The sequence below is a fragment of the Rhinichthys klamathensis genome, unplaced genomic scaffold (assembly GCF_029890125.1).
Source record: "Rhinichthys klamathensis goyatoka isolate OS25496 unplaced genomic scaffold, OSU_Roscu_1.1 h1tg000281l_1, whole genome shotgun sequence".
In the NCBI taxonomy this organism is placed as follows: Eukaryota; Metazoa; Chordata; class Actinopteri; order Cypriniformes; family Leuciscidae; genus Rhinichthys; species Rhinichthys klamathensis.
This window is the reverse complement of record NW_026606800.1, coordinates 4,227,458-4,515,815: the sequence shown is the minus strand read 5'-3', so window position 1 is coordinate 4,515,815 and position 288,358 is coordinate 4,227,458. Positions and strand designations below refer to the sequence as shown.

Here is a 288,358-nt window from a genome sequence, read left to right as displayed (position 1 = left end):
AAGTTAATCTAAACCAGTGTACTGAAGTCACAAATTCCTTTTGACCCAAGAGCTCCTCAACAAAACTCCCACATTTAATAACATTTTACACATACAGTATCCAAAGTGGCACATTCCGATCAGTCACAAGACTTTATAAGCCTACAAAAACTTGCGTTTCTCACATAAAGCTATCTTATGACTTCAGAAGACTATAGTACACAAGTCTGGATTAGTTCTATAGTGACGTTATGTTGTTTAATTGTCATTTTTGGAGCTTGATCATCCCTATTCATGTCGTAAGGAAAAGCGCAGTGTGAACTGTGCGAAAAAAAAACTCTTACAGAAAGTCATACAGGTTTGGAATGACATGATGGTGAATAAATTATGAAAGAATGTTTATTTTTGGGTGAACTAGTCATGCTACAAGGTACATTTCGCAGCTTAATTATGTGAGGTGAATCGCTTTGTGGAATTACATGCCTTGAATAATAGCACATCTAGACTGACCCAAGGACAATCTACAGTAGGAGCTGGAAATCTAGACACTCAGACTAATACAGAAATGATCCAGATCGGTCAGAAGACGCCATCTGATCAGTTTGTCCCTCTCAGCCCATGACAACTGCGACATGAGAAGGGCTTTTCATTTGAGATGCTAGTTACCATGACACTGTAGTAACTTAATAACCAGATGAACATGGGAATATAAACAAAGTCAGACATTTATTATCATATAAACATACCCTTTAATGTAATTCTAATGATTATAATGTTAAACAGTAATACAAAAAAGAAAGTTTAAGTGTCAAATAAGTAAAGTGTCAATAGCGAATGTTAATTCTGGAGACAGAATGTTAGTTTATAGAATTGTTCTATAAGCAAACTTTCTAGCACAGATTTGATTTCCAAAAAATAAACATTTCAACAAGTCAATCCACCAGATCTAACGAGAATGGGCAACATGTTGGGCTGAATGTCTGCTAAATGAATTAATGTACAATAAATAGCTGTTTTTCTGATAGCATAAATTCACATAATCTTTGCTTATGAATGGTTTCTATTCATCATGCTTGTAACCTGAGTATTAATCTGTTTAAAAACAGAATAGCTGTTATACCCTAGGCTAGTGATCGTTAACAGTAATGCACAACATTGTTATGATACTTCATGAGTCATAATGAGAAGTGATTTCATTTAAGAAAGCCTCTACACTATTTCCCTTTCATTGACAATAATAGGCCATTTGTTCATGTCTATGTTCAGTGTGTAAGTATAAAGCGAAAGAGGGATGTGCAGCAAGCCTTGTCGCAATGACGTAATTACCGTGCAAATGGGCTGTGTGTCTCAGACAGGCGCTGTTTGTATAAGTGAATGTGAATTGAAGTAGATATGGATCACATCATGATTGCAATAACCTAAATATACATTGACAGAGGGAAAACACAGCAGTTTCAACATGCTCTCTCAGATTGCAATTCATTCTCAAGAAGGAAGCATGTTAGTAAAAAACAGGGGTAACACTTTATTTTAAGCTACACGTTACTACATGTACTTAGTATAGTAATAACAGTAAATGATGCATAACTACAAGTAAACCAAAACCCTAACCGTAATATAGTAAATACATGTAGTTAAGTAATATTACTAAGTACATATTTGAGTAAGTACAATGTAACTATGTCACCTTAAAATTAAGGGTTACACTTTATTGTAAGGTGTCATTGTTACAGTGTAATTATATACCGGTATTTAAGTACTGAGTAATATTAAGCAACTACTACATGTACTTACTATAGGGATGATTAGGATTTGGTTGAGGGTTAGTTGCATGTAATTATCCATAATTTACTGTTATTACTATGGTAAGTACATGTAACATATGTAACAAGGACACTGTAAAATAAAGTGTTACCAAATTAAGTGTAACTTTACTGACGGCACTAACTACTGACAAGTCAAACAGTTCAAAATTGGTTCTCTCTTTTAGGAGACAATAACTCCATTTATCATGCACTTTGATCTTTGAAACTTTGCAGACCTTTTACTTTCACAAAAAGCTATATTACATGAAAGGTAATATCTAAAGAACTACTAGGTTGTTAAAAAGTGTTTTTTTTCCTCCATCATTTTGGTCATGTGTCATAACCACCACTATTTTCCTCTTAAAAAGGTGCATGACTCTGTAGTCACAATAAGCCACAACGAACGATGACATTAATCACAGGGTTAAGCAAACACTACTGTACTTACGCAGTGCTGGTCTGCATGTCGTACCAGCTCTTGCTGAAGTTCTGTCGTAGTTCACTCAAGGGTGTGATCCCTAGTATCTGTTTCAACTCCAAGTGACGTTTTTCTTTGGAGGCCAGGACTTGTTTCAAAGTAGTGATTTCTTCTTCTAACTGACAGAGGGAAAATAGGTCAAGGTTGGGGGCTGAGAAGCTCTTCAAATTTACATATAACAGCTAGAAAATGTACAACTGAACAACAAATAAAGCAGTTTTAATATGAATTGTCCACTCTTTTTGTCCTTTCTGTCTCACACACAAACTGTGACACAGTTAACGTCAGCCTTACATGGCTTAATGGACTGTGAAGATCTGGGGGGATCAAATAGCCCAGAGAAAAAAAATGGAAAAGCTTAGGTCACATGATTTCCAATCAAGGGTGTATGTTCTGGATGAGATAATGCAGACCGTTTGTGCGGCAACAGCACAGTAAATTTCAGTGACTATCACATGTCAATACTAACCTAACCCAAGCTAACTACATTTTTCCACAAATAAAAGTCATTTTTAAGGGTCAGAACACAACAGGTATACATACTGTACCTCCTTTGCACTTTTTACATTGAGTCACAACATGCAAAGAAGGAAAATGACAGATCTGCAGGATTTGCATAACATGCGAGACAATTTCTGCTTGAGCTTTGTGGCCTTTCAGTTCACAGACTAACACTGTTTCTAAGGATAAAACAGCTCTTAATGTGCCTGCACTGCACCTCATTTTTCTAGTTTACAGCACTCAAACATTGGGGAAAGTACCTTAGTCAGTTCATTCTCCATTTCCTCTCGCTCCTCTTCTGTGACAGTGTTGTTGAGGTCCACCTCTGACACCATGTCCTCATCCACTTCCTTTAGAGGCTCTTTGTCCAATAAACCTGGAAATAAATGTACAAAAATAGAAGAACAAATGTTATTGTTAACATGTCTCAGTCATATGTACAAATCTATGAGAACACATTCTTTCACAGATTTGATTTCACAGAAATATCTTGTGTTAACTCGATCCACCATTGCTAAAAGGATGACAAAAATCTTACACCATTTAGCCAAAAAGTCTCAAACTCATCATTAAAGGATAAGGGTATAATGAATCAGATTAGTTATGTATTCCTTTATATATTTATTTATGCCACTCCAAACTGAAAATTTACATATGAATTTTCAGCATCATTACTTCAGTCTTCAGCGTCACATGATCATTCAGGAATCATTCTAATATGCTGATTTGCTGCTCAAGAAACATTTCTTATTATTATCAATGTTGATAACAGTTATGCTTTTGGAGATACATTTTTTTTTACCCAGAATTCCTTAAAGACTAGAAAGTTCAAAATAATGGCATTTATTCCAAATAAAAATCTTTTGTTAAATTATAAATGTATTTACTTTTAACTTTGATCAATTTAATGCATTCTTGCTGAATAAAAAGTATTAATTGCTTCTTTTTTTTTTTTAATCTTACTGATCCCAAATTTTAAATGGTAGTTCATATGACTTATTTATAAGTTTTCTGAAACCATACAATAACATGAAAACATTTTCTTTAGCTCACACATGTATTCATATTGTGAGATTGCATTAAAAATGCTAGATGTAAACACCAAGATGTGAATAAAATTGCCATAATTTGCATAAAATTAACTTTTTGGAATGGAATCACTACTTTACTTGCAGTTATTTTTTGCGATATGATTTTTCACAAAAAAATTAATTCAGAACTTGGATGGAAACAGCTAGTTTTAGGTAAACTAAAACACAAGTTCACCCATTATGTTAAATGGCATTTGCCAGTACACAGAAACTACTGTACCCTTCAGTCAGTGTGACAACAGCAGTGAAGCCTTTAAACACATTTAACCATCACCTTTTGTAATTATCCTGCCTCGCCCCTGAATGAAGGTGTATTTTTGCAGTTCTAATGAAAGGTTGTACACAAAAAGACGAAAAGACTGAAAACACCTTGCAAACATGCCATCACTCATCTAAAGGCAACAGTTATAATAGAGCTTTACATGTTTCGTTTAAATAGTTCACCAAAAAAAGATTTACTCAGTCCTCATTTCGTCAAACCCGTAAGACTTTCGTTCAGCTTCGAAACACAAATGAAGATCTTTTTGATGAAATCTGAGAGCTTTCTGTCCCTCCGTTGACAGCTAACGCAACTATAACTTTGTTCATCATATAAAGCGATAGTGTCTCTTCAGAAAATTTGGGATTATTAAACCACTCAATTCTTGGATTAGTTTTATGATCTCTTTATGAACTTTTTGAAGCATCAAAGTGGAAGTTGCGTATCAATGGAGGGACAGAAATCTCAGATTTCATCAAAAAAAAATTAATTTGTGTTCCGAAGATGAACAAAAGATTAGAACGACATGAGAGTGAGTAATTAATGACAGACATTATTGGGTGCACTAACCCTTTAAGATCAGTAGATCACATTATGAATCCTAAGAATTGGTCAACTGATTTACATAGATGGCATTTTTATAAGCATTATGCAAGTATGATTTGAGGCAACAAAAGGCTGATTTCATAATAGCTGACATGCTGACACAGAGACTATACTGACCAAAACTAGTATTCTCTCATGCATTTGAGGACTAAAACCTAACTTACTAAAGTAAAGTAAAGAGAAGAGGACATGAAACTAGGAATATGGTTTGATTACCACAACTATCACTGAAAGCTCAACCCAGTTCCCCAAAATCCTTTAACTCAGAACACCATTATGTGTATCAGTTTCATTTCAGCATTGCAAGACATGCCTGACATGGCTTAATAAATATCTTACATTAAGTGTGTTTATTGGAGAGTGACATTACACATTACATTGTAATTATGTCTTATTTGTAAACTCAAACTCAAAAATTAGACTGTGAATACTTTTACAATTCATTTAAAACAATGGTCTTCAAAAGCATTATGTTGGAAAATCAAAAACTAAACATCACAATAGCTAGAAAATGAAAGCTCAAATGATGAAGCACTAATGCATTTGATATGCCTCCAGTAATGTGAATAAACCTTAAGGTTGTTTTTGCCCAGAAGGAAACAAGAGTCACATCTCGGAGGTCTGGTCAGTCATTACTTGGGAAACTGATTAGAGTGCTGTGGTATGAAACGCGTGATACACTTTCAGAGGCTAATGCAATCAGCAGGTAAGAGCAGAGCACAAGGGTTTTAGCAAAGAAAAGTGCACCACACACAATGCCTGTACAGAAGATCATATCTACATGTTTAAAACTAAAGCAAGATGGTTCAGTGCTTGATATAAGACATTAACTTCAGACTAAGTTAAGTATGTTATGCCTTTCCACTGATCTTCATCTGTCCTTCAAACTATTTTGCTTTCAACACACAGTATAACCTATTTAGATTTTCAGGTCTCATTAAACACCTTTTACATCATGCCTTATAATTGTTTCAGTTTGACGTAAGTTTGAGTAATGAAATAGCATGAATAAATAAACCTTGTACATTTCACACAATTTGTTACAAAAAAAAAACATACATCAATTATTTTTTTAAAAGCCTAATTTATGTCATAATATGAACAATTAAGGTAACATTTTATTTAGATAGTTCACTTTAAACATTCTACTAACAAGTAACTTTGCAACTACATGTCAACTAGCAGTCATTAGTGTATTAATAGACTGTCTGCTTAATATCTGCTAACACGCTCCCCCAAGAGACATTCTACTTACTATAAGCAACTTAACAACATTTACAATGTAACTACATGTAAACTTGTTCTACTAACCCTAACACCTAACCATAACCTAACAGTCTATGTCACAAACTGCTCCAAGACTTTGGTTGAGGAACGAAACACAGCTTTCTTAGGGCAATCCAAAATCATAATCCATGTAACAGGTGATGGGTCAAACACACAGGCAAACAGTCCAAACATAAAACAAGGTCCAAGAGACAGGGAAATACGGGAAACCAGGGATAAAGACAAAACCCGGGTAACTCAGAAACGCAGCTGTCACACTAAACAAGACTTTGCAATGAATGCCAGAAAACACAGAGTTTATCAAAATAAAGTGTAACCACAAAAATAGATTTTCTCAGCACATATTAACATGTGATTATTTGTGATTCAATTTCAGTGGCCGTTTACATGACCCCGTTATCATGATTAAATTAAGGGGCCATTTACACGCCCCAATTTTCAACTAAAAACGTAAAACTTTTTATGCGTTTTTGTTCATTTACAATGACAACAGAGCCATTTGAAAATGCAAACTTTTGAATTTGGGTTTCAAAGTGCAAGTTTTTGAAAATGATACTGCTATCATCTCAGTGTAAACTACAGAAACACAATTTTGTGTAAACGGTGATGTCATGCGCATGAGTATTACGTGTTCAGTCTATATGAGTGTAGTGTTTCTTTACAAAGTGAGGTCGCCAACTACTGGCCTGGCATGCATAATCCCGTAGTTTTTGCGGATCTGAGTGAATGGAGATCATTTTGACAATAGTGTCATCTGTAAGCAAAAAAATTAAAGGAAAAACTTTTCCGTTTTTAGTATATCATTGTCCTGTAAACGTACCCTCAATTAATTAATCAGCATATTATATCATTTAACTAAATGTTTTAATTTGGTAACAGACTTACTAAAAACACCATGGACAAATTAGCTTTGACTGTTTAAATTTTTGTCTGGATATTTAAATGTCATATTATGATGGAAAACAGTCTCCAACATAGTGCATGTGGCTGACATTTAAAATATGAAAATAATCAGTATGACAATTCAGAGACACATGTCCTCAAAATGACTTTTTCAGAGGAAAATCACTGATATTAAGATGTTAAGAAATAAACACTAGCATGACAGTACAAGCAAACACTATTTGAGACACTGCATACACCTCTAGGTCTTCAGTCTTTAAGATGCTTTATTTGCTTTTAGATATAATCGATTTTTTTATATATAGATTAAAACTGAGGGCAAGATCTTTGAGCATAACTCAGAAGAAATGCAATTATTTCACAGTTCCACCGCCTCATTGTTCAGGTTGCCTAGTAACTTTCCTGATGCCTTGCGTCAACCTCCCAATTATCCCATGAATCAGATTCCCTAAATCTATTTAAGGGTCTGTGTCTCGAATAAGAGGAAGTACAGAGGATCATTTTCACGGTAAATATGTAAAATAAGACCCTTTTTATTCCATTGCCTTAATACTGTGTCTACAGACACTGAGTGTAATCTTTGTTGAAGGTTTATTAACTGGAAAATGGGGAACTGCGTGATATTGAATTGCTTTATTCAACACCACCAAGATGAAATGCGGAGATATCGGATTTAAGCCGAGATCGTTTGAAAAAAATTCTATTTTAACACCAATTAAAATAATAACATGGTTCCTGCTAAAGACCCCCAGCTAAATCCTGATTCTGTTGGCAGCTGGTTATACATGGTTTCTAGATCAACCTTGAATCTAGACTATCTGACCCTGAAGCTGGGAACCTGGCTGAGCTAGATAACCAAAGACAACTTCAAGTGGTTGGTCATCTTGATCATACATAAATCTGTATCTTTTCATTAGGAATCATTCTTTCGAGTTGGTTCGTTTTTAATGAATTGGTTAAATCGGTTCGTTGAAATGGACTACTTGAAAGAACCGATTCGCTGAAATGAGTTTGACTTGTCATGACTCATGACTAAAATAACAGTAAAATGCGAGAGAGAAGAGATAATCACAGAGAAACTCCTCCATATTGAACTTTATTGACAAGCCTTCGTGTATTTTCTTTTTGTTCTATTTTTGTCGTTAATGGGCCAATCAGAGTTCCTCTTTCTCAGGTTCTTATGTCTGGGTGAGCAAGTCAGAGTCGTGTCATGGTGTTCGGTGTGTCATCTGAGTAACTAAGTGTCCCTTTAGGGCAGTGTGCTCGACGGTTCAGCTTCTTCAAGCTCACTGGACTATGCGCTACTATTCTGTCCAACCCTCTCAGTGTCCTCGTTTTCCTTCTTCACTCACAAAGAATCACTTCACTGTCCTCAGAGAGAGATTGCAATGTGTGGAGGAGGAGGCCATTCCTCATCAGATGAAAAAAACATACTATCATCACCCACTAAAAGGAATGAAAGACAACGGCTTTCAAACACAAACCAGAGATGAGTGGGGGGAAAACAAACAATCTTGGGTAAATCTATGTATAACACTGCTGACAATTGATTAAACCAATAAATCAATCATAATACTCGAGTCATAATACCCCCCTATTATGTATTAATGCGTTCAGTTGCCCAATGGAAAGAAAACTATAAATAATAGCCAATAATAACAATTGTTCAGCAAGTTGTGTGAATGACTTTTATATTCATCTTGATTCATCTCAATGACACAAAAACTATCAATGGAAATCCAAATTCTGAACTTAATGCAAATCAACAAAAAAAATAAAAAAATAAAACAACAGCTAAATTAAGCATTAAATGAATTGCACAGTGTTATAGGCCTATTAGTATTATTTATATACTATTATTGTAACGATCACCAGCTGGAGTGCCCTCGAGAGCCACCAGAGGGCGCTCCACAATAGACTATGATCTCTTCCTCACAAACTACATTTCCCATACTCACTGCCTGGACTCATCACTGATCACATTCACCTGTACCTCATTGTCACTGATTATTCACCTGTGTCTTGTCATCCTGCTAGTCTCAGTCTATTTATACCATGTTCATTCATTCACTCACCGCGGAGTCTTGTTGTACTGTGTGTCTGCATTTCTGAGCGGTTTCCCGTGTTTGTTTTGCTGTTTTCACTTTGGATTGTTCGTGGACTCTGATTATTGCTGCCTGCCCTGACCTCTGCCTGTTTCTTGGATTCTCCCTGTGCATTCTCCATTGTCCTGTCTGCTGACTCTTGACCCTGCCTGTACGACTATTGTATATTAAAGCTGCATTTGGATCTTCACCTCCAAGTCTCGGAGCAGTTCGTAACAATTATAGTTTTTTTTTTTTTTTTTTTTTTTTTATATATGTAATAACATTTTTATAATAATAATATCTATATAGGCTATTAGTTTAATATTATATTTTATTAATATTAAATAAGCTTAATAGTTTTATTGTTTTGAATAAATTTTTAGTTTAATATTCAGCAATTTTAAGTGCTTTTGTCATTTTATTTTTTTTATTTTGCTTTAATTTATTTTAATTTCAGTCTTAGTAATTTTAGTACTTCAACTTACAAACTTATTTTATTATAGTTAAGACAACATTTCTAATTCTCATAAGTTTTTCATCTAATATTTATTTTATTTTAGCCTTATCAATGAATGGAAATGACTTTTAATAGTTTTAGTTAACATGCTACCTTTTAATTGGAACTAAACAACAAGTCCTATAAAAGTGTGACCACTGGAACAAATCCTGCTTTTTTCACAAAATAACTCCACTTCAATAATGCAACACAATCTATTCGGAGCTTGAAATAAAGCAGTATAATTTAAGAGCATGGTTTCAGTGAAGAATTGCGTCATTTCTGGCCTTTCCGAAGTAATCTGAGGGATTTCTCCTTAGTGATTATCTGACTGGATTTAATTCCGTCTGACTGCTGCACAGAGACACGGCAGAATATTTAGTGACTGGCAGGAAATTCCAGATGGTGAGGATGCAAAGTGTAATGGGTTGTTTTTATACAGTAACTCAGCTAAGCTACATCCAGATGAAATGAGGTGTTTCTGTGACCTACCTGCATGGAAAGTTTCTCTGTCTTCTGTGGTTCAGCAAATTGAAAATAAGAACAATGCATGAAATGATTCATGAGCTGATGATACACCAAATCCAAACAGATTACAAATGGCACTCGAATTTCAAAGAACATGCAAACAGGCTGCATTCAAAAATATCATTCAAAAACAAAATGTACACAGACATGCAATGCTGACTCATTCAAGGAACCTCAACATGCACTTGAAGAACAACAAAGGGTCTGTGTCTGTCAAATAATATCACAATTTTAGGGTTTAGCAGTGTCTACAAGTTTTATATGTGCTAAAGTCTTAGACTATTTCCATCTAAAAGCACCTAGGCCTATGTGAAAAAGCTGTAGACAACCCATCAGGTGGAAATGAGTGATCCATTCCACACACACACAGACTACAGAGGTTGGGTCTGTCACATTCACTTTCATTACATTGCACAGCAAGCTCTTACCCCAGTCTAAAGCTTCAGAAGTCAGTACGCTAGAGTACAGCTCTGTGAAGTACGGTTGGCAAAACAAACAGATATTAAAGGATGAATGCACAAATGAACAATGCAGATGCATTGACTTTACTGATCATGTTGATTTAAATACATTAATTAAAAAAAATTAAACTACAACTACATACTACGAATACACTGTTTTCAGGTTTGTACTTTGCCATACTATACTATACTATACTATACTATACTATACTATACTATACTATACTATACTATACTGGGTTCAAAAATACATTTGCTGAATTCAGAACTGCATACTACTACTTGTACAATTACCATATCTTTCTATGACAGAAATAGTAACAGTAGTATGCTAGTATGTTTGCAAATTCAGCAACTGGCAACATTTCCAGTTCACAAACTGAACTAATAGGTTATACTTATAATTTACTTGCATTTTGTCTAGTCAAATTATAAAAACTTGTATAAAATACATTATTCCATAAATTACCATTTAATTTAACTTTACTGTACTGTACTACTGTACAACACTGCCAAGCTACGTCAAATTCACATTTATTGTTGTAAATGACTCAGCTTTAGCTTAGTTATTGACATGATTTCATTTACTATACTATACTACTTTTGTTACTGTTAGTTTCTGAATGTTTACTGTAATATACTAAATAGGTTTGCTCATGGAGCACATATCAATGGTCTTGTTGTTACAGGTGATGGTCCTTGACCTCAAACATAGACCGGCATTTCTCGCTTCAGAGCAAAAAAAGGACCACAGTATACCAACGTGTAAGAAGTCTAATTACACTGAGATAGATTGATGGTATTTATATGACTTTTCATTGCCCAACCCTGCAATTAGAGTTTGTTGCACTACATTAGTGGAGCAACACGGTACCAGGTGCCAACAGGATGTCTATAAAACTACTGTAGCCTACTTATACAGTTTTGTTTAGTTAGTTAAAGGCCAGCCAATTCACTGGTACTACCACTGGAACATATCTGGTCACACGATTTCAATTATTTAGCTCAGGACAATCACGTGGAAATGAAATGGAAAGGTCACATGGTTGTCCAGATCAGTGCACCTAAAGAAACATGAGAGGGAGGAGCTCCATCTAATTCTCTCATTTGTTTACGTGTTTTGGCAACAGATCCCTGGAAAACTTGATCACGTGTCTGACTTAAGCTCATGCACCTCATTAGAATGAAGCCTAAATGACTAGATACATGACTTTTAAGTAGCTGATATTTATATAAAAGAGTACTATTGGGCTAGTTATGTTTTAATCCATTATATGTATGTTTCTGGTATGCAAACTTAAAACCAACAAAACGTGCCTCTTTAATTTGGAGCAACTCAAGTTATTTAAAGATACACAAAGTGAAACGATTTTTACAGAAGTATTCAAACACATTTCCAGTATTTTCACAGAACATAAGACATGAAAGTGATCGGAAAGTAAGCTCACCCTGTTGTCTGGGCTCCATATCAGCGGTACTGTGCAAATGCAGGTCCAGTACAGTACACACAGAACCTCTCAGTTCAGACAGAAATATCGCGTCCTACACAACCGTTTCACACACGCGTCTGCTGTCAAAACCACACCCATTACCAGGCAGCTTCAGCCACAGACCAATAGGAGCGGCTCTAATTAGCATATTATGATTTAGTAGTAGGGCATATTTCATGGTAAATATCATTGAATGTAAAAAAAGACATTTTAAATATCAACAAGCGAAAGTTGCTACATAAAGACTACAACTGTTGTCCGATTCCTAAAGCATGTAATCTTGTATCCCTGTGGAAGTTGTAGTCCTTATCTAACAAATTGTTAGCACCATGGACTTTTTGTTTTGTTGTAAAAGACAACAGCTTCAAAATCTAGGATTGATTGTGTGCAATTGATGTTGTAAATTGTAGAACAAAAACGGCTAAATACATTTTATTAACGTCAACCACATACTTTTTACTTTTACTACAATCCAAAATAGCTACTCTTCAAGCCCAAATGCAAATCCAGAGGGAACCCATGGCTCAAAAATGATCTTCCGGGGTTTTAGAGCAACAACCAGCACTATGTAATTTATAATCAATAATTGGTAAGTTATAAAACAAAACAATGCTATTAATAAAACCAAGCTAAATTCGCACAGTCTAATAGGATGGATTTTTATTATTATTATTATTATTTTATTACAAAGGAATGCCAGTTTGGCATACCAAAATGATGATGTCATGAGTGACACGTGTACTTGAGAGCAGCAAGGAGTTTACTGTCGGTTAAATTGACCTTGCGGTCAACAGCGGCATCTCCTGGTTAGACACGAGAAAAACAGGATGGCCTGAGAATGCAATGGAGATATTATATATAAAAAATTATAATTATAATTTAGTACAAGAATAGAATAGAATAGAATACATATAGAATAGAACATGCTCAGTTTTCAATTGAAGAACTGCGTCAAGTTATGCAAAGCGCTTAATGATGTGTAACAGGAGCTAATATTTATTGATGTGAATATGGGAGCTTTAAGACAATTGGGATATTACACTTCCTTATTGTAATAAGGAAGGTTTAAACTGTAATGAGTCAACAGCACTTCAAGCATGGATATACAAACACAGAGCAGATGATCCCACAAAATAATAGCACAGTTTTGTTAAATGAGTAGTTATCATACGGAAAGCCCAAGAAGCTGTTTACAGTTTACAGATGTATGCCTACTTGTGCTGAGTTCCTTGAATACAAGTATTTAGTTAATATTTACAATGATGCTATTGCTGTTTGCTAAGCTGTGTTGGCAACATACAAAATGTCACTCGAGTATTTGTTTCTGTTATTTTGACCACTAGGTGTCAGACTTGATCAAAACGACCACTTATAAAGAACCACAGCAATCAGCCCCAAATTCACATGAAGATATTGATGATTGTTTTACTATGCACGGGCACTTTGCTGGTGTTTGTTATTATTATTGATAATAAAAAGTGCTGGGAGAAAACAATGAGCTATGACTGATATGACGGAAGGAGATTTTTTTGGGGGGCATTTTCTAATTAAATATAACTATTGTTTTCCATGTCCTCCCATGGCGTTTATATACAAATAAATATGTCTATTTGAAAGAGTTAATAAAAAAATAATTGTTGCATGTATGTTAATATTATATTTTTGACCAACATTGTATAAACCTCCATGGTCATCATCACCACCGTATTTGACTAAAATCCCTGAGCAAAAAAAATTAATCAAACTAAATCGCATTTGGTCACCAAAGAATAATACATACATTTAGTACATGAAGAACATTGTTGTCATTACATTTAGTTCCATTACATTAGAACCCCCATCATTACCACAACTTAGGTTAAATTCTGATATCTGATAAAGCATTCTCATTTGAGTTTGCTCATGAGATTAATAGATATATAATATACATTTGTTGAGGAGTTGTGCCCTTGTATACAGATCCTTGCCTAGATCACAAACTTTGACTTTTTATAAATTGTAACTATAACCACATTCACATTTAGTCATTTAGCATACACTTCATCCAACAAATGAGAAAGCATCATTAATATTCGCAGCACCAAGTTTCAAGAGTAAGAACTACAATATACCAACGTGAGTCACCGTTTTATTGTATTAACCTGACAGAGATTGATATTAGTTGTCACACTGCCATTAGAGTCTGGTTGAGCAGCTGGTACTGGTGTCAACAGGATGTCAGTCAGTCAGCTGACCTCAGGAAGCAAACCCCTAACAAAGTGCTTAGACAGGCAGGAAATTGATTTGACTGGAATGTGCATTATCAGAGACTACCAGCAGGGAGGGACAAAGAACGAATCCCGAGGAAACTGTGACTCAAGTGACATGTTGTAATCTCGGTTTGCTAATGTTGTACTCTGTGTCCAAAAAATGATATTCTAATGGAATACTTTAGATGCTCAAACCTGAATGTCAATATCACTGTGCAGATAAGGGTGTAGGTTCAAACTTTACAAGAGGCAATCCTTGACTTGCTGTACTAAAAATCATTTATTTGGTGTTCCCGGGCAAAAATGACTGCCTTTTAAATAGCTTATAAATCTTTCATTATGATGTATTATCACCAAATATTGGATTTAATATGTTTGTCAACTTGCTTTCTTTCATTAAAATGGACTAAGTGACCGTAGGTCTCATTGAGCTGAGCTCATGCACCTCAGTTTTTGAGTGAAAAAGTTCACTCAAGCTTATTCCTAAAAAAACACCAACAAAAAAAACAGGCGCTTAAACTCAGATCAATCAGGCCTACGATCAATCTGTTCTAAAAGTGATACAAAACCTGTCCTGATTGTCCTGACCTAACCTCATGCGAAAACATGAGCACATCACCCCCATCCTCCATTCACTGCACTGGTTACCCATTCAGTCCCGCATAGAATATAAGGTCCTTCTTCAGACCCATCACTGTCTGCACGGTGCGACCCCCACTTATCTCACTGAGTTGCTCACACCAAATTCATCAACCAGAACCCGGTCAGGCCAACAGCACCGTCTGGTCATGCCCAGGACACGGCTCAAAACAATGGGCGACAGGGCCTTTCAAGTCGCTGCTCCCTGCCTGTGGAACGCTCTCCCAGACCACCTCAGGGCCCCGCAAACAGTAGACACATTCAAAAAAGGACTAAAATCAATCTTTTTACCCATCTTTTTACACGCAGGCTTATTTTAATAGCTAACGCTTGTTTTTAGTCCTGCCTTTTAACATGATGTGTTTTTATTGTATACGGTATTGTTTATTTTTTTAATTAATTTACATTTGGTGTCAAATGTAAAATGCTTTGCAAATAAAAAATTATTATTATTATTAATTAAAAGAAAACAAGTGGATAAAAAGATTGGATATCAATATATCATATTACAAATATTTTTTAAAAGTACACAAATTATCAAATATTTTTGGAAAGTTGTTACACCCAGTGAGCAATGTCAGTTAGTTTTAGTGCAATGTGATAACATTAACTAGCATTTTTTTTGGAAAAAGAATATCCTCTCCGGGTCAAAATTACCAGATTTTGCCGAGTTAGATGCGTTCCTGGGTCAACATATTTTGTTGATCCTTGAACAACATTCCTGTCCGAAAATTTAACCACAACCATATCCCTACCCCTAAACCTAACCCTACCCAAAAGTAATCCCTAAAATCAGAGGGAAATGGGAACACTGCTGTAGAAGCACCTAACTCTGGTTGTGAGCCTAACTTGACATAAACTGAAAACTTGTCCCTCAAATTGGTTGATTGGAATGTTGTTCATTGTTGCACTTGTTGAAATCGGTTATTTCTGCAGAACCCCAATAAGGGTTAAATGGATAGTTCACCCAAAAATGAAAATTCTGTCATCATTTACTTACTATCATGTCGATCCAAACCTATATAACTTTCTCTTTTGTGTGAATTTGGAACAAACATTATTTGACCCCACTGACATTCATCATATGGACAAAAAAGACATTTTTCCAAATATCTTGTTTTGTGTTCCACAGAAGAAAGTCATACAAGTTTGGAACGACGAGGAAGCGAGTATGATTGCATTCCGTAATATCAAAATATGCTTTCAGCCTATGTCATTGTAAAAGCTAGCCTGCCACACAGGTGACGTGTCTAAACTTAGCTAGCAACAGCTGCTACTGTAGTTCAGCTGACAGCTGCACCCAGACCGCATAATGACAGGGACAACAGCTAGATGAGAAAAAGAAGACAGTATTTTACTCCAACGTGTGGTCAGACTTGCATATTTGATCTCGCTGCACATGCAAATCACAGCAGAAAGCTTTCATTCAGCAGAGACCACTGTCACCACACTGCCTTGAGGTAGATAGTCATCTGTAGTAGTGAGATTCTGTTGGGTGATAAACTTGTCAGCTTGTTTTTCTGGCCTTACAAGATGATCTAAAATAAACTTTAGAATAGCAGAGCAAAAGATTCACTTTTAAAAGTTTGGGGTTGGTGAGATGTTGACTAGTCAATATTATGAAATATTATTACAATTTAATATAGCTGTTTTCTATTTTAATATATTTTATCAATGTAATTTATTCCTGTGATGGCAAAGCTGAATTTTCAGCATCATTACTCCAGTCTTCAGTGTCACATGATCCTTCAGAAATCATTCTAATACGCTGATTTGCAGCTCAAGAAATATTTCTGATTATTATCAATGTTGAAAACAGTTGTGCTGCTTAATATTTTTGTTGCAACTCTAATAAATATTTTTCATGGATGAATAGAAAGTTCAAAATAACAGCATTTTTTTTAAAATAGAAATATTTTCTAACATTATAAATGTCTTTAGTGTCACTTTTTATCGATTTAATGCATTCTTGCTGAAGTCTTTTGGAGAAAAAAAAAAAAAGACTGGACTCTAAACTTTATCTGTGTAGCACAAACTGTGCATTATGGGATACATGCAGAATACTTCTTGCTAACCTTAAATATGAGCAATCATAATAGTGATACTTTTCTTGGCAAACACCACCAATTAAACGCAAGCGAGAACAAATGTTGGCAGCTCCATTTAATTCTCAATTAAATATGATAAAGACATATTTGCTGTCTGCAGGCCTGAATTGACTTTCTATATCTGAAAATAAAGTGCAGCAGCAAATGTAACAATGAAAAAAAAAAGTACAATGTGCATTTAAAAACAAAACAAAACATGAATGTAACACAGGTGTTGTGCTATAGATTCAGACACATAAGTCAGTATATTTAGGGAATCAAATATTACAGGTGTTAGGAAATCAATCACAGCAGATGTGCTCTCAAAATATACAAAATGAACTCATTCATAAAGTTCATTCGAGTAAATTTCAATCCCATTGGTAAAAGGCACCATCCGTGGAGACAAAAATAAAAAACAACACCACCAGATTGGCAGTCAAAGCTTTCAGTTGATAATGTTAGCAAGTTGAAAACAGCAGATGTTTAACAAGCTAACATTCTGATTTTGACTGATTTCTGTTATGTCTTCCTCATTATGTACAGATAATTCAGTTATCTGCACTGGAGGGATAATATAGCAGATGTGACGAAATTCTCCCTGAGAATATCAGTGGCATTCACTACCAGCCTGAGTGCAACTTCATAATTGATTGTCTCCGAAACCCAATTGATATCTGCTTTGAAATGATACCTGGCAAACACGTATAACCAGTTGAATTAGATGGCATTGCACAGGTTTTGTACAGGGCATTTCCCAAAAGAGTACTAAACCAGCAGGTCTACAAGTATCTCCATGCCTTAACACTCATATTCCTGATACTCCAGCCTGACCGTGTTGCTATGGTTACAACCTTTCCTGCAATGCATTTCCCTGCACTTTCTGGCTATCCTCCAGATACTTTGTTTGAGTATTAAATGGCTAGCTCAATTCAAATCAACATGGGAACAGACGTTGGAGTTGAAGCTTTTTTTTCCGGGTTGCCTTTTGTTTAAATTTCATTGCATGTTGTGGAGTGAATGTAGCATGTCTAATGGTCACGATTATACATTTGTTGGCATGCTACAGTATTTGGTTTTTGTAACAGCATGGGATTGAAACAAACCCAACACATGGCAATGGATTACAGTGGATATGAATCTATAACACTGTGCAATATACAGCAGGGTTGCCTATTGGGCTGATAGTCTCGAGCATTGTGTCGCTCAGTGTCTACGTCTCAGTGTGCAAAGCTAAAATATGCTACAAATGAACGTCAAAAGTGTCCATATTATGGACATTAAATTTGAATGAACATTTCTAAGAATTATACACACTCAATTAGAAAACATTATGCATCTAACAGTTTGTTCAAGGCATGCACTATGCTTCCATGTAGGGTTTGAAAGTCTGAGACCACACTTAAAATCTGGCATTTAAAAACCAACATTATATCAGCATTTCTAGGTGACTAGAACATCTCTAATTCAATTTCTCATATTAATTATGTGAAGCCGGTCAGATTTTTTTTTAAGCCATTGCAGCAAAAGATGCTCTTTGGATCATTCTCCAATCATGCTGGGTAACATGAGCATCAGAATTCACTCAAAAACGATTTTTTACCCCCTTTGGAATAACACGGACAGATAGATCGATGACATTAAGACATTGAATGTGCATTAAAAAAGTAAAGGTGAATTCTGACTTAATGTTGATTTGATAATAAAACAGGACTACTAAAATACTACTACTAAAATATTCTTAAATTCATGCACATTTTGCAGTTCAGCTTTTCACTGTAATTGTTACGGTGATAATTTTTTTTAATATATACATTGTAATATATACATTTAAAAAAATATTCATTAATTGGTTTTCTAAGTTTCTAATGTTTTTAAATACATTTTTAGAATTGTTTACATATATATATATATACACATACATTATAATATATATACATTTTTAAAGATTTATTAAAATATATTAGTAAATGATGTGTAATTATATACATATATAAACATTTAAAAAATATATTAAAAATGAGTTCGGAAACAAATGTTAATATTATTTATATACTGTATATATATATATATATATATGTGTGTGTGTGTATGTGTATGTGTAAATATAAATATATATAATGTACTATATATATATATATATATATATATACATACACACACATATTTAAAAATTAAGTTAGAAAACAAATGTTTTTAATATTACAAATGATATTATCAGCATAACAATTAGAGTGAACTAATTTAAATGTAAATGCTAAATTAGACAAAAGCAAAATAGGCATCAGACTTTTGGACCCCAGTGTATATTGTGTTTGGTTTACAGCTTTAGATTTGTGAAAACACAGAGCTTGAACACTTTTACATGACACAGTACTGATTTGCATGACCTGGATGACCTACATGTCTTGGCGTGGAGCTCTGGGTTCCGTGTAATTCGGCACCTTTTGTTTTCCACAGTGTAGTAGACAGAAACGTGTTTTGTTGATCATGCAAATTCCAGGGGATGTTGGCACAGCATGAAGGGGAGGGAGGGATCGAGAGGGGATAAAGTGGGACAGACATTAATTCAGCAACTCACCATCATCAAGCACTAAACGCTTACAGATTATAACATCTGATGCACGTCATAAATAGATTAAAGAACAATATAATTCACACTGTGAGGCTCCACTGCATTACACATCCAGCAGGAAATTATTACGAGTCTAGTTCCATTCCTTAAAATGAACTGAATTCAAATCAGTTTGGGGGCTTATAAATAAAACATTCTAAAACAAAATCTCCTCAATAAGTCTTTGATCACGATGCCAAAGACGTCGTGTGGAGGAGAGGGTCAATGTGCAATTGAAGATATTCACGAGGCGCAACGAACAGGAAAACTGCACGTTGTGATTGTTGTATCTAAGTGGCCAGTGTTTGGTCACTTGGCACCCAGGGCTATTTTGGGGTGTCTGTTTGTGTGTCCAGGTCCTGAGCAGGATGACCGAAGCTGAATCAGCACAGCCAGCGACCCGATCCCTGTGAGCGCTTCCTCCTCCGCTTACAGATGTAGTAGATAGGCAGAGCAAACAAGCCTGAAGAGAGATCAGTCACAACACGGGACAGCTCGGTCACACTGCAATCATCAACTAATCTAGTCAAACAATCACGGTCTGAAGTAATGTGTACCAACAAGTTCTTTACAGGAAAATAGAAATAAGTTTGTTTTTAAAAGAAGTCTCTTATGCTCGCCAAGGCTGTAATAGTGTGAAATTTTATTACAATTTAAAATAACTGTTTTCTATTTGTATTCTATCCGTGATGCAATCAGCATCATTACTCCAGTCTTCAATGTCACATGATCCTTCAGCATTTATCTGAATAAGAAATCTTTTGTAACATTATAAATGTCTTTACTGACTTTTTATCAATTTAATGCATCCTTGCTGAATAATTAATTTCTTAAAAAAAAGAAAGAAAAAAAGATTCTTACTGACCCCAAACTTTTGAACGGTAGTGTATAGTGTTACAAAAGCTTTCTGTTTGAGATAAACGCTGTTCTTTTGAACTTTCTATTCATTAAAGAATCCTGAAAATTTTACAAAAACTGTTTTCAACATTGATAATAATCAGAAATGTTTCTTGAGCAGCAAATCAGAATATTAGAATGATTTCATGCGACACTGAAGACTGGAGTAGTGATGCTGAAAATTCAGCTTTGAATCACAGGAATACATTACATTATTTATTTATTTATTTTTTGCATATTTTTATTTGCAGATCTTATAACTGTTATAAAGTAAAACAATCCTTAAATTAATATCTGCATAAATTAAAGGCAATATTTTAACAATTATCATCAAGATGTATTTAAATAATTCATTCCATAATATAAAAATATCGATTTCTTGGGCCATACAGTCTTGAATGATACCCAATATGGCTAAGTCAGTCCTTATTGCCTGTCCAGCATTTTGAATTTTGAAGGATTTTGAAATGCTGTATTTTACCAACACTTTGTAATATCAAGATTCATATGGATAAATGTCACAACCATTTGTATATTTTCATTATAGAACTGATTTTGTTATTGACAATTTGGGTGGGAGGGGTGCTTAATTGTCATAAAAATATTGATAAAAAAAGCTAATATAATTATACAATCTTATTTGTTGGGATGCAATATAACCCAGAGATGTTCCTGACAGGCTACACAATCCTTACCTACGACCAAAGCCAGAGCTCCGAAGACCATCACGAGGACAATGACCACTGGAGCCACCAGCACTTTACTCACTGTGGAATGAGCGACAGAAAAGCATTCAGGCTCACAAAAACAAACACATTTAGAATTCTTATCTACTTCTGGACTAAAGAGAAATGGATGGAGTGCATTTGTCTTTCTGAGCAAGTCACTTGGTTTAAGTGAACCCTGTGAAACAAACACTTGTGTCTGTGATGTATGGATGGTTGGGTATCATATGGTTCACTGGACTAGCCTGAGGACACCACACAAACACTGGCTCATGTAAAGTACACACACAGAGATATGCAAACTAAAAAAAGACCATAGAGCCGGTCATATCTCTGCGCCATTACTAACTGGCGTTATCAGGAGGTTTTAAACTAGCATGGTCTGGATTTGTGTAAACTGTTCTTTCAGGTTCTCTAGTTGTGTCAGGACATTTTATTTTTGTGACAAGAACTTAAATTAGTTTGCATCCAACTTACTACAAACAGAGCCTCGGACCAGCCGGCGCAGGTGGGGTTTCTCAGGCAGGTAGCGGTACTTGCATCCAAACACACTTAGGTTGGAGGTGTGGTCCCCAAAGAAGCGCAGATGCCTGTACTTCTCCCCACATCGATAACAAAAGTTTGTGTTGCACTGTGTGCAGCTCATGTGATCACAGCCCTCCGTTCTCTGAATGTGAATCTGTTGGTATAGAGAAGAAATAATCCTGGCAATGAGTAATCTATTCACAAAGATGCACCATCCAGCCTATATTTTTTTTCTTCTTCTTCTTCCACATATTGGTTACATTTCTAGCCAGATCTAAGAGCTAGTGGGGCAGATTTCCCTGAATCTGGGCCAGTGACTGACATGTTCAATTAGTGAAAGCCTAAGCTCACAAAATGATAATTTAGAATGATTACACTGATTATTCCAACAAACAATGCACTTCTCCAAATTATATGGCTCTCAAAGTTAAGATCTCAGCTAAGCCCTCAGGTATCTGGCTCAGGTATGAAGGTATGCCAAACGCCCATGTTATGATGTGTCCTCCAAAGCACCATGAATGCAAAGCACTAATGTCTGGATGGAAAACAGCAACGCCTTGTAGAGCTTGTTGATCTCTTGAAATTGTGTCAGTGGAAAGAAAATGGTCTCAAGTGAACTTTAATTTAGGATCACTTTGCCCACACCCCAGTCTTGTGACTTCCTGCAATGCCATGTTTACTAAGACCGTAAGTAGAATTAGACAAGAGGAAAGGAAAAGAAATACAATCCCTTTTCACTATCTCAAATGGGAACATTCCGTTTTTACACTGACTGTCTCTGTTTATTCGCACTACGTACCTCCTATTCTTTTTAAATTAGCCATATTTTATTTCTGTAGCAAGTCTACTTGCTTTGTAAGTCAAGTTTCTGGCACTTTAAAGTGTGATAGATGGGTTTTAAATTGACATTTTCCAACCAGACAGTTGATGTACCACATTGACTTCCATATTAGGAAAATAAATACTATGGAAGTCAATAGGGTGCATCAACTGTTTGGTTACCGACATTCTTTAAAATATCTTCTTTTGTGTTCAACAGAAGAAAGAAACTCATACAGGTTTGAAACAACTTGAGTAAATGATGACAGAATGTTCATTTTTACGTGAACTATTCCTTTAAGGCAATAGCTAACATAAATGATATACAATTCTTTTACAGCATTTATTAATGTTTATGCTAATATCTACATATTCATTTTTTTTTACATTTCAAGTTGTATGAATTAGCATTAATGTATCAAATGAACATGAATGAATAAACAACAGTATATTTATTAATTAACATTAATCTAGATTAATAATTGCTGTAAAAAATGGCAGTTGTACATTGTTAGTCTATGATACCCAATAGGCAGTGTAGGTCATTTGCATATAGTTTTGATAATACTTTACAATAAGGTTAAATTTGTTAACATTAATGTATTAGGTATCATAGATTAACAATGGACAACAGCCAATTTTACACCAAAAGTTTGGGGTTTCAAAAATCATGATCATGTGACACTGAAGACTGGAGTAATGGCTGCTGAAAATTCAGCCATCACAGGAATAAATAACATATGAAAATCTATATATTAAAAAACAGTTTTGTAGAGTTCGTTCATTACCTTGCAGCGTGGGCACTTCTGAGCGTTCCTCTGGCCATGTTCGATGACGCTGGCCCAGTGACGCAACAGTTTGTCTCCTTTCTTGTAGTCTCGACACTTCAGGCCTTCATGCCAGGGCGCATGGCATTTAAAACACCAGACAAACTGGCACATTGTGCACTGAATCTGAGGGGGAATATTTAAAGTCACAACCAACACAGACAGTTTGCTTACTCAAGAATGTCTTTTACCACAGAAAGTCACTCTAAATCAGAGTTTAGGCACATAACTCCAAACAATGTAAGCTTATTAACTGCAGAAAGGACAAAAACCTGACCTTATACTTGTGTTCAATCTTGGTGGACGTCTGTTGGCTACGACCCTTCAGGGAAGTAAACAAGCTGCACTGGGGACACGGTTTTGTGCTGGAGTCCAGTCTGCTCAGCTCCAAGAAGTACTTGTATTTTGCAAGCTCCTCACTGGTCAGGTGGGGAATCACCAAGCTCTCCTCCAAGTAACCACTGCACTCCGTGATGGGACACACTAAGTGTGCCCGACCCACGTGAACCTTAAAAGAAACCCAAATTTACACATGACTAAAATGCAAACAACCGACTGCAGCGTTAAGGAATATGTCAGGTCAGAGGTCACCCTTCCGCTGGAACTCGACTCTCGAGTTTTAAATGTGGATATATTTCTTACAAAAACCCGTCGCTTCACTTCAGAAGGTATTTATTAACCAACTGGAGTCGTATGAATTCACTTTATGATGGATGGAAGAGCTTTTTGGAGCTCTATTCAATGCCATTACAAGGCTTGGAAGAGCCAGGATATCATTAAATATAACTCCGATTGTGTTTGGCTGAAAGTAAGTCAGTCATGTATACCTAGAATGGCTTGAGGGTGACTAAATCATGGGATAATTTACATTTGTGGGTGAACCATTTCTATAATGCAACGTTAAGCCTTTAGATGACTCCATGTGCAGTTAAATATGTAATCCACCCTGTTTGAAAACGGTTAACTGCACAGTGACGTGTGGACAGTGATTTAGCGTTCTTGGAAATCGCGGGTTTTAATCAGTGATTACAAGCTAGTGCACAAGCAGCAGGAAGTCCAACCAATCTGTGTACACAAGCAACTCAAATAGCCACTGTACAATCAACACGACACCCGAGGTACTTCCAAGTCAATGATCAACGTCACTTTCTCAAACAATCACTGGGCTATGGTAAATTGTGACTGAAGATGGCTCAGGTAGGAAGGTACCCTAGGGGCTCGTTCCTACTTGTTTGCACAGGTTGAATGCGGTATGACTTGTTGATAAATGGATATGTGTTGAATGACCTTTCCCAGTCTCCTGGAGGGTTAAGAGATCTCATGGATCAGTGAGATTCATTTCAATCTCATTGTTCATATTACTGCAGGGCTTTGGTGAAGCCCTACAGCTGCAGGACTGTGACTATCAGCACCTCCCCTGCGAGAGGATCAAGTCCCACCCATCTTCTTTCAGCTCCCCTTTGGGACGACAGGATTACCGAGCACTTCCATCGCAAAGAAATAATCTACTCTCAGCTCTCCTATTTTTATGCTGGGATGTCAAGCACACATTTAGTGGACATTATCTGAGCTGACAATAAAAAGAGATGACAAGAGATGTCTGTAAATTCGAGCAAGTTTTGGGTAGTTACAAATCAGCTGGAATAAAATCTGCCATGATATGTGTAAGCAATGCACTCTGGACCAAACTAGACAAGATTGGATTCCGTCTGTCCCTACATGATGTGAACACCAGGAAAGTTACCACTTTCGGTTTACTACTATACTACCACATTGTACATCCCTAAAATATGGCTATGCTAGATAATCACCCTTGTTCTATGGAAACAAAGGTTACTTTTAGCGACGGAGTCACGGAATTATACAGCAAGTGACGAGTCATTTAGTAGCCTAGGCTAGATTTAATTTTTTTTTTTTTTTTTTTTAGGGGTGGTAAAGTTTAGTCGCTAGAATCGTACACATTCAGCCCTTTGTTTTTTTGAGCGTTTTGCCACAAGTGTTGTGTTATTAAGATCGTTTCTGCTGCTCTTCGTCAAGCTGCTTTTGAGTACATAAATGCATCTTTAAAAATCTTAAGAAAAACAACCAATTAGGGCAAATTGAACCTGAAATCAACCTAATTATACAGGATACATTTACACAAGAAGAAACACTTTGAGATTTTTTTCAAAAGTACGTCAAAATCACCTCCATGAGAACAAGGTGTGTCCCAATTTGCACCATTTTGTAGTATAAATAGTGTGAGTAGTGTGTTCACATTAAAAATTCCAACCAGAAAAAGCGCACTTTCAATACCCGAATGATGCACTTATTTATCTGGAAACAAATAAATACATGTAGATTGTTGGACACTTCATGCACTCAACTGTCGCAGATTATTATGTAGCCAAAGGGGAGGGTCTATCAGACTCCGATGTTGGACGACAAAATACCCATTTAAGCCTCACATACTAGATGGATTAATACATATTGCGTTGTATAAGTGCATAGTGTATACATAGTACGTCATATGGGACACAACTTTAGATTAACTAAGCTCTGCTGGAACAGGCTTGTACTAGTTTGGGGATACTGCTTGATCATTTATAAATGACGCACTTGACTAATGCAAAAGATGGTCTTAGTAAACAGCACTAACAATGCTCATGTTGAGACAAGGGCTCTTGTGGCTGATTGTCTGGGGTCTTGTTCTCGCAGCAGGTGAGATTCTGCAAGCAGGGTGTGTGTGGAGTTTACTTTGGGATCCTAATGAGATCTGGCACTCCCATGAGAGCCCTTACCTGAGTACATGGCACCAACTGGTGACAGCAGTGCTAGCACTCCCCCAGGGCCACCCACCGGTCCTTTTTACACCTGTCAGCCTGCTGCTAATGGGCCGACCATACAGCTAGCACAATAACGGCACTCAGCAGTCACCGCATACATGAACAATCCTCTCAGTATGGACAGAGTCTGATTTTCAGCCTGCCATGTCACACGCTGGCATCCTGTATCAACTTTGGCATGTTTTCTGATTGACCAGCACCGCCTCTTGAGGTGGGCTATTTTCTCGGGGAGATATTTGATGGAAGTGAAATCGAGTGCAGAATTTAAGCATAAATCAGTTTTCTTTATGGTAAATACCCAGTCAACAGTATCAAAGAAACCAAATTGCTGTAGGAAAAACTGAATTTATCTTTCACATCTAGTTTATATTAGTTAATAATATATTCTAATATTAACACTAACCAAGTATGGCTTAACTTAATCTAGAAGAGCATTCCTATCCTTAGATGACTTTTGAGAAAACTATGCTGCATTCGCAACACACAGCATGAGAAACCGTGAGAGGGTGAACACCTCAGACCTAAATTGTGTGTCCAAACCAAACACTTTCAGTATAGCATTCATAAAAAAAGTAATCAAACATTTTTTTTCCATTTCCTCAGCAGATTTCTTGCATCACCTAATTTCAGCACTGGATCACATTTTTTTAATCTAAGGCCCCATGAAAATCAATTACAGTAGGTTGTAGGTAACATTCAGTCTTGCAGAAAGTCTATACATTCATACATTTTAAACGGATCAGTTATTCTGCAAGCCTTTCAAAAAGCCATCTATATAGTACTTCTAAAAAACATAAGATTTGATTGCATATAAAAGATCAAATCTAATGAGGCATATAAAAGACAGTACAGTATCAACGCTGAACTGACTTCAGCTGAACAACAGCCGAAATGCATCATTTTCCTGATATTACTGTAAAGCTGCTTTAAAACAACCTGTTTTGTATAAAGCGCTATATAAATAAAGTCGACTTGACAGCAAGGCAAAAAGTGAAAAGCAGACAGACAGACATTTTCAAAATGTTGAAGCACTGTGGCTTTTAAATGCTACTTTCACAGTGCAAGAGTAGAGATAAATCAAAGGCTTTATTAAAATAAAAAATAACGCTCCAACACTATACAACTGGTGAAAGACAGCTTATGAAATCCGACTGTTGGGCCATTTTCTGTCATTTAGAGTTTTTGAAAAGAACCTTGGTAAAGCTGAGCTCCTGTGCATCAGGGTTGGGCTGTTGTATACCTTTATCAATTCTCTATAATTTATGAGTTAAGAGGAATTCACCGACCAGTCACACCAGAGAATTTTAACTTCTAAACTCCAGAAGGATCATTACAACATCCCTAAATTATACAAATATTTAATTTGGACTAAATCAGCCTCATTTAAATTCAGTTTTGTTTTTTAGATAGCTACAGTTTTTGCCTTAAAAAGTAAAAGTGTTTATTGTATTACAAACCATGAATACACACACACACACACACACCCATGCATACATATAAAATATGTATACAGTATACATACGTACAGTATATACACACACACACACATATACACATATACATGGAGGGATCTTGAGACACATTTAAAAAAACAAACAGCTGAACTATTTTTAACTTGATACATTCATGAAGCTAAAAATAAGCGATGCTTTTGTACATAGAGCAACAAAAAAAAATAGTGCAGACTAAATCTAAGAAGTCACAGTTTATGCATAATAATGAACAAATCACGTAGCAGTCGATCACAGAAGTTCTAATTTATTGTTGAAGTCTATGTAATTGTTATAAAAGCAGTGTTTTGATGGCTGTGGCAGTGCTGCTTCACAGGGAATGAATTTAAAAAGACACAAACTCTCAGAAATAGTCCATGCCAAATGCCGTCAGCACACTAGACAGGTCTAAGAAGTTGTCTCTTTATTCATCCCCTTTGAAACAATGCTGCTAAAAATATTAACTACAAAAATCTGAATAAATTAGTAGACTCAGACCCACAAATGACATGTTGGATGAAATATGGTTATGGTTGGCTATGGTTACATTTTTATAGGCAATTTATTCTTACCCATAAACATGTTATCATACGCACAACATGGGTGTTTATTTTTTTGTTACATAAATTCGTATTCCAAATTACAGTTCTGGATCCTGTTTTTGAGCTTAATTCAAATTCAATTCACCTTAGGAATTCAGGAATCTTTGTGAAAGTTGTGTTGGCATTATAGAGATATACCATATATTATGACTATCCATGTCTCTTTAAACATAAGTAAGCCGCTAACGGACTCAACAGTACAAGCCAGCATTCTGAAATATTACTCCAAAGAATGAACCAAACGCCCTTGCCATAGGCACCTGACATTTAGACTGGTCGCCCCATTTGCCAAGCCCACAAAGGGCTGAAATGAGAAACAGTGGCTCTGTGAAGTTAAATATTAGCTATTTAAATGAGTCTTTTGTAGTGCAGACCTCTCGCCATTTCTTTTCAGTAAAAGTGCACATTAACCATTCACCCATTCCTTTCATCTGGTTACAAACAATATTCATAGCATTCATTTGAGCTCATATATTCATATTATCTAAATTGCTTTTGAAATCATGTACACCACAGGCCTTAAAATGATTGCAATAAAAGCAGGATTGTGAAAAGATACAATGTCATCTTCAAAAGTAGAAAAAGTGGCCAAATGATAACAAATCATACAACAAAAGCAGAAACTTAACTCAAACTCAGATGTTAAAGGGATAGTTCACCCAAAAAAGAAAGAAGATAGGCTATTTCACAGAGTTTCTGCAGGTTTTATAAAAGTATTTAAGACTTTTTAAGACCAAAATGTAAGGAATAAAGTCAAGGGAACACAACATGATTGTTAATATGTTCTCAAAATGTAAATGTCGAGGGAGAACACAAAGAGTTGTATTAGCAACACTTCAAAGTTTAAAAATAAAACTTTTTACCGATCTCCATTACTTTTTAATTCATTAAAAAAAATTAAACAGTTTTGTTTAAGGTTTGAATACCTGCTCACAACCACTAGAATATGGACATACTGCAAAAAAAGCAAAACCTAGGCCCAGTTTCACAGACAGGGTTTAGATTAAGCCAGGCTTAGGCCTTAGTTCAATTAGGGCATTTAAGTGGCTTTTATAAACATGCCTTAGAAAAAAAAACACATTACTGCTGTGCATCTTGAGACCAAACAATGGCAGTAACATATTTTAAGATATGCCAGTGCAAGTTGTTTTCAGTTAAAACAGCTCAAACACGCATCTTCGTCTGGAACTAGGCTTAAGCCGTGTCTGTGAAACCAGGAGTTAATGTCTTAATTTTGTTTCTCAAGTAATGTATCTTGATTTAAGGATGTTAAGATATTTGTACTGGAAAACAAGACAAAAATACTGAGGAAGATATTTATTTTTTATGCAGTGCATGCAACATTTAATGCCATGACTTTATGAATTTAAGGCTTGTTGCTCTGATATAAGACCTTTTTAAGGCCTTAATTTGTGGAAGGGCAAATTAAGTTTTTTTTTTTTTTTAGATGCAGAAACGCTGATTTCAAAGAACGTTGCAACTTTTTGTCCATAAAATTAAATTCAGTGTGGTTAAAAACAAGACAATCTTTCAAAATAACTTCCTTAGTGTTCTGCAGAAGAAAGTAAGTCATTCAGGGTTGAAATGGCATACGGGTGAGAAAATGATGGCAGAATTTTCATTTTTGGGTGAACTATCCCTTTAAAGCAACACCAAGGAACTTTTCCTCTGCGGTCGCCCTACAGGTTGGAAGCGGAATTGTCCATTACCGCTGTCATAAATAATTTAGCCTTCCGCAGCCTACTGTCGCATGCGCACGCTCGCTGTTTATCCAGCACCGGCTTTGGAATCAACAATGGCAGACATCCCAACCTGCAAGAAGTCATTTCAGGGAGGTATATCTTGGTGACTGGATTGTTAACTAGCGGGTTGACTAGCTTTCGTGAGGCACACTCGCAAGGTCTCTCGCTCTCTCCCTCTCTGCCGTGCTCGCGCTATGTATGTTATGCGCGCAGTATGTTTTGTCTCGCATGCGCGCTCTAGATTCTGGCAGATTTTAACTAATTTGCGGGCATCAGGGATAGACTGCAATAGACTTGGGATGTCTGCAATGGCCATAGACAATTTGAGGAAGTGGTAGGGGAAGTGACGTATGCCGTAAAGCAGTCGAGTTTTGTAGTTCTTTTTGTGCTCGGGTTACTACCCGAAAGCCGAAGTTACATAGTGCGAGTAAAAGCGATACAGACCACGTCAGGCTATGGCAGACGTGTCATTTAACCTATTGTAAGTCGATGTACCATCACAAGGGTCTTGGAAATATATTATGAAGGTTGAAAAGTTCCATAGTGTTGCTTTAAATAAAATAATTTCCATCCATCTAGACATAGACTGCATATGATTGCACGTCACTTAACTTTTCAGGCCTAAAGCTATGTAGGCAAAGAGGAAGTTTCCAGTCAAAAAGTAGCTGGAACCAGAAACTCCCTATGACGCTGTACACAGCTGTAAAGCTGTCATTGGATACGATTCAAACAGACAGGTTTTACAGGTAATCAGTCTTTTACAGCAAGTCCCAGAAAAGCGTAACACACATGCTGCAACAATGGGAGGAGTGGCGATATATCTGCAAGCGGATATATAAACAAAATTCTTTTTGGCAGCATCATCTCACAATTGTGCACTCCAGAACACAATTGAGAAAAACGTTCTAGGCGTGCAGCTAAACAGGCCAAGTGAGATCACCAAACGCAAGTTACCTCTTGGGCATGAATAAGACAAAACTACACCGTCAGCCACAAAAGACGGCTATCATTATCACATCAACCTCTGTCTGACCCCCGAGATCATTCACAGGGGCAATAAATCTGATTTGAGAGAAGAGAAGCAACAGGCAAGCCAGCGTTACTCGATTATGTCCACAAGATCCCTCCAGAAGGGCAAATTGTTTCTATGTTGCAAGCAAACCGCACACAGACCTTCCAGCCAACAGTCATGTAATGTAATTAGGGCACAGAGAGGCTGAGCTCAGTGATTAAGCAATCAATTACAGCACAAGTTCTTCCTCCCCTTCGCCATGAGTCATGACTCACTGCACACGCGGTAGAACAAACCTTCTCTAGACCCTCTTCCTCTTTCTAAGAACCTGATATTACAGAACCGTGTCCAAACTAGGGATGTGATCAACTCCATGTTTTTGGTTAAGGGTGACATGAAGGTCTTAAAGGGGTAGTTCACACAAAAATGAATATTCTTTAATCATTTACTCACCCTTATTGTCATGTCAAAACCTGCATGACTTTCTTTCTTCTACAGAACATCAAAAGAAAAATGCTTTCATCCATACAATGAAAGTCAACGCTGTAAAAAGTATTTTTCATTGCAAGTCGTAATTAAAACAAAGATCATTGGGGTGTGTTTTACATGAAAATACTATTTCAGATTTTCTACTTTAAAAACCTCATGTTTATTTGAATGTGTAACTAACCGTTTCTTTGCAACTGTATGTGATATTTACTAGCAATTTCTAAGTGAAAACTTTTATAGTAAATCATACCAACAGTCCTATGTTGTTTGGACCACAAACTTAAAAATTCTGTCATCGTTTACTCACCCTTATGTTATTCCAAACCCTGTATGAATTGCTTTCTTCTGTGGAACACAAAAGAAGATATTTTGAAGAATAAATATCTTCTTTTGTGTTCCACAGATGAAAGCAATTCATACAGGGTTTGGAACAACATAAGGGTGAGTAAACGATGACAGAATTTTTGCTTTTGGGTGAACTATCCCTTTTACAACTTGGGTTGTTTTGGGGTTCACCTGATGTGATCAGATGCATTTCTTAAGCTGCCTTTTCACTATCTGCAATTTTTTAGATACAATTGTCGCCATTCTAGTCACAAAACACAAGTTGCGATATCTATCATCTCTCTTAAGCAGTCAAAAGTCGGCTTAAGGCCCAGGTATAGCCTACTCATGGCGAAGTTCTTTTTTGTTCTTTGATTAGGAGTAAAAAGAAGTTTGAAATATGTAACTAGCGGTTTACTGTTAGCAAACATCCAACGCTGACCACACTGCACACTGTAATGTGCTGCGCACTTTCCTCTCAATAACAAAATAAACAGACTTCTAAAAGTCAGTAGTGAGAAAGCAGCTGCAGTTAAAGCTGCAGTCCGCAGTTTTTCCTCTTTGTCGCCATCTCTGTTTGAAATCTGCAATTGCAGTTATTCGCGGAATTATCAACTTTACGTGAGTTGTGCCTCGACACGGCACAGCGCGGATGAACACAATGTTTGAGGAGAATGTGCAGCAGCTGTCAGTCACCGTGCCGGTGTGGATACTGTCATTCAGAATCACAGATTATTATTTTTGGAAGTATGACCAGCATAATAATTTTCAACGGAAAATGTAATCTGAACAAGTAACATTCACTTTTGTTCTGGTTCAGACATTGCAGTAAATCGCGTTGATTAAAGCAACACCATGTGATTTTTCCTCAGCGGTCGCCCTACAGGTTGGAAGCAGAATTGTCCATTACTGCAGTCGTAAATAATTTAGCCTTCCGCAGCCGACTGTCGCACGCGCACACTCGCTGTTTATCCAGCACCGGCTTTGGAATCAACAATGGCAGACATCCCAACCTGCAAGAAGTCATTTCAGGGAGGTATATCTTGGTGACTCTGGATTGTTGACGGGGGGGGGGGGGTCGGCTGGTGGCGGGTTGACTAGCTTTCGTGTGGCACACTCGCAAGGTCTCTCGCTATCTCTCTCTCTGCCGTGCTCGCGCTATGTATGTTATGCGCGCAGTATGTTCTGTCTCGCATGCGCGCTCTAGATTCCGGCAGATATGAACTAATTTGCGGGCATCAGGGAGACTCAGGAGACTCCCGGGAGACTTGGGATGCCTGCAATGGCCACAGACAATTTGAGGAAGTGGTGGGGGAAGTGACGTATGCCGTAAAGCAGTCGAATTTTGTAGTTCTTTTTGTGCACGGGTTCCTACCCGAAAGCCGAAGTTACATAGTGCCAGTAAAAGCGATACAGACCACGTCAGGCTATGGCAGACGTGTCATTTAACTTATTTTAAGTCGATGTACCATCACAAGGGTCTTGGAAATATATTATGAAGGTTGAAAAACTACATAGTGTTACTTTAAATCTAACAATCGCTTATCATATCACGTAAACCGTGCAAATTATACTTTGTTCTCAATTTGTTAATGTGAACAACGTCAGCATTGCGTGACTACATGTAATGTCCTTCCGATATGTATCCTTGTTTTCGCATGGGTCCGGTTGCAGTCTCTTTTTTTATCTGTAGCCACTCCGAAGTCCGAACGAAGTCTTTTGCATTTTACAACGGGTGAATCTCCAGTTGTCACTGGTGATTGTCTTTTGAACCTTTCTGGATCCACCATCAAATTGATAAGTTTAATAATATGAAGTGCTGTGAGAAAAGGCTATAAATCTCCACCTCCAGCACCCTCACCAGCAATATAGCCTACTAGCCGAAACTCCTTCTTTATGTGTACAGATGTGACGTAATGACGCAAAGACATGCTCGAATTTCCACCAGTACCACTGAAATTAAAAACATTATTACAAGCTTACCGCTTTGAATCGAGCTAAGGCAAGCAGAGAGTTTTGAACACTGGCTGGTTATGTATTTTTTCAAAAATGTATTTTGGATCATTTTTAACCCAAAAAAGCTACGGACTGCAGCTTTAAGAACGCATCTGATCATAGTGACGTGATTATGATTGCACCAGCTCTGCAATTTGGTACTCCAGTCACATTTATTTATACAGTACTTTATACAATAGATTGTTTTAAATTAAGCAGTGACCGTACTAAACATCAAAAACAGCGTCTCTTTCGATTAGAATTACAACTTCAGTTTTTACAATAAAGCGGCTCAGTCTCCACCAAACAAACTTAGCCTTGGTCTGATTTTTTTCCGAAATTACGTCATACCAGTTTGTTCTTCGATTTCGCTCGAAGTATATATAGTCTTTTAAGGGGTCGTTTACATTTTACATTCAACTTGACATGCTGTCTAAAAACCACAGAGGATTGGCAGTGATGCTTTAAATTGGATTAATTTTAAAGATGCAACTTTTCCAAGAGGTTTTTACAATGCAAAACCTAAAGTAGGCCTACACAGCCTGGTCTCATTGTTAATACGTAGGTATTATACGTTATTTTCAAAGATAGAAAACGTACGTTTTTGTACGTTTGGATGGATGCTGAAACGTATAATATGGACGTATTTGCAAAATTTAAACGTAACATTATTACGTTTTTACAGCTACAAAACGTTAACTATTTACGTATATTTCATATCACAAAGATATCTGTATACTTTCACTTTTAAAGATAAATGTAATTAAGATCCCTTAATCCTACTCCCAAAACCTATCCATTTTATACAGAATATAAAATGTAATGGACAGAGGTAAATGGCAGTTTTATTAACAATATAGCATTAAAATATATTTTGAGCCACTAATCCTAACGTTAAGTTACTCATACCCCTAAACCTACCCATAACCATTCCTTAAAACAACGTAGGCTAACACAATTATGAAGAGAGAAAAAAAAACATAACAGACAGACGAATATATACATTTCACAATCATTTATTTATTGCGAAAATGTCAAAACCGGTAAGTTACCAAAAGTCGTTCACATGATGATGCGTTGCAGTCGCAGTCCTCTCTGGCAGTAGGCTATTTATAGTAGTTGTGTATGAGGTACAGATCAGAATTTAAGTTATTAACGTTAATCCATGAAAATGTTAATCCGATTTCGGTTCGCTCTGTGACGGCGCGCGCGCTTCTCCATTTCAAATGTACTACACCGATTGAAACACGGCATGTCGCAATCTGTGACGAAGCAGGCGAGAGCCAATGGGCGTTTGATATCACGGCCGTAAAACATGTCGTAACGCTTCTTGAAGGTGCATTTTTTGAATTTGAATTCATCACCAGCGCGGGATTTGACGTTTGCGGTCGCTGCTGAAAAATGGAGATGAAGAATACTGGATAAAGGGCTGAATAGCTTGTTTTCATATGACGTCACGCCACTGCGTTGCCATGGCGCGAAATGCAAATGGAGGGCAGGAAGTGATTTGCTGTATTTAGAAAGCACTATAACAAACTCAAAATGCCTATGTTTTGCGTCGTTTATGGTTACTTAAATCGATCAAACCACGAGGAGTTTTTATCGTGTACCAAAAGTTGTTGTTCATAAAGGGGGAAAATTAAAGAAATTGACCGAAAAACTCCGGAAAAACGGCTTGCAAACCTACGTCTGCGGTCGGGAGGAGCCGAATGGGAAAATGCTCGTTTGTGCAGTGATCACTTCGTCAATGGTGAGTTAATACAACTTAAGTGGCTATGTTTGTGTAACGTGTAACATTTACGAACTTTGTAAAGTCAAAGTATGTCTGTAAGACGAGGTAGTTGCTGATATCTACCGCCTCGATGGCAGGAAAATCTTTCAATTCAGTTGAAAATCGCACCTCTTCATAACGTAAGGATCACGTCCAACATATGTTTGATTTTTTGTTTACATCTTTCTCTTGTAATAGCGTGTAAAGTAGTACAGTACGGACTTTCCTCCATCTCGTCCATTGCGCTCTTCACTCCCCTGCCCTCCATCTGAATTCCGCGCGTCATCATAATCACGTGACTGAAACCCAGCTATAAGCTAATAAAATGTATGTCTTTTGTGAATGTATCAGTATGTTGTGTTTTATTGGCGAAAACACTTTTTGTGTAACTTAAATAAACAAAAAAATGGTTAAACGATTAAACAAGGTATTATTAATAAAAGTGTAACGCTATTCTTGTTTAACACCACGCAGGCTAATTCCCCGAAACTAGTTTGCTGCAGAAGGCACGAACAGAGCGAAATGTTATGTATGAGTAACGAAATTTCTACGTCGGTAGATTTGTTCATACGTAAATACATTACGTTTTTGTGCCGTCAATACGTAAATATTTTACGTTTTAGTCCTGTAAATACGTCAGTATTATACGTTTCTGCGTGTATAAAACGTACAGGAATGTACGTGTGATAGAACTACACTTTACGTAAAAATACACACGTATTCTCATGAGATCACGTTGGCCTACACCATGCAAATTAAAGCACCACCATTAACAATTTCAAATTAAAATGGTCTGGATGACTAATTGACCACTGCGACTCCATATTAGTTTAAATATACAGTACAAAAAAGTTTCATATTTTCAAGTTTCACCAAAGCCCTCACAAGACTCATTTAAGCACATGCTGGTTTGTCAAGCATCTTTGAGGAACTCGCAAATATGGTCATTCTTTTTTTCATATCACACAGACATGACTGTAGTGTACAGTCACAGTGTTACACACAATAGGGGCCTCTACTCTGAAGCAAAGGGAGTACTAATGACAAAGCCTGGGATGATCACATAGGCCAGTCTTAGCAGAACACAGTAAATTCATCACTTCTCTAAAGCAGGACAGGATAGGCTGAGAACGTTTTCACAAGCACAATAGAGAACCTCTCCATTAACAAACAAAAACATGCTATAATTAGAAGACAAACAATAAGAAAGAGCAAATATCAGGATGACTGACAGCCAGGTGATCATCCACCAAAAAGAACCAAAACATTCTTGTTGAAGCACCTTGGTGTACATTAAAGACCATAATATGGTAATCATTCAGTACCATATAGCTATCACTGCACCAGGGTATAAAGACAGGAAAGCACATGATCACCACAGATTCACAGCTTCAGGAGGATGTGATTCTCATTGCTGGCATGTAGAGGCATATATTAGGTTTGCATCACAGACACAAACAAAGGGACATCCCCGAAAACAAGACTTTTTATTCAATGCTGAAAAGAAAGGATAAATTTGCAATGAAATGGGGTGGATGTGGATACCTGCGAGATGATGTATCTTTTCAGACATTCTTCACAAACGGCCTTTTTGCAACAGTGTAGCGGCATGATTTGTTTGTCATCAAGACAAATGCGACATGTTAACACAACAGATAAACTGCTGTCAGCATTATTATAAGAGTGGTTTATTCCAGACTCCATCAGGTCAGAGACTGTATAGGGCTCTGGATAGAGATCATGATCCAATTCTGAATTTGGCAAGTCAGGAGGTAAAACCAGCACATCTGATGATGATGATGATGTAGTCTCATGATCAGATGTTGTTGTTTTCTCAACAGGTATCCTATAATTATCATTGGCAATACAGTATACAGTGCAGTAAACATGCTCTTTTGATTGGCTGGTATCTTCATCACTCTTGAAATCAATATTATAATCAATATGATGATTCCCATCTGGACTTCCCAATCTCTCCGTGTCTTGTTGGAGACTTTTTGTGCTACATTGCATCCTTTCATCATACGTTTCATGATCCAAATCGTTCAGTTTGATGACAAATCCTACTTTCTCCAGGTCTTTGGGATCTTCTGCATCTCTGATAGAACCAAAATTCCTTCTTAAAATATCCACGGCTCTTATGGTTTCCCTCTCGTTATTTTCTGTATTTTTAACTCCCGGCTCATGTTTGCGTTTATGAAATTCCAAAACATCCTTCGAGGATAATAATGATGATGATGACACCTTCGCCTCGCTGCTGCGGACATCCTGGCCGAAATCAGTGCTCCGTATCCCGCTGGATACATGGACAGATTCCCCATCGCGTCCGGTATAACCGGGCATATTTTGCGCGGTGACATTCACACGCAAGGAAGAGTCATCTTCCATTCCCGAGCGGTCAACTTTCCATTTGTGCCAAACACACACGGTCCGGTTTCAAACTCACAAACTAAAAACAGAGCGAGTAACTATTATACCACTTCCGGGTCTGAAATCTCAAATCCTACTACGGCAAAGCGTCGGCTTATGAATATTAATTGAGCCACGGTGACGTTACTTGGTAACGTCCCAATAGCACACATCTGTCTTATGAATATAAATTAGGCGGCTTTGACGTTGTGTCGTTGTCTTCCAATGGCAACGACCTAGTTTATAAATATTAATAAATCCTTCAGCATAGTAGGATTAATAAATTCACAGCTGGGAGTTATGCTACTTTTGTTTAGGCTCAACTAGGTGAAAACTATTGTATAACCTATTAAATGCGTCACATCAAAACGGCATGAAACTTTTGAACCTTCTTAGGCTAATCTCATCGAATTATTCTTGATCTTAATAATTACAACTGTGAATGTTTTACTATGTGTTAATACAATTTTGTACTTTTTATATTTTGATCAGTGGATATAATTTTCTATATCTGACTGTATGACAATCCGTTTTGACTTTTTTTCATTCCCAGGATATGAATTCTTGATATCAACAATTACATTTTCCCTGGTTAAAATGCTAGATTTACTAATATGGAAATTTGTAACAATGGATATCAGGAATTACATTTCCACTTGCCTAGTAAAAATGTTAATTCTTGATATCAACATTGACGTCATCACTCGCAGAAATATGAATACATGGTATCAAGAATTAAATTTCAACTGGTATAACTATCATTCTTGATAGGCCTATAATTCTAGTTAAATCTCACCATATGCTGCCATTCAAATTCAATTGTTGATTTCAAGAATTGAATACTTACTAGTTGAAATTGAAGAACAGATCAGCTATGCATTTCTTACTTGTAGAAATTTAATTTTTGATATCAATAATAACTTTGTTACTAGTAAAAATATAAATTCCTGATATCAAGAACTCATTTTTTTACTAGCTGAAATATTAATTCTTGACATCTGTTAATGCATTTCAACATGTTACATTTGTTATTTCTGATATCTGAAAATGTATTTGTGATATCAATAATTAGGAGAGTAATTTCAGATATCTAAAATGGCTTTCTTAGGAACAATCACATTCATGATATTAGAAATTAATATTGTCACTATTATTGAAATCAACAATTGAATTTGAATGCCAGCCTATGGTGACATTTAACTAGTGAAAATACAATTACAGATTTCAAGAATTACAGTTTTTAGTTGAAATGTAATTCCTGGTATCAAAAATTGCCATTGCTACTAGAAATCTAATTCCATCCTGATATCAAGAATTAGCATTGTAACTAGTGAAAAAATTAAATTTTGACATCAGGAATTCATATCCTGGGAAATGTGGGAATGTATAAAAGTCACAGTGGCTTGCCATAATATCTGTAGTAATCCTACCCTTTCTGTCAATCATATCTTGATTAATTGAATGTGTCTAGACACTAGAGGGAGGTAGAGCGTAAGGTATAGGCTAAACAAATCTCAATTTGCAAGCTATGAAAAAGAACCACATAAGAAAATGCCAGAAAAAGAATCACATAAGAAAATGCTGAGTGTGATTTTTCTTTGGAAAAGTAAAAGGTAAATTAACCCAGTAATAGGTCACAGTGGGCTTGTTGTACAATACATGCTGAATCATCATTCTGCCCCACCTTGTTGATCTCCTTTAGGATAAAGAGGCCCAAGGGTCCCTGATGATATTTGCACATTCACAGCACCTTTAAGCCTTGCAAGGTCAGAATTGAAAGCTTTACACTTCATAAGCAAAAAAGGATATCAAGTTGCCATTGCTAATGATGTTTATAATACACATTTTAATTTCATTTTATTCATTGATATGCATTAGTAAGCAATGCTTATATATATATTTTTTACATTATGCAAACACATCAAAACACAAGATGGCCATTCTTTCAAAAAGTGCAGCTGTTTCCCAAGGTGGCTTTTTAAACGGAGCATGTTAGTCAAATCCTAGTCACCGTCATGTGGCAATTTATAAAAGCGTGACACAAACCTGTCATTAATTAATAAATCAAAATCACGGGTATTAGTCATGCTTAAACGTCCATCTGTTAGGAGGCTTATTTAAAAAATTCTAAGGAGTGACCATCTGTTATTATCTGTGATGAATCGAAGAGGGGTCACAATGTCAGTCACAGAACGCATTCAAGCACGCATCACACACTCAAAGCAACCGAATCCTGCTCCACACGGAGGCTCGTTTCAGTTGTTGAAGCAGAGAGCCCCTCCCTGCCTCTTCCTTGAGTCATCTATATTCATATGTACTGCCACTTTAGTGCCTATGTGGATATAAAAGGTTGGATACAAAGATTGCCTGTGAAATTCATGCCATCACAATGCAAGGTGCTTCTGGGAGGTTGCCAGGGTGTTGCTATGCAGTTGCTAAGGTGATTTGACTATTGAAAAACAATAGGACCTCTTTTCAACAAGCTGCACAATTTTAGGTTTAATTCAGGTCTGTAGATCCTTTAGAAGTGTCGGCAGTAATAGGCCTGATAGTGATTATTGCATTATTATTAGCAAGTACCACTAATTGTTAGGGTACTATAATAATTAAAACTACGCAGGATAACGGATTTTAAAAAGAAAAGAAAAAAACCAAAACAAAACAAATGTTATTAATGAGAAAGTGCCCCAAAAAACACTTTTATGAATCTACAATTTATATTTTGGAGCTGTGGGGACGGATTTCGCGGGAATATTACATTATTTGCATACGTACCTACCTTATTCTCCTGTGCTTGTCACGTGGTGCGTAGTAGCATGAAGCTAAAAGTGACAATGGATGGATCATTCCAGTTGTGAAACAAAGAAACCACAGCCCCAAAAGCAATTTCTCTGTGCGGCCTTATGGTGTGTTCACACAGAACGCGAATAGAGCATCAAATACGCGTCTATCGCGTCTAGTTAGACGCTTGAACATTCGCTCGAGTTCAAATTTTTCAACTTGCGCGGAAGACATTCGCGGCAAATGCGTCGCCCAATTCGCGTCATTCGCAACGCCCGGCGCGAATGATGCGTCTATTCGCGTCTTTGCATTGACTTTGTATGTAATCTACTCGCGCAAATAATTAAATTCGCGTTCGGTGTGAACACACACCATATAGGCTAATCTTGTTAAGAATATTTAATCTTAACACGACTATAATTTTATTATGTTCGTTTTATATAAAATTATATAATAAAAAATGAATAATACAATTGAATTTATTATTAAACTATTTACTATTATCTTAAATATATTTCATCATGTAGCATAGCCTACGTGAAAGAGTAAGAAAAGCTGCTTCAGCCGTGAGGTTTCTCTGAATAATGCAGATATTAGCTGGCTAATGAGAGGTCAGTAAGCTGGGTCTGTATAAAAGGTGTTTATTGTGTTTGAACTGGTTTTGAGAATGACACACATGGCTTATGGCTTTGTTCGAGTGAGCGGCATATGTTTGCAGAGAATGACGAAAGCCATTAAAGAAAAGAATATGCGGAAAGCCCTAATATGGAGATGGTTTGGGCATGTTTTATGCAAAAGACTAACTTCGTGTACTGCTTATACTCCAAATTTACTAACATTAGAACAAGATTAAAGGTGCAGTAAGAAACTTTTTGACAATGCTACATCCAGTTATTTTACTTGTGCGTTCCATGTCGGAATGTTTTTTTTGTTTCGGTCTGTGTGATCCCGCCCACTGCCAATTTAGCCAATAGTATTTCGACACCCCGGGTTGCCAGTTATCGGAAAACACAGCGTATTTGCAGCCATGGAAGCCATCAACTAACTAGGTCAGAGATCGCAGATTCTACCCGACCTAAAAAAGCCTCGGCATCCATCTAAAAATCTCTATGAACGGGAGCATATTAAAACACGGATAAATCAACTCATCAACTTACAAGTGTATATCTCCAGAGAATGTCTAATTGAAGAGAATTGGCACTGTCTGGTTACTTCCGGTTTCTGGACTGGCTGCAGTAACACGTCTCTGTCCATGTGGGGGCGCTCGCAGGCGAGTGCAGAATGAATGGGAGTCTATGGGGTTTCACCCCCAGAAATCCACTTTTCTCAGGATGTAATTTTTTGTCAAGCAATTTGAAAGTTGCATTCAAAAGGGAGGGCTAAGATAATACACTCAGCTGAAAATTGCATTTTTAAGTTCACTTATCTGTTCTAAAAATCCGTCCAAAAATGTGATGACGTCACATAATAGCAGAATGCTAGCGTGTTCTGGCCAACAACGGCCTAACCTGTAAGAAATCGAAAGGACATAAGTACTCGTTCATTCGACTTTTGGCCTATAATCTATATTGAACTTGCGTAATCAACAATAAAATCTATGTTTATTCAACGACAAGCAGGAGAAAGAGATACATTTAGCCGTTTAGCTCCATAGACTCATTCATTCTGCACTCGCCCGCGATCACCTCCAGTGGAATTCTAATGGAACTGCAACCAAGATGATACACAATGGGGCTAATAGGAAGTACCAAGGCTCTCCGTTAGACAGGCTCTGGTATCTCCTCGCCTTCCATTGTCAATTGTGCTCGCTCCTGTTGCTTGTCCTCAATTTGGAAACCCGCGCGAGCGTTGAGTCTGAGGAGCTGGGGGCAGGGGAAACAACTCTCAAATATTTTGAATTTGAACTGCAGTCCCTATTTCAAACCGCTTGCTGTCAATCTTACATACTGCACCTTTAAGAACAAATTCATGTGCGTAGCGGATATTTTTTGTGAGAATTTCCCCTGTGCGCAAAATTACAAAATAATCGACGTAATCATTAGTAAATGAGACCCAATGTTATTCCGCAAAACACATGCAGTTTAATTTTCAAAACTTACATATTGTAGCTTTGATGATCAAATCATAAGGGAAACCTTCAGAAACGTTGCACTGAGAAGCCAAAGCAATTAGATGATTCAGTCCTATAATAAGTCATAGCTTCCATCCATGATGTAAAATATTATGCATCATAATAATGATTCAACAACTTATGGGGTCTGTGGCACAAAGCCCAGACTCTGTGTTTGATGGACAGGAATAAAATGGTAAGGTAATGGGAGGGAAAGCTTATGCCATCAAAAAGTGCAGGGAACAGCTTCAGTGTCAGCAGCATTCTTTAGCAAAATCAGGTCTTTCATCCCTATATATCACCTCCTTCCACAGCTCTCTTCTCTTTAAAACACCAACAGTCTCTGTAAAGAATGGAACGTGGAGATAGGGTGCTAGTTTTATCCCTCTAAAATATTGAAGCAGAATTGATTCCCGTTTTGCGCGGTGGGTTTTCCGCACATCATCAATAGCTGTAAACGTTGCGCTTTGCAGATTACGACGTGACCTCCACGTGCAGCTCAAACTAAAGCGAAGTACACATACAGTATCTCAGTCATTTCTTAACTCCCTTATTCCTTTAGATGTCTTCACTGGGTATCTGCTGAAATGGGAACAAAGTGTTCCACAAGGCCATATATTTTTATTCCAAGAAAGGTTTCACTGTCTTAACTACATTCATTTATTCCAACATCAGCGTGCAGACTCTCAATTACATTCAAAAGCCCCCTTGTAAAGATTTACCGTAGCTCAGGTAACGGCATCACTGATTAGGTGTGTGTGTGTGTACGTGCAATCTTTAATCACTTGCTTCCCACTGGGCAATTACACAGCACATGACTGTAAAACAAACAAACGCAGCCTGTTAGCCGTAAGCATTTACACAAGAACAAAAGGCTGTGTGCAGAAGGAACATGCACATCACTGCTGCAATTCAGGGCTTGTGGTGTATGATTGACAGCGGTTCCTTTTTAAGTGGAAGACAGTCATCATTGACAATGTCAAAGCTACAGTCTGTTGCTAGGCACAGTCACTATGTGCTGTATGACATGTTACTATACTTAGACATTACATAATAAAGCAAAGAAGTGAAGTAAAAGAGAAGAGAAGCAAAATAAAGAGTCATTAACACAGTCTGGTTTTATTTACAGTCATTTTTTAAAAGAAACAGAAATAGAAAAGGCCTATCTAATCAAAACTCAGCACTGAATCCAATGAAAACAACCTGGAAAACGGCTTAAAGCTTCTAGTGTCATTTGTTTTAGAATATCATAATGGACCATTTAATTAACGAGAATGGTTGAGCTACTCTTACACAGTATATCGTCAAATAAAAGCTATATTTTTGAATTCGTTCGAACCACTTCACAAAGAATTTAAACTAGTTTCTAAATCCATATTTTTTATTTACAGTTTTGGTTAGAGCATTGTCGTTGTGACATCACATACACTTCTGGGTAGAAGCATCATGCAAGATTTTTTTGGAGGATATTCATTTTCAATCAGGTTTCTTTCAGCTCAGTAATTATGATAGTCAAATTGAATATTTAGTATCGTCAAGTCTTGTTTTACATGTATTAATGCAGGGTAAATCTCACATAAGTTTAGACTGTGCCTTGCAAGTATATATTTTTTATTTGCTTTAACTTTGCCCTGTTTATTCATTATAATATAGTCTAATCAAGCACCATGTTGAATCAGGATGTATTTACAGATGTCTTAAAAATCACTCGTACAGCAGCCAGACTGATGCAAGATGCTAATCTTTGAGTAGTTTAGGCAACCACAATCCTCCAAACAACAAAAGTTATAAGGGCGAATCTCTTGAAAACATGTCCAGGTCACATTTCACCCCAAAATCCCCAAAAATAAAATAAAAAATGTTCCTAAAAACACTTAATTATATTTAGAAGTATGTGTATACATCATTACTCCAGTTTTCATTGTCACACGATCCCTCAGAAATATTTCTAATTATGCTGCCTGATTTATTATCAATGTTGGAAACAGTCTTGCTGCTTAATTTTTTTTTATAACCTGTGATACTTTTTTTTCAGGATTCTTTGATGAATACAAATAAATTAATACTTTTATTCGGCAAGGATATGTCAAATTGATAAAAAAGTGATAGAAAATATTTATATTTTGAATAAATGCTGTTCTTTTGAATTTTTTATTCATCAATGAATCCTGAAACAAGTATCACAGGTTCCAAAAAAAAATTAAGCAGCACAACTGTTTCCAACATTGATGATAACTGTATCAAATCAGCTTATTAGAATGATTTTTGAAGGATCATGTGACACTGAAGACTGGAGTAATGGCCGATGAAAATTCAGCTTTGCATCACAGAAATAATTATATTTTAGAGTATATTAAAATAGAAAACCATTATTTTAAACTGTAATAATATTTCACAATATTGTCTTGATGAGCATAAGAGACTTCTTTCAAAAACATAAAACATAGTAATGTTTCCAAACTTTTGACGGGTACTGTAATAATCTTTGTGCATTAGTAATATAATAAATAATAATATCATTTATGATAAATTAATTCCACATATTAATACAAATAAAATAAAATCTTGTTTTTTATACAGCAAAATATATTCTCTCTATATTTTGATTTTGGGGATGAAATTTAACCTAAATGTATCTGAAAGGTTTTGTGAGATATACCCATACAGGTTTCCTTTCCTAATGTCATCATTCTTATTGAATCGCATTACCCATTCAAACGTCACTCCATATTGAGTCGGATGCACAAAGACTACAGGGAATTATTTGCCAGTGAGTGGTGCGGCTAAAATATCTTTATTAATTATCAAAGCCACTTAGCTTTGCCAGTGCAGTCCACAAGGGGTTTGATTAAACACAGTTCAGTCAGACCCTCTGTTTATGTCCAGCCGTTCTGGGTGAGAGCAGATTGCCATTTATTGGAATGTTCACAGGATGTCATTTCAGGCACTTTCTCTACACCAAACCACATATATATATATATATCAACCCCACACAGTTACTAGAATCAGTTCAAGGGAAAAGATAATATACAGTGGAGAAATGCGTATTTCATCATCCATTATCTGTTAAGGGAGGGGAAAATGCGTTATTCAGCTGTGTTTGGCATGGTAGTTTGACCGAAATGAAGACATTTCACGCTTTCACGCATCATACAAGAGCTACAATATGTGCAGTATTTTAGGCGACTGAAAGTGCAGCACAAAAAGAAACTCGTTCCTTGATATTCATTCAGGAAGCAGGTTACAAAACAAGCCATACAGCGCAGCTAAATCCAGGGGAAACCTCTCACTTAAGAGTTGGGGAACAATTGTCTTAAGAAATTATTTAGAGACTCGATATTCTTGGGTTCCTGCTACTACACAAAACAAAAACCTTTTAACCCAAGTAGACTCCTTCCACACACCTCCTCGTACATCACATCACTAGAAATACTGCATCTCTATCCCTACCCCCCCTCAATATGTACAAGTATATCGAAAAAGAAAGGCCCACTTACACGGCATAACAAATTATTAGTCTACTAGAAAAGAGTGAACACTGGCACACATGTTAAAAAAAGGCTTAAAATAGAAAGAAGTTACAATTGGTTTTCTATCCGTTATCTTGTTAACAAGACTCAACACCGTCTTAAAAAACAACAATATTCACAAGTAACCTTTCGGAGTAAGGACAGTCGCTCTAGGCCAACTGTTACCCCTTCCGAGGTCGGCCTAATATGTCTAGCTGAAAGATATTAAATACGCAACAGATTTTAACACCTCATGCAAACAAATACGGCTGAATCCCATGGTGACGTCGAACCGATAAATTCATAGGTCTTTTTTTAGCTCCAAAAAAATATGAATCTCTTAGCAGCTACTGATTTGTTTTGTTTTTTTTGTCTTCGTTTTTTTCTTAACTGTTCTTGGCACTTTCAAGACGAGTACATCCAGGAGAGAGAAGAAAAACTACTTGGGTTGCAATTAAACACCGAAGGTAATCCCAATGCTTGGAATAACCCGTTGTAAACAACCGGAATAACGACTCTCCACTCCATTTACTATTTGAAAGACTGTAGGACTAGATAACTAATATACTGACTGGTTAATGAACATTCTTTAAGGGTGGATGGATGGATGGATGGATGGATGGATTCCGTGAAAGTCAGTCGGACACACTGACACTATATCCGTTCGGTCCATTGCACGATTCCAAGTCTTTCTTATTGCAGATCTGTCCGCAGACATCGATGCAATCTGTTCCTCTGTTTTGCACTGCTAATGGCCGAGAGACGAGAGTCTGCTGAGGGGGTTCGGCCACACGAGGGCTCTCTCGAGCTCTGGAGGAGGAAGGGCTGGGCGTAGACAAAGAAAATCCACTCGGTTGCTCGAGTCTTTGAGGTTAAAGCGTCGGTTCCGTGTTCCTCCGACAGTCCGTAAGACACTATCATGTTAAGACATTTACGTAGAAAGACAAGTTCAAACATCAGTTCATCATTTTGACTGGCTGATAAGGCAGTTATCCTTTTACTTTGACCTGTGAGAGAAGAAAACAAGACTGTTAAAGACTGTTCTAAACAGCATAAGAAATAATGAAATACAGCGCATGTATATTAAATTGACTGCTTGATTAAGGTCAGCTGGGTGAAACAAAGCATTTTTGTGTATACAAACTATTTGGGCACTTAAACAACATTAAAAATGTATGAATGACACTTCATTTGCTATTAACATAACACAGCACATGATTTTGAGTGGCAATTTCATTGTGCAGTTTGTGTTTAGCATGCAAACGGACCCGGGTTCAAAATCAAATCCCATCGTAATATGATTTTTTTGAGAATTGGACAGAACTGAATTTGACAGAAAATGATCATTATGCATTCATTTAGGAAACAGACCATCTTTGATATTTTTGATATTTTGAGTGGTGTTGCAAGTCTTGACTAGACTGACCAGATTTCGACATGAATGGGTGATTTCTGCCACGGCGTATTAGACAAACACTTCTTTATACACAAAATGTGTGCAACTTCATTTATTAATCAAAGCTACATTTGAAATAGGCCTACAATATTTTTTGGAAAAGTGCTCCCTCAGAATGGGAATGATGCCTCTGAACACAATCACATCAATTCAAAACACTGGATACAGTATTAAATAAAGACAAAAAATGGACACTTTCAGGTTGTCAAAATTAGTGGAAGATGTGATGTGTATGTGGTTTTACCTCAAGCATAATTTGTTTGCAGATGACACTTAATTTTATACTTTGAATCTAAGGCAGTGAAGTTCATACATTAAAGTGCCCCTTTTATGCTTTTTGGATATTACCTTTCATGTTGTGTGTAATATCAAAGATCAAAGTGCACGATAAACTGAGTTATTGTCTCCTAAAAGAAAGAACCAATTCTGAATTGAATGAAATGAGTTGTCAGTAATTCCTGTCTTACTTCCTGCAAAAACCTATGTAGGTTTAGTTTGTAACAAATTTGCATAATGCCAGCCTATGTTCTTCATTGGCTGCCTTCGAACAACGTCTACTATGACCCTCAAACACTGTAGTTGTAGCTGAGGCCTGGAAGAGTTTGGTTTGTGTAGTCGACATGACGAAAAGTTTTCTGTTTTCTGTGCTGTGAAAGCAAATTCATTTCACGTGAACTTCTAAAGGATGAGGACTCGGGCTCAAATTCATACAGTAAAACCAACACCATTGTTACTGTTCGTATCACTTTGTTTACAAGCGCTGAGGAAGGCTCAGGAGCTATAATTCAGATATGGTAATGGGTGTTTTGTTTCCGACACACGCTGCAAGCAGTAGACCAATCACAACAGACTAGGCCATCTGCCCAATCAGGGCAGAGTATGCTCTCGGGAAGGAGGAGAGAGACGAATCCTTTATCAAACCGTTTCAGACACTGTGAGAAAACAGGTGAACCTGCAAATATATTATGAGAAAATTAAAGTGTTTTTTTTTTTACCATGGATGCATCTAAACCTATTGTAGGAGACCTTGAAAACAAAATCAGGAACCTTTACAATAGCATAATAGGTTAGATCTGTGTGTTTAAGTCTCCAAGTACGTTTTAGAGCCACTGTAGGCCTTTTTGTGTTTTTTTTTTTTTGCATTGTGTTAAAGGAATTCCTTTTTCTCATCATGTCGTCTTGCCCTTCTAACTAATTATTAGCTGTGACCTTTTCCACTTTTCATTATTCTATTCTTCTCCACACTGAATCTCAAAATGCACTAAACAACACACACGCACATGCTTTCACAGGAGCACACGTAGAAAAACCTCCTCCCTGAAATTTTAAAATATGGCATCTGCTTATGGATGGACCTGCCATTCAAAGCACTCCAATGCATTATGGAAAAGTGAGAGTCTGACATTTACAAAGGAAAGAGACTCATGACGTGACATAATGATTAAGTCAGCCGGCCATGTAATAAATACAAAACATTGGCTGAAAGTGAATATTCAGTGCATTTTCAACAAGACACTTTCACCAAATAAGACTAGGGGAGCACCCGTGGGTACAGAGGGGGTGCGGCTTTTTAAGAGAATAATTATTTTTCTCTGTAGTCTTTCTCTGGATTCTGTGTAATCCTCATTAATCCCAATTTTACAGCATCTGTTCCCAGAAGACAAGGACGGAGTTGCATAAAGCATTGTTACTCGTCACTGATCTCAAAGCCCATGTAATTGCACCTTTCTGCTGTATACAGTGGTGGCAGAAAATGAAAATGCATGGAATAATGAAGCAGCACCCAAAAATATTTAATAATAAAAATTAATTTCAATAATAATAATAACAAATGTATTCCGCTTATCAATTACTTTAGTAACACTTAACAATAAAGTTTTATTCGTTAACATTATTTAATGCATTAACATGAACAGTTATTTTAAATTGCAATAATATTTCACAATATTACAGTTTTTACTGTATTTTTGATCAAATAAATGAGGCCTTGGTGATTTCTTTCAAAAAATCTTTTGAACAATATGTGGATATAACGTGTTATCGTAACATGATTTTTCTGAATTATTTCTTCACAAGCTTCCACAAGGGAAACCTTAATGTAAATTCTCTAGGGACAAACTAGAAGTCTGTATTATTGGTAAATCAACTCAGTCTCTTGCGTTTCTGATCGCATATCACTGGCAGGATTCCATTCAGCTTTTTTCCCTGTGTCTAGACTGTGGCGCTGGGCAGCTCAGCTGAGCCCTGCCTTCCCTAGAGGATGGCGGGGAATGTTCCGGCTGGTATTTTGCCGTCAGTGTCACTTGTGTGCCAAAACTAGTGACAGGCACATTTGGATCCCCGCCATATGTTTTCACATCAGTTGGGCTGATGTCACCCACAGGCCAAAGACAACTTTAGATGATGCCATAGGGTGAACTAAAGTTGAAGTTTACATATATATTATTTCAGTTAACGTTTATTTTATTTCAAGTTACATATATGGTATTAAGGGCTGTTTACACGCCACCATTTTCAATTTTTTTTTAAAAAAAAATCATGCATTTTTCTGCACATTTAAGCGGCCTGAAAATCGGGTTTTAGAAAACGATACCGTTATCGCCTCCATGTAAACTACAAAAATGCTAAATTTGTGAAAACTAATGTGATAAAAACTAAAACGGAAAAAAAAGAGCATTCGTATTACGTGTTCAGTCTATAGGCGCGTAGTTTCTTTACAAAGTGACATCGCCATCTACTGGCCTGGCAGCAGAATACAGCCATTTTAGTCGTTTTCGTGGATCCTTGTGAATGGGGATTGTTTTGACAACGTTATCGCCTGTATGAGAAAAAAGCAAAGGGAAAACGTTTCCATTTTTCGTACATTGTTGTCGTGTAAACATACCCTTAAGTTTTAGTTAACTATAGTATAACCTTGGCTAAAGATGAAGGGTCTCATCTCAAATCCCAAATACACCCCCATCTTCCATTAATTGGACAAACTGATAGTCACGCCACAAACTCACGTCATTGGTTGTTCCTGTGTTGCTATGCTGGCTTGTTTAATGTTTTGATAGTGCCTATATTTACATGTGTGAGGAAATAAACCTATTAATGGCTTACTTATAGCTTTCTATCCACATTAAAGACATTTACTGTCTTTAAGAGTATTTTTTTTTTTTTTTTTGCGAATGGGTGGCAGACTAGAATATAAATCAGATCTGTTGCATAGTTTTGATCCATTTCCCTAATTTTCAGTGACTCCTCCAAACCCTCCTTTAGATCGGGTTGGTCTTCCATCAAAGAGCCGTCTCTATATAGATAACAAGCCTAAGCTTTGATCGCATTGCTGTCTCACCTCCTGGCATAATGGAGTGCATTGTGGACATAAAGGCTGACTCTATAGAACACAATCACCAATAGATCAGTGTCAATAAGCCAAATCCTCTTAAATCTCCCAACGATCACCCAGTCCCACCTCTGAGCATTCAACTACTTCCTCATAAACATTTAAGCTGCCAACAGAGACTAAGCAAACAGATCACCTCCCCTAATATTGACCTAAGCTATTGTCCCAGCCAGACTGACAATGATATTATTTCTTAGAGATGTTATGCTAGAGATACTCCTAAGGGTTTTGTTTTGCTCCATGCTCTGTCACGAACCACCTCTCATAAAACCACTTGGTGGAATGCCCAGCATGTCCAACAGAGAGTGTTGTGAACCCAGACTCAAACACATGAGAGCACAAGAGTCTACAGACACTGGCTGTCATACAAAACGGTTGGGTCCTTATACATAACTTACATTTTGCTGTGGTATTCTAATCTGTAAAAGTTATTCAAAAAAAAAAAAAAAAGTCTTGTCCAGTAACATAAGAAATAAAATTAGGATTTATTTATTCGACAAAATCATGTTTTTTTTCAATAACATGATATACACTTTTGATTGTTTTATTTGACGCAGACAGACAGACAGATAGATAGATAGATAGATAGATAGATAGATAGATAGATAGATAGATAGATAGATAGATAGATAGATAGATAGATAGATAGATAGATAGATAGATAGTTAGTTGCGATAGGGAAACAGGAATTGCCTTGCCAAGTTTCTGTATTTATGAGCAGTTGCAGAGAGCTGATGAAAAAAACCCAGCATAAATCAACACGATCACACTAAATGCGTCTCTATAGCACGCAGTGTGTTTATCGTGCAATTTATACGCGAAAATTAGTTTTTACGTGCATAGGATACGCATGGGTTGGTTAGGGTAGGTTTAGTAGTGGTGTGGGGTGCGTGTGTTATACGTTTGGGTAGAATTAGTGGTGTGGGGTGCGTGTGTATTACACGCAAATGAACTGCGTATCAAATGCACGCGAAAACTGCGTATCATATGCACGTAAAAACTCATTTTTGCGTATAATTTGCACGATAAAACACAATGCGTGCTATAGAGACGCATTTACGTGAGAACAGGCTGGATAAAACACTGCCAAGACTGTACAAGACAATGTCGTGTGCAAAAAATGAGGTTCGCTTTGATTTAAAACCATTTGTGGTAGTGATACTTACATGTACATTGGTTGTAGTTGCAAATGCGATGTCTTCTGTGGCCCTTGGTAACCGTATGAATCAAACCCTCCTATAAAGTCAACTAAAGAAAAGAGAGAGAGAAAGTAAGAGGAAAATGGGGAAAAAAACAAGAGGATTATTGAATGCTTTTTAGGGTTGTCATTCATTACAATAAGCACCTTTTGGTTTTGTATCCCGTGTGTGTCAGTGTGATAATCATGTGTAGTGGATGAACAGCGAGCGGACCCTCTATGAGACTGATATCTTTGGAGGCCGGATTGTGGCACGCTGCCGGTCAGATATGATAGGCTAACATAAGGCAAGCTGACAGGATTAGCCCGCCGGCCCCTCTGTGAGGGCCCACCAGCTGTTTCAGGCCCTGGCAGACCCGAGTATCTGGGCTTTCCACAAAGATGCAAAGGTAATAAAGTGTGTGATAAAGATCCAGGCTTTGGAAATCCAAGGCTGTTTCCTAGACTAACGAGCACAGGAGATAAGCTGTGGAATTAGCAGAGAGCTTCTCTCGTGCATCCCAAACAGAAGGAGAGGGGAAGACTGAAATGATTATCATTCTGATGATAGATTTTAGGGGGCATATACCTACAAATCCCCTAATCCACGTAGGTCTCATTGTTGAATTAGACCTTTGTCCCGATCAGTGTTATCTGGGGACCCGCAGAGGTCAGTCTGAAAGCCTGAGCCTGTGGTGTTACAGGGCTTGAATTTTGGCGTGGGATTGCCCGTTTTGTGCATCATTTTACACATTCCTGCAGATTTTGTGCTCACACCCAATGTGCGCGCACATAAAGCCGCCTCTCAGAACTAAATTTAGTTATTTTCACTGCTTATTGCGCTTAAACAATCAAATACACACAAAATAATGTCAAAATGCCGGTGCTGGCGAGTATTCGCATAAACACAGTGTGAATGTAGGAAAAGATAACGCATGTGTAACAGTGTAATGGGTCCATGCGTCAGGTCTTAAAGTGACAGCAGCCTAATATACCTTATGAGATAATATTAAACATAGGCCTATATAGCAGTTTTCCCCATGGTTTCGATGCCAAATGTGTGACGTCACAAATCCCACAATATCCAAAGGAGACGTTTTTGTGACTTGATTAAATAAATGCTTTGATTATGATGAGGAGTCTGTTTTAAGCCATGAAACTTGCAAGATGTTTTAATGGTACAAAGACCTCTTTATATGTCAAACGATCAAGGCACATTCGATTTTATCATGTCATGACCCCTTTAAAATGTAAATTACAGCTGTGATGGCAAAGTTGCCATTACTCCAGTCTTCAGTGTGACTTTTGATCAATCTAATGCATTGTTGCTGGATAAATATATTAATTTCTGTAACATCTTACTGACCCCAAACTTTGAAATGCTAGGGCGTATAAAAAAAAAAAAACACAAAGTAACATTTAAAATGGAAAACACTGATCATATCAAAAAGAAAATTAAGCTACGCTGCACTTCAGAACATTCTCATCTAAATGTCCTTTATAAATATATCTGCAGGGGGTAAATGTTAAAATAGATTGCCTTGAGGCAGATATGTGCTCTTAAACAGCTTTTTAAAACATTTCCCCTTCCCAATGGAACAAATATCTCAAGTTGTTTTACTGCTGAAATTCCTCCTAGCTAGTCCCGCCAAGATAATGGGAAATGCTGGGATCACTGATCCAGTAATGAAGTAAAAAAAACAAAAACAACATACAAGTACTGTCAACTGTGGGCAAGCGGACAGATCGAGGGTCTATGGGCCGCCTTGAGCTACAGCATTAGCATTCAAAGACATACAACAACCATCTCTCGACCCCAACAAAATAACTCAAATAGCTATTTATTCTGCTTTAAGCGACACATCCCAGAAAGGAGCCATTTCAGTGGCACCGGCGCTGCAGGGAATTAGGCTGAGATGGACGTTTTCTCCTCACAGACTCCATATAGCAAAGCTTTACGAGTTTTATTGTTTTGGCTTCGCCCTTCCAAAAGCTTTTCCTCCGACAAAGGCATTTGTAAACTGCACGCGGCGCACAAAGACTATCAGCATGAGTTCCCACCTCCCTGCAACCACAAAGCCTGATTGCATATCCCCAAAAGGAAAGCCCTAACCTAATTTCCTTGTTATAGATGCAAAAAGTGTTTCTCCACAACTTGTGCGCACTGACACTTCCTAATTCTCTCGCTCTTGTTTTTTCGTTCTCTCAGAGGCAGACTCATTTAAATACTGTCCTTTCTTTAAATGGGCCCTGGGACGCTACCCTTGATAGTAGCTGTAATTACGTGCGGACCGTGTTGATTGGTTTGAGCTGTTCATTACCTTTGCGGAGGTGCTTCATGTACTATATTAATTAAAGCCGTAATGGCCAATATGGCTTCCTGATTAGTGTTTCTACATGCCTCAGGGACCAAGCCATCAATATCATTCACCTGCTTGGAGGATTCAGAGCTTCAACAATTATATTCCTCTGTAGAATCTTCCTATGAACATCAACAAAGCTGATAAACTCTCAGTGGACACTAAAATTGCCATGCAGCCGCATGTCTTTCATCACAAGCGCTCCGCCAGTCACTCAAACTGCTACCCATGGACTGATTGGGAGACTTTCAAGAAGGATTTCCAATTACACAGATGTTCTAGAATCTCTCCTGATCACTGATTGAGGCAATCAGGAACCTCATTGGACACCGGGAGCGCTGCTGAATTAAGTTTGAGGAAGTTAACCGAACAGAGTAGCGGCAGAAGTTTTTGCGATGCAAAGCTTATAGCTCATTTGACTAATCTAATGCCAATAAACCGGTTTATGTGAGAGGATGAAATTATTTAGTTTTTGCACACATTGCTTAATTGGAGAGTTTTATTCATAAGGTATTCTGAATAAGGCTGTTGCACATAATCTGCACATTTCTAGGGATTCAGATTTAAGATGCTTTTCTTCACCATAGGAAGTAGATTAAATGTTTAGCCAAAATATTAAGTAGTTCACCCAAAAAAAGAAAATTCTGTCAAAGTCATTTGTGTGAGGAACAAACCAAAAGTCATTATTTGTTATTCATGCCCCATGCCAACATAGGCTAATGGCGTTTGGAATTGTTAATTTGGAACAAAATGAGGGTGAGTAACAAGTAGTGAAATCCTATATATATACAATTCCAAAATAATATATAAAGGGGTTGCACAGACTAGTTCACTTTAAAACTCTGCCAGGACGCTTTAAGCTTGACATCGACTAGTCATCATTGTCCCGCATTCTCATTGGCTTGCTGGCATATGGGGGATTTCATGCACAAGGAAAGCTGCAAAGGGAATCCCTTTTAATCCTTTATTTCCTTTATTATTATTATTATTATTTATTAAATAATAAATCATATATATATTCTTTAATGTTGTAATCAAATAAATCAAATGAATTCAGCCTTAGTGAGCATAAGAGTCTTCTTTCAAAAGCATACATTTTTAAATGCATTCAAAAGCATTAAAAAATAATATATATAATGGATCACGCTCTGGCTTGGACCAACATCCCAATGAACTCATGCATAAAACTCAAATACACACAAATATCCTGGTCTGGACTAATAGACCATCATGCTACACTGGATGTATTCTGCCACAGGGCTCCCTCTTCGTGATCTTAACGTGTAGTGAAGGCACTCCGTTTAATGAGAGGCTGGCCCTCCAAATACGGCCATGCTTAATTACATACAGAGTGAAGTTTAATGATTCTGATTACTCTGATTATGAAATGATAAAATGCATTGAAAATACAGAACAAAGAAGGAGGATGCCTAACAAATAAACAGCCACACACACACTTTTACATGCATCTCTTTCTGTTTTAGTTGCTTGGTGATGAGAGAATGATGAGGGAAAATAAAGATTGCCTCTGCAAGAGAACAACAGTATTGATCTTGTATGCCAGTGTTAGGATGCATATGCTTTGTTATTGTAGCTATATTCCTCAAAAGGCTCTCCCAAGAAAAAGTTGCAAGCATCTGAAGGCAAAACACAGTAAATGAATAGAGTTTCTTTATTCTGTGGAACACAAATGGGGAAATGTTGAACAACGTGGAGCCCACTGTTTTCAATATAATGAAAGTGAAACAACAAAAAAAGCACCATAAAAGTATCATAATCAAAAGTGGTGCATATTCCAAGTCTAATGAAGGTATATGATTTTCATTCTCTTTTTTTGTGTTCCAAAGTAAGAAAGTCATAGGTTTAGATACATGCGAGTAAGTAAATGACCAGAATTTTTGGGTGAACTATTCCTTATACATATATTAGGGGTATAAGGGGTATTATCAATCAGTCCATTGTGATTATTATGCTTTAAAATCTTTTATCAGGACAGTAAGGCGATTAAAGAGAATGATCCATGTGTCTCACTCAGAGTGGTAGTGGCTGCAGTGGTGCTAAGTGTGGTCGTCTGAACATTACAACGGGAACAATTTTATCCTTGCTTTAAAACACTAGGCCACAGGCCGGTCGTTTAGGATCAATAAAAGCAATCTTTTAGATTCTGGAACATCTAAATTCAACTGTTTACTGGGGCATTCAAACTAGGCTAAAGATCTGTCACCAAGAGCAGGAAACGAATATCCCCCCACAATGCTAAAGCATAAAGTGCATGCTCCATATCTGTGAATATAAAAATCTGATAGTGTGATCCTGTTTGGTTTATATATATATATATATATATGTGTGACCATGGACCACAAAACCAGTCACATGGATTTTTTTTTTTTAATTGAGATGTATACATCAGCCGAATGAATAAGCTTTCCATTGATGTATGGTTTGTTAGGATAGGACAATATTTGGCCAAGATACACCTATTTGAAAATCTGGAATTTGAGGATGCAAAAAAAAATCGATATATTGAGAAAATCACCTTTAAAGTTGTTCATTTATGTTTGCGATTGTGTTGCATTCACTCACAAAAATAAATGTTTTATATTTACGGTGGACATTTATAAAATATCTTCATGGAACATGGAACTAAACAACCTAATGATTTTTGTCATAAAAGAAAAATCGACTTGTGACCGGTTTTGTGATCCAGGGTCACACATATATAATATTTATAATATTTAAATAATTCTAAGGAGGCTGTACTGTACCAACTAGGGGACTAAATGGCTATGTGTAAAACAAACTGTCATTTGCACCACTGTCTGTTCAAAATAAATGAAAAGAAACCTAGCATTGGGTATTGGTTGCTTTTTCCTGTTGTACTGAACTCGTATCGAACTGTGACCCCAAAACCGAGGTACGTACCGAACCAAGACTTCTGTGTACCGTTACACCCCTAGTATATATATACATATATATATATATATATATACATACACATACAAACAATGTTATTTTAGATCTCATATTAGAAGCATGCATTATCTATTTGAGTGTAAAACCCTCATTAAAAGATTAACAAAAACACACTCATGACTCAGTTATGAAGATATACTCACAGCTGTCCTCCTCTTCTGAAATGAGCTTCACAACATAACAGGCATAGATGAACCCAGCAAGCTGTGAAGAGAACAGAAAACAACTCTGATTAGAATAATCAGCCGCACTAATCAATTTGCCTATATTAAGGTTAAGAGTAGGGCACCAAATGGAACTGGAATAATAATCTTTCCCAAACAGGTTTCCCAAACGTTCCCAGCACTACTCTTGTAAGTTGACGTTGGATCAAAAAATAAAACAAAACAATTGAAGAAAACTAGAGGATCTTTTCAAGTGTAAGTACAACAAGAAAGTATTTCCCTATTCTAAAAACAAAGTTTTATCTACAAACATTTAAAATGTAAAATTTTCTCTATCAAGAAACCGACCAAAATGATCGAGGAATCCAATAGAACACTCTTTAGAATGACAATGTCCCTCCCCCAAATCATGATTTTACTTTGACAAAAAACCCAACTTCCTCTTTCAACATAAAATACATCAACAAAGGAAATAAAACTGTTTGGCAAACCATTTCATGAGGTAATTATACCAGAATAAGAAAACAAACCATCATGGAAGACCATTAGTTCATTCGGTTAATTAGAGCTATAAAGAAAAAATAAATTAACAGTAGATAAAACATGTTCATGTTTTGGTCAAATGAGAGAGAGTCTGTAATAAAACCAGGAGAGAATGAAGAGATGAAAGATAAAGGGAGGTAGGCATATTTTCATTGATGAAACAGGTGTTGTACCGGCGAGAGGTTCACATCAAACTGAGACACCGCCACAGGAAATGGGTCTTTAGAGCTATGAGGACAGAGAGAAGCAGAAATGCTGGAGCCTCATCGTCTCTGTCGCTCCAAAACACAGCACTTCTGAATCCTACAAGCACACGGATGCACAAAGCTCCCATTTTCCTGGCTCTGAATCACTCATCAGCATCCGTGTTTAATGAAAAAGACGGTCGGTGGCACACTTGGGACTTGAACAGTGCAAGAGGTATAAATGTGAAATGATGATGAAAAGATCGTACGAGAATATCGAGTACTGTAAACACATTTACTGGACAAACAAAAGGCTTGGATTAGAGCAGACTCTTTAAAAAGCTCAGGGAGCACAGCTGTGCTTTTTATAAACCCTCTTCATCAGAGAGCCCTGTTGTTGTGTGTTAAACCCGTGATTTTATAGAACTGGACTGATTTGATGTCTCTGATCGAATCAAGAGAAATGATAGAGTGGGACAGCTTGAAGTCCATTCGTCTGCACCGCAAAATCAAGGTCTACAAGATCAGCACAAACACAAAGTTTACTTCATTTGACTTACTTGAGTTTATTCCAAGTAATGATGTGACCAGTCGGCTGTTAAATTTGACCTACACTTGATGTTACTTTTCAAATTATTTAATAACAAAAACCTTTCAGTTCCGTATGTGAGATGAAAAAGGTACAAATAAAGGCGTATAAACGTTGGATGAGTTATTTTAGTATGTGCTGAGCCTGTTGGGTATAGTGTAGTTCTAGAAAGTGCATCATGAGTCAGTCATATACAGAGCACCATATAGTCCTTGGCCTCAGAATTTTAAAAGCACTTAAATACTGAAAAGAACACTAACAAATAAATAAATCTTAGTGCTTCAGTAAAATCCAGTTGAATTCATTATTTATAGTGAATAATGATTTAAAACATATTATACTAATGAATATTGATATTCATATCAGCAAATTCAGAATTTTCAGCGAATCATTATTCCAGTCTTCAGTGTCACATGATTCTTCAGAAATCTTCTGCTCAAGAAACATCTTTATATTATTATCAATGTTGAAAAAACGACTAGCAAAAAAAAAAAAAAAAAAAACAACCTTTTTAAAACCAATCAAAGCACTTTCACTATGGACAAGAGAGACACGTAAATGGTAAGAAAAAGTAACACAAAATAACCTTTTATGAGTAACCCAACATGTTATATTTAAAAGTAATATTCCTCAACACTGCCCACAGTTGTGCTTAGAGTAAATGTACTTTGACATACTCCTAAAAAGGCCACCCAGACTTGAGTTTATAATTAAGAGGCTGAGCGCCATTTGCTTTTCTACGAGATACAAACTCGTGTCCCCTCAGGGGATGCTCTAGAATGCAGCCGTGTTTACAAGAGTGTTTAAGTAACGTCATTTCTTATCATTTGAGCAGTTCATTTAACTAAACTCACAGAACAAACTGTCCAGGACTGCATTCCCGGTCCAATCCCTCCAGATAATCACAGTGCGGCAGCAAATGGGAGGATTTAGGATTCCGAGAATACCTCAAGGTCTTGCTCTCATTTACACGGAATAATGTACCACTCCCTCCTCCTTCCCAGCGGCAGTGGAGAGCATGAGGCCGCACTCACACACATGCAATCCGTACCCAGACAGGGTCATTTACATAATACCGCACAGCTATGTGAAGGACAAGGGCCTAATGTGGTGTCACCGCGGCTCAGCACGTATTGGGCCAGACAGTATTCTGGTTCCCAGTTCCTTGGATACAGCAGGAAGCATGGATGAGGAGACAATGGAGGCAGCTAGCAGCCAGGATCGGTGTGTTTGTGTGGGGAAAGGGTTCAACATACACAATACAGGCTGCTCTTTTGATTACCTGATGCTATCATCTGCCCATTGTGTTTGCAAAAGATGTAAACCAAATTAGTGGGCTGTACTAGCTGTGTGATAAAGAGCAGAGAAAAAGACTTGGAATGGAATGGTGGCAAACTGTTTACTCCAATATGGCAAAAAAAAAAATAACATGCCAAATAACAGCATGGCTAAAGGAAATATACAAATAAAATGTAATGTAGAACAAATAATGTAGAACCTCAAATATCAAAACATACTTCAAAATGTACTTTTAGACCAGAAAAACATTTCCCATATTAAATTACATTTTGGAAAAAAATATATTTTGTACAAATAAATATATATACACTCACCTAAAGGATTATTAGGAACACAATATTAATACTGTGTTTGACCCCCCTTTCGCCGTCAGAACTGCCTTAATTCTACGTGGCATTGATTCAACAAGGTGCTGAAAGCATTCTTTAGAAATGTTGGCCCATATTTATAGGATAGCATCTTGCAGTTGATGGAGATTTGTGGGATGCACATCCAGGGCACGAAGCTCCCGTTCCACCACATCCCAAAGATGCTCTATTGGGTTCAGATCTGGTGACTGTGGGGGCCATTTTAGTACAGTGAACTCATTGTCATGTTCAAGAAACCAATTTGAAATGATTCAAGCTTTGTGACATGGTGCATTATCCTGCTGGAAGTAGCCATCAGAGGATGGGTACATGGTGGCCATAAAGGGATGGACATGGTCAGAAACAATGCTCAGGTAGGCCGTGGCATTTAAACGATGCCCAATTGGCACTAAGGGGCCTAAAGTGTGCCAAGAAAACATCCCCCACACCATTACACCACCACCACCAGCCTGCACAGTGGTATCAAGGTGATGGATCCATGTTCTCATTCTGTTTACGCCAAATTATGACTCTACCATCTGAATGTCTCAACAGAAATCGAGACTCATCAGACCAGGCAACATTTTTCCAGTCTTCAACTGTCCAATTTTGGTGAGCTCTTGCAAATTGTAGCCTCTTTTTCCCATTTGTAGTGGAGATGAGTGGTACCCGGTGGGGTCTTCTGCTGTTGTAGCCCATCCGCCTCAAGGTTGTGCGTGTTGTGGCTTCACAAATGCTTTGCTGCATACCTCGGTTGTAACGAGTGGTTATTTCAGTCAAAGTTGCTCTTCTATCAGCTTGAATCAGTCGGCCCATTCTCCTCTGACCTCTAGCATCAACAAGGCATTTTCGCCCACAGGACTGCCGCATACTGGATGTTTTTCCCTTTTCACACCATTCTTTGTAAACCCTAGAAATGGTTGTGCGTTAGTCCCAGTAATCCCAGTAACTGAGCAGATTGTGAAATACTCAGACCGGCCCGTCTGGCACCAACAACCATGCCACGCTCAAAATTGCTTAAATCACCTTTCTTTCCCATTCTGACATTCAGTTTGGAGTTCAGGAGATTGTCTTGACCAGGACCACACCCCTAAATGCATTGAAGCAACTGCCATGTGATTGGTTGATTAGATAATTGCATTAATGAGAAATTGAACAGGTGTTCCTAATAATCCTTTAGGTGAGTGTACATATATAACAAAAACATATCGAAAATATGTTTATGTAAATATATTACTACTCAATGCATGCATTACTATACAAAAAATACTAGACGAAAATACTTACAATGTAAATGGGAGGTCAAGTAAAGCACACTGCATTGTGGGATACATATTCCACACACTGTAAAAAGTGATCAGTTGACTTAAAAAATTTGAGGAAACCCGCTGCCTTAAAATTGTCAAGAAAACTACATGTGTAATTGAAAAAATAAAGTTATGTTAACTTGACATGCATAACTTATTTTTTTTCAATTACGCATGCCGTTTATTTACTTATTAATTTTATGGCGACGGGTTTCCTCACTTTTTTTTAAGTTAAGTGAACTGATCACTTTTTACAGTGCACTCCACTGTCATCTGGATATTCCATGCATGTAGAAAACTTAGAGACTGCAAAAATGAGTAAAAATAAGAAATGAGAGTAAGAGTTAAATTGTAGTGTGCTACTCTAAACAGCTCTCTCTCTCTCTCTCTCTCTCTCTCTCTCTCTCTCTCTCTCTCTCTCTCTCTCTCTCTCTCTCTCTCTCTCTCTCTCTCTCTCTCTCTCTCTCTCTCTCTCTCACGCGCGGGTTGTTGTATTGTGTACCCTCTTCCTCTGCCATGTCATTCCCAATAGACAAGACTAAATTTAGGTTCTATACATGTGAATAATACATGCAGGGTTTCTAAAGAGGTGCTAAATAATTGAGGAAGCGTCTGGGAGCAAAGGATTGATCTCGATGCAAGTGTCTTAAAGTTGAACCTCACATATAAGCTTGCTCATTCTTCCTCGCCTGCAGTTTCGATTAACGAGTTTTAATGTTTAATATGTTTATCTTCAAAGCATGGAGCAACTCGATTCACTTCTCATTGAAAAAAGGCATTAGCACGTTAGGAACGCAAATGTTATTGAAGCTACATCCGCTACAAAGGCTTACACAGAAACAGGCTACATGTCTTACATGACAGAATAGCAAACTTGTGTGTGCTTGTTAACACTGATTTACATCCTATTACAGTCAGAATAAAGAATTTAACTCCCATATAAGTGCCTCTGAATAAATTAATTTATCAAAACAATAGATAAAAAAACAACAACAAAAATGTACAGCATTATTTGAAATGAAGTGAATTCGGACTTGACAGGAAATAGCTAGATTGTCCCTCCAGCACAAATCAACAAATCAGTTCACTATTATTCATTTTCTGCAATTTAATGAAGAAGTGACAAGTCTTTTTCATTCCTCTCTCGGACACTGAGAATATAAAGGTCTGTTTTTATTTTTTTGCTGCTGTGCCTTTAAGAAAAATAAATGTAAACTATCCAAAATATTACACACTACAGTTCAAAAGTTTGGAGTCAGTAAGAATAAATTTTTTTTTTAATCCTTTTATTCAGCAAAGATCCATTCAATTAATCAAAAGTGACAGTAAGGACTTTTGCATTGTTACAAAAATCTATTTCAAATAGAAATGCTGTTCTTTTGAACTTTCTGTTCATCAAAACAACCAAATCAGCATATTAATGATTTCTGAAGGCTCATGTGACACTGAAGACTGGAGTAATGATGCTGAAAATTTAGCTTTGCTCTAACATAAATTACATTTTAAAAATATGTTCAAATAGAAAACAGTCATTTTTAATTGTAATAAAAGTTTACAATATTACTGTTTTCACTGTATTGATCAAATAAATGCAGCCTTGGTGAGCATGAGAGACTTCTTTTAAAACGTACAAAATCTTGCAGACCCAACGAAAAAAATCTTCGGATGACTGCTGTTCTTTCTTCCCTTTCATTAAGATCTGTTCTTACAGTTTCCTACTGTACATAACCTACATTCTCTTTCACTTTTCTTCTGAGCAGTATAGCTTGGCTTAATCAATTTAGTATGTTGACACAGCATCAGTCAACCCATTTCTGTGGCAATGTGGATGCCTGCTTCAAACTGCGCTCTCGCACTTGGCGGCTTGGACTAATTCACATGTCCTTGACTTCCTCCTCGGGCGCTGGGCCTCTCTCCAGGTGGGCTGCTCACTCCTGGCTTTTATAGACTGCGCTAGTGAGCTACTTAACATGCCAACAACCACCCGTGTTCTGACGCACCAAACGTCTTCTGCAATCTTCCAAGTGCAAACACTTATTCAGGGGCGGTCGGCGTTGTGTTGTTGTTGTTTTTTTAACACAGCATTCTCAGCACAAATCAAGGGTGAATGCTTTATGCACTTTATGAAATGATTTAAATAGACAACCGGTAAGAACGGCCGTGTTCTTGTAAAAAGTGGACAGCTGACACAAAGAAATGCTGATTATATTGCCGTTGGGGTCTTTTATAGGGCGAGAGGAGAAGTGATGTGTTTTTTATTACTCATAGTGGTAAAGTCAAACTGTTTTTTTAGTAAAACGGTCCTTTTTTTAAATGGACTGATTGTTGCTTGGCACAAAGCAGACAGAACATCACAAATACGGCTAATGCCTTTGATTTGTTGCTAGCTCAAGGACACAGATGCGAAAAATCAGACTTTTCAGGAGCTAGTCTGCCTAAACTGACTAAATAAAAAAGACTGTTAGAATGAAATACAATGAGGAAACAACTAGTTCAACAACGCCAACAAATCAACAAACACACAATAATGATAACTTTACAGTAAGGTTTCATTTGGTAACATTAACCCAACTAAGCCAGTACGTTTGTTACTGTATGTGTTAATCTTTGATAACATTAGTTCATCAAAATATCATTAATTAATTTCATGTTACTTCACAGTGCATTAACTAATGTTAACAAATACAACTTTTGATTTTAATAATGTATTAGTAAATGTTGAAATTAACATTAAGAGAGATTAATAAATGCTGTTCATTATTAGTCCATGTTAACTAATACTAATGTTAACAAATGAAACCTTATTGTAAAGTGTTGCCATAATAATAATAACTGCTACTCGAAATGAAGGTTAAGGGTTTGTTCACATCGCTAAGTATTAAACTTCCCTGCATAAATTATCTAATTGAGATAAAATAGAGACTCGATCTGTTGACTTGGGCAAGCAACCACCCGAAACATCATCGCAACACTATTTTATTACAGTTTAATGGTACAGTATTTCAATGGTAAGTATGTTTAATTGGGTCTTTTGCTAGGCTACAGAAATACCAGACATGCCATCTTTGACCTTCAAAAAATGCCAAAGGAATAAAAGAATGAAACATTCAAAGCCTCATTTACAGTTCAGATCATCTAAAATACATTTCAGAGCATTTTCAATATGAGGCACAAACACTAACACTAATACTTTGTAAAAAAAAAAAAAAAATTTACAAATGATTTAGTCCTTCTGGTTTCAGAAAGTCACTTTTTAACCTACCGCCTAAGCCTTTTAGTCCTCGGAAGAAAACAATTTCAGTGTTGACCTCCTTAGGCATTGTCCACCTGGCTGTTAATCTGAATTAGATGCAGTACATTAGTGCGGCTAATGCCACGCTATAGCTCAGAGCTAGCAAAGGGAAGTCTTGTTAGCAATGCTAAATGAACCTTTTTAGCTTTTTAATCACGGCTAAGAACTCCCTTCATTCACCGCCTTGAGTTCTCAACTCCTAAAGAGTCATTTTTATAAGAAAAACCATGCAAAGAGGGAACAGAGGTTTTTAAGAAAATGTTATGGAGGCACGTGAGATCACTGGGATAATTTTTATTTGAGAAAATGTGTACTTTGACATATACTACGATACTGAATGAGTATCGTATTCATGTACCATGGTATTTATATGGTACTCCAAGGTGCATTAAACACCACAGTCTACCACAGTCAGATCGCCACTTTAAATAAAAGCTAAACTTACTGTATGGACAAAGCAGACATTTTTTTTTGCCATAGTGCACATTTTTCCATAGTGTACTTGCATCCAATAAATCATTTCAATTTGCACAGAAATTATTGAAATGATCAATATGATAAATAAACATTTTTTAATATAATATTATTATAAGTAAAAATATTATTATTATTATAATAATATTAAAATAATTCAATATTATTTAATAAAATAAATGAAAATATTTGCTAAATAAATCAGCTAGAGTGTCACAAACAGAGGTTTCTCAGGCAGGCAAGCTAAATTAACGAACAAGTGTGGCATTTTTTTTTCAATTCCAGTGTTGGCTGTGAAATGATCACCTGACACTGCTTACGCAGCAATACCAAAATCCAAAAATGCAGTCGACCCTCTTCCAAATGTTTTTAGTAATCTCTACTTCAAAAATCACAGATAATAGACTTTAACTCTGTATCTATAGCTGCCAATGTTTTTATAAAGGGCAACAGTCCGTGAGTCAGTTACACACCAAGAGTTTTCGCTTTGTTGACAATTGGCAGAACTCGCCAGTGTTAGTGGGGAAGGAACACAAAAAAGTGAGTAAAGCCAACACTTTCATCTCAACTGCTTTGATTCCCAAACAACACATCACACCCAATTTTCCACTTTCACAATTGAGCAGGCACTTAGCCAGAGGGGATAAGCTTCTCTATGACACAGTATAGCACCCAATGCTCATAGAGGAAGCTCTGCTGCTGCGCTTCTTGAGAAACACACAACACAGACCTTCATACTACAGTACTCCATACGCATATTGGTGATCTGCCACACCGAACCTGACATGGCTAGAGGAGCGAATGAAGAAATCACACCTCTGTGTCGCCTAAGAACGGAGACCCGAAAAAAGCAGTTTTAAATAATCCACCCACAGTAAAGGCCTCTTTCTTCAGATGGATATTATACTGTAAGAAGTCTGACAGCAGGATACAGATCAGCTTTCTCCATTTTACTCTTTGCTATTTAGAATTGTTCTTATTAATAACAACAAGTATGATTCACAATAGCCATGTGTTTCTTTTACAAAGAATCTCACGAAAGCATGTCTAGATAATAATTTATCCCAAAAATTTCAAAAACAAATGACCAATTTCTTCATTAAAAACAACTTATTTGTTATTAATGAATTAATCAAAGATTCATTTATTAAATATACAATACTTTCAGTGAAACCAACAGGACCAAAACAAATGATATAATAATTAATAAATATAAAGTGTCAATAAACTTGTTTCTATATAACTGTCCATTCACATTAAACTGGGAAAAGAAACCTGACATGCCACTCAATGCATAAACTGTAGGCCTTATTTAACAATTCATTTAAATAATTTAAAAAAAATTACACACCTTAGCTTTAGCTTTGTTTACAAACAAACAGTATACCATGCTGAATACATATATCAGGATTATTTACATTACAATAATGAGAATTGGAGAAGGGGTTGTAATAACAAATATAATTGTATTTAAAATATTATATTATAATAATACAATTAATATAATATAAAATACAATAATATAATATAATATATCTAAGCTTTATAAGTAGGTAACATGCTTCATTCATACTATGATGGATTTATGCATTTCAGCTCTGGTTTCTTTAATTTTTACTGGCTTCTGCAGAGCTGCTTTTCCTTCACTTGATGGTAATTCATATCGCCCTGAGCTCCCAGCTCCATTGTGCCTGGATTGATTGTCTGCTGTAAAAGCCGACTCTCCAAGTAAAGAGCATAATTGCTCTTTGTTTACAGTAATGAATTCAGACATCTCATTGATCTTGACAAAATAATGTTTGAATACCTGCTCTGCATACCGGTTGCCAAGAGTGCCAAAAGCCTGGAGCGCGATGGTGCACGCTTGCTTCGCATTTCCGGTTTTACACTCTGGAAAGTGACAAAAGCGCCGCCAGGAGTGATGCTATTGAGTTGTGACTCAATACAGAATGGCATAAAACACACAAATCATAAAGGCAGCCTCATGAGCTTGTTCAGACAGCAGGAGGAAGACTTTGCAAACCGAATAAGACACACGACATAACGCTTGGCAGACCTCGCGGCCTCCTGATGCGTTAGCGCTCATATTTTAGAAGGAAAAGATGGGTGGTGGGCAGGTGTCCAGCTGAGATCGAGAGGTCAGGCTTCACTTGGAGCAAAGCCGCAACGACTCACGGATAATTGCTTCAGTGACCTCCCGAAGCCCTCCATCAGTAATGGCAATTTTATAACACACCAGAGATATTTCCTTTCCTGGTGGAGTATAACTGGGTAAGTGAAAGGTTCTATCCTGACAAACAGAGGAACAGACAAAGGGATTTAACAGACAAAGCTGAAGCCTGCAGGTGGTGGGCTGGTTTATATTGGATGGTGCGGCTACTGGAAGGTACAGAGATGTGATTGCTTGGAAAAAAGGGAAAAAATCCTTGCAGACGATTATAGTAAATAAATTGCATGTTTGTTTTGTCAGGGCTTTGGAATAATCTCTCTATGTCATAACAGACGTAACATAGAAAAACATCTCTGCCTACTATAACAATGACAGATTTTACAGTTATTTGGTTTCAGTCTGGCTTGGTTTGAGTCCAGCCGCTAATACCATACGTTATACGTGTTGAACATTGATCTCGTCCAGACTCTGACAGATTAATGACTTGTATGATGAAGAACCATAAGATCCCTGCCTGTCACTCACACCTCAGAGTATTCAGATGAGATTAGCTTCCAAGTAATTTACCAATTCTCTTTCTTACTGGCTTTCTCTCTCAGTGCTCAAAAGATCAGCTTCAAACACATTATACGTGTGCGTATGTATGTGTATACAGTCTCTGGTCAGAATTATTGGCACCCAAAGTAATCTGTGAAAATAAATATGCATTGTTAATCCTTTTGACTTTTTTTTTTTTTTTTAAATCACAAAAACCTTTCATTGAAGTAAAACAAATGAAAACGGGGGAAAATCTCATTATGAATTAAATGTTTTTTCTCTAATACACATCGGCCACAATTAACGGCACCTCGTTATTAATAATTTTTTGAAACCTTCTTTTGCCAGATGAGTTTGGAGAACACCTGACAAGAGATCTGAGACCATTCCTCCACACAGTATCACTCCAGATCCTTCAGATTCCCAAGTCCAAGTTGATACACTCTTTGGTTTTCTATAGGGTTCAGGTCTGGGGACTAGGATGGTCATGGCAGAACCTTTACTTTGTGCTCAGTGACCAAGGTTTGTGTTGATTTTGATGTTTGTTTTGGATCATTGTCCTGATGGAAGATCCAAACAAGGTCCTAAGATTTCTAACAAAAGAAAACAGAAGTTTGTATTTGATAGAATCCATGATGCCATGTATCTGAACAAGATGTTCAGTACCTCCGGCAGAAAAATAGACCCACAACATTAAAGATCCAGCAGTCTATTTAATTGTAGACATGGAGTGTTTTTTTTTATATATTATCCCTGTGTGCACCAAACCCTTGAGTGTTTTCTGCCAAAAGCTCTTTATTTAGTTTCATCAGACCATAGAACCAATTCCATTTGAAGTTCCAGTAGTGTCTGACAACTGAATATACTGCAATTCTCCAGCTGTGATCCTTGGAGAGTCTTTAGCCACTCGAACTATCCTCCTCGCCTTGTATTAAGACAAGATAACATGTCCTCTTCCATGCATTTCCTGTTTATTGGAACTTATTAATTATTGCCCTGATGGTGGAAATGGGAATTTTCAATGCTTTAGCTATTTTCTTACAGCCACTTTTTCTGTGAAGCTCAACAATCTTTTGCAGCACATCAGAACGATATTCTTTTGTTTTACCTATTGTGATGGATGATTAAGGGAATTGGCCTGTTTCCTCAAATGTACACTCCCGTGAAACAGAAAGTCATGGTTGGATAATTTCATTTTCCTAGTCACCCTGGTGTACTGAAAATTGTAAATATGAAGGGGAATATACTTCAGAGATATTTTACTCATAAGAATTTCTAGGGGTACTAATAATTGTGGCCAACGTGTATTAGAGAAAAACATTTATTTCATAATGTTTGATCATATTTACCAAGGGTGCCAATAATTCTGACCACAGCTGTATACAACTAGCTCTTCTTAGCTGATTCTTGTCATCTTCTTGCTCGTGTGGTGTTTGAGTAATAGGGCTCCGCCATTCAGCCTTGGTCTCTGATTTCTCTGACTTATCAGATGAGATGCTCGGCCACGTCAGCCGCGCCGGAGATATCAGACCTCCTGTCACTCAACCGCGGCCCGCATCGTTACTCACTCCGGCAGAGTGACGGAGAAAATAGCAAGACAAGAAAGAGAATGAAAGGGGTCAACAAATGGACAAAAAGAAACAGTTTCAATATAAATGCAAAAGAATGGTCACATCTGCATACTGGCTAATAGGAGATGGATGCATGCGTATTTAAATGCCCTTTTAAGGAGTTTTAAGATGAAAGAGGGGTCAAAGTGGACTCACCAGTGAGATTAGTTGAACCTTCATGTTGAAAAAAGTCCCCATTATAAATAAATAAATACATTTAAAGTAATTAGTTTAATAACACAGAATGACTGCATCAGGGGTGCGTTTCCCGTACAATGACGTAACTCACTGCTTTACTATAGTATGATGCATCATTGAAGAAAACACAAACTTGCTAGTCACTTGCTAGCCCTCAAAAATGGTGCTTTAAATCTCTTGACAAACTAAAAGACGTAAATGACATTTGTATGTAATTATGTATGTATACTGAATGTCAGCTAGCTTATTTTGCTCAAGTTAAGGTGTCCACATGTCATGCAAACTAGAAACTATATGCTTCTAACCACAGGTCGAGAGCTGTCGTTCCAACCACACAACTTTGCGATGCTGTTTGCGAATGTTAATTAGAACAATGGTTTCGGGAAACACTGACTCGTTGACCTATGCTGATAACGACAGAACTTGCGAACATAGTTGGCTAACAATGCTTTTGGGAAACGCACCCCTGGATGGTTTAGTAGTCACCCAATAACTGAGTACTCAATTAGTGAGTTTGACTAGTTTATTCAGATATTGATAGCTTTACTTATTTTTAGCTGCTGTAATTAGAAGTTGGTGAATTTAGAGGCAAAACTTCTCCAAAAGGCTTTTACTGTCAGCACACTACAACACGCAACCGTCTTTGCATCCGCTTTGAAGCAGCACCTTTCATCCTCTTTAAAGCACCTCTGCTGCACTCAAATCACATAAATAAGCCCTCAATAAAAAAAATGTTTGTTAAAATTTTTAAGTTAAAAAACACATCTCAAGACTCCTTTCATTCCGTCGGACTGTTTTTAAACACAAGAATATTGCTAACCAAATACGTCTGATCGGTGTCTTAGCACAGACTAGTTGACCCAGCTCTCTTTATTTCAGAAGAAAAGGGTTAAAATGTATACCATGGTAAACAACGAGCTATGTCAGAGCTTGAGAAATTGCCTTTGAGCACATAATCCTTTTAGCCTTTCTGCAATGACTGCATCCAATTTGATTCAGTGTTTGTCTTTTCCCATTTGATGGGACACATATTTCCCTCACAAACCTGGCACTGACCTTTCCTTCATTTTCTTATCATTGTCACACATAGCTCAGAACAATAGGCATCGAAATAAACAGTGGAAGGAGAGACACGTCTAGGTTCAGCTGTTAAAATGAATGTGTGAGCCTGGGATCCCAATCAGTCATCCTGAGAATGCAGAAAGCAAGCAGTATTAAACTGAGCAAGTATGTCCACCCATGAATCCTAAGAGACAGTGCACAGGGAGAATTGTTAGCGCACAGGGGGTTTTGCAAATTCTACCACTCAATCAACAGGCTTAATACAAAAAAGTTACATAAAATCTGGAAAAGTGGGGCTATTAATATACGATGCAAATATGATGCAAACAGCTTTAAGAGGGGTATAAGAATTTAAGTAAATCTTATTTCAAGTAAGCTCATTCATTTAATGTTGCCGTTAATGGACCCTCACTAAACAATTAGGCCTACATACTAATTAGGGATATACATTCACAATATATTTGTGAAGATCTTGCTGCTAATATAAAATTAAGCTACATCATTTGCTTTTTATTTAGCCATTAAATTACTTCAATATATTAGTTTTGCATTCCTTGCTTATGTGTGTTAAGAAAGATGTTTCTAATTTAAATTTTTGAAGTCGCAAAAACAGCATCAAATCATTTCAAATGAGTTCAAACTGACTATTTAAATAAATATCAATTCAAAAGTCTGATTCAGTTGCATGCCTTGTTTTTACAGCAGGGTACATTTCTCATGTATTGAAAATGTTTTAGTAAAAACATGCAGGTCATATTGCAGTTTAATACTAAATAATGTTTTATGGGTGAATATAAATTTTACTTTAATTTCTTGCAGTAGGCACTTATTGAATCTACTTGGTAACTGTTTGGTTAAAATTACTTGATTCATTAATTAGAAATACCATAAAAAATATATATAAAAAATTCAGAAGCCAGAGGTTTGGTAAAATAAATATTTTTAAAATACATTTTTTATTTATTTAAACAAATTAATTAGTTAATTAAAATACAAAAGTAAATAAATGCATTTATTTTACATTAATAATAATAATAATAATAAATATAGCTGCAAGCAGCAATACGGGGCCAAGCCCTGGAAGGCACCGCAAGCAGAACAAGTACAGCAAGCAATAGAGCTTGCTGTATTAGCGCAGTAGATTAGAACAATGCAGGAATCAACACAATTTTTATACTCATCCAACACGGGGTTCGAACCCACAACCGGAACAGCTCAGGATTAGCAACACATGGTTTAGCAGACTGCGCCACTCAGAGGACATACAATCACAAACTGCAGAGGAGAGGTTTCAGTGTAAGAATGAGCACACAAAAGCAGGTTACCAAGTTTCATGTCTCTAGATCAAAGGGTTCAAAAGTTATAACCATTTCAGTGTTGAATTTTTGAACTGGTGGTGGCGCTATAGAGATGGTCCTGGAGACTCAAAATTTGGTCCAATTACTATTCATGACCATCACTAGAAGTGTGCCAAATTTCATCATTTTCCTATGTACGGTTCTTAGGGCTGCCATAGACTCCCATTTGCGGAAGAAGAATAATAATAAGAAAAGTAACGGATACAATAGGTGCCTCAGCCCCTTCGGGGCTTGGCCCCTAATAAAACAAAGCAAACCATTCTGCAGCAAACTGATATCAAGATATATTCAATATATTGTTAAAAGGCTAAATAATAAAGAGATGTTTTGTCTTATATCTAGCCTTGCGGAGCATAATGATAACCCTACCATCAATAAGAGGATGCACTGTAATTAAACAAAGCTTGATTGATTATGAGTGTCATTGAACATGTTCAAGCTCATCAGTATAGCTGCTAATAGAGGCTTTCATTGACTTGTCTGACTGGACTCAAGGCTACAGCTGCCTGTTGAGAAGGACGTGACTCAAAACCACCAGCTGTCATAAGTCCTATAAACCCGGCATGACCCAGTCATCTTAGTAGAGGCCTGTTATAGTCCTCTGCATGAGAACAGAGACTGAAGCTTGACACAAACCGGGACTAGCTGAGATTTCTGTTAGCATATGTCATGGTGCACAGTCGTGACAGCTGATGCGGAGGTAACCACCAGGGATGAGAATACACCCAGCGCCCACATAGAAGAGATTATCATGACGTGAAATTTTCATAGTCCACATGCTTAAGCAGCTTGAAGCTGCTCACTATCATTACTGTATAGTCTCTGTAATAGAGATGGCATTTAATATTCAAAATAGCATGCAAGATGAATAAAAAGCATTTGCGTTAGATACTGAAGGTCTCATTGCACGTCCTAGTGAGCTGACTTACTGCCTACCTTCTGAAGCAGCATACTAACCATAAAAGAAGGCTGTGACTTAGTTAAATGGTCACACATGACCATTGCAGAATGCAACTTCAACCGAGGGGAACCCCTATTGTCAATGTTCTGATGCGTTTTGGACTTTTAGTTTGCATTCATCAGTTTCATTTTTTCTTTGTTCTAGTTTCCCACCTCTATGTGGGTTTGTCTCTATGGTTACAGATATGATTAATTATTCATTTAATCTGTGTATCATTAATTAACCTTATTTGCCTTAGACCTTAAGTTCCAGTGTTGTCAGTGTTCAGTTGTCCGGTCTCATTAATGTTACATTGTGTTTGCTTGCCTGCCTTTTGTTGGAGATACCTTTGGGTATTATTAAATACTGTTTAAACTTAATTCTTCATCTTTATGTGCTTTACTACCAGGTACCGTGACACCTTTATATACACTATATTGCCAAAAGTTTTGGGGACGTCTTTACATGCACATAAACTTTAATGACATCCCATTCTTAATCCGTAGGGTTTAATATGGAGTTGGCCCACACTTTGCAGCTATAACAGCTTCAACTCTTCTGGGAAGGTTTTCCACAAGGTTTAGGAGTGTGTTTATGGGAATTTTTGACCATTCTTCTAATCTAGAAGCACATTTGTGAGGTCAGACACTGATGTTGGACGAGAAGGCCTGGCTCGCAGTCTCCGCTCTAATTCATCCCAAAGGTGTTCTATCGAGTTGAGGTCAGGACTCTGTGCAGGCCAGTCAAGTTCCTCCACCAAACTCGCTCATCCATGTCTTTATGGACCTTGCTTCATGCACTGGTGTGCAGTCATGTTGAAACAGGAAGGGGCCATCACTAACTGTTCCCACAAAGTTGGGAGCATGAAATTGTCCAAAATGTCTTGGTATGCTGAAGCATTAAGAGTTCATTTTCCTGGAACTAAGGGGCCAAGCCCAACCCTTGAAAAACAACCCCACACCATAATCCCCCCTCCACCAAACATTACACTTGGCAAAATGCAGTCAGGCAAGAACCGTTCTCCTGGCAACCGCCAAACCCAGACTCGTCCATCAGATTGCCAGAGAACAGATCTCCACTACTCTAGAGTCCAGTGGCGGCATGCTTTACACCACTGCATCTGACGCTTTGCATTTCACTTGGTGACGTAAGGATTGGATGCAGCTGCTCGGCCATGGAAACCCATTCCATGAAGCTCTCTACACACTGTGCTTGAGCTAATCTAAAGGCCACACGAAGTTTGGAGGTCTGTAGCTATTGACCGACTTCTGCGCACTTCATTGCTTCCACTTTGTTATAATACCACTAACAGTGACCGAAGGAATATTTAGTAGTGAGGAAAATTCACGAATGGACTTGTTGCACAGGTGGCAACCTATCACGGTACAACACTTGAATTCACTGAGAGCGACCCATTCTTTCACATATGTTTGTAGAAGCAGTCTGCATGCCTAGGTGCTTTATTTTATACAACTGTGGCCATGGAAGTGATTGGAACACTTGAATTCAATGATTTGGAGGGGTGTCCAAATACTTTTGGCAATATAGTGTATATAGGTGTCATGAGTAGAATGTTAGGTTGCCCTTGATGTATGGTTCCATAAAATACTTATTTATTTAATTATAAAATACTATTATGTAAAATATTATAAAACGCTAATACTTTTGATAAAAAATGTTATACTTTTGTTCAGCAAGGGTGCATTAAATTGATTAAAAATGACAATAAAAACATCTATAATAATAATACAATTATACTTCTATTTCAAATGCAATTCTTTTGAACTTTCTGTTCATCAGAAATCTTAAAAAAAAAGTTTCTTGCCATTTTCTTTATTTATAATATATTTCAAAGAATGTTTGTAACCAAACAGTTTTGTTATTGACTTCCATTCAATTTTTTTTTTTTTTTTTTTTTTTTTGTCCACAATGGTAACATTCTTTAAAATATCTTCTTGTATGTTCCACAAAGGAAAGCAAGTCTTACAGGTTTGGAACAACACGGGGGTAAGAAAATGATGACAGAATTAACATTTTTTGGGTGGACTATCCCTTCAATTCAAATTCAAAAATTGATTTGGAATTTTAAAGATATTCTCAATTAAATTCCAAATGGCAACAAACCCTGAAAAGAGAGCAGGTATTTTTTGACTAGACTGTCTATGGGAAGCCCTTCTGGTTACACAGTCTGCTCATGGTCAGGCAGATCCCGGGGCCGTGCGACATCAGTGCTGCTCTGGTGTGCTGGACACAGCTCATTTACTGATGCATCCATGCATACGAGAGCCCCCACTCTCCCCTTCATACCTGTGTCTGTGTGAAAGAGAGAGAGAGAGAGAGAGAGAGAGAGAGAGAGAGAGAGAGAGAGCAGAGGTTTGGCCAACTGCCTGCCAACACTCTCTCCTTCTCTTTCACTGTGAAGGAGAAATCTTCCCAGGAACAGTTCCCAACGGCCCAGAGGTGGACTCTCGAAAATGAATATATGCCAGACATTCAGCTAAACCTCACAAAGGACAGAGAATGTCAGTTTGACGTATGCTTTTTCAGTACATTAGAGTTGCGTATGGCAAAAGGGTTTTGTTTCAGGTGAGTCCTATTTTCTGCATATTACACGAGCGGGGACAAGAGAGCCTCCTCCTCCTCCTCTGTCTACACGCTGGTGGATAGCAACACAACAGACCTCACGAGTACTCAGGGCAGGAGGTGAGGAAGAGAGCATTAATCACAGATGAGAAGTGTTATCCCACCATCGGTGCTCTCTTCCCCTCTTTTCCTCTCTGTCTTTCCCACAATGCACTCACTGCAGGCAGAAGCGGATACAAGTGTGCACTCTGTTTCTTCCCAGGCACCTGAGGAAATTAACACACTCTCCTCTAAAGGACCTCCAAAGTTGGTGTCTGCAGAAGGGTTGTTTAGAAGTTTGAAGTCCACCGTGGCATCTTCAAATGAGGAGATATTTCACACAAGTGCTGTCATATAATCCTGATCTTTTCTAGAGATTTAGTCATGGGCACAAAGAAGAATCTTCTTAAAGGTAATAATAAATAAACTTAAAGGTACTGACCTTGCACAATGCAATAAATTGGCATGGAACAACATTTTGTGTGTGCAGGGTAACCCACATACTCATGAAATGGCATTTGCAACCTATTTTACCTTAATATAACGGCGTGTTATAATATGCTAAGGACATTATTTACAATTCTAAAGAGATGGTTTACCCAAAAATAAACCAAACCTCTATGACTTTCTATCGTCTGTGGAACAGTTGTTTTTTTATTACAATGAGGGTCCAAAACAACACAATTGACTTTCATTGTATGAACAAAATAACCTTTTTCAAAATATCTTCTTTGGAGTTCCAAAGTCATGTAGGTTTGGAATGACATGAGGGGGTGTGAATGATGACAGAATTTTTATTTTTGGCTAAACTAACACTGTACGATTGCAAACAGTCCATTTTGATTTCCTCTCGACTTAAACATCAAATACATTACTGCTCGGTAAGATTTTTTTAAAAGGTTTTTGAGAGATGTCTCTTTTATATGATCAAAATACAGTGTGATTTAAAAAAATCCCCTGAAAATTTCGAAAAACGTTTTTTTTATTTTAAAGCTGCAGTCCGCAGTTTTTCCTTTTTGTCGCCATCTCTGTTCGAAATCTGTAATTGCAGTTATTCGCGGAATTATCAACTTTACGTGAGTTGTACCTCGGCACCGAACAGCGCGGATGAATCCAATGTTTGAGGAGAATGTGCAGCAGCTGTCAGTCACCGCGCCGGTGTGGATACTGTCATTCAGCATCACAGATTATTCTTTTTGGAAGTATGACCAGCATAATAATTTTCACCCTAAAATGTCATCTGAACAAGAAACATCCACTTTTGTTCTGACCAACTAAGGCAGTAAATCGTGCTGATTAAATCTAACGATCGCTTATCATATCACGTCAAACCGTGCAAATTACACTTTCTTGTCAAATTGTTCATGTTCAACATCAGCATTGCGTGACTACATTTAATGCTTCTGATATTATCCTTGTTTTCGCATGGGCCGGTTGCAGTCTCTTTTTCCAAACTCTCAGTCCAAAGTCTTTTGCATTTTACAACGGATGAATCTTCAGTTGTCACTGGTGATTGTCGCTTGAACCTTTCTGGATCCGCCATCAAATTGATAAGTTTAATTATCAAGTGCTGTGAGAAAAGGCTATAAATCTCCACCTTCAACATCCTCACACACAATAATAGCCTACTAGCCGAGACTCCTTCTTTATGTGTACAGATGTGACGTAATGACGCAAAGACATGCTCGAATTTCCTGTGGAAATCCACCAGTACCACTGGAATTGAAAACATTATTACAAGCTTACCGTTTTGAATCGAGCTACGGCAAGCAGAGAGTTTTGAACACTGGCTGGTTATGTACTCGCTCAAAAATTTATTTTGGATCATTTTTAACCCAAAAAAGCTACATTTTCAGCATTATTACTCCAGTCTTCAGTGTCACATGATCCTTCAGAAATCATTCGAATGTGCTGATTTGCTGCTCAAGAAACATTTCATATTATCAATTTTGAAAACAGTTTTGCCGCTTAATATTTTTTGTTGAACCTGTGATACATTTCTTTTTGAGGATGAATATTAAGTTAAAAGGAACAACATTTTGTTTGGAATAGAAATATTTCGTATAACATTATAAATGCCTCTGATGTCTGACTCCAAACTTTTGAACAATAGTGTAAATGATTGCCTACAATTTTGCTCTTTAATATGCAGAAAGGAATATGTATCTGATCTTCTGCATCACTTGATCATTTATAGAAAATAAACACAGATATTTATAACCATTCATTTAAATAAAATTCTTTATACCACCTGTTTTCTGCGGGCGGAGAAAAGCATGTTAATTACACCAGGCAAATAGCGCTGAGATTTATAAATAAAGTGCACTCTATAATAAGCTTCATTTGCATAGAAAAGAGGCGTGTCTACACTGAACAGAAAGACAAATGACTTAAATACGTATGCTAGTGCATAAACCACCTGGTCAAGCTAAACTGCAGGTGTTTAGTGAATATTATGCAGGTTTTTGCACTGAAATACCTATCATGCTAGTGCTACATTGGTGAATTCCCCCCACAGAGTGCAAGAGGAAGACAAGGAGAGCAAGAGAACCTGGGATTATCACGAAGCGATCGTTGTACGATTCCGATATTAGCTCACACCACGTGCCTTTCATTATCATACAACTCTACTTAATTACTTTCAGACTGACGCTCCCTTACTGTGTAATGATGCATGCAGCCTTACTAATGTCTGAGATGCTTGTAAATGAATGGTCGAAGGCTCCACATCCATTTCGGCTGGAAGAGAAACCTAATTAACTGAAGGTGCCGCACTGTTGCTCTGACGCGGGAAAACAATGGGAGCAAAGGCGCGTCTCGGAGCCTGCTGCAGGTGCCGTTCGGGAAGAAAAAGCACAAAGTGGCTGGCTAGCAGGAAAATGACAGCACTTCCTCCCAGACGCCTCCTCTGTAATCCACATAATTATCTCTCTGTGTGTGTGTGTGTGAAGATCGAGCTGTCATTACTGTAGTTCACATCTACGGCCTTTCAACAAGCCACATCCATCTCCATATTACTGAATCGAATTAACCCCCAGGTTATTTTCATTAATAAATATGAGATAAGAAATTATTACTTGGACACTTTGTGTTCTGTCAAATGACTGTGTTTTAGTGAAAGAGAAGACGAGCAAAAAAATTGCTGATCAATTGTGTTCTTGTCAGCTAGATAAAACGAGAAGTGCGGAGAGGGAGCGAGAGAACGGTTGTCACTAGTTAACTGATCAAAGAGGCACTTATTCGCTTTAGGAGAAAATAATGAACGAGTCAATTTTTCAACACCCCGATTCCTATGTGGGGAACAAAGACGATCATTATGTATCTGAAAGCTTAAGGGGATGATTGAAAATGTTGTCTATGCACCCAGACACAACTGGGGGAGGGTCTTAAACATAAAGAAACACGTTGTGAGGCGGCAAAACAGCTCAGAGTCCAGAGAAAACACATTATGAACGGCAAGACAATGACTGTTGCAACACTGCAGACAACACTCTTGAAGAACTTGCATCTGAGGCCTGACAGTCTTGACAAATGCTTTTGATTCTTGTTAGATTTAAACAGCAAAATTTACTGTATGTAAAGGATAATGTACAGACACATACAGTCATTATCGCTAAAACTTTTATCACCCTGAAAGAGTTTAATTTGTGATTAATGATGCTGCCTGAAATACATATATACAACAGTCCAAAAGTTTGGGGTCAGTATGTTTAAAAAAAAAATATATATATATATATATTACTTAATTCACATAGAAAGCATTAAATTGACCAAAAGTAGGCCTAAGTAGAATATTTCAAATAAATGCAGTTTTTTGAAGAATCCTGAAAGATGTATCACAGTTTTCACAAAATATTAAGCATCACAACTGCTTTCAACATTGATAATAATAAGAAATGTTTCAGCACCAAATCAGCCAATTAGAATGATTTCATCATGTGATCATGCAACACTGAAAACTGGAGTAATGATGCTGAAAATTCAGCTTTGCCATCACAGGAATAAATACATTTTATAATAAATTTAAAATATATATGTAAAAAAAAATGTTTTTACCTATGTATAAATATATTTTTTAATTCACAATGTGATTGTATTTTTGAGTCAATAGATGCCTTGCTGAACATAAGAGGCTTTCAAAAAGATTAAAAAGATACAGTATATCTGTTATGGCTGATGAATGATAAATGGTATGGTAAATGTACAAATGATAAATGGTATTAGAATTTTATCCTTTTTTTGTCCAAATAAGTTACTAATAAAACACTATAAATTAAAAACTTTTAAATGCTACAAGTGAACTAAGGCATCACAAAAGTACAGCATGGAAATGGATAGTGAGAATTGTATTAGATGACATAAAAGTCATATAAATGAAATATGGGAAATCATTTTAAACAACCTGAAAACTAGAAAAAAAGAAACTTCAATCATCTTGGACCTTCAAGAAACTTGGAGCAATAAACTAAGCTTGTCTCAGCTAAGTGGGTTCATGAAACGACCCAAACTGTGACTCTCCGCAGGGACACCATGAACAAAATGCTAGCAATAAACTTCAAGCCTTGATATTGTTTTACAGTCCTTTGAAACGGCCCGAGCAGCCAGCGGTGGGACTCAACTCAGCACTTCTGCTGACACAGACATATGTCTAGTCCCTTTCAATGCTTCAGAGAGAGCTTAATTCAATCATTGTCTTATTGATCCTGGCCTACTGTAACAGTTTCTGTGTTTAGAAGTCTAAGCATTATTGAACATGCAATGACTTCAACAGTTTCCTACATAATATCTGACAGCAACTAACAATATTTCTTATTCCGTATATAAAAGTGTGTGTGACCCATAGGAAAGAAAAATCACTAATGAGATCTCTTTAATATCTCATAGACAACAATAATGGTGACTTTCTCAAGCTTTTATTATGAAATAAAAAACATTTCTCCTTAAATTCTTCCAAGAAGATTTGAGCTTTGACATTTACATTAATTCTATAGCTCTATACTCTTTCTGCATGTCAACAACTGTATCATTTCTATCAATTTTTAATCCTATTTAATTGTTATAAAATTCACAGCAAAACCATTTTTGATTTTCATTACACAGTATAAAAAAAATGGAATTAAATGGATTAAAAGTGCTTTATCACATCACACACACTGGCTGGGCACAACCATTTATCAGACCAACAGGCGATTTATAACAGGCAAAGTAATTTTACAAGAATATACAATTTCAGTCTTTCTACTTCAAAATTTCACGTTTAATTCAATGTGTTACTTGCCATTTCTTTGTAATTATTTGTGAAATGTACTAGCCATTTCTGAGTGAAAATTGTTTCGACACCATTTTTTGTCAGGTTTAGAGAACGTTCCCATAAAATAAAAGATATGTATTCAGATTGCTTTATGGCAGTCTGAAAAGTACTTTCTCAAATGACGTACTTCATCATAAGGTACAGTTAAAAAAAAACTGCTAGTGAAATCCCTCACATTTACAGTCAGAGGGTGAAGCTCCCTTGGGAAGCAGGTGTGCTTCAATATTGTCATTTCCACAGCGCCACATTCAGATCTGTTTCATCAACACACATGCCTAATTACATGGCATGTGTGAAGTCATTATAAAACACCTCAGCAGCCTAGGGATTCTCTCATACTCAAGCAATCTAACAGAGCTTTAGCTCTGTAATTACAAGAAAACGGAAAGAAAAAACGAAATAGGGATTTTTTTTTCACATCTACAGTACCTATGTGGGTGTATAGCACCACCCCCAAACCACACATAGCTTCCTGCAGTAAATATCAGACCATCAATAAGGGAATAGACCTTATTCACAGCAGTGCCATCTTTGATTTTTGAGGGGAAGTGAGGGATAGACAGACATATTTTTAGTGGGTTGTCCTGTTATTTAATGTGTTTTTTTAATTGTTCTGCTGACGAAACACTGCAAAAATGTCTTTCCAAGAAATTTCAGTAGACAAAAAAATGGAAAATTATAAGTGATCTAGGAGCCATTAAAAACATGTTAAGTCTATCCCTCACAGACTCGCTTTCATACCTGTGATGACGCTGCTCTGAATAAGGTCTATAGCGGTGCCTACTCTCCTCTCTGGAGAAAGAACACCACAAAGCCGCTGAAAGCTCCCACCAGGCGCTCTGTCTGCACAGACAAGCAGTTGCCTTTCTCCTCTGCTATTCGCTATACAATATCTCAATAGGAGCATCAGTCGTAACAGAGGAAGGTCTATAAATATCGGGGCGGATGGAGCCGATACCTGCCTACAGCTCTTTATGAGCCACCGGTGGTCACCATTAAAGTTACTGACCCCCAGACATCATGGCTGATAAGGTACAGTATACCAGCCTCGCAAAAGAAACACTCTCGCTTACAGCACGTCACGCTACAACTTGAGATATAACGTGCAAAAAGCATGTTATCAGTAACAAAACAATGTTGTCTGATTAAAACGTGCAGTGCATTTTGGTAGTTGCCAAATAACTTTCATCAACACGTCAACTATATTTATGGAAGCATATTTGTATTGGTAACTGACATTAAAATACTTTTGGGAATTCCTGTGGTGTGACATTCTTTATTTATAATTATAATTATAATTATTAAATAGTTTAGATTAATTGAGCATCTAAAACTATTTTAAAAAGATTTTGCTCATTTTTTAATAATAATAATAAAATAACAATACTACATTTGTAATTATTATTTTATAATAAGCTTTGTTAATCATTATAATTATGTGTTTATATATACATGTGTGTGTATATACACTCACCTAAAGGATTATTAGGAACACCTGTTCAATTTCTCATTAATGCAATTATCTAATCAACCAATCACATGGCAGTTGCTTCAATGCATTTAGGGGTGTGGTCCTGGTCAAGACAATCTCCTGAACTCCAAACTGAATGTCAGAATGGGAAAGAAAGGTGATTTAAGCAATTTTGAGCGTGGCATGGTTGTTGGTGCCAGACGGGCCGGTCTGAGTATTTCACAATCTGCTCAGTTACTGGGATTTTCACGCACAACCATTTCTAGGGTTTACAAAGAATGGTGTGAAAAGGGAAAAACATCCAGTATGTGGCAGTCCTGTGGGCGAAAATGCCTTGTTGATGCTAGAGGTCAGAGGAGAATGGGCCGACTGATTCAAGCTGATAGAAGAGCAACTTTGACTGAAATAACCTCTCGTTACAACCGAGGTATGCAGCAAAGCATTTGTGAAGCCACAACACGCACAACCTTGAGGCGGATGGGCTACAACAGCAGAAGACCCCACCGGGTACCACTCATCTCCACTACAAATAGGAAAAAGAGGCTACAATTTGCAAGAGCTCACCAAAATTGGACAGTTGAAGACTGGAAAAATGTTGCCTGGTCTGATGAGTCTCGATTTCTGTTGAGACATTAAGATGGTAGAGTCAGAATTTGGCGTAAACAGAATGAGAACATGGATCCATCATGCCTTGTTACCACTGTGCAGGCTGGTGGTGGTGGTGTAATGGTGTGGGGGATGTTTTCTTGGGACACTTTAGGCCCCTTAGTGCCAATTGGGCATCGTTTAAATGCCACGGCCTACCTGAGCATTGTTTCTGACCATGTCCATCCCTTTATGGCCACCATGTACCCATCCTCTGATGGCTACTTCCAGCAGGATAATGCACCATGTCACAAAGCTTGAATCATTTCAAATTGGTTTCTTGAACATGACAATGAGTTCACTGTACTAAAATGGCCCCCACAGTCACCAGATCTCAACCCAATAGAGCATCTTTGGGATGTGGTGGAACGGGAGCTTCGTGCCCTGGATGTGCATCTCACAAATCTCCATCAACTGCAAGATGCTATCCTATCAATATGGGCCAACATTTCTAAAGAATGCTTTCAGCACCTTGTTGAATCAATGCCACATAGAATTAAGGCAGTTCTGAAGGCGAAAGGGGGTCAAAGACCGTATTAGTATGGTGTTCCTAATAATCCTTTAGGTGAGTGTATATATATATAATAATTTGTATTATTTAATTTTTATTTTTAAAACATTATATTGTATTACTTTATCTATTAGCATTATATTACTACAAATAGAAATGTATATCATATAATAATAATAATATACAATTAATATTTTTATTTGAATAACATCTTTAATACATCAAATGCCTATAATACATTTCAAATGTAGATAATACATAATTGTAGATAATACATAATTACGATGACCTTTTTTGAGCTCATATTAATTGAGAAAGTACATGGACTATTTGTACTATTTGTATAAAAATGTATTTGTCTCACAGCAGGACCATTACAAATGAAGGAGTGAAGGCAAAAAAGATGTTTAAAATAATGAATTAATTAAGAGACTCATTAAATATGTATATAAGGTGGTCAAAAGGTGAAAAACTTGAAAAGTGTGTGTGTGTGTGTGTGTGTGTGTGTGGGAGGGGGGGGGGGGGGTTATATATAAAAAAGCAGGCTCTGATATTACTGGTTCACATTTTTCCTTGCCCCGGCGGCGTTGGTTACATCAACAGAAAACAAATATCTTTTTGTTAGAAATCGAAGGGTGTTACAGTTAGATTATGAAAACAAAATAACGTGGACTGATCATCAAGCAGTAAACAGGGTCAATTTTAATTTCATGTTGCGTTGGGGGAAAAAAACATGTTTGAAATTAGATTTCACTGTATGAGAATGAAAGCCGAGGGAGAGTATTGTAGAGCCTTGTAATCAGAGAATTGCTGAATCCACGTTGGAGGGGGTTCACTTCACTATTGCATTAGAGACGCTGATTGTGGAAGGGGGGAGTAGAAGCAGGTGTCGCAAGTAATGGAAGAGATAAAGAATAAAGACTCGAAGGAAGGCAGCATGCTGAGCTCCTATTAACAACCCGCATTCAAGCAATATCAGCACTGGAGCTCGGCCAAACTGCTTGATGCTTCTCATACTCTGAAGCATTTCCTGAACTGATATTTACAGACTTGCTGTAATCAACTAGTTTTCTTTTAAACAGACAAAAACAAATACTGCACCGACGACCGCCAAATTTTCCACACTCTAAAGCAGAGCTTCTCATCCTTGGTAACAGTCAATTATATAGTCTAGCTGTCAGTGTACACTAATATTTAATCGCAGAACTCCACGTTCGACCAATCAGAAGAGAGATATAAAGGACCGTAAGTATATATTTAATACCAGAAGGTCGCGATCACAAGCACAGCAAAAGCAAAGAAAAGCCCTGTAAAGGATTACTCACAGCCAGGATAATCTGCAAGGAACTGTGGGCCACCTCCACATACTGGTACTCCAGCAGGCAGCCGGCGATGCTGATGTAGCGATGGTCCTCCGGGGCCCAGGAGGGAGGAGGGGTCACGGGGGTCACCCTGCACCCCGGGCCGTTCTCCATCCACCAGGTGCGATGCATGGAGATGTTAAAGGTCATAATCAGGTCTGTGTCCTGCAGGAGAGAAAAATGAGTCATAAGAGATGCTACACCAACGTTCAATTGAAATTTAAACACTCTATATGCTTCTGTGTCACCATACAAAAGTAGAATGGCACCAGAGATATGAGTATATTTAGAACAAATGCCAAAGATCATCCTCCAAGCGCTTGCTTTTACGGTAAAGTTAGTCCATTTCCCGGCAATCAAATAATTTCAATTATGTATTCAAGCTTACAAGATGTAATACTCTGAACGCAGACTTATTTAACAATGTAGGTCAAATAACAAGCACTCTGGAATATTTCAATCATGCTAAATCCAGTCCACTCTTGTTTAATGGCGGCTAAGAGAGGGATGGATTTCTGAAATGCATGATTTCATTCATTAGTTTATATTAAAACGTTCATATATTCTGGCTTGCGATCATGGTAATACTTACACCCATGACTTACAAAGTCAGACATTGCCTCACACTGGAAATAGGATCTCTAGGAGCCAGTGAAGGGTTTGTGTTTTGTTGTATCATTAATCAGTTTCAAGCTTTTAACATTTTGAGGCACAATTATGTAAGTGGCTCTTATGTGGTTAATTTCGAGACGTCAAAGCGACTCGCAGAGCAATAACCAGTCAACACATACTTTTAAATGTGGCATGAGATTAATTCCACAATCAAGTGGTGAAAGAAATCACATTTCTCAAATACCAAATTCACTTTTGTGCGCCATTTTTCAGTCCGCACGCTGGCGACTGAAGTGTTTGCAATATCCTGGGTCATTTGAGTGAATGCCAGTTACACAAGCGGAGGACTATTCACCAGGGCTTTGCCTTTGAGCATGCAATGAGAACATATTCAAACAAATCCATCAGTCTTAAGAAACACACGCAAAGCCTACACAAAGCAGAAAGAAAGAGACAGAGCTCTTACTCTAACACCTACAGATGCACAGCTGCATAAATGTGTTGCACACGCCGAATGCCCCAAGAAATCCCTCTAAAGAGCAGCGATTGTGCATTTTAAAGACAGATTTTAGGTCCTACAAGTGTTGAAGCTTAGCACTGAGCATACCATTCATGTAGGAACCTCCTGTAATTTTCCTCCAGAGGGAAAACAACAACAACAGCAAATAAGAGTATAGTTCTTAAGAAGCGCTTAAAGGAATAAAAATGAGAATTTTGTGACGTTTAATCCACGTCTTTCAGCTTTGAGGCCATCTACATGCTAGTGCACTCCTAAAAACTGACAATACGAAACTTAAGATTTTTGCATTTGCAGTTTACCGTAGTCTTTCTCTTCCATTTTGATGACTCATGTTGCAGAATGTTCATGTTTGAACAGACTCTTGTCCAATCCGTGCTCCAATCATATGAGATGACTGACCCTTTTTCTATAGAAAGGCAGCTATACTGTATATATGCACTACCAGGGCCGTAGCTAGAGGATTCGGGGCCCCCTGAAAAAATATTGATGTGGGCCCCCACCACCCTCCACCAATATCATATACTGTACAATAGATGGACATGGAGGCCCACATAACAGAAGATGGTGATGTTGTTGTAAAACCTTTATTTTAAAAGTTAAATGTTTATATAAAAATTACAACTAATAAAAACTAACAAAAAAGCAAGAAATTGTTAAATAATAATAAAACCAATTTTTAAAAAGTAATATTTTTTTCCCCCATCAGTCTGTTATAATTCATAAATCAAAAAGTAAACATTTAGAAATTGACAAGAATGCAGTCTAATTCAAAAAATAAAACCATTTATTGTCTTATTTTTTAATAAAGATAATATGGAACTGGTAATATTATTAAATAAAGCGAATACATTTATTCATCCAAGTGCAGTCTGTTGTATTCGTGTTTTCTCGATGTTTTAAATATCATCAGCCGGCAGGTCAGATGCATAATGCAATGCGTCGTGACTCGTGTAATTTTTTTAAAACTCTATTTACAAAAGTGTAAAAAGACAGGAATTTAGACCACGTAATCATTCGGTCGATTGTGGCGCGCACCGATAATAAAAAATGACTGTACACGGCAGACTGTAGACGGAAGTTATCTTCAGGCTGCCGCCTCAACTCTGATTGGTTCTGTTCACGAGCTGGGGCGGGACTTACAATTTTATTGGGTCCATCTGATGTTTGTCACTGACTCTGACTGAATAATTAATAAATACTTTAGGTCGGACTAAACCATTTTTATGGAGGTAAGAGAAGCAGATATTTGGAAAAATATTTACCCAAATTGCACGTTTTTGTGGTTTTCATTTAAATCTCAGGCATACAACTAATATAAATATTAGAATTATTCATACAACAGGGGCCTAAATAGTATAACTGCTGGATTTTGTATATATAATTGTATACTGCTATAATTGTCACCACCTTTCACCCCACTAGCGACGGCCCTGTGCACTACCAATCAAAAGTTTTGCAGCCAGAAACAAAATAAACGGCATAAACAGCATATAATATTTTTTAATGTTTTACTTTCATATGACCAGCCAGTCCAAACTTAAATTCGTCAAATCAAAAAAAAAAAAAAAAACCTGATTATATAGATTTTTAAGAACAAAAGGAAATAACTACCAAATATCCATGCTAACAAAAGTGTCTCTTTAGCATTTGTCGAAAAGTGTTGCCTCCAGTGTTTTCTGAGGCAGAGTGAATCATCCGAGGGCCCCAAGTCACAGTCCCCATTATGTTTTCTTAAAGGCCGCTGGAGGATCAATCACTCACCCGCCTCCGTAAATGGCCTCACTGTTTGCCCAGCCAGTGTGGGTGATGTGATAAAGCACTTTTAATCCATTTCAAAACGCACACTAACGGCAGACATTTTTGTTGAAGACTTGCCCAACCTCACACTGCAGTGTCTATCTCAGCGTGAGAATGACATTGGCCATCTGAAAGGCTCCTGAATTACTCTCCCTGAATAAGCCCTGTTCCTCCTTAGAGGGATAGCACTTCTCGTTCTGTGGAATACAAACCGAGGCCTCAGTGCACCCTTGCTTCTTATTAAAACATATACAAAAAGCCTGAATGGTTGGATTGATTTGTTTCCACCGAATCAATACCACTTTTACAGCAGTGCAGGGCAAAGCCTTGTTTGTCTACAGAAACACATGTATCACGCTCCAATGACGGACATAAATAGCCATCATGATGCAAAAAGTGAATCACAGCTTTGACTGAATGCGGTATCATCTAAGCACACAAAGTACACAAACACCTCTGGCTTCAAACGTTTTAAAGGAACTAATTGCTAAACATATTTAGCATATTTAAACTTTAAAAATGTATAATCTTTTTGTACAATGTAATTTTATTTATTTTTTTACAATTGTATCACATTGTATTTTTTAATTTATTTAATTTTATTTTTCAATCATTTTGCTTTGGCTTCAGCACAGTAACAATAGGCTATATTTAAATAATAAAAGCCAATTGTATTATTTTGTATTCAGCATGTTGTCTTTATAAACTGCAATATTAAAGGTTGGGTTTAAGGCGTTTAGACATGTAAATGCAGTCAGCGTTAATTACGTCATCAATTACAATTTTTCCCCTGATGAAACGAGACGATAACAAGATTAAAACCGGTTTTGAATGTCAAAACCTATGACAAACATCTATTGACATTTTCGTCAACGAATAAAAACGGGACGAAAATGTTAGAGAGGGATGATTTTTGGAAGAGATCCAGTCAGAACTGATGTCCTGCGTGGTGGATGCACACATTTGAATTGTAACGTGCTTATCAACCCGGCGGGACATAAGTTATCATAATAGCATGTCTCATAAAACTTAAAAAAATGTAAACGTCTGGGAGAAAGAGAAGAGCAGACATATGGAAAAGCGTGACGACAGGGAAAGAGACCTCAATTCAGTCCGGTTTTCTGGGCGCACACACAAACTGAATATAACACACAAACTGAGAACTGAATTGTATGTCTAACCGTGCTTGAATGTAGCAGCGTCAGACTTCGTACTTTAAAAAAAAAAAAAAAAAAAAAAAAATTTATTGCACTTATATTGTAGGATACTCTGATGTTATGTCGTTGTTATTTATAACAATGACAATAAAGAACAAATACAAATACAATACAAATACAAAATACTTCCGCTCTATTTCAGTTCGCTTCTGAGACATCGACATGTCTCTCAGTTTTCCTCCGGCCTGAAAACAGCCGGCCAATCAACGAACAGAGGGCAGGCTGAGAGCCGTGACGTAGACACTAAGCACCGAGTTTAAGATTGTATTTTAGGTTAGGGAAATCGAAAACGACCGCGGATATGTAGACACGGGATGCAATTCGCTCTGTTGTGGAGAATATTCCCGGCATTTGCAAACTGAAGCCCGAACAAGAAGAGTGTTTGTTAAACATTTTGAATGGAGGTGATGTTGTGGCCCTACTCCCGACAGGTTTTGGTAAAAGTTTAATTTATCAAATATTACCGATCGTCAGCGAGAAACTGGGCAGGCCAAAGGCCGGCAAGGCGATAATTGTGATTGTGTCCCCCTTGGTTGCACTCATGGAGGATCAGGTTAAGGAGGCAGCAAAACTCGGTCAGCCATGTTCACTCTGGTATTTCGCTCGATGATTTCGTTTTCGCATCATACATGTGTTTACAGTGGAAGTTCGATGCGGCTGAGCTGGCGAATAACACACGTCATAACCAAACGTTATGTGATTGGCTTACGGGTAACCAATGATTTTATACTTCAGACTCTGCTCTGGCTGTTGCACGTTCATGTGTTTTGTTGGAGGGACGGTGGGATCTTAAGCTTTCAAAGCTAGCTAGTATCTCCACAATTGCCAACCCTACCTTTAAATAGTATAAATATATAGCTGCCTTTATATTCTAGAGGGAGGTCCCTTTATTTATTTGAAGGTCCTTATCTTTAAAAAAGTTTGAAATGCCTAGTCAGACCCAAGATGTGCTGGACAGACATCTTCTTCCTCTTACCAGAAAGAGAAGGACATGGGCTAAATAAAGTGTACATGTTGCCTCACTCTTCCGCTCTGTTGCTTCTTGTCTCTCTAACAGGTGTAATGAACATCAGCCGAGTGGATAAACGCGATCCATCAGCAGTCAAATAGCAGGACAGACTGCTCAACACATCAGCATTTCAATCTGCAAAGCGGCAGGGGTCCCACAGACAAACACTCCTCCATTACTCTCCTTCAGTCCGTGCCAGAGTCACCGCGACAGGACGGCCTGAAAGAAGGCCTGACAGTGAGGGGTTGTCAGGACAGTGTCTGGAGATGGATGAGACCATATTTCAATAGGAATTATGGGCCGACGTGCCAGCATGCTTTACAGTAAGTGATGGTGGATGGCGGTAAAGGAAGTAGTTGATGCCCTGCTAGGCCAATCAAAACAAGGAACATACTGTATTTAGGATCCTGTAGCTTGATACTGTTGTGATGTAATGTCTCAAAACAGTAAAACAACCATATTAATCACCAGAGTGTATATTAAATAAATAAAACATTTTTTATGTTTTTGATAAAAAATACAGTAATTCAAATACCACAATATTCTAAAATGTTATTACAATGTAATGGTACACTGTTTTTTTATTTTATTTTTTTACTTTTTTCAAAAAATTAACCAAATTTAAATGATTCAATACATCATCAATCCTTCTTAGATTAATTTTCAGCATCATTACTCTAGTCTTCAGTGTCACCTGATCATTCAGAAATCATTCTAATTCGCTGATTTGGAGCTCAAGAAACACAGAAATCTTTTGTAACATTATAAATGTCTTTTGATCAATTTATAGCATCCTAAAAGTAGTGTATTCTTTATTCTGTATTTATTTCTAAAAAACTGACTGAAGAAACTTAAAACTAGAAACTGTTTGTAATGATTTATGATAATAAATCAGAGCATGGTGCAAGCAACGCCAAGGTTGTGGTTTCGATTCTCAGGGAAAGCATGCATTGATAAAATGTGTGCTTTGAATGCAATGTAAGTCACTTTGGATAAAAGAGCTTGCCAAATCCATTCATGTAAATGAAAAATAGAAACGGTCAAGAAGCATTTTCAGTAGTTTCATTGACAAGTTTAACACTGAATCACTGTATATGAAAAGAAAACAAAGGTGGCATATTTCAGCAGAAAGCTCTATAGTCTGGGTCCATCAACCTCATACAAGTTCAATATAAAGATCCATGAACATATTTAGATCAAAGGGACAAATCGTGATATCTACTTGTTGACCTACGACTATGCTTGAGCATATTTGTATAGTCATGCTGTGAAATGCAATTCAAGACAGGCATATTGAGCATGGCTGACTAGAGATAAAACCCTGGCGTTCCACTAGAACCGAGAGATTTGATTTACTCAATGAATAAGGAACATATACACACTGAGAGAAATTATGACCGTCTGAATGTTCCCTACTGTTTCTAATAAAAACATTTCCGCTGGAACAACATCCTACCATTACTAAAACGCAGAGGACAGTCAGTGCTTTAGGAAAGAAATCAAAAACATAATATTTGCTGATAATTAGTGTGTGCTAAGGCAATTACCATTGATCAAACTTAGGGTTTTTGAACAAAGCCAAAGTTTGCTCCATTTTCTATGCACAAATGAAATAAAATAATGTATATCTATTCCATTTAATGGGAAAAATGATTCAAAAAGATAAATTGCTATTCAAGTTTTGATAAAAAACAATATGAGGGTGACATAACTTATGTATGGGTGATTTAACCCTTCAAAGCCAAAGGGCCAGATATGCTCTTCCAAACACCACAGTAAAGGGCCTTGTTTTGAAGTCACACTAGTTTTCTTACACATGCAATTTATCTATGCTTACAAAACCCAGTGGTCGTGTTGGGATAATTCTCCATCATCAGGGATTGTTTGTTGTCGGAAAGCAATCAGAGGGCGTTTGGAGGGGATCAAGATGGGAAGGCTCGGCCCCAGGATGACTGTCAATCATCTACCCATCAGTAAATGGGTTTCTGCAGGCGAGAGTTACAGCAATATTTCCCCCAGGCTAACACCGTGATATCTGGACTGGGGCAGAACAAAATGGAAGATTAAGACTTCCAGGGATAGACTTTATTTATTTATTTAGACAGGCTAAGCCTAGTAGAAGTGGCTAAAGTATCAGAAAGTGAGAATATGAGATGGTTTGTTCTTTTCTTTTTTCAAATTTCTTTTTCTAGAAGCGTTGTTTACACGAAGATGATAATAAGCATTACGGACTCCCATAATGCCACATGGCTTCGAGATATCTCAAACGCAGCTAGCATCCAGTGTCAGCATGCTAAAGTGATGTCACCACATGAGAAGTGGTTAGGAATCTTAATGGCTTAATGTCACACGAATGTGAATTTTTCGCCCTCAGAAAGGTACTTAAACGTCTCCGTTGCTCCAGGTATGTTTTATTACTAAGGGAAAAGAAGCAAAAAGTTTATTGTGAACCTGCTGCCTCCTTTTACCCAGTGGCAATCGATTAGCATGGAGCTTCACAGTCTCAGTGCATCAAATGTTCAATCTCTGGAAAACTTTGCTAAAATGTCCATAACTTGAATATACAATACTCCAACTAAGACATGCATATTACAGAATAAGTGACAAGAAGCAGTGATTAAAGAGTGTTTTAGGAATGATGAATTAAACTACCTTTAAAAATACTGTAAGTCACTCACAACAAAAGAAAAGAATGGCACACTGCACACGCTCCCATATCTCTCTCTCTGTCCTAGCGTGTATCCCATATTTATATAGGGTCCGCTTGCTTGCATGCTTTTCGCCACTTGGCTCGATCCAGGGCATCTTCAGTCGTCGTCCGGGTGGTGATAAATTATTGGCCGTTTTCACCGTTGTCTCATCGCCACTTCTGATGACATGGCCATACCAGCAGAGTCGGGCTTCACGCATCTTTTGGACTAAGGGCACCTTTGTTTAATGGCTGCCCTCCAACTCTGATTGTCCCGTCGGTTTGGGGTCCGCACTCCATATACTCGGTCTTTTTGATGTTAAGGCGCAGTCCGTGCGCGTCTAACCGCTCATTCCAGTCTTGCACTTGACGTTCAAGCCCCCAACGGGTTTTGTCAGCTTGGAAGATGTCGTCGGCGAATAGAAGTGACCAGGGCTGAGGCACCTAGATATCCTCCGTGGCAGTATCCATGCAAAGGATAAAAAGAAGCGGGCACACGCTCCCATATAATAATAATAATAATAATGATTAAATGAATATATAGATAAATACATACATTTACTTTAATTCATTTAGTTTTATTGTTATTATTATTATGAATTAATGAACAAATGAATAAATTGATAAATATATTGACGAACAATTTACATTGATTATATATATTTGTATTATTATTAAATATGATTATTAATTATATATTATAATAAACACATTAAGTAATTAATTTCCTAAAATAACGATATATTGATTTAATTCAATTAATTAAATAATTTTGTAAATTAATTAATACAAAAATAGAAATAGTATCTCTTTGGTACGAATCATATTTGAAAGCCATAGATGTATATGGCACTTACAGGTTACAGGTGTCTGTTCTTGTTGTTTAAAAGATCAGAAGACATGTTAAACATGACATTTGCTTGGCATACAGATCTCACTCACTCTGCTGACTTCTGGAGTCTCTGTTATTGTCACAGCAATTACATGACCACAGGACCGGCAGAAGGGTCCGGATCATCACACACACTCTAATTGGCTGTCTTCACAAGGAGGTTTACTCTCGGCAGACTGACACACTGGGAGGTCAGCAATAAATGTAACATAAAAAATAAAAAAAATGAAATAGAAGTGTTTAGGTCCATGGACACCAACCCAATATTTGTGTTAATGAAGGCTGGAACTCTCATTGGTTAGTGTGGAAGTATGGATGAAAAGCCTGACTCCAGGTATTATATTGGGCATTGCTGGTTGCAAAGTAAAAACTAAAAAGTTTTTTTCTTACTCTTTGGAATAGTCTTCACATTGCAAGCACACTTGCAATGACTTAAAATGTTGCCTGTGTGGGAGGATTCTGGAACAGAGTCAATAGCGAATAAGTGTTAGATAGGAAACCGGATTCGTACCTGCATCCCGCCAGCACAACAGCTTTCGTGTGTAATGAGCATGTGCAAAACCCACTGTGTCACAGCTAAAGCAAAAGGTGCATCATTTTAATCAGCATAATCATCCTCACTGACTTCATATTTGTTTTGTTTATATTTTTGCAGTAATTTTTTTTCAATTTGAATTTGAATTTTTAGCAAAGCACTGCTGGCTTTCCTAGGGAAGCTTGTTTCCGCCATGGAATAAAACAATTGAAAAGATAATTGCGACTTTTTATCTCACAATTCTGACTTTTTTCTTGCAATTGACTTGCGTGACTTCAGAATTGCATGATATAAACTCGCAATTCTGACTTTTTGTCTTGTAATTGCTAGTTTATAACTTGCAATTCTGACTTCTTTTCCCAGAATTGTGAGAAATAAACTCTTTTAGTCTTTCCCCCCATCAGAACTGGACTTTATAACTCACAATTGCCAAGAATCCAAGTCAAAAATGAAAGAGACTTTTCTGAGACAAATGATAGTCAAATGAAACTTTATAATTTATTCTCTACACTTACTGTCAACAATCAGCAATTTTTTCCAAAAACTTTCCAATAGGTCCTCTGAGAAAACGCCCCTAAAGCACCTGTACTGTTGCTAGGCGAAAAACACATACCTCAGATGTTTCTGCTGATGTCACCGGTGTCGGCACTGAGAAACACCTTGTCGAGTAGATTCAGGGCACTGGCTTATGTTCTAATATAGCTTCCCATGTAAATAAGGGCCCATCACAGGCATCCATTGTGTTCATTTTCCAGATGCTGCACAACAAACATTTTATGCCAGCGGAAGAGTTTTGTTTGTCCACAAGAGCATGAAATTAGCCTGTTTAGCAGAACTGAATTCATTTGGAGCTCCTAAAATAATAGTGCATGCTGCCATGACGCTCCAAAAGGAGCTGTTGCTAATCGACAGACTTTCTTTTCTCGTCCCTCGGAGAGAGATGTTTGGAGTGAAAGCAGATGCATCTGTCACAGACCGAGATGTGACATTTCAAAATGTGCGTTAGCAGATGGAGGATTGTTTATATTTATGAATACTGCAGTGCGATGACTACACATTTAGCACTAGAGTGAAGCACGCCCGCGCCTCGCGTAGAAATGTCAGGGAAAGAGCGTGGCGCCTTCGCTAAAACCGAATCTGAATCCTGGCAGAGGATCTGAAAGTCAAAAGGTGTAGCTTGGTTATAGCCATTGAAATGTACAAAATGAAAAGATTTAGATGCGGTAGAAGAAGACTGTCTTGAAAAATGGGAGCTTCACATGACAGTTCTTTTGAACGTGCCTTGTACTACAACAAACAGCTTTCGGTTTCAGTTACAAGGCTTTTTGTGTAAAAACAGAAGCTATGTTGTGTTGTTCAAACAGAGATATTTGTGAATGGCTTTGATGTAGGCCTACACATATATATATATATATATATATATATATATATATATATATATATATATATATATATATATATATATATTACAAAAGAAAGAAAGCAATATATATATACACACACAGTACATACTACATACAGTATATGAGACCCTATTGTAAAATGTTAGGCTAAAGAAAACTCTTATACCGTAAAACTTCAAATAATAGCCCGGGCTTTTATTTTCCCAAATCATCGAACTGCACCGGCTTGTATTTGAGGCAGGCGTCTATATGAGACCGGCCTTTATAATTTAGTGTTGAGATGTTGTTCATTGAGTGTAAGCCTAGAGTCTCGAATCTCTAAACAAATCTCCAAATGCTCCACGTGAAACTGCTGTCTTTCCGACCTTTTACTATCGTGTCAATTGATTTTGATTAATATGCGCGACTCGCGAGGGAGAGAGAGCAAGACAGCGCTCGTTTTGTTTGAAGACGTGAGAGTGCGCGCGCGCGGCCGGGGCGCGCTCTCTGCTAGAGTTGTGACGTTCGCGAACGAACCGATTCTTTTGAACGGCTCATAAACATGAACGATGGGAGCCGAGTCGCGGCTGGAGGGGAGCCGTTCTTTCTGTCGTTCTTTTTTCATGCGTGTTTCACACAGATGCACACAAATTAGCTCCTCAGTTATAGGGGAAGGGGCGCACCCAGCGCAGGAGTGCTACTGCCTAACATCATGATGATAGTTGTGCACGCGCGCGCATCCTTTACGTGAGTACTCCAGTGGGAAAAAACCCTACGTGCTGTCATTGGGTAGGAGCAGAGCCAATGACTTATGCCGTCACATGGTTACTCCAGTTAAAAACAAAACAAAAAAAAAAACACTAAAGTAACACTAAGTTCCTTTGTAAATAAATACAAAGGAACTGCTTTGTATTTATTTACATTGCATTTTGTGTTCATGTTATTGTATCTACAGTATATATTTACAACTTTAAATAGTTTTTGTTTTTTATCAAAATGTTCTTGTGGTATTGTATGAATAACATAAGTCAACATAGCTTTACACATACACATACTTTGTACTAAAGGTAAATCCAAAATAGTGATATCACTTTCTAAGCAGAGGGATGTTGTGCAACCCTATGGAATATAGTCCACACATGACAAATGAGGTAATAATCAATATTTCAGAATAATTCAAACTCAGATATTGGTGTGTGATATCTGAGTTTTAATTAATTGACTACAAATCTCACCTCATCATTCCTCCCAGTGATTATTTCCAGGATAAACTGAGATTCCCCCAAGCTGGCTTCTTTAAACTGACTAAATATTTAAAAAGAGCCAAAAGAGCCGTTCTTTTGAACGGCTCTTTGAAAGGAACGGATCGCAAAGATCCGGATCTCCTCAAAGAGCCATAAATCCCATCTCTACTCTCTGCTCGTTATGCGCCCTGTCAAGCGCTACATCACTCACCGATCAAAAAAGGTTTTGGCTTGGCGGGACACAAATGTGCTTTTTCGGCCGCCAAAAAGCGGACGATCTGACGGGTTTTAGAAGGTTAAATACAACCCGAAACAAAAAAAAACAGACCCGGCCTCTATTTGAGACCGGCCTTTATTTACCCAAACCTGCAGCCACACCAGGCGTGTAAAAGAGACAGGCGTCTATTTGGGACTCGGCTATTATTTGAAGTTTTACGGTATTCACCAAGGCTGCATTTATTTGATCAATACAGTAAAAACAGTAATATTGTGAAATATTATTTCTATTTAAAGCTGCAGTCCGGCATTTTTCCTCTTTGTCGCCATCTCTGTTCGAAATCTGCAATTGCAGTCATTCGCGGAATTATCAACTTTACGTGGGTTGTAGTTCAACACCCTCGACACGGCACAGCGCGGATGAACACAGTGTTTGAGGAGAGTGTGCACCTGTCAGTCACCGCGCCGATGTGGATATTGTCATTCAGAATCACAGATTATTCTTTTTGGAAGTATGACCAACATAAGAATTTTCACCGGGAAATGTCATCTGAACTAGTAAGAAACATTCACTTTTGTTCTGGTTCTGACATTGCAGTAAATCGCGCTGATTAAATCTAACAATTGCTTATAAGTTATCATTTCACGCAAAACCGTGCAAAGTAGCTATACTATGTTCTCTAATTGTTAATGTTAACAACGTCAGCAAGCATTGCGTGACTACATCATGTAATGTCCTTCCGATATTATCCTTGTTTTCGCATGGGTCCGGTTGCAGTCTCTTTTTTTCTGTAGCCACTCCGAAGTCCGAACGAAGTCTTTTGCATTTTACAGCAGGTGAGTCTCTAGTTGTCACTGATGATGATCGTCGTTTGAACCTTTCTGGATCCGCCATCAAATTGATAAGTTTAATTATATCAAGTGCTGTGAGAAAAGGCTATAAATCTCTACCTCCAACATCCTCACACGCAATATAGCTTATACTAGCCGAGACTTCTTCTTTATGTGTACAGATGTGACGTAATGACGCAAAGACATGCTCGAATCTCCCGCGGAAATCCACCAGTACCACTAAAATTAAAAACATTATTACAAGCTTACCGTTTTGCATCGAGCTAAGGCAAGCAGTTAGTTTTGAACACTGGCTGGTTATGTATTTTATCAAATATGTATTTTGGATCATTTTTAACCCAAAAAAATCTACGGACAGCAGCTTTAAAATAACACTTTTCTATTTTACCATATTTTAAAATGTAATTTATTCCCATGATGGCAAGCTGAATTTTCAGCATAATTCCTCCAGTCTTCAGTGTCACATGATCCTTCAGAAATTCCTCTAATATGATGATTTGCGTCGGGTCAGAGGTCACTCTTCTGTCGGAAGACTCGCGTACAGCCACTACCGGAAGCCAGTGATTACAGTTTATAAAATTATAAATATGAATATTTTTCTTACAAAAACACATCACTTTGCTTCCGAAGGCCTTTATTAACCCCCTACACTGTAAAAAATGATTGTGATTTTAACGGTAAAAGACTGTAAAAATGCTACAGTGAAAAACTGTTAATTGGTTAACAGAACGTTTCCTTACTATATACGGTAAATAACTGTGATATATATAATGGTACATTTAATGTAATTTTACTGTAAAATACCGTTAAATTTACAGTTTTTGGAAGAGAAAAAGAACAAGTCATTGTATAATTTACAGTGAAAAAATGTAAATTGTCATTCCCACAATTCCCTGCGTGACACTTCACATTTGATGTATTTTGTTTTTAAATAACTGTTTCTTTATAATTTTCTTAGTTTTTTTCTAATCAGTTATGTACATTAGGGTTTTATGTTACATTTAATGTTGTTAAATTAATGCTTATTGCATTTTTTAAATTTCAACATGTTACCATGATGGTGTTTAATGTTTGTGTGAATGACACTGTGCAGCTTCTATATATTAGTATTAACTTTCTTGTGGAAGAGCTGCTTATGATGAGCTTTGGTTGACCATTTGACTCTCATCACTGCTGTGATTGTTGACTGTCAGTGTATTACAATGGAAAAAAACAGATATTAATACTTCAAAAGGTCAGTAAATTAACATTATATCAGATAATGAAATACGGGTTATTGCTGTAAAATTGTATACGGTTAAAAGTCTGTAAAACCTAAAACGTTGCTACCGTATTTTTAACAGGAAAACTCTGGTAACCACAGCTGCCAGGGTTTTCCTGTAAATTTAACGTTTTTTTTTTTTTTTTTTTACAGTGTAGAGCTGTGTGGATTACTTTTATGATGGATGGATGCACTTTTTTGGACTTCAAAATCTCAGATACCATTTACTCTCATTAAAAAGCTCATTATAAGAAAGTCATATACAACAGCAAAGGCTAGAGGGTGGCATTTTTGGGTGAACTTACCCTTTAATATCAATGTTGAAATCAGTTGTAATTCTTAATATTTTTCGTGGAAATCGTGATACTTTTTTCAGGATTCTTTGATGAATAAAAATAATAGAAAAGAACAGCATTTATTTGAAATGGAAATCTTTTGTAACCATGAAAAATAAGCTTTTGATCAATTTGAATGCATATTGTTGAACAGAACTATTCATTTCTTTAAAAAAATCTTACTGACAGTCTGACTGGCAGTCACTCTTAAAGATCAAATCAGAATTTGGTACAGTGAGAACAAAGCCTAAGATTCAAAAGAAAAAGTACCATGGTATTTTTTGAAGTACCTTAGAATACCATGTTAGTACCATGGCCTTTATATCCAAGTATCAAGGTATTAGCCTCTGACCCTCAGCACATTGCGTGAGAGGGATAGAATTGAGACAGAAGAAAGAAAACAGTGAAAACATGAGGGGGGTGGAGGAAGCTTCCAAACCAGTCACCACTCATCAGTTCCTCGGGCGCTATATTGATCGGCTGAGCAGGCTGGATATTAGAGAGGTAATTCACTTTTTAGATAGAAGGCGTAGGGGAGCAAGGGCTGCCCCATTTGTTACCCAGGCTGAGGAAATCATTGATACTGCCAGACTATCAGGGGGACCCCTGCGGAGGACAGTGGTTTGATGAGGTGGGACACTCAGACAGAGAGTTTTCTTCATCTCCTCCTGAACTCACATGCAAAATGGATCAAGGTGCACACTTTAGATAGAGTTGAACTAGGGACAATTGAGAGTTTCTACTATGGAAATCGTAATGAATTGAATGATTCCAGCTAAGTACTTTGAGAAAGAAATATTTGGAAATGCAAATCTTACTGAATTTTCTGCCCTCAGCAACCAGTTACCAATTTCAAACAGAGCAGAATAGCAAACCAAAAATAAATGTCATTTTTAAATGTTTATACGGTTTTCAGAGGTGACATAAATGTTATCTAGGTAGACCTGGGTGTTATACTAGACCGCAACTTGTCTTTCGAAAATCATATTTCATCTGTTACAAGAACAGCCTTTTTCCACCTTAGAAACATTGCTAAATTACGTAACATGCTATCTGTTTCTGATGCAGAAAAGTTAGTTCATGCATTCATGACCTCGAGACTAGATTACTGTAATGCTTTATTAGCTGGTTGTCCTGCATCCTCAATAAACAAGCTACAGTTAGTGCAAAATGCAGCCGCTAGAGTTCTTACTAGATCAAGAAAATATGATCATATAACACCGATTCTATCATCTCTGCACTGGTTACCTATTAAGTTCCGTATCAATTACAAAGTACTACTACTGACCTATAAAGCCCTTAATGGTTTAGCTCCTATGTACTTAACGGACCTTCTTTCGCCCTACAATCCACCGCGTTCTCTAAGATCACTAAATTCAAGGCTTCTGGTCATTCCTAGGATATCGAAGTCCACGAAAGGAGGGAGCGCATTCTCGCATTTAGCTCCAAAACTCTGGAATAGCCTTCCCGATACGGTCCGATGCTCTGACTCGCTGACACAGTTTAAAACTAGACTAAAGACGTGTCTCTTTAGTCAAGCATTCACATAATGCTTACCTTTTAGTCCTCTGCTATGCCATACGGAACCGTTTGCCACTGAAACTGCTTAACGCACCAGTGGGGCTCGACAGCCTTATAGACAAACGGGTCGGTCCGTATGGTTGCGGTTGGGTTGCGGAGAGTTTGGGTTGCGGAGAGTTGTGAGATTATGGTTTTCTAACACCTACTCCCGTGTAATGGAAATCATTATGAACATCAGCTATGCTAATTTTTTTTCCCATCTGCCTTTCTGCTGTTATCTCGGGACGCTTGTCCCGAGAAAAATGGCGTTCGTAGGCTCCAGTTTGGTATCCTGCCTCTCACGGGGATTTCGGATGCCTCAACGCCTGTGATGAGAAGACCAACGCCTGTGAAGAGACGACTCAACGCCTGCGAAGAGACGACTCAACGCCGGCGATATGTTATCCCCTAAATATTACATGATTAACTAAATGTATTTTTTCCAGGTACTTTCTGATATGCACTTACTGTAAAGCTATGATTGTTAGCCAGAGGAGAACTGGCCCCTGACTAGCCTGGGTTCTCCCAAGGTTTTTTTCTCCATCCAATCTGATGGAGTTTTGGTTCCTTGCCACTGTCGCCTTGCTTTTGGCTTGCTTAGTTGGGGATATTTAATATTCAACAATATTATTGAACTGTGTTGTACTACTTTCATGTTATCACTGTGAAGCTGCTTTGATGCAATCTGTATTGTGAAAAGCGCTATATAAATAAATGTGACTTGACTTAATCTAAAGTTTTGGTAACGATCATTCATTCATTCATTCATTTATTCCTGTAATTATTTTTTATAAAATAATACTGATTACCAAACAACTCATAATTTGTATATTTAACTACCAAGATTTTTGTGCTAATCAGTTTGTTCGTTAACTACACTGGTTGTGCTGTATGATTTTTATTTACTAAAAAGAACCAGCTCATACACTCTTAAAAATAAAGCTTACAAAAGTTTTTATTTTAATTTTTTTTTGCAATGATGCAGTGGATCCCCAAAACATCTTTCAGTAAACAGTTCTTTAAAGAACCATTTTTAGCATGAAGAACATTTTATAATCTAAAGAACCCTTTTCCAGTGTAAAGAACCTTTTTTTTTTTTACAATGGAAAGATTCCATGGATGTTAAAAGAATTGTTCAAAATGAAAATTAAGTCATCATTTACTCACCCTGGTGTTGTTCTAATGCCGTATGCCCTTCTTTCTTTTTCGGACCACAAAACAAGAAATATTTGAAAAAAGTCAAGCTCACGTTCGTCCATTTTAATGGCAGTGAGTGACCGGCATCAAACTTTTTAAAAAAAGAGGCAAAAGTAGGCCCTATCACAGAATGGTCCCATGCGACATGTGTCGTATGTTCAAAGTGTTCTGGGGGTACATGATAGAGATGGGTAAAAAACAAACCAAAATTTTATGTAGCCTATTTAATGACTTAATTTACCTTTATATAGATAATAAGAACCTTTATTTTTAAGAGTGTAAGAGCGATTCATTCGGTAATCGGACTACACTGGTTGGGCTGTATGTTTTTGATTCACTAAAATGAACCATCGCAAAAGGGATTCAGTCAGGAATCAGGCCATACTGGTGCCGCTGCATGTTTTTTTTAAATCACTAAAAGGACCGGCTCATTAATGGGATTCATTTGGGAATCGTATATACAGAGGTGGAGATCGGTTTATGATTCACTAAAAAGAACCGGCTCAAAAGAGCCGTTCGTTCGGGAATTGGATTAGTTGCAGCATCACAGCGCAGATAATCAGCACATTTACAAAATGCTTGAAAATCAGTGAGGCGTGGTGCAAGTCTAGATTATGTTTAGATAGAAAAACAATTAAAAAATGGTGCAGTGAAACACATTCTGTGTGAATTTTAGTGAGTGTTTTAGTACGATGTTATGTCTCTAACGGTAGCGCTTAACGGTAGGCTATGTTACAGTGTTTATTTTCTTCTGTATCATAACCGGTTCTGTAATGTTTACCTCACTGCAGACTGGAGACTCTGAACACCGCATTTATAACATCAGCCATCAATCACCAAACATGTCTTAAAATGCAGTTTCATCACAAACAACCTCAGGGGAAACATATTTGGTAAATATTAAAACCAACTGAATGAATTAGGCTACATTTTCATTTCCTTACATCGTACAGATGAAAACGATACGGACACGGTTTTCAATATCCTTAGCTGTGTGTGCAATACAATAATATCTGTCCAGGAAAATTGACAATGGTTCATGCATTCATTTCAATATTGACAATATCAATGTTAGGTAGCAAAACTGTTGTTTTGATGTCTAAATCTGATACATTGTTAGCATATTTATTTACAGATATTTCCAATTACAATGTGACAGGTGCCATTGCATAAGTGCTAGTAAATATATTTGATTCTCAACTGAAAAGTTTTGTACGAGTTTTCCAAAAGTCTTTTCAAAAGAAAACTGGGAAAGAGAGAAAACGAAAAGGGTATTAATAAAAAAATATCGCTGATTACATCAGAACTAGATATTTCAAAGCAAGAAAACATTACAGGGTGGCTTTTGTGCCATGATGTAATTTGCACTCCAGTGACATAAATGATAGTCAAAATGAGTTCAATTGAGAGGGAATCACATGTTATTTGGCGAATGATACAGACGGGATAGAAGCACCTTGTATGTGACACAAGCTTTTTTAGGTCATTATTGAGAGCAGACCATGGTTGATCAAAACAAAGGAAGGGAGCGAAGATGAAAGCGAAAGAAATCAAAAGCCACTGAGCCTTACATGAAAAATAGGGAAAGTTACAGCAAAACTCTTATCTGCATGTCATTTACACAGCAAATAGGAAGAGAATCATGGGAAATGATGGCAAAGAGGAAGTGGAAGAGAAGATGAGAATGGAAGGAGTGTCCCTCTGAAGTCTGCGACTGCTTTCTGGAGGGCGGACGAAAAAGCGTAGGGGATGAGGGTTATAAATGAGACAAGGGCAAAAGAGAAAGAGCTGAAGATGTGGGTTGTTTCATGGATGATACATGGCACTGGGCGACTAATTGCTTTTGAGCTTTCTCTGTGCTGGCTTCTGATTGGTTGCCCGCCGACATCGAGCGCCCGTCATTAGACAGGTTACACACAGGCCAAAAAGCGAGAGACTTTCGGACACAGCCCCCTGTGCCGAGAGCAAATTAAATTCCACACTTCCTTTAACTGGTGCGGCACTTTTCCCTAACAGCCCATATGGATAGATGAGCTGGATGCACGTTGTTGAGGCGTCGGAGACATTATCATGCTTCACTAAAGACAAGCACCATATGCAGTGGTTCTGATTGCACTCGGGCTTTGCTGTGGACTCAAATAGCGGCAAAACAGCTGTTGGGAATTGAAGGGAAAAGCATTAAAGTCACATAGCCTGCGTGCTGAACCAATAACTGACAGCTTTCTGAAACAGAGTGAAGTGTGAATAAACGTCAGTGTTTCTTTCTTTTGTTTTTGTTGCAGTGTCAAGGCTCAATCCCGTAATTTGGCCATTTAGGGGGGAAGAAATCAAATGGACCATTAAATGAATGGAAAGATCAACAGAGACAAACAGGGGAATCGTGCAGATGGGAGGCAGGGTAATCGAGCAGACAAAAGAAGAAAGGAAGATACAGACATAAACGTTTTAGTGTTGAGGCAGGTTAAATACGTATCCAACTTGTGTGCTTGCCAGACTCGTATACAGGGAAGACAAGGTATGCCTGTAACACAGGGACAGTTGTAACACTGTCAGTTTAACTACTAAAAAAAAAAAAAAAAAAAAAAAAAAAAAAAGTTTTCAACATTCAGTGCGTTTACATCCACCCTCATAATGGGATTTTGCCAATATTGCGATTAAACTTTACCAAACAAATTTTTGACTTTAAAAACACATTAAAAAATCTTTCTGATCCCAGACTTTTAAACTGCATTTGTACTTGACAACAATTTACACTGGATAAGTTGTAGATTTTAAAATCACTTTAATTTGTAGCAGTCAAATGTACGAAAATTATATCAAAAAGTTACAGATATTAAAGCAAACAGTGACCATCCCCTAATCAGTTGCTGGGTTCAAGTTGAGTGGAATTGAGAACCCTAAACAGTGTCCTAGTCACTTAGCGGTGCATCAAAGCCAGCCTTTTTATACGATCTGAATGGTCTAATTGAGGTCAGAATGTTGGGCAAATGAAAAGCATGTGATTTTTGTTTTCCTTTTGCAATGCTCTACAGAGAGCACTGACGATTGTGGTCCATTGTGCTTTTGACTTTGACCATAATGGCCAGTGGTATTAATAGATATCTGGGGGAAATAAAAGCATGCACAAATGATTAATTATATTTTTTTAAAGAATCTTGAAAGCACTGCCAAAAGCTGATGCTTTTATCTACTACCACTTATTTTCCTAAGACTGAATCCCAGAAGTCCTAAGTGACTTGCTCAAGGGCACCGTCACTGTAGAGGCAGGAAGTGACATCAGTAATACCTCATCTTGTTCACTTCAATTCCTTTTCAGTATCGGAAACACCAACCTTTCAGCTGACAGCTCAGATCATTACCACTAAGATACCTGTGACACTAGAGTACAATTGGTGAAGAAAAGTCCATTTGAAGAACATTTAGAAATTGAGAAAAAACAGTTAGCTGCTCAATCATCACACCGTCCTGATGTGTCTAATCTGTTCCAAGACGTTACCACAACTTGTTTTTGACCTTTCAAAGCTAGACACCCAAATGTGAGATCTGTCCTTTCCATCAATGATATCTCAAATAGCACTCATTATGTGAAGCTGTGTGATTGCTTGACACCAGGCAGACATCTGAACCCAAGGTGGTGAACAGGGGACACCAGAGGGCAAAAGGTCAGCTGGCATCTGTTTCGTAGCTATTAAGTCCCCTCGCCACAAAGAGCTGGCAGATTGGGCAGGTGGGGCTTTCAGTCGGACATGAAATAGAAAATTACATCTTAAGCACAAGGTTCAAGCTATAAAACCAAATCATTAGAAGAACGAACATCTTCATCCCCTAACTCTCGAGTCTGTGCACGGCTCGTTCTGGAGCAGATGCTTAGATGTGGAAAGTGGGTCAAATAGATATAGTAGCTTCTCTGGAGGGGCTCTGCTGCCTTTCTGAAGTTTTTCCCCTCCTCGCGGGGCTCAAGAGACCCGGCCACTACGACAGACTCGTGCGCAAACGCTGCCAGGGTGCAGCTGGACAGGATAGAAACATCAGGCACTTTTTACAACTAGCCTGTGACCTCTCTCACATGAGATCACTTTCATTAAAAGCTGAGATTGTTCAACGTATTTCAATGTAAAATCCGTTCAAATAGCCTTTAAACTTGGCTTTTGTTCTCTGCCAAGTGTTCTGAATGAACAAATGGCATTTACAGTACATCCTAAATCACGCATTCTTTTGCGGAAATTACATTTTTGGATTAAAATGGCAGACTGCTTTGGCTAAGATATACAATATGAAAATTTCAGTAATTTACGAGTGACAAACTTTTTTGCTAAAAATACAGTAAAAACAGTAATATAGTGAAATATTATTAAAGTTTGCGTTCCATTTTAATATATGTTAAAGTGTAGTTTATTCCTGTAATGCTACAGCTCAATATTCAGCATCATTACTCCAGTCTTCAGTCACATGATCCTTCATAAATCATTCTAATATGCTGATTTGCTGCATATTATTCAAAACATTTCTTTTTATTGTCAATGTTAAAAACAGTTGTTGGGGTGAGACATTTTTCTTAGGAGTCTATGATGAATAGAAAGTTCAAAAGACCAGCATTTATTTGAAATATAAATCTTTTTTTAACATGATAAATGTCTTTACTGTCTCACTTTTGATCAATGTAATGCATGATTTCTCAATATATGAATTTCTTTCTAATAAGAATAATTAAAAAAATGATTACTGACCCCAAACTTTTGAACAAGACTAGTCTGGTTCTAGATGAGTTAATCAATCAATAATAATAAAAAAAGTATGGTGTATGGGGACATTTTGAAATAGATAGATAAAGATTCAACACAAAGTGCGCACATCCAAAGGACAAAACGTCTAAATGAGGGTGCTCAACCACAAAAAGTTGCAAAAAAGAAGAGAAAAGTTGGCACACCACAGTTCCAAAAACATGAAAAAAAAAATGTATTTATGTTCTCACCACATAGATAGATAATAGAAAATAGAAATCAACCCCAGGGACATAAAAGTATTCATAGTGGAAGAAACACCCAGATCATTTATGCAAATCCTCCCACTTTTTGTTTGTTGTTTTTCTTGTCAAAAGGGATCATTAGCAAAACAAGCTACAGTATTAATTCACTACCTGCGGGTGACCATTAGCTGTATATGCAAATGACTCGGCAGAAAAGTGAAAACTAAAAAAGGGGCTCAATGGTACATCTGGGAAGTAGAATAGTTGTACATGTTGTTCTGTAGATGAAGTGTCAGCTCCTTGAAGTGCTGGCCAAAGCCATCGGAGAAACACAGAGTAATCTCTCTCCTGTACTCACACGGCTAGGCTCATCAAAAACCAATAACACCATCTCATCATTAGCCTTCTGTAAGATACACGGCTCACACACCGACTAGGGCTCAACTACGTGCCTCTAGATCTCCCAGGGAGACGGCCGTGTCACACTGACGGAGGGTATGAGAACTACTCTGAAATGCAGCGCCAGCCCCGGAGACTGAATTTATTCCAGCAGCAAAGGGCATATCTGAAGCAGCTTAAGGTCAAACTAATGCCCACCAGACGCAGAACAAAAAGGATTTACAGGCACCTGCGCAACCGCAGGAATTACGAGCAGCCGCTCTAATACAGTACAGTGCGCTGTGCAAATTAAATAAATAATCGCTAAGCACAATCGCATGGTGACACAATCCAGAGCAAAGTTCTGAAATATGTCTTACATATTTCTTCCAAGGGAATGCATAATGTTGTGTAAGGGCATTTTATGTTACTAGGCCTGCAAGGGTTGTTCTAAACCTTAAAAAATACATGATATTCAACAAACAGAAACGCACAGACACAGCTAAGCATAAGTATAACATGGTAACGGCAATATTATGCAAATTTTAGACACTTGGGAGAAAAAAGATAGTAACAACGAATCATAAGAGAACAGACTCAAAAAGCAGTGAATAGCTGATGTGTATGTGTGTGCGTTATATATATATATATATATATATATATATATATATATATATATATATATATATATATATATATATATATATATATATATCAGGTCACGTAAAGATGCCACACTAAAAGATAAATCACTCCATCTGTCTTTTGTATGAATTGCACAGTATTTTTCATATTTAGAAAGCTTTTGTTCTAGATGTGAACAAAGGCACGGCAAAGCAATACAATGCACATGTTTAATATTCATGATGAAGAGTTAATTATTCAGCTTTCATTTTTATGTAACATATTGAACCTTAAAGCTGTTTTGTACTCCACAAAGCCCTGTGAACACAAATCACATAGCATGTTCATGTCGTAATCTCACTGTAATCTCTAGATCTTGAGGGGAAAAACAGGTTTCCATTTGTAAATAAGAATCTAACGCTGTCTCCAAAACACAAATTAACCTCAGTAAACAAACTCAAAGAAAAGAGCATATATTAAAAAGAAAAAAATATATTTTAAATAATAATTTGGTGGTGATTGTTTTTGTTCAAACCTCTCAAGTGAACTCACCTTTATTTATGTAGTGCTTTATACAACACAGATTGTTTCAAAGCAGCTTTACAGTGATAACATGAAAATGATTCAATGATGCAAACAGAGTTCATTTCCGGTGTACAGCAGCTCTAAAAGAAAACAGTGTCATTGTTCAGCTGGAGTCAGTTTAGTGTTGATTCATCTCCGTCGTAAAGATCATCAATTATTAAATTAGTTCATATAGAGCAGTTCTGCAGAAAACAGTGATGTCATCGTCCAGCTCAGTTCCGTTCTAATCCAATAGTGTCAGTGCAGTCAAATCAATAATATTGTTGAATATTAAACGCCTGACCAGGGGGCTGTTCCATAAACCAAGATTAGAGTATAAGCCAGGCTTATTTCGGTTAGTCAGGCTTATTTTTGGTAGATTCGGTTTCATAAATCAAACTTAAAAAAGTTCAAACTCAGTTACCCTGGCAACTTATGCTGGGAAACTAGCCTGGTCCAGGGCAGGCTAACTGTCAGGCTAAGCCTCAGTTGTTACACAGATCCTCAACACTGACCGACAAGAACACAATGATATTACCACTGACAGTCTCTAATACCATTATTGGACTTTATAAATACACAGTATACAGAAAATCAACTTAAATAAGGCTACAATATAGACAATATAGACACATATATAAGGCGTTTTAAAGTTGTCCGTTTAGGACATGTCATTTTTGTAATAAAGACATTTTAATTAAGGAATGCCTCGGTTATCAGAGAATTCTTTTTTCTACACTGTCTCATATATATATATATATATATATATATATATATATATATATATATATATATATATATATATATATATATATATATATATATATTATGTACTTTATTATGTCTTTCAATTCAAACACATTTAACACAATTATACAAATGGACAGTTCCTTTAAAGACATTATTTTCCCCCAATAAATATTCCTTATTTTTCCTTCTACTTTTTTTTCTTTTGTGATAATACCAACACATACATATAAATAAAACAATAAATAAATATTAATAAAAATATAACATTCACATATATCAAACTCTTATAATGAATGACACATAATTCCTAATAGTTATTCAAGTAATATTATTTAAATATCAAATATTCAATATTAAATAAGTAGATAAATAAAATTACAAATAACTAGAAATAAAAGGGAAGGTTACATAAAAATGTAGTTAATGTAGGCCAATATATATTCCTTTATTTTATGGAATATTCTTTGATTTTAGAGTTGCACATATCTTTTCAAAATGTATACATTTGTTCTTAATTTAATGTTATCCTTTCCATAATGTACTTTAGAAACTAAATCTAACCACTCATTTAAAACTGGGGATTCTTGCTTTCTCAAAAAAAAAATCATTGCATTAAAAGCTGCAATTCTCAGCATTCTAAATAAGTATAGGCCTATATCTTTATTAGCATAGGTCCTATACCCAAAACTATATTTTGTATCTTTATATATTTAGTTTCTTAAAAAAAATCTTCCCTGAATTAGGCTACTTCTGTTCAATTTTTTTTATTTAGGCCTATTAGAAGTATAAAATGAGTGTAATGAGCTAGAAGTTCACTGCAACTTATCCAACATCCTAAAGAGAAATTATTATAATTAGAAGATATTTCTAGTGTTCTAAAATATCGCATTTTAATTTTCCAAGCAAAATGTATATTTTTTAATCAGAATTATTGCGCTCCTATTTGGCGCGCATGCGCACAGCAGCGCTCGTTTAATATGAAGATTAGCAGCAAAATGGATACATTTGCACGACTTTCTAACATTTACAGATGGAGAATATAACTGTAAAATGTAATTTTTGCACTGAGGGGGAAAAAAAAAACATGTCACAAATGCATAAAACAGCACAAAAACTACGCTGTTTGATGATGGATCGATTTGATCCACGATCGACCTCTAGGGCTGCTTCAGAAACGCGTGCACACGCAATTATCTAGACAATCTCACTAATTTGATCCAGGTTTATCTAGTCTAGCTAATTGCGTGTGCACGCGTTTCTGAAGCAGCCCTAGAGGTCGATCGTGGATCAAATCGATCCACCATCAAACAGCGTATATTTTGTGCTGTTTTACGCGTTTGTGACATGTTTTTTTCCCCCCACAGTGCAAAAATTACATTTTACAGTTATATTCTCCATCTGTAAATGTTAGAAAGTCGTGCAAATGTATCCATTTTGCTGCTAATCTTTATGAACGAGCGCTGCTGCGCGCATGCGCGCCAAATAGGAGCGCAATAATTCTGACTAAAATATACATTTTTCTTGGAAAATTAATATGCGATATTTTATAACACTAGAAATATCTTCTAATTATAATAATTTCTCTTTAGGATGTTGGATATGTTGCAGTGAACTTCTAGCTCATTACACTCATATATTTTATACTTCTAATAAAAAAAAGAAATTGAACAGAAGTAGCCTAATTCAGGGAAGATTTTTTTTAAGAAACTAAATATATAAAGATACAAAATATAGTTTTGGGTATAGGACCTATGCTACTTTATAAAGATGATATATACTTATTTAGAATGCTGAGAATTACAGCTTTTTATGCAATATTTTTTTTTAGAAAGCAAGAATCCCCAGTTTTAAATGAGTGGTTAGATTTAGTTTCTAAAGTACATTATGGAGAGGATAACATTAAATTAAGAACAAATGTATACATTTTGAAAAGATATGTGCAACTCTAAAATCAAAGAATATTCCATAAAATAAAGGAATATATATTGGCCTACATTAACTACATTTTTATGTAACCTTCCCTTTTATTTCTAGTTATTTGTTATTTTATTTATTTACTTATTTAATATTGAATATTTGATATTTAAATAATATTACTTGAATAACTATTAGGAATTATGTGTCATTCATTATAAGAGTTTGATATATGTGAATGTTATATTTTTATTAATATTTATTTATTGTTTTATTTATATGTATGTGTTGGTATTATCACAAAAGAAAAAAAAGTAGAAGGAAAAATAAGGAATATTTATTGGGGGAAAATATGATGTCTTTAAAGGAACTGTCCATTAGTATAATTGTGTTAAATGTTTTGAATTGAAAGACATAATAAAGTACTATATATATATATATATATATATATATATATATATATATATATATATATATATATGACAGTGTAGAGAAAGAATTCTCTGATAACCGAGGCACTCCTTAATTAAAATGTCTTTATTACAAAAATGACATATCCTAAACGGACAACTTTAAAACGCCTTATATATGTGTCTATATTGTCTATATTGTAGCCTTATTTAAGTTGATTTTCTGTATACTGTGTATTTATAAAGTCCAATAATGGTATTAGAGACTGTCAGTGGTAATATCATTGTGTTCTTGTCGGTCAGTGTTGAGGATCTGTGTAACAACTGAGGCTTAGCCTGACAGTTAGCCTGCCCTGGACCAGGCTAGTTTCCCAGCATAAGTTGCCAGGGTAACTGAGTTTGAACTTTTTTAAGTTTGATTTATGAAACCGAATCTACCAAAAATAAGCCTGACTAACCGAAATAAGCCTGGCTTATACTCTAATCTTGGTTTATGGAACAGCCCCCAGAACTATTAAACTTCAGCATTTAACACTTACCCTGTTTGTGCTACACATATGAATGATCCTTCAAATCATTGAGGAAAATTATAATTGGTTCGAATCAGCAAAAAGTTCAAACATTATTAAAGACAAGTGAACAGTCAGCAAAGAATAAGAACAAATACACTAATTACAAGTAAGATAAATACAAAATAACATAAATAAAGTAAGATCTAACAGCAGTATAAATGCCAAACAGCCATTTATAGGCTGCTGTCACTTTAAGAGCTAATGCACAGATCCAATATAATCATGCACATCCGATTTCTTTCTGAACTGTTTACATTTATTTAAGACAAAACAGACTGTGTTTACGTGAATACTAGCCAAGACGGGCAGTTTGACATAATTTTGTGTGTATGTGTCATGTCCGTTCAAGCGCAAGAAGACGCGAAAGACAAAAAAAACGTGCAAATGATAAACTTTCACTCTATGATGGTTAAACACGAATCGCGTGCATGCCGAACCGTGGGGGGCCTGGCCCAAACGGATCACTGGTAAACTGCAATCACCACTACCAACCACCCAGTACATCCACCCTAGTAACTCCCAAGCAACCACACAGAAAATCAGGAATGACATTGCAACACCCTGGCAATGTTTTTTCACATGCAATCACTACTCACATTTCTTTAGAAAAAGTAAAACCCAGTTTTTAAAAGATTTGAAGATTCTACTGAATCCTGCTGAGCCTAATGCTGAACTTTAATGCGACTAAATTAATTACATAATATGGTTATATGAATCATACCAATTACTTGTAGAAATGCTCTTTTTGTTCACGCTGAAATAAACAGTCTTTGCCTACCAATGTCGTCTACAGACTTCTTCTCGACTACCATCCGTCTGCTCTGATAGATCTGGTCTAGATCTGTTTTTTTTTCTCTCCATAATTGACCTCTGGCTGCATTTTAATTTGACTAATGTCACCAATTATTCTCCTGATGTAATGCAGTTGTTTGTGCCAGAAATAAATAATAAAAAAAATCCCCCAACTCAAGTCTGTTATCATAATTTGTTAAACTGTATTAATCAAAATGGTCTATAGTCAATTGAGGTAAAAGCTTTTCCGCTCTCAGTTTGGACTGAGGCCCAATTTATGAGTGCCGTTTAGGAGAGTGAACGGATCAATAACGGCTGTGAACCGGCGCTTGGGTTCAACATACAGTACCATCTCTAGAGGTACAGGAGTAAACCACAAACTAAAAAAGATATAGTGTTAATATAGTCTACTAAATCACAGATGAAAGTCTTTTTCATCAACGATAACTGAGATGATAAGGAAAATGAGCATCACCGCAATAATAAAGTATTTTAATCAAGACACTATATGACAAATATAAAGATAACTATATCAATAACTATATTAGCATCCACAGCAATGGACCACAAGGTTCTGTTTATTATAAGTGTGCTGCAGTTATGTCAATAGCCTCTTTAAATGCTGGAGCTCTTTAAAGTCAGATAGATTCTGATTGGCTGTCAAAACAAATCTGAAAGTGATTCTCTGTGTCATTACATTATAGTTGTGGTGTGGACTTCTCTATTCTCATAGAATTAGAACTATTAAAACTTTATAGTTATAGTAATTTTTTGTGTGAACGGCCCTCAAATTTTTACAAATATTTTCGTCAATAGACAAAAAAGATGACAAAAAACTCTAACTGAAAACGAACTGGCTCCACATAATGTGAGTGTTTGGGAAACCCCTTTAAAAACAGTAATTTTATTTGTAATTCCATCTGTGTTAATGGCACTGAATTTACACACTTCAGCTTTAAACTGGGATTGAGAAAGTACTTTAATGATGTTTTATTAACAAAGTTCGGGAGAAGCACGTTCAGATAATTAACACGGGTGGAGAGCACTCAGCAATCATGATTAAAACGCGTATATATAGACTCAGCAGTCTCACCTCATTTCTCTGACAGTTTAGCAGCGTCCCTCCACCACCCCTTCTCCACTCTTCTAGTCCTAAACCACTTTACATACAGGGGGGAGTACTCTGGGTTCGGGCCGAATTCCGAGCTCGGAGCCCTCCCCCCGGACAGCACGCCAAATACGCATTATACTTTATTCCCTTTAATTGTATGTAAGTGTGAACCCGTGAAACATGGTGGAAAAAAACTGCACACATCATCTGTAAGCATGCCGAAACAGTCTATAAACCAGAGGCGATGATTTATATGGAGCATGCAAAAGTGTTTATTTCTAATGAGGCAGAGAGGATAGACTGTTAGGTGAAGATGAAAGATGGAACATACAGAGTATGTGGATGTGTGTTTGTCCAGGTGGGCTTTAGGTAGGAGAGCGGGATAGGGACACAGCTCATTAATTGGGAAATGGGACTCCTGGCGATGAGGCTAAGGACATCTGTTCCCCTGACAGGACGTTTGCGGCCAATTCTGCACCACATTGCTTAAAGAAATGTTGTGCTTCACATCAGAAAATGAAATTGATCAAGTCGAAAACATCCTAAATGTGCTATCCCATCTGTTGCACGTTTCATTTGCAGCTAATGCTTAAGGAAGGTTTGAGTGGTATGACATTGTGGTGATTATATAAAGGGTCTTTTGTTAGAGATTTTGCGGTCCATCCATTGAAAGTCCACACAACTACCACTTTGATGCTTCAAATAATCCAAATGAATTGTGCGGTTTAGACACGATCACTTTATATGATGAACAGATTGAATTTAGGCTTTTATTCACATATAAACATTCATCAACTCACACTTTAGATATGGTAAATGGAAGCTCAAGGATGCTTGATGTGCGAGAACCAATGAGGTTCATTCTCGTGTGTTACTCAGCACGCTTGAGCTTCCGCAAGAACTAATGAGGTTTGTTTTTTGTGCGTCAAGCAAGTACGGCTGAGCTTCTGTTTATGTTCGCTGATCAATGTTTATATGTGAATAAAAGCCTAAATTAAATCAGTATCTTTAGGAAATTTCGACTAAACCACTCAATTCATTTGGATTATTTTACAATCACTTTATGAACTTTTTTAAGTGACAAAGTGGTAGTTGTATGGTCTGTCAATGGAGGGACAGAAATCTCTCAAATTTCATTAAAATATCTTCATTTATGGTTCGAAGATGAACGAAAGTCTTGCGGAACGTCATGAGGGTGAGTAAATTATTAACATTTTTACAGTGATAAAGAAACATTCATGAATGAGAAAATAAAGAGTGCGATGTGCATGATGTTTCAAGGAGTTATTAGGCACAATAAACTGTGAAAAAAGAACTAAATGCAGTAATGCAATCAATTCTCAATGCAATCCAAATTCAGTTTTCTTTTTTGGCTTACTGAGCCTGAATGGTCAAATACACACACAATTATGTCAAAATGCCATGTGGAGCATCCATGTAAACACAATTGGTTTTCATGAAATAAAATTTCTCATTTCATGTAATACGATTGCCCACCCATTGCGTAAGGCATGCATTCATTTCAATTTGTTTTATTGTAGTTGATGAACCCCTTAAAGACGACAGCTGTTTGCATAGAAAGAAAACATCTTCTGTTTATCAAGTTAGTGTTAAAGTGACCTGGTAAAACAGGCAAATGGAATTCGCGAAACTGGCGGGTTTTGTGCGACTGCCATTACGCCCCCCTCCCCTAACCCCACTTACATCCAAATTGCTGCCATGGGAGACCTTATGAGAATAATGGTAAAATGGCTACACAATCATGCTACTAACACTGCTGACCTACAAATAATTGGAAAATGAGTTAGCTGGGGGCCTGGAGGGGTGTGTATGTGTGTGTTAGCAAAAGAGTTTGTGGTTTGGTTCATTTCGCTGATCTGAACTGCCTGAAGTATTGTGCATCCCTCCTCCAATCACCTTCTGAGGAGCAGGTGCAAGATGGGAAATGGAGAGCTACCCCCTAACCATATGGCACACACACACACACACACACACACACACACACACACACACACACACACACACACACACACACACACACACACACACACACATATATCGCCCCCCCCCCCTAAACCTGTCTCTCTGTGATAGGCCAAATGAATAAGCCCCAGAAGCCACAAATGAAGGGCTCTGGTGTGCCTGGCATAGAGACGGAGAACAAGAGGGCGTCTGGGCCATGCTGCACCCTGCAGCCAAGTTGGACCCCAAGGCGGTGAGGTCAGCGCGCTTCTATAGGGAGGCAGGGGAGTGTGCCGGGACCATTTGCGCCGCAGACAAAGTGACAGGGGCCGAGCGTATCCAACAAGCCCAACCGGCCGGAAATGACACAAAGGCAAACAATTTGGTTTGCTGCCTGAGTAGCACTGGCGCGCGGCGAGCTGTGCACCCTGTTTTAATGGAATCACAGCCGCGCACAAAGAAAGAGAGGGGGGTAAACGCAGCGCCTTTGCTTTCTCGGCCCCTGTCAGGCTTTGAGCTGCTAGATAAAATGAAGCCATAAAAACAAATGAATGAGTTTAAAAGGCTGAAAATGAAAAAATGTTTCGAGTTAGATTATACACAGATTGCATCCAAAATTAAGAGTATGGTCACTTTAAATATATGATTCATGAAGAGATTCACATTGGTTCACTTCAAAAGAAGATAGTAGTACAAATTCAAAAGTGAATTTTCTCTTTTTTCGTCCATGATAAATTTATGCTATCTTATAAAAAACAATGAGGTATATACGAAGGGGACAATCATACAGAAATTTTGGGTATCAAAATTGCATTGCACACACATATGTACAGTGATCAAGCTTTGGGAATCAAATACTTTCTCATAAAATGTCAAACTGTATATACTATACTGTAAAGGTCATTTACAGTAAAGAGTCATTTTAGTGAATCAGTTCGTTTGGATAGCTCATGTAAACCTAGCAATGCAATCAAACGATTCATCCATTTTCACCCTTTTTTTTGCTAAATAATAAGGCAAATACCACTATTCATCACTATGTTTTTGAATTTTATATCTTGTATAATTAGTTTGATTATTAATTAAAAGTATTAAAAGTATTAAAATTTCTATTATTATAAATTTACATTTATATGTAATGCTGTCACCCAAAACAACAACAAATTACAGTATGATCTGTAATACACACACACTACCGTTCATAAGTTTGGGGTCAATAGAATTGCTAAAAAAGAAATTCATACTTTTATTCAGCAAGGATCCAATTAATGAAAACATTAATTACTACAAAAGATTTTTTAATTTAAAAAAATGCTGTTCTTTTTAATAATATTTCACAATATTATTGTTTGTACTATATTTTTATCAAATAAATGCAACTTGGGTTGCAAGTTACATCTTTCAAAAAACATCAACAAAATCTTTCTGAAATATTACAGCATTAAAACATCTTATTTGTGTGTGTGTGTGTGTTTGTGAGCAACTTTAATTTACGTTTAATTTTAAGCTTGAGAAGCATCTCCTCCATCAATGGTTAAAAATGGCTTTAAGCAGCCGTGCTTAAACATACAGTATGTGCTCAAAAGACAATAAAATATCCAGCAAGTCATGTTAACACACCACTGTATACCTCCTCACTTAAACCCTCAAATCAAATCAACACTTGTTTGCAATCATTCAAAACGGCACGTGCGAATGTTGAATGGTTTTTGTGAATTTTACACGAAGATAAACTTGCTAACAAATAATACAGTGCGTCTAGCCCGAACCTGTGGGATCGAGAGCAGGTTTAGCCAGAGATCCAGCGAACCTGAACCTGGATCATCAATCGCAAGGTGTAACGGCTTCTGCTGCTGCTTTTAATTTCCCCAGTGCCTCTGATTCCTGACTCCGTACCGCTGGAAGGAGTTTCACTTTAAAGTGACAAAGGCATTTACTGAGGGAGAAATAATGCCAGTCGATGCCGGACTCTGAGCCGACTTCTCCGATGGGAGAGAGGGTCATCTCTTTGCAGGAGGATGCAAAGTTCTGATCCAAAGCCTCCAGGGTCAGGATCATTTGCATTTAATTGCAATACCAAAATCCGCTCACATGCTGGAGGTTTAACCATCAGAGTGTGTTATGGGAAGTCATTAAGCCTGGATCGGAACAGCATGCACATGTACCTGGCTGAAAATCCCAGTATGGCTGCTCATCAAATGCTGTTTTGGTGTGCACTATATATATATATATATATATATATATATATATATATATATATATATATATATATATGATAGATAGATAGATATATAGATAGATAGATAGATAGATAGATAGATAGATAGATAGATAGATAGATAGATAGATAGATAGATAGAATACTCCCTCTCCCTCTCTCTCTCTCTCTCTCTCTCTCTCTCTATATATATATATATATATATATAGGGCTTAGACTAACCAAGGATTAGTCCTTTGTTCAATTAGGACATTTCAGTAGCTTTTATAAATGTGCCTTAGGCTTAGAGAAAAAAAACATTACTGATGTGCATCTTGAGACAAAACAATGACACTGACATATTTTAAGATATGTCCGTGCAAGTTGCTTTCAGTTAAAACAGCTCAAACATGTATTTTAGTCTGGGAATAGTTTTAAACCTGGGGTAAATATAATACTCACTGGAACATACTGCTGCTGACATGCTAGCTAAGAGTCAAATGGAGGTTATGATGATGAATGCTGTCAGCCTTTCTTTATGAAACATTACCTCATCACCAAGACAAGAGATGTAGAAAGAACGAACAGCTCAGATTTCATTCGGTGTACTTTGCTAAATTTATATAACAACCCTTGAATAAGCGATATCCATCTCCTAACACAAACCAAATGAATGGATGTTACGGCAATTATAGGTTTCATTCCACAGATTGAAATCCACTTGCCAGCCCGATAGCGAAATTTTGTGCTGTCAAAGTCAGTTTAAGGGAAAAAAAAGAGCTAATTTTAACAGTTTCTCATGAAAATTTCAGGCTGCCAAGTCTCTCATTGATTTCCATGGAATCCATAACACAGTGGTTGTGCCTAGAATACATCTAACTTTCACACCTAATGTGGCAAAATCACAAAATCAACAGATTTCATATTCAGAACAAAGGCCAACCATCCATAACCCAATGACATAGTGAGCACGTAAGTCATCCGAGTCCACGCAATTGTTATGACAAAGGTAATCAATCACTCCTTTGTGCAATTGGCATTCTGGTGCGGACTGGAGGAAGTGTGCAAAGATAATGAATGAGAAGAGTGGAGAACATGTCCCGGCCCCAGGAGAGGGACTGTCACTGAGGGGATGTGATGGGGGGCGTTTGGGCCCTGCTTGAACGAGGAGGGATCACATGACTTATCTTGTCTGCACAGCTAAGATGAGAAGTGAGGAGAACAGCTTCTTAATGGAGTCAACTGGACAATGATTAAACAAAGAAATTGGTATTAGGACAGATTAATGACTGGACTAGTTGACAGATATTATTAATCATGACTATTTGATGGATGTGGATTGATGAGAATGTTAGTAAGAAAATCATTACTTCATAGCACTGTTCATTGATTAAAACATCTTAATCAACTGAATTACATGGTATGCAGATGAATTAATTTACAATTAAACACATCAATATTTGCTAAGAAAAGAGAGATGAAAGAACAGATAAAAAGGCTTTACAAATTATAGATGCATTCAAATTCACTGAGCTTATCATTTAATCAATTACGATGGACACAAAATAAAATACATAAATAATTATTAAGAAATAATATTTATGAAATCACTTTTTTATTTTGTCATAATTTTAACAGAATATATTTTTATATAAATAAACATAATATACATAATTCATGTGCATTTATTGAAAAACTACACATTACCGTAATACCGTTCAAAAGTTTGGAGCTGGTAAGATTACAAGGCTGCATTTATTTGAATAAAAATGCAGAAAAACATTAATATCATGAAATATTATTATAATATAAAATAACACATTTCTATTTTAATATACGCGACCCGTGCTGGCAAAATGAGTCGCAATGAGCAAATTTTCAAAAACGAGATATTGTTATTTTGGCAGAGTCAAATTGTTATTTTGATAGAGTCAGCAAAGTCTGAGAAAAATCGAGTTAAAGAAGGTTCCAAAACAAAATCACCTAGCAACCATACCTTAAAATCCCTGGTAATACCAACTAATTTGGCACACACCAAGTCAAAACCAAATATCTATTGGAAAAATATATTTTTTTCCCTATGATACCACAATTGTTTGATTAAGATTAATGACACAGACAGCCTATAATACCCACTGTACCACATGCATCTAATATAGCCTAATGTTACACATAAGATGTTTTTCCCCAACAGTTAACCAAACGTTCACTTCTCTGCCAAGACAGATATTTTGAAATACTGTAATTCTGTGTATATATCTGGATTGTGCGCTGTCTGAGGCGTCTTTGTGTTCACGCTTTGGATGTGTCAGTCAGCGAGAGTAATCGTTTTGTTTACATCAGCATGAGTTTGAAAATCATATTTCATTGGTTCAGACTCATGTCATCGAGAATTCGATATGAATATTCACAAAGTTGGAATGCTGCGCTTTTAAACAATACCAAACTTGTGCTGAGGGACAGCTTTTTTCATGGACACAGGAAAGGTAATCCTCTCAGAAAACATACAAATAAAGATACCTTTAGATGTTTAATTGTTATTTGGAGCACTGGGATCGCAAGATGAGGGCTTAATGAACTCATTTTTGTGAAAACCTCAAATTCTACCAAAATTGAAAATTTTCACTTGTTTTGCCTGTAGCTCGTAATTATCCTGTGCGCTTTCCGACTTATTTTGCCAGCACGGGTCACATATTTTAAAATGTAGTTTATTCCTGTGATGGCAAAGCTGAATTTTCAGCATCATTGCATTCTTCAGTCACATGATCCTTCAGAAATCATTCTAATACGCTGGTTTGCTGCTCGAGAAACATTTCTTATTATAGATGTTAAAAAGAACATCTTATTTCAATGTTGAAAACAGTTGTGTCATGATGCTTTTTCAGGATTCTTTGATGAATAGAAAGTTCAAAATAACTGCAGTTATTTGAAAAAATAAAATAAAAAATTGTATCAATGTAAACGTCTTTACTGTTGCTTTTGATATACATTTAATGCATCATTGCTAGACAAAAGTGATTTAAGCTAATTTGGCCATAGAGTCAAATGGTCTTTGTCCGAACAGCATTAATTCCGAAGCACTGTAGTATCCCTGATTAACCCCATAATGGTCAACTTATATTTATTTATAATCAGCTCAATTGCTCAGCCACTGCTAGTTAATTACACCTCTAAGGACAAATTAAGCAAGTAGAAAAACTGAGGCGCTAAAATGACGGCCCACTCATACCGCCTCAGGGAACATGGAGTCCCAATTTGACGTTCAAATCAAATTTGAGTGTATAACAATGATGATTGCAAAATAATGGCCTTGAACCCCCTGGAGAACAGTCCAGGTTTGCTAAACTGCCTCTCAAGCAAGGCGAAAATTGGCACAGACTGCGGTGTGTCTCTCAGTTACTTGATCAAGCATTACAGGCAACTCAATGTTATTTATTTTTTGGAGCACTGGCTTAATTTAGCCTCGAAAACTGTAATAAGATTTGGTTGAATGTGAGGTGGTCTATCAGAGAGTCTTGGATCATTTCCATACATTTACGCACAGCTTGCTGTAGAATTACTCTCTTCCTCTCTCTCTCTTACCTCATGGCCAAGGCTGTGGTATTAAACTCCTTAGGGATTATTGTTATTTTCCACCCTTGAAATTAATGCAGGAGATGCACAGATGAGGCACACGGCCCGCCACATGCACACACAATGAGGATATTATGCTAATGTGTGGCATGTCCATTTCCCATGGAGCTCCTCTCATTTACACAAAATGCCATGTGAAAGAAAGGAAACTGCAGTGATGAGTGGGACAAAGAGACTCTGTGCTGCTTGCTGAGACTTGGTTAACCCAAAAACAAACATAAATAGCTGCGTCATGCTAATGAAAGAGAGGTTATAAGCTGAGATGTGTCTGCTCTGCAGTTATCGATTTACTTGCAGCTATATGTTGGTTGGGTGGGTGGGTGGGGGACAAACATCTTAGAGCCGTTTGGATCATCTTAAAGGGGTCCTATTATGCTTTTTCACTTTTCCAACTTCAGTTAGTGTGTAATGTTGCTGTTTGAGCATAAAAAAGATCTGCTAGGTTACAAAGCTCAAAGTCCGCTCCATATGTGAAGTCATAATGTTACTCATTTAAATAATCCCTGCCCACTGAATACGCAAAAAAAGGGATGAGGCCTGGTTGAGCTAAGAGATGCTGTTTTTTCCACAACTCATTTGTTTGACCTTCCTTAGGCTGACGAACTTAGAGTGGTTAAAATTTATTTTAAACGCTGTTCCTGAACATTATAACGTATGCACATTTTACGGAGAACTGCTTCCAGAACCTCAATGCAGGCTACGCACAAAAGCTTCTCCTGAAATGGAGCAGTTTCCACTTTGTCTGGACAATTTGTTGTTTGTGGATCTTATTATCCGTAGTTGCGTTTTCTATTAACAGGTCCAATTATAAGTTTTATTTTGTTGCTGATACAAATAAATGGCGTAACATCGTATCTAAAATATATAAGAAAAAAGAAGAAAAAAACCATCACTCTGAACCGTCCTGTGAAATCCGTGCTTGCAAAGTCTGTGCATAAAATCCGCTCTGGATGCTCCTCTTGTTTATTAACATTGTCAGGGTCTGAATCAGGCTCAAATTGGTTTGAAATCGACGCCATCCTTAATATTTACACTAGAGAAGAACACCCAGGAGGGGTCGGACGTTTCCCGAACACACGTTAAGTGCTGCCAATTACAACACACTGGGCCAGCTAACCAATCACAGCACATTTCGTATTTCAGAAGGAGGGGCTTTATCGAAAGCGGGCCAGACTGGGGAGAGAGGAGCTGTAATGTAAAATTATGTGAAAAACAATGTGTTTTTGAACAATCAAGCATGAAAGCAAATTCTAGTGCGCCCCAAAACCAAAATCACGACTTTGTGAAAGGGCATAATAGGAGCCCTTTAAATTTCAAAATGGTCTAAGTTTGTTACTGGCACAAGCTAGAGCAGCTTAAGCAGTCAAAACCAGCATCAAAGTGGCCAAATCATACCAAATACTAGTCAATAAGATGCAATTTAACTGGACATTTAAGATATATTAAATATAAAATACAGCAATATTGTGAAATATTATAAAAAATGTAAACATTTAAAATAATGTATTTACTGTCACTTATGATCTATTTAACATGTCCTTAAATAAAAGCATTAAAATAAAATGCAAAATTGTATTGACCCCAAAGTTTTGAATGGTAGTAGCCTATATCAAATAATTTTTTTAAGTCATATTATAGTATTATATGATTTATTAATTTCATATATTTCAAAATATTTCTGGAAATAATTAGGACTAAAACCTGCCACGGTCAGGCTAGTCAGTTTTAGAAGGCACTTGTTAGCTGCCCTTTAAACCAGCAAGCCACTTTAGACAGGTAAGATGTTGTTGTTTTTTCCAGCAGTTTAGCTAGTCTAGGCTGCTTTTCATAAGAGAAAGGGTAAGCAAACATCTGGGAGGGCTCTGACTAGTTTTGCTCATCAGTGTGATTTCTATCAAGGGCACTGGTGGACAGGAAGACATATGCACTGGGTTCACAGTAAATGTCAAGCAAGCTACAGCTGCTGGGTCCCAGATGGGTGATCTTTAACTGCTGCCATCTCCATGACCTCACCTGGTAAGGTGCCCTCTGGGGAGTCATGGGCGCCCAGTTTCTATTCCAGACCGAGCAAAGACTGAATATCCACTGTTCCAGGCCAGTGGCATCATCCAAAGGAAAAATGAGTGTAGATAGAAGTGTAAAAAAGGTAGTTGTACAAGTTTGCAGCCTTTGAACCACGTAAATAAAAAAGGGGAAATGGTGAAAAGGAGAGCTGAAGGATAAAGAGAGAAAGAAACGGGGTTGAAATTCAGTTGCGTCATTTAAACTAAGAAAGATCACATACAAATATTCTGAATTTTTGCAGTCACTCGTCTCAGAAAACACAGCCAGAGAACATTGGAGACAGAAAAACACCCATTATACTGAGCGCAAAGCATTATCAAAAGAGCTGGAAAACAATACAAAGAGATCCAAAAAGTGAGACTAAGTCAGCACCAGCTGAGTTACCATTAATGAGCAGTTCAGCTGAACAAAGAATCTGAAAAATTTGTATGATGGGATTTAAAAATCTGTTTTTTTGTGCAGCTAAGAGGATGAAAGGCCACTTGTTTTTGATATTTAAAATACAGTATATGATATAGTTAAGCAATATCACATGAGCAAGATCATCAATATCTCACTTTTTTCCCAAAATATCAGCTCAATTGCAAATGTACTGTTGATTTTATACAACATTTTAATTACTTACATTTTAGGCACAATACTGTCGGTTTTTGCTCTATTTCATTAAAATCACATCTCCGAGCAAACACACAGCAGTGATTAATGAATCTGCCTTTTTGAACGAATCGGGCGACTCAATGATTCAATGACCCATTCATAAAGAAAGAGTCTGCATCTGAAATCACATACTTCCCTACTATATAGTATACTATATGAAAAACATTATTTGACAAAAGAAGTATGTCCGAATTCACAGTATTCATAAAAGAGTATGCGGGAAAATGCGTGCATTAGATGGACACTTTACTATCCCATGAGGGAGGCCACGGTAAATCCACAGAGGATTTATAAATGGAAGTGAATAGACGTAACTGACGCTGGTAGGTCACATGATAATGACAACATGGAGGACGTAGTACGTCCGGATTACATTCATACTATATAGAACATTCTTTTTAGCGGCCGTGAAGTAATTACTTATTCAAAATAAGTACCTACTCAAGGGAGTATGCAATTTCAGACACAGCCACTCACTTGCTTCAATCCTAAATTAATCAAATGTTTTGAATTAATCGATTGAATGGATGATTCAGTGACATGCCGCCACCTACAGGCTGATTTAGTTTCAATTTTAAATATTAAAAATTTGACATAAAAGATGACACATTTAATTAGGTTCCTGTCACACCATAAGGTGTAAATAAACCTGGGCAAACACTCTTCCATGACCTTCATCAATACAATTCCCCAGAACAGCTGGAACACATAAATGCAGAACCCTTTCAGCTTAACACGCTTATTACAGCCAAATTATAAACATATGTTAAGAGTCTAGGGGGGGTTAGAGACACTTGTCTCAATGGGGGAGAGCTCAATGTCCTTAAGTCTTTATTCTTTCTTTAAATCCCCTAAGACACAAAATTGAGCCAGACAAAAAGGGAAGCACAATACCAAAGCATAACAAATTAATGAACAACTGACCATGTTTACTGTACAGATTCTGGGGAGGCCTTTATCCTGAAAGATAGTTACATGATTCATACCCTGTATCTATTGGAATATTCATGAATACATATACATAAACTGCATATTCTATACCTTATAATGTACAGAAACTCAATAATGAATTATCATGCATTATCATACATCTGTCACAGTTATGTTCAGTTAGTTTGTTTTCATGGACTTTCAGTTTGTTTCATCAGTCACATGTGTTCCTTTGTTTGATTTTCCCGGCAGTCATCAGTTGTCATGGACACTCATCTAATCATCACACCTGTTCATTATCATTTCATTATCTCTGTGTATTTAGTTCCACTGTTTTCAGTCTTTGGTTGTCGGTCGATGTTTGCATGTTTACCCCATGTTTCACACACGCACTGTTAAACCTTCAGTCTGTTCCTGTGTTTGTTGTAATATTAAAATCACTTTGTATTGAATCTCGTCTACCTTCATCTTCATCATCCTCGTCTTGTGACAGATTGACCAGCCAAATGTGGATTATGCTCCAAGGTTTGCAGCGATTACCCAAAAGGTTGTTGATGTTTTTGTTTTCACGGAGGGATTCTGTCGTTTTGCCATCACCTTCCCCTTCGACGACGAGACCCTGAAGTCTTTGTTCTGGATAGGGTTGAACTACCACCAACCCATAGACCTCCCAGACAAGGCCTAGGAAATGCCACGGCGGTGGGCGTCTGGAGTAGAGCCAGATTACCCGAGGACTGAGGCGATGCCTGTGTGATGGATGACCGAGGCATACCAGAAGGGAAGGAGGAGCCCACTGCAGCCGTAGGGGTGGAGGAACGTAGCGTAGCAGAAGATCCGCAAGGCCATGTCCGGAGGTGATGTGACGACTGACCAAGGGGGAGCCGGTGGGACGAGGAAACCCGGTAGAGTCGAAAGGCCGAGGCTGTCTGGTGGAGCCGAAGGTGGAAATAGCCAAGGCGGAGCCGAAAGGTTAGATAATAATGAAGATAATAATGCATTGACCATGCAGATGTTTGTGCTGTCTAAAATCAGAGATAAACGTTCAGAAGGAACAGATAAAAAGTTCAAATAGTCCATGCTGCTGTCTAGGAACAGCGATGAATTCGAAGTGGGTGGGAGAGGATACCTCCACACTGAAGTCAATTAGCCAGTCCTCAGTCTCTATTTCCACCAGTATACCCTCTGGGCTCAAATCCAGCAGCCATATCACCCTGTAGCCCAAGACTGGTTGCCCACTGAAGCTAAGCAGGGCTGAGCCTGGTTAGTACCTGGATGGGAGACCTTCTGAGAAAACCAGGTTGCTGCTGGAAGAGGTGTTAGTAAGGCCAGCAGGGGGCGCTCACCCCGTGGTCTGTGTGGGTCCTAACGCCCCAGTATAGTGACGGGGACACTATACTGTCAAAGAGCACCGTCCTTCGGATGAGACGTTAAACCGAGGTCCTGACTCTCTGTGGTCATTAAAAATCCCAGGATGTCTTTCGAAAGAGTAGGAGTGTAACCCCGGCATCCTGGCCAAATTTGCCCAGTGGCCTCTGTCCATCATGGCCTCCTAATAATCCCCATATATATATATACACTGATTGGCTTCATCACTCTGTCTCCTCTCCAGTAAGCTGGTGTGTGGTGAGCGTTCTGGCGCAGTATGGCTGCCGTCGCATCATCCAAGTGGATGCTGCACATTGGTGGTGGTTGAGGAGATTCCCCCTTCCATGTGAAGCGCTTTGAGTGCCTAGAAAAGCGCTATATAAATGTAATGAATTATTATTATTATTATTAAATCCCTGGTCAGACTCACTGGGGGGATCCTCTTCCGGGGCGAGGGTCAGCGTTGTCCCTTTTAATCCTCGAGCTCTGGCTAACACGTCGCGGTGGGTGGTAGCTCTCTGTCTGCGGGGGACACACACGGTTCCTCCGTGGTCCGGCTGTGTTCTGGACCGGGGTAGACACTATCCAGACACCAGATCATGGCATCCCTCCATTTTAATCCAGAGCTCCTGTGCCAGCGATGTCACTCTGCTCCATCGGTTCTCCGTCTGGGCCCTGGGATCCATCGGCTCCACCTCCGCCGGACGTCCCCCAGTTGACGTCAGCCTTCACTCCACCTTAGCTCATCCCTCCCTCTGGGTCTGTGCCTTCAGACGGATACCATCATAGCTGCTGGGGTCTCGTTGTCCATCTGTCACCATTCCTTCACCGCCTGCCATCACCAACCCTTCGCCATCTCCTGTTACCATCCCTGCCCCATGTCCATGCCCTCCTTCTAAGCCTTCCCCTTCTCCTCACCAAGTTGCGAGGTTGCGCCTTCTCGGGAGGGAACATCAAGCAGTTCAAATGATTTTAATATGACCACATTCTGATAAAAATCAGATCATTCTTGTGCATGTAAACACAGTCAGTGCGACAGATCCAGAACATGTGGCACAGTCCTAATGAGTGTATACGCTTCAGGCTTACTGCGTCTGAGTGAAGAAAAACAAGAGGGGGTCTAAGAAAACGACTCAGTACTGAGAAGTACAGAAATTGACAAGTTCTTACTATATAAAGCAAAAGACAAGAAACCAAAGGAGGCAAAAAAGTAGAGATTTGAGATTGTTTGCTCATTTGTATCAGTAACATGCATGCAGAGCTTTAGTCTGCAGTGATTTTTTTTTTCTGTTTAACCCAAGAATACAAGTTTACTTTCATAACTCACATTTCACTGGTGAAATACTGGACAGACATACTTAAGAAGAACTGAATTAAATGTCAGTTGCAAATCTTTGCTTGTTAGCATACTAAATATCTATTTATCAGCAAAGCCTTTGATAAAAATGAAAGGTGCGTCAAAATGATCTTGATCAAACAAAGCTGGATTTCTGTTGTTTCATAGCACTCATTACCAACAGATCCTTTCATTCATCAGATTATCTACAGATCAAAACCCCATAATAATATAATATAAATGTAATAATAATAATTAATAATTTAATAATTTAAATTTGATTAATGAAACAAATTAAAATCCCTAAATAAAAATTTAAAATCATATATTTCTTCAGGTAGCTAAATGACAATGTTATTTGTCATAATAATCTTTCTTTGATGTTCCATTCAACAGTTCAGTTCTCAAAAAACCCAGACACAAAACATGAACGCAATCATGTTTAAAATAGCCTGATCTAAAAAAACTCCAGCTTTTCCCTGTCTGTTCAGCCTCCAGAGCTTGGAGGTGTTTGACAGAGCCTGTGCAACAGATTTATGGCAAAAATATGAACAGCTGTTGGAGTTTAATTTATTTTTTGCCGCTTGGCTGGCTGCTTTCTTTCTTTGTCCAGTATTGGCCCAACCATGTTCTAGGACTGTAGCTAAGGAGATTTTTTTTATATTTTTTTTAAATTATGACATTAGTAAGTGTTCTTTTTCCAGTCATATTTGATCTACATTTAAATCTGGTTAATTCTGAAAATATAACAACTACATAATATATTTGCAATATCCTTTGAAATAAACCATTTAGGAAAAGCCCTCCAGTCAAACACTTTTCCTGGCACTATACAAATTGCTCTGTGAAAAATTCGACCGATTCACAGAAAATGTGAGGCACAACAGGTAGGCTACTGATATCTTTAATGTTCCATGACAAGAAAATGAAGACATTCCTCAGTGGACACTGCAGAAACCAATAAACCATCCAAGTCTCTTAATACCACATCCAGGGGCGCTTTGGTCAAACCTTCTGCGCCGAATGAAAGAAAATGAGGAAAAATTATTATTAGACCCATATTTCTTCTATCTATTAAAATGAATAAATAAATAAATACTGTTGAGATTTTAGGTTTAATTACAGTTATTTTTGCTGCCTGGAAAGAAAAAAGCAATTCTTCCAAGCAATTGCGAATTAAGCTTGACCTTTAGAACAAGCCCTGGTGTTTCACAGTCAATGAACTAATTGCTCTGCAAAGTGTAATGGGGCACAGAGAAAAAGAACAGTGGAAGAGCAAGAAAGAGAGAGATGGAGAGAGAAATAGTGAGACTTACACAACCAGGCATACAAACGATCTAACACGTGCGTGCACACACACACACACACACACACAAATCACCTTCAATGAAGGCTGATTACCATTCATATGTTTAGCACACACTCGATCAGCTAAAATCCCACAGGAAAGACAAATCACAAATGAGATGTAAGATCTTTAATTTCTCATTCGTTTCTCCTACAGCAATGAGATTAAATGGAGAAGTCTGCTCCTCAAATGTGTCTTTTGAGAAAAGAAAGCAGTAATCTCATTTGCCTCCTCTAGGGTTCGTTTACACGACAATGATGTACTCAGAACGGAAACGTTTTTTGTTGAAAACAGAGTTGAACGCCCCCTAGAGTTTCACAACGTCTGTGCTCAGATTTGCAAATATAAAGTCAAATATTTCAACATTACAATTAAACATTTGTATCAAAATTCTTCCATGAGAATGAATGACTAAATGATCTGATATATTACTCATTATAGCACTACAATCTTACCCAATTTCAGTCATTTAAAGGGATACTCCACTTTTTTTGGAAATAGGCTCATTTTACAACTCCCCCAGAGTTAAACTGTTGAGTTTTACCGTTTTTGAATCCATTCAGCCGATCTCCGGTTCTGGCGGAACTATACTCTCATTCCTGCGTAATAATCAAGAAACTTTACTGCCGTACCAAGAGAGCAGCAGGCGTAATGATATGACGCAGCGCCTGAAAATAGTTCTGTTGCGTTGACGGAAGGTAGCCTATTTTCAGGCGCTGCGTCATATCATTGTGCCTGCTGCACTCATGGTACGGCAGTAAAGTTTCTTGATTATTACGCAGGAATGAGAGTATAGTTCCTAGCCATATCAGCCTAGAAAATCGCAACTTTACATTTTCCGTCGGTCTTAGTGCACGATGTAACTACAGAAGAGTCAAGTTTTAAATAGGAAAAATATCGAAACTCTTTGGTCATTTTTTTTTTTTAGAAATGCTAATGGTCTTGTCCACTTCAATGATGTATGCTAAGCTATGCTAAAAGTGGTACCGCCAGAACCGGAGATCGGCTGAATGGATTCAAAAACGGTAAAACTCAACAGTTTAACTCTGGGGGAGTTGTAAAATGAGCCTATTTCCCAAAAAAGTGGAGTATCCCTTTAAGGAGGAACATCTGAAACAACGTTGATCCTTAAAGGTGAAATGAGAAATTTCTGTCACTATAGTAGCGCCAAATAAAATGACAAAAATAATGACACAAGTTAATTGAATTCTCCCTTCATTTCCTATTGGTCAGCCAAACAGATAACCCCGCCCCAAACTCACATTATTGGTTGAGACAATGTTGCTGTGTTGGGGTGTTTTGGACGCTCAAATAACTCCACCTTAAACTACAATAGAGCAATAATTGAGGAATAAAATTATTAATTTGGTTATAAACATGGTGTCCATTTCAGTGTTGTTGTTGTTGTTAACTAAAACTATTAAGAGTTCTTTTCAGTAATTGAAACAAAGGTGCAATAAAATAAATTAAATATAATAGTACATGAAAACTTATACTTAAAAAACTTTTAGTGCTATTAGTTGAAATTTAAAACTAAAACTAAAATAAAACTAAATGTAAATATTAATAAAACAACTAATAAAAATGACAAAAGCACATAACAAAATTACTTAATTAAATACATTTTAAAATAAAACAAAAACTCATTCAAAAAGGACCATCTCTAATCCCAGCTGGAAGAAATTATACAAACAATATAACTATATAAAAACCCCACCCCTCTACAACTGCTGAAACCATTTGAATGTATATTACTAGATTAGTTCAATCTCAAACTAATGCATCCATTTGACAAAAATTGAACTCTACAAAATACCAAATCAACAATAATTTCATACAGCCACCATAAACGGCACACATTTAATATAGGTTCAATTAGATCACCTTAATGACACTCCTCGATCCGTCCACACAAAGGTCAACAGCTCCTCTAAAAGCCTCATTCTGAATACCTGTATTAAACAATTTAACTAGCCCATTGCAATTTCAGTCACACATCTCTTCAAAAGTTCAAATGCGTGGGAGTATTAAATCTGCTATTAACATTTCACTGCGTTGGTTGAGTGATGGCCGTCCGAAGAGGTTACACCACAAGAGGATGTTGATCAGCGAGTCTTCTGTGAAACAAAGGATGCCTGGTTGGAGTGAATCAGATGTGAAGGTTTATCAAAGACTACGAAAGCCAGATTCATTTCCTCACTTCTACATTTCAGAAGAATAAAGCTTTGAAAAATGTGAAAAGACATCCTTGTGTGATCACCTAATGCCCCTGCATTTTCAACAAAGCACTGTTGCTTTTGAGACACTTGAGTCAAGGTTAAACTACATGCCTGCTCTTCCTTCAAGATTAAACTCTGAGAACATAAAGTGATTTTTTACTGCTTATGCTCTCTATGGTCTGCAGTGGTGAACGCACATTTCATCATATTACAGCATGTGGAGGAACTGCTCTCTGTTCAAATGTTGCCTACCCAGGGATTCTGATTTATGCAGCTTCCTGTTTTTACCCCCCAGCTTCCTGGTCCCCATGAGAAGGATGGGTGGTCTGGGGCTTCGATTGTATACTGAGCCTTTGGTGCCTGTTTTAGTCTCAAGCTGCTGACACATCACACTCTGAGTGCTGAAAGCATGTTGGGAAATGACAAGTGGTAGCCTGCACATCCACTGGTCAAGCCCTGACAAATCACTCCATCCTTTCCTCAACTGATAAAGCATGGCAGGCAGACTTCTCAGCATGCATGACTTTCCAGACTGGTTTATGTTGGTTAGTGCTGTAACTGTAATGGAAAAACACTACAAAATGACTACAGTAAAAACTTGCTGATTGGTTAACTGCAAGATAACATGTAGAGAATTTGTTTGAATCAGTTTAAGTTAACATTGTATTATATAATAAAATATAATATTTTATTATAATAAAATAATTTAAAAAAATGTCTATGAATTACCATAATTTACTGTTTAAATATATAACACTCAAGAAGAAAATTTGTAACTATGATAAAATGTACACTACCATTTACAAATTTGGAGTCAGTATTAAAAAAAAAAAATTATTTAGTAAATGAACACTTTTTCAGCAATGATGCATTAAATTGATCCAAAGTTACAATACAATTTTTTTCAACATTGATGATAATAATAAATGTTTCTTGAGCCCCAAATCAACATGAGAATGATAAAGGCCTTTATTAACTAGTAACGTGTTAAATATGAATATTTTTCTTACACAAACTCATCGCTTTGCTTCAGAAGGCCTTTATTAACCCACCGGAGCCGTTTGGAGTTCATTCATGATGGATGCACTTTTTTGAGCTTCAATCTGTTGGTTGCAATCCACTGCCATTATCAAGCTTGGAAGAGCCAGGACATTTATTAATATAACTTTGATTGTATACGTCTGAAAGAAGAATGTCATAAACACCTAGGATGGCTTGAGGGTGAGTAAATCATGGGCTAATTTTCATTTTAAAGTGAACTACTCCTTTAAATAAATCCAGCCCTGGTGAGCAGAAGAGACTTCTTTCAAAAAAAAAAAAAAACTACAAAATCTTACCAACCTTAAGCAGTTTTACAGTAAATACATTTTTGAAAAATATATGTGCCATGAGCCATAAATAAACTATAATCAGATGTGATGAATCACACCCGTTTTTAGTACATTTTTGCAAAAGTAAAAATATTTTGATATAAATGTATTTTTAGCAAATACTTGCTAACAAATGTGCTTTTTTTTTTTTTTTTTTTTTTTTTTTTTTTGCAAGTAGAAATGTGATATGTGCTGGTTAAGCCAGTAAATAAGCTTGTTGGGTGCACCAGCACAAATATATTTACTTAAAAAGCAATCCAAAATACTGATTGAAGAAAATAAATTGCAGTGTTGGCCTGAATGTTAAAATTCCTCATGGCTTCAAACAACAACAAAGTATATGCATAACTATGAATATGATAATACGCATCAGTTTAGTACTCATTTCAATGCTCATTTCATAGTTCAGGTATTCCCAAACAACTGCCAATAGTGCATTGAGTATTATCACTTATGACTCAACCCTGCTGAAATACAACATCTGATTGTCTGTGTGGGTGAATAATGGGAGCGTATTCTCTACTCTGAGGAGATCTGTGGGTTTTTTAGAGAATTCGTGCGTGTTTGTTTGTTTTGCGCTGAGTGACATTGAGGATGACACGCTTAACTTCACAAAGAGCGCAACGGGACCCAAACCGAGGCCCCCTGCCGAGACGTGATTGATGGCAGTAGCTTCCAAAACCACAGAAAAGAATCTTTAATGAACAGACTTTCCCTCAAGATCACTGCCAAACGACGAATGGACATAATGACGAACTTAACTCAGAGTACTGCAGCAAACAATGAGAACAGTTTGGCTCTCAAAAGCATGTTGATTAGGATGAGTGCTACACCGTGCGAACAGTGGCCCCGTGTGTGAGTGAGGCCAGATCTAAATGTAGTCTCAACAAATGAACTGACAGTGTGGAAAATGGAGTTCTCCATCTCAGACACGGAGGTAAGACCCCCTGCACACATAGCGAACGTCTGAATGGCGCATTAGTGTCACTCCGAACTTAATGGCACATTGAAAGGGGAACTTTCATTGTCATTTTTAATAACACAGGAAGCCCTTAGAGCTCCATGTTCATCAAAAATAAGATTGGGCTGTCACCCTGTTCTCTCCCTTCACATTAACCCAGAACCGCTCCAAATCCTAAGAAGTCTAAATGAGAGCTTTGTGGCTTTTAGTCCATGTGTGTTAACTAAAAATTCACTTTTAGCACTGTTCAAATTTAGTCTTTCTATTCTGGGAAAATTAACTAAAAATATTGATGACTCTAAATCATGAGTCCTTCCATTTCTTCCTATTGCACTAAGAAATACATCAAAGAAGGAGAGAGAACTGCACTTGTCAAGCCATTATATTTGATATTAAACTATGCTGATGGAATTTAAAATCTATTGATTTTTTAGAAGGTTGTATTTCAAAAGAAAATCATTTTTTATCATTAAATTTGCGCTTTTGTAGCAACATGTGTCCCAAGGCAAGAATTAGAGTTCAGAAACATCAGGGTTCAAATTGCTTTAAGTTATTTAGCACATCATTAGACTAAATTAAATATAATACAATTTGTAAAACTCTTGTTTATAAAAAGATTGATCAAATACATGCTGTTCTATCACATTTTCTATTCATCAAATAATCCTGAACAAAATATATCACAGTTTCCACAAAAATATCAAGCAGCGCAACTGATTTTAACACTGACTATAATAAAAATGTTTCTTGAGCAGCAAATCAACATATTAGAATGATTTCCGAAGGATCATGTGGCACTAGTAATGATGCTAAAAATCCAGCTTTGCCATCACAGGAATATGAAACATTTATACTAAAAATAAAAAAACTGTTATTTTAAACTGTAATAATATTTAACAATATTACTATTTTTACTGTATTTTGAAAAATAAATAAAATGCAGCCTTGGTGAGCATAAATATTAAACAATATTTATATCTATACACATCTATAAACATCTTTATTTTTACTCCCCCATTCTCATTAAAATAAGCTTGTGGTTTCCACTTTAAAATCCAGTAACAAATAAAGTAAGTATTGTAAAACTCACAGACCATGTCATTTTGTTATCTTATTAGGGAAAATAAGTGTTGTGTTCACAGTGCTGCGTTCTGAGAGGCAAACAATGATCTCTATGAGCTTTACTGTCAGCCAATGAACCGCATTAGAGCGGGCAGCTCGCACAGGTGTAGCCCGAACTCACCTGCGCCCCAAATACCTTCCCAAACATCTCCTCTCTCCATGGCCAAGTGGCAGTGATGTGTCCTGATGGGGAATGATAGCCTTATTGAGCCACTGGATGGGCTCGAAGTCATTTGTTTTGAGAAGCCAGGGCTGACAGGCCCAGCTTTTCCCCACCAGCTCCCAGTGAAATTGACTATAAATCACCTTATCACTTTCACCCCCTGACAGTTTTTCAGACTTCCAACATTTTACTGAATATGAGGACTCGGAGTATGTAGACAGGCTTGGCATTTTAAGCTGCCTTCTTTGTAAGGGGGAAATAAACCCACGGCGACATAGTTCTATGGATTAAGATGCTGTTATTTTGACAGTAAAATCAACAGCTCCACAGCAACTGTGAAATATTAATATAATACTTATAAATTCATGCTACCAGGCAAACATGTTAGAAGTTTTTGGAATTTGCATTGGGAAGCTATGGAGAATAACTGTTCAGTATGGATAGTCACACTAATGCTCAATAAGACTTTTTAATGTTTTTGAAAGAAGTCTCTTCTGCTAACCAAAAATACAGTAAAAACATTTTTTTTTTTGGTGAAATATTATTACACTTTTAAACAACAAAGTTTGCTATTTTAATATATTTCAAAACGTAATTTATTCCTCTGATTCTTGTGAATTTTCAGCATCAATACTCCAGTCTTTAGTGTCACATGATCCTTCAGAAATCATTCTGATTTGCTGATTTGCTGCTCAAGAAACATTTCTTAATATCAATATTGAAACAGTTATGCTGTTTTATAGAACGCTCAAAAGAACAGCATTTATTTCAAATAGAATAGACTGTGAAGCAAAACCGTGTAAAAAAAAATCATATCACAATAATTTTGTATTTTCAGAGAATTTGCCTTCGAGTTTTGTAAAGAATGTTTGACAGTCTGAACATGACTAATATTTTATCTTTTTCCCTAAAACTTAGCTTTCTTAAAAAATGAGAGTTTGCATGTAGCCTATAGACAATGTTAAATAGTCAATATGAATGCAGGTAGCTCATAATATACAACAGCGCTTACTAAACTAGATCCTAAGCAGCAAGGCAAGCACGCAATATCCTCAGGGATGGGGTAGTGGTGATGGGAGCGTCTTTCAGATTGCAAAGCGCGGTGCAATCTGCAACTCTCGTCTCTCGCCAGACTGTCTGTGTTTGCTTATAAACTAGTGGACTGGATGGATGCTGCTGTGCTATTTGCTTTGGCCACCTCCTCAAAATCTCAGCTGTCACTTTTGCTCAACACCACTATCCTCAAGTAATGGCTCCCAAATCCCATTCCAAACATGCACATGTGGACTTGGGAGATAGGGGGGTGGGGTTGTGACAGACAATAAACTCCTGAATATTCACATTAAGATTTATAAAAAACATGTGGATAAACAGGAAATGCTTGCACACGTACATTGGGCCCACTACCTCAAATGTCAGCCATTCTTTGTATTTTTCCTCATTGCTATTAACATAACCTACAAAACCACAATACTGTTCCAAAAATGTAGGGTCGGTGATATTTTTTTGTTTTTTATATTAATCTCTTATGCACACCAAGGCTGCATTTTATTTGTTCAAAAATACTATTACCGGTACAATTTAAAATAACTGTCTTCTCTTTAAATATATTTTAAAATATAATTTATTCCTGTGATGCAAAGCTGAATAAAAAGTGAAAACGAAACGCCACTTTTGCGTTTTCTCTTCAGATCGTTTCCGTGTAAACATGGCCTTAACTAGCAACACTATGATTGGGCTCACGTCCACGTTGCGCCTCAGCTAAACGGTTTTGAACAGAGTAATCAATGAAAGGGACTCAAGGATGGAAAAAAAGCTGTTTTACTATATTTGTATGAATTATAGTTTTGTTAAATCTTGGGTATTTAAGTCATTCTAAAATAAAATAATTTTTTTTGATTCTGTGCAAATAAATTTCAACGAAGTGGTTCGGTGTAGTTGGTCAGAGTGGCAACCTGTGAGTGCCAGTACGCAAGAAAAAAAGAGGGTAAGCAACAAAATAAAATATACTTCAAGCACCGTTCACAAAGCTTGTCATAAGGCATTCTGGGACTGCCGTCTAAATAAACATGCAACGCTGCATTAGAATGTGAAGGCAGAACAATTAATTTTGCTATCTTTTGGAACAGTTTCCGCATCAAAAGTGCTCTTAAAATCCTATCGCCGTTGGCAGCTCACTAGGTCTTTGCGATAGATCTAACGTGCCTATTCCTGCAGCTTTACTTCCTACTCATATAAGTAACAGAGCGAGTCTTGACTAATATTGAGTCCTGTGTGACCTAAAAAAATGAGAGACTGGGAATTGTCTCTTGTATTTATCTTCATTTGTTTCTGTGTGATCTAAATCTAATTGCATGTGCTGGTCTCAATGGATTCTCTGCTGCTTAAACACATTACACCCACATTAATAAATCATGAACTGCACTGTCACAAGGAAATAAATTATGCTAAATAATATCCTATAACTTTTCTAACTAATTAAAGTTGCGTTGATGACTTAGGGAGCGGATTCTGCGAGGCGGATCCATGAACTCCATTTGTTTGCCTCTTCAAGTTCTCTCTGTTCCAAAGTAGACCGTGAAGACATCAAGGATACCGAAGTGACTTTCTTCTCCAGCTGACAACGACTGACAAGATCCCTTGTGGGATGTGAAGCTCTGCGAAATTCTCCAGTTAAAAAACGAAGAGGGCGTCTAACGGCAATGAAGACTCACGGAGAGCCTCTCGAGAGGGTTGTGGAGGCTCTCGATTTTTCCCACAAAGCTGTAGCTGTGACAGGCTGCCAGCCCCTCTGACAACGAGTTTCAGAAAGACACATCAGGACTGCCAATCCAGTGGACCAACAGCACTGAAGCCGCAGCACATCAACTGGCCTTCTCTTTATAGACTTGTTCTGTAAACACTGAAAAGAACTGAAAAGGAACTGATCAATATAAATAGTTTTAAAGGGTGTTTGAGTGCTGTTTGAGCATTAACAACAACTCATTGTTTACACAGAGATTTCGGAAGTGTTACCTTTCACTGTGAAGATCTAAACATATTTAGATATACAGGAAATCGCAATGGAGAACGATTTTACGAAGACGAATCTCTGTGTAAACAATGAGTGACGTACATGCACGAGAGATCACTTCCGGCGCTTTCGCAGACCGAAGCGCCCGCGCCCTCAGATCACTTGGACGTGGCTGTGGTTACAAGAGGTAAAAACTATAAAAATACTGTTCGTTTTCTCACACAAACCGCTCGTTTCGTGTCTTAGGCCATCAATGTGTACTTACATTTACGAGTCATTAAATCATGTTTAATTTGGACTTCTCTGTGCATGCTCTTTGAGGTGGTGACCATAGACCTGCATTATATGACTGACAGACAAGAAAGGTTTGACCTAAAAATATCAAAATTGAAACTACTGCGGAAACAAAGACACCTACATCTTGGATGCCCTTGAGGTAAGCTAAAACATACCAAAAATTTATTTCAAAGTGAACTATCCCTTTAACACACGAGCTCTTGAAGCTCCGCCCTCTGTGCCGGGAGCAGCAGCTCATTTGCATTTAAAGGGACACGCACAAAAACGGCACGTTTTTGCTCACCCTAAAAAAGTGACAATTTTAACATGTTATAAAAAAATTATATCTGTGGGGTATTTTGAGCAAAAACTTCACATACACACTCTGTGGACATCAGAGACTTATTTTACAACTTGTGAAAAAGGCATTATAGGACCCCTTTATTAAAGGGATAGTCGTTCCCAAAATGAAAGTTCTTATTATTTAATCACCCTCAAAAGAAGACCACAAAAGATGATGTTTTGAAGAATTTTTTTAAATGAAAGTCAATGTGGTCCAATATTCTTTGGACCAGTGTTGTTATTGTTAAGTTAAAAATGTTTTTGTCAAATGACTTTACATCTGCAATAAAGTAAAATATATAAATAAGATGAACAACTTAAACTTAAAAAACAAACAAAAATTAGACAGGCAACTACCTGAAATAAAGCTGTACTAAAAAAAGTAAAAAATAAATAAATAATCCCGGTCTGCTTTTAACATCGAACCTAAGGATACCGAACCTAAAGGCACAGGGATACGTTCACAACTTGATTGGTCTTTTATGACGTATATTTCGAGACGGAACTTACTGAACATCCAAAACAATGTTGTGTGCTGGGCTAAATGCGCTCATTGTATGTGCGTAGCCTACATATGATGGCATTTTGACTAGCTGAGAAATGTGTAAAGGAGTCAAAAAAGAGACAGGAATCACTCTGTCACACACACAAATGAAGATCTGCTGCAAAGAGATGCGGTTCTGGTGCCTGTACTGAACTGTGATGGGCAACATAGAGACTATGACGAGAGAAAAAACAGGTATAAGCATTCTGTCCTTCTTAGCATCATATCCCGTGTTTGGTTCGTTTACATGTCTTTGGTCCATGTTGCATTCATATTTCATTTGAACTGCACTAGAGTTTAACTTTGTTTGGTGTGTGCACCAGGATTTGGATGGGAGCGATCATACTTATTCAAATTAACATAACAGCACTAACAGAGCCATTGCACCAATCATACCAAACATGCCAAGTGTGAATACACTTTTTTTTATGAAGTTAAAATGAAAACTGAATATATAAAAATAAAAGACAATTCAAAATATTAAATTACATAATACTAAAATTATACTAAATATACTACATTCTAACAGATTTGGAATGGCATGAGGGTCATGATGAATTTTTTGGGTAAACTAACCCAAACTTTTTTGGGTAAACTAACCCTTAAGAAGAAGCAAGAACCCGCAAGAAGTTAAATATTCATGAAACAAAAAAGTGAAGGAAATTTCAGCATTCGCTTAGCAGCATCCTTATTGGAATCTATTGTGATTGGAGTCTCCCGTGAGGAGCAATTTATGTGAGTTGCTACAACACATTTCAAATCGTTCACTTTTAGTAGAGGTTCCATCTATTTTCTATTCGATTCTCACAACAGACACTGGCCTTGTGATATGATCACTGGATTTAATGAACAATATATCCCATGAATTATTCCACTAGACTACATTTCTTTCGATAAATCCTCAACCACATCTCTCTACAGGCCTATTTTATTACCTTTTACTCACTTCTAATCCCAATTAACATCACTAACTGTGGTTTTTTTTTTAACTAAGACTCAAATGGAATGCAAGGTGCAACTAAAGAATATCCAGATACCATGCAGATACAAGAAGTATGTCAATGCAAGGTGATGGTCGCATGGCCTCCTCATCAAAAAGGACAAAAGTGGAAAAAAAAGAAGAAATAAACTGAGCTGTACAACAAGGAATCTACCCTAAAATAATCCTCTTTGCTATCCCGATCTTGTAAGCCATGACTTCACTAATATAAAAACCTTGATGTGTGACACATTGGAACCTGATGGCATGAGAGGCTATAACAGAGAAATGATAGCTGAAGCCGGCGATCCGTCTGACATCTTTCACACCCTAGCTTGCAAAGCAGATCTAAAGTGAAATGTTCATTCTGTCATCTGAGATGCTTGATAAGATTGCACGTTAATGACATATCAACCAGAAGACCAGATTGACTGCCAGACATTTCTAGGTGATTTAGAGATTAAAGGATCAATCTCCATTACAGATCTGTGCCCGAGGAAAGGAGTGCAGACATTTGCGTTTTTATCATCAGCAATACACTACATCACTTCTGTCCACCTTATACCTGAAAACACTTTTTGTGAAAACAATCTTTTGACCAATGATGTCATACAAATTCGCAAAAGCATAGCATAGCACACATATCCTCTGCAGACTAAGGGCCCTATTTTAACGATCTGAAACGCAAGTATCCTACGCAATACGCAAGTAACTTTGTGGGCGGATCTTGGGCACTGTTGCTATTATACCGGCGGGATAAAAGACTCTTGCGCCCGACGCAAATCTAAAATGTGTTGGTCTGAAGTAGCTACATTACTCATAGGTGTGGTTTGGGCGTAACGTGCAATAAACCAATCAGAGCATCATCTCACATTCCCTTTAAAAGCAGGCGCACTTGTTCCATGGGGGATTGCTATTATAATGGCGCATTTACCAGGCGTCCGCCAGGAGCGGTTCACAGCCGAGGAGACCGACGTTCTCGTCAGGGCCGTAAAGATTGTATGGGGATGGGAGATGGGAGCACTATTTTTTCACATTTTCATGGACACCACAATGATTTCCCTCGTGTGGTAATACTTTTTCCTTGTAATTATGTATGGTTTGCAAAAATGGGAACTGCTGCGTCTGTGTAAATGAGAGAAGCAAAGTGTATGCGCGTTGTGCGCACGCTACATTATGGCAAGCATCCCTTAAAATAGCATCTGAATAACGCGCCACTGACTTTAGACTAGGTTTTTCCTGGTCTGTGGCGGAATTGTTTTCTGAAACTGCAAAATAGCACCAGAGAACATTTGCGCCGGAACACGCCTCCTCTTTTTGCTGAACCGCCCCCGGGAGCGCAAGTTCATTCCCTAATTTACCAACGTGCGTCTGTGGAGGGAAAAAATAGGAATGATACACACGTCGGTGTACAAAGTCAATTGCGCTGGGTGCAAGATTGGGACCAAAAGCTAGATGCACACTGTACGATGTTAGCCATTATTTGGCTGTCTGAGACAAATTTCGCAAATCCTAAAAGATTCCTCTTATCCTAGGCTAAAATCTGCAGTCTTTGATCGCTAGTGTGACATGTTCGCCGACAGTAAATAAATGACCACAGTGATCAAATTTTACCTCAGATGAAATTCTGGCAGTGTCCGCTTTCTCCAACCAGATCATCTTTGGTTTTTTTTTCAACATAAACACTAGAGATTGTTTTTCTTTGCTAGCCACCATTTCAATCAGAGATGTAATGCAGCTCATAGTCACCGAACGTGTCACGGATTAATAATGTAAAACTCTGTATGAGTTTTCGTGCGTGTGTCCGTTTTTTAAAGTTTTTTTGTACAGTCTGACATTAATGACAACTGAGATCCTACAGTGTGACATGGCTTACAACGGGGGTCATGTTCATACAGTCTGACAAGCGAAGCGATGGGTTTTTGTAAGAAAAATATCCATATTTAAAACTTTATAAACTACAATCATTGGCTTCCCGCAAGGGCCATACGCACATTCACGATAGAGTCGAGTTCCGGTAGAAGGGTGACCTCTAAATATTTAATTTTTTCTTACAAAAACCCATCGCTTCACTTTAGAAGGCATTTATTAACTCACTGGGGTCGTATGGATTACTTTTAAGATGGATGGATGTGCTTTTTGGAGCTTCAAAAACTCACACTATTCAAAAGTGGAAAATTGAGGGGACACTAAAGGGGACACTATTCAATGCTATTACAAAGTTGGGAAGAGCCAGGGTATTATTTATTATAACTCGGCTGAAAGAAGAAAGCCATATAGACTTAGGATGGCTTAAGGGTGAGTAAATGGGATACTTTTCATTTTTGGGTAGCAATAATCTTTGGCCTGCAATTACAGACCGTCGTTACATGACCAGTGGCCTTGTTACATGTGTGTCCTGTGTTTCCCCCGTTCTTTGTGTATTTGGTTCAGTCCTGTTTCCAGTTTCCCGCTCCTCGTTAGTGTTTAGTTTATTCACCTGTGTCTAGTTCATTTGCCCCAGCTGTGCCTTGTTTCCCTAATCTGTTCTCTGTCTATGTAAACCCTGTGTTCTCCCTCACTCCTTGTCGGTTCTCGTTTATGTAACGTTTGTGTATGGTACGTTTGTATTTGGTGTGGTTATGTTTCCTGGATTCCTGTTTTGAGTTATATTAGTAAAGAGTATTGAATTTGATCTGCTGACTGCTGCCTCTCCTTCAACCTGCACCACACCCGTAACAGAAGAACCGACCAAGAAAAAGAAAAGAGAATGGATTTTGCAGCAGTAGAGATTCTGCTTCTCTCCCAGGAGGATCTGTCCCTCGAGGCCCACACACTGAGGTATTTGAACTTAGTACCATATGTTCATTATGATGACACCAGCCTCAGTGTGTTCTTCCGGGCAGGTCTCAATGCTGAGACCAAGGCACGCCTGCCCGGAGATGGGCCTCGGGGGAACTTTGTGAAGTATGTGCAGTGGGTGTTGAAGCATAATCGTGAGTCTCATCCTGCTGAGACTTGTTGTCCTGCTGGTTCCGTCCAGCACCAAGCCCTCTTCGCTGCTGGTTCCGTCCAGCACCAGGCCCTCTTCACCGCTGGTTCTGTCCAGCACCAAGCCCTCTTCACCGCTGGTTCTGTCCAGCACCAAGCCCTCTTCGCTGCTGGTTCCGTCCAGCCCAGCCAAGCCCTCACCGCTGGTTCCATCCAGCCCAGCCAAGCCTGCACCACTGGTTCCGTCCAGTCCAGCCGACCTTTCACCACTGGTTCCGTCCAGCCAAACCCTCGCCACTGGTTCCGTCCAGCCAAGCCCTCGCCGCTGGTTCCGTCCAGCCCAGCCAATCCCTCGCCGCTGGTTCCGTCCAGCCCAGCCAAGCCTGCACCGCTGGTTCTGTCCAGCCAATCCGAGCCAGAGCCCGCTGATCCTGCGCCGGAGCCCGCTGATCCTGCGCTGGAGCCCATTCATGCTGCACTTGAGTCTGCTCTGGAAGACACAGCGCTCATTGTGGTGTCCGTGGCTGTTTTGTGTGTGTGGGCAGCACACACATCAACTACAGCCCATGAACCCAGCCCAGAGCTTCCCTGCAGCCCTGCAGAGCCTGAGCCTGTCGCCTGCCCGCCAGAGCCTGAGCCCGTCGCCTGCCCGCCAGAGCCTGAGCCCGTCGCCTGCCCGCCAGAGCCTGAGCCCGTCGCCTGCCCGCCAGAGCCTGAGCCCGCCAGAGCCTGAGCCCGTCGCCTGCCCGCCAGAGCCTGAGCCCGTCGCCTGCCCGCCAGAGCCTGAGCTTCAAGCCAGCCCTACAGAGCCTTCTCTACTGGTCCCATCCAGCCCTCCCAAGCCTGACCTGATCCACGTCCCGTCTGCCCACCCAGAGACTGTCCACGTCCCAGAGCCTGTCCCAGAGCCTGTGATTCCCCCCAAGAAAGTTTTGGGGGGGGGATATAGGCCACCTGAAGGTGCGTCTCCACCATGGCCACCTGAAGTGGCCTCTCCACCCTGGCCACCTGAAGTGGCCTCTCCACCCTGGCCACCTGAAGTGGCCTCTCCACCCTGGCCACCTGAAGTGGCCTCTCCACCCTGGCCACCTGAAGTGGCCTCTCCACCCTGGCCACCTGAAGTGGCCTCTCCACCCTGGCCACCTGAAGTGGCCTCTCCACCCTGGCCACCTGAAGTGGCCTCTCCACCCTGGCCGCCCGAGGGAAAGTCTCCACCCTGGCCGCCCGAGGGAAAGTCTCCACCCTGGCCGCCCGAGGGAAAGTCTCCACCCTGGCCGCCCGAGGGAAAGTCTCCGCCCTGGCCTCCTGCACATCCTGCTCCGCCCTGGCCTCCTGCACGTCCTGCTCCGCCCTGGAGGCTTCCTGCTCAGGGTAGGCCACGCCCTCGTCAGCCTCCAGGGCGCCCGCCCCCCCACCCCTTTTGAAGTTATACGGCGCGAGGACGCGCCTTTTTGGAGGGGGCGTTATGTTACATGTGTGTCCTGTGTTTCCCCCGTTCTTTGTGTATTTGGTTCAGTCCTGTTTCCAGTTTCCCGCTCCTCGTTAGTGTTTAGTTTATTCACCTGTGTCTAGTTCATTTGCCCCAGCTGTGCCTTGTTTCCCTAATCTGTTCTCTGTCTATGTAAACCCTGTGTTCTCCCTCACTCCTTGTCGGTTCTCGTTTATGTAACGTTTGTGTATGGTACGTTTGTATTTGGTGTGGTTATGTTTCCTGGATTCCTGTTTTGAGTTATATTAGTAAAGAGTATTGAATTTGATCTGCTGACTGCTGCCTCTCCTTCAACCTGCACCACACCCGTAACAGGCCTGAAGTCCCTATATAAAAGCTTGCACTGACACTGAACTGAACCAGCTGATGATAATCAGAAATCAAAATAAAATTAGGGGTCTCCTCTGCTGATGTGGAACCATAACAGCTTTCAGGATAAAAATGTAAAGGGCTCCATGGATCTAGTAATCAAGTTTCATGGCTGGTTTACCATTTAATTGGGTACAGTATTTGAAATTTTAATAACATATTTCCTCGCTATTTCTACACACACGAGCAGACGATGGGCTATTTAATAAATTATTATTAGCTGAAACGAAGGGGGCAAAGATGGGAAAATAGAGGGGAGAGGGAAAAACTATATGCAATATGTTTACAGTTTTGGAAGAAAAAGTGAAAAAAGTGTGCTTGCCTGTGCAAAACTCACCGCTAAGATGCTAGAGTGTTGTAGATGGGCACCAAGACATCGCAGTTGCTAAGCTGTTCTGAGTGGTTGTAATTATGCTGCTATGTGGTTGTGGGGGCATTCTGAGCGATTGTCATTGCGTTGCTACGTATGTGGTTGTGTTCTGAGTAGTTGTTATTGTGTTGCTATGCAGTTGGTGGGATGTTCTGAGTGGTTGTTATCGCGTTGCTATGCGGTTACTGGGGTGTTCTGTGTGGTTGTCAGTGTGTTGCTACGTATGCAGTTGCTGGGATGTTCTGAGTGGTTGTTATCGCGTTGCTATGCGGTTACTGGGGTGTTCTGTGTGGTTGTCAGAGTGTTGCTACGTATGCAGTTGCTAAGGTGTTCTGAGTGGATGTTAATGCGTTGCTATGCGTTTGCTGGGGTGTACTGAGTGGTTGTTAATGCATTGATATGCAGTTCCTGGTATCTTGATATCTTACACTTAAAAACAGCTAGATGGAGTGCAACAGGATGGAAACGTTAGAATTTCTTAAAGTTGGCAAGCCATCTTAAAAAAATTAACAGTCATGGCAGACAAGACAACCAAAGAATGTGTATAAGAGCAGGCTAATTGATGATGCACCACCACTTAACTCTTTCCCCGCCATTGACATATTTTTCTGGGAATCCATGTTTTCACTGTTATAGGGGGTGCTGTAATGCATCTTCTCTAAGAGTACAGAATCCCAGAATCCAAAAATAAGCGAAGAAGAAGCTTAGAAGATTGCTTACGCACATGTAAGCTACTGCGCTCACCAAACATTCAACAGTATTTAAATCAAAACTGCCTAATGTTACCGAATGAAATGTCAAACCCATAAAAAGATATAGGACTGCACAAGCTTTGTTGATGGACTCGATTTACTCGATCTATGTTTTGATCATCATTCTGAATCTGATCTGGACAAAGCCTTTGACAAAAATGAAATTTTCTCAGCTTTTTGTTCAAAATGTTGCTTTCATTCAAGTGTTGATAAAAAAAGAAAGCATGAAGCTAGAATAGTTTTTTCCCCCTGTTCTGTCTTTTGATGTATTTAATGTTCAGATATTCACACAACAAAATATCCTGGGGGCCATTAAAGTTGTGTGAAAATGATAAAAAATGCTGGCACTGACTCGCAACTTAAAAAAAACAAAACCTGGAAGGCAAAGAGTTAAAATATCAAACCTAGAAAAATGATATAAGTACAATAGGAAAAAAAGAAAGAAAGATAAATCTATCTACTAAAAAGTAGTAAATCTCACTAGGCAAACTGACCCCAAAACTCAGTCTGAGCCCTGTATCCAGCTCTAGAAAGGATTTTAATGTAGACCCAGCTGTGACTCTGAAATACTGATAAAAGAATCAATACATGCCTTTCCTGACCTACTACTAATGCAGGTTGATGATCTGCAACATATTCTTTAAAAAAAGCCACTTTTAAATTCATGAACAACACTTAACACTGCTTACAGAGCTTAGACATAAACAGAAAACACTGATACCCAAGCTGAGGGATTATACATTGCAAAAGAAGTACAAAATCAGATGTTACCTTTGAAAGGTCACCCACTTCCAAATAAAAACAGATGATGAAGACATTCCAGGCGACCCACAGCACCAACCAAACCGCATACTGTAAAAAAGACAAGAACATGGTGTTTGAAAGATCCATTTCAACCTCAGACCCCCAATAACCCCCTAACCAAATAAACATTTGCATATGCGTGATTAATTGGCGTAAGTGGGATATTTTCTCTGTAATTAATTCTCCGATGTGTGTTCCTTAAAACATTCTGCCTCCACAAATCTAGAATCTGCCAAAGAAGCGATATGGGCAGGCGATGCATTTCACAGTGGAAGCAAGAGCCCTGTGTGGGAGTTTGTGAGGGTGGCTCGTTCCCCGGTTCACGAGTTAACGCTTATCGAAATAGCGGGATGTGATTATGAAACATATTCCCCAGCAAAATTGTAGCCGTCGCAGGGGGGTGTCTCTGAAAATGAAGTAAATTTTTGTTAAATAAACACAGGTCTCATCCCGTTTCGCATCATTAGGGAATGCAGCAAACTGCTATTATGTTAAACGAATTTGTTCAAAAGACGAGAGTAGCTGAATTTGCTCATGAGCATTAGCAGCTCGTAGCATGTTTTACTGATTAAAATGTGAGAGGTAGGCTACGCTGCGTGAGAACTCAGAGGACTGTTAGGCAGGCAGTGATCTTTAGATAAAATAACACTTATCTGATCCAATTCAAAGTGAGACAGGTGAGTACAAATGAAATACTGAGCGAGGGGAAATGCAAAATCAATCTGAATTACCTGATGGGACTTGAGCGGAAAAACTCGGCCTTTAACGCTTGAAAATGAGCAGTTAGCGACATGCATTTCGAGTAGCTCCCCAAAAGTGGCTCTAATAGATAAATCAATATGGACTTAGCTTTGATAAAAATGAGCATGTGCAAAGACACTTCAACCTCCCGTTACAAATGTACTACCTCTCTGCTAGGATTGTGCACCATTCAGAATTGAACTAAGAATGCCTGCTAAATTTGAATGCAATAAATCAGAATTAAAATTCAAAGAAATTCATATCACTAATTTTTAACTAGAAAAGCAAAGATAGTCAGACTTTGTATGTTGGCTTGTTAAAGTCTCTGTTTTGAAAAATAAAAGCTTTCAACTGTGCAGGTGTTTATGCAGACAGAACTATAGAGCAATGATAGATAGAATGATAGATAGATAGACAGACAGACAGACAGACAGATAGAAAGACAGATATACAGACAGATAGATAGATAGATAGATAGATAGATAGATAGATAGATAGATAGATAGATAGATAGATAGATAGATAGATAGATAGATAGATAGATAGATAGATAGATAGATAGACCTATTAGCTTATAGACAGAAGGACAGAAAAGAGAGATATACAGATAGACCATTAGATAGACAGACAGACAGACAGACAGACATTCTCTGTTTTTGCATTTCTTTGAATTGCAATTCAGTAAATTTATTTTCCTGTCATTCCCACTCAACTTCCTATGGGGAGTGACCAATTCTGTTGAAATCCCAACTCATCAAGATCCTGCTCTCTACCAGTGTTAGGCAAGCCACTCAAAATTATAGCTAGCTAAGCTACCAATCCAGCGCTCTACCGATAAATTAGCAAAGCTATGCTGAAAGCTATTATTTAGAGAAGATAGCTAGTTAGCTACAAGCTACATGTCTTACTACATTTAAGCTACTTCATATTTTTTAATAAGCATGGAATAATATAAATAGTCATATATAATTTGTTCTAATACATATTTATTCATTTGCTAATTGGTTAAAAAAAAACATTGTCAGGGAAAATGTAATTTGTAAAAAATTTGTTTGTCGATGTTACCCACCAATAAAATAAAAAAGCTTTGATAATGAAAAGCTAAATAACTTAAAAACTAACAATACTGAGAATTAGTTATACTGAATACTGAAAATAGTTCAACTAATTGTAACAACGCTACTGCTCAATACATCTTAGGTGCAAACAATTCTCCAGCCCTTTATTAAGTCTTACACATGATTCGTTGCTGAATCTAGTCATTATGATTTTCAAGTTGAGCATTATTGCAGCCATTTATTAAAGCTGACCTTGTACAAGAGGGTTGACTTACTTGGGGTCAACCCTTGCAATGTAGCTGTTCTTTATTTAGATTTGCAGTTAAATATGCAAAGAATCGTGAGGGCCTCGGGCTAGGGGCAAAGATCAACACATCATGATTGTCTTCCAACTAGAATGTGGTTGATGTATCTCCTGTCTTCCATGCTCTGCTGTATAAGAAGGAGCCTCCTCCGCATGTTAGAGCAGGAGGGGGTCTAGACGGAGCGATTGACTTCAATTAAGTCTCATAATCCTGCTTGATATCTCTAACACGCATTCGAGTTGATCCGGAGGGAGGAGGTTATGAACGCGTTCTTGACGAGGGCTGTTTGAGCCTAACCTTTCCCCACAAACAGAGCGCAGCAGACCGTTGTGTCTCGGAGACTGGAGGAATTTTACCATCTTGAAATCTGACGTGTTGTCAGGACATTAGATACAGAAGATGTGGGCATGTAGTGGAACCTCATTTGGCCATTTGCCAGCCACTGGAACGTGCCAAGTTGAATTAGAATAAAAATTTATCTGGCCTGACAGCATCCCCAAAACAGATATAAGCAAGAGTAATGTTCAAATGTGAGCAATTTATCTCTGTAGGAGACTCTCTCTCCATCTCTCTGGCCAGCCACTGCTCCTTGACTGAAAAATCGAGCTTTGTTTATTCCAAAGGGAGACACATAACACTAAAAAAGGCAATCTGTTTCATCTCAACTGGGTGACATGGTCCGAGTCACATTTGAGTCAATGACCCGGTCCGTCAGTACATTGATATCTCTCTGTTACGCTGGCCAGGGTGTTAAATGTCCGTTGTACCCGACTGTAGAGAAAGCTGTCACAACATGCGGTCTAATCTCATCCGTGCTGAACAACTGTTTCTTCCACAATACCATATATTAGGTATAACTTGCTTGATGGACTGGATACAAATATAAATCATGCGTAAAACTGTCTCACACCATGTCTACACTGGATGCGAGCGGCCAACCGAATCTATTATAATCAGCGATTCTGTTTACACTGGATGCAGCGTGATGCAATGAGTCATCGACTGTAAATTGATGCCAAATTGAATTGATGCAATGAGTCATCGACTGTAAATTGATGCCTGCTTCCATTTCTGATGTGTCACAACAATCTTCGCTCCCAGTGTAGACACGGTGTAAGGGTGTTTCACATGATTCATTTGATTCAGAACCAGATGCATTTTCTCCCTTGTTTGGGCATACATTAACACAGCAATCAATCAAATCTGCACCAAAAAGTTGAACCAAAACTACCTTAAGGAATACAAAATAAGAGAAAGAAAGCTACAATAAATCCATTGAGCTTTGGTTATAAAAACATTCCGACCAATGAAGGGACAATTTGCTCACATCCCTCCTGAAAAAACAAATCTTAAAACCAGCCTAAATCAGTTTGCTGGTTTTAGTTGGTCTCCCAGGCTGGTCTTTTGCCTTGTTTTACACAGGTGTTGAGCACTTTTCAGCTGGTCAGATGCATCCTCACCACTTTTTGCCAAGGTCGATATTGTCCCTCTCACTTTTTGAAACATCTCGTGGTATGAATGTACCTAATGCAAAAGAAACATCTCCAGTTGATCATCAATTCGTTCGTTTGTGTTAAATAAGAGGCGATCTGGAATGTGTTGTTTGTTTTTGAAAACATGCTGAGTGCTCGTTGCCACTGTTATCAGTGGAAGAAGGCAACAGTGTTCTCTTGGTGCTCGTGCACACTGTGCAGTCTTCACACTGATCAGCACTTCTATCTATCACTTAAAGCTGTTGCGGAGACTCTCTATTCGTTCCAGTGAAATCACAAAACATGAAACATGAACATTAAACCTAAGTTCTATGTCAATAAATTAAACTCAATGTACTACTGATATTGATGAGTGGACATCGTAATGTTATTTTTTGTGCGTTATTTTCCACACACACACACTCCTGTCCCACCCACTTTTTAAACAAAGTTAAGCCACTGGTCAGATGGATAGACCAGCCGGCCACACAGCTAAACGACAGCTTAGCCAGACTGGGTCACCAGACCATATTAAGGTAGTTAAGACCAGCAAACCAGTTTAGGCTGGTTCAGAGTTTAGGGTTTATTTTAATAGAGATGTGACAATAGCCCCTTTCACACAGAGATTCCGGAAAATACACGGATAAAGCGACCCGGGATTTGACCCGGGTTCGTTTGATTTTGCTTCATTCACACTGCCAGTGATTTGCCGGAATCAGAGAGTGCGTTCACACACAACCCGTGTATGTTCCGGAAAGACACGTGACATCGATGTGACATGTATGTCTCAGCAACGTGTATAGTTTGCTTATGAGCTGCGATTTCTCTCTGGAGAAACCACGCTTGTGCATTTTCTTCTCTGATTCGATCATAAACTAGCGCATTACGTACCGTTTCACTAGCCTGCTTTCACTTCACTTCAGCGTCATCATTACGACACGGCATTGGTTACGGCTTTTGTTCACACAGCGCGCGTTCCGGGTCTGAACACGGCAATGTTACTAGGTCCCCAACCCGGCATCGATCCCGGCATCAATCCCGGGTCGTGTTTGCGTTCACACAGAAGGCACTCTGGCAATTTGCCGGCAATTTGCCGGGTTCAAAGCGCTGTGTGAAAGGGGCTAATGTGACACAAATGTTGGTCTTTTTTAAATTTTATTTACGAGCCAAATTAAAGAGAAAATGCAACATTGTAACAATTTAGTCCATTTTGGACACAAATGCAGATCGTGATTAAAACATCTAAGGATGTTTTCATACCTCCCTTAGTTTGTTAGGGAATACAGACTGTCCATACTCAATCCGAAACTGCTGCAAACAACAATCAGAACTTATTTTGGGCCAGATTTACTAAACATGGCATATTATTGTGAGAGTGCAATTCCACAAAAGCGTTGATGGAAGTGGAAAGTTCTGCGCGTGATCTACATTCAACTTGCGTTTGAAAGGAAAACTCCAACAAATTCATATGCAATAAGGACAGCCGCAAAAATAACTGTCCACGCCTTTTCAGCGCTAATTTTCACTGTGTGTCTTTAGTAAATCCTCCTGACAGTAATTTTTTAACGCCAAAAGAGGGTTTGCGCTACTGCAAGCTGTTAGTAAATCTTGCCCTTGATGTTAAAGAGCATATGTGGAGCTGGATTTTGGACCAATGAGATTTCACTGTGGGTGAGGCTAGCTAATAAAACAAGATTGAAACCAAACGACTGTCAAAATGTCTTGCTGCTCATCACGGTTGCAAAATGTTAGGACAAAAACGTACCATGGAACAGATTTGCCTGGCTAGGACTCCAGGGTGTATTAATACAACAAAATGACAGCATAACCTGCAGGGGTGAAAAAGAATATGTCACAAACGGAATATGAAAATATATGTAAACTCACCATGGTCACATATCGCGGTCTGAACTGTACTGTTCCAAAGAGTCCTAGAATCACTGTGATGATGTGGACAAAGTTTGTGAGGATTGGAGCCCACTGGTATCCAAGGAAATCAAATATCTGTCGCTCCAAGATGCTGATCTGGAAACGAGAAACAGAGGAAAAAGACACTGCTTTACTAGTAAGCAAAAACAAAGACAATATATTGACATACAAGCATTTATTAGCATAAAGGCGTAAACAGATTTCCAGCTTTGGGGGTCGCTTTATGATGACACTCTGATGCCAGCTGGAAGGCAGGGTGAGATGACGGACTGCCAGGCCACATGTGAAAGCACACAGCCTACAGGAAGCCAGAGGAATACCCCTGTCACACAGGCGATTAATTAGGACCGAGACGTGCCGCTCTCCGGAGTCAAACCCCCACCCTTCCACAAAAACCAGAGTTGACTTGGAAATTAAAGCTGGCAAGTCCAGCCTCGCAGCTCTGGGTGCTCCAATCTCAGCCACTGATTGGACATGACACTGATGTCAATACCACAAGCTATGGCACTTCCAAAAGCGGACCAGTGCAGGGTCACGGTTTTATCCCCAAAGGACCTACAAGCAGCCAGCTTCATAAAGCTAATGCTAATAGAACCCGTGTCTCCAGCTGCATTCACCAACAGGCACGAGAAGCCTTTAACAACCTCAGATGCTCAATGTCTTATCTGGAAACGAAACCAAGCAAAAATATCGCCATTGAATCATCTGGTTTGCCGCATGATGTAACAGAGGATAGTAAAGAGCAAAGCGTCAAGATGAAGGTTGAAAATGCAGCCGCTGAAAACACAAATGTCATTGTGACCTCAATAGATTCATTTAACAAACAGCCTCTCAAGTGAACATCAATAGAGGATTCAATAGCAGTATGAATATCAAATGACTTTAAGTTGCACAGAGATGCTATATATGAGTGTTTCCTACTGGATGATGTTTTTACAGCGGGGCTGTTCAACCCTGCAGTCCATCCAGCGGATCAAATTTATCAGTTTTTGTGAGAAAAACAATTGAAGATTTACTTCATTATTAGAATCTTGAATATTCTGGAATTACAAAATGAATCATGGTTCATTTAAAGGGGTCTTTTGACCCCATATAAGGGGCAGTTCACACAGAACGCGTTTTTCATGACCCCTTTAATATAGCAACATTCCTAGTTTCTATTAATAAATTTTTTTAAAAAAAAAATCTTAGTCAAAAGGGAACCAATATCTTAAACTACACGTTGTCATATGAGCACTAATATTACCAATTTGAGTTTCACAAACCTTTCACAAAACAGTTCTTGCTTTGACAGATATGAATAAAAACAAAGTCCCGTGTAAGCGAATCAGAAGTTAATTCAGTAACCACTTTAGCAGATTTAGTGATTCATTCAGTGAAGGATTTGTACGACTCACAACTTATTAAAAAATAATTTGCAATGGCGCTGTAGCTGGCATGAAAGTGAAGGAAACACTGTTCTACCAGAAAGACTCGGGAGATAAATTGAATGGCTATATACATTTATTGACAGCTCAGCAAGCATAAATTTATGAGTTCTTTGGCGTAGGCCCCGTCCTTAGCGAGCAAAGCGAGGTTAGCCGAATCTGCATGTCCCGCCTGAGATGAAGGCGGGGGCGCAGCCGACCCCCTGGAGGTAAGGAAGGGACCATCCTGGTGGTGGTGATGGGGAGGATGGAGGGGAAGGTACCGTCTTGGTGGTGGTTGGGGAGGATGGAGGTGAATGGCAGCGTCAGCATCTGCGAACTCAGACAAGTGTAAGTACCAATCTTATATACTGTGACTGTTAACGCCTGATTGAATAGGGATGAGGTAATACATGGCGCGCTGATTGAGTCTTCCTGACAGAACTTAAGCTAAAGCTTCCATTTCTTTGTAATTGAGCAGTAGTTCATGCTATAAATCTATCAACAGTAGACAAAGCTCAGGAGTCTATTAATCTGTGCATCTTGTCCATGCAGTTCTGCCCAGTGAGGACCAGTTTGTGACCCCCCTCCACCCCCTGGTCTCCCCGAGGGACGTGTCTTCTGTTGTCTGGGCGTTTCCTTTGAGCTTCTGCTAGCATACATCTGGTGAGCGTGTCTGTCCCAAACACTTAAGTCTTCGATCATAATGAAAGGTATTATCCTGACAACACCAAGCAACACCAGCGTGCACTTCACACAAGTTTTTTGATTAAGAATCTTCACAGCTCTGGGGTGCAGATGAGATTAGTTTTGTGTCAGAATAAAAGTAGTCCCCTTTCCAAATTCCACCCACTTTTTTTTTTTTTACCACAATTATGTTTTGCCTTCCCTTTCAGCCTTCAGTGGCATGGTGTGTTTTTATGAATCATGGCATGTGATTTCCCCCTGCACTAGCTCTTGTTTATTTTCACTGTCCTCCATATTTCCTCTATGAAACAGATGGATGAAAAGACAAATGCATTACCATCTGTTTTCTTAAAGGAATAGTTCATAAAAGAAAATTCTGTCATTATTTACTCGCCGTGATTTTGTTCAAAACATACAGACTTTCTGAAACACAAAAGACTGTTTATGAAGAATTATTCTGGTTGCTGTTTTTTATGAAATTACAATGCATGAGAACTCAGGTTTTCAATCTTCTAAAAAGGACACCAAATCACCACTTCAAAACAACTTGTGCACTATATTTCAAGTCTTCTGAAATCACACAATATCATTGTGATGAACAGACCAGAAATTAAGATGTACTGTAACTAAAATGTTGAAATCTGATCTAGCTCTCCTTTGAACGTTCATAAGAGTTAATAAGAGAAGTAGCGATTTGTGAATAAATCATTTTTGAGAGTCAAATCTTTCCAATAAATAGACAGATTTTGTTAGCAAACCTGGTCTGAATGATTCGTTCATGAATTGGACCCAACACATTCTCAAGTTCAACTCGATAACTCCATCGAGTCAGAGGGAATAACAGTTCGCTAGAGGGAAAGATAATTAGTAAATAATTACTCAAATCTTAAAAAGAAAATTTCATATGCAGAAAAAGGGACGAGGCCTGATTGACTTGCATTAGTTGTTGAAACTCGCAATCATGGTAAGGGGCGTGACATTTCCAAAACATATTCCAAGCAGTTGACCAATCACAACACACTGGTCTAGTCAACCAATCAGAGCACATTGCACTTTTCGGAAGGAGGGGCTTCATAGAGACAAGAACTAAACAGAGCGTTACTGACAGTGTGGGAAGAGAGGTGCTGCAACAATGTAAAATATGTAAACAATAATCAGTTTTTTGAACATTCAAGCATGAAACCCTTTTCTAGTAGACCCCAAAAACAAAATCAAGACATTGTAAAAGGGCAGAATATGGCCTTTTTAAGTTTCATGGTCTAATTTTGATACATTGAATCACGCTTTTGCTGCTTTTTGATGCATGAAAGCATCAGTTTCCGTTATAGCATGGAAAATAGCCACTAGTACAATTCTTCAAACGTTTGTGTTCCTGGGAAGAACGAAAGTACAAATTTGAAAAAACTTAAAGATGAATACATAATGACATACAATACAATAATATTGGCTGGAGTACTTGTTTAATAGGTTGTTTTCCATTATCAAACCAAAAAAAGAAAAGAGCCAGAGAGCATGATAGCACCACGTTCGATCCATATACCTTCATTATCAAAAGCTCTTCCAGTGAGCCATGCATCACACCAATTCTCAGAAGCACTGTTCAGCCATAGTTGTGCAGCAACTAAGCACACAGAAAAAAAGAAAAAAACGATTGACCCGACTCAGTGGTTCCATTGCTTTAGCGAAGTCTTAAAACTACAACCAGCCCTGAAATCAACTAATAAACCACAATGCCATTGTGTTGAAGGGAGACCATATGTCAGCACAAAATACAATCTAGCCTCCCTGCGAATAGGTTGCAAAATGCAAATATGGCTAATTATGTTATATTCTGTTGTTTGGTGAAAGATGGTGTGTTGACAATGTCTTTAAAATACGTCTTAATGGCACTCTCCTTCACAGTTCTCTTCTGTCGGGCTTTTGTAGACACCTGCGCTTATTGACAGAATTCCCAAAAGAGCCCAGGCATTAATATGCATGTCCAATCGGGGGAGAAAACCTAAAGGGATTTTATGGGGAGGTTGCAAGCTCTTGTCTGAGGTGTGGGCCGGGATCCCCATTAATGTGGTCCCTGGGCCCCCTTTCATATAAACAGTGATGTAAACAGCATTGTAGGGCAGCTGTGCTCTGAATGAGATTATCAAGTCATTTTTATACATGAGAAATTAATGTTCAGAAGATAGGCCTTAAAGGATGAAGTGCAAAATCACTGACTAAACACTAACAAAAAAGAGAGCAAACATTCAGTACTTCAGTATGCACAAGTACGCATCTATAAACAAATCATAACACTCATACTAAGGCTCTAAAAACACATTCAAAGCCACTGAAACGCCGATATACAAAACCAATAAAAAGTCTTAGGGTCGGTAAAATTTTACACGTTTTTGAAATAAGTCTCTTATGCTCACCAAGGCTACATTTATCTTATTACAATTACAGAAAATATTGTGAAATATAATTACATTATAAAGCTGCAGTCCTTAGCTTTTTTGGGTTAAAAATTATCCAAAATAAATTGAGCAAATACATAACCAGTGTTCAAAACTATCTGCTTGCCGTAGCTCGATTCAAAACGGTAAGCTTGTAATAATGTTTTTAATTTGGAGAAATTCGAGCATGTCTTTGCGTCATTACGTCACATCTGTACACATAAAGAAGGAGTCTTGGCTAGTAAGCTATATTGTGTGTGAGGATGTTGAAGGTGGAGATTTATAGCCTTTTCTCACAGCACTTGATATAATTAAACTTATCAATTTGATGGCGGATCCAGAAAGTTTCAAGCGACAATCACCAGTGACAACTGGAGATTCATCCGTTGTAAAATGCAAAAGACTTTGGACTGAGAGTTAGGAAAAAGAGACTGCAACCGGCCCATGCGAAAACAAGGATAATATCAGAAGGGCTTTAAATGTAGTCACGCAATGCTGATGTTGTTAACATTAACAATTTGAGAACAAAGTATAATTTGCACGGTTTGACGTGATATGATAAGCGATCATTAGATTTAATCAGCGCGATTTACTGCCTTAGTTGGTCAGAAAAAAAGTGGATGTTACTTACTTGTTCAGATGACAATTTAGGGTGAAAATACTTATGTTGGTCATACTTACAAAAAGAATAATCTGTGATTCTGAATGACAGTATCCACACCGGTGCGGTGACTGACAGCTGCACACTCTCCTCAAACATTGGATTCATCCGCGCTGTGCCGTGTCGAGGCACAACTCACGTAAAGTTGATAATTCCACGAATAACTGCAATTGCAGATTTCGAACAGAGATGGCGACAAAGAGGAAAAACTGCGGACTGCAGGTTTAAAAATAAATGTTTTCTATTTTAGTATATATTTCAAATGTAATTTATTTCAATGATGACAAAGCTGCACTTTCAGCAGCCGTTACAGTGTCACATGATCCTTCAGAAATCATTCTAATATGCTGATTTGCTGCTCAAGAAACATATCTTATAATAAGCAATGTTGAATGCAGTAGTGCTGCTTAATATTCTTGTGAAAACCACACTTTGTCCAAGATTTGGCTAGATTTTTTTTTTGTAACAATGTTTTAGTCTTTACTGTCCCTTTTAATCAATTAAATGTCTCCATGCTGAATAAAAATATTAATTTCTTTCAAAAGAAAAAAATCTTACTGACCACAAACTTTTGAACAATGTGTTTTCAAAATTGCTACAATTTACATCGACTCATTTGGGAGACACTTGTATAACTTATATGTGGGAATGTACACCAGTATGTCGGAATTGAACCCACGACCTTTCTGGCACCATGCTCTATCAGTTAGAGATATGAGAACACTGCTTCAAGCCATTAAAGTGGTAAACAACGTACAGTTAGCATAATGAACGGTATTACTTGGTGTAAGAATTGTTTACTAAAATTATAAATATTAATAAATGCATTTATTTATTGAACATACTGTTATTGCTATAATTTTAGAGAAAAAATAAGCCACTTAAGACCATTAGCTACGTTTTACCACGGTCGAGGGGATTTTTGTCTTGTTTTTTTTTTTGGTAACAACACTCCTTAACCATGGTAAATTGACAACAAGGAGTGAGAGTGTCAAGCTAAAAGCATCACTAAACCAATTCAGTAATGAATATCGAATGCAAAGGTCAGCGTAACCAATTCCTGTAATGATATTTTCCCTTCCTTATGCGCACATAATGTTTTCTCATGATTATTACTTGGCAGCAGAAGCATCCCATTAGCGATTAGCCTGCTATAGCGCACGCTTTCAGTCTGTGATTGAGATTAAAGTTCATTCTCCCTGTGACAAAGCCAAATCTCATTCTCCCAACCTTGTGCTTTTGCTCGCCTCTCTCCCACTCAGTTTCTCTCTGCCTTTCGTCCCATTTATATTTCTTTCGGTGCGAAGGGGGACCAGCAGCCTTTAATCAGAAAGACAAAAGCTAATCAATCAGTAGGGGCAGGTTGAATAGAGAGCTTCACCCGCATTCAAAAGAGGCTAGCCGAGTTATAGCGTTTCCCAGCATTAGCGCCACAGAGCATTAACTACAGATTGAGCATGGGCTAATGAAGAAAGCTCCCATGAAACACGGCAGAGGGAAGACGCATCTTGGCCTGCCTCCATTGTCCGTCAGTAATCCAATTTCATCTGCTGCTGCCGCCAGTGATTTTAATGTTGCTCTGCAGAGATGAGACTGCAAAAATAACAGCAGAATTGAATGGTTAACTAATCTATGACACATTCACTTGGAGTCAGGCGGCGGGTTTTGAGGTATGGAGACATTTAAAGATTGAGATATTGCAAATTGTATTTACACTTATTAAGTGTGAGGTCACCAAGTACAAACCCTCAGTTGGTGTGCTGCGTACTAGAAATCCTTTGACTATGCAACGTCAGAGGAACCAGCCAGACATTACAACGGGCGAGATTGTGATGAAAATGACACAAAATTCAAGAGGTGTTCGCTTCAGGCAGTGACAATTGTTTTTTCCAAAAGCACTGTGTCTCATTTACTTAGAAACAGTGTTTTTTGATAAAGTGCAACTGACTTTATGTAACTACAGAAAAAGATGGATTATGATTGGAAATGAATATGGTGCATTTTCTAAAAGGTCTATTTCTTTCAATTGCCTCAAAGAAGGTTCTCAGGGCCAACTACTGTAAATAAATAATTAGAAGCTATCAAAGAGCACTTGAAACATTTACAAACTTATCTTTGTACAGTTATATGAAGAAATCTAAACTACACAATGACAATGAGACACATTCAAGGACCCCTGCTGTTCTCCAGTGTTTCATGTACAATGGACATGTTAATGCAAAAATTCAAGTGGGCGTTTCAATGAAATATTTGCAAGATGTTATGCATAACAAAGCTGATAAATGAACAAAGAAATCATACATCACTGACCATTAAAAAGGTTTTACAATGCATTTACACATTATTTTTCAATGATGACATTAAAAAACTGAATTCTAAATAAATGAATGAAATGGCCTTTGTTTGACAATAACTGCATTAGAATGGAAATCTGAAGGAAGGAAGGAAGGAAGGAAGGAAGGAAGGAAGGAAGGAAGGAAGGAAGGAAGACCATTATTTCACAGTTTTTTATTTTAATGTATTTTAAAATGAAATTTATTCCTGTGACGGCAAAGCTGAATTTTCATCATCATTAGTCCAGTCTTTAGTGTCACATGATACTTCAGAATTCATTCTAATACGCTGATTAGATCCTCAAGAAACATTTATTTGTTTTAAGTTTTTTTAAGTTTTACTGACCCTAAATGTTTAAAGGATATACACATGGGACCAGACATCAGTGCAATCCTGCATTGAATGCAGCATGTTACTACGATTTACATTTAGAAAGGAAGAAAAAACATTAATTCATTGTGGTCCAAAAATAGAAAGAAGGTCATACGGCATTAGAACAACACCAGGGTGAGTAAATGATTACTTCATTTTCATAATAGGGTGAACTATCCCTTTAATTAAAAGGGGGAAATCTATGGTATGGCATGAAAGAGCAAAGGAAGGGAAAAGACTCATAAAGGAATATCAGCTGGAAGCGTTTCAAATGCAGAATGAAAGAGGTGATGGTAGTTAAGAGCTGCGTTCCTTCACTACTGACTACAGTGACAGGAAGCCATCAGTTTTAGGTGATGTACATCATTATGCACTTCCTTTGTTCCTCTTTAGCTGAGAGCACGGCCTGCGGAGGTGCACAAGAAAGACAAGACAAGATGAATCCAACAGTTCAATGGTTCCAGATAAAAGTATGCAAGTATGATGATTTAATGATGACTTAATGGGGATATCTGGTATAGTTTCAGATACTGCTGTTGTTGTGAAATATAGTGGCATATCCATCATATTCAATGAAATGGTTTGCATAGCTCTCATTAAAGAAATGTATGAAAAAGAGCACATCTATCTCTCTATCTATCTACTGTATCTTAACATACTTTAATTTATATATGTACATGTACGTGTGTGTGTGTGTGTGTGTGTGTGTGTGTGTGTGTGTGTGTGTGTGTGTGTGTGTGTGTGTGTGTGAATATACACAGCAAAATATTATATAAATCTCACAAATATCCATTATCATACTAAGCAAATACATTCATGCCTTGAATTTTCATAGTCCATCTCAGGATAAATAAACAAACAACTTCAATTCAAGAGCTTCATTTTATCCTAGAAGACTTCCAGGAAATGGTGCAAAAAGAAGCACATCAAGTCCATGGCTTGCACAGAGAGCCAGTAAACCAGTGTAATGAATGGCAACATTTACACGCATCCAGCAAGAGGTTACTGAAATGCACGAGGTTATTTACATATACAGAGCTGTCTGAACGTGCTCATTACCACACCGAAGACTTGCTATTCGCACACATCTAGGCATTCCACACTAAATGACGCATGTTGGGCATTTGAAGAGTATCTGTGTTGTTTGTAATAGACATTGAGGATCACTTCCAGTGTCAGCATGTATCAGATACAATGATGTGTAGTGGAGGGATTCCATGGAAGCTGTCAGAATGTGTAGCTAAGCTTGAAAAATGGCATTCATTATCTACTTCGCACAATGGGCCGTTTCATATTCTTGGCCTCCTGATCTTTGGCCAGAATCTTCAAAGGTCTAAATGGCAGCAAAAGAAAAGCTCTCTGCTAAAGTAATTGTGCTTTACACCCACAGAGCAAAGAAAAAGAGGCCATGGAGGAAACTGCACACATTAATATACTTAATTTCACACACTGAAGATTTTGCTGCAAGACAAAAAAATGTCAGAGAGCTAGATATTTGTTCCTCAAAAAATAAAGTCAAGAACCAACTCAAAAGCCATTTCTCAATATGCGTTCTTGTCTGTAATTGTGTTCTTGTGGACTTGTGAAACGTCCCCATTCGCTGCCCAAGTACTGTTCCAATTCAAAGCTAATCAAGGCAAGTACAGTTAAGTGGATTAAACACGGAAGATTGAGTTAAGATATTTTAATTAAAAATGACTAGCTCACAAAAAAGAAACATAAGCATTAATGAGACGTTCACAATAAGATCAATAAAATACATTTATAAAACAGATTTTTAATCTCAATCAATCTCAACAGAATGTAAATCGGGAAGCAATTTCCCATGAATTACTTTTCACACCCATATTTGAGAGCCTCATTAATACAGACCAGGGAAGAAGAGCCTCTTGTTTGCCACCCTGAGGTTTTTAAGGAACCAAGTGGCGAATGTTAATTTCCTTAGTATGGATGGCTCTAGGGGTGGGAGGAGGAGAGCAACTGAATAAAATTCATCAAGATACAGCATTGTTAATGATGATAATCTATTTTAATATTCGTTTGCATTTAAATGAGGCTGGCGAAAGAGCCGTTGCCCGAGGGCCAGAAAGATGATCGAGACTGATACGGGAATAGACCACGCAGTGAACTCAAATGTCAACTGAGCGGGATGGAAACTGCAAGCATGCGGAGAGAGCACACTGTGAGAGCTGCCACAATGGCTTTACTAATACATATGTAAAATATGAACTAGTCAGGGTACAGTAGGAACTCTAGAGATGCATGGAAATTCAATCCATATGTCATATATCCTTCAGGTTCTTCCGTACGACCACTGAGGCAATATTAAAAATAGATCCCTGACATAAAACCTACTGTAGGTGATGCTACATAAATGACACAAATACATTAAATGATTCAGTCGTCACTGTGACAGTGACCTCCATAGCTTCAGGGTAAAAAAGTATCCGTAAGCTGATTTCAGTGAAGAAGCCCTCTAATTGTCTGACCTTAAACTGTCATCAGGCTTCATAATTGCTTGACGCTTTATTTATTTCACTTCTCACTGTGTGTGTTTGGGGAAAGTGCCACTGCTCATTTAAGCGATTTTGTCAGAGAAGTGCTGGCAAATAGCAGCATTACCAAATTTCGGTGACTGACAGTTTTTCCCGTTCGTGGCAGTTTCTTAAAAGCCCAAAAGCTCTGCTGCCGAAAAAAGAGCTGGAATCCGCTCATGGAAGTTAATGGGAAATAACAGGTCAGAGAAACCTGTTTTCAGGGCTTTAGAGACCATGAAGTCACGGCGTAACAAGCACCAGGGCCTGTTGAGCTTCACACTTTCATCCGCTTTTTGAAAAGTACAAAGCTGTTTCATAATGGCAGAGTCAAACGTCCATCAATAAAGTTATCTCGAGACATTATACGCTCCCTGAACTCCCTCAAATCCCACTCCGATATGTTGTTATCTAATACAATAATATTCATACAGTTCTAAGAGTGACTTAAGTGTCCAAATACATTTTGGGGCCACTGTATTAGTGCTCAATTTCTATGTATGCAGTGCAATAAATATTTGCCAATCTCTTAAAATAAACTATTGATTTTGAATACGCCAGGCCAAGCTCAGAGGACTGGTGCAAAAATGTTATACTAATATGAGACAGTCTTTGCTTTTGCCTTCATCTGAGTCATTATATTCCAATACCGAGGCCAATAAAATAATTTCCACTGTGCTTGTTAAATAAAGCTGTGTTTTTTTAAGAATTATGTGCAAATATGCATTTTCTGATTAATAGGCTGCCGAATAGGTGGGGAGATAAAATATTTAGCTAATAATAACACACACAACAGCAGCGCTGGCTGACTCTACACCACATACATTACAGGGTTTTTATCACTGAATAAATAAATACAAATCTCACGTCGTTAATCAACAATAATAAAATTGTTTAATGGGTGTGTTATTAGTGCCAATCAAATATTACTGGAGTATACTGAAGAAAAAAAAACAACTTTACACACAATCTCAGGAACTAAACACTAATGCTCCCACAGTGTGATGTCACACACACACACACACACACACACACACACACACACACACACACACACACAAACCTTTTAAGAATTCGTATAATACATTAAATACAAACAAAAAACATACATTTCCTTAGCAACTAAGAGCATGTCCAATATACTTATAATTAAACATGGGTAGTACTACTGGTAAGTTGATATGTCTTACAAGATATTGAGAGACATGGAATGTTTTTACTTTTTAAAATGAAATTTCCATAATGCAGGACCATTAAAATGAACAATGAACAGCCAATGGTGGGCATGACGTCTGAGGCTGAGACTAGCTATTCCCAAGCGGCAATGTAACTGATATCACAGGCAATGACTAAAGCTGCATAAACCAGTTCTGATCTACGATACAACACCAATGTTTGTGGTTCTTCTAGTTTCACCCATAAAGCATCGTTTGGGTCAAGCAGTTGAGTGCAGTGGGGCGAATGATGTGAATATTCATTATCATTCATACTTATGTAAATCTCCTGTGAAAGTCAGGCATGTTCAACAGCCAGGGTATTACTAAGGTCACGTTGCCACAAGCCCACATGCTCTCTGATGACAGGCACCCTCTGGGGAAGAACATGTGCTGATGGAGATGGCCTATTCCATTCAGCAGAGATGGGTGGGGTTGGGGGCTGGGGGGACCATCTTCCCACACTTTCACCCATAAAGCACCCCTCACACAACCATCATTCTTTATATAGCATCGGAAATAGTTTATTGTAGACTGCATGGAGATGAAATGGAGAGCAAATGGGGCTCATATTTCTCCAGAGAAAAATTGATATATTTCATATTTCTCTTCCTCCAAACTGTGCTAAGATTTGACCAAAGTCAATATGAACTCAAACATTTCTCATCAAAGACCAAATTATCTGAAACACATAGAGTATGACTAAACTACTCTCATTTGTGTCTATTTTTTATTTTCAATTATCAAAGGCAGATATGGCATATGGCATAAGATAGGATTTGTATTTGTTTAATGCTCCCTTAAGGCATAAATTCAGCCTAACTTCAGTAGGGGAATATGAATGATGAGTCCCCCTGTTCTTACACATTCTCACATAAATAAATGGCAGCCTGAGTGAAAGGTCTTGGTTATGCATCATCTCTTTGTTGTGACATCTGGGTGTCAATTAAGTAGAGCGTCCCTACTGTTAGGGAAGCATTTCAGAAAGAAGAGGCTTTGATCCTGAGAATTAGGCACACAACAGGCCACGAACAAAGCACAGAAGGTTAGGAATCAGATATAGACAATCCAATACTAAACTACACCACCCCTACAAAAGATCTAATCTGGAAGAGGGATCTGGGATCTGGCAACCCTTTATTTGAAGACCCCAAAAAACGTCCCCTCCACTGCCTTACATTTACATCACAGTCATGACCTGTGATTTGGTATGTTTCAATAGAGACCGTTTGACTGCATACATATTTGGATATGAAATAAGAGCAAGATGAATCCTCAATGTTTTTTCCTGACGAGAAAGTACATTTTAAGTGTGTGCATTTGCTAAAATAAAAGTTAACTTGGTCAACTTTTACACTAATGTTCAAAATTCTGGGGCTGATAGGGTTTTTCTTTTCTTTTTTTAAAGAAGTCTCTTATGCTCATCAGGACAAAAAGTAAACCAGAAATATTGTGAAATATTATAACAATCATTTTTAATATAAAATGCAATTGTGATGGCAAAGCTGAATTTTCAGCATCATTACTCCAGTCTTCAGCCTCACGTGATCCTTCAGAAATCATTCTAATATGCTGATTTGGTGCTCAATAATTTTTATTCTTTATCATATAGATTTATTATTATCTCATCAATGTTGAAAAAAGTTCTGCTGCTTAATATTACTTTATTTTTCAGCATTATAACATTACACATGTCTTTAGTGTCACTTTTGATCAATTACATGAATTCTTGCTGAATACAAATATTAATTTCTTTAAAAAACAATCGTACAGATCCCAAATATTTGAAAAATAGTGTATTAGCATAAATACAGTCTCAAAGCTAGCAAACATGGATTTTGCTGCTCCTTTTTCAATTCATGAGATGAACAAGAAACCTCTGAGACTAGCTTTGACAGAAAGTGACATAGACAGGGCATACAAAGGTCAAAACCTATCTGATATCAAAGCAGAAAAATGTCCCTTGTCATAAAGGAGAGGAGATTATGGTAGCTCATCTCTGATCCCTGTGAACGCCTGGGATTTAGGGGCACCTTTTCCGATGATTCCCTGACCTTTTCGAAGAGAGAATTATAAAAAAGCACAATGGATTAAGTGAAACAAGGAGAGAGAGAAAAATCAAGCAAAGTGGCTGTCGACTTTAATTACGAAAAAAAGCCCTGAAAATGGGTGAATTTTCCACAAAAGTGCTTTGGGACCCTGGGTCTGAAAACTGCGAAAAAAGTAATATTGTGCCCTGGGGCCCTGGCAAAGTCTCACTATTGTGTTTTGACTTTGGAAAAGTTAACAGCCGGTTCCTAGGTCAAATATATGGGCAGGAGGATCCTGCAGAGACTGCTATTGAAACTTCCTGAGGCTTAATGATATCACTCCATTGGGAGAGGAATTGATCGTGTGCGTCGACCACGAGTCCACGGGAGAAACTCACTGATTGCTTGATTCATCAATCATCTGACCCTGTCATCGATCAGACGGAACATTAAGGCAGCCAGCCGATCCCAATTTTGTCCCTTGAACGCCAAAAAGAATCAAAAGAGAGGCAAAATAATGTGGCTTGAACAGTATCATTCAACAAACAAGACCATGTTTTCAGAGAAACACAATGACTGGCTGCTATCGGTATTCTGCACAAACAACACAAGGCTATCAGTATACTGCAAATTCCCTCAAAATTCAATAATAAAGTGGATAGAAAATAAGATGAAGGAATACGGTATTTTGTTTCACCTCCCAAGTAATTTCCTTCAGGTAATGTTAGAGGACAGGACCCATATATCCTTCTCATTTTACTGGGGTACAAGTTGGCGTAAGGTAACATATAGGAAAGAGAGATGAAAACTTAGCGCAGAGTAAACTGATGCCGCTCACAAACAGGACTCCAGAGTCTCGGCTTCGGTTGCGTTTTAATTACAGCTGCACGGCACTTTAAACTTGCCAATCATTGTTGTGTAATTTCATCCATCCAATCATTGTGCATACTAACATATTCCATTTCCCTTGTTGCTGCAGAGGTATTGTTCATGAGATGATTATGATTGCATTAACAATTCACTTAGTTAGAGCCCTTGACCTTTACCAATATAATAAAATCTTTAACAAATAGAATACCAAAACTACAGTTATGGATGACATTTTGAGCTTCCCTATCAATGCCAAGGGGTTATTTAATGCCAGTGCCAACAGTATTGATATATGTAATCTTAACCATCATAATACAACATCACTTTATGTATTTTAAATGACATATCACATACATTATCGTCCAAATATTTGGGGTCAGAATTTTTTTTTAATTAGTACTTTTATTCCGCAAGGATGCATTAAATTGATCAAAAGTGACAATAAAGAATTTTACATAGTTACAAAACAACTAAATTTAAAATATACAATTTCTTTCTATTTATCAAAAAATCCTTTAAAAAAAAAACATTATGGTTTCCATAAAGATTTTAAGCAGCACAACTGTTTTTTATAGCGGTTTAATCCAAATTTTCTGAAGAAACACACTCACTTTATATGATGAACAGATTTAATTTAGGCTTTTATTCACATGTAAACATTCATCAACTAACACTTCAGATATGGTAAACAGAAGCTCAAGCATGCTTGCTTGACGTGCGAGAACCAATGAGGTTCCTTCTTGTGGGTTACGCAACACGTTTGAGCTTCCGCAAGAACTAATGAGGTTTGTTCCCGCATGTCAAGCATGTACGATTGAGCTTCTGTTTATGTTCGCTGATCAATGTTTATTTGTGAATAAAAGCCTAAATCTGTTCATCATATAAAGCAAAAAAATTCATATGGATAAGTTTTATGATCTCTTTATGAACTTCTTGAAGCGTCAAAGTGGTAGCGCATAGACTGTCAATGGAGGGACAGAAATCAAACTTCATTAAAAATATCATTTTCATTTGTGTTTCGAAGTTGAACAAAAGTCTAACGGGCTTGTAACGACATGAGGGTGAGTAAAATATGAACGAATTTTTATTTTTGGGTGAACTAACCCTTTAAACAATTCTCATACTCTTAGCGCTAGCTGCTCAACTGCCATTAGGATGAATGGGAATGCTAACATTCAGCAAAATGTTGATCAAGTATCTGTAGCCCAATTGTACAATGACCTTAGTCTTAAAAAGATAGAACAAATTATAAATGATTCAACCCACCCTCTTCATCAGAATTTCTAAAGAAGTAACAGGTCAAGTGGTAGACTACTGCAAAGGAAAATTAGGACCACAAGGTACAGCAATTCTTTTGTGCCTACAGCAATTAGACTGTACAACAATCAGCTAGCATTTAGCTAGTTTATTTATTCACACATGCTTGTCATGTTTCTATAATGTTTGTTGTTTTGTCCGTCTTGTCTGTGTTTTTCTTATGTTTTAATGTTTAAATGTTTTAATGCTTTTGTATTTAATGCTTTTGTATCTATGTTTTTATTTGTATGCAGCAGGTTTTTTAACAGTGGAGCGTGTAATGGTGACCACATGAATTCCCTACTTGTGGATAATAAAGTTTACCTTGACCTTGACCTTGAAAACAACATATCTCTGCTTGGGAAAAATACAGTTTGAGATGGTTTGTTGGTCTAAGCATAGTTTAAGGTTGTCTTTGCTGGTCTCCCAGACTGACCAAGCTAGTGTTCAACTGGTTGGCTAGCTAGACTTACAGCTGATACTTGCCAAAAAAGACTAGCAAATGTATTACCATCACTGCATTTTGGAACCACCGCAGTAAAGGCATCTACTATCAACATGGAAAAGCGAGAAAAAAGATGCAGATTCAAAGAGAGAAATACCCAATCCGTTATGCACATAATAAGACTAGCTCTTGAGGAAAGAAAAGTGTGTTGCGGCGGGCATGCTTTCTCCCGTTGAGCCAGCAAAGCACAAAGATCAGAACGGAGTTATTGCTACTGTGATTTCACCCTCCACGTGTCACAGTGTCAGCTACTTCAGCCCACCATGATGAGCTGATTGCTGAATGTGAGCACAGCGCATTACTTTATGAGATTAAATGCATTGCACAGGTCTCTGGCTCCTGCTTGCTCTCTTTCCATCCAACCCCTAATCATCTAAAAAGCTTTTGCTTTGCTATCTCAAAAACCCCTGCCTGAGAAAATATGCTCCTATTTCTATAATACACAAAACCTCACTGGCATTTAAATGGAAAAACATAATGCGATCTGAAACAACTAAATCATAACATCGGCTGCCATTTTCACTGATCTTTCATCCGTCTCAACAGGCGAAACTATCAGCTAATGAAGCTAACAGATTTGATTGGAATCAATAATCTCAGGCAGTGGCGTAATGTTATAATAAGCCACTTGAGAGGGAAATGGCAGTGCTCAAATTGATTTCAGTCCTTCATTTTCTCTCACGCAGACGCAGAGCTTCAAACTAAGAGCCAAGTGAGGACAATTCGAGAATGAGACAGGCTCCGGAATATGCCGGACTTGCTGTTTATGTCAGTACAGAAAGCCGATACTCCAACTGCTTGAAATCATTATCTAGTTTCACTGCAAAAAACATATTCAATCAGTATTTTGTCTTATTTTCCAATAAAAATATCTAAACTATCCTTAAAAAAGATCAATTTACTTAAAAAGTAAGATGGTGTAAGATAGTAAGTCTTGTATTCAAAGAATATCTCCTGTATTAAAGGGGTCCTATTATGCCCTTTTATGAAGTCTTAATTTTGTTTTTTGGGGTGAATTAGAATGTTTTCATGCTTGATTGTTAAAAAAACAAACATTATTCAGCGCTTCTGGGTTGTACGTCAAAACGTAGGCTCACTAGTGGCCGACTCTGGTCATGTGTGTGATGCGTGTGACGTACAACCCAGAAGCGCTGCGCTGTTACACTACGTGAACTCAGAGGCCCACACAGAAGAAAATTAATAGTTGAATAAAGTCGTTATTTTAGGGTTTTTTTGCATACAAAAAGTATTCTCGTCGCTTGATAAACTTATGGTTGAGCCACTGTAGTCACTTGGACTACTTTAAACATTGACTTTCTGGGCTGGCAAGTTTCGATCCCATAGAATATGGAGAAGTGAGACAGCTCTCAGATTTAATCAAAAATATCTTAATTTGTGTTCCGAAGATGAACGAAAGTCTTATGGGGCTGGAACAACATGAGGGTGAGTAATTACTGACATAATTTTCATTTTTGGGTGAACTAACTTTTTAAACAAAACTGTACCAATAGATCTTACACATACTACTAAAAAAAATACACCATTATTTCCATATATGCAGAATTTCCAGTTAAAAGTAAGTACTTTTAACTGGAAATTCTGCATATATTCGTTTTTAGTTAGTTCCTACTGATAGTCCAGATGGTGAGGAATGTATTACCAAAACTAAAACTGACAATCACTGTCAAACACTCACACACACATTTCCCCTCAATCAGCGTCATTTAAATAGCATTAGGGGGTTCGTCATTAGATGAAGACTTCCTCTGTTGTGATGTGTTTTATTGGCAGGAAAATAGATGAGAATCACTTATGAGGAAAAAGTAACCTTAAAAATGTAAATCATCTCATTTGCCATTCCATTACAAAGGGGAAAACAGGAAAGACAAACAGCGATTGATTCAACTCGGCATGATGCTCTATCAAGTAATATGAAATATATTGGCAAGTTAGCACATCTGTGGCTTTAAAACGTCAGCCAACTCTGTTGAAATCTATAGGAAGTGGCAGCGGAGAGAGGACAGGAAGAGAAGGCCAGCACTGCGCCCGGCACAATTAATTACTGTCAGACATGCATGAAACACGTCTTAGACGCATGACCTTGACTGGACCACAGCTGCGCACAGCTAGCAAGTCCTTAAACGAGTCTGTCCATGGCTTCAAGCAGCAGCAAAGTGCATGTGTGCAACCTAGATCTGAAGCCCTCACCAGAGCCACATGAAACACCAGATGCTATTAAGATCGGCACTTCATCAAAAAGGTTTTCATCAAAAGCTATTTTTGAATGCTCATCTGATCCCGTGGAATCACACTCTCGTTAATCATACAACAGTAAAGCCCTGGCGACTGGAGGTCACGCTCCCCAGCGGAGGGCCGAGTGTATGTTAACAACAGAGCTCATTAGGAACGCAAACGTTGAATAAAACGAGATCCGGGGGAAAATAACCTGTGGCATTCAGTAGTAAACACTAGGGTTGAGAATCAGATCCTGAAAAAGAATATACCTTTAAAAAAAAAAGAAGAGAGAGAACAATATGACTAATATTCATGTCTTTCAGCGGTTATCAAACAATTGTTAGCAAAAAAAAAAACGTTTATTAAGACCCACTTACTGAACTGCAAATGATAATCCAACCTGAAATTAATAAACAATTGTTATTTTGTTTTGTGAACTTAAGGCATGTGTGACTTTTTCTAATATTCCACAAAAGTATCATATTAATAGTACTTATAGAATCAAAATAAATCTGAAATCAATCAATTCTGATTGTGATTCAATTCAAATTCCTATCCCAATAATCATAATTTCATAATAAATCATAATAACCATGTTTCAGGCAGACAAGTTCATATCGAAGAGCATATAGAAAAAAGTACACGGACCAGAATTCTCTCTCTCTGTCATTGCCATCCTATAGTTAATTGTTCGCCTTGACTATCTTTCTCCTCTACCCTAAGGGCAAACGCCGTCGGCCATCCGACCTGTGCGATAAATAAATAAAATGCATACAAATGATTTCCCGCTCATGAAAACAGACAACTAAATGGTTGATATATGGATTGGTAACTCTTTTATGAGGAGAATGGTGGGCTCAAAATTGAATTCCTGCATGATAAATAGCCTGCATTATCTCCCCTTTGCCCGAAGAAGCCATTGGAGCTACTTAAACAGAGTGGTGATGACACTGGAAAAATGCTCACAGATGGACACCCAGAAGGCTAAAAACATTAGCGTGGTCCACTCCATCAATAAAGCCTGCCCATCTCGGAAGGAAATTGGCCGCTCTTGGCTTATCTCCCTTCTTAAAAGCGTGGCATAGCAGCGGAATTAAGTGCCCGATACCCCGCTGCAGCGTACTTCAGGGGCAGTGCAACTCGAGACTATCAGTCATTTACATCGGGGGGCATTAATAACGGTGACGGCCGTGCGGAAGGAGAGAGGGCCGCAGCAAACGGCTTGAACTTCCCATGTTTGATTTCTATCTTTGTTGAGTGAAACGGGAAACGAAGCCCGCAAAGCAAAGAGGAGGAAAAATATCACTCATATATTGCTGATATTTATGAAAGCATCATTTTTACCTAGATAAAAACACAGCTAATGACTCTTCCAGATAATTACAGCTATTTGGGCCTTTTATAGTAAAACACCCCCCCCACAAATGAGCCTGGTTTCCATAACCCAAATACAGTCTAGACTCTAGTGAGAGGAAAGCAGCTAATGAGGTGTTTCAGACGTAAAGCTTGTACCGAGGTCATCAATTTTTCAAGTCATTTCTCGGATGTTGCTGGTTCACGGGCAAATGCTAATTTGCATGTAGAAACAGTTGGGGTGGAAAGGAACATTTCACTTGACTTGCGATTTTCTAATAGCGATGCACGTACTGTAGCTGCTCAAATCAGAGAGCAGCATAATACAACTTTTTGAGAAACAACATTATTAAAACTATTTGGCCTAATATTTAATGTTTGAAAGTGTGAAAGCTGTAACAGATAACCAATAGAGCACATTAAACATGTAACAGTGTGCGCTAAACACAATCAACACCAGACAAATCACAGAGCAAACTGAGGGCAATTTAGACCTTATACACGGGAGAAACAAGCTCGCAGCCATTTTTAGATCATCACACATTTAGATCATCTTTAGATCATTGCTGTCGAAGAGTAATTAGCTAGTGAAGTGTATTTTCTTATTGTAGAGTTAACGAAAGTTAGCATGAGCATTGTAATGTTTGAAGCGGATGGCATAACAAATGTCAGTAGACCGGGAAGATTTTAAAATGAGCGGTTCATTCATAAATCCGTAAGATCTTACCATCATGTTGTGGAAATACAAACCGGAAGACAGAACACAACGAGTGCAGCACTGAAAAGGGGCGGGGCTACAACTGAAAAACTAAACAAGGAGCAGGTGAATGCAATTAACCAAACAATGGCTACGTTTACATGAAACCAAATAATCCCATAGAAATCGCGATTGACGACTATTGAATTGTATAAACGGGCACATCAACCCATGTTCACATGTTTAGCGTTCATGTAAACACTACATTCAGATTCATCAATCGGAATAAATTCAGTCCGACCGAAACAAAAGTTGTGCATGTAAACGTAGCCAATGAGTAACTATAACAACAAACAAGAATATGCTTAGAAACATGACAACAGGAAGGAAACACGGGTAACAATATGATATGAAACTGGGTTAGAATCAACAAAAATAGAATGCCATGCCAGGAGGGTAGAAATTATACTGTTAATGGTCAAATTAACACTTTATATATATAACACTTAACACTATATATATATATATATATATATATATATATATATACTTAAAAGATTCATATTTTAATCTTTTTATGGATGGACAGTGAAAATATGTCACAAAAAACATAAACCTACACTGCTGGAGTTCATCATATGGAACAAATTCAATCAAGCTGCAGCGCCTTTAAAGTCATGTAATTACTGTAGTAAAGAACTTTAGGGAATAGTAAACACCAAGGTTACGTTCGATACCTGGCTGGCACACTCAGTTGTTAGATTTAAGACTGAAACAGATATCCAAGAGCCAAGCTTTGATTATCTGTGTCAATTAAGAGAAAACACTTGTTGTGATTATACACAACCTTGAAATCAAAAGCAGAGCTATTGTTAAATCACTCAAAATCGCAGGCGTTAACTTGGTGATTTGCATTTAATAACCTCAACCTCTGAGGAGGTGAATGAAAAACCCCAGCTCCTGCAGTCTAAATAAATGAAGATTGATATAATTTGGGGAAAATAATACTCTGTGCATGGTGGTGGACCTAATCAGGCCCTGGTGCATCTATCTGCCTGTCCAGTGTGACAGACTGGTTACACTTCAAATCATCTCGAAGATTGAGGTGGGAAATTGGATCTTATTTCCCCATATGCTGAAAATAATCAGAGTAATTTCTCTCTGACGGCTGGAGCCACAATTGCATGATGAAAAGGGAGATGGATAATAAAAATCAAGCTGTCCCATTCTTGCCCTGGAAAGGGCTGGTGTGCGAGCACACGAGGAACTGATTGCCTCCCTGTTGCATCCAGACTACCCGTGACCTTGGAGCATGTGACCTTCATGTGAACGAAACCGAATAATGATAAAGTTTAATGAAGATAATGAATAATTATAAAAATTATTATGTTTCTGAAATGTAATACCAGTGTACTTCTAACAGAATAATATGTGTTATACTGTGTGTATACTGTATAGACTACCATTCAAAAGTTTAGGGTCGATCGTTTATAAATCAATACGTTTATACAGCAAAAATGCATTAAAGGCATTTATAATATTACAAAATACATTTATTTCAAATAAATGGTATTCTTTTGAGCTTTCTGTTTATCAAAGATTTTAAATCACGTGACACTGATGACTGGAGTAATGATTGCTGAACATTTAGCTTTGCTCTAACATAAATAAATGACATTTTAAAAATATGTTCAAATAGAAAACAGTTATTTTACTCTATATTACTGTTTTTACTGTATTTGATCAGCCTTTGTAAGAATAAGTGACTTCTTTCTTTAATTCAATAATTCATTAAAAATAGTACCAACCCAAATGTGAATATTTAAAAGTGTTCATTCATCACACTGGAACTGAACGGTCAAATTGAGTGCATTGCATGCCGTGCACAATACATACACTAATAGTTAAAATATTAGTATGCTATTTCAAACTCTGCTTGTAATAAATCATCTTCGACTAAAGAAGGCTTTTACATCACGTCATCAAAATGCAGCATAAAATATGATGGCGATTCACAGATTGCCATCTAATTGGATGTGAATTACTAGCATATAAATCAGCGAATAATATGATTAAGCAATATCTACACAATATTTAAATAGATCTTGTTGAGCCACGGAGGAGGCTGGGATATTTTTATATTGAAGAGAGGTAGAGGACTCTCGAACGGGGATGCTGATGACAGTAAGTCTTTGTATGTACGTCATCATAGCATCCAGTACGCTCTCTCTCAGCGGCCTGTGCATCTGGCAGGAGACACTCTATGCTTTTCGTCTAATGCAATTTATCAGCCAATTCCATCCATCTTATACAAGCCCGGCACTTTAAGTCTCATACTACTTATGATATTGCTATGGAGCTACCACACACAGACACACACACACACACACACATCCGCAGTCCGTGTCTTCTGATACGAGACGCCTGCAACTTCCTCTTCTGACGGATCAAAACAAAGAAATAATGGATCCGCAGACGAACGAAGGTAGAATTAAATTAAGAGTCATTCATTATTTTAATGGGTGATTTAGCTTAGTCAACGTTTTGTTTACAGCACCGTGCCCATTGTCGACGTATGGATTTTTCATAATAGCCGGTGAGCAAAGACTGCTGAGTGTCAGTTTGTGTAACAAATCGGTCTGTCTTGAGTAGTCGACCTTGATGAAGTCCAGAACAGGGTTTGATTAGTTTTGAACAGCAAACAGGCAGGGTTTTGACCCAGACGCTACCGTAAAGATTGGACATTAAAATCAGCAGAGCTGAGCATCAACCTTTAGTCCACATGCTCCTTCTGAAACGACAGTAAAAGGTCATGAAATAACGCTAAAATTATGTGTGAACCATCTACAGGTTAAAAGGTGTTACTGACAACACCACATTTTGCTAGAAGTAACTCAACTATGTCAAATTATAGTTCAGGGTGATATTATCAATTCTGCTTGATTGCTCCAATTAGGCAATGTATAATTGGTAGATAAATAATATATTGTGTGAAATACAAAGGATATGAAAGGATTATTCCAGGTTTCGCTCAAGTTAAGTTTAATTAATAGCATTTCTGGTGAAAACAAATGTTTTCAACCTTGATAATAATTAGAAATGTTTCTTGAGCACTAAATAGGCATATTAGAATGATTGCTGAAGGATCATGTGACACTGAAGGCTGGAGTAACGATGCTGAAAATTCAGCTTTGCCATCACTTCCTTTTTATTTTAAAATAAAGAAAAATTATATATATATATATATATATATATATATATAGTGTATACATATATAATTTCCACTTTTTCCTGAAAGTGAATGGGGCCTATTCATAAACATTATGATTTTTTAAGTAAAAAAAGAAAAAAAATTACACAAATAAAAGTGTACATTTACTTCTGATTTCACAACTTTGTTGAGACTAAACTCACAGAAGTCTTTGCACTTAGTACACCTTTCATGTGGAGATGGTCTTGCCTAACCAAGTGCCTCTTTGACTTGTTCTCTCTCTCTCTCTTTCTCTCTCTCTATCTCTCACAGACACACACACACACACACACACACACACACACACACACACGGTAATAAAGCAAGTGAAAGATAAATTGTGCAGAGAGATAACAGATCAATCAGTCCTGAAGGCTTGACAGCAAGGGACAGTTTGTCTTATTTCCAGCCACCCTCAAGCAGTCAAGTGCTATCAACTCCTGAGCTGTTCTGAGCTTATCCGGGACGCTCAGAGCTCTGGCTCTCTCTCTCTGATTGTCTCACTCTTCAAGCCTGTCTCAATCTCCCTCATCTATAGTTTCCATCTCCTTTGCACACATGTTTCCTCTCTCCCAACTTATTCCCTCTTTCCACCACTTCTGTTTGACCCCCAATCTTCCTTGCTCTTGTTCTACCTCCACCACTTCCACTCTCTCTCTCTCTCTCTCTCTCTCTCTCTCTCTCTCTCTCTCTCTACAATCATAACTGTCTCTGACCCAATTCTCCTCAAAAAGTACACTATTAATAAATAATACTGTAATCTTACTATAAATGCATTATATTATTTATTATTTGAATGTTGAAATTAATATATATTATATAGGGTTGGGGAGTAACGGCATATGTAACGGCGTTACGTGATCAGGATACAAAAAAACTGGTAACTGTAATTTGTTAGAGTTACGTCAAAAACATTATCAGATTACAGTTATATAAAAAAAGAAAAAAAAAAAGAACAAAAAAGGGCATACTACCAGGATTGGTTTCATAGTAGCCTGACGTCGTCATACTCAGATTCTAGTCAGAATGTGAGTCTGATTCTGCTCCACTGGGCTGTGATTATGGGGCGTGTTTCAACCGAACCAGGAAAAAAAATGCCTCTGCACTCAATTGGATAGACCGAATCCCATAGGAAGGACGGCAAAAACATCTTTCCGATCGACAAATGCCTTGATCGCGGTTCTCTGTTCCTCTTTTAAAATGAATGCGCTGTCTACATCTTCTATAACAGACGAGATGGCTGAATCTACAGCAGAATCTAAATTCTCCAGCGGCAGCCATTCTTTGTTGTAAATGAATTCAACCCAAGCGCTCTTTGGTGACGTGGATGATTACGTTACAGTTGATCATCTGTCCATCATCGTATAAAGCCCACCCTGACAATTTGATTGGTCCGAACAGCTTTGGTTCTCTATATGGCTCTGGTTCGGGCATACTTGCTTCTCAACGGATCAAGTCCAGACCATAGACAGTAAAAGAAATGGACACAGCGACCCCATAGATTTCAACGGAGAAAAGTGAAGCCAATTAGAAGCACTCACTTCCTGATGGCTGAGCGAACTGCGCAGGCTCAAACTGAGCTTGACGACGTAGATGTGACGTGAGCAACCTGTCTGACAGATGTAGTCTTCTAGTAGTTGTGCCAAGAGGAATCTGAATCATTTCCTTCCGAATCTTGTAGAGACTGAGAGCGTGAGTAGGAGCTGTCCATGAGCTAGCAGAAGGATGCACCCTTCAAAACCATAGACAGTAAAAGAAATGGACACAGCGACCCCATAGACTTCAACGGAGAAAAGTGAAGTCAATTAGAAGCACTCACTTCCTGATTGCCAAGCGTACTGCGTAGGGGTGCGCCGATCCGATATTCGGTATCGGTATTAGTCCGATACTGGCCAAAATCACTGGATCGGATATTGTATGAATCGCGGGAGTATATTCCGATCCGATACGACCACGGACCTAGTCCTAAACTGTCAAACAAATGCTTAACAACACCTGAGAGACATGCCGTAAAGAGAGATGAGCAACATGCGTCACGCTGCAGCTGCACGCAGGGTCGCCAGATTTTCACAACAAAACCCGCCCAATTGCATTTTAAAAAGTAGCCAATCGCGTTTCGGGGTGTGAGAGGGAGCGCGGACTTGGCAACACTGGCGTCACGTGAACAGTAGCTAGAACGAGTAAGGTGAGACCTGTCAGCAATTATCATGTCAGCTGTGTGGAGTTATTTTAAAAAAGTGTGCATTTTGTTTTGTGAGTCTCCGCAACGGCGATAGATTGGAGCGCGTCCGAGTGAAGATTGTGCGCGCGCCACAAGAGAACACTGTATCCGTGCAACTGATAGCAGCGGCAACGAGCGCTCAGCTTGATTTAAAAAACACATTTTAGCGCTAGGTCTAACTATGTTAATTAATGCTCTGTTAAATGGAGATGTTTTATTTATTTGTATTACATCTGTGCCTCATAATGTTTCAAAAGTGGTGGGGGGCAATATCGATCCTGAGAAAAAGTGGCTGGGACATGTCGCACCCTCAAATTACACCTATGATCCCCAGATGTTACATGTGAAAAACTTTAGAGCTTGGACTGTCTACCCAAAATGTTTTTCCCCTTTATTAGGTGTAATTGCCTAGTAGAGTTTAATTTGTGAGTGGCTTAATGTACTATTCTGTTCTATTGTACATTTTATAATGGAGATACCATTATTTTTATGGTAGGTTATACTTATTTAAGTTATGACTAGAGTTTTGTGTTACATCCAGTATTTGGCACTGGAATTATATATTTTTTTATTTGCACAGTTGGACTTTAAATTTAATTAATTGAATGGTGCTGAATAATTAAAAATGCTGCTACAAGTTCTGTTTAAAAATTATTTTAATAAAAATTAAGCAGCAGTAGATGTTGTGGGCTACGTATTTCTTCCTTTAGGGGAGTAGAACATTTATTGCACTATTTGAGCATGATGCTTTTTAGATGGCTAGGTTAATCACAGTGCATCCTCCTGACAAACGTGTTATTAACAGCTTAATTAAGAGGGAGAAAAATATGGTATGGTATTGTATCAGTATCGGTATCGGCAGATACTCAAGTTTGTGGTATCGGTCTCGGTATCGGACATGAAAAAGTGGTATCGAGCCACCCCTAGTACTGCGCAGGCTCAAACTGAGCTTGACGACGTAGATGTGACGTGAGCAACTTGTACGTCTTCTAGTAGCTGTGCCAAGAGGAATCTGAATCATTCCCTTCCGAATCTTGCAGAGCCGGAGTTCGTGAGTATTAGCTGTCCACGAGCTAGCAGCAGGAGCAACTTTATGACACTCTATGGGTTTCTCCCTTGACTTTATGCCTCCACGTCCCCCCGATTGCCCGTGAGCTTCTCCTCCTGTCTATACGGTAATTTCTCTACTGTGCGACAGAGAGTCCCGTGGTTATGACGCAATCGTTAGCCTATTTTTACAAAAACTGCTTCTACAGGGCCATAACGTAAGATACAAAGTAATGGAGCCTTTTATATTGTCGTGTTTCTTTAGAAATAAATAATGGACAAATGGAGTCTTTGGATGCCTCAGATGTAAAGTTATTCGCTGTCAAAGTGATGCCAAAATGAATGGGAGTCAATGGAATGCTAACAGCAGGTGATGGTCTGCTACAATGGCGGCCCCCAAGCGAAGCTTCAGTTTCCGGCTGATGGATTACCCTCTTCGTCCCAATTGCCATTGACTCCCATTAATTTTGGCATCACTTTGACGGCGAATAACTTTACATCTGAGGCATCCAAAGACTCGGGGGGACATGGAGGCATAAAGTCAAGGGAGAAGCCCATAGATAGAGAGTCCATAAAAGCATCGGGACAAAATATTTCAACAACGGATTTGTTTCAGATTTCAATTCCGATTTGTCTTGGCACAGCTACTAGAAGACGTACAACTGTCAGACAGGTTGCTCACGTCACATCTACGTCGTCAAGCTCAGTTTGAGCCTGCGCAGTTCGCTCAGCCATCAGGAAGTGAGTGCTTCTAATTGGCTTCACTTTTCTCCGTTGAAGTCTATGGTCGCTGTGTCCATTTATTTTACTGTCTATGCTTGGTCCAGACCGAACTTCCCATCCTCAAATGTTGTGGGCGGCGGGGCTAAATTCCAGGCTAGTTTCATACAAAATTAAATAAATTAGTATTTTGAAATAATGATGCTATATTGACAGCTGATGACTCACGTAAGCCACCTACTGGTGCATGCGCAAACAACACATGTCTCCATTGTTAAATACGATGTTGTCCGCGGGGGTTTCATGTCGTGGAAATTTTGCAGGTATTAACAGTATTTTCAAATACACTGCAGTCAATACAATGCATTTCATGTGATATGGACAAACTGTAAATCATTAGAAAGATTTAAGCATCTAGCTTCGATATTGGACCACTGTTTATGAATAAAACAGCTATAGTGACAGCGATTTCTTAATTTCTGTCGGCAAATTTATATTTCGAATGGAACAATATGACACATTCAATTGCGTCTGCTCCCGTTTATTTGAGTTCACATGGCTTCACTTATCAGCTTACATTAGTGATTTTAGTTGAGAGGTGTGCGCATTTGGAGAAATATAGATTTATTTCACATGTTTACTTTATATTTCTTTATACAGAATATCATTTCTATTAATTATCCACTGAATTATGCGATCTGATAAGCTTGAAACAGTGCATACGTTATGAGTCAGAAAATGCTCTTTCGGTCTATCTGTCAATCATTACGTGATCATAAATCCTGCCCTTCTAAATGTTGACGTCCTGTACACGTTCTGCTATAGGTTTTAACTGAATGAACAGTTTAAATGCACATTTAATCTTTCATTAGGTATATGCCAAATGCTGCCAAAAGACTGCAATACTAGATAAGATTTGCAGTGATTTTGAGAATTACAATGTATTTTTTAGCTTCCTTTAATGTTAACATAATTCAGTGCATCCATTCTTATTATATTTGTTTGAGAAAAAAAAATGCAAATTTGTATTATGTAGGCTATTTTTCTGCTGCAGAAACATTTCTATTGTGTAAAAAATAAGTCTCTTATGCTCATGTATTTATTTAATCAAAAATACAGTAAAAACAGTAATATTGTGAAATATTATTAGAATATTAAAATAAGTGCTTTCAATTTTAAGATTTTAAAATGTACTTTATTACTGTGATGGCAAAGCTTAAATTTTCAGCAGCCATTACTCCAGTTTACAGTGTTGAATAATCATTCAAAAATTATTCTATGATGATTTGCTGCTCAAGAAACATTTATTATAATTATCAATGTTGAAAACAGATGTGCTGCTTAATATTTTTGTGGAAGCTGATGCATTTTATCACGTCTTTACTGTTGCTTCTGATCAATTTAATGCATTCTTGCAGAATAAAAGAATTGATTTAAAATCTTTAAATTTGATCAAAAAGTTTATATACTAAAAATCCGTCTAAAGAATGACAAAAGAAGATGAAAAAACAGCAAATTGAACTCTACTTTTTTTGCTACTGTACATTTATGACCGCTTCGCTTGACCTCACAACAACATTTTCTGATAAATTTCTTTTGCAGTTCTGTTTCAAATGGGGTCACACTGTGAATATCAGAGTATATTTACATGGTCTCCAAGCTGTTATTTTAGGAAAAAACAAAAAATTGTAACACAATTTCTTTCATTTTCTTGCATTTTTTTTGGCTAAAATGTATGTAAGCACTCAGTCTTCACTTATTAAAAAAAGTCCCCCAGTGTGTCGCTGTTGTAAATGCAACCTGCATTCACAAGTCCTTGTGGTCTTTTAATCATGTACTCTAAATGCATGATAATTTTCCTCCATCAACAGTTTTTTGACAGTCTGACACCAGTCACGACCTATAAAACCCCGTAAACGCTAGCGTCCGTAGGCCGTCTAGTAATGAATGTGTCAGAAATTTTGCTACTTAATTACCAGTCATGGAAGACCGGAGGATGTGCTATTGCCAATGAACTCGTTTTGGGGCTGCTTAGCACAGACGTGTACAGATTACAGAGCGAAACTCTAATGGCAATTCACAAGGCCAATGGGAATTTTGACCGGCAATGAAGGCTTTAGAGAATATTTAAATCTTAATTTCACCCTGTATCAAAAAAAAAAAAAAAAAAATGTCTCGCCATTAAACACCTTCAAATGGTCAATGAACTGATATAACCTTTGAGCAACAGCTGTGACCTTTCATTTCATAGGTCAAACAATTAAATAAATTAAACAGGAAGACAATATTGACCCGCTCCTGTCAAGCCTACCAATGAGGGTCACAAGGGCATCAGCTTCATTCTCATTTTCTGCTATTACTCATGTCCACGTGACATCGCCCAGGGTCAGCACATATTTCCCATAAGTGAAGACTCTATTAATGTCAAGCCCTAAAATGATGATCGATAATCTGCAAGTGCATCCTCAAGAAAACGTTGAGTGATGCTACATTACACAATGACCCTTTAAAATTTGTGGACAGAATCCAATTGTCATCATTTACTCACCCTCATGTCGTTCCAATGAAATACATTCCAATGCATGCATACAATGAAAGTCTATGGGGTCCAATGTTGCTCTACAAAATATAATCTTTCGTGTACATACAGGTTTGGATCAACATGAGGTTGAGTAAATGATGACAGAATTTTTATGTTTAGGTAAACTATCCATTTTATGATAGCAAACACATGTACCATTATTCAGTTCCACACTGGCTTACACAGCTTAGTTAAGATTATAGAGAATATAAATACCAGAGAATTATGTTAAACAGGGTAAACAAACACAACATTGTACACATTCTCATCAAGCAAGTCAGAAACGTTTAGGAAAATCACAAAAAAAAAAAAATGGATGAAGTTATAGCATATGAAATCACTTCAGATCCTGCTAAAAATATGGACAACATATATTGATGCCACAAAAATATTGATATTGATGTTTTTTTTTAACAAACTATATAATAAATGGTAATACATTTGTAATGAACCAAAAGCTCCATCTGTAACATTTAAAGGAGATCCTCTACTGTTCACAGAATTTGAAATTTGTTGTCTGGAATTTGCTTGTTTTGGGAGATCTTTCTGATCTACAAAAAGCCTAATTTAAATAAAAATGAGGCATGTTTGAGCTTAAAATAACATCAATTTAAATATGAGTGCCTAGATGACCTGGATTGCAGGTGTTTTGGAAATAATAGTGTTTTTACTGAAAGTGGCACAACTGTTTAGCGAATTCACCCCAAAAGCAAGAGACCATAAACCATCCACTGAAACAGCTAATGAAAAGGAGAGTACAATATTTTCTTTGTGACTTATAAAAACTATTTTAAAAAAGTCACACTGAATACAGTAATAACAGAAGACCCCAAATACTACAAAACATCAGTCTTTCTTGATGTCTACAAAACACCAGTCACTTCAACAGCGGTAACTAACTGCTTTCCGCATCTAGAAACTGACTGCTTTCCACAAAGGCTGCCATATCTTTTCTTCCTGCTTAGTATTATTAGAAGTGAGGTAAAACACCCAAAGCATCATGAGAAATTCATTATTCACTCTCACAAACTCTGAAAGCCTGAGAAGGTGTTGTATGTATGTCCATTTTTCAGCCCAGTAGCGACAGTTGTATCTGCTGACAGGGATGTATACGTCTAATCCTCGACAAACTGGGACAGAATGACAGTGCGACACTGATGTGTGGCGTTCCTGTGAGTATCCTCCCCTGTATTCAACGCTAGAGTCATGTCTTCAACTTCACGAAACTCACTGTCAATCTTGCTGAAGCTCCCCACCAATGGGAAAAAATAAAACCAACCATACCTCTGAGACTCAAGATACAACCTTGTGGCTACGCCTGCCACATACGAAAACAATTCTTACACTAGTGCATTATCACTTTAATAAGGCACAATAGGTACAAAGGACACAGGTTACAAATTAATTTATTGATTATGTAATATACTGTATAAACTAAATTGAAGCATTTTGGGAAATTAAGTTCTCTTACAGCATGGTCCATAAAAACAATTTTTTTTATTTTCTTCTATATAAGAAATATAATAAAATGATGGATGGATGGATGGATGGATAAAATTACAGAATAATAGAACAATGGATGGATGGACAGACGAACAGAAAGATGATAGAATGTTGGATGAATTGTTGGATGGATGGATGGATGATAGAATGATGGATGGATGTACACTACATACGATAAAACGATGGATGAATGATGGATGGATGAATGATAGAATGATGGATGGATGGATAGACAGAACAACAGAACAATAGAACGATGGATAGATGGACACAGACAAAAAGATGAACAATGGATGGATGGATGGATAGATGACAGAACAATAGAATGATGGATGATGTATGGACGATAGAACGATGACTGGATGTATGGATGATAGAATGATAGATGGATAGAACGTTAGAACAATACAACGATGGATGGATGGACAGACGGATGTACGGAGGATAGAACGATGGATGGATGGATGATAGAACGATGGATGGATAGATGATAGAATGAAGGACGGATAGAATGATGGATGGATGGATGGATGTACAGACGATAGAACGATGGATGATGGATGGATGGATGATAGAATGAAGGACGGATAGAACGATGGATGGATGGATGGATGGATACAGATGATAGAACGATGGATGATGGATGGATGATAGAAGGAAGGACGGATAGAACAATATAACGATGGATGGATGGATGTACAGACGAAAGAACGATGGATGATGGATGGATGGTAGAATGAAGGACGGATAGAACGATATAACGATGGATGGATGGATGTACAGACGATAGAACGATGGATGATGGATGGATGAATGATAGAATGAAGGACGGATAGAACGATGGATGGATGGATGGATACAGATGATAGCACGATGGATGATGGATGGATGATAGAAGGAAGGACGGATAGAACAATATAACGATGGATGGATGGATGTACAGACGAAAGAACGATGGATGATGGATGGATGGTAGAATGAAGGACGGATAGAACGATATAACGATGGATGGATGGATGTACAGACGATAGAACGATGGATGGATGGATGGATGTACAGACGATAGAACGATGGATGATGGATGGATGATAGAATGAAGGACGGATAGAACAATAACGATGGATGGATGGATGTACAGCCGAAAGAACGATGGATGTACAGACGATAGAACGATGGATGATGGATGGATGATAGAATGAAGGACGGATAGAACAATAACGATGGATGGATGGATGTACAGCCGAAAGAACGATGGATGATAGATGGATGGTAGAATGAAGGACTGATAGAACGATATAACGATGGATGGATTGATGGGTGTACAGACGATAGAACGATGGATGATAAAATGAAGGACAGATAGAACGATAGATGGATGGATGGATGGATGGATGGGTGATAGAACGGTGGAAGGATGGATGATAGTAAAGCCACAAGGAAACTTTTGGACAGGTTTAATACACCTCTAGTGAAGTTCTAGGCTATTAGCGAGTTGAGATCTCAATGTAGCTGGACTGGCTGGAGCGTCAGCAGGACACAGAGAACAATAATGGCAGCTGACATGCCTGACCTTTCCCATTAAAAGAGCCTGGCTGCCTCCACATCTCATTAGCCAGCTCAGCACCTCGCTCTGTGACTGAACCCAGCAACTTCAGCCAACCACTCCTTAATTCATTTATACCCATTATACACCTCTCCAGCTCTCGTTTCTGGGGTGTATATACAAGACATTTGTGTGTGGCTTATTTTTCTTATTTTACAAACCTGTTTTTCTCCCTCAATCTGTCTTTCTCACGCATATGCTCAACAAAATGCTGGTGCGGTTTATCACTGATTATACAGGCTTATGCTGTTCCATGTGACACCTTGGCAGGAAATGAGGGGAATTATTTATGTATATATGCATAGAAATACAAATGTGCAAACATACATTTAAGACACATAAATCACAAAGAAAACATGAAATAGTTCAGGAGTTGTTTAAGGGGTCATATAATTATCTCAAAAACATCTAAGAAAGTATATTAAAAGGATGCATTACATTGATCAGAAGTGACAGTTAAGACTTTTAGATTGTTACTTTCTATTAATCAAAGAATCTTGAAAAAAAAAACGCATCATGAATTCCGCAAAAACATCAGGCGGCACAACCGTTTTCAACATTGACATTAATAAGGAATGTTTCTTGAGCCCCAAATCAGCACGCAGGTATCCGCCGGATGAACCGCTAATATTTGATGTCAAAATTACATTTTAAAATCTATTAACACAGTTATTTTAAATTGTAATATTTCACAATATTACTGTTTTGACTGTATTAAGCATAAGAGACGTCTTTCAAAAACATATCTAATCTGACCCCAAACTTTTGAATGGTAGTGTACGTATGTTTTCATCTTTCATCTCAAAATATGAAGAAAATGTGTTAAAATGTACCAGATTCTATTTCTGACACATAGACTTGCCTTTTATTGGTGGAATGGGCAGTTTAACTTCCTGTCACGGGAGAAAAAGTTCAATCCCAATAAATCTGAGTGTAAAATGACACGGCATGGCATTTTAAGTTTTTTGACGGACGATTTTTTACTATAAAATGAAAAAGGTTGTTTCTTTGAAATCCTCACTCCGCAGAGTCTTTCCCAGGGGGGCGACAGACAAGCATCATAAGCACAAGGAAATCCATCATTCCTGACCACTTCCCTCAGTTCTACAAGGTCACTATGTCGAAACAGGCAGTCTGACACTGTCACCTCCAATGCAATCAGAACTTCCCCACAGCGGCGCACGGCTCACAGGTTTCAAGGAAATTATATTTATGAGTGGCAGACAGCGATTATTTTTTCACTGACACCAAGAACAATGCCACTAAAATCCTGGTAGGCTGACTCACAATCATCGTTTGTTTGAGATTCCTAAGATGAGGCGCTTTGGGTATTGCGAAGAGACATCCCCAAATGACCTAATAAATGATGAAGCAGGTTTATAGAAATAAAAAATGGGTCAACAACAAGCATTTCAAACTGGAAAACAGCAAATACGTGAGTGTGTAGGGCTACTAGTGTTAAATTACTAATATTATATATGGCACTAGTATTAAATTCCAAGCAGGGCTCGACAGAGTGAGCATTTGGCTCGCATTTGCGGCTAAAAGAGTCTAAATCTGCTAAGGGCAATAATGGGACAACAGTTTTTAAAAGTGACTTTTCACTATTAATTACAACAGGAACTGCATTTTCATTGGTTTAAATAAAATATTTTTGTTATAAGAGACAATAAAAAACAACTTTGTGCATCAAAACCACTCCTTTCTTGGTAAAAAATTTACTTCATTTTCAAAAGTCAATGAATTTGCGATAGCTGAATGTAACATTTTTGGGAAGCCAAACATGTCAGTCACTGAGTAACATGTAATTTATTTAAAGGAAGGTTAGGCAATATCGGAGAGGCTTGCAATAGCAAGCTAGGTTTGAAAGCATAATATCCCACCCTCCCTTCAGAGTGTCCAAAAGACATGAACACGCAACAGCATTACATCATGTTACCTCATGTCTCAAAGCACAAAACATTACAATAATAATGACCGTAAACAACTTACAGAGCTCTTACTTGTACCACCTGACTGCTGCAGATTCATTCCAGCGTTGATAGTGTTGACATAGAGAGGCAATAATCTGAGTCTGAGGACGTAAAACGTCATGGGTTGCCATCTCGTAATTACGATTATGACATTGCGTGAACGCAGCATAAGCTTGTTGTTTTGGTTCAGGAGGAACTGTCCACATCTCTGCAGCCTTAGTGCTGATGTGTGATGTCTGTGCGAGATTGGACGAAAAGTCTTTCGAAAACCACTTCTATTATTGATTGCTATCAGGATGTGAAAAGAGTTTCAACCAGTATAACAAAAAGTGTTGATAAAAAAAATTGTTTAGAATTGTAGGAGTAAGCGTCAAGCTTGTTCCTAGATCCGGAGAGTAATGTGGTACATCCCTTTTGAAAAAAAAAAAGCTTTAAAACCAGCTTAAGCTAGTTTGTTGGTCTTAACTGGTCTCTCTGCCTGGAGAGACTGATATATTGGCTGGTATAAGAGGGTTTTGGGCACTGTCTGCTGGTCAGACTGGGAAACCAGCTGGCAAACCAGCTGAACGCCAGCTTAAGCAAGCTAAAACTAATCGCAAACAGCTTAGGCTGGTTTTAACAGTTTGTAAGATGTAAGATTACTAGGGTCTTAGAGGCAGGACCTGAGTAAAAGTCTCCATTTGCTTAAACAACTCAGATATTAAAAAGATCATAATGCTACCGTTGAGATACATGCAATCTGAAGTAGCGGCCCTACTGTGAGTTTAGACTTGACAGGATTTCTTAATGTTGTGCTAAATGGTATATCTTTAAAACATAGGCTAACTCAGCACCCTAGGGTGTAGCCGTTGCGTTTGAAAATCTAAGCACACCTCCTACCAAGCGCAGAAGCAGTCATGGCGGCTGAAAACAATAATTAAATAACAGACTGCTGTATGAAGAGAGAATCTCAGCATGGCTAACTAGCTGAGCTGTCGACACTAGTCAACCAATGTGGCCTTTTTGATTAAAGCTGGTTGACCTAGGAATTATACCTTGTTGCTAAAGCCTGTTTATAGCTCAGGAGAGTTCAAAAATAAAATAAGTTTCAACTCCAGCACAACACCATCCAACCTTGGGGACAGCAGGAAGGCCTTTTCAATCGTTGAGGGAAGTCAAAAGCAAAAACTATCAATTTGTCAGTTCCACTTTTCAAGCCAAGCCCAGTGACAGCAAATCAGCAAAACCCCATTTTAATTTATCTGGTAAAAAGTGTGTCTAATACAGCTAACATATTCCATAAAGGCGTATCTTCCTGTGCACCAAGAACGTAATTACATTTGTAATATGAAGCCATTGGCAATGGTCTGAGGCACATTAAAGCACGTGATCTGCCACCGTGTGCCCTGGCTAACAATGCCTTCAGTCCCCATAACCTGCTTCCATCAAAACCGCCTCATGTGGACACCATACATCTGCTCCTCTCACTCTAATAGCTTTGATGGAACCCTATAGGTTCCTTTAAGAAGTGAAGGAAATTATGCTGGACTACAGAGCCCTATGGTGCCACTTACTGTGGCTATCTTCTCTTAACAGACAATAATGTCACCTAAATAGACAAAATGTGGGCATGTGATTAAATTCTCTATTATCGTGAGACATAAAGGTGATTTTGTTTGAAAAAGGATACCAGACCCATTATCCAGTGGACTATCCATCCATCCATCTTACTTTAAAATTGAAATACATCATTCAAAACTTTCAAATCACATTTTACTTACATGTAGCTAAAATTCAAAGTCTGTCCTGAAAAACTTTGCTTTTCCTGAAAAGTTATGAATTTCTTAACATTCATTTGAATTCGAATTCCTTACATTCACATTTAAATGGCAATTCTGCATCCTTTTTAGCTTCAAATGCAATTAAAATTAAAAAATGAACTGGTTAAAAGACCCTAGTTAAAGAGAGCAGGTGTTTCCCAGACAATGTTCAAAATAAAGAAGGATGGCTATATAGTATGTGCTAGATATGGGCTTTGACCCGAACAGATGCGGAACAGCCCACCTCATCAGCGAGAGCGGTTCTTCACCTGAGCCACGCCACGATGACAGATCACACGTCAGGACCGCCCTCGCATGTCCTGCAGCGATGGAGCCGTCCTTGACCAGGCATGCCATCGCAGTGTAAGAAAATCTCTTATCATGTTACGATATGCAGAGGCACAGTCGTAATCAGGCTAAGTGCCACGCTCAGGCGTGAACCCTGCTAAAATGCCATTCCAGGCAGTCACCCATAAAACACTTTATGGAAAGTAAAGACCAATCTCACTACTAAGTATCGATCGTAAATTATCGTAACATTTGCAGGCAGTCAGCAGAGCGATATTAACCACTGGAAGTTATCAAAGGGTGTGTGTGGCTGTTCTGCTTAGACATGTTCGCGTGTCTTGTAAAGCAGCTGTTGGTATTGTAACGGGCTTCAGATTGGATTACATGTTATCTTCATATTACAGCTACATGCGATCATAGTTTAAAGGAACAGTTTGTCCAACAAATAATGATTGGGTCATCATTTACTTTACATCATTAGTTCCGTTCCAAACGAGAATGACTTTATTTCTTGCTTGGTGAAACATGATGACAGGATTGAACTATCTCCTTTAGTTATGCAACTGAAACAGTTCTAAAGCAAACAAGAACTGGATAGCAGTAGGCTGGCCTACGTATACATTGAAGGTATACAAACAAAGGCAAACAAAGAAACGTTAAACCTAGATTTCAGCTTGGTTAAATATTTATGATTCTTCTGGCATCAAAAAGCACTCACCCTAAAAGCTTTTCTTGTAACAATATGTTCTCAGGAAACAGCCTTTTGGATTACAAGACTGAATGCTTTAAACAAGAGAGTTAATACATTATCACACAATCACTTTACAAACACATACTGTACCAGTACTACAGTATCATGATGGTATATATTCGTCATCACCTTATTCGTTAGTCGATGGTATCGACTTATTCGTTAACCCACAAATTTAATTCAATATAATTAACATTTTTTTACACACTTAAAGCTGCAGTAGGGAGTTTTGAGAAAACGTTGGCTTAGCCTGAAAATTTGAACAAGCACAACTTACAGGTCCCACCCCCTTGCTCTCTGCTGCGCTACAGCCCTCCCTCCACAGCTCGTCCTCCACAGCGGAGCCTGTCGTGAACGCGCAGGCTAGTAAACAGGGCCACCGATAACGGCGGATAAAAAGTTATATGGCACATTCACTTATAGGGACTAAACGTCAACAATATGCTTTACATTGACTATGGCCTGCCCATACTTTGACTACAAAATTGGTCCTCAAATCATTATGTATTTTCCAATAGCCTATGTAACTTTATAACGTTGCACTCTTTCTATAAGTTATAAATAGCTGGTAAGATAACGTTAATATAACGGTAACTAACGTTACAGTATGTAAGTAATTATTCTAGCGATATATAATGCTAGATAAGGTGTGCTAGTACATTATTTCAGCAACATGACAAGCCAGTTAATTAGCAGGTTTCAATTGTTGCTTAGCAGAGTGCGTGACATTTTATCTACATGTTATGCGGCTAGAGTTTTGACACCGAGTCAATGGGCTCTGTGTAATTCTTTCTTTTTCGCTTGTTTATCGTCATCTGTCTTTTTCCTTTTACCTCTTTGTTTTATTAGCAGGTGTCACTCGAGAATTGGCCGTTTAGGTTGTTTCTCCGTCATAAGCACAGCTGCAGCTCGCCGGCAATCTTGAGTTTGAACGACGGCTCGCGCTCCGGCGCTCGCGCTGTGCAAGAGAGGGGTGTGATCAGCGCGTACACGAGCGTGATTGACACTGCTAAGACATTCCTCCTGGCTCTGATTGGTTGTTTCTAAACCGGGAGCGTGTATTTCTTGCAAATGGCAATAGGACCACTGGGAGGAGCCAGAGGAGCTTGATTTTTACACAGATTATCTGTCTCATATTCTACTGTCAGGACATAATGACAGTTTTAGCAAATACATGTTTTCAAAAGTTACCTACAGGAGCTTTAAAGCATTATCGTATCACATATTGAATATCGCATTATTTACTTTATTACTTTGTACATCACACGCATCACACACATGACCAGCGTTGGCCAATAGTGAGCCTACGTGTGACGTACAACAAAGAAGCGCTGCGCAGTTACACTACGTGAACTCACTCGAGGCCCACACAGAAGGAAATTAATAGATGAATAAAGTCGTTATTTTTGTTTGTTTTTTGCGCACAAAAAGTATTCTCGTCGCTTGATAAACTTAAGATTGAGCCACTGTAGTCACTTGGACTATTTTAACGATGTCTTTAATAACTTTTCTGGGCCGGCAAGTTTCAATCCCTTAGAAGCCTATGGAGGAGTGATCCAGCTCTCAGATTTAATCAAAAATATCTTAATTTGTGTTCCGAAGATGAACGAAAGTCTTACGGGGTTGGAACAACATGAGGGTGAGTAATTAGCCTTTGGCTAAGCCCCGCCCCCCTTAGTTACTGTTGCTACGTCCGACAAACAAACTTTATCTGGGCTCTGGTATCAACATGGCTTATGCTGTGTCAGCTCGTCCTGCTGAAATTTTATCACACTTTTATAAAGCAGCAAATAAAGTTTCCGATAGAAGTAGGCAAAAGGGGCTGCAATATACGTTCGAAGGCTATATTCACGACATGTGAAACGTAAGGAACAACAAGGCATCCAAATAGAGGCAAAAGCATACCTGTTACAGTCAAAAAATGAACCACCGCATATCCTACTAATCGAGACGGAGGCTGGGACTAACAATATCAAGGAGCAACACTGTTCATGCAAAGCTGGGTAGGTCTCTATTCACTTCTATAATCGTTATTACAAAGCAAACGGACTACGCGAGTATAACGTTGTATTTATTAGCAGCGTGTGCTAGACGACACTTGTCAGGATTTGACTTCGGATTGGAAGGGAAAAAACGGACACCCCCCTCCAACCTCTCTGGGAAACGCGTATCTGTGTTGTAAATGCCCCAGGCACAACGTTTAACCATATTTTTGATAAAACTACGACGGTAATAGGCTGCCGAGACCAAAAATATGAGACGCCTGTGTTAAAGTCAATGGAGCGCTGTGAAAAAGTGTCGGACCTCTGTAGGAGCTCGTTCTTGGCTGCGCTGTGATTGGTCAATCTACATTCTAGGGTGTGGCTTAGCCAAAGGCGAATTACTGACAGAACTATCCCTTTAACATAAACCTATTGCTGACATTTAGACTTAACATCCAAGTGGGAATGATTAATTGTTTTAATTATATTATTTTTTATTTAATCACATTGCTTTTTTATAATGAACCACACTAAATGATTGTATCAGATTGACACGCTTTTGATATAAAGCAAACATAAGTAACCCACTTAAAAACTCACTCCGGCTTAATCACATTTCACTTCTTAGCTGCAAACAACCAAGGAAGGTGACGCCACAATATCATACACTAAATATATTCTCATCAACTACATTATCTGCACTCCACGACAACAGGTTACAATTGACACGTTAAGCATGAAGCAGGATAAGGCTGTGACCTGAAATGTATTATATATTTATTTTCTATGCAGATGCACTGGAATCATTATTTCTTTACAAATGGAGCAATTTGAAATCGCAGAAAAACAAAATAATCGCAATGTAGGTTTTTTTCCAAAATCATGCAGCTCCGTACCTGTGACTGAGAATATGGACAATAACAAACTCTCAGTTTCACTTCAACTACACTTGAAAACACATACAAAGCTATGTAGCAAAAATGCTTTTATCCACAGCAATTCTACTGCCCTGCCTCGTTTCGTTCTGCTGAAGCACATAAGCGCCTTTGTCTGTATTCCCAAGGGATCACATCCTCTAGGCTCTACCGCTGCAGTCAGGTAAAAAAGCTTCTGCTGTGGCAACAACGCAGAGGATTTATCAGACAGGCGATACAAAAGCGTTGTGGGTATTCATATTTCCAGACAATAACACAAGGGACTGTTTATTATTAGATCAAAAACTATAGGCAACCGCATTAGGGAGAAGATGTTCTAACAAAGTTTGCTGAAACACAGCAAAACCACAATAGATGATGGCTTCATTCCCAGATGCAAAGTGAGGTAACTTTACCGTAAAACGACTTTTCGCAAAGTGGGCGGATACAAATTGTGGCCGCACACCGCCTGGAGTGGTGGTGAATAATTTGAATGACAGCAGCAATGACAGGCAAGCAGAGAATGGGTAGGCCTATGCTGTCAATTTAACTATAATTAATGGAACTTGATTACACAGCTTGAATATAACAGCACTCAGGAGTCACGAATGTGTTGAAATACTGACAATAAAACATGCATTTAAGATGCAGTGTGGAATTTCTGCAGCACTACTTAAAAAAAATGTAAAACATGTCAACAAAATTAAATACCCAAAATTTGTAATTCTGTCATACACACCCTAATGTTGTTCCAAACTTGCATGAGTTTCTTTCTTCTGTATAACACAAAAGAATATATTTTGAAGAATGTTGGTAACCTGACAGTTGACGGTAGCCATTGACTTCCATTGTATTTTTTTAAGTTAATGGCTACCGTCAACTGTTTACTAACGTTCTTCAAAATATATACTTTTGTGTTAGTAGAAAGACATTTTTGGGTGACCTATCCCTTTAACAAAGGTTTTTAGATTTTGGCAATAATAATGAAAGAGATACATATAAAATTCACAACAGGAGGATAATTAAATGATTTTAAATAAAACTTTGGTAACACTTTACAATAAGGTTCATTAGTTAACAACATTAGTTAACATTGACTAATAATGAACTGCACATATACAGCATCTGTTAATCGTTGTTAATGTTAATTTCAACATTTACTAATACTTTATTAAAATCTTTTTAACATTAGTTAATGCACTGTGAGCTAACATGAACAAACAATGAACAGCTGTATTTTTATTAACTAACGTTAACAAAGATTAACAAAAACAGTAACAAATGTATTGATCATGGTTAGTTCATGTTAGTTATGTCATGTTTTTTCCCTCATCAACTTAATTAGTTTATTTCAATTATGGCATTTTAGTATAGTACATTTCATTAAAATTAATATGACATGACATAATATAGACTAAAATAATATTGTTGTCAAAAATACCATACATTCTAAATAAACTATTAATAAAATACTGTATAAATAATTATCGCACCAAACGGAACAGATCTCTCAACACCAAATACAATTAATAAAATGAACAAAATTAAAATGCACACAGTTCATCTTGTAGATGAGCCACTTGGAAGGAAAATGAATCTAATATTGCTAACTTTCTTATGAGATCTTTCTGATCTAATGCCAAAGATTTTTTTCTAAATCATTTGTATTCTCCGCAACCTATCCCGAAACAACCATTAACGTGATTTGTGCACTTTATTATGTGAACGCCTTGGTTGGTAAGGCTTTGCCAAGAACATAAAATGCAAATTCAAATCAAATAGATTCAGAAAAGAAAACCAGCCAAAAGGCATCATGATACACATAATGTATTTCTTGTACTGTTCTGGGCTTTGACGGGTCAAAAGGGCAACTATGAGGAGTCTGGATCCTCCATGTTCAGCTACTCGGCAGCATTCCAACATTTATACCTATTGTTGCTAGGAGACATTCCCGCTAATGTTTATGGCTTGCCTCAATCAGATGGGAACCTGGCAAATAGCGTGCAGCACAGCACAGGTATCATCACTGTAACCTTTTGTGCTCTGAAATCTCACGACTACGAAAGAGGCATCCGGGCCGGGAAAAGAAAGGTTAATTTAATGCCAAAAGGAAAGAGAAACGCCTGAAAAATGTCCTGCAGCAAAGACTTATTCCCACCACACCTTTGCAGCAATTGTGTTTATTGGTTTTGTTAAGCTGGGAATGATTTATAACATTTGAAAAGCCATTAATTCTTTCTGCCTTTTTAGATTTTGGATTGTGGTGTGGAGAAGCCAATTCAATTCACTAGCCAAATATCAAGGACTTCTTTTCCCGGAGCTCTTCAGCTGCAGTCACAAAGCCAAAGAGCTTCAGTTTTCGCTGTGCTATTCTATCTCTATCCTGCTTCTCAATCTGGCATTCTTTGTTGTCAAATTCATGAAAATATTAGCAAACAAATCTATATGATTCAACAGTCCAACTTACATAACAAATCAATGGATGTACACCAAACACGGTGGGAATGGTTTCCCAGGCTTTTTGCCTGTTCACATGGTGCATTATTCGCAAATGTTTAATGTGATATTTAAATTTTGTGCACAAGTTAAATTCGCAACTTGTTTGTGAAACTGATGTCACCATAATAGCCAATTATAACATATTTCATGTTTAATATTCATGTGAGTTTGATTACAACCAATGATATTGCACAGGAGGGCTATTTGTAGATTGATGGCGAAGTACTGTAATACAAACCAAGCGATCAACAAAATGTTGCACAAAAATCTTATTTACATGAAAAAGAGCTGCACTTGTCGTTTAATTATGTTGAGATGTAAGAGAGAAAGTTTACCAAAAAAAAGCATGTTAATGCAGCTTTTAATTAGCAAGTTTAAATTCATGGTGTACAAAAACATTCATTTAAACATGGTAGAGTTATGGCATCAATGCTTTGGTAAGACAGAATGTAAATATTTGGATTAATTATGCAAAACGGCTTCCGAAACCATCTGTCAGTTTTGGGAAATCAAGGTCAAGTCGCAAAGGCATTGCACAGCAATTTAGAGCAATATTCTGCCAATGTGATTGTTGTGTTTGGCAAAGGATCCGTTTCCATCTGTACGCTAGGAATCCGTTTACTTCTAATCTATAAAAAAGCAGTTGTCGCAGCACTTTTACATGCTTATGGACGAACTCAATCATACACAATACACGGCATTAACCTCAAGAAAATCTACATTTGGCAAATCACCTGCATTCACGAGAGTAATTAATTTCAAGAACACAAGCCTTTCTCCTGCATTCAGCTGATTACGATGAAGGAAAACAACAATTAAACCTTTGTCTTTGTGGTGTTCAAAGAGGAAAAATGACAGCAGACATTCATACCTGTCGGAAAACAAAGCAATTATAGAAATGTGTAGTGCCAGGTGTATAATATTTCAAGAGAGTTTGGAAATAAACTCAGTTCATGACCTCAAGAACAACAGGTGTCTTTCAGTTATTCGCCAATGAGGAAACAATCTAACAAGTCATTTTCCCCTTTTTGTCTATTTACCCATTCTACTTTTACTCTAACATCTAACAATCAATCTTGGGTTTATTTGGCTAAACATGTATTTTATAAATTGTACATTTTCAATGCCTAGTGCATCTATTTCTGTAGTTATTTAATGTGTTACTTTAGTACAATTAATTATAAAAAATAAATGCATAAAAATGAACACATTTCATCATGGTTCCTGACTCTGACAATTCAACAGGGAACTTGCCAAATCACACTTACTGAAAGCCGCCAGCACGAAAGGAATAAGGGCAGATGGACTAACTCCGAATGCATTACGGATTTATGTGGACTGCAGGCCAATGACAGACAATGAAAATAAACAAACAATATATTGCCTTCTAATGTCTATTCAACTCATCTGCCACAATAACATCTTTGAATTTTGAATTATCCTTATTCAAGAGGGCTTTTCTTAGAAAACATTGATGTGATTAATTGTGATTAGTTTGATTAATCATGCAATTAATTCAATCAAATCATTTAAATAACAGAAACAGGCTTGGCAAATAATATTTATGATATAATCCAGATAGATTTTTGACTCTACTGATGCACAACTCTACTCTACTCTCTAAATCTACTGCATAGTTTATTCTGGCCAAGTACTGCCCACTTAGACAGAAAAAAATGCCTTCTGATGAACATGTAGAATGACCAACTGTTGTTGATAAGTGTGTGAAGGGGCAGATAAATATAAAATCGATGCAGCCACAACAACAGACCTGCATACAACAAAGTGGTAAAACGTTCCAATTACACTGTAAAAAGTGCTACACCCACAAAGTAGGTTTTATATATTTTAAATATTTGTAATCTAGTTTATTTTATTGGTTTTATACAAAAAAAGTATCAAAATACTTCCTCTTTACTTAAAATATATCAGTTTTTATATAACAATATATTTTAAATAAAACCCATGCAATTTATTTGGGTAGTTATTTGTATGTGGTTGTTGTGTACAATAAATGTTATAAAAGTGAGTTGACAATGCACAATTTATTTGAGCAGCTGTCGATGTGACAGGTGTGTTCATCAAACGTAAATATTTTAAATTTTATAAGTTGGCATTATCCCTTTTTCACTGGCGGGGACTCCAGACAGATGCAATATCTTCCTCGGCACTTCAACTGTTTGGTCGCTGCAGCAGATCTGAATTTCAGGGTCTGATTAACACGGTAAGTTGAGCAAATTTAGCCGAATGACTGGTGATGTAAACTAAAGTCACGCAAAATCGCTTACTCCACTAGGGAGCTGAGGTTAGGTTTGCAAATTGTATAGCTATAGCTATCCTGCACACATGGTAAGCTAAGATGGCTGCACAGTGTGGTCGATCGGCAGACAACAGCAGCGTTTAAAAACACATACGTATGTAATAATTATTTGCACAAATGCCCTCAGTTATATTGTTAGATTGCACAGATTAAATTTCGGGATCAAATGCGATCGAAACGGTCGCAATTTCGAGCCTTCAGGCAATAGTTGTGCGGGCAAATAAGGGAAAGTAAGATGTGATGTTTTATGGACAACACTTTGTTTTGTGTGTTTGTCTGACAGGACTCAGAGATTATGTTATTATACTTTTGCATTACTAAAGCAGATGCACAGATTAGACTGTAGAGATGTATGTTTAGTAGTCTGTCTGATTTTAGAGATTTGATCCACGTTATTTTAATGCTGCATAGTCAATTAATGACATATTTTTGGTCTAGATTTTTAAACTATTTCTAATCTATTACTTAAAGAAGTTACATTTACAACTGATTTTTTAACCTTATTTCTAACATCTAACATTTTCCCGGTCTTTAGATACCCAAGCACTTTTGTTACCTGGGGTCTTCGAGCTTCACATCCAGGTAAGACAAACTTCAGAATAGATTCAATTACAATTTGATCAGATTATACGTGTTCTGTAAGTCCAATAGACGTTCAGGGAACCTCCATACAAGGTTAAAAACTAGTTCAGATGTGGACATATTTTATGTAATTTAATGTCTCATTTAGACAATTTAAACTGTTTCTGGACCAAATAAACACTTTCAGGATGCATTAAATTGAAACTCATGTTTATTTCAACGTAATTTCTAATTGCAAAGCAACTCACAAACAGAGTAATGATTTCATGATTTTTGGACAAACACACACTGACAACTTTAGACAGTTTAGCATCTGTAATTTATACATATTTGGATCGTGAGAGAAATCAGATTCGAACCAGGGACCTTAAGCTGCCTGCCCTAAGTAGACAGTAATGATTTCATGATTTTTGGACAAACACAGTCTACTTAGGGCAGGCAGCTTAAGGTCCCTGGTTCGAATCTGATTTCTCTCACGATCCAAATATGTATAAATTACAGATGCTAAACTGTCTAAAGGTGTCAGTGCGTGTTTGTCCAAAAATCATGAAAAGAAACTTCACTGTCTGTTAATTGCTTTGCAATTACACATGGAAATTACATTGAAATAAATGTGAGTTTTAATTTAATATATCCTGAGAGTGTTTATTTGGTCTAGAATAAGTATAAATTGTCCAAATGAGACCTTAAATGATGTTGAAAATTGTCCACATCTGAACTAGTTTTCAACCTTGAAAGGAGCTTCCGTGAACGTTCATTACAGAACACCTAAAAAAAGTCGTAAAAACTTTCATTCTGGCTCCTCAGTGGACGTCTTTTCAATGCACGTCTTTGTGACAAAGACGTTGAAAAGATGTCTTTTGGACATAATTTTGCTTAGTGGGTTCATTAATATTGTGATGATATGGGGTGATTACGTTTGCTCTTGAAAGATATTTAAACTGTAGCTTAATTAACAGTAATGTGATGACCAATCAGGTACAGGCAAGGACAATTGCAATTGGTTTATTGTAATGCATCCTTTGAACCAGAAAAATACAACACTCATGCTAGAGTAGATCATGATATTTTAGTACCCACACTCTATGGCATTGTCATGGTAGACTTCACTCTGGTCACATGTTCTAGTCACAGTATCCATCTTGTATCCACCACCTTTAGCAACAAAAGTACAATTTGGACTTTGTGTCTTATCTCTTCTACCTGTCTGCTAATATTCATCTCATTTCCTATTTGTCTGACCAAACTCTTGTTTCTTTTTTGTCTCCACCAATAGAGTCGGGCTGAAACAGAGGTGCACGCTGAGCTTGGCAGTTGCCCACTGAAAATGTACATGTGCCATCACCCCGACACGATTGGGATTATCATATAAGGACAGCCCGTGGTCAGAGGTGTGCCAAACCTGTCGAAAGCATGCTGCCTCCTGTTTGAACTTACCTATGCTCTCGACCTCAAGTATCCCTCAAAACTGGTGTATACTTGAGATATATCAGAGGCTTTTTGTAGGATTGGACCCTGTGCGTCCTAAACCATCATCATGTCATTTTTGACATTGCAGTTCCAGTGTGATACAATGTGATGTTATGGCTCACATTTACCTTGATCCAAACATTTCAGATTGGGCAGTTTGGATATTTTACTGTACTGTTCAGAACAGGTTGAAAATACACTTCTACAGTGTTTGTTTTATATTAGAGTGTACATGTGCGGCCACATTTATTTGCTGTTTTGTAGTCACTGTTAAAAGTGACACTGGTTGACATTGAATAAATTATATATTGTTTTCAATCTATCTTCTCATCTTTTTCTTCTTCAATTGAATTTGTAATTGTTATTGACAATTAAAAAAAAAATATTAAAATGTTTATTCACATATGATTAAGTTAATTTTACTAAGAAAACAAAGTTCATAAAACCTAATTAAAATGAGTACAGGTTACTTGTAGCAACTCATAAATAAGTTACCTGTACCAATAAAAGTAGGTTTATCTAACTGAGTAATACTAGTACTATTAGTTAACTCAACTTGATTTTGTTGCGTTTGTATAAAGTAATGTTAAAGTGTTCAATATACTTAAAAAAGGCTGCAAGTTGAATCAACATAAAACATCCAATGCAGCCACTTGCCTCACTTTTTATAAGTTAGATCTAGGTATTACTTTTTACAGTGTATGATGCTTTAGTTTCCACAAAAGCTTGCAGAGATAAGGAAATTAGAGCCAAATCTGAGAGAAGCACATGGGCAGAACTTCCCTCAAGGACATAGGGCATGTCTAAAACAAAACTCTTAAATAATTGTACACTCACCGGCCACTTTATTAGGTACCCCATGCTAGTAACGGGTTGGACCCCCGTTTGCCTTCAGAACTGCCTCAATTCTTCGTGGCATAGATTCAACAAGGTGCTGGAAGCATTCCTCAGGGAGTTTGGTCCATATTGACATGATGGCATCACACAGTTGCCGCAGATTTGTCGGCTGCACATCCATGATGCGAATCTCCCGTTCCACCACATCCCAAAGATGCTCTATTGGGTTGAGATCTGGTGACTGTGGAGGCCATTTTAGTACAGTGAACTCATTGTCATGTTCAAGAAACCAATTTGAAATGATTAGAGCTTTGTGACATGGTGGAAGTAGCCATCAGAGGATGGGTGCATGGTGGCCATAAAGGGATGGACATGGTCAGAAACAATGCTCAGGTAGGCCGTGGCATTTAAACGATGCCCAATTGGCACTAAGGGGCCTAAAGTGTGCCAGGAAAACATCCCCCACACCATTACACCACCACCACCAGCCTGCACAGTGGTAACAAGGCATGATGGTTCCATGTTCTCATTCTGTTTACGCCAAATTCTGACTCTAACATCTGAATGTCTCAACAGAAATCGAGACTCATCAGACCAGGCAACATTTTTCCAGTCTTCAACTGTTCAATTTTGGTGAGCTCTTGCAAATTGTAGCCTCTTTTTCCTATTTGTAGTGGAGATGAGTGGTACCCGGTGGAGTCTTCTGCTGTTGTAGCCCATCCGCCTCAAGGTTGTGCGTGTTGTGGCTTCACAAATGCTTTGCTGCATACCTCGGTTGTAACGAGTGGTTATTTCAGTCACTGTTGCCCTTCTATCAGCTCGAACCAGTCTGGCCATTCTCCTCTGACCTCTGGCATCAACAAGGCATTTCCGCCCACAGAACTGCCGCTCACTGGATGTTTTTTCTTTTTCGGACCATTCTCTGTAAACCCTAGAGATGGTTGTGCGTGAAAATCCCAGTAGATTAGCAGTTTCTGAAATACTCAGACCAGCCCTTCTGGCACCAACAATCATGCCACGTTCAAAGTCACTCAAATCAACTTTCTTCCCCATACTGATGCTCGGTTTGAACTGCAGGAGATTGTCTTGACCATGTCTACATGCCTAAATGCACTGAGTTGCCGCCATGTGATTGGCTGCTTAGAAATTAAGTGTTAACGAGCAGTTGGACAGGTGTACCTAATAAAGTGGCCGGTGAGTGTATGTTGCAATGCAATGAACGGTGGGCGATATACCGGTAGACACGATTAAACCGGTAGAAATTTGCAGAACTATCCTCTCCATCACAGTTACACTCATGTGAAATGGCCGTGCAGTGTGGTCACGAAAGCTTATTGTTTGCATTCGTTTTCAAGCTTAAAAACAAGCACAAAAACTAATTTCGCTATATGCGCACACTGTCACATCTTTCCAAACATGGGAAGCATTTATGAACCTCTTGTCCAACAAAAGACAACGTTTAATAACGTGTTTTTACTCACTTCATAGCGACAGTAGAGCATCCTTCTGTGAGATGATGTGGCTTCTTACACAGAAAAAGGCACAAGAGATTATTTCATAGTATTCTATACAGTGATAAAGGCTATGTCGATTATTAGCATTGAAGTATAAATATACTTTATTATCATAAAAATACATGAGAAGGCTTGAAGAACTCAGATAAACCATATATTGTCATAGTCGTGTGTTTATTAGATATGTTTAATCATTCGAAGCGTTTCGATCTTCTGTTTATTAAGCTACAGTCATAGTATGATGCCCAGAGGGATTTCCTGAAATGACGTGCATTAACGTACTTCTGCGGGGCATATTTGGAGTTTATGCGCAAGAGCGCAGAAAGATGAAGCAGCATTTACTACTGATAACAGAGCCGTGCTTTACTGACAAGCTGCGCATAAAAAAACCCTGCAGGCTTTGCCAAATCGTGTGCTGTTTAATTTTCGATTAATCGTGCAGCCCTAGCCATTCTGGATGTCATCATAGCCATGCCCTCTTCATTAGAACCGCTCTTCTTCTACTTCACTTTCTTCGGTTTACTATCGCCACCTAGTGATAAGGCATACAGATCGTATTACATAGATCACTAGACTCCGCAAGTCATCCGGTTTATTTTCCTCAGTTTTTAATGTACTTTAATTATGAAACAGTACATTTTAATTTTATGGCAGGGGTAAGTTTAGGGTAAGGTTTAGGGTTTGGGGTAGGTTTTAGCTATAATCACCATGAGTCTGTATTACATATACATTTACATTACATTTAATCATTTAGCAGACACTTTTATCCAAAGCGACTTACGAATGAGTAGAGCAATAGAAGCAATCAAACCAACAATAGGGCAACAATATGCAAGTGCTGTGACCAGTCCCAGTTAGTCTAGCACAGTACACCTAGCAAGTTTTTTTTTAATAGATATAGAATAGTTAGTGTTAGTATTAATGGGTCAAGTGTTGACGAAAAAGTTTGTAGTACTGAGGGACGCAGACAAGACTCTTCTCCCTTCAATTTTGTAACTTTAATAAGAATACATGTATTAATTTACACATGGATTTACACTATGCAGTGTTTGTATTCATGCGATTACTTAAAATTTATTAAATATTTCTTATTTCTAGTGCTTTCATTTTTTCAAGTAGGTCTATTTCATTTATGTCTTTGTTCTATTTTAGTTTCATACTATTGTCCTATTAGTTCTTATTTTATCACTGACTGTTTACTTGACTTCAGTAAGCTTGAATTGTTTTTTTTTTTTTACTTAGGCTAGTATTAGTTGTTTTGTGATAGTGAAATGGGTGACAAGAATTATGACATTTCAATAACACAAAAAATGTTGATATCATAAAATCCTTATTTTTAAAGCAAAAATAACTATATATATATATATATATATATATCGTTATCATGAAATAAATGTACTCATAGCGTTATCCGATTTTGGTCATATCGCCCACTCCTACCATAGGCTAAACCCTGCAACATTAGCGGCAATCTGCTAACATGTAAACAAATCTTCCTGACTGACTGATAAAAAACTTGTGCATGCCTGATTCCCAGAAGTTCTCTTGCAGGCAGCCAATTGGAACGGGCGGATTTCACCAGCTGTATTCATCTTAGTATACATTATGCATCATAGGGAGGCTGTCAGAAGCTGAAGCTAAGAGGACAATTTGACAGCGGTTATCAAGTTCTTCATCAGCCATAATAGAGTCAAACTATTTTACCAGATGTCCTTCATATGAATGCATCTTTGAGCAATCTCCATGAACACATCCCTTGAGTATACAATATTCCTTTCTTTGTTTCCATGTCAGAATGTTGGGCCTCCAGGCCAGACTGTTAAACCACAGGCATTTATACATGCCAGACACAAAAACCACCAGAGAGAGAACTCTCATAAATGCTTTAACTATGGACATTTTATTTGTATTATTGCCTTAGGCAATAAAAACTGCCTGGTAATTTAGCAGAGCTGGGTGCATTATGCGTTTACAGCCATTCCTGGAAGAAACGGGTAACAAAGCTAGAGGAGGAAAGAGCTTTTGGACAATAACTTTTTTTTTCTTTTTTTCATATAGCCTAACTCTGACACTACATGCTGATCTACATGCCATCTCTGGTATAAAAATAAAGTTGTTGGAGGAAATGATATCAACCCAGTATACAGTATCTCACATAAGACCCAGTATAATATTTTTCCCCACCTTTTCATGCCACTAATTTGTTTAGTTGTCAGGAATAAACGAATAAATAGCTCAGAATGAACTCTTTTGCAGAATAGTAGCAAACATGAGGAAAAGGGGGTCGGAAAAGGTCAGAGAAACAAAAAAGAAAAGAGAGGACAAAAAAGAGCCCAGATCAGTGCACCAATAAAAAAAAAGGTTTTACACCAATCAGCACAAAACCCACTCTAATTCTGAAATATACAAAACAAAAAGCTCATAAGACTTCGGCTACTTAAAAGTAACTTGCTCGCCTATGACATCATCCAGCTCAAACTGCATGCTTATGACATCATCCCGCTGAGCGACTTCTAGTCATGAACACTGAGTAAGGTCTGATTAATAGACACCAGGTGGTGACATCACCCACTACAGCTGATTCTTCGGGTTAATGACCTGCGTGATACATTAACCTACAAACGTCCATTTGGATTAGTGTAGTCACGCTTGCCAGTTGTCATGTGATCTATCACGCACGTCTGATTCATCATGCCAGCTGGTTGGCATGTCGAGACTGTCGCTGCCCACTATCCATTACTGTAACTGAAAGAGTGATTCAAAAGGTGTGATAGAGATAGTCCGAGAAGAGTTTACACGAGAAATTACTCTTTACAGAGTGCAATGTTGTTGTACAAACACCAGACTGAAATCATCTTTTTAAATGGGACTGGATAGGAAAACATTAAATGTAGAATTCTAACAGTCAAAATCCCTATTAAGCTCTGGAGAACCAATAAGTAATCATTTTCTGCTTTAGTAGGTCAATGAGACTTGGCTTAGCATCTTCAACTTAAAACTCCTAATTGGCTGTCACGACCCGTGGTAGTGGGAAGATAAGCATAAATGATAGCAGCCCAAGGCTAATGACACAAGCCCTGCCTTTATGAGCACCATCATCATCCCTCCGGTGTAATATAACGAGGCAGGGTTTCCACATATAGCCCTACATTATTTCAACTAAGATTACCCATGGCCACATCTTAGTGCCGTATCACTGACCACTTGTCAGGTGGACATTGGGTTCTCAGGTTCACTACAGTTTTTGCACAATTAGTAGTGACATCTCTATAAAATGACATTAAATAACTAGGCACTAGCGTCCAGAAACCAATTCAGATTAAAAACCTCGGTGAGTATTCTGAAAGGTTGTAGGTTCAAACCCTATGAACTTTTAGTAGGTTTTACTAACCTAGGTTAGTCAAATCAGACTGAGTCACCAATTCACCTGTTTTTAATTAGTAATGAAAGATCTTAATCTGAAAGGTTGTAGGTTCGAATCCATAAACTATCTATCACGTAGAAATTCCTTAAGCATTATCACTTACCAATTGCATGCCACATATAAATGCCAGCGTGCATCTACCACTGCAACAGCCCATCTTGTCCTCCTTCGAGTCCGTGTTTCCACGTGGGTCGCTGTAACTCCACAAAATGATGCCCAGGCAACGGGTTTAAATGGATCTTTCTTCACTCCAAACGCGATAGACGCGAATCAAATACGCCCTTCCGATGAAAGCATCCCAAGCACTCCACCGTGTATGGAGAAGATATGAAGAAAACTGCATGTGTTTGTTAGAAAAGTAGAATTGAGGTGTAACGCAAAGTCAAAGAGACACGGACAACACTTCCCTAAGTTAGTGGAGAAATAACGGTATCTCCAAATCCAGCACTGAAAGACATGTCAATGTGATCTTCCTCGGGTCTGTGTCTGAGAAACAAAGCCACCCAGTGTTGTTTACGCTCTCATTGCTCCTCCCTCGCGAGAAAGAAGCCGAATTAACACGTTTTAAACAACTATGACTCGTTTTCTTTCTCAGGAAGCCGCGACGCGCGTGTTTAGTTTTCCAGCAGGAAATCCACGGGAGTGATGATATGAGGACAATAATCCAAGCGCGCGTCCTGCAAGAGCCTTTCAGTGCAGCTCAAACGTGTCTTCTCGGATCCCTCAACTACTATTGGTCCCTTCCAGTGTTAACTTGCTCAGTCCGGGTGTAGAGGAGGACAAAGAAGCGGCGCATCTTGCACCATCTGACGCTCCAGATTGAATGAAGCGCACGCGGAGCTGCTCTCCGCGGGGATGCGACTCGGTTTGTTTCTCACGCAGCGGCTGGTGCTGATGCTGTACAGAGCTCAGATGAGGACCTGGACGTCCCTCAATGCACCGGATGAGCTCTCTGCTCCCTCTCTCAGTGGGCGTGAGAGCAACGCGATATGGAAATAATGACTGTGTGGAGTTGGGGGTCACTCAAGATGCAGATAACGGGCTGTAGTAATTGCTTGCTTAATCGCCCTCAGGAAATTCCAGGTCTGGATTTAAACGGCTCCCTCGGGTTTCAAAGTCTACAATGAAAAGACACGTTCTAGTTAGTAATGCAACTATTTGTTTTTTAATCTATCATTATTACTGTTGCTGTAAGGTTCTTTTGACGAGATAAAAAAGTTTCTTTTCTACAATACCGTTTTTGCTGATTATGAAGGGGATTTATATTGCGAAAACGACCTGACTGATCCTGCTTACATGGCTATAATAAAATAATAATAAGGTAACTCTTCAGTTTAGGGTCCAATACTACTCACTATTAACTATAGTTGCTTGCAAGCATATTACTAGGATGTTGGCTGTTTAAAGGGATACTCCACCCAAAAATGAATATTCTGTCATCATTTACTCACCCTCAAGTTGTTGCAAACCTGTATGAGTTTCTTCTTTTGTGTTCAGCAGATGTGTAGAATATGGTCATGCATAATAAGGCATTAAAGGGATAGTTCGGCCAAAAATGTGACCATATTCTACATCCCTTAATCCTACCCAATACCTAAACTAAACTACCATACTAACTATTAATAAGCAGTAATAAGGAGTTTACTGAGGCAAAAGTCATAGATTAGTTAATAGTGAGAATTGGACCCTAATCTAAAATGTGACCATAAAAATACTACTACAAATAATAACAATATAATAAAATAGGAAGACATAAAATATTGATTTGTTTATATTACTTTATAATATTAGCTGTATTAAGAAAAATGTATATATTACTTAGCCTATTAAGAAAAATATTCTACAGCACAGGCTACAAAACAATCGGCTAGCAAAACAACGCATGCAACAATAGTAATAGTCTAATAACAGTAAAGTCTTCCGAGGTTATTATCAAACACAGTCGAAGATATGAAAGTATACCATAGCTTTAATGTTTCTGAAAGCCGTAATTGAAGAATCAGAATCAAGTATTCATTAGAGTCGTGTAACAACATGCAATATATACTTTACATATTATATAATGTATATATACATCTAGGAGCATAACTGTATCCTACTTTTTAATGCTGGTGCAATGCAATCCCAAACAGTCGACATAAACATAAACACAAGCCCACACCCACGAAAAAATACACACACAAATAGACTCTCTTATCAATGTTTATGACATGCTTTAATTTTCCCAGCAGTCTTGAGTGGCAGTACCATGTATTTACATTCTGATTTCCGGAGGTAATGACTGCAAGCGAAATTGCGGACCCCTCCTTCCTGTCATGCTCGTCCTCTTTGGTCCAGTTTAATCTCAGATTCATTTCACTTGTACCTGCAGGAAAACCAACAGAATTAGTGATGCATTTTGTTTGTGTAAATGTTCCATGCCACATGACTAAGCCTATCTGAGTTTTCCAGCCATCACGTCCCTGGTCCTCGCATTTGCCAAGTTTAAACAATGTCCAAGCAAGCAAACTGTCATAAACAAATCCGATGGACATGAAAGACATTAAAGGGATACTTCAGGATTTAGCATTAAGCTTTGTATTAGTAGAAAACCTGTAGTATTTTCAAATTACCGTGCTTTCCACCCTCATATATACCCCCTGAGATGAGAGATTTATGTATTTTTTGTCTGGAAAAAATCCTCCGATGACGCAAAAATCGTCATTTTGCGTCATCGGAGGATTTTTTGGCCAGAGGCTAAAGACTACAGTCAGTAGTAGGAGCTGTCCCGCATGTTTTCAACCCGCCCATAGAGGGTGGGATCTCACTCACAGAATGTACACATAGTGTCAGACATCTTTTTTTGGAAGCTAAGCTAGCAGGCTCTTGTTCTGTGGAGAAAGCTGAGTAGTAGGGGTTACCATACATCCTCTTTTTCCCGGACATGTCCGACCGTTGAGATCATACAAAATGTCTGGGATTCAGCTTTTGCTTTCTGCAGTCGCCATTCATTGTTTACATGCACACCTTTTGTTTCAATCTAACTGAATTCATTCCGATTGGTGAATCTGAATGTCATGTTTACATGAACGCTAAACAAGTGATCGGTAGCATAGCTAAGAAAATTCCTGCTCCTCCGTGAGAGATACGAGACCGCTGCGTCTCACAGGTGTCGCTCATCGGTAATCACGCCACCGGCCTCGCGCCGTTCTCCCGCGGTCCTCACTCGTCCTGCTCGCCACAGTAAACATGATGAATGCCGACTGTAGAACGCAAAAGCCGAATCCCAGACATTTTGGGCGATCTCGAAATCCCGGGCAGACTCATCACGGAGACTCACTAGTAGCCTAGACGTACGCGATTTCAGACGCAGCCTTGTTGTTTAACTACTGTGCTCTGTTACCGGTAGGCGTGGCCTCCTAGGGCAGCGAAGCAAGTGCATTCTGGGAGTTGTTGTCTTTCATCCACATAAGCCAAAAATACATTTTCTGGCTTTCTCAGTCTAGAAAGCTCCAAATTCAAAAATAATTTCACATTTCTTCTACATAAATGACCCATTTTAAATACACATTCATCTTTCCAGAGGTGAAGTATCCCTTTAACCTCAGCTCATGACAAAATGAACAATACTGAGTCCTCCTGGAATGTATTAGCACTTTTTTTTAACATGTCATATATAAATAACCTAGTATTTTCTGCATGCATTTGTTTCTTTTATTCCCTTAAAAGTCATTATAACTCTGAGACAAATCTTACATTCAAAGATTTGAATTTATAACATTCACGTCAGAAAATTCTAATTATCCGCCTGAAAGTGTCACACTGCCTTGTATCTGATAGATTTCTCAAATCTTAAATCTAGATTGGGCAAACTGAGACAAACCATTAAAGAATACGAAATTAAGGAGGACTGTGCATCTGTAGCAGCTGTATGGGGAGATATCGATCCTTTAAAAATTCATGAGCTACTGCAGAGCCCGTGACTTCTATCACTTTAAATTGGACACCAGACTGATGCACTTTCCTGCTTTGTGCTTTAGTGAGTTTGAACTTTGGGTTCTCCTAAATGTTTTATTTGATCTGCTCTTATTCAGTATGCCATCATAGGCTTTTCACCCAAATATAACAGTGAAAATCAGGACGTTATTCTTTCAAAGGTTCCTATGCACTTTGAACACATTCTCATTGGCAGGCTGAGGATGTTAAAGCTGTATCATTGAAATAACACAATGGCTATTTCACAGATTTACAAGACTGATATGACAGTCGCTGTGGCTTTGAATGCATTTATAGGCTGACTACACCACAAAACATGTCCCTTGTGTTATGCTAATATACTGTATAGCCTGTTTTCCAAAGCAGTTGTTCCACTGCATCTCACATCTAAATCTCTAGTAACTTTGTAGCAGTTTATATCGCAATATTATCAATTGCTCACTGAGATGGAATCCTTATAAAAGATTTATGACATGTGAGCAGATGGTTGCCCTGCTAAATAGATGTTTCTCTGAGTCACAAAAGGTTCAGCTAGGGCTAAATTATTTGCACTATATACATTAATACACACACACACACACACACACACACACACACACACACACAAACAAACTGAATCTATTAACTATTCAAACATTTCTGTTTATTGAAATAAAGCTGAAAAAATTAAATATTAATATTAATTGAAGACTTAAACAACTAAATTAACTATAAATTAAACCTAAATAGCAATATAAAAAACAAAACAAATGCCCATAACAAAATTACTACAAATTAAATTAAAATTAACATGAAAACTTATAATATAAAATAAAGGCTAATTTATAATTCAATAAAACTATAATAAAAGCTAAAATAACATACTGATTGCTTTGGATAATAGCATATTTATATAAAAAAAAAAAAAAAAAAAAAGATCTCTTCTGCGAGATCTCCCATAATTGCAACATTATTTACATATATATATTTTATTTATTATTATTTTTTGTTGCCCTTGCCCAATAACACCCGACTCTATTTGTCACACACAACTATGGGTATGCGTGACTGCAGTGAGGTACAGTATATTAGATGTAATTGGTAATTAGTTCACAAAGCCAGTGTTAACAAACAGTAGCGGTCCTGCTTTACGCTACCTGTCGGTCTGTCTTAATAAGTGTAACACTGAAAGCTGATTACATAAGCTCCAATAATGAGGTGTTCAATACCAGCCTACAGAAGGGCTGTTCAATTAATTTTTTAATAAGCCAATGATTGGCCCCTCTGGGTGTTTCAGTGCCCCCTTGTGGAATTGGGATAATATTTCAGCATGCATTATTACCAACTCTGCATTGAATCCTGCCCTCTGTTATATGTCAGGGCTGTCAAATGTCTATTAAAGTGTGTTGATTATAATATTTAGAGATTTTTGATTATAAAATACTTACTTTGAGCTTAATGTGTTCCAACTGGGCCAAATCTGCAGGATTCCACATTCTCCTTTCCTTTGTGAAATGTATGAAACATATGCAATTATCCAAATATGCATACAGAAAAGTTTAAAATAGCAATGCATGGAGCATAATTAAAATTTATTTTCATAAAATGCACAACGGATGTTAATGTTCACCACCCAAAAAGTATATTGGCATCAGATAAACACATCACACACAATGTCTGCTGCTGTGTTAGGGAAAGCGCAGCACTTTTGCAGCTCTCTGCTAGTATTAATCATTTAAACCTGCATTCCAGAGGGCCATCAGATATTGATGATTATTTCCTGCCCCCAGCTTGTTTGTTGCTCTGTGACAGACTGTTTGATCAAAGTTTCCAAGTGATGCAAGTTGCTGTTTATATGAAGCAATCCACCGAGCACAAGGGGAGGTGAATAACACTCAAAAGTTAAAGAATAGTTCACCCAAAAATGTTGCCATTGTTCTGAACCAGTAGCTAATGTAAGCTTTTTTTTTTTTTTTTATGCATTTTTTCACCTCTTTTCATAAAACAAAAGCTCGAAGTGACCACTGTCAAGCTACAAAAGGAAAACTCTCATAAAGGTGGTCAATTTGAATTCCAAGCGCAAAGTTGATTGGACCACTTTTATGATTATTTTTTGGGGGGATTTATACGGTGGCCGAGAGAGCTCAACGCGCTGCAAATGAATAAAACACATGCCAATAGAAAAACACCCGAAAACATTTTCATCAGTTTCACAACACATATGTGTGCTTCAAATACTCAAAACAGAAACGCGCTGCAAATAGCACAGACCATAACGGAAATGTTTCCAGGGGACCCAATAAGTGACGAACCCGGCTGGGACATGCTTATTGCTCAATGTCTACTTTTTTATTTTTTTTATTTTTATTTTTTCTTTCAAAACATACAGAGATGATGACATACAACTTTGTTTGTATATACAAAATGTATTAGAGTTAACAAAGAGCTGAAAAATAAACTAGAAAAAAGATAAGAGAAAAAGAACATGAGGGTAAGATATTACTTATACATCATTGTACACACTTTTGTAATGTTATGTTTAAATAAGTTTCATAGGTACGTGTACTTACAGTGTACTTACCTAGAAAGTACTGGCTAATATAAGGTAAGTACATGGGTTAGGGGTAAGTTTAGGGGTAGGTTCAGGGTTAGTACCCAGTTATTACCCAGTAATTATAATTACTATAATAAGTACATACACTGTTAAAAGTGATTTGGGCTTTTAGTCAGAGGGACTATTGTTGTCAAGCTGAGAGAACTCATTGCCCATTTCAACAAAGCAAGAAGAGTTACAACAACTTCAACTTGAAAAAAGCGCGGGAACCCATTTAAAACTCACAATAATAATTTCAGTTCACTTTAGAAAATAGGTCAAGGTGGCCATATCAACCAACACGCATGCGCCTGGAGTGACGTCACGCGCAGTGTTGAACTCTGAAAATCCGAGCTGACCGCCATCTTTTTTCCTCGGAGCCGAGCCAAGTAAGTACATTTAAAATTGTTTTAACTTAGTTCATCTGTTGGTAATGTACATTCCTCGCCTAATGTCTTTCCGTCTCAAATGATCCGTAAACATAACCTGTGATTAATATTTCATGTTCGTAGGTTTTTGGAAAAACGTTGTATACGCATGTAACGTTAGCTTAGCTAGCGCCGGAGTGTCACACCAAGTATTTAATGTAGGGTTGAGCCTCATATTCGACATTTACAAGTATTCGGCACCGATAATATACTATTATACAAGTGAAACGGTGAGACTCGAGACCTGTCCACATTATTATGGAAAATGTGTGAACATTATACCCGGGTCAACCCGCCAATTTACGTAACGTCGCGACTCGTAAAAGATGCTCGCACAGGATTAACAGACAGTGAGATAACAGAGCAACTCATGGTCCGTGCGGAAGAGGGGTCCAAATGGGGTCCGCCGTAGTGTATGGACTATATTTTTATGTTGAGTTAGATGCGTTATACGAAGTGAAAGGTGATTATTTTTTTGTCATGTGCGTAGTGATATGTGTGCCGCCCGTTACGCTCTGTATCAATGTCAATGCGCAGCAGTCCAGCATAAAAGATGAAATGTGTTTCCCTTCTTTGGGTCACCCCACCTTGTTTTCATGTTCTGACTTATTTCAAAGGTTTTAACGTCCATGTGATGCTACAGAGAAATTGTCACGAGAGTGGACATTTTAGTAATGTTTTCATTTTTTACACTATTTAGTAAAAGATGAAATGTGTTGCCCTTCTTTGGGTCACTCCACCTTGTTTTTCATGATCTGACTTATTTCAAAGGTTTTAACGTCCATGTGATGCTACAGAGAAATTGTCAAGAGAGTGGACATTTTAGTAACGATTTCATTTTCAACATTTTGAGTAAGTTTCTCAGAATTTTGTTTTGTTTTGTTTTTACAAACCTTTCTGCAATTAACTGCAGCAACTCTGAACATCCACAACAATGGACTGAGTTGAATTCGGAGAGTTATTGTTTTTTCCCCAAAGGAAGACTGCATTTATTTTAATGTGTTATATTATTATGTGTGGAACAGTATAATTTCAGTTTGTGTGCAGCCCCAAGCAAAAGTGTGATAGAGGGTGTAAAGGCAAAAAATTTAACATGTCCCAAGGAAGGTCTCGACATCCATTGTCACTTATTGTAAAGCAAGGCTGGTTGAAGTTGGACTCTTTGGGGTTTTTAATAAAGGTCCTTATTGAATTGTCTTTTCATCTAGTTTTTTCATGTGTTAATATTTAAGTTTGACTGGCCAATTCTCATGTAGATTTTTTTGTAGATAAACTTTTTTGTAGTTAAATCTAGCAATTTCTGTAAACTCAAGTAACTTGGCAAAAAAGCATGAGAAAAAATAATAATGTTGCCCTAACTTAATAAAATAAGTTAAACCAACATCTTTTAGTTCTCTCAAGTAATGTTTTCCAGTCCACATTACTTGATACAGAAAGTTGAGTCAACAAATCGCGAGTTGTATCAATTATGTATTCCATGTAGAGCCAACTTGATTCAGGAAGTTGAGTCAACAGACGGCATGTTGCATCAACTCGTGTTTTGAAGTGTAAGAAACTTGACATTATAAGTTGACTCAAATTAACTCAGTCAAAGCAACAAGATGACTTGACTTATTTAAGTTGGGTCAACTAATCTTTTTTTACAGTGTAGTAAGTACATGGGTAACAGGACTGTAAAAGGAAGCGTTACCGAAATGTTAGGTAATGAAGGGTCCAAAGAAGAGACAGTCACTCACGTACAGATAAATAAAGCATATTATAAAAACTGTATTGTATAAAATGTATTTATTTGCAACGGTTATGTTAACAGACATAATAAGACATTTCTGTCCTAAGAACAGCTATTCAGCTGATGGGTGCCGTGCTGCGTTGACATGGGAACATCCCAGGTGGAAAATAATGAGGAAATGGCTGAATCCGAAATCGGCCCCTAAACCCTCATTCACGAATCCCTGCGTTAGTCCAGTAATACAGTTCACTTGAAGGAGTGAATGAAAACGAGTGAGTGTATTCGGACAGCCGTTGATCGTACATCGGCTGTACACAGCCGGGTTCGTCACTTATTGGGTCCCCTGAAAACATTTACGTTGTGGTCAGTGCTATTTGCAGCGCGTTTCTGTATTTGGCTGTGTTGTGAGTATTTGGAGCACACGTGTGCTGTAAAACTGATGAAGACGTTTTCTTAATTTGCGGTTGTTTTTTCTATTTGCATGTGTTTCCTTAAGTTGCAGCGCGTTGAGCTCTCTCGGCCACCGTAGTGATCTGTTCAACTACAAAATTTGTTCAACTTTTGAGTTCCTTCAGGAAAAAAAAAAAACAACAAAATACAGTTTGGCTAAATGAAGGCCTACTGTTAATTTTTTTAGGGTTTACTTTGAAACTTTCACTCAGAAATTACATTTTAAATTTAAATTTTAAATTTTCTCTCAGAAATTGCTAGTATATTTCATAAATAACTACAAAGAAACAAAGTTATAGGCTACATTGAATTAAACATACATTTTTTAAAGACTGAAATTGTACTTGTATTTAAACGTAATGACTACGATGCCAGTGGACTAGCATACGGAAGAAGGATTAAGGCCGAGTAATACAAAAAAATTATAAAAACTCGAGATTAAAGTCGTCATAATGTAAGATTAAAATCACCGTTTTTTGAGGAAAAAAACTCGAAATACAATGTTGAGAATAAAATCATTAAATTTTGATAATGATGTTGTGTTTTGAGAAATAAAACTTGTTAAATTGAGAAAAAAAAGTCCAAATAAAATGGCGAAAAAAAACTTGTTTTGATTTAAAAAAAAAAGAGGCTGGTTTCACCTACGCGTGAATCATCGAGGTTTTGTGGTTTCCCAGAATACCATAAGAAACATTGTCAATCTTGTTGAGTGTGTGTGGAATATCGACAAACGGGACACTTGAGAAGCAGTGGAGGAACTAGACTTTTATACATGGGGTGGCCATTAGGGGGTCCATAGAACGTGAAATAATATCATGTGTAATACTTATTCGTTTTCATTGTTTTAGCATTTGTATTGTAATAAATAAGCTACCAAAATTGTAGATACCAGTGAAATTTCACAATTCTCAATTCCAACTAACTTATACCACAGCAAAAACTACAAGCCTAACTAATATAAATTCAAAACTGTCAGTAATAAATAAGAACAGTGCTAATTTAAGTGCTTAAGTCAAATTGTATAATCAAACGTAAAAGAACATTGAATAATCTTCACTGTATATATTAAATATATCCTTGCTAAAGCTACAAAAGTAATTCACTCAAGATCAGTAAGTGATTTCGTTTCTTTTGTTCTTTGGTTAACTTTAATGACAAACAATCATCAATAGTCATCATCAATAATCAAGGTGCATTAAGTCTAAATCCAATCGCTACTCGCTCAGAAAGTGTGTTGATGGACTGAAACACATGCAGTAGATGCTAATGAATGTATAACCGACATTGATCTCAAAATCTTCTTGAAATGTTTTTCTTTCTCAAAACACTCACTTGTTTTGAGAACTCAAAACAAGTTTATGAGTTCATTCTCTACATTTTACTTCACCTTTTTTTCACAAATTTAACAGGGTTTTTCTCAAAACACGACGACTTCATTGTCTAAGTTTAATGAGTTTATTCTCAACATTGCATTTCGACTTTTTTTCTCGAAATTCTGTGAGTTTAATCTCGCATTATCTCGAGATGGTTTTATTTTTTTATTGCTGGGCCCTAATCCTCTTCCGTAAATGACAGAAATGTCATATTTGGGAGATTTATTTCTTTAACAGTCGAGCTGTGAGTCTAAACAACCATAGAGTGGTTCACTCAGTTTACTGTTCATATTTGTTAAGCGTTTGCCTTGCAAACACAGCTGACCCATCAGCCCAGACCTAACACATTACCACCGAATGAGGCCGTTTTCACAACCTCTGCAATTATCCTACACGTTTAAAGTGTACATTTACAGCCTCAGCCTATAGTGTTTCAGCACATTTTCTATCCCGAGGCATCCACATCTGCTTCTATTATTGATAGGTGCCAGCAAGCTCTGCTAGCTGCCAGTGAACTTGAGAGAGAGATTGGTTGAACTTTCATTGTGACACTCTTAGTGACGCCTTTTAGCGGAGTGCTTTGAAAATGAATGAATGCCAGGGGAGAGTCTGCAATGCAGGGCTTTTAATTGATGGTACGGTCTCTGAACAAAGAAAGTGGGGTAGGTATGCGGCTCCATTCAGGTGTCCGGTGTACTTTCCTTGAGTGGGAATCAGTGATGCATTGGGCTGCCCATCTCAGCACTTTAATATGGGATGTTGCAGACCTGTCAACTCTAATTACACATGAACACATCCAACGGTATTGGGCCGCATTCAATTCAGAGGGATATATTGCCAAAGAGCATGTCGCGTGGCCAAATCTTTATACAACTCACATAATATTGTGGACTTTACAATGATGGAACGCTTGCAATTTAGCCAGCAGGAGCAATCCCAGATGAGTCACTATCAATATCCGGCTAGCTTTTAGGATGGGCTTTTATGGATTGGTGCCGTGGACGAGACCAGCATAACTAGGGTTACCCAGAGAAAGGCTAAAAAAAGTTGTTATTTTAGTTTCTCCTATTAAAATAGTTTCTTTCTTTATTGTCCTGCTCTATGATTAGACCTAAAGGACTGCAGCTGAGCCTGCGCCAGTCTTCCTAAACATATTATTGTACGGGTAAAATTGGTGCCTTTAATAATTAGTTCACCTCAAAATGAAAAGTTCCTGATAATTTACTCACCCAAATGCCATCCAAGATGTTCATGTCTGTCTTTCTTCAGTAGAAAAGAAATTAAGTTTTTTGAGGAAAACATTTCAGGATTTTTCTCCACACAATGGACTTCAATTCCAACCAACATGTTGAAGTCCAAATCAATGCAGTTTCAAAGGGCTATGAAGAGCTTCAAAGGGCTCTGCACGTTCCCAGCTGAGGAATATGGTCTTATCTAGCGAAACGATCGGAACAAAAAAAACAACAACATTTATATACTTTTTAAGTTTTTAACCACAATTGTTCGTCTTGTGCTGGTCTGCGACGCACCAGGGATTACGTCATCACGTTGGAAACGTCACGATTCACGTCATCTATCTAAGCTATTTGTCTGTGTACTCCGGTTCAAAAAGGCAGGGAAGGGCGAAAAATTCCTTCTCATTTTCTCCCGTTTTCTCCTCCAACTTTAAAATCGTCTGACATCTTTGTTTTAATTTATTATTATTATAAAAAACAAAAAAAATCATGACGTTTCCAACTTGATGACGTAATCCCTGGCGCGTCGCAGATCAGCACAAGACGAACAAGTGTGGTTAAAAAGTATATAAATGTTTTTTTTTTTTTTTAAATGACCTATCGTTTCGCTAGATAAGACCCTATTCCTCAGCTGGGAACGTGCAGAGCCGTTTGAAGCACTTCATAGACCTTTGAAACTGCATTGATTTGGACTGCATTGATTGAAGTCCATTGTGTGGAGAAAAATCCTGAAAAGTTTTCCTCTTAAAACTTAATTTCTTTTCCACTGAAGAAAGAAAAACATGAACATCTTGGATGGCATTGGGGTGAGTAAATTATCAGGAAATTTTCATCTTGAGGTGAACTAATCCTTTAAATTAGGGTCTTGCATTTGAGGTTTTTGCTCAGTAGTATCAAAACACTTTACACATTGAATTTGCACATATACATTTTATTTTCATTGTCACTTATTTAACAAATTTGTTTTGGTTTCTGTTATTTGTGCGTTATTTTGTGTATTTATTCTCAACACATTTTCACATTGTTTTAATTTTTCTGTTATCTGGCTGAGACTCATACTTTGCATTTGCTTGGTTTCTGTGTTGTTGTTGTTGTTTTATTTATACATTTCACAATATATGAATATTATTTCTGGCTCAGTTTTGGGGATTCTGGCATAATATTGGTCCAGTTGTGGGTTAGTTCTGGGGTAAAGGTGGTGGCAGTTTGGCTCATTTCGGGCTGACATCTGGGGAATCTGGCACTGTTGTGGGCCAGTCATGGCTGATTTCAGGGGACATGGAAGAAGATGTGGGTGAGTTTTGGTCTGCTTCCAGCATGGATCTGGTTTACTTTCGGCAAGTAGCTTTTGGGCCAATCTTGGGCCGTAATTCCACGTGGTATCTGGGCCAAACTCGCAGCCAAAATTCAACCAGATTCGGCCCAATACCAATTTGCTATCTGGGTTAAACGAAATTCACTGTATGAATTCTTAAAGGTGCTCTATGTAACTTTTCTACTAAAATGAATTCTTTTTTTATTGCCTGTGTGTGAAGGGTTCTAAAGGTACACATTAAAATGATGTACACATTAAAATGATCCACTTGTCGAGTTTTGCTATTACCTCTCAGTGTTTCCCCTAGGATTTGTTTTTCGGGGGGGGGGGGGGGGGGGGGGGGGGGGCTCTGAAGGCCAGTATTCCTATTTCTATGTGAAGTCTCCGGGTCGGATTTACCGCGAAATCCAACGGATGTGACGTGCATGCGCGCTCCCGAGCCTCTCTTCTTATATACAGTCTATTTATATCTCAGTCAATCTTTGATCAATATTCCCAAGACTCTAATCGTTCGTAGTTTAAATGAAACCAGTTTAAATGAAACTGGAACGGACTGAGTGAACGCTGGCGTGACTGTCGCCGCTACTCACCGGCAGAACTTTGGCATACATTTTGACAATACCAGCGAATTTTCAGACAGATAGTGCTTCAATCTGATCAAATTGAATCATTATATCGCCTGTACAACATTGGTTGCTACTTATGACCAGTAACTGTTGGATTAATACTCTTCTGTGATCCCGACTGCGTCCTAACATCTTCACCGCTGCTGCTTACCTGAGGATCTGCTTACCTGAGGATGACGTGGATTCGCCGGTCGGTTTTCTGGTTCGTGCTTGGCTGGCTTCTGGTGTCTCTTGCCCACCTGCAAGTTGACGCTCTGTTCCAGTACTCTGTTGCTGAGCTTTTGAAGCTCCGACGCCATGTTGATGTCCTCCAGCCCCCATCTGGTTGCTCCATTCCATCGGACATCTTTTTCCAACCGAACCGGAGATATATTCATCGTGGACCGCGCGGTAAGCGCTTTTACAAGAATTCTTATTCTTCCATTCCAACTTGGTTTTCCACACGCCGTCGTTCTCGCAACCCCAGCCGAGGTGCTAATCACAGTACTCTGGCTAGTCTCCCTAAAGTGGCTAACTCTGCCTATAAAAGTAGCTCTGCCACCGTGAACTTTGGTCTCTTGAACACTCGCTCTCTCAACAACAAGGGTCCACTAATCAGAGATGTCATTATGGACTATAATCTTGATTTTTTATGTTTGACTGAGACCTGGCAGCTGACTAATGATTTTATTCCCCTTAACGCGTCTGCCCCGCCGGGGTTTGTTTACAATTGCCAGCCCCGTGCTTCTGGACGTGGCGGAGGTCTCGCATTGTTTCATCGCGAGACCTGGAAAGTTTTGCCGATTCCTGTTTCTCCTCTATTTTCATCGTTTGAGTACTCTGCCTCACTGTTGCCCGGACCCTCGCCCACAGTCGTGGTCACTGTTTACCGTCCCCCAAAATATAACAAAGATTTTCTAAATGACTTTTCTCAGCTTTTCACTCATCTTTCAACTCTATCCCATAACTTAATCATCCTGGGTGATTTTAATATTCATATGGATAATATCAGTTCTCCGCTCTCCAGAGAATTTTCATCTTGCCTGGAAAGCCTTGGTTTGCATTTATATATCGACTCTCCAACTCATTGTGGGGGGCATATACTGGATTTAGTCTGTTGTTCCGGTGTTATCCCCTCTGCCTGTAAAACTCACTCTGTTGCCTTTTCCGACCATATGCTTATTACTTTTAAGATCACCCTTCCGCTATCTAAACTGACTCTTCCTCGCACCATTTCTTTCAGGAATATCAAGGACATTAACACTGTCACCTTTGCATCTGATATCAATAATTTTCCAAGTGTACCTGCCTGCTGTTCACCTGATGAATTAGTTTCTTACTATAACAAACACCTTCACACTCTCTTGGACACTCATGCTCCTATGAGATTCAGATCAGTCTCCTTCAACCGTTCAGCACCCTGGTTCACTCCCGCCCTACGCCTTCTGAAATCCCAGGGCCGTCAGCTGGAGCGTCTTGCTAACAGAACTGGACTCACCATTCACAAAAATATGTACATGGAACATGTCAATTTGTATAAGGATTCTCTCTCTTCAACTAAATCTGCTTATTACTCACACTTAATCCACTCTAATCATCATAATTCTAAAACTCTGTTCTCCATCCTCACGTCCATTACAAAACCTCCTGACTCTCTTCCCTACCATATGCAATCTCAATACTTTTGCAATAAACTTATGTCCTTTTTTGTTTCCAAAATTACAGACATCCATAAAGACCTGACCTCACCTGGAGCTGCTGCTTCTGGAGGCAACTTTAACACCCCTTATCCATCCCCAACTACTATTTTTTCAAGTTTCGACCTTCCCTCTGTCCAAGCCATTTCGGACATTATTCATAAATCTAAACCCTCCACATGTCAGCTCGACCCACTTCCCTCCAGCCTGGTTAAATCCTGCTGCTCTTCACTTGCCCCTCTCATCACTGAGATTATTCACTCTTCCCTAAGCTCTGGTTCAGTCCCCCCTTCACTCAAAATTGCCTCAGTCACACCCATTCTGAAAAAACCTGGTCTGGACCCCACTAATTTCAGCAATCTCCGTCCCATATCTAACCTACCCTTCATATCCAAAATCCTGGAAAAAACAGTCGCTTCTCAACTTCATACTCACCTCATGTCGAATAGCATTTACGAGCAGTTTCAATCTGGCTTCCGTCCCCTTCACAGCACTGAAACCGCACTCATCAAAATTTCAGATGACCTTCTTATGGCTTCTGATTCTGGGTTACTTTCAATTCTCATTCTTCTGGACCTCACAGCAGCTTTTGATACCATTTCTCATCCCACCCTTCTCAGTCGATTATCATCTATTGGTATCACTCACACTCCCATAGCCTGGTTTACTTCATACATTTCGGATCGCACACAGTTCATACAACTAAAAACCCAGAAATCCGTTACCTTCCCTGTCTCTGTCGGAGTGCCCCAAGGCTCTGTATTGGGGCCTCTCCTTTTTATCATATACATCCTCCCTCTTGGTCACATCCTCCGTAAACATAACATTAAATTTCATTGCTACGCGGACGACACCCAGCTCTACCTCTCTACTAAACCATCTTCCTTACTCCCGCCAACCTCTCTTACCCTCTGTCTCCAAGAAATTCACTCTTGGTTTTCATCCAACTTTCTCAAATTGAACAGTTCAAAAACCGAAGTCCTCCTGGTGGGCACACCCCACACCCTCTCTAAAGCTAATAAAGTTTCCATTACCATTGATAACTCAACTATCCTTCCCTCCCCTCAGGTTAAGAGTCTGGGTGTCGTCCTTGACAGCACTTTATCCTTCCACTCTCACATTAACAGCATCACCCGGTCAGCCTATTTCCACCTGCGTAACATTTCCCGCCTCCGTCCCTCTCTTACTCCAAAAACCACCGCCATCCTGGTTCACAGTCTCATCACATCACGGTTAGATTACTGCAACTCACTCCTGTTTGGCCTCCCTAATAAGTCGCTCCAGAAGCTGCAGCTCCTACAGAACTCTGCTGCACGCCTGATTACTCAGACCCCCCTTTTTCATCATATCACTCCCATCTTGCAACAACTTCACTGGCTTCCTGTCAAACAGAGGATCATCTTTAAAATACTTCTCATTACTTACAAAGCAGTTCATAACATGGCTCCTCCATACATCTCAGATCTTCTCCATTTAAACATCCCTACTCGTTCACTCCGATCCTCTCACACCTGCCAGCTTTCTGTTCCCCCTGCTCGTCTTGTCACAATGGGGAGCAGGGCGTTTAGTCGCACTGCTCCACATCTTTGGAATTCCCTCCCCCCAGATCTTCGTACCATCAACTCATTTAATTTCTTCAAATCCAAACTCAAAACTCACTTGTTTAGACAATCATACTCCACCTGACCCATATCACCTCAATGATGTCTTGCCAATTTTATTGCTTACTGTTTTAATGGTTTTTATCTGTTTTGTACAGTGTCCTTGGGTGTCCTGATAAGGCGCTTTAAATAAAATGTATTATTATTATTATTTATAGTAGTGCTGGACGGGGCCTTTCGAACGAGCCCACCCCCGAGGTCCAACTCGGCCGGCTCCCCGAGTTATAGCCGTTCGAAATCGGGGGTCCCAGCGAACGGCGATCCGGTAGGGGGCATCCCCGAGGCCCGCCACTCTAGCGTTCGGGTAAAGCCCCGTTCACACCGCCAGCGATTTTGTCGCTACATGTCGCTAGTCTCTGTACTGTGAAGTCGCTTGTGGGCGTTCGTAGTGCTGTCGCTCTAATGTTATTGGTTGACTGCACGCCTGGCCATATCTATACAAAATACCACCAGAAGTGATATATATACAACAATATCATTTTAATTTGACTAGGAATTAGGCTCAAAAGAAACAGTATGCTGTTGGGAGAGTGTTTTTACATTACCACAGCAGTGTTTAGTGGATTAAATCATTTACAAGATTAACGATTGATGAATCAACAAATTAAACTCACTCATTCCGTCATAAATGACTAAAACGTCATTCGAATTTGACAAATAATCAATTTTCTTGTCCCTAATAGTTAACATAATGCAGGGGAAACTGTAAAATGAACTGCAGCAGTGCTAAACTTGCATCACAAAATTACAACACTCGAACTTTAAATGTATGAATTAAACTCACTGAGACTGTCGACAGTTTCTTTTCCATGCCTCATTTTATTATATCCATGTATGTGGTTACAGTCAAATCACAGTGAAATCTCCCTCGAACTCCTCTGTCTTGCCTGCACTCGAGACGGTGACGTGAGCTCCACTGAAAGTCTACTTTCCTATTGGTTGTCGCTCGCGAAAATCGCTTCACATTTGCATAAAGTTGAAATTTCTCAACTTTTGTCGCTTGTCTCTTGTCGCTTGACACGCCCACATTCTGTCGCCAACGGTCGCTGTCGCTCGTGTCGCCGGATGTCGCCACCGCTCCATTGAAATGAATGGGATCATGTCGCTGCGTGTCGCTGGCGGTGTGAACGGGGCTTAAGGGTTCCCCTGGGACCTCCTCCCCCGAATTTGAGCTCTCTGGGTCTTTGCGTTCCAGAGATACGAGCGATTTTCTTCTGAGATCGTGACGTCACCGGCGTCCGCAATTTTGCAGCGCGCCCGATGGTTTTCTGCTAATATCTCCTCGAAAACACCACCAAAAACTATGGAACTTATATGGTTCTTTTCAGCTCGACTAGATGGTCCCAACGAGCTCGGTGCTCGCCGAATCCGTCTAGTATTCGCCGAGATATTTGCGTAATAGACGGTATTGTCTACGAGTTCGAGCACGAGCGCTCTTGTAAAATTTGGTTGCAATCTGAAACATCACCACTAGAGGCCGCTAAAAGTTACATAGAGTACCTTTAAGGAAATTGATAAATGGGTTCATTCATAAAAATGACATTTATGCTCCTGACTTGTTGACCTGTGGGTGATGCTGGTTTAAGTCTCACCTGCGATGTTTTATCTGATGTTTTTCACTGCGTTGTGTTAGACCAGCCTTATATTTTATCATCTCATTCATCAAAACAGTCCAAAGCTCCATTTAAATTTTTCATAACATAGTCCATTTTGAATTTCACTTTTAAATCTAATATACACATAAAAATACATTCATAAAGGCCTTTTCACATTTCAACTACTGTACTGTATGTTAATATTGAAGAAAACAAATTCACTGTAATTTATTTTTAAAGGTCAAAAACATTACAAGAAGGAGAAAGTAAAGCTTTTCCCACTGTGTTGAAATAACTTACCCCAAAAAGTGACAAATTAAAAATCATAATTTACCCGCCTCATGTCGTTTCAAAACATTCATGCTGTTATTTTTCAGTGGAACACAAGTAGAAATGTTCGCATAGCTCTTTACACACAACAGTTCAAAATGACAATGTACAGTACCATGAAAAAGTACCATAAATGTAGGCAGCCCAGAAAACATATATTTTGAGATATACAATTTTGAATGAGTTTTTAAAACAGTATTCTCTAATTAATGGTACAATTTTGATCCACAACAAATAACACACAAACATGAATTTTAAATCCATTGTGTGCTTTTATTTGTACGTTGCTACAGGACTACAACTGTTGTCCGATACATAATGTAAACCCACGTTCTTGTCAGTAAGAAAAGATGAGTCTTGTTTCTCAGCAAGGATACATTTCTTTAATCAAAAATACAATATTTGGAAACATCGTAACAATTAAAATGAACTTTTCTCTTTTTAATATATTTTAAAATGTAATTTATTTCAGTGATGTCAAAGCATATCAGAAATAATTCTAATATGCTGATTTGGTGCTCAAATGCATTAAATTATCTTGTAAAATTATAAATGTTTTCACTGTTACATGCAGCCTTTCTAAATGAAATTAACTTACTGACCCCAGACTTTTGAATGGTAGCATCTGGTTTATAGAGAAAACAATGGCTTTAAAATTAACATAATGTATGAGGAATGACTTGTGTAATACATTGTTATAAAACATAAGGTGAAAGTCTCTTCAGTAATGTTAACCACACACAGACCTTATTAAAAGCTGCAGTCTGCAGTTTTCCCTCTTTGTCGCCATCTCTGTTCGAAATCTGCAATTGCAGTAATTCACGGAATTATCAACTTTACGTGAGTTGTGCCTCGACACGGCACAGCGCGGATGAACACAATGTTTGAGGAGAGTGTGCAGCTGTCAGTCACCGCGCCGGTGTGGAAACTGTCATTCAGAATCACAGATTATTCTTTTTGGAAGTATGACCAACATAATCATTTTCACCGGAAAATGTCATCTGAACAAGTAAGTAACATCCACTTTTGTTCTGGTTCTGACATTGCAGTAAATCGCGCTGATTAAATCTAATGATCGCTTATCATATCACGTCAAACCGTGCAAATTATACTTTGTTCTCAAATTGTTAATGTTCAACATCAGCATTGCGTGACTACATTTAATGCCCTTCCGATATTTATCCTTGTTTTCGCATGGGTCCGGTTGCAATTAAGTCTCTTTTTTTCTGTAGCCACTCCGAAGTCTTTTGCATTTTACAACGGGTGAATCTTCAGTTGTCACTGGTGATTGTCGTTTGAACCTTTCTGGATTCGCCATCAAATTGATTAGTTTAATATTATATCAAGTGCTGTGAGAAAAGGCTATAAATCTCCACCTCGAACATCCTCACACGCAATAATAGCCTACTAGCTGAGACTCCTTCTTTTTGTGTACAGATGTGACGTAATGACGCAAAGACATGCTCGAATTTCCCGTGGAAATCCACCATTACCACTGGAATTAAAAAACATTATTTTACAAGCTTACCGTTTTGAATCGAGCTACGGCAAGCAGAGAGTTTTGAACACTAGCTGGTTATGTATTTGCTCAATTTTATTTTGGATCATTTTTAACCCAAAAAAGCTACTTTTGCAGCTTTAACTCGAAACCTTAGCTAAAAAACAATTCTAGAACTGTTGTGGGCAAAAAAAAGAGAGATCCTTATTGATGTACACATTATTATGAATTATATGATCACCCGCCATTAAACACAAGGCTTAGTTTGCTGTGTGTTACTCATACTCTTCCTTGTTTATGGCTCTGTTGTTGCTGCGGCAAGCATCCAGATGGTTGTTAGAAGAGACAAGACTAAATTATGATTGGGTTTGGCATGGCATAACAGGGGTTTGATGCACTCATAACATCCATAACACCCCTCCCAGTGAAACACAATGACAGAACCCATTAGACCTATTTTGTTCCTTTTTCTCCCCAAATTCCTGTTCTTCAAAAGCATTTGAATCAGGGCCTGACCTCTCCTCCCATTATGGTCATTTAGCTCTGCTTGCTATTGCACTCCTGGCAGACTGTCTTTAAGTATTAATGACTTCATCAGCAGTTCTTTTAAATTACCCATTAAGATGCAGTTTTGTCCAATCCTTTACTGCTGGGTCTGCTTCCTCTCACCAACAGCTACAGATCTCTTCATATGAGGAGGAACAAAACCTGACATATATTAGGCAGAAGAACGCTTCTTTAAGTCTGTGCCTGTGCTGACGGATTATTTCCCAATGAAGCGGCCCAAATGTGTATCATGCCAGGTTAGTAATGCTATTTTTACTGTACCTTAAACAAGACTAAATGATTTGGAGATCATTGTCAGAGAGTTGTTTCATCATTGAGTCAGAGTTGTTGACATTAGCTAACTGTAAAACCCTTGGTGGTTAGACAGGGAATGCTATAAAAGTGAATGTTTTGATTTTATAGACAAGTTTATGCATCACATTTTCGTTCCGCAACCTGCTGGCTTATTGCTTTCCTTTTTCCAGAACCCACATCTGTATGGCTCACAAAAATTCATTTCTTTTTCTAAATTAGTTTTTAAATCATTCACGGAGGGAGTCTACTTTGCATTATTTTTCATCATTACAGGCTCATCAGCTCTATATTTCTTCCTTTTTCCGTTGCTTCCATTTTTTTATTTTATTTCACAGACAGTGAAATGTGAAATAAAATAAAAAAGACTGAGATGATATAAGAAAAAATCTGCATTAACTTTCATAAAGCTTTTTGAAGAAACACTTCAAATTTGGTCAAGTCAGTATGGTCTGTATTCGCTAAGAAACCGGACATTTTAAATGTATATTTATCTACTAAAATATTCTTAGTAAACTTCTCCTTTTTCATTTTCAAATGTAAAATTACACTAGCAAATTACTACAACATACACTGTGGCACTGGTTCAACCAATGGTGTGAGTTTGGGGGCGGGACTAACAGCAATGGGTGGGTGTTTTCTGTAATATACAGTATATTTGTATGCATGTCAAGTCACCTTTATTTATATAGCGCTTTTTACTATACAGATTGTTTCAAAGCAGCTTTACATTGATAACAGGAAACTGATGCAACAAAGTTTGTTTTGGCTGTACAGTTTTCAGTGTTGATTCATCTCTGTTGTAAAAAAGTTGTTAATTTAGTTGTTCATTTATCTATACAGAAGCTCTGGAGAAATCAGTGATTTCATTGTCCAGCTCAGTTTAGTTCTGTAATACAATGGTGTCAATGCAGGCAGTTCAGTAATATTGTTGAATATTTAGTGTCCCCAACTAAGCAAGCCAGAGACGGCAGTGGCAAGGAATCCAAACTCCATCAGGTGAAAAAATGGAGAGGGAAAAAAAAAACCTTGGGAGAAACCAGGCTCAGTCTGGGGGCCAATAAACAAACAGTGCATGATTATGATTCAGGCTGCATTACTGGTCAAATGTCAGATTGAATCAGAACATTCAAAATATTTATCCAGTTTCATATACAGACAGACAGATCAAAATGTTGGATTGCGCGAGTTGGTCTTTTTCAAAAACATACAGCACAACCAGTGTAGTCTCATGGGTTGGTTCTTTTTTAGAGAATCAAACAGCAAAACCTTACCCCAGATATTTATTCCTTACAAGAACAAAACGAATAGTTAATGAAATGGTTAAGAAATTGGAATCGTTAAGAGGAATCATAACCAAAACCATTAAATTCTTCCCAATTTCCATCCCTAAAATCTAAAAACTGAACCTTGATTTGTTTAAAGGTTTCTGTATCTGCTCTTAATAATCTATTGGTTGCTTTGCTTATTTAATGCAATAACTAGTTATGTAGCTTCCACTTTTAGCATGACGTTCAGTGCACCGCTGATGGAATTGTCTGAAAAACACAATGCTTTTTTTTCTCGCCTTTGCACGATAGAGATGCAGATAGTTTATTCAGACCCTTGGCAAAGTCTTGTCTCATTTCAAGGACTTGAGAAGCTATTCAGGGAGGCAGCATTTAGATGTAAATCTGGATGATATAAAACCCTGCTATTGTGAGATAAGGAGGTCACAGATGTCATCACAGTGTCTTTTATGTGATAGCTGTTCAGAGACGACGAGCTAGGATTGAACCCTGAGGTGGGGTGACATAGCGGTGCACTAAACAGGACAGAATGTGTCTGCTTCAACCTTCTAACCAGCGTGGGCTCTGCACGCGCACACAAACACACACACACACACACGCGCATATGGAAAAACACCCGTGATTCGCATCACAATGCCAGTCATTTTTCCTCCTCATTGCACCCGATTTCATCAGACCTGCATGTTTCATATTGACCTGCAAAAGGGTTGACTGACTACGACAACCGTGCTGATGAGTGGGTGAGAAATGAGAAGCTTCTGTTGAATATTCTGCTCTGAAGGGATGAGAGTAAAGATGCAAGATTGTAATCCAGCAAAGGGGTCTTCCAATAAAATGGAAAAAAATGTATAATAATTAAACTGCAGATCTCACGGCAATTTGTACAAATTTTACGAGGTGGCTAATTCGTACGAATTCATACGACCTCACGCATAGGAATTTGTAGGATTTTTGCTAAATCGTACATATTTTACGAGTTGCCCAATTCGTAAGAATTCATATGAATGACCTACCCCTGACCCCGCCCCTAAACCTACCCATCACTGGCGATTAGACAAATCCAACAAATTCGTTCGAGTGTGGTCGTACGAATTTGTTCGAATTAGACACCTTTTACTCACTCATACGAATTAATCGTGAGATAGCATTGAACAATTTCCACTTTTAATGGTATAAGTAAGGGATAACGTACATCCAGCCGGTTGTTATGTCAGAATAAACCCCCGACAGGGTAAAAAGGATGAGGATGATCTTGCATCAGCCTGAAGGGGGTTTATTCTGAGATAACAACCGGCTGGATGTACACTATCCTCCCGCTTATTACACGGCTACTTGCCACATATGTAAATAATTAGACACGAAATTTTGATCTGAGTTTAAATATTTTATTAGGTCTTTAGCGCGACAAGTTCAAACTAGACGGACATTTAAGCGATACGGTATACAGTCATACCACTTATTACACAGCATTTCGCCACATAAATAATTATGGAGATATTGATTTCAGATTAAACTGTTTTAAAATCGTACCTGTTTGTATCTTAAAATCCAACAGTGTACAAAACAATAGTCACAAAATGGTAGCAGCTGCGTTTGTATGAAACAAGAGAGAGCGAGTCCACAATACTGGATGGCATAATTAAAAAAACTGTACAAAAAATATTGATTTGACTGAGTTTTAATATTTTATTAGCTCACCAAATGCAAAACTTCCACGAAGAAAATCCGTTCCTAGCAAGCAAATAGCGCTGCTGACTTCACTAAACCGGATGAGCCTGTGTTATCTTTTTTCAGTGGTTGTTATCTGGGAATAACATACTGCTGGATGGCGCGATTGACCAATCAGAATCAAGTATTCCACAGAGCCATGTAATAATGTTATATAAAGGAGAACACCTCTAGCATCACCAAACGGGATAGCAAAAATCATTTATAAATAATTTATATAAAAATAATTTATATTTATTATGATATTTTGTACTTAGCTACTGTAGCTAGTCAGTCAGTCAGTTAGTTAGTTAGTCCCTGCCCCAAACTCATGCCATTGCCTGATCGGGATGTTCAAATTTGTCAGTTATTTTGTTGCTATTTTAATTGTGAAAAAATACAACAAATTCCTCAAAATTGCACCCAAACTTCGCTTTAAAAATGTAAGAATTTAACAAAAATTTGAGTTATGTAGCTTTTAGTCTACATGTATTCGCTTTGAAGTCATCTAAATGATAGAATACTCCAAGAAGTTGACTAAACAGTCTTTTAGCAGATACACATTTTTCTGCAAAAATAGAAAGAAAAAAAACACCTTCATGTTTCAATAGCAAATACCTCAACACAAGACAGAAAACTGCTCATCAAGCCATTTTATACAATCTTTAAACATTGAAAGCGTGGTTATATTCTGAGATCTCATGCTCTTCCCTATTCCCTGTAAATCAGGGAAGGTAGAGCTGAAATAATTAAATGCAATTTGCTCTTTAAAGGTCAACTTTCTAAATGTTCCATTTGCACGGTTTATGAAAAAGGTTTTGCTTGATTTGCATGAATATTTAACAAGCCACCGTAAACAGCTTACAGACTCAGTTTCTTAAATGCATCCATTGACAATACTTCTGTACCTCAATCTTAGCCACATTAAAGAGATCTCTATACAGTACGTCATGCTTTTAAAGTATAATATGAAATAGTTAACTATGCAAATGAGCAGAAAATGGTGCTAAAATGGATCAAAATATACATTTCAGAGATGTGTTGTGTGTATGCGTGTGTGGTTGCCTTCCGCACTCTCACTCGATGACAGCCTGGCTCCTCTTCGGGGGTAACACCCCTGGCCTAAAAAGGCAAAACATAATGCCGTTGCTGCCGGGGACTCTAAGAATAAACCACACAGTCCAGTCACAGATAAGGTTACCTTGAAACCCGTCCTCCCTTCTCTCCCGTGTTTCCTGACCCACACACACCATGGGTTGGTAACAAACATAAGGACAACCTAGGGCTTGATTTGCTCTTTTGACAGTAGCCTTGTTTTTTCCCTTCCTGCTAGTACTTGGTACCAGTTGGAAGTGTATAGGTTTTTTTTCCCTGTCACTTTAAGCAACAGGTGCCTTTTGGCTTCCTTGTAGGGGGCCCTGGCACAAATCCAAGTTTTATCGGGACTCCAACAGGAAAGGCACAGAGAGACATTGTGGTGCTTTCGATCGGAAAACTATTCTGGACTGGGGAATTGACTCTTGAGATTGTGTTCAGCCTGTTAGTGCATGAGAGAGATGGAAGGTACTGTCAACTTCATTTTCCGGTTACATTTCTAAGTGCATTAACCAATAAGAAGGTGGAAGTCAAGTAAATGTTATTATACTGCATGTGACAAACTATGCTACTAACAGTATACAGTCAAGTACCTCAAGTTAACTTTGTCTCTTAGTCAAGTTAACCGTCTTTTAGATGGCAGCCATCTGCTTTGAAGGGGAATTTTGTAGCTGAAAGCTGCTAAAAATACACCATATCATATGGCTCTATGGGAATCTGCACTCCTTTGAAGCAGGCCTGTGATCTTAGCACAGCTTTTTTAAGGTTTTAAGGTAGTCATCAACTGAAATATGGCGGTTTAATCAGCTAGAGAGAAAATATATTTAAAGGAATAGTTCACCTATGATAATTCATTTACATTACAAATAATTCATGAACTCATTTACTTAACCTCCTGTCGTTCCTTACCCATACGATTCTCTGTTTTCTGTGGCACTCAAAAGGAGAAATTTTGAATACTCTGCCAGTCACTCTTTTTCATGCAATTACAATGAACAGTGAATGAAGCTTCAAAAAGGACACAAATGCACCATAAAAATGGTCCATGCGTATTATAACAGGACTTCTGAATTCGCTGCAACCAGTTTATTGAGTCAGTGAGTTCGATTGCAGAATCAGACTTGTTCGCTTCATGAATAAATCACTCACTGAAAAGCTTTGACACAAAAGAATGATTCATTTACAAACTGACAATCGCTGCTTCTCTCATGAAACAGCAGATGTCATGATTATCAGTGAATAACAAGTTTCACAGTTATCTTATGACTTTTAAAGACTTGGAATTACAATAAGTCACGTGGACCACTTGTATGTCCCCGGAAAAGTTTCAGTCCCCCATTGAAAGCTTAAGGTTTTAGTGTCTCTCAGTATATTTTCTTTGATTGTTGATGTCATTTAGATTTAGAAGCGTTTTCTCAACACACTGAAATCCTGTCAGCTTCCAAACACACACAAAAAGAAACCTATTCAAAAAGTTTGAAACCTTTTTGAAGTCACTATTAGTGACTTGAGAAAGAAACGATTATTGACGTCAAGGGCCTGCATAAATGAGCCCCAGTCTTGCGTGAAATGGCTTAGTGTGGCAAAGACTTAGAAGTAAATTTGATATACTTATTAAACTGTGAAATGTCTCCCAGATCAGCCTGAATAAATCGCATTTAAAGTGACACTTGAGGGAATAGCAGTGCAGAGTGTTTTTTATGCTGACTTCATTGTCTCAACAGCTCTCATTTACAAACCTGGGATTAGTTGTCATGGATATCAACACAGGGATCTGAGGAGGACAAGGTCTTATATTAAAATAAGCAATTCAAAGAGGGCTATTTCTTTCTGCCACTGTTCGGTTTACAGCGCAGTGAGTTTTGAAGTGGCATTTGTGCACCGTGTTGCCATGGAAGATTTCTCCTAATCCTCCTTTGGTGTACACAATCTGCGATCTTATGTTTCTGTACAATCAGATACTGAAGCTTGTAGACAATCTGCAGGGGCAAAATCATGATAACATACAGAAAGATGCACCAAAACGCCAAACTAGCTAAGCATAGGGTGTCTACAGAAAACTTCTTGAGTCAGCATTTGGATGGGATGTCTAATCCTAAATTTGACCACTGGGACTGATGTGAAGAGATGCAACAGGTGGTCTTAGTGGACACTTTCAGCGTGTGACATCTGTATCAGACCCCCACATGCATAGACACGTCATTATGTGCAAGCCAAGAGCAGAGAGAGCAGAAAACACTTGTGCGAGCAACAGGACCAACATAAACAAGAACCACAAACCCGATCTTGGCTCAGAATCACAACGAATCATCCGGGGTTTTTTTTACACTCTGTACAGCACATTGGTCAATGGAAGTTGTGTTTAATTGTGCTTTATGAATAAAGTGATTGATTGATTGATTGATCCACAAATACATTTCTGTAAACACAATCACAAATGCTTGCACAAGAATCAATCATTTATTATGACTTAAGTCAAGAAAATTGTCAAAGATCAATAAAGGGGTCTTGTAAACCCAGCAGCGTATATAAAGGTTACATGTGGCGGATGTTTAGACTCTCTGTGCAGCAATTCAGACTGAGCTGCCGCAGGAATTTATATCCATTTAGAAAAGAGGCTTTTAAGGGGGCTCCGGCCAACAGATGACACAGCGCCAGCATTCCTCATGCGGCCTTGGAGATGTTTTAACGATGAAACATTGCCATTGCAGATGTGTGCACTATCTACAGACAGCAAGTTCAATTCAATCTCTCTCCCAGGCAATGCATTGATGAAGACAAAAAGCAAACATTCATCTGCTGTCTAGCTGTCTTTGTTTTTGTAACTCTTACATCCTGTCTACACTGAGTTTTATTAACAACTTTCATCCAGCATTTTTTATACGATAACCCAAGAGTAAAAAAATGCGTATATCAAAAGAAAATGGGTTTTTGTCCATATTATGAAAGTCAATGAGAAAGTGGAGTTCCAAATAGGACAAAGATATGAAATTAATCTAGTTATTGTATATTGTAGGTCTTCCAGCAAAGTGATCGTCACTTCAGATCAAAACCTTTCAAATCAAGGCAAAAATTGATACACGCATGAATACACAAACTGTAGCAAAACTCTTTTTATCTTTGGCTCAAATCTTCCTTTAAATTTCATGGTAGCTAGCTGGTTTTATATTGTTCCAATGTGATCAACCAGCTCTACCCATCATGGATTCCAAAACAACCAAGATGTCAATCCCTCCAGTGACTACCTTATTTTTGCTATAAATGGCCGACTCGAACCAGTTTGAAACCATGTAGAATGTTTTTTTAATGGGTATTAACCTGTTTTGTACAGCAATATCTTGTTTGCACTTGTACATTTCTAAAGCTCTATCTGTCCCTACAGCGCGGTCCTCCACCACCACGACTACCATAGTCGAGACCAAAAATGACGTAAGTGCACATCCCTTACGTTCATCCAAGCGCACCATGACCGATGACCTGTACAGCACGTTCAGCTCACCCATGGCCTGGATCCTCGTGCTGGCTCTCGTCATAACATGGTCAGCCGTTGCCATCATCATGTTTGACCTGCTCGACACCAAGGGTCTTGAAGGTAGGTCTATCTCTCTTATCTTTGTCTAATTCCCTTCGATGGAGAGTTATTTTGGTACAGTTGTGCTGAAGGGCAGGTTGGGCGCAGCAGTCGATTATTAGGCTACCTGATTGGGGGCTTTATACCAGCACATTCACTTTAACTTTTGGTAAAACAGGACCCAGATGAAGCGTAATTGGATGCTTGGGTGAGCTTTTACAATGTGATAAAGCTCAGAGCTTGTTTTCTGGCTGGAAGTTTATCAGCAGTGCCACAGGGCAAACTTGTGAGGCTTCTAAGAGTGGGAGGGAGGGATATTGACTGGATCCTGATAGCATTGACAGTGACAAGGATAGATAGGGTGTCCCGTTGGCAGGCTGCTATCAGCCACCGCCTCATTCATGCAGAGTGCTGAAAAAGTCCTTGTAGGACACCGTTTTACCTTGTATTACCACCTGGTGATATATTAGAGTCCATCGTTGATGCAAGGAAGATGATAGAATGGTTGTTTTTGGTGCTGAATTACTTGAAGTTGCAGTCAATTGTTTCTCAGTGTGATTCAGTAATTCCATAATGACAATTTTGAACTCCTTCAACTGTTTAAAAAATTGTCATTGTTTAGAAGGATTTATCACTGTCATTGAGATCACATCACAAACTCATTCACAATTCATTCCATCAAAAGCTCTAGAACACAAACACATTAACCCATTTTTGAAAGTATTTCAAAATGGAAACATTAGACTTTCCTTTCATGTAGTTCACTACATGAAACACACCACCCCACATTGTAGGTGTCACATTTAAATTTACTTATTTCTAATAAGTTTCCCTCCTTTTTCCACCCTGTCCATCATCATGTGTCATCCTGTTGCCATCCAATAAAAAGCCCATACATTATACTGTGACGACCCCTGTTTACCACCTGGTAAAGACTCTCTGCCTGCAGTTCAGTGCTAATGCCTGTTTGTGTGTGTGTGTGCGTGTGTTTTTTCCTGCATGCAAACAGGGAGCAACTGTCACTATCATCTCAAACATTCATTCAGACATGCAAATTTACTGAACCATCTAATATGCCTGTCATGAACACGACATCACTTCCTCTAGACCGTCATGCATTCCATTCAGAGTGACACTACACCTTTGGCTTTATCATAATGACAAAGTGAATTGTGGAACTAAGTTCACTTTGAAAGCAGATCACACAATGCTTTATGGCAATAAAAAAAAGTTTGCTTCAGATTTTAGACACCTGATCAAATTTTACATCCGTTTCAATCACCTCCAGAAAAGAAAAAAACAATCTCCTTTGGAGTGCTTGTATTATAAAATGCACAACTGTGTTATTAATATTTCTCTATGCACGGCAAAGAATACTTAGCATTTTTATCTTGCTTTCCATTAGTATATAAATAATTGATATAAAACGAGATAAATGTTTACTTTACACAAAATTACATAATGCATCTTGAATTTTTCTAAACCACTGGCAAATAGTTTTTTCTCCTGTTATGAGATATAAATAAAAATAATTGTATTATTTTTAAATCCCAATACTAAATTCTGCTTCAAGTACAATTATCTCGGTTTAATATTTAGATATTTAAAAGAAAAATACAACTTTTTCCTTTAGGGAAAAATAATTAAAGAAAAAAATTATTAACAGTGTGAAAAAATAAAAAGGTTGTGTCACCAGAATGTAAGTGCATAAAATAATGGTTTATTTTGGTCTCAAAATGAAACATTTGCTTTGCAAAATAACACATTTGCTGTACATTCATTTCAACGTGAAACTAATTTAAGCTCAAGAGACAAATAAAAGCTTCTCTATTGAGATTTACATTTAAATTCAGGCCTGATATCATGGTATGGGCTTAATATGCCATAATACAGTATGGCATCATCAAAAAGCTTCCGGAACTGATTTTCAGCAGGACTAAAATTTACCAGTGCAAAAATAAATTTAATTCAAACAGCAAACTGTATATTTTTTGAGAGACTTTAAACCATAATTTTATTTGAGCCAGCATGACATCAATAAGCTTTGTGCCAATTGCTCCCTTCCACCCTGTGATGATATCCAACATTCGTGAGTTGACGTCTACTTTGCGATATTGCTTTCAATAAGCCTCAAATTATTCAATCAATTAATTTTATTCTAACATCGATAACTATGCTTTGAAAGCACTGTAGCTTGACTTCGTTTATTAACTGTGTGGTATTGAACGGCAACTCCTCCTTGCCATGCAGAATGATTTGATTCTTCTTTTCATTAAATGCATTGAGCAAAACAATGATATTTTACCTGTAGAATATTAATGCAGTATTCTATGTTGCAGATTTCTCACGTTCTTTACAGGAGAAGGAATATATACTTTAATTTCCCTCTCAATGCACAGCTAAGCCTGGAGAAATGGCCTCGTAGGCTACACGATGCGGAATCACGGGGAGGAAGTTGGCACTTTGGCCCATCTTAACACAGCCTTGCATTTACAGAGTCTTTACCATTTGACTTCAGGTGGTCTATAACGGTGGTTCTCAACTGGTTTTGCTTATGAACCCAGTTTTTTGCAATGGACATCAAATGGAAGTCCAAAACAGTACTGAAAGTGTCTATCCTACCAAACTATACAGAAATATCCATAAAAAAAACTTAACTAATATAATTATTTTACCTTGTGCAGCTAAATTTCAATGGGTTTTTTGAAAATGAAGGGATGTTATGCAACCTTTCCAAGTTGCCATCCATCTTTGTTTTGCTAGCAAGTCCCACCAGTTGAGAGCCACTGTTCTACAAAACAATAAAGAGAACATGTCCACCAATTACATTAAATGGCAAGAGTATTGTGATGACAATAAAGGTTGTTTATAGGTATAAGATATATCAGAACTAATCTGCCACTGCTTCAGATAGCAGGATTATGTCACATGTACAAAAATCAACACGTTGTCTAAACACACATTTGATTGGTAACACACTGTAATTCCCTTTACTGTTGGAGAGCTGTGGTCATGAAAAGAAGAGTAGAGCGCAGAGGACTGTGCAATGAAAGTGAAGGGTGAGGCTCTGCTCACTTTCAAGACAGGATTCAAAGACCGTGTTCCCCAGTGCCGTGACTGAGATTCTCTGTTGGGAATGATCCCCCTCATGCCTGAGTTTCTAAGATGTGGAATAGTGTCCTCTTTTTGCCCTGGAGCCTCAGTCACATGACTGGTCTGTGACAGTATAAGTCTAAGAAAAACATATAGGTGGTGCACATACTCACTTTCTAAGCAACTGCATCAGAGCTCCTTAGAACATAGATACAATTAAATTAAAAGTACACAATATTGGTAAAACTTATGTTTGTCTATTATAGCACTTGTAATTGGCTGTGATTATGCCAAGTAGGGCATGTTCCTGGATCATATTTCATATTTGGTCACAGAGCAACAATCAACCTACCATTTCCATTATCCATTCAGGAACATGTCCTACTTATGGCAAAATCAGTCACCATATCATAACCATGAAAAACTGCAGAGCTAGATTTTCAAATATGCAGAATGATGTCACGTACAATGAGAAAATAAATTATTTTTACCACCAAATGACATTCCTGTAAAAAAAAAAAAAAAAAAAAAAAAAAACATTTTCGTGATCAGTATTTTTTCCAATCTCGTTTCCCAATATTTTTTATACCCAATTGGCTAAATATTATTTCAGTATTTTTTTCTGCATATCTATCAGTAAGGTAAAAAAACAAACAGTTTGCCTAGGGGTAAGGAAAATGAAAGTAATTCAATAAATATTCATTGGAAGAAGAAAAAAAGTCTGCAACTTTGCTTCTCATGTACATGTATCTTATTTTAACCCTTTGATGCGCAAGCTATGGATACCCCTTCTAATGCGCAACATGGGTCTAAAAAGACCCGTATTCATTTCCTATGTTATTTCAGTCATGGCTGAATGTTTCTTTGCTGAATCTTTAAAATATATGTATTTTATCATTTGTTATTCCAGGTATTGATTAAATATCTTGTTTTTGACTTCCACAAATCATTATGTTTATGTTTCCTTTCTTACTTTATAAACAAACACAGTTTTTGTATTTCTACATCAATTTTACATACACGGGTCTAAAATGACCCGTATTCATTTCCTATGTTATTTCAATCATGGCTGAGTGTTTCTTTGCTGAATCTTTAAAATATATGTATTTTATCATTTGTTATTCCAGGTATTCATTAATATCTTTGTTTTTGATTTCCACAAATCATTATGTTTATGTTTTCTTTCTTACTTTATAAACAAACACAGTTTTTGTATTTCTACATCAATTTTACATACACGGGTCTAAAATGACCGTATTCATTTCCTATGTTATTTCAGGTGGCTTTGACAGTTACAGATTTTAAAATCAAAAGGCGGGGAAAAAGGACCCTAAACTCTTAACACATCGAACCATTTCAACATAATGGCTTATTCAAGACTATACGGTTCTTAATAGAACTTTTAGGCCTATTACATGTAAATAAGCTTTAAAGGGGCATTTGGCAACTATTTCAACTTAATGAAACCGTTTAGAAATCATTTGGATGGTTTAATAATTGTTCTGGTGAAAATGGTGACTTTCCCTGCTCCCCCCAACGTTCCTAGGCGGAAAACCAACCTTGCAACATGGGGACTAACGTCCCAGTAAGTTGGAAACAGGAAGTCTTGTGAGAAGCGAGAACGAGTGAGAAACACAAAATGCTTTATGGCAATTCGACATAAACACACACGCCGCCCTCAATGTGTATGATGTATTACCCACCTCGGTATAGCTCCACACGATAAAGTTGGCCGGCTCCGATAATAACAAATGCACATGAGCAGCGGTAGAAAGGGGGAGGAGGGGCCGTAAGTGAGTTTTTTTACAACATTGTTGTGAAATATACGTCCCACAGCTGTAGGGGGAGCTCGTTGAGAAAACATGCGACAACAAAAGTGAAAATCAGCGAAGAAATAGCTAGAGTTGCTGAGTTCCCCTTTAAAAACCCATCTTTTTTTAGTGTAGCTAACATTAGCTAGCTAGAATAGAATATGTCGACAGCTAGCTAGCTCATAGTATTGGATATGTTTCTCTTTCTCACAAGTAATTTCTCACTAGGATTTCATGGTCAAGTAACCATATTTAAATATTATGTCCAGTTATCTTTTACAAAATATCAAATATTTTCTGTGGTTAAAATAAAATAAGACTTGCATCAAATATACAAAAGCAGCAGTGTTGAGTTGTGAAATGTGTGGCAGGTGAATAGTATTATGTAACAATACTATAGTAATAGTATTTATGCAGTAAATATGTTCCTACTTGCAAATATGTGCAAATATCAAAGGTTTCTATATGGGTCATTTTTGACCCATGTATGTAAAATGTATGTAGAAATACAAAAACTCTGTTTGTATATAAAGTAAGAAAGAAAACATAAATATCAATATTTAATGAATATCTGGAATAACAAATGATAAAATGCATATATTTTAAAGATTCAGCAAAGAAACACTCAGCCATGACTGAAATAACATAGGAAATGAATACGGGTCATTTTAGACCCATGTATGTAAAATTGATGTAGAAATACAAAAACTGTGTTTGTTTATAAAGTAAGAAAGGAAACATAAACATAATGATTTGTGGAAATCAAAAACAAGATATTTAATGAATACCTGGAATAACAAATGATAAAATACATATATTTTAAAGATTCAGCAAAGAAAACACTCAGCCATCACTGAAATAACACAGGAAATGAATACGGGTCTTTTTAGACCCATGTTGCGCATTAGAAGGGTTGTGATACAAAAACTATTTTTATTCAAAAAGTAAGAAAGTAAAAATAAAAATAAGGATTTGTGATGATCAAAAACAAGTTAATTGAGGAATACCTGGAATACTGAATGATGAAATTAATTTCTTGCAAAGATATAGAAAATTAAAACTCAGTCGGGTCTATTTAGACCCATGTTGTGCATCAAAGGGTTAATAATGTTTAGACAAAAAAAAAAAAAAGATTAAGAAAATGATTTTCTGCATTGATATGAACAGCAACCATCTCACTGTATCACAGATAAGACTGAACCAGCACATTATCACTCATGCAAACAAATAACCATACAAGTAAAAAACTGAATTGAACATAAAAACTGCATTGAACTCTCTGTAATTTGTCCTCAAGATATACAAAACATCGAGACATTCATTCAGTTTGAGCTCATTGTGTCTTTAGTTAAGCATTCATCTGTATGGTTTTCTGTCCCTTATATTGATTTCAATGGTTTAGCTGCACTGCCCAGAGGAAAATGTCTATTGTTCCAGATATCTTTTATATCTTAGGAGATTTATTGGAGTTATCTGTTATCTGTTATAGAGAGAGGATTTTTCTCCTTAAGAGAAATAAAAATGGAAACATGATACAGAAACAACGTATTGTGGATATATAGCACATCTCAGATTATTGGTCATGTTTTGATTGCAGACTTTGGTATGTTGGCAAAAATCTAGAGGTGTCACATGTGAGATTGTTGAGTCTTTCTCTAAATAGAAACGTATAAGCAGGAGACATAAGCAAAAGTTTCCATTTGCTCTCCTTTTAAACTTATTTGCTGACTAGAAATACAGTATTAAACAAAACTCATTAGTATTTTTCCTTTCCTACGAGTTTACACGTCACACTCAAGCACCCAAAAATGTAAAATATTGTCAGTTTTGAGAGTGAAAGCTTATGTTGAATATCCATAAAGTGGGTTAAAAAGTGAATCAAACAAATGTCACTGAATTCATCAGTATTGCATTAGCATCTCTGTGTAAAGGAGATGTCACAATTACGTTACGAGGCCTGAATTTCAATGCAGCCAGAAGCCGGCATGAGAAAAGAGTGTGACAATTTAATTTGCTATGATAAATGCTCTAAAAAAGAGAGACCACAATACAGTGACTTCCGTAACACATTCACACTACATGTATCCTGCTTCTTGTACCTGTTTTTTTTTTCTCTCTTAAAATGTGTATGTTTGCAGTTCCATTTTCACTGTGACATGGATTAATATGAGGTCTCTTTTCACACCTTTCCTGTGATTCTGTGCTAAGAGTGATTGTGTTTTGTTAATAATGGTGGTGGCTAAATGAGCCTGTTTATCCTGCCTACAGTTCTGAGCATGTTCAGTGAGGATGACCCAATGAGAGTGTGTGTACAGTATGCGTGTTGCTATCACACACCTCTGCTTCTGTGTCTCTCATCCTAACAGGACCTCAGCCACACCGTGTCAGGAAAACATTAAAGGAAGCAGGCAGCCTTAGAGGCAAGCCATCTTATTACACCTTACGCATACAAGCAGCGATTATGTAGTGACCAACACATTTAAAATAGTTATCTAAATTAATAAGCCAGAGTATTAAAAATGTGACTAGAAAAATTTCACTGTAAATTGAATTTCCTCATCCTGAATGGCATCTTCAAGCAGCATTTTTAAGGGATGCAACCTCTTTTCAATGTCAAGGTGACAAGATCTTTAAAGGTGACGCGAGTCTTTTTGTTAAATATAGACTCCTTTCCCAATTTAATTTGTAAAAAGATCTTTAACCTGTTTACTGTCACTCTCATTTTAGTTTAGATCTGACCTTAAATGGGGAATACAGACCTATGGTTGGTTTCTTTGTGGCGGATTATTGCAAAAGTACTTCTATAAAAAGGTATAGAAGTTTAGGTTTACTGTAGAAGCAAATGTACAGGACTAAACAATTTTTATTTTATACAAAATATATATTTGACAACATAATTTGGACTCTAAAATTGCTGGAACATCAAAGCCATTATGTCTAATCAAGTTGTGTTACAAATTTCCAAAAATTGAGCCAGCTAAAGTACAATTTCCATGATAACACAATGTCCAATTTCAAAATGGTTTCATTTTGACCTAATTTATGATGATTACTAAAATATGTGGTAGGGGTAAAAACGCAAATAAAAAGCGCTTCAAGTGTCCCGTTCCTGGGATCTAAGAAATCACCCACTTTACCTTTAATTAAGAAATTGTTAGTAAATTATTATAATAATAATATTATCTATCACAATTCGAAATACCATTTTGTGCTAATTAACATAATGAAATATGGTTATGCAAGTGAATCGACCTAATAGGCTTTTGCAACTAAAACAGCTTTACTGCCCATCTAATGTACACATGCAGATTATAGTAGTTGAATTTTTTATAATCATATACTAATTTATTCGAACAGGAATAGTGAACATCAGGGTGTTTAGAGGCTATAATAGAGGTCTGATGAATCTGGAGTCTGTGCATGCAGTCACGTCACCTCTGCATAATGGCTTCTGGTAAAATGGCTTTGACTCGGGTCATGCTGTTCACTTGCTGATAACTGCAGACAGACAGGCACTACATGTTGATGTGTGAAATATGATGAGTATTCCTGTCGATGGGCAGTGGAAAGCAAGAAAACCCCAAACTTATCCAAAACGGAAACAAGTTTAACTGACTTGGCAATGGCATTTATATCTGTAGATCCATATGCACCTGTCTTTTTTTATGACATGTGGGTGTTAAATTCTTTTCGATGCTGGATTTGAAATCATCAGATCTTGTCTTATTATTGAAGATGTCATTCCGGGTCGATAGTACACTGGTTATCTGAAAACAGGATCAGCATACAGTACATGGCCAAAAGTATGTGAACACCTGCTTCTAATGAAATGGTTTGGTTATTGCAGCTACATCATTACTGAAAAAAAGCATATACAATCAAGCACACATTCAAGCAATCTGTTTAAATTGTGGGTTTTCAAACTGTCTAAAAATAATGATCTAATATTAATGAGGAACCTCCTTCCAAAAATATATGATCTAAAAACCCTTTTGTGAAAGAAAAATGATAGCATGATATAATAAAGGTACATCTTGCCTCCAGAATTATATAATTGCCTTTTATACTGTCATTAAAAACAATATGTGACAGTATAAACAATATAATGACAATATAAACAGCAAATATTTAATTTCGCAAAACAAGTGTATATGGCTCAAAACACAATACTATAAAACAAGTGCAGTATACAATTATTTTGTTTTGAAAACAAAAATATAATCAGTTGCAGTGTATATTTTTCTTCCCACTATGACAGGAAGATATATAGAGCTGATATAAGAAATATTTTTTCACAAGAATATATGCAGACTTGCTTACTGTTAGTTATTTTTTTTACTGTCAATAATATAAAACTCATGATTTCTTGTCTAAGCAGTATGAAAAGTAATAATGTCAAATTCAAACCACAACAAGTGCAACAACAACAACAACTCCCAATTAAATGTCCATGATTTTGAAATGTTCAACCAGCATATAATGATGTGGTGTTCAAGTGTTCAGGAATTACATACTTTTGGCCATATGGTATAGCTTTTGAGCTGGATTTTACACATAAAGATTTTGAGTTGCTTTTGTAGAGCACTGACAAACAGACAATTGCTGTTGTTATTACAGCTGGTTATAATGGCTGTAAGTGAATGTACAGTTTGTTGAGTGTATGGAAATATGTCTCAAGATGCCCTGTCTAAAACATACTTTTAGGGGGTATTCACCACATCAGCACTGATCCAATGAAGGCGGTGAACGAAGCAATGGATGACACTACCGATTGGATAACGTCAATCTTGACTTTTATGACTAATTTGGTAGCACCAGAAGAAGAGGAGGATGAAGGTATATAAACTTGTTGTGGCCTTTCTTTCACAATAGCAGCATGATTACACAACAAAGTGTTTACTGTAATATCAACAACATCTCAGAAACCACAGACTAACCCACAGCGGTTTGATCTGACGAGCCATGTGTACTAATAGAACTTATTAGAAATATGAGCTGGCTTTTATGGTCACGTTTTTCCCCTTCTGCAACCTGGTTTAAACCTGGTATCCCAAAGGGATTGAAGAATAGCATGAATCGAATTTGTGCAACTATTTAGTTTCAAGCAATCTATATTCTGACATAATATTACAAGGTCTGCTAGAAAATTCTAAATGGTGTGTGAGTGTCATAACCAGAAATATTAAAGGAATGGGTCACTATTTTACAGCTTTACACTCCAAAGAAGAGTTTTGAGAAAGAGGACGAGGAATTTCTACCAGGAACTGTCTGCCACATGTGTGATTCTACAAAATAACAATAAAAACCAAACAAAACAGTATCACATCTCTGTCATTAATCTCGCACATCAAATCGTCTTGGTTTCTTCTGATAATAATCTCAAGTAATGTTAAGTTAAGTTGATTCACAAAGACATATGCAGGAACATTTATCCAAGGCAACTTGCAAATGAGAATCAATTATTAATTGAAAGGGGACAATACAGTGCTATCTGTACAGAATTTAATTTGAGTAGAAGAGTATAGAAAATATATAATATATTATAATATAATATATAAAGGCTAGTTGGCTTGAGATGTTTTTTGTTTGAATATGAGAAAAATCTAATGCAATATAGGAAATTCTCAAGTAACTTTAAGTTTAGAATTTCTCTATATATTTTTTACTGGAAAACAAGACACCAATACTGATTAAGAAAATGATGTTTGCAGTTTAGTGCAAGAGAACAGATGATGCACTATTTGTGATATTTGTCACTATTGGAGAACAATGAATCTCAGAAGAAAAAGGAAGCAAACCAACATGATACATCTTAATCTCCCCTCTGTAATTTTGGAAGCTAATGAGTCATTGTGGTCTCATTGAGGGTAGCTCATATGGCCCTGTCTTTAACCACAGATGCACTTAGAAAGGTCAGAAGACATGTTTATTAGGTGCTCTATCTCGTCTCCTTTTTATCCTGATTTTGTCTCAAGTTTAGCCTAGTTAATTCTCTTTAACTTCCATGACCTTGAAAATGTATCACATCTGTTACTAGACTATCCAACCCATACAATGATGGTAGGTTAGCAAACAAAGCTGCCATTAAAACTGACACTTTTATTAAAGGCAAATATAAGCCTATTTGATTTAATCTTTAGGCAAAATCTCCAAAGATAAATAAGGCCTATGAAGATTAAATAAGACCTATAAAGTAATGAATCTGACCACATACCACTGTAATCAATTAGGAAACCTACAACACCAGAAGACTCCGAGTCATTATACAAGAGTTTTAGGATCTACATAATTCACATTACTACATTAGTAGTGTTTAGCATTGAGCTGAGCACAAACGTTTGAAATCCAGCAGAAATAAATGTTTATAGAGTTGTCAGAAAACAAATGAAGTACACATGTGCGCAGAGAACACTTTCAGATGCATCAATAAAGAGAGCTCAAAACAAAGAGAGGCACAAAAGTAACATTGCCAAGATTGTTGAACCAATAACACGCTTGGCTGAGAATCTTCATAAGTCACCTTGAGGTGCTCTGAATAAATGCATGTGGACTGACTGCCACATTGCTTCAATACCTCCAGTTATAAATGAATGATCCCAGATAAATACATAACATACCAACAGAATAATCTCAGCAAAACAAAAACATTGCAAGTACACAGGGTATATAAACTGATCACAATACTAATATATATATATATATATATACAGGTGAAACTCGAAAAATTAGAATATCGTGCAAAAGTTCATTTATTTCAGTAATTCAACTTAAAAGGTGAAACTAATATATTATATAGACTCATTACATTATTTGTTATCATTTTGATGATTATGGCTTACAGCTATGAAAACCTTTTCACAATATTTTAATTTTGAATTTGGGGTTTTCATAAGCTGTAAGACATAATCATCAAAATTATAGCAAATAAAGGCTTGAAATATCTAACTTTGCATGTAATGAGTCTATATAATTATTAGTTTCACCTTTTAAGTTGAATTACTGAAATAAATGAACTTTTGCACGATATTCTAATTTTTCGAGTTTCACCTATATATAGGTCATATGGGTCATTCTTGGGATTCAGTCATTTTTATTAATAATAATAATAATAATTCATTGCATTTATATAGCGCTTTTCTGGGCACTCAAAGCACTTTACATAGAAGGGGGGAATCTCCTCAACCACCACCAATGTGCAGCATCCACTTGGAGGATGCGACGGCAGCCATATTGCGCCATAACGCCCACCACACACCAGTTTATTGGTGGAGAGGAGACAGAGTGATGAAGCCAATTAGTATATATGGGGATGATTAGGAGGCCATGATGGACAGAGGCCATTTTCCCACCTCAGGCATTAAAGATCTTTTATTATTTTCAGTTTTTTTTTCCCCCAGATTGAAACGCCTTTTATTCTCAACCCTGTAAGGGACAAAATGGAATTGGTTTAAAAAGGATTTTACACAAAACTTGTTATAAAACAAACATCTACCTACTGCTTGTGTCCCTCATAACATAATTTTATTGTGTTAGCTATTTATTCCCCAAAAGAATAGTTGAGGATGGTGTGACAGGGTTGAAGACTGTAACTGTTTTGAAGGGAGACATTGCCTTCAATATTATATTTTAAATGTGACCTCTGTCTCATATTGTGCCCTTCTTTCTGGGTCAATATCTGCATGCACAACACAGTCTTTCTGCTGCTGATGTGGCTGCCATTTCTATATGCTTGTCAATGGTGGACACAATACATCAAATATTCTAAATTATGATTCTAAATCATGATTTTGTTAAGTATATCTTTACCGAAACCATGACTATTTTATATTTTTTTATTAAAATTATTCATAAATGAAGTAAAGAACTCAACCCTGTCACAAATTTTCAACCCAATACATAATATATGTTATTTGCTCAAAATGTCCTCTGCTCCTCTTGTAGTGTAGGAGAGTAGACCATATACGGCAGTAATGAAATAAGAACATTGTATATACTTATGAATTAAAATACAATTTTGAAAAATAATAATTTTCCATCTTAATTTTATATGATGGTGTTGAGTTGTTAAGCATAACAGTACCCTCCCTGACCATAATACACCTCAAAAATAAAAATAAAAAGTATGATACTACATACCATCTTCTGTTAAAAAGACATGAGTGATGTCCTTTCTGATAAATGAGGTCACATATGGGTGGAGTCTAAATGGCTGAGATTGGCATGACAGGGTTAAGGTCAGACTGAGGGACCTAACTTTATAGTCTTTTTTTAAAAAATATCTTAATTTTTATTTTTATTTAGTAAAATATTTTTCACAAGAAAGTAACACAAATAAATACTTACAATACTGCCCAAAATTATATATACTCTATGCAAATTTTGTTAAACAAATTCAGTGAAGTGCCTCAGGGACATCACAAAATGCTTATACGATAGAAATAAGACATCATTTTATGATAAAAATTATTTAAATGCAATAATTATTTTTATTCACTATAAATGGACATAGGTGAACCACCACTGACATATTACAGAATCCCAGGAATGACCCATAATACATACATATATATATATATATATATATATATATATATATATATATATATATATACACACACACACACAGAGGAAAAGAAAATTCCTTATTTCCCAGAATGCATTACCAGTGTCCAGACAGACGAGTGTCTAACGATTTAGTGCGTGAGTGAACTGAATGATTCACTCTGGTTTTTTAAACCCTCCGAACGATTCATTGATAAGAACCGATTCAAATGCGTGACTCATTTGAGAATTGGACCTCGCTAGTTTTGATTCGAAACTGACAGAAAATACCGAACTGTCCGAACACACTTACATATTGTGAGGGAAAATATTTCGCAGACAAAAAATGATCAATAAAATATGAGAAGAGTTTAGATTTAGCCTACTGTGATTTAAGCCTAACTGTTGAATTTAGTTAGTCCCTATGAGATCAAAATTAAAGTAGCCTAGCTATTCTTCTATTTTGGCTTTTAGTATGAATATGTTAGCCTTACTGTTATCTATAGCCTAAGCTAGTGTGCTCCAAAACAATGACAAAATTCACATTTATAATGAAAATAAATAAATAAACAAATAAATACATGAGGGTAAAGCATTGAAGTGTAGGCTACAAATATAAATAAACAAAATAGTAAGTGTACTAAGTACAAACACAATTCTATACATACTGTAGCCTGGATGATGATGACGTAAAAGTGGAATATTGTGCCTATAGGATGGAAAAAAAAGCATATATGAATAGGAACCTATTAAGACCTAAATATCCTACTTGGTGAATGCATTTTTATTGTGAGTGAGATACACCATTAAGGAATTCCAAACAAATCATTGCCATTTTATCATACTGAATTAACCTATAATGTTTTTGACAAATGTCACAACCAGCGATTTTTTTTTTTTGTTGATGTTTAATGTAAAAGCTGTAGAAAAATTGTTTCCACTAGCATCTTAGTAGAAAAATGACTCCATGGCTTGAATTGAATTGTTCACACCACAAAAGAATTTGAATTAGAAAGACAAGAAAGGGAATTCACTGAATTGCAATTAAACAGGTAATGCATTCTGGGAAATAAGTGTTCTTCCGCCTAAATGTTTATTTATTAAATACAGTGAAATATAAACTACATGCACATTTTAAACTATGTGGCATTTCAATTGTCAATCTTTAATGTTGTTTACCAGATTTGTAATCTTATTTACCAGATTTGATAGCATACTGTATACAGTAATGGGAATTTATGAACATATCAAAAACTTACTTTCATAATCATTTCTGGAAATTTCAATCATGAAAAATATTACTCAACTCTCTATACAAAATCACCAATATGCTCTGCTTTTCATTTGAGCACAGATGTATTTTTACGGATCAGGCTCGCCAGATCAACTCGCTCAGCAGACAAACAAGCTGATTAATTAATCATTCTAATTGCACACGTGTAAATGCATCATCGGGCATAAAGGTGGCTTCACATGCCGAATAATTTAGATTTGAACCTGTTTGTCACATGCAGATTGAATGTGTAAAAAGTGTGAAATACAAAGATTGCATGTGTGTGTGTGTGTGTGTGAAGATCTTAGAGGCCAGGAATAAAGTGCTGTGGACAAGCCTTTTCCCTTCTCTGATCCACATTTATAATTTATTTAACCGTCATCAATGTTCCAAAAGATCTATTTTGTAGGTTCTTCTCTAACACTGTCTTCTGTATTCCTTTCTCCTCCGCCAATTTAGGTGATCGTCATTTTGTGAAGAAAAAAGGTTAGTATCATTCTCTGTGCTCCTTCACTTTGAACATGCACACATAAGAGATGCATCATTTTAAAGGTGCACTAAAATTCTATTTAAATTGTTTGACATAAATAAATTAAGTGTTTAAAATCAACATGAGATGAAGAATCCAGTCATATCTGTTAGGGTAGGATATACCAAGCCTTTTGCACATCTTAAACATGGCCACTTGAGCTTTTCCCCTCTGGCCTGACCTTGTGAGGTGTACGTTCTTCTTCATGGTTTTCTGAAGCATTTATTCTCCATTTAAAGTGGACTACGACAGCACTTTAAGGGTGTCAAGTGGTGTTTGGCATAAATAATGATATTCAGACAGTTGTTTTGAAAATTGATACATTACTGCTGAACTAAATAAATATGCAAATCTCCTCGCAAAACACTTCTCACATTAGGTTTGTGGGACTTTCAGCTGTTAATTGAGGAAGTATTAGGGGCAATATTTGAAGAGCAATCATTAGTTGCCTGAAAGGGTGAATCTCAGGTTTTTAAATTTCTTTTTTACATAAAGCAATGAGTTTGCATATTCAAATTAAAGCCTCACAAAATGTATTACGCTACAAAATGGGTTCTTACAAAGCAGTGCACCTTGTCATTGATGATATTAAATAGATAGGTCACTCAAAAAATGAAAATGTTGTTCCGAACCCCTATGGTTTTCAATCTTCTAATTCACAAAGATGCTATTTTACAAAATGTTGATAACACTCTTTTCCATTCAATGCAAAGTGAATGGTGACTATTGGCAATAAGTTTCAAAAAGGATTTTAAAAATCCCTAAAAAGCATGTAAGCAACGGATTGAAATTGTGCTATTTACTATGTTACCACCTTTAATGTGCGAAATTTGAATATGCACATAATCAAATCGCACAAATGTGAGAGGTGGAGAGGAAGATATGACTATGTACACTTTTATGATACTTTATGGTGCTTTTTTGGTGTCTTTTTTTGGGCACCATTAAAAGGGATAGTTCACCCAAAAATGAAAATTCTGTCATTAATTACTCACCCTATGAAGATCAAATGAAGATCTTTTGATGAAATCTGAGAGCTTTTTGTTCCTCCATTGACAGCCTACGCAACTACTGTACCACTTTGAGGCTTCAAAAAGTTCATAAAGAGATCTTAAAACTAATCCATATGAATTGAGCGGTTTAGTCCAAATTTTCTGAAGAGACTCGATTGCTTGATATGATGAACAGATTTAATTTAGGCTTTTATTCTCATATAAACATTGATCAGGGAACATAAACAGAAGCTAAACCAAACCTGCTTGACCTCATTGGTTCTTGCGGAAACTCAAATGTGCTCCGAAACACAAGAGAAACACATTGGTTCTCGCATGTCAAGCGAACATGCTTGAGCTTTTGTTGGTTTACCACAACAGATGTGTGTTAATAAATGTTTATATGTGAATAAAAGCCTAATTTCAATCTGTTCATAGCAAAAAGCGATCCGATTGTGTCTCTTCAGAAAATGTTGGACTAAACCACTCATGGAGTAAATGATTGGGTGAACTATCCTTTATACTGTCAGTTAGTATCATGTGTTAAAGTATGCCAAAACAGCATCATGATGAAGAAGCAGCTGGCAAGGGGGCCTATAGACTTAGATATTTGTTTAATTTTTTACCGCTGTGCTGCATATACATTTTTTTTTATTTTATTTCTTCATGCATTAAACCTCACATTAACCAACTAACGTAATCACAGTTGTTCTTATATTCTTATGGTCTGTGTATCTCTCCTCTAGGAGAATTCCTGCCACCAAGAAAAAAAGGTCTGTCTTGAAGAGAGCTTGATGAGATTGCATTCATTAGAGAATACATAACCCATCAGCATAACAGATAACAGTTTGCTTGAGTCTGTAATTAACACATTTATATTAAAGTTGCATTAGGAGGGCAAGCATTAGAGTATTTTATGGAGAATGGCCATTATGCTGTCATTGATTGCATTTGGAGCCATGCATTCATAATCATTTCCCTTTGTTTTCACACACCCTAATTATGCTCCCCATGCTAATCAGTGTTCCATAAAGCTGCATGTATTTGTCCATTAACATCTTCATGAAATTATCATTAAGCTGTCTCTAAATGGTAAAGCTATTGCAGAAAGCATCTAAACACCATTATCAGTTTCAGCTAATGCAAATGTTTGTGAATAAAAATAGTCCCACATATGTGTAATAAAAGTCTGTATTTGATTATATGGGCAACACATTTGCTGTCATTTGTCATATTAACACTTAAGGGAACTCTGCAAACCTCATAAATTGGTGTGCCCCTGTTTTGCTTTAAAGGTACAGTCCATAATTGTTGACACAAGGACACCTAAGAGACCAGGAAATTAGATGTGTGCTCCTAAGACATATAGGCAGTGTCACTGGAGGAGATTTATAAACCATAATTATTGTTCTTATATGATGATGCTATACGCCCCATAGTGGCGCGGTAATTTCAGGCACTGTGAACTTCCCTTTTACAATGATTTTTATTGTACACTGTTCAAAGTACCTATGTATTAATAAATGCCTACAGTTTCATGGTAACAGGAAATTAGGGTGGGACACACTTTAAAAAACCAATAGAGTGATGTATTTTTTTAGGCCAAAGCCTGGAAACAAGTTTTAGCATTTTAGCACTTCCAATTCCAATTCCAAAATGCCTGAAATAAGGTGTCTGGTTAACACAAGCTCAAGATATTTTCAGTGTTTATTATGCCTGTGTAACCGGTCCTACTCGACCCACTTCGAGCTGGATTCGAACCGGGGTATCTGGCGTGGGAGGAGGGTGCGATAACAAGGACGTTAAAGACTGCAGCCTCTAGCACGCCTCTTGAGGCCAGGGGAGTGAGGTTTACACGCACAGCTCTTACTTGCCTGCGTTCGTTATACATGATTTATCCATGCACATCTTTTTATATACTCATGTTCCCTGGTAATATCTGTAAATCGAAAAAAATAAGCTCTTCCTCCGCCTTTCAACAACATCTCTTCTTTAATGATGACTTCACCAATGCAGAGCGGGACAATAAAATCCCCTTCCGCAACCTGACACTCACACAAAATCGCAGCAGTTTGCAAACAACAATGCAACAATCCAATCAAATACTGATCTACAAAATCAAGTCTCGCCTTATTTTATTTTTTTCTTGTTCAAAAAGCCGTTTCACTTGGTCACCATTGGGAAGAAAAGACGGTCCCGATATCCGTTTCATGCCGACTTTAACAGACTAATTGACTAATGGTGCGGTCACATTAGCAACATTTCATAGGTCCATTGTTTATTGTCAATAGTGTAGCGATATGTGAAGCACAGCTCACACAGAAGTCACTTTCAAACTAACCAGCTTTCTTGGTTTGTGACTAACTTGAAATCCTTACAAAATCTGCATGGGGAAATTTTTCGCCCTCACATAAAATTCAGTCGTGTGGATTCTAGTTGATACTTGTTTTTGGTTCAAACATTTTCCAAGCAACAGTAAATGCAACCGAACCTTAAAAGCCACAAAAGTTTGGACAATTTGTTATTCTGACAATATTTTGTATCATTAAGAGGTCTCATCAAGCTATGAGCAAAATGCAGAGCTCCTTTGTGCATCAACAGTTGTACTTAAAAAAAAAAAAATATTCGTTTGCATGTCTTCTAAGTATTCTACTATCTAATATCATACTTCTAAATGGATGCTGTCACAGTAAAATAGATAATATGCATCATCTATCTGATTATATGTTATGCACTGAATTGTGTATGTCTAGCCAAAATTATTTTGAATCTGTCTCATCCTGTGGGGTTTGAACCCCACACTCTCTACAGCTTCACTGACATTTCTGACAACCTAATGATATAGTTGCAGAGATACGGGCCAAGGAGATCTTAGAAGAGGAAGGGGAGTACGAGGAGGAAGAGGAGGAAGATGAGATGGCTAATGACGAAGAGGTGGAGGAGGAAGAAGAAGAGGATAATGAAGAAGAAGATGGTGAGGAGATTGAGGAGGAAGAAGAATCTGCTGAAGAAGAGGAAGATGAAGAAGAGGAGGAAGCAGCAGAGGAGGCTGAAGAAAAGGAGAAAGAAGAAGCTGATGCTGAGGAAGAGGTAGATGAAGAGGAGGCAGCAGCAGAGGAGGAGGAGGAGGGAAAGGATGAGGAGGCTGAAGAAAAGGACGAAGAGGAAGCTGATGATGAGGAGGAAGAGGAAGATGAAGAGGAGGAAGCAGCAGCAGAGGAGCCTGACGAGGAAGAGGAAGGAAAAAAAGAGGAGGCTGAAGAAAAGGAGAAAGAGGAAGCTGATGCTGAGGAGGAAGATGAAGAGGAGGAAGCAGCAGCAGCAAAGGAGGCTGTGGAGGAAGAGGAGGAGGAGGGAAAAGAAGATGAGGCTGAAGAAAAGGAGAAAGAGGAAGCTAATGCTGAGGAGGAAGATGAAGATGAAGAGGAGGCTGCTGCTGCTTCTGCTGCTCCCGAAAAGGAAGATGCTTCCATCCCCGCCGAACCCGATGAGGAGAAAGATGAAGCTGCAGAACTTGTCACCTCTAAAGAAGCTGAGGCAGCTGAAGATGATGAGGAGGAGAAAGACAGAACTGATGCAGATAAAAAGGTTCCTACTACATCACTAGATGATCAGGATGATGAATCGAGCAAGGCAGAAGAGGAGGACGAAGATGGCGCCATAGATGATCTAATATCTGATGCTGAAATCCTCCCACCTTTGCCCACAGAAGAGCACGACGATGATGTTGAAGTTGTAGCTGATGATTCCTCCTCTAAAGATATCAAAGAAGCAGAAGATGTTCTTGAGGGTGGGGAGGCTGGCCACGAAGAACCACCTCAGGAAGAAGATGATAAAGAAGAATTAGCCATTAAATTGGCTCCTACTACAGACGATGACAATACTGATGATAACCAAAAAGATGACCAAAGTGAGGAGAAAGATGATGACGATGATGTCCAGGAGGCTGATATCCCCATTGTGCTTGGTAGCATAGCAGAAGATGGTGTTACAGTCACTGATGTTGAAGCTCAGGAAATTGGTGAGGAACCTATACTTAAAGTTGATGGTGATGCAGAGATATTAACACCCATAGAGGAGAGTGCTGCTAAAGCTGACGACGCTGTAGCTGATAGAGCTGACTCACAAGATGGCTTAAGCGCTACTGATATCCCATCTGATGACCATGATGATAAGATAGCTAAAGAACTAGCTGACAATCAAGGTGAGGGTGTAAAAGACAGTCTTAAAGATGAGACTGGTGTTGGGCTGAAAGACGCTGACTCTGAAAAAGATATAACAAGTGAAGGTGAGGGTGTTACTGAGGAGCCTGAGCTAGCTGATGATGTTGCAGATAAGGAGGAGCAGGAGGCAGAGGGAAAAGAGGAGGGAGATGAACAGATAAGTGGGGAGGATGATGATGGTATTATAGTAACAGCACCTGTAGTTAGTTCCGAACCAGGTGGAGATGAGACAACAGTGGTGGCTGATGAAGATGATGGCTCTTCACCTGAGAAAGGTACCAAAAATATTTTTTGTTATTGACTCCGAAAGGTTTGTTTGTTTTTCAAAAATGTGTTCATGGCAAAATGACAGATAATCTTGCAGCCAGTGATTTTAGGGTTGGGAACTGTGATAAAAAAAATATGGAACCAAAATAATGTTTTGTTTCTGCAGTTTTCACACATGCATTTGGATGCAGTCGGAACACCATACTAAAATACTCTGACAGAGTTTCCTGAACTTTTTCACTGGCACTGCAGCATCATTACTGAATCTACATTGCAAAACAAACAGCGCGACCAATGTAGTTTGATTCCCAAAAGAATCACTTCGAGCTGGTTCTTGTTAGTGAATCAAAAAACGTGCAGCACAACCAGTGTAGTCTGATTCCCGAACAAATGACTCTCTTTTTAGTCGATTCACTATAGTGAATTTATTTTTAGTACGTTTTGTCAGTAGTATTTTATAAAAATAATGAATGAAATTTGTTTACACATTTTTGTTTTTTTAGTATTGTATTGATTTTATCATATTTAAGGCAAAATTATTAATAAAAATCATTTAAAAACCTTTAAAATAAACAAAGTTTGTGTAAACACCTTTTTCAAAAACTGTTTTAAATCATTTGTTTTATATCATTTGGCAGCAACATCACATTCTTTACAAGTACTAAAATAATACTTGATGGAACCATTAAGGAACCATAATCATTAGCAAAAAAAATTCAAGAATTCTTTATGATTCCCATCACTAATTGTTATATCAGTCTGCAACACTGTAAAAGTGATCAGTTGACTTAACTTAAAAAAAAAAGAGGAAACCTGTTGCCTTCAAATTATTAAGTAAAGAAACCATGCATGATTGAAAAAAAAATAAGTTATGTGGAATTGTCAAGTTCATGTAACTTAAATTTTTTAATTACACATGAACCTCATTTACTTAATTTTAAGGCAACGGGTTTCCCCACTTTTTTTAAGTTAAGTCAACTGATCACTTTTGACTAAATTTGCTTTTTTTTAACCAAAGGTTTGCTCAATTTTAGCCAAAACCAATAATCATTTAGACGTCACTTTGCTGTCACACAAAAATAGTTTAGTCTAAGTTTGCTACCATACATACCCAAATACGCTGGTAGGAAAGGACCCCATTTGAGTTCTAATTTAATTGAAGTTCTTGCTGGGTGGATCAAAGAACAGCAGCTGGTGCATTGCTGTTCAGCTGCCAGTGAAACGGTTAGAATCCACGAGAGACTGCTTTCATGTGAACTGTCACCAAGCGGTTGTCTCGAAAGAGGTCATTCAAGGGTATCAAGGTTAGATGATCAAGGAAAAAAATAGGAAACTAAGCTAAATGAAGGTCAAAATTGGTTACAGTGGCTTAAATGAGTAAGTAGTAAAGAATAGTGGTCATAGTCATTGTTTTATAGTGCATAAAGCAATTAATTATTAAGCTATTTTCTCAGATAATTTATACCGCTTGTGCTTTTTACTAATGGTCGTTAAAATAGGGCTGCTTGACTTTACCCTGCTAACCTAATTTAGCTGATTTGATAATCCACTCTGTGCAAATCTAAACCAACTGTTCCAGCTCTTAACTCGCTAGTGATGTTGCTAATGAATTTTGAAGGATCAGCCTCAATACAATAATTGAAAAAAATGTTCTGTATGTAAATTAAATCTGATTATATCTCTTTGTAAAACACTAATGCAATCTACCCAACAACAAAGGGAAAATCTTAGCTGCGCCAAAATTGCTTGGCAGAGTTCAAGAATAATAGGTCAAATGAAAATAAATTGTTACCCATTAAGGCCTCTGCTGACTTTATCATGTGTGTAACTCATCTATGTGATACAACAGCTTCTGACGCCAAAGAGGATGTGGACATGGAAGAAACAGTTCAAGGTATAGTCTGTTTTCAAAATGCTGTATGTAAATGTTGAAAGTAGAAATTTCTGTTTTATCACATTAATTGAATTTGAATGGTTACTGAAGGCTTTAAAGACTTGATAGATTCGAAATAAAATCACAAAGACTTCTTGTGATCTATCTGGCAAGCCTTATAAATATGTTTTCTTTTCTTTCAAAGGCATAACAACCCTGCAAGAAGAGGAAAAAGATGAAAAGGAAGAAAGTGCAGAGGAAAAAGCACTAGAACCAGAACCGGTCCCTAAAGGTAACAAACATGGCAACAGTTTGCTTGCATGAAGCATATAAAATGAACCAGAATTAAAATGAGAAAATTATGCCAACACTAATAAGCTCCAAGGTTATTGACTGTGGAGTTCTATACAACATGCAGAGGTCTGATGGTGGTGGATGAGGGGAGAAGAGGGCATGAGTGTGTGTGTGGTGAGAGATGTGAGGGTTGAGAAGACCCTTAGGACTCAAACTTTGATCTCCAAAGACTTTCTGATGGCTCATTTTCCCATCTACTACACAACAGTAGGATCAATAGGATGAGGCTGGTGTGTGTCTACTAGTTTGGTAAAAAGAACATTTTTGCAACTGAACTTATAACAAATAACCTATACATTTACATTTATTCATTTAGCAGATGCTTTTATCCAAAACACTTACAAATGAGGAATACAACAAGCAAAGAGGAAATCTTAAAGAGGCCATAAACTTGAGAAGTGCTAGTAATACAAACTAAAGTTTAAGCCAATGTACCCAAAACTACTCTTTGGCATAATTTTTCAATTTACCTCAACAGTTTTTCTGCATATGTGAGGTCCTCAAAAGAGAGGGAAGAAAAAAAGGTTAAGGTAGCGTCAGCCTCTAGAGTTATTTGGCTGAACACCACGAAATCATTAATAATGCACTAAAAGTATAAAAAGGTATAACCTCGGCCATGTTAAAATCAACATGAAATAAAAGCACAAAGATCACAAGGGCCTCTGTAATATGACTTTCTTCTAGTGAGATGCATTCCTCCCTTTCAAATTATTCCTGCTATTTGATTTATTGATATGGTGTTGAACTACAATTTTTCTGAATTCCTCCGGAGGGCAAAATATCCTACTGGGTATAAGATTAAAATCTGGAGAGGAGATTGGGGATAAAGCAATGTGTGTATTGCAGGATGGAAATCTAATCCCGTGCTGAGACAGTGTATGACACAGCAGTATCACAGACTCAGAGCTGAGATGAGTTCAGAGCACTGCTAGTTCTTCTGCCTGAGAATAAGAGAATGAGGTGTACTTGGATGTACCTGCAGAGACAACAGTGGAACACGGCGAAACGGAGCCTACACTGCACTATATATGAAGTACCGGTACTGATACTTGTACAGAGAGTTTCGAATACATATGGTTAAGGAGAAAAGGTCATTGTTGTCAATTCAAGAACACTCAAGCAACCATGGTTAAATGGTTTATAAATAATCTTTGATTGATAGCTAGGGCGTCACTAGGGAGTAACTAAGGCCCTGTTTACACCTGGTATTAAGATGTGTTTTCGTAGATTGGATCACAAGTGGGCGACGCTAAATACTGGTGTAAATGGGGTCTAAAAGGTTCTATCCACATTCGACCACATGAGCATATACACTATGAAAGCAATCCGGTCGAATGTGTTTTCAACTACCTCTGGAAGTGGTCGAAAGTGGACAAGCTCAAAACGTTTTAGACCCTGTTTACCACTGTATTTAGCGTTGTCCACTTGTGATTGACCAAAACGCATTTTAATACCAGGTGTAAAGAGGGCCCCAGAGGTAGTCGAAAACACATTTGACTGAATGCGAATTTGCTTTCGTAGTGTAAACGCTCATGTGTTCGAAGATCCACAAAAGACTGCCTATACTCTCCGCCTACTGGCCTAAAGCGTAAACATTATGGGAAGTGCGCTAGCCAGACGGGATTTAAACTTTGTCTGCTGAGGACAAGTTTGGTTTGAAGACGAAAAACGTACCAAGCTCAATGTTGTCTCACCATTCCTGATTTCTAACGCGCACTCACAGCGTTCGGCGTGGTCGTGCGGCTATCAGAGCAGAAACGAAAGCTGCTGCTCTCCGTATGTTTTTCCAATGTCTCCGGGTGTGTTCATATGTAAATTGCGCAAGCTTATCAAAAGTAGGGCTCGTTGAATGCTGCTCTGGACACCCAACCCTGTCCACGTCCAAGTGTGGCATTGGATGTGGGCAGGCATTTTTTGACATCACAAAAGGTATAGAATCTGCGAACGGCTTGTTCTGAGACAGTACTTATGATTTATGGGGATTAAAAAAAAGGAGTGGATGGATTTTTACCATTATAGGGTGGTTGTGTACACACACTGCCAACACACATTTCTGTTCAAACACCATGTGAGAGTGAATTTTGCAACTGGTTTGGGGAAAAAATCACGCTAATAAGAATGTGACATATTTGGACATAGGCGTCACACTTGGATGTAGGCTTGGATGGATGTCCACCGCAGGCTGCAGCGAGACGCTTCTCACCTTATTTTGTCCATTAGAACGAAAGATCTGAAAAAAAAACATACGTTTACCCACCCATAGACCCTCCCCTTGAAGAAATCAGGACAGAAGTGATTGAAAGTGGACAAAAGAGACAGTGTGTCAACGGGTATGTATCTGCCTCTACTTGTGATCCGAGCGACCAAAACCAGCTGTAAACAGGGCATTGTTCAGGTCTGATTTGTTGCAGGGCCATTGCTAGGTTGTTGCTGGTGGTGTACTGTAGCTATAAGCAATTGCTAACTGTATATTTGTAATTAAACATTTAGACAAGGTTTTGTCAAGACAACAATCAAAGTTTGTCTTGACCAACTTTACTTTTCAGTTAAATCTGATATTGATTTGTATTCAATCTCCTGCAGTTTGTGCAATGAACATTACAAATGTATGTCAAGTTTGTGGGCATTTATATGCTGAATTTAATATGGCTTATGCAGATCTCAAGTTGACCACTGCTTTTATGAAGTGAAATGAAATCATTTCTTTGTTATTCAGCCTTGAGCTCAGTCCACCTCATGACTCCACAGATCTGCCTGTGGGCTGTCCGGCGAGGAAACATTCCTTCTCTATTTTCTCGCTTTTACTGTTGCTTTTTGAATGTGATTTCAACAAGTAGAGCATATTCCTGGATCAACATCCTTTCAAAATTCCAATCAACCAGTCAGATTTGAAGGATAGGTTTACAGTGGATGTCAAGTTTAGCTTATAGCAAGGGTTAGGGGCTTTCTTATACCAATTTTTTTTTTTTTTTTTTTTTTTTTTTTATCATTTCCCTCTGATTTTAGGGATAAGGTATGGGTAGGGTTTGGTTTAGGGGTAAGGATAGGGTTAGGACTATATGTTTTTGTTGTTCAAAGATCAACAAAAGATGTTGATCCAGGAACAATTCTTACTTGGCAAAATCACGGTGACCATCGGTGCTCTTATGTATGATATATATTAAATGATAGATCTCTCACTAAACTCCAGCTGTTGAAAGTGATAGAAAAAATCAAAACAATTTCAGCTATGCTTTCATTACATTTCCACAGCTACATCCCTGATCACCTCGCTTAGGTGTTGCTATAAAGTATTTGATTTGATTTTTAATTCACTATTATTCAGTAAATTGGAGGCAGCAATATGATAATATTTTAATATGTTTATACTTTGACCCCACCATAAAAATATATGTATATTTGTAAATATTCTTAAAAATATCAAAGGGTTTTGTCCCGCTGGTCTGTTTTATTGACAAGTTTAACTCGCTTGTTTTTGACTTTAGTGCTTTAGTTCTTTAAAATGTTGTGCTCCAAAGAAAATTACAGCAATAACATCATCCCATTCCATTTACTGCAGAGAGGAGGCCAGAAAAAAAAAGAGAATCTCTGCCCTGCCTGCAGGCAAGCAGCAGATACTCTGTCATTCCTCTATCAAGAACATCATTAGATATATTTCACACAACAAAATAAATCCCTGCTGAGAGAAAGAAGCCTGCTAGTAGGGGAGAGAGAGCAAAAATGTGGAACTTGAAGAGATCCATTTTGACCCATGGGGTTGAACAGTCTTCACAGAAAGCACAAACAAAGTACAAAAAGATCTGAACATCAAAGTTTGCGTGTGTGTGTGTGTGTCTGTGTGTGTGTGTGTGTGTGTAATCAAGTACAAGTCTGTGTCTTTTGTCTTTCTATTTACTTTCTGGGCTGTAAGACTCACCTTTTGTTTTGTTGGTTTTATTTCTTAAAACAGCTGAAGAAGTGAAGGAAAAAGAAGCAGAGAAACCGGTGGCAAAGACTGAAAAAGAAGGTCGGTACACAATTACAGTGTAAGTGCTGCTATTTTCTTTAAATTAGGAAACATTATATATATATATATATATATATATATATATATATATCAACCCGATCACACTAAATGCGTCTCCATAGCACGCAGTGTGTTTATCGTGTAATTTATACGCGAAAATGAGTTTTTACGTGCATAGGATACGCATGGGTTGGTTAGGGTAGGTTTAGTAGTGGTGTGGGGTGCATGTGTTTTATACGTTTGGGTAGAGTTAGTGGTGTGGGGTGCGTGTGTATTACACGCAAATGAACTGCGTATCAAATGCAAGCAAAAACTGCGTATCGTAAAAACCCATTTTCGCGTATAAATTGCACGATAATACACAATGCGTGCAATAGAGACGCATTTACGTGAGAACAGGCTGCTATATATATTATATAGGCCTACTGTATATGGGGCCTAAAATGAACACTCGCCAAGCGCCGGGAACATTTTTAGGAATTCTAAAAATGCAATGTTGTGAGAACATGAACAAACAAATATTTTATTTTATTTGATTTATATTATACTTGTAAACTGAACTCATTTTCACCTCCAGCTTGTTTGCGCAGAAAATAATGACAGTGACTTTAAATGCACATGGAGCAGCACTAAACCAGTGCAGATAGTGCCTAGTTACACTAGCTATATGAAGTTTCAATGGCAATTCAAAGTCATAGGGATAATATCCTATCTTACAACTTCCAATGCCCCTGCTGATCTTAATCAATCAAGAGTAAATGCATTTTATTAGCTAATAAACTTCTGCGCCAAAGGTCAGTGAGAAAACGAAGGAAGAAAGAATGCATGCTGTTTTAATAACACAGATCATGTACTCGGCTGCAGGGTCGACTGATATCAAAAATGGCATTTGCATTTTAGGTTAAAGGCATTTTGAATGACACCTCCCTGTAATTCCCCGCGAGCATGTAAGCAACACAATCAAAACCGGCTTTTTGAATTTCAATTATTATTCAAAGAGACTTCTTGGAATTCTTGCAGCTGCTAAAAACATTTCCCTGCTTCTCAGCCATTTGCCATTATTGTTAATCTCCGTTTGTTGGCGGGGTTGTCAACCTGTTTTTATTTTTAGCTGGCTTCCTTCTTGTTGTAATAATCCAATCTCTTTACTGATGGGGTGGCATTTAATCATAACATGTCACATTAATTCTGACAAATTTATGCAATCCAAACTTATAATGAAGGTGTCATATTTGTATCCTGTGATTTACTACCACCACTTTAAAAATTAATTTTAGTAATAACATTTTGATTTATGGACATAAATTCTGGCATTGGTCTCTGATGGTATAAGCTATTATGGGTTTTAAAGATAATGACATCAATATATTAAGCTGTAGAAGACATTTATCTCTGTGTTTAGCTGCCAATGTGATCTTTATCATCCTGTGTTGATTTAAACACGGCTAATCTAATACATTGCTCATTAGACTGTCTTTTTTTTTAACAGTTTCTCAAAAAAAAAATTCATTTACATCATAATCATTTTTGTATTTAATGGATTTTTGCAATTGATTTGGTTTCGGTATTGGTATTGGTTTCGGTCTGCCTGTGCAAGCAAAAAAACTAAAAACAAAACACAATAACGTCACAGCCGATGATTCATATGAACCAAAGACGGCTAAAATAGGCAGGAAAATGAAATGATCACTGTAGTCTTGACACTCACTATTTTGCTTTTGTTTGTATCCAGACAAACAAAAAGAGCCCTCTACATGTCCTTGTATGCATTCAGTAATACATAAAGATCCTCAAAAAGCCCAAGACACTAAACCAAAGGAAGAAAAAGGTATTTGGTATTGACTTGCAAGGTCAATATCATGCATGTTGTTTTAAAATACAAAAAGAAAAAGCATGGGCATATTTTCTGCATAACAGAGCCATTTTATAGCAAATCACACTGGCCATGTCTAAAGCATAGATCAGAGACATGCCAATGTCTTTGTTCTAACACATTTTGTGAGCTCTTCATGCAAAAACAACTGACCAAGAGGTATTTAATATTTTGCATGCTTAAAATATAATCATTGATTGGTGAATGATATGTACCTAGGCATATATGCATCAGTGGTATTGTAGTGGCTGAAGGTGTGGGTGTACTGTGAATTGATCAAGATAACATGCATGCATACACACGGAACAAGGATTGTAAATTATGCGTATGTGCACATATGAATCATATGGGTAATTTCATATTTGGATTAGTTCACTTTAGATATATTTGCTCTTAATGACCCTTACTCCTTACTGTAAACTCATCATACTGCTTTCTACTTAAAGTATTTATATTACATTTATTTTACAATAAAATATGGATGGTAGCCTATATAAAAAAACAGGCTATGTTTCATGGGGCTTTAATGAGCTTTATTAAGTCATTTTTATTGTATGTGCTCTCTCTGTATGTGGGACACATTTCTCTTATATTATGTTATGTAGTAAGCAAACAAATGTGTCCACTCAGAGTCGCCATCTAGTGAGATGAATTAAAGCTCTGCAGTAACTCGTTGTCCTTTTTATCCGTTTTTCCTCCAGCTGAACCTGATAAAGTGAAGAAAAGAGGTACTTTTATTCCAGAAAAGACTTCCAGCTGTTATAACTGCTTGTTATACATTTACTGACTGACCACTACAAGAAGCAAACAATAGATACTTTTAATGTATGTCTTCAAGTATTCAGAATTAAAATTGGCCTTGATAGGTATTGATAGTGATAGTATATTGAATTAAACAGTATAGAGCAGTTTAAGTTGAACTGAGTAGCTTTTCAAGTAGCAATTTAGACATTATTAAGTTTGTAAGTATGAGGCCACAGACTTTTATACAACAGTTCTATGAACATAAATGAATATAAAACGTGTATTGTAGATACAATATGATCTGTTAGACTGTCTATTTTTGCTCATCTTAGCTTAGTTCGACTTTCAAAGCATAGTAAATTAATGAAAAATATAACCCATGATCTCCTCTATGACCTATAATAATATAGCAATCTGTTTTAGAGGACATCACTGAGGATCTTATATCAGTAAAATAGCTGTATTTTTTTTCTCACTTCCAATAACTTTGACAAACACAATAGTGCCCCCTGGTGCATATCTGTTAATCTAGATGTTATTTTTTTAAATCAAAACCCCAACATTTAGGATTCTTGACAGAGTATTTCAGCTCTAGTGTGATAATAATATATTGCAATATTAATCATGGCTACTGATCAATCCGGCACATGCTTTTTTACAAGAACACTCTTAGGACAGTGTGATTGATTTAGACATCAAGTGACCTGTTGCTGCACACAGTTTTAAACTCTCTCTCTCTCTCTCCCTCTCTAAACAAAGCCGTCTGGTTTGATTCATGTCTGACTGTTTTTCATGTCACAGCTAAAAGAGTCAGCCTTGAACGCAGGAGTAGACATACTGTATGTGATGCATTGTTTTGTTTGATTAAAGCTGGTTAAGTTCAAGCAGGCAACTGTCGATTTCTACAGTAAACTGCTTGTTTTAGCAGCACAACTCAACAAGCATGTGCAAAACTATTAACTTGAAGTAGTTAGACTAATATATTGATAAAGCATATTTATGTATGCTTGAAAAGATCAATTTGTTCAGTTATATTAGCAAAATGGATAAAATAGACTAATCAATAAGGCAATAAACTATTAAAAAGCAGAGCCAACAGCATTATGGGACATTTAAAAAAAATCCAAATTTTTCAAGTCAGAAAATGAATTTATTCATAAATTCAATGCTTTTGAAGCAATGAAAGTTCGAAAACGTATTTTTAGCTGAGCAAATTTGTAGGAACACATTTGGAGATACTAATACATATTTGGAGAGATACTGATATATGTTTTGATCAGGAAGAAATGTTTTTGTTGTTTAATGTTTTTTTCCCCCCTTACCAGAAGTCGAGACCAAGAGAAAGGAGCCCCTGCTTAAACAGAGAAAAGGTACAGTATATTCAGTCGTATATTCAATCTAGACGTGGAGTTTGTTTGTGTAAGAATATTGCACTAAAGGCTTTTTTCTTTCACCTCCTCACTAACATTTGCTCACCAGAAAGAGAGGCTCCAAGAACAAGACTAGAGAAAGCAAAGAAAGGTAGCACAATGTGTTCCTGCTTTTTTTATCATCATGCACTGAAAGAATTGTTTCAAATATTTTGTTATAATAGCCATGAATATTTAAGACTTGACATAATATTTGCTCTCTGGTCCACAGCTCCAAAAGCAAAGGCAGTGGCTGACAGCAAACTCAAAAAGAGAAGTAAGCTCACATGATCTGATCACACATTATACTTATTTAAAGTGATTGTTCACCTTAAATAAAAGGTCTGTCATTATATAGTCACCCTTATGTTGCACCAAACCTGTGTGACTTTCTTTCTTCCGTAGAACACAAAATATTTTGCTGAATGTTCACAGGCTCTTTTCCATAGATAAGAACGTAGGCCAGTAAGAGCTGTGCATGTAAACCTCACTGCCCTGGCCTCTGCATCATCGTTGAATAAATCAACTAGCTAGTCACGACTGTTTCCCAAAACGGTATTGTCACAAATTGGTCGTTCAACCACTTTGGTTAATGATGTCACGCTGGTGGTGGAGTAATAACTACTTTTAATGAATCTGTTTGAGATCGAATTAATGCTAGATATTTTGCTATAAATTACGGAAATGGCATCTGAGAAATATTTCTATTCAATCATAGGCTCGTTCTTACGCTCTACAGGTCGAGAGCTGTCATTCCAACCACACAACTTTATGCTGTTTGCGAATGTACGTTAGAACGTGTCGGTTACGGATGTAACCCTCGTTCCCTGAGTAGGGAACGGAGACGTTACGTCGGATGACGGAGAATGGGGGTTTCGCCAGAAAGCCTATCATCTTCGAGTATTAAAAAACGAGCCTATGGCAATGAAATGCCATGGGTCTGCGGAATTTGCATAATGTATCTCCGCCCCACCGCGTGGGTATTTAAGGAGAGACACCTGCAACAGCAGATCATGTCTTCGCTGAGGAGCCGAGACTGAACTCAGGCGTCTACCCAGCGGTACAGCGGAAGTGGCAGGGAGACGTAACGTCTCCGTTCCCTACTCAGGGAACGAGGGTTACATCCGTAACCGACACGTTCCCTTTCGTAGTCACTCCGAGTTACGTCGGATGACGGAGAATGGGGGTCCCCGTGTAATCACGCCACCTTCACAGCTGTCTTCCAGTGCCCTGCGAAGTCTGCCCTCCCTGTCGTGGTATAGGCACGGACGAAGGAGTCCTACTTAACACAGGAATACCAAGGTACACTGGGAAGCATATCTCAGGGGAGATATGCCGCAGCATGCCTACCCAAAGGGAGGACTTAAGAATACACATAAGGCCGAGGGGGCTTCATATGGAGGAACACTGGAGTAACCAGCCCGTGGGGTGGCAACTTTCAACTCCAGGAGTGGCAAGGTGGCTTGCCGAGGGAAAGACACATGCTCAAAGAGGCTTACAGTGGAAATACACATGTGGGGGTTACTCAGAGGAGGAACCATGCACACGGAGGCACCTAGCCGACGCACAGGCAAAAGACACTGGCGCCAGCGTCAACAGTGCTGGAGGAACTCAGGGCTTCAGAGAGGAAGGCTACCTGAGGAAATATCGCACGTATCCAGTCCGTGGATTGGAATGGCGAGCAAGCGAGACACCTAACGGCTCCCATGTTAGCTTGAAAAAGACAGTACATGGGCGGAGACTGGCTCCACTCGGAGATTGTAAAATCTGGCAAAAGTGTTGGGTGTCGCCCAGCCTGCAGCTCTGCAGATGTCTGTTAGCGAAGCGCCACGCGCTAAAGCCCAAGAGGACGCCACACTGGGTGGAGTGGGCGGTCACACCAAGGGGGCAAGGTCGACCTTGCTGCTGGTATGCCAAAGCAATGGCGTCCACTATCCAGTGGGATAACCTTTGCTTGGAGAGAGCCTTTCCCTTCAGCTTCCCACCATAACAGACAAAGAGCTGGTCTGAGGTCCTGAAACACTGCGTCCTGTCTACGTAAGCACGGAGGGCGCGTACTGGACAGAGCAGTGCCAAGGCTGGGTCTGCCTCCTCCTGGTCCCGGAAGGGAGTGGTGGGAACCTTGGGCACATATCCAGGCCGGGGTCTCAGGATCACGTGAGAGCAGGCCGGCCCGAATTCCAGGCACGCTTCGTCAACGGAGAGTGCGTGCAGATCCCCCACCCTCTTGATGGAGGCCAGTGCAACCAGGAGCGCTGTCTTCATTGACAGGAACTTAATCTCCACTGATTGCAGAGGCTCAAAGGGAGCCCTCTGCAGGGCATATAAGACCACTGAGAGGTCCCAAGAGGGTACGAGAGGAGGGCGAGGAGGATTCAGTCTCCTCGCTCCTCTCAGGAACCTGATGATCAGGTCGTGCTTTCCCAGAGACTTACCTTCAACTGCATCGTGATAAGCGGCGATAGCGGCCACATACACCTTCAGGGTGGAGGGAGACAGCCTTCGCTCCAGCCCGTCTTGCAGAAAGGAAAGCACGACACCGATCGAGCATCTCCTGGGGTCTTCTCGCCGAGAAGAGCACCAGTTGACGAAGAGGTTCCACTTCAACGCGTAGACGTGTCTCGTGGACAACGCTCTAGCGGAAGGGATGGTAGCCGCCACCGCAGGTGGCAGGGTACTCAAACCTGCCTCGTCCCGTCCAGGAGCCACACGTGGAGTCTCCAAAGATCGGGACGAGGGTGCCATAGGGTGCCCCGTCTCTGAGAAAGGATGTCCTTCCTCAGAGGAATTGGCCAAGGAGGTGCTGTCGCGAGGAGTATCAGTTCGGAGAACCAGGTCTTGGTGGGCCAGTATGGGGCGACCAATATGACCTGCTCCTCGTCCTCCTTGATCTTGCACAGAGTCCGTGCGAGAAGGCTCACTGGGGGAAACGCATATTTGCGTAGGCCCTGCGGCCAGCTGTGCGCCAGTGCGTCCGTGCCGAGCGTGCCCTCGGACAGGAGTAATACAGGGCGTAATGGGATGAGTCGTGGGAGGCAAACAGATATATCTGTGCGTCCCCGAACTGGTCCCATATCAGCTGGACCGACTGGGGATGGAGTCGCCATTCGCCAGAGGTTGCGTGACAGCTCGTCGGCTGCAAGGTTCCGCTCTCCTGGAATGTAAATAGCACGAAGGGACCTCAGGTGCTTCTGACTCCATAAGAGGTGGCGTGCGAGTTGCGACATACGGCGAGAGCGTAGACCACCCTGATGGTTGATGTACGCTACTGTCGCGGTATTGTCCGAACGGACAAGTACGTGTTGACCCTGGAGCAGCGCGTGGAAGCGGTGCAGGGCAAGGCGTACTGCCAGCAACTCGAGGCAATTGACATGCATGAGGCGCTGGGGTCCTGTCCAGGAGCCCACGGCTGCATGTCCATTGCACATGGCGCCTCAGCCCGTGGCAGAGGCATCTGTGGAGACAATAACATGCCTGGAAACTCGTTCTAGGGGAACTCCGGCCCGTAGAAAGCTGAGGTTCCGCCACGGGGTGAAGGACTGACGGCAGGTCAGAGTTATTGGAACTCTGAGCGTACCGCGATGCCATGCCCACCTCGGGACCCGATCGCGAAGCCACAGCTGAAGCGGTCTCATATGAAGCAATCCGAGTGGCGTTGCCGCGGCTGCGGATGCCATATGCCCCAGGAGCCTCTGAAAAAGTTTCAGTGGGACCGCACTCTTGCCCTCGAACTGTCGAAGACAAGTCAGCAGTGAGTGTGCGCGCTCGCTCGTAAGCTGCGCGGACATGGCTCGTAAGCTGCGCGGAGTCTATCTCCATACCGAGAAAAGAGATCCTCTGCACGGGGCAAAGTTTGCTCTTCTCCCAGTTGACCCGAAGGCCCAGACGGGCTAGGTGCCGGAGCACTAGGTCTCTGTGTTCGCAAACCTGGACTCGAGAGTGAGCTAATATTAGCCAGTCGTCGAGGTAATTCAGGATGCGAACCCCGTGTTCGCGCAGGGGAACAAGGGCTGCCTCGACGACCTTCGTAAAGACGCGAGGAGACAGAGCCAACCCGAATGGGAGAACTGCGTACTGGTATGCCTGCCCCTCGAAAGCAAACCGAAGAAACGGTCTGTGTCGAGGTAAAATGGAGACATGAAAGTAGGCGTCCTTCAGGTCTATCGCTGCAAACCAATCCTGTGGCCGCACGCATTCGAAAATGCGTTTGGTCGTGAGCATCCTGAACGGCAGCCTGTGAAGGGAGCGGCTCAAGACGCGCAGATCCAGGATTGGCCGTAACCCACCGGTCTTCTTGGGGACAATGAAGGACGGGCTGTAAAACCCTGACCTCATTTCGGCTGGAGGGACAGTCTCGATTGCACCCTTCGCCAGCAGGGTGGCAACCTCCGCTCTCATGATCGGGGCATTGCCACCGACCAAAGTAAATGGACTCCCCTGAAGCGGGGAGGAGACCGTGCGAATTGGATCGCATAGCCGAGCCTGATAGTTCGGGCGACCGAGCGGGACAGGTAGGGAAGCTCTAACCAAGCTCCCAAGAACTGAACGAGCGGAAACATCCGAACGACAGACGTCCCCCCGGAGGGGCAGCGAAGCGGAGTGACCGGCCCAGGCGTGGGTGGCATAGCGGCCCGGTGCGGGGGCACGGTCATGCTCCGCGTCCTGTCAGAGGAGACCAGGGAAGGACCAGCATTCCACGGGGGTCTACTCTGCCAGGGGTCTGGCGACAGAGGGGGACGAGAGTGGTGTGGTCCGGAGACGGCACACACTGTCATCCGCGCCCTCAGAGACAGAGGGGGACGAGAGCGGCAAGGCCCGGGAGCGTCGCACACTGTCGTCCGGCCCTCTGAGGGCTCAGAGATGGGATGCAGCTATTTGGTTTAGAAAAGATTCTCCCCCAGCCCTCCACCGGGGGAAACTCCCTGCAACCACTCCCTGAAGAACTGCAACCCACATCTGAGCTGCCCGTAACGGGAGCGCCGCAAGCCTGGCCTTGGCGGGGCTGCGGGACCGGTACGGGCAGGGGCGCCTTCCTGCGACCACCTCCATGGCGCGGCCCGGTGCTGCTGGGGGCCGGGCGGGAGGGGGCGGAAGTCGCAGGAGGGCGCATTCGGCAGCAAGCGGACTGAGGCGTCTGAGCCGGCAGCTTGAGGCAGCAAAGCCGCGGGGTCAGACAAAATAGCCACAGTCCACTTCTGGGCGGCCGAGAACTGTTGGGCAGAGTCCTCGACCGCGCCGCCGAAGAGGCCAGCCTGGGATATGGGGGAGTTAAGGAAACGAAATCACTCAGCCTCTCGCACATCAACCAGGTTAGCCAGAGGTGTCTGACCACCTATGTGGACATCACCTGACTCAGGGAGCGTGCGGTCACCTACGTCGCTCGGAGAGCAAGGTCGGTGACGGCAGGCAGCTCAAGGATGAGCCCTGAATCAGCCCTACCCTCGTGCATGTCATTGAACACCCAGGAGGATGGCAATAACACGCAGTGAGGTGGCAGCCTGCCCCGCAGCTCTATAGGTCCCCACCACCGGAGTAGACAAGAACCTACAGGCATTGGAGGGGTGCTTAAGAGTCGCCATGCCAGGTGGAGGTGCTGTGGGGACACATAAGTGTTGCCACAGAACACTCCACAGGGGGAACCCCAGTGCACCCTAGGCCGCGGCCTCTACAAGGGCAGAGAAGGCGGAAGAGGCCACTGAGCAGTCGCGAAAAGTCAAGGAGACTTCCACGATCTCATGATCTCTTCATGCACGTCCGGGTAGAAAGGATTTGGGTTCGCCACCCCCAAAAACCAATCAACAGCCTTAAGTGCTCGGGACATGGCAGAAGGTTCCACACAAGCCCGATACTCGCGGCAGCCCGGGAAGCATAGCTGTGCACTCTGGATCAAACTCGTTATGCTAGCACATCCGAGAACGGCAGCACAGACGAGCCATCATCTCTAGAGGACTCCAGCTCACCTTGTGATGCGGTGATACATGATTTCATCAGCCGGGGGACCGAATGAGACTCACCTGGGACCACGCAGGTTGCAATGTGAAAGACGGGGTGTGGACCGAGGAATTTATCGTCGGTTTAGTTCCAAACCTGCCGTCTTAGGTCACCCTGGCCACCAGCCGAAGTATTATCTCACGTGGAGAAAAATAGATCGGGGTGTGGATGAGGGGACTCTCACTCATTGAGCTCATCGAGTCTCGACCGTTGCATTGCGATGGTCACGTTCCCAGTGAGAGAACGTGACACACCCACGAGCGCTGTCTGAGCGCGATCAAAGCCCAAACACTCAAAACAGCGCTCGCGCCCATCAGCTGAATCTATCAGAATACCACACTCAGAAAAACACGGGCAGATCGTCTTTAGAAAGACGCGTCTTTAAAAAGACGTGCCGCGTGCAGCTCTTTAGTGAGAGGAAAAACTCAGCGGATGTTGAAGCGACCAGGGAGAACACACAGACTGGCAGACCACTGCTCAGCTCGCAGGCAATGTGAAACTCGCTGGATACCGCCGTCACACCAACACCGGAGAGTTCGCTCGTCTCGAAGAGATGTAGTCATTGAGAAAACTCAGGATTTGGCTTGTGGAGTGAAGAGATGCTCTTGGCTCCGAAGCGAAAACATGATCTGCTGTTGCAGGTGTCTCTCCTTAAATACCCACGCGGTGGGGCGGAGATACATTATGCAAATTCCGCAGACCCATGGCATTTCATTGCCATAGGCTCGTTTTTTAATACTCGAAGATGATAGGCTTTCTGGCGAAACCCCCATTCTCCGTCATCCGACGTAACTCGGAGTGACTACGAAAGGGAACTATGGTTTCAGGAAACACCGACTCGCTGAACTATGCTGATAACAACGGAACTGGCGACGTAAGTTGGCTAACCATGCTTTCGGGAAACACACCCCAGAGCGGGTCGAGTAGGACTGGTTACATTTGGTGCCGTGACCCAGATGTGAGTGAGGTTTAGGGGGGTGAGTGTAACTGTCGTAGGCCAGTAAGAGCTGTGCGAGTAAACCTCACTCCCCTGGCCTCAACTGACACTAGCGGCCCTTGTTAGCGCGCCTCCCTCACCGGAGACCACAGTTTAAATCTCGCTCGGAGCGGTTTGAGTACTAAGTTACACTTTACGCACTACTTAATCCACCAGTTTCACAGTAAGGTTTAAACCTAGTCTCAGCCTAAAATGGATGTTTGAGCTGTTTTAACTGAAAGCAACTTGCACTGATATATCTTAAAATATGTCAGTGCCGTTGTTTTGTCTCAAGATGCACATCGGTAATGTTTTTTTCTAAGGCACGTTTATAAAAGCTACTTAAATGTTCTCATTGAACTAAGGCCTAATCCTGGCTTAATTTAAGCCCTGTCTGTGAAACCAGGCCAATATTTTTTTGCATTGGACCATTAAACCTAGTTGAAACGCAATTCAATATTTACAGAAGCCTCTGACCAGGAGTAACGGTTGGAATAAAACAGCAGAGTGACTAAATTGCATCAATAAGCTCTTGTTTTACCTTACAGACTTCAAATCCTTCTGACATGATAATGTTGACTTAGAGAGAACATTATGTGAATAAATTACTTTGTTAGCGGCTCTTCAAAACTAACCCATAGTGCTCCTCTTGTGTTCATCGATCGGTGTTGTGCATGTAAAATAAAATCAGTCACAAGTAAATGTGTTTTTTATGTTATCAGTATTTGTTTGTTGATCCTTATTCATTTAAAATACAGTTTATGAATGTTATTTACAAATAAAATACATTTTATGTTATCCATGATTAAATAGTAGCCCATTCTATTTTAATGGAAACTTATTTTTACCATTAGTTATGTAGGCAAAATAAGTTATTGAAGGATAAACTGAAATTTCAACACAACTTCTGCTCACTTATTTGAAGGCTGCTATTGGATCATTGAGGGTAAACGACATATTATGTGACTATGCGTTATGCTGGTGCATTTACGGCATGACTTAATTGCTGTATACGAGATTTCAACTAGTAAAAATTGTTCACCTCCTAAACTGGGAATTTTCTGCGAGCACCGACTTGTACCACATGACCGCTGAACCACCTGACCGGCCACTGCAGAATCATTTTTTGTATTGATAATGTTAGTTGATTCGTTGAAAATTCAGTTTACAAGTTGTAATTGCCAGTTCTTACGGGGACATGAACGTTATGGTTTACAACACCTTTACTTTACGGAGAGCTTACAACCTACTAGCTACATTCTATAGTGCTGTCGAATAAAATACAGAGTTAGTTACGAAGTAGCTAGTTGTTACTAAGCCTCTGGTGTGGACTTTAGGTCCCAATTTAAGTAACAACTTACGAATGGCTGGTGCAAACCTACCAGGTCACCATTAATTTTCATTGTATGGAAAAGAGCAGCATGAATATCCTAAACATCTCCTTTTGTGTTCTACAGAAGAAAGAAAATCTTCCAAGTTTTGATTAACCATGAGAATTTTGGGGTGATCTCTTTTAAGTTGATGGCAAATGTTAAAATTCCGTTTGATCTAAAGATATGACAGCAGTGCTTTCCCGTCTCCTGATAACAGGATCTAGAGCCTCAAAGGACGTGGAAGTGTCAGCTGCTCCAGCTCCGATACAGGAGCGTGAGTGCAACTCATAGCCTTGTGACTTTTTAATATCACAATGTGTTACATTCACGTAATGCAAAAAGACAGCAGCAATAACACGCAATATACAGTCAGTCTATTGTAACTCTGAATCTTTCTTTTCACAACCCCTTAAAACAGTTCCTATGTGCCGACCAACACCTGTGTATTGCCCAGCGCCCCCTGGCTGGTATGGTGAGTATTGCAGTCACCTATTATTACTGTAACTTAATGTACTTTAACATAAAACACATTTATACATAATTTATGCATCCTTTAATACCCTGAAATTCTCTTTATCCTTTATCTTACAGTGCATCATATAGTTACAAGTAGCCCATTACCACCATCGGCTTTTCCAGGTACTCAAAAAAACTATATTAATTAATTTCAAATGCATTCATCAAGATAGTTGACGTCTGTTTTTACTAACTTAATTATGTGGATGTCAAAGTTTTAAAAAAAATAAAGAAATATCTGTCAGTTTCAATATGTTTAATAGTTCAGTATGCTTAATACATCACTGCTTTACAAGCTTTTTTAACATTAAATTTTTCATTGTATTTTTCAGAATCAGAAGTTCCTATTTTAACAACTCATCAAGCTCCTACTGTAATGAAAGGTGTTGATCTCATAATATTTCTGAATTTTAATTCTATATTTGCCATTTGTCAATTTTGTTAAATCTGATTTAATGTTTCCTTTGCTTTAGAACCGGAAGCTACAAAGGCAAAACCAAAAAAATACTCTCAAAAGAAAGGTATAGTAGTAATTTGTATTGATTTAGTGCCTGTAGTAAAGATGTAGTATTTATTTCCAGTTACATTGACATGTAAAAAGACCTGAAGCAAGTAATAACCTCTGACCTCCAATTTCAGAACCAGCTGCACCAAAAGAAAAAGCCAAAGCAACTTCTGCGAAGAAGGGTGAGAACTATAGTTTAAAATGAATGGCAGTATCTCTATCTATCCATCCATCCATCCATCCATCCATCTGAATCTGTGCCTTTATATTTGTTTTTGTACATTTGTACTGTATGTGTTCAAGAGGCCACGGTTACTAAAGACAACGTAAAACCTTCAATGACAAAGAAAAGTAAGGACAATAGAAAAATGATGGCTAAATTTCCATTTTAGATCTATTTTCATAAATAAATACATTTTTATGACTTAGGGCCAACAGTTGTGAAGGAGAAGCCTAAAAGGACAGGTAATTATGGTTCAGGAACTGACTTACAGTAGCAGTAGTTTTATATTAATGAGCAATAACGTATAATTTCCTCTTTTACAGAGCGAGTGATCACAAAAGAAAAGGCAAAACCTACCTCTACTAAGAAAGGTAGATTTTATTGTATTTCAACTTTATTGTATATATAATGTAAAATTACATTTATATTATCATACATTTAAATGCAGTTCATAAAAAAAGATCCTGCATTTACCTGTGCAATACCGATGCTTTATTAAATGGAGTATAAACAGAGTTGTCAGGCTATCTAGAAAAAAATTACCACCAATCTGGTCGTTAGACATACAGGAATCATGAATCTTAAATGTCTATTCTACATCCTGTTCTTACTATAGAGCCAGCAGTAACAAAGAAGGCAAAAGTAACAACAACCAAATACAAAGGTAACCTCACAGCTACTACACAGCTGATTATACATACAGTACAAAGATACACTCACCTAAAGGATTATTAGGAACACCATACTAATACTGTGTTTGACCCCCTTTCGCCTTCAGAACTGCATTGATTCAACAAGGTGCTGAAAGCATTCTTTAGAAATGTTGGCCCATATTGGTAGGATAGCATCTTGCAGTTGATGGAGATTTGTGGGATGCACATCCAGGGCACGAAGCTCCCAAAGATGCTCTATTGGGTTGAGATCTGGTGACTGTGGGGGCCATTTTAGTACAGTGAACTCATTGTCATGTTCAAGAAACCAATTTGAAATGATTCGAGCTTTGTGACATGGTGCATTATCCTGCTGGAAGTAGCCATCAGAGGATGGGTACATGGTGGCCATAAAGGGATGGACATGGTCAGAAACAATGCTCAGGTAGGCCGTGGCATTTAAACGATGCCAATTGGCACTGAGGGGCCTAAAGTGTGCCAAGAAAACATCCCCCACACCATTACACCACCACCACCAGCCTGCACAGTGGTAACAAGGCATGATGGATCCATGTTCTCATTCTGTTTACGCCAAATTCTGACTCTACCATCTGAATGTCTCAACAGAAATCGAGACTCATCAGACCAGGCAACATTTTTCCAGTCTTCAACTGTCCAATTTTGGTGAGCTCTTGCAAATTGTAGCCTCTTTTTCCTATTTGTCGTGGAGATGAGTGGTACCCGGTGGGGTCTTCTGCTGTTGTAGCCCATCCGCCTCAAGGTTGTGCGTGTTGTGGCTTCACAAATGCTTTGCTGCATACCTCGGTTGTAACGAGTGGTTATTTCAGTCAAAGTTGCTCTTCTATCAGCTTGAATCAGTCGGCCCATTCTCCTCTGACCTCTAGCATCAACAAGGCATTTTCGCCCACAGGACTGCCACATACTGGATGTTTTTCCCTTTTCACACCATTCTTTGTAAACCCTAGAAATGGTTGTGCGTGAAAATCCCAGTAACTGAGCAGATTGTGAAATACTCAGACCGGCCCATCTGGCACCAACAACCATGCCACGCTCAAAATTGCTTAAATCACCTTTCTTTCCCATTCTGACATTCAGTTTGGAGTTCAGGAGATTGTCTTGACCAGGACCACACCCCTAAATGCATTGAAGCAACTGCCATGTGATTGGTTGATTAGATAATTGCATTAATGAGAAATTGAACAGGTGTTCCTTATAATCCTTTAGGTGAGTGTATATTCATATTAATTGCTTAAACGTGACATTTTTCATACTCAAAAGCTTTCATAATGTTATGAAAGAAGGAAGAACTCTTAATCCTTGTGTTATTATCTTGTATTTGCTCCTTTAATATTCACAGAAAGAAGTTTAACCGTGTCATAAACTGGTGTTTATAAATTGGTAACTGGTTATAAATATTTCAGACTGGATGATATTTGTCTCGCTTCTTTAGGCAGGTGTCTGTTAGCTGCCCCATGGCAATGTCATAAAATGTTCTGCTCAGCTTTTTTTTGTAAGTGTTGGACATGAAGACAGAACCTCAGAGTTTTGCTGAGAGTGAATAGTTGAATTCTGCATTGCTCCTCTACTTTTGGATATCAATTGCTCTTAAACTACCACTAGATTTGGGCACATGGAAAGAGATTTGTTGTGGCATTTCCACATGCCATTTCGTTTTATCTGATACCACAAAATCCCTGCAGTCAAACATTGTGTCTTTACACAGCAAAAAAAAAAAAAAAAAATCTGACTCAGTATTTTTGTTTTGTTTTCCAGAACAAATATCTTAAAACAAGGGGAAAAAAATACCAATTGGGTATGAAAATGTAATATTGTTTTCCCTATGAATTAAGTTCATTTTTCTGTCCCCATTTGCATATATTTCTCTCTCTCTCTTTTTTTTTTTTTACTTGCTTAATTTTCATAGATTTTTCAGAAAACAAGACTTAATATCTTCTGTCATTTTGCTTCTCAAGTAAATGTATCTTGATTTAAGAATAGTTAGATATTTGTACTGGAAAATAAAACAAAAGAAAATCAGTTTTTGCGGTGTAGGATGTGAAGTATGGATATTGATAAATACTACTTTTATTTCATATTACATCCTATAAATCTATGCTTTTTTGTGTCTCTACATGGGAAGAAGAGAAAGCTGTAAAGCAAGTGAAGCCCACTGCAGAGGGTAAGTTATTTTATTGTAAAGTATTAGGTGATGCTTGCTTAAAACTAAAAAAAAAAAGAAAAAATGTTTTACTTTAGCTCATATTTAACTCTCTGATACTGAATATTCAACTATTAAACTCATCCAACATTGTTATTGCTGCTTACATTAATTGACTTGTCGAAAAGATTGGCCTTATTAGTTTTGCATGAATGTTAAAATGAGTTTAAAAAAATCAGTCTTGAAGGAGGGACACAAGCCTTATCATTAAAAATGTCTTAACCATATGGGAGAATAAGTAATTACCTTGTGTTTAAAACACTCAAAACACCTTAGCAATTGCATAACAATGCCCTGACAACCAGCAACAAGACACTGGCATTTTTTTTCCAGAAAATGTAAACATTTAATTAATAATATATTGTTGGGATATTTAGAATATCCTACCTGTTTTTCTTTTTTAACAACATGTGTTTATTATGAACTTAATTGTTTATAATCAAATTAGTAAACTAAGCATTGCTGTCTTGCTTTGAATGTGTTGAAGACAGCAGTGCATCTACATTTAGTGAATGATTTTGTTCATCCTGAGAGATAGGTCACTACATTTTAGATTGCTAATGGACTCTTTAGAATTATTACGTGCAAAGCTTATCGACTTCTTGACAGGAAAACAGTATACAATATTTATGTGCTTTTAACTTCTTTAGTACATTGATGTCGTGCAAGGACTAACACATCAAATACTGCAAGGGCTGGGAAATCGTGTTTACTGTAATCGACAAGAGGAAAAGTAAAGAGGAAAAGAGACTAAAAGTAAAAGTGATAAAACACTTTAAAATAGCTTTTACTGCAAAAACAAAACAAAATCAACTCACTTAAATGAAAGGTTTAAGTATAAGTTGTGCCAAAATGACAACCTTCAATGATAAGTGCATGTATATACAGTATATATACACACGCACACACATATTTACATTGTTGTATTGTATATTGTATAGCATCAATGTAATTTGTTTGATTATGTTTGATCATTAGTCAAGAAGAAGGCCACATCAACACCAAAAGCCAAACAAGCCATTAAAGAAGTTGTTGTGGGTAAGTTTTAATGACTATTTTTAATATTGCATTATAAAAAAGCCCAAAAGACGTCTCTGTATTTTTGAATATCCCCTCAGAAAAGAGAGACAAAAAAAATATTTTCATGGCTAATAAACCTAAAACTGGATCCATAGAAGGTTTATGTAGGGTTCTATTCGTGTCTGCTATCAGGATGAAAAAGGCATGCATGACCAAATATTGAGGAATTGTTTTTATATTCATTTCCCAATGGATGTGTTGTGTTGTGAACACCAGTACATGTTTTATTTGCATTTGTAAAAGCACAGAGAACTTACTGCATAGATGATTGTAAGATGGATCAAGAAAACAAAAAACCTTAGACTAGTTGGCATAAGAAAATTGGATCTGTCAAGTAATATAACTTCAGATGAAGTCATGACAGAATTTCTCTATTTTTATGACAGGAAGTGTACCTTTCACGTTCTGTTCCATGATTATAATCACTGAAATGAGCATGTTTTCCTGACACATTAAGAATAGAAATAACTGATTTGATTAAAAGACTTATGCACACTTGAAGTGCAATTATGAAGGTGTTACATTGTAAATGTGTAAATGGAAAAAAAACACATGATATTGAAAGAATATAGATAATGTGATGATGAGCATTATTCTCCTTCACCTCCAGGAAAACCTGTTCCAGCCGAGAAGAAACCATCTGAAGAAACCCAAGGTATGAAGTAGACATGGCTCTGTTTCAAAAACTAGTATGCTGACTATGTACACAGCATTTAAAAGGGACAAGTCAACCAAAAATAAAAGTTCTGTGATTATTTATTCACCCTCATGTCATGTCATCTGAGTTTTAACTCAAGAATTGGAAACCGGCTTTGTGAAGTGGATCAGCCATGTAATTTGTAAGATCTGACTTAAAAGAATGATTTCTACGGCAGTTAACTCATAAATATTATATTCTATTATGTTATTCTTTAATTCCACAAACGCGTGTTCATTTTACACAAACTATCCCTTTAAAAATGAAAGCAGTGAAATAGAGAAAGTAATGACATAATCCATTATGAGAAGCTCAGTGGAAATGTGGATTATAAATATATTTAATTCAGTACTGAGAAGTGCTAAAAATATTTTGTCCAATATTTTTGTTGTTTATTTGTATACTTTAACCCTTAAATGTATGAATGTTTCACCAAACATTCTTACGTATTTGGGTCTTTAGCGACCCGGATCTATATCTAACACGGATGGATCTCTACCTGACTCGATAATACACAACTCTCCTGATATGAGTAACAATTACAGAAGAATAAAATAAAGCATATTTTGTTACCTTTTGGAGCTTGGAAGGGTTCAGTTTGAGCTGAAGTTTTATACCATCATCGCCGTCCTCGTCAGAACTCATTTCCCAGTACATTCAGTATCTGGCTCATATTCGCGATCGCAAACATATTCTCAAAACTATCATTTTCAGCATCTTCAAAATCAATATTTTAAACGCTGACAGCTTCTTCACCAGATCCACCATCAAGTGACAGTGACACTAATATTTGATTGTCTTCAGTACTTCCTATGCAATAAATCGCTGAGCCATTTTGAGTTTTGCTGATGATACTTCCTATTCTTTTGTTTTTTGCCTGTGGTAACTATGAGTGAAATGTCACTTCATCATTGTGTATCAGACATTGCACTTATCAAATATTCAATTGTTGTGCAGAAAAAAAACATACTTACACTGTTACACACCTCAAGTCATTACAATTTTTACAAAAAATTAATGGGAAAACAGGCATTCTTTTATAATTTGATAATTTTTTTCTTGTTATATTGTTTATAATGAATGAATTAAGGAATACTAAGAAGGTTGATGTCTAACTTTAAAAAATGAATGAGGAGGAGGGTAGTGAATGACGTCCTGGGTCACTAAAGACCCGAAGTATGCGTTTAAGGGTTAAAAGTATTGCATTGTTAGCTTAGCACTGTGTTAACGGCAAACATAGTTGTGAGCGGTTTGTAAGCAGTTCCATGTGGAGTGCTTTTTGTGCGGCGTCAAGTTCAAAATCAGTCACTTCTGAGGTTCTATTTCAGTTTTCTATTTCTACTTCAGACATCTCTCTATTTTTTGGGAACAGAGCCCATGTGTTGCCATCATTTTCAGGTTAATCTTTGCTAACCATAATTCTGTCCTCAAATTTCTGTCTTCAGACAAACCAGCTGAGGCAACAGCACCAGCACCAGCAAGTAAGTTCCGATGTTTTCTGACGTCCATGAGATGTGGAGAAGTATTGCGTGAAGCTTGAGATTAAATTTAGCCTGTGTGCTTCGTATAGCGCTGTAGTACCTAATCATTCCGGATGTCAAAAGCAATAATCAAATGCATGCATTTGTGTAAGCAGTTTGAAACATCTGCAGACTACATTTAGAAATGCATTGTTCAGCATCCATAGTGATCATGCGTACCTGCATATTGTAGAACTTGGGAGAACTTCAAAAACTTCCAGGCGACATTGAGGTACAATTCCTTATTCACCGGATGTATTAACATCACAGTTTCAATAACTGAGCCACAGTACACATTGTCACTATTCTAGGTTATCCCACTTAAACCAAAGGGATTAAACTATTTTTAAACAGCATTAGTGAAATTACAAATTAAATGTAGCTATTAATACACTAATGCTGCTGGCTGGGTGGCCCTGTGTGAACTCCTAATGTCACTCTTTCACTGTAACTCCTACCTAACACAAATCGCTTGACTTGCTCGTTAGAGACTCAAGGTCAGATTTAATAACCGTTGTGCCACATTATTTCAGTGAAAACCCTGGGTCTTATTCACAAACCACTTGCCGTCCATTTTAACAAGGCACTATTCACTGCAAAGAAATAATTTAATCAGTATATTTGTCTTATTTTTCTGTAAAAATAGTTAAGCATCCTTAAAAGGAATAGTTCACTTAAAAATGAAAATTCTGTCATCATTTCCTCACCCTCAAGTTGATTCAAACCTGTTTGAATTTCGTTCTTCTGCTGAACACAAAGAAAGATATTTTGAAGAATGTTGGTAACCAAAAAGTAGATGTACCGCATTGACTTCCATAGTAGGAAAAAAATTACTATGGAAGTCAATGGGGTCCATCAAATTCTTCAAAATATATTCCTTTGTGTTCAGCAGAAGAAAGAAATTCATACAGGTTTGAAACAACTTGAGGGTGAGGAAATGATGACAGAATACATTTTTTTTAATCTATTTACAGATTCTTTCTTTATTTAATGCAACATGAAGTGGCAAATAAAGTCAAGTCATCTTTATTTACAATGCAGATTGTTTCAAAACAGTGATGAATAGAGAAATAAAAATCAGTGATGCAAACAGAATTCAATTCAGCTGTAAAGCAGCTCTAAAATAGACAAAAGTGACATTTTTCAGCTGAAGTCAATTTAGTGTTGATTTAGTTTGTTTTTGAAACACATTTTGAAAAAAGAGAATCAGCTATAAGGCAGAATCAGCTGCTGTCAATTCAGTTCAAGTTTTGTTCTCATCCAATCAAATCAATAATATTACTGAATTTTAATCCCCACAGTTTGTGAATACCCACAAATGCAACATTTGTGTTATTTCAGTGCCATTTACTTGCAACTACTCTTCAGATGGACATTTCTTACTGTTATAGTTCACCAAGGAATTCTCTTTTATGTAAAAATGTGTTTCTCCTTGGCAAATCTGAGGATTTTTGAGGATATATAATCCCACCAAGGTCTCAAGTGACTTTTTTTATTCGCAAGCCTGGTTTTCATCCATTTAAAGTAACTTTTGAAGGTCGCCGTTACTTTCAAATTCAAGTCTTCAACTCTGCCTCAGTGGGTGTTCGCAGATATCGTGGTCTACTGCTTGTAAAAATTATTCCTCTGAGAACTGAGCTTTGTCATGTCACCTTATAACAACCCTGAAAACTAAATGCCACATTAACAGATATTCTATCCTTAACTGAAAGTATTTGCCATGTCATTTAAAGATTTCCTACAGCAGCACGTCATGTTATATGTTGAAATGAGTACATTTTTCTTCAATTTCTCTCTCTAACAACTAATTAGAAGAGCTGAAAGTGGAGGAAAATGTCACGGAGGGCAAAAAGCCAGGTAAATTAATCTAATTCCACACCATACATTGCATTATAGTAGTTTTTCCAGCAAAATCTTCCAGTGTAACAGAGTTTTGAAAACAGTACAATAATATGTTACATTGCAATATGGAATTTTACATAGCAAACCTGTTGCCGGATTAAAAAAAAAGCACAACTTCAACTGAATAGAGATGCTTAAAAATAACTAAATATCTTCAGTTATTGTTATATATTCTGTTTATCAGTAGGTGTAATGCATTAGACCCAACATGCATTACTGTAATTTAATTACTTTTCCCTTAAAAAAGTCAAGTAAGAGAATACTCTTAATTGTTCTGTAATTTAATTACCATTAGTCTGATGTAATTGCATTGAATACTTTATAGACTATAGAACAATTCCATACAATAGTGGACTTGGCATCAAAATTTAACGTCTAATGTTAAAAATGTATGTTTTTATGTAACCTTCTCCCTTTAAATACTTTGGTCAATTCAAGAATAATTTATGCAATTTTATATTATTTATTTGAAAGAATTAAAAGAGCAGTTTCATGTCTATCCTTGTAATGTTCAACTGGTCGAAATTGAAATGGGATTAAGAAGGTAATTAGTAGTAAGTAATGCAATACTTTTTAAAGAGTAATTAGTACAGTAATCTAATTGCACTGTTGAAGATGTAATGTTGTAGTTGCACATATTTGAACTTGAATTTTCCAATTGATTGTGTATGTGTGTGTGTGTATGTATATATACATATATATAGGCCTATATATACATATATATACATACAGTACGTGTGTGTGTGTGTGTGTGTGTGTGTGTGTGTTTTGAACTGTGTGTTTTGAACTGTTCAGTGTTTTATGTATTTAGTTTTTTTTTTTTTTTTTGCACCTGACATCAGAACAGAGAATCACTTGTTCTTTGTGTTACAGGCAAGATACCATACTTCCAGTGCGTTTTAATGAGCACAAAATCCAGCCAATATCCACTACGACCCATGTCCCCTGCTATGAGTCCAGCTATTAACCCCAACATGATGAGAGCCATGATGGAGCAGAGGGCCGCGTTACTGCAGCAGAAAGCCCGTGCAGCTGGACAGTAACAGTCCGGCTCTGGCGGGTGTAAACTGCTTATGAACCGCTGTAAAAACACAGTGCTGCTGAGCTCTCAAGAGCTATTCACCTAAACCATCACAGAGACTAAATAACAAATGGAGGTCACTGGTTGTTCAATGGACGCTCTCCATTCCTCCATAAGTGGCTTTTGAATCTAATCACAATTTCACAATTTTGACAAAAATGAATATGCAATTACTTCAAAGAAATATAAATAAATTATAATGTACGTTTTGAAGTATATTTAATGTATAAGCGCCTGTCAAAGAAATGTTACATTTTTTTATTTTTTTATTTGAGATCTTAAAACATCTGTTTACATTTGTTGCAGGGAAGATTCTGCTGGGGTTTTTTTTTTCACATTGTACATAAGACTACTCAGCATTAAATAATTTAAGTGTTCCTCTAAATATTCAGATATTTATTTTTTTATATGATCTCATTACGGAAAGGAATTCTGCAGCACACATTCACTTAGGGCCTTATCTTTTGGCGCAGGCCATTTCCTTTGGCTCACTGGTAATAAGATTATGCGTAGTATGTCTGGGTTCTACCAGGGTCTGGGATCTTTCTGCATTTGTATGCATGGCCATTAGAAAAAAGAAGGACGCCATTTGGACCGAATCCGATTTCTATCTTAACCAATGAAATGAGCTTACATCCTTATAGAATTGAAAGAGACATTAAGAAATTAAGACACACAAAAGCCTCTAAATAATGAAAGGCTTTCATTTTACTTGACTGAGACTTTTTTTTTTTTTTAGTATCTCTTTAGTTAATTGAAACCCCCTATTGGGGTTATTAGATTTATGGTAGTGAATTTAATAGTGTATGAATATGTATAATATAACTTTCATGTACAGGTAAAACCCAAAGCAATTGTGCTATACTTGTGTACATAAAGTACCGAAAATTCAGTGTTTTACAGTGTTTGTCCACCCTGCAATCGTTTTCTCTAATTTTCCTACATTGATCAGAGGTCTTCAATGTTTTTCAAACTGAATGCCCCTTTTGTTGATAGTATACAATCAATTGTATTTTAAGCTTGGCCTAAAATATCATGCCATTTTAATGCATTTACATTCTTTGTTTTGTTGCTACATGGATGAGCCATTAAGTAATTATTATTAATAATATAATATAAGTAATAATTATTGGTAAGGTTTCATTAGTTAACATGAACTAACAATGAACAATACTTCTACACCATTTATGAATCTTAATGTTAATTTCTACAATTACTAATACATTTTTAAGATCAAAAGTTGCATCTGTTTACATTATTTAATTCACTGTGAACTAAAATTAACATGTATATGTTTTATTAACTAACATTAGCAAAGGTTAATAAATGCTGTAAGAATATATTGCTTATTGTTTGCTCATACATTATGTTAACAAATGAGACCTTATTGTAAAGTGTTACTGAATTATTTTTAATCATTATTGGGATTATTGTATGTATGTTATTTTAATATTTTAATGTGGGTTGGACAATTAAATATTTAGCTTAGTTTTGCTTACCAGTAAAAAATGACTTTCTAACTTAGTGTTTTTGTGTTATTTTCCAGTACAAATATCTAAACGTTCTTAAATCAAGATGTATTTGCTTAAGAAGCAAAATGACTTGATATTAAGTCTTGTTTTCAAAAAAAGAAATCAGTGGCAAATAAAGTGAATTCATGCTTAAATTAAGAAACAAAAAATCTGCCAATGGGGTCAGAAAAATAATCTTGTTCTCACTTTGAATTAAGTTTATTTTTCTGACCACATTTGCAGATATTTTCTTCTTTTTTTAAACAAACTCACTTCATTATGATCAACTGTTCAGAAAAGGAAATATCTTGAGTGTTT

At 37.9% G+C, this 288,358-nt stretch overlaps 4 protein-coding genes and 1 pseudogene across 16 annotated transcripts in view; 2 read left to right on the top strand and 3 right to left on the bottom strand.

Annotated features, from left to right (window-relative positions):
- Positions 1-12,083, bottom strand: part of tpd52l1 (tpd52 like 1) — an 18,362-nt gene extending 6,279 nt beyond the window's left edge. For 3 of the 10 annotated variants that reach the window (XR_008809315.1, XM_056269174.1, XM_056269182.1), the window contains exons 1-5: positions 11,930-12,066; positions 10,449-10,490; positions 9,985-10,008; positions 3,024-3,139; positions 2,233-2,381 (exon numbers count right to left, since the gene is read on the bottom strand). Coding sequence is in view for 9 of the 10 variants with exons in the window: in XM_056269174.1 (XP_056125149.1) it covers positions 2,233-2,381; positions 3,024-3,139; positions 9,985-10,008; positions 10,449-10,490; positions 11,930-11,948 (350 nt within the window). In the remaining variant the exon portion in view is untranslated. Of the gene's footprint in view, positions 1-2,232; positions 2,382-3,023; positions 3,140-9,984; positions 10,009-10,448; positions 10,491-11,929 lie in introns of all 10 variants that reach the window. The other 7 variants (XM_056269177.1, XM_056269175.1, XM_056269176.1 and 4 more) reach the window with 4 other exon arrangements.
- A 7,150-nt stretch (positions 12,084-19,233) lies between these two features.
- On the bottom strand, positions 19,234-38,108 carry rnf217 (ring finger protein 217). The gene is made up of 6 exons (XM_056269342.1): positions 37,149-38,108; positions 23,631-23,861; positions 23,315-23,479; positions 21,660-21,861; positions 21,153-21,224; positions 19,234-20,023 (listed from the first exon to the last, which is right to left on the bottom strand). The coding sequence occupies exons 1-6, from the start codon at positions 37,989-37,991 to the stop codon at positions 19,944-19,946; spliced, it is 1,593 nt and encodes a 530-aa protein (XP_056125317.1). The 5' UTR covers positions 37,992-38,108; the 3' UTR covers positions 19,234-19,943.
- Positions 38,109-46,776: 8,668 nt separating this feature from the next.
- nkain2 (sodium/potassium transporting ATPase interacting 2) lies at positions 46,777-208,821 on the bottom strand. 4 transcript variants are annotated; one of them, XM_056269266.1, is made up of 7 exons: positions 207,909-208,820; positions 153,860-153,997; positions 148,364-148,444; positions 85,727-85,927; positions 57,910-57,970; positions 52,423-52,504; positions 46,777-47,419 (listed from the first exon to the last, which is right to left on the bottom strand). In XM_056269266.1, the coding sequence occupies exons 1-7, from the start codon at positions 207,960-207,962 to the stop codon at positions 47,410-47,412; spliced, it is 627 nt and encodes a 208-aa protein (XP_056125241.1). In that variant the 5' UTR covers positions 207,963-208,820; the 3' UTR covers positions 46,777-47,409. The 4 variants fall into 4 exon arrangements, with proteins under 4 accessions (XP_056125241.1, XP_056125239.1, XP_056125242.1 ...); XM_056269264.1 differs by lacking the exon at positions 207,909-208,820 and adding an exon at positions 205,908-206,140; XM_056269267.1 differs by lacking the exon at positions 46,777-47,419 and having other exon boundaries at positions 52,419-52,504; positions 207,909-208,821.
- Positions 127,798-127,914, top strand: LOC130103307 (5S ribosomal RNA; annotated as a pseudogene).
- A 24,505-nt stretch (positions 208,822-233,326) lies between the features above and the next one.
- trdn (triadin) lies at positions 233,327-286,882 on the top strand. The gene is made up of 32 exons (XM_056269232.1): positions 233,327-233,685; positions 236,600-236,809; positions 237,678-237,716; positions 244,059-244,112; positions 246,397-246,528; positions 251,966-251,992; positions 253,774-253,800; positions 255,873-257,525; positions 259,367-259,411; positions 259,596-259,682; positions 263,694-263,750; positions 265,483-265,578; positions 266,325-266,351; positions 267,693-267,737; positions 267,847-267,888; positions 268,009-268,053; positions 276,334-276,390; positions 276,535-276,588; positions 276,708-276,755; positions 276,965-277,015; positions 277,106-277,153; positions 277,272-277,319; positions 277,441-277,488; positions 277,567-277,602; positions 277,684-277,731; positions 277,977-278,024; positions 280,172-280,210; positions 281,228-281,287; positions 281,940-281,984; positions 283,472-283,507; positions 285,359-285,403; positions 286,322-286,882. The coding sequence occupies exons 1-32, from the start codon at positions 233,670-233,672 to the stop codon at positions 286,489-286,491; spliced, it is 3,483 nt and encodes a 1,160-aa protein (XP_056125207.1). The 5' UTR covers positions 233,327-233,669; the 3' UTR covers positions 286,492-286,882.
- The last annotated feature ends 1,476 nt before the right edge of the window (positions 286,883-288,358 follow it).

Bases quoted from the DNA above. Each gene is read 5' to 3' on its own strand.
- rnf217 (XM_056269342.1), bottom strand. From the start codon at position 37,991: ATGGAAGATGACTCTTCCTTGCGTGTGAATGTCACCGCGCAAAATATG. The intron at 21,862-23,314 runs GTAATGAACGAA...CTATACCAACAG, and splicing joins AGAAGTGCCCACGCTGCAAG to ATTCACATTCAGAGAACGGA. The intron at 21,225-21,659 runs GTAAGTTGGATG...CTCATTCCACAG, and splicing joins GGTCCGAGGCTCTGTTTGTA to TGAGTAAAGTGCTGGTGGCT.
- nkain2 (XM_056269264.1), bottom strand. From the start codon at position 205,985: ATGTATACTAAGATGAATACAGCTGGTGAAATCCGCCCGTTCCAATTG. The intron at 153,998-205,907 runs GCATGCACAAGT...TCTCGTTTCCAG, and splicing joins AGAGAACTTCTGGGAATCAG to ATCAGCATCTTGGAGCGACA. The intron at 85,928-148,363 runs GTAACATCTGAT...TCTCTCCTGCAG, and splicing joins AAGTGGGTGACCTTTCAAAG to GACACAGACCTGATTATGAC.
- trdn (XM_056269232.1), top strand. The intron at 266,352-267,692 runs GTACTTTTATTC...CCCCCTTACCAG, and splicing joins TGATAAAGTGAAGAAAAGAG to AAGTCGAGACCAAGAGAAAG. The intron at 280,211-281,227 runs GTAAGTTATTTT...TTTGATCATTAG, and splicing joins AGTGAAGCCCACTGCAGAGG to TCAAGAAGAAGGCCACATCA.